This window comes from Peromyscus leucopus, chromosome 2 (assembly GCF_004664715.2).
Source record: "Peromyscus leucopus breed LL Stock chromosome 2, UCI_PerLeu_2.1, whole genome shotgun sequence".
In the NCBI taxonomy this organism is placed as follows: domain Eukaryota; kingdom Metazoa; phylum Chordata; class Mammalia; order Rodentia; family Cricetidae; genus Peromyscus; species Peromyscus leucopus.
The window spans coordinates 138284714-138518508 of NC_051064.1; the positions used below are offsets into that span (position 1 = coordinate 138284714).

A 233795-nucleotide genomic window follows, 5' to 3' on the forward strand; every position below is an offset into this window, starting at 1 on the left:
AATGTCTTATTTTTTATTTTTTATTTTGAGACAGGGTGTCATTATGTAGCCCTTGCTGTCCTAGAACGGCTATATAGACCAGACTGTCCCAGAACTCAGGGATCCTCCTGGTTCTGCCTCCTAAGTGTTGATATTCGACACCGTGCCTGGGCTGTCTTTTGTTTGTGTTTTGTTTTGCTTTGTTTTGTTGTTTTTCGAGACAGGGTTTCTCTGTGTAGCCCTGGCTGTACTGGAACGTGATATGTAGCCCAGGCTGGCCGGGAACTAAGAGATCCGCTTGCCTCTGCTTTCTGAGTGCTGGGATTAAAAGTGTGCATCCCGATGCCCAGAATACCTTTTTTTAATGACTTTTAAGACGGGATCTCATGTAGCTCAAACTGGCTTTGAACACAACTGTGTAGCAGAGGCTGACCTTGAACTCCTGATTCTCCTGCCTCCACTTCCCAAGTGCTGGGATTATAGGCATGCACCTCCACACCCTACCTCTTTTTTGCTTCTCAAAAAGAGGTAGTGCCTTGCTGTGCATAGCCCTCTGAAGCCCACGGGCCTCTGAACAACCTGCCGGTCCTGGAGTGAGAGTAGAATAGTGCCCTCCCAGGGTCTTGTTTAGAGCTAGAGACTTGGCCCCCTCAAAAAGGCCCTGCACTTACTGGCTCCTCTTACCTGGCCCCTGGTTGGCTCCTGAAAGGACTCTAGCCAGCCCAAGCATGGCAAACATGGCTCTGGCAGGCCTTGCCCTTCTCCCCCATCCCCTCTGTCTCGCTAAAAACTGTTAGATTATGGTCCTAAAGCTAGCCACCAAGGTCTCTTCCCTTATTTGGCCACTTCCTCCTGAGGCTGACTACCAATGTCCAGCTATTAAAATATTGTAGTCCAGCAATCAAAAGCCCCCTCCCTCTCCTTGGCTGCCCTAATTAACCTGTCCAATTAAAATTAAACACCTGTCCTAACACAAGATTCCCCTTTTACCTTTCTAAACCGCCATTTTCCTATGGACCACTTCTGTCTCCTCTCTATCCAGAGGTGGTCCTTTGTCCCTTGGGACAAATACTCCTGCCCCTCTCCCTTGTTCCCTTCTCCTTCTCCCTGGTCCTCTGTCTCCTGTCTTTGTCTCTTATCCCCGCCCTCTGTCCCTCTGAGGTAAATAAATCTCCTTTGTGCTGAGAACTGGGTCTTGGAGTGTCTTGTGCCGAATGCTAGTCCCTTCAGCTCCGGTCTCTCAAATCCTTCTGCCTTTCTCATCTTCTTAACACCTGTTTATTAGCTGTCTTCCCAGTTAGCATGCAAGCCGACAGAGAACAGAGATCCTATCCTAGTCTCAGGTGCTTCCCAACATAGGAGGAAACCTTACCTTAGTAATGTTCATTTGCAGGCTGGAAGTGTAGCCCAGTCAGTAGAGTGCTTGCCTAGCATGCGTGAAGCCCCGGGGTTGATCCTCAGTACCATTTTAATAAACCAAGCATGGGGGTGAGCAGCTGTGATGCCAGCACTTGGGAGGTAGAAGCGGGAAAAACCAAAGGTCATCCTTGACGGCATAGAGTTCTGTCCTGAGATACATAACACCCTATCTAAAAATAAAAGAGAAAGTGAGTTCACTTAGCTGGGTTCACATTGCATCCAGGAGGGTGTGTCGCTGCATGTCAGTAATCTTAGCACTGGGGAGGGAGAGCTCTGAGAGTACAGATGTGCCGCTGCATCCAGCTTGATGTGGGCCCTGGGGATTAGAACTCAAGTCCTCACACTTGCATAGCAAGCGCTTTCCGCACTGAGCCACCTCCCAGCCTGCAATCAACATCTTTCCTTGTCAACTGAAGCCCCTTTTACCAAAGCTGCATTCTACCCTGTGGGCATTACCCTATGTGGGCAATTTCACCTGCTGGAATTTGGGCGTCTTGCCCACTGTAAATTCTTCCCTCAGTGCCAGGGTAGAAACCGAGGCTTCCTAATGCCAGTCAAGTGATCTGCCACACAGCTACACCCTTCCCTCAGACTACCACAAATGCCGATTTTTCACTGTCACAAAAAACACCGCATCAGTTTCTTCAGCCTGAGAGAAATGGCTGGTTTTCTCTGTTTCCAAGGCCGGGTGACTGTGTCCTTTTCTTTATCCTGCCTCATGCTCCCAGACAATGCCTGCTCTTTCCACCAGCTGCCGTATCTTGATGGGGTGTCACCCAACTGCTTGGCCTTGCCTGCATTGATTCTAGGACAAGGACTCACTCAGCACTTTGTCTCTAGTGTTGAGTTTTGTCAGACGGCACCCTTGACCTTTCCACCATTCCCAGGCTGGAGTGGGGTTACTCCTTGACCCCAATCCACTCTATCCCTTGCTGTCGGCGGAGACTCCAGTCTCTCGTGTCTCCTTCCCTCGGTCCCCCTGGCTCTAGCTCCATTAAATTAACAGGATGGCAGCCTGCAAGGTCTGTCTTAGGGTTCCTATTGCTGTGATGAAACACCACGAGCAAAAGCAACTTAGGGAGGAAAGGCTTTATTTGGCTTACTCTTCCACACTGAAGTCCATCTTTGAAGGAAGCCAGGAAAGGCACAGGGACCTGGAGGAAGGAGCTGATGCAGAGGCCATGGAGGGGTGCTGCTTTGGCTTGCTTAGCCCCTGTTCTTATAGAACTCGGGACCACCAGCCCAGGGGTGGCACCACCCACAATGGGCTGGGCCCTCCCTCATCAATCACTGATTAAGAAAATGCCCTCCAGGCTTACTTACAACCTGCTCTTTTTTTTTTAAGATTTATTTATTTATTTATTTATTTATTTATTTATTTATTTATTTATTATGTACACAGAAGAGGGTGCCAGATCTCATTACAGATGGTTGTGAGCCACCATGTGGTTGCTGGGAATTAAACTCAGGACCTCTGGGAGAGTAGTCAGTGCTCTTAACCTCTGAGCCATCTCTCCAGCCCACAACCTGCTCTTAATTGGAGATATTCTTCTTAATTGAGGCTCCCTCCTCTCCAATGACTCTAGCCTGTGTCAAGCTGACACAAAATTGGCTATCATGGTGTTCCCCAACTCTCCTTCACCTATAGTTCTGGTTCAGCATCTACTCCTTGGTAGTGACAGCATGGCCATTCATTTCTCCTGAAATGGCCTCAACTCCAGCTTCCGTGGATCCGGAGATGAGCCTGGAGCCTGCTCCTGCCTGTAGGAATAAATGTGGAAACCCAGGCGGGACCCAGTCTCGGCACTGCAGAAAGACCTGCTGAATCAGCAGCAGGCCCAGGCCCCAGGGAGATTCCGTTCTGGACCTTGGTGAGAACTGTCCATTTGAATGAATGGAGTTGCTGGGGGCAGGGGCGGGGTGTCTAATCATGGCCCTGCTATCAGCCATCTTGCTCCTGAGAATGGGAACCACACAAAGCCATATGCAAAAGCAAGTACTAGGAGCATTGTGCCATCCCCGGGGTACAGGCTTGCTTCAGTATTCAGTTCCATTAGCCAACAAATACCTCTCCTGCCTGGACCAGGTTGAACGAGTTTCTGTCACAAACACATGACTCTTATTCCTCTGTTCTTTTTTCCCTCCCCTAGTGCTGAGCTTACTTCTCATTGAGATCTAGCTGAGACTTTTTTTGTTTTATGAATGGTGTGTGTGTGTGTGTGTGTGTGTGTGTGTGTGTGTGTGTGCCCACTGAGCCATCTTCACCAACTCTAAACACAAGGCTCTTGATGAAATTGCTCTGCCACCGCTGTGCCTTGCCTACCCCTATGTGGTACCCAGCTCTACCCCCTCTCTATATAACTTCCACATCTCCATCTCTTCCAGGTCCTGATACCACGCCCATCTCCAAATTCCCAGCTATTAGCACCCCAAAGTCCCAGTGAAGCGCCCCCCTCTCTTGACAGGGTCTTGCTGCACTGCTCTGACGGACTTCAAACTCATGTCACTTGGTTGGCCACAAAATCCTGCTCCTCCTGTCTCGCCTGTACCAGTGCTAGGACCTCAGCCATGCAGCACCACACCTGGCTGGGAACACACACACACACACACACACACACACACACACACACACACACACAAATATAAAATAAAAAATATATAATTTTTTTAATGTTTAAAGTTCAACTTCAGCCTGAGCTACATGAGACTTTGTCTCAAAAGAAAAAGACACAAGTGTGGTGAAGGTTATAGCTAGGAGGGAGATTATTCGCCTCAAATACAGGTTTGACCCTCATAATACACACACACACACACACACACACACACACACACACACACACAAAGATTGCAAAATAACACATGAACATAATGGCATTCCTTCCACAACATCAGCTCCCCTTGCCACTGCCAAAAGTGATCCTCGCCTCTTTCAAAGCCCCAGAGCACAATGGGAGTCCTTGGATAAGCCCTAGCCTCTTCTACCAGAACTACCCAGGCTACTTCCATCTGCTGTGGCACCCCAGAGGTATGCAGATGCCTTGAACATGAAACATGGGCTAGGCAGGCTGGGCAGGAGGAGCCTGGAGACTTTGAATGAATCCTACCTGTCTCCAGTGCCTGCAGAGAGGCAGGAAGATCCAGGCCTCGCAAAAAGGAGACTGCCCTGTGGTCTATGCTCCTGGGATTTGCCCAAGTGAACCCTATTTGAAAACTTTCCCCATATAAAATACAAAAATAAACAACAGTTATAAAAAACCAGCTACTGGCATCATCCAAAGGGTTTCTATCTGCAAGGGAACAGGGGATGTAAGAGGACAATTCTCAAGGCTTCAGGACCAAGACATGGATATTTGATCATGATCGTCCATTGTATTTGTATATCTTTTTTGTAGGTTTTCCTCACAGATAATATTTTATAAATGTCATTTCATGAAAATTATATTAAAATAAAGTATCTTTTGGCTGAACACAATGTTATACACCTTTAATTCTATACATGGGAGGCAAGAGGATTTCCACAAATTCTAGGGCAGCCTGGTCTGCACAACCAAACCTGTTCCTTTTCTAAAAGATGAGATAAGTATAGTCTTCATGCCGGGCGGTGGTGGCGCACGCCTTTAATCCCAGCACTGGGAGGCAGAGCCAGGTGGATCTCTGTGAGTTCAAGGCCAGCCTGGACTACCAAGTGAGTTCCAGGAAAAGGCACAAAGCTACACAGAGAAACCCTGTCTCGAAAAAAAAAAAAAAAAAAAAAAAAAAAAAAGTACAGTCTTCACACACACACACACACACACACACCCATTAAAGAAACTTGTCTTTGCTAATGGAGACCACTACAAAAAACCACAACCAGCCAGGCGGTAGTGGCGCATGCCTTTAATCCCAGCACTGGGGAGGCAGAGGCAGGAGGATCTCTGTGAGTTCGAGGCCAGCCTGGTCTACAGAGTGAGTTCCAGGAAAGGCACAAAGCTACACAGAGAAACCCTGTCTCAAAAAAACAAACAAAGAAAAAAGAAAAGAAAACCACAACCAATCAAAATGCAGAGCTGTGAAGCCCCATGGATACATCTACAAAACACTCTCACACCTAAGGCTCAGGGAACATTGCAGAAGTGGGCGTGGACAGAGTGCAAGAGCCACAGGATGGGGGACCTTGTTGTGAGATTGTGTCTTCTAGTCACATCAGAAGCTACACCTATGAAGTCACCAATATGGCCGCCCAAACATGAGCAGAGCAAGGACATCAGTGGACATACCAAACTGAACAGGGAAAAGCCCGGAAGGCCTCAACCCTACACAAAGAGCTACAGGCAGATGAGCAAAGCTGGAGAGAGAGAGGTGGACCTCCCTAGGAAAGAACATACCAGTTGGCGGTCCAGTGCCAAACGGCCAGCCCTAAAAACACACATACAAATAATATTCTATGGACTCAACAGGCTATATTTAGGAATATATATATATATATATATATATATATATATATATATATATTACACATGCAATAACAATCAATGAAAAAAATAACAATAAAATTGAAGGAGAGCAAGGAGGGGTACATGGGAGGGTTTGGAGGGGAAAGTTAAGGGAGAAATATTGTAATTAAACTACAATCTCAAAAATTAAAAAAAAAGGTAAAAAAGAGGGGACAGGAGAGATAGCTCAGGAGTTAAGAGCCCTGCTGTTCTTCCAGAGGACCAGGGTTCAATTCCCAGTATCCACATGGCAGCTCACAACTGTCTGTACCTTCAGTTCCAGGGGACCTAACACTCCTTTCTGGCCTCCTGAGGCCCTGCACATGTGTGGTACACAGGGATTCATGCAGGCAAGACACTGAAACACGTACAATAAAAATTAATAAACCTTAATTTAAAAGGGGGGGGGCTGTGACATGTGACATGACTCAGCAAGTCAAAGCGCCTGCTGCAAGCCTGGTGACCTGAGCCCATTCCCTAGGAGCTGCATGGTAAGGAAGGAGCTGACTGACAGATTGTCCTCTGACCTTCACTCTTGAGCTCTGGCATGAGCGCCCACCTCACCCCACAAACGAATAAATAAGTGTACATATTTTTAGTTGCCGGGTATGATGCTACTGCCTATCTGTACTTCTCGTACTTGGGAGGTGGAGACAGGAGGATCGGAAGTTCCAGGGCATCCTTGGCTATATATTTACATGGCAAGCTTGCGGCCAGTCTGCATATCAGGGATGTGGTGTAGTTGGTAGTGTTTACTAGCATGTACAACGCCCTGGGTTTGATCCCTAACACCACACAAAATTGGAAGTGAAGATACTACCTCTTAGCACTTGGGAGGTAGTGGAGATCGGCAGACCAGGAGTTCAAGGTTATTCGTGACCACCCAGCCCAGGCCTTGCTAGGAGCCCCACCCTACTGCTGGAGTGCAGATGCCCTCCCGGAATGGCCTGCCACCCTATGTGGGTATGGAGCTGCTGCCGTCAGAGCCTGCTCCATGACCCAGGTACCCACTCCCTATGCGGCTCCTGTTGTCCTCCGTTTGTGCCCACATCAATAGGCTCGTCCAGGGACCTGGACCTTTCTCAGGAGCCAAAGAAAGACGACTCACTGAACCTGCTCTCTGACTGACTTTCCTTTGACTGGCCCAGGCTTGCCCACTTGACCTAGATACACATCTGTGGTGGAAGCAAGCTAGGTGACTGAGACAGCCGGCATGCTGGGCAAGAGAAGGAGAAAAATACAGAAATAGCCAAGCATCTCTATTTTTACCCCTTTAGGATTCAGGGAGAACCCACACAAAGATCAAGTTCTAAGAGGAAAGCAACCTGAGGATTGCTCTTGTGGGCCAGGTGATTGTCTTTCTTTTCTGGCCCTTAGCTTCTCCTGGCCTTTGTAACAAAACCCAGACCCTATAACCTATGAGGCCCCCATGGCTGGCCTCGTAGGCCTCTACCTCATCTGGACCACACACTTGCTCACTGGGCTCCAACATGGCTGCTCACTTTGCCGTTCCTCACACAGGAAGTGTTTATCAAGTCTGCCACAGAGTGCAGACTTGTGCTTTGTGCTCGTCCTGTCAGTCAGTTCAGGCCCCTATAGGTCTTGGCAGGAAGTTACTTCTTCAAGGAGACCCTCCCCAGACTGGGTTTAAGTGGCACCCAGCCCTGTTTCGCTCACTCAGCTTCACTTCCTTCTTGGGGCTTATCACTATCTTGTGATCTCATTTCTTTAGTTTTCTTATGCTCTGTCTCCTCCTGTTAAGAAGACTGTCCAAGGACTTCCTGCCAGGGTACAACCTCGATGCCAAAACACATCACACACACAGCCATGTTTATTGATGCTCTTTCCATGTGGCAATATCATGGAATCAGCCTAGATGGCCACTGGCCAATGGATGGATATGAAAATGTGGCATGTCTATCCAATAGAAAGTTATTCAGTCATAAAGGGAAAAATGTAAAACGTTATGCTGAGATAACTCGGGCTCAAAGGATCCATATCACCTTCTCCCTCTTGAATGCAGGACCTTGCCTCTAGTTATTATATGTGTATATCCATGTGTGAATAAATGTGGTTGAAGGGCAGGAAACCAGCAATGAGCCTTTGAGAATTGAGGGAGAGGGTAAGAAAGACAACAGAACAAAATAGAAGGGGAGATACAACAGGGAGAGAGGGGTGGAGGGCCACTGAGACGGCACAGTGGTAGAGGTGCTTGCCACCAAACCTGACAACCTGAGTTCAATCCCCAGGACCCACATGGTGGATGGAGAGAACAAACTCCACCTGTTGGCATTGGACCTCCACATGTGAACTGTGGAACACTAAGTACTAATGCACTGACCCATTCAGTAAAGATTTGAGCACTTTTTTTTTTTTTTTGAGACAAGGTCATAAGTAGCCCAGGATGGACTCAACATCACTATGTAGGCAAAGGCGACCTTGAGCTCCCGATATTCCTGTCTCTGCCTCCTGAGTGCTAGGATTACAGATCCAGTTGGAAATCTTAATAAAGAGATTTGCTGACCATGGGAAATAGAAAGCCAAGAGAGAAGGGGAAAAGGTAAGATTAGAATTCAGTTTGTGAAACATAAAAATGAGAGGTTTAAACAACAACCAACAAAGAAAACCTCACCCAGCACTTGAGGCAGAGGTAGGCAGATCTCTGTAAGCTCAAGCCCAGCCTGGTCTACAAAGTGAGTTCCAGGGCAGTCAGAGCTATGTAGAGAGACCCTGTCTCAAAATAAATAATAATAATATTACTAATAATAATACTAATAATACTAATAATAATAATAATGAGGGAGAGATGGAGAGATGGCTTAGTAGTTAAGAGCACTTGTTGCTTTTAAATAGGACCCAGGTTCAATTCCCAGGACCCACATGATAGCTCACAACCATCCTTAATTCCAGTTTCAGGGGATTAAAAGCCTTCTTCTGTCTTCTACAGATACCAGGCATGCATATGGTGTACATACATACATGCAGGTAAAACATTCATACACAGCTAAGCATTAGTGGTATACACTTAATCCCAGCACTGGGGAGGCAGAGGCAGGAGGATCTCTGTGAGTTCGAGGCCAGACTGGACTACAGAGTGAGTTCCAGGACAGCCAAGGCTACACAGAGAAACCTTGTCTCAAAACAACAAACAAAAACGAAACATTCATATACACAAAATAATTAAATAAAAATAATAATAATAAAATAAGCTAGTCATGGTGGCACACATATTTAACCCTAACACTCAGGAGGCAGAGGTAGGCGGGTTTCTTCAAGTTCATAGTCAGCACAGTCTACATAGAAAGTTCCAGGCCATCCATACTGTAATAGAATAATGATAATAATAATGAGACAGACAGACAGACAGGTGCGCGCGCGCACACACACACACACAGAGACAGAAAGAGACAGAGAGAGACTTCAAGACTGCAGATTGCCCCCAATTTAAGAGGGGCTCAGAAGAACAAGATGCAAAGAGCAGCTGAGAAAGAACTACTTAGTCCTTCAAGAGCTGCAGGCTCAGACACTACCACAATCCCTGCTGACTGAGGTTGTCTGCACCTCAGGGGTTATGCTAGGCCGCTCCTACCTGAGAATAAGACAAATATAGGAACTGAAGCTCAAAGGTGAGGTGTGATGTGGGTGAGCTCACATACCCTATTAAGTGGTAGAAGTGATCATGGGGCCCCAAGATGTTAAGCAGCTGGGGGTGGTGACTCATGCCTGTAATCACAACACCTCAGAGCCTGAGGCAGGAGGCTTGCCATCAGTTGGAGGCCAGCTGGGATGTCATAGTGAGTTCCAGAGCATCCTGGACTACTGTGTAAAACCTTGTCTGAAAGAAAACAACAACATAAAAACCCACTAAGGATCAGCGGACAAGGGGCGGAGTTTGTGGCGGGAGGAAGTGGCTGCTTGGGCTGAGTTAGTGGCTTCCTGCCCAGGAGACACACCCAGTGTCTGTGCTGGGCAGTTACAGTCGTTGCTAAGTACCCAAGAGGCCTCCAGCTTTCAAACGGCAGCCAAGGGCTGAGGAGAAGGAAGTGACCACTGATGACGCCCTCCCCCAACCGTCTTTTTCTACTTCTTCTTGTTTTATTTCTACCCCTGTCCCCATCACAGGAAGCGGCAGTCTCTTTCACTCCTTGTCTTACCCCAGCACAACATTTGATGGTCACCTCTAAACTGAAGTTATTTTTGGTCACCTAAAATCAGGGAGCGACAGAAGCATCCCACCTTGAGCAGGCACTGGGCTAGTCATGAGAACCAAGTGGAGCCCGGAACATAAACCAGGAGGATGCGCTGTGGAGCCCAACTTAGAACAGGATGTGTTATAGAACACTGGGCACACAACACATGTTTGCTGAAGGGACAGGGACTGAGACTTAAGTCTGAGATGTCACAGGAGCCCACAGGAGGTCTTCAGATGCTGTTTCAGGGCAGAAGTCACAAGAGAGGTCACTAGTACCAGAGTTATAAAGAATAAAGAATGAGGGGCTGAGGCGGGGCTAGTGAGATGGTTCAGCAGATGGCTGCTCTTAAAAGGTGTGTGGGGGGCGGGTGTTAGATTCCCAGCACCCACATGGCAGCTCACAATTGTCTGTAACCTGTCACTCCAATTCTAGGGCATCAAACTCCTGCTTCTGGCACGCAAGGGTATCATACACACTGTGGTACACATATGTACTTGTAGGCAAGACACACATACACTTCAAATAAATTTAAGTAACAATAAATAAAAAGAGCCAGGTGTAGCGCGGTGGCACAGTGCTAGCCTAGCATGCAAGAAACCCAGGATTCAATCACCAGGAAGGGAGAGAGGGAACCAGGCATGGCAGTACTTGTAATCCCAGCACTTGGAGGCTGAAACAGGGTAAGTTCTAAGTCAGCCTGCATTATAGAGTGAGAACCAGTCAAAAGCAAAAAAGAGGCAGTGGTGGAGCATGCCTTTAATCCCAGCACTCAGGAGGCAGAGGCAGGCAGATTAAAGTCAGCCCGGGCTATAGATCGAGTTCCAGGACAGCCAGAGCTACACAGAGAAAACCTGTCTTGAGAAAAAAAAAAAGAAAAGAAAGGAAAAAGAAGAGAAAGAGAAGAGAAATAAAGAAAGCTGGACATCTGTAATCATAGGACAAGGCAGGAGAATAAGGAGTTCAAGATCACCCTTGGCTACATGGCAAGTTCAAGACCACCCTAGGCTATATGAGACCCTGTCTCAAAAACAACAACAAAAAGATGGGGCCAGCAAAGCGTCTCAGTGGGCAAAGGTGCTTGCCACACAAACCTGTGTCCCAAGTTCAATCCCTGTGAAAGGAAAAAACCAACTCCATGAAGTTGTCCTCCGATCTTGGCACACGTGCCCCGATACATATCACGCATGTGCCTGTGCACATACACATTTTAATCATAAATAAAAATTGAAATTAAAAAAGTAGGCTGGGAAGATGGCTCAGTGGGTAAAGTCCTTTCGAGTAAGCATGAAGACCTGAGTTTGGATCCCTGGCACCCAGGTAAAGACAGAGGGACACAGTCATGGGTATTTGTGATCCCATCATCTTATGGCAAGATGGGAGCAGGAAGCAGGGAATTCTCTGGAAGTTCTTGTGCCAGCCACCCTGTCATATGCAGCAGAAACCAACAAGAGATTCTGCCTCAAATAAGACGGAAGGCAAGGATTTACACAAAAGTTGTCTGCTCTAACCTACAGAAGCCATAGCCCACGCGCGCGTGCGCGCACACGCGCACACACACACACACACACACACACACACACACACACACGATAAAGAAATCTTAGCATGGTAGTACAAGCTGTAGTCGCAGCTACACAGGAGGGGCAGGAAGATCTCTTGAGTTTAGGAACTGGAGGCTAATACGAGCATCATAGTGAAATTCCAGCTATTAAAAAAGAAGAAGAAAGAATAAATAGATGAATTGGAGTAGGCTGGCAAAGCCTGGGGGAGGCAAAGGGAGGAGGAATGTCTGCTACACGCATGGCAGTGGGTGGGAAGAGAATGTGAACTGAAATACGCAGGCCATTGTCAACGGCTTGTACTGAGCTGCCCGTGGAAACAGACTAATGTGACACTTCTGGGAAGGCCACCTGCACTCACATTCCCTGGCCCCAGCACAGTGGACTTCAAGGCCCCTGCAAGCCCCTGAGCTGGACTCCTCCCCAGCAGCCAGAGTCTGGCATCCACTTGTGCCCCAGCAGACTGCTTTCCAAGGCACCAGCCAGTTGTGAGGATTCTGAGGACATGTGACCCTGAAGTTATTAAGTAGGAGCAGTTTTCAACAAGAGGAAACAAAATGTACAAGCATTTCTGCGGGGCTGTTCTCCTTCCCCATCACTTGCAAGGCTACATGTTTTTAGGGTTCTTTATAGAATTGGGGTCCGTATTGACTCAAGAAACGGCCTGAGGGTAAGAGTGGATGGAGTTCTATTGGTAGAGTGCTCACCTAACACCCACAAGGTCCAGTGTCCCATCCCCAGCACCACATAAACTGGTCATGGTAACACATGTCCACAGTCCTAGCACTTAGTGGGTGGAAGACAGGGGATTGAAGTTCAATGCCATCATCAGGTTAACAGTGAGTTTAACTCTAGCCTGAGCTACATGAGGCCCTGTCTCAAAAATGATATAGCTGGGTAGTGATGGCTCACACCTTTAATTCCAGCACTTGGGAGGCAGAGGCAGACGGATCTTTATGAGTTCGAGGCCAGCCTGGTCGACATAGTGAGGACAGCCAGGGCTACACAAAGAAACCCCGTTTCAAAAAACCAAACCAAACCAAACCAAACCAAAAAGAAATGACATAAAAGATACAGGTAGGAATTGTGGGTCGCATTGACCATATACATGGAGTCAGCCCAAGGGCCATCTGATGAAGGGAGCAGAGAAGATGTAGGGAACCCCTGACTCCCTAGAGGGCTAGAGCCACACAAAATGGACAGGAATTTCAGCCCCTTCATTCCACTGGGGCGGGGGGCAGTGTTTGAAGAGTCACTTGTAAACTTGCTTCTCTACAAAGAGCTGTGAATACAAGTTCTCAGAGTCAGTGCTGGTTTCCATAAGGAGCCTGAGCCCTGGCTCTGTCCTTTCCCTCCAACCCCAGCTAAGCAGAGACTTGACTCTAACCCTGTGACCTTATTTGTTCCAGTGCTGAGGATTGAACCCATCTCTCTGTGCACCTGAAACAAACACTCCACCACTAAGCTACATCTCCATGGCCCCTTTTCTTTTATGAAACAGGACCTGCATTACTAAGTTCCCCAAGTTCTTGAACTTGCAACCCTCCTGCCTCATCCTCCTGAGTAGCTGGGGCTGCAGGCACAAGCCACCACACCTAAGTTGACGTTACACTTTTTATTGGAAAGCCATATAAGTGGTCTGGTGGTTTGAATGAGAATGGTCCCCACAGGCTCATATGTTTGAATGCTTGGTCCCCGGTTAGTGGAACTGTTTTGGAAGGATTAGGAGACATGGCCTGTTGAGTAAGTGTGGCACTGGGGGGCTTGACTTTGAGGTTTCAAAAGCCTAGCCTAGACTCTCTTCCTTCTGCCTGCTGTCTGCAGATCAAGATGTAGCTCTCAGCTTCTCTAGTACCCTGCCTGCCTGCCTGCCTGCCTGCCGCCATGTTACCTACCATGATAATCATTGACTAACTCGCTAAAACTGTAAGCAAGCTCCTAATTAACAAAGGCCTCCTTTTGTAAGAGTTGCCTTGGTCCTAGTGTCTCTTCATAGCAATAGAACAGTGATTAAGGCAAGGGGGACTATGCAAGTGTTTAAAAAAGAATAAAACAACTTTTTTAGGTTTGGCATGGTGATGAGCACCTTTAATCCCAGCACTCAGGAGGCAGAGGCAGGCTGATCTCTGTGAGTTCAAGGACAGCCTGGTCTACAATGCAAGTTCCAGGCTAGCCAGAGCTACATAGTGAGACTCTGTCTCAAAAAAACAGCTGGAAGGCCAGGCGATGATGGTGCACGCCTTTAATCCCAGCACTTGGAAGACAGAAGCAGGTGGATCTCTATGAGTTTGAGGCCAGCCTGGGCTACAGAGCGAGTTCCAGGACAGCCAGAGCTACACAGAGAAACTCTGTATCAGGGGAAAAAAACAACTAGAAAATTTCTTTAGACAAGGTCTCTCTGTATACCCAAGCAAGCCTAGAGCTGGATATGAAGCCCAGGCTAATTTTTGAACTCACAATCTTCCTGCCTGAGCCTCCCAAATCCCTTCTGGGGTTATATGTGTGTATATGCCACCATGCAGGAATCAAATTTATTTTCTCTTTTAATAAAGCTAACGCTACTTTGGTGTGGTGGCACACACTCTTAATCCCAGTACTCCATAGGCAGAGGAATTCAAAGCTAGCCTGGTCTACAAAATGAGACCCTGTCTCAAACAACAATAAAGCAAAGCTTCAGTACTGGGCATTCAAGGTTTTCCTTGGCTATGTATTGAGTTCAAAGCCAGTCTGTGCTATATGATACTATGTCTTCCAAAAACAAAAACCCCTAAAAAAAAAGAAAGAAGTCAACTTTGGGCTGGGGGTATGGCTCAGCAGCAGAACATTTACTTTCCTAGCACGCAGGAGGCCCTAGCTTCAATCCCTAGTAACAAGCACAATCAGAGGGGGAGTCACACCTAAAGAGAACACACAGCCCAGTGCACATTGCTCTCCCTATAGCTTTCTTAATGTAACCTTAATCTAGGGTCAGAAATCTGAGATCCCTCCCCCATGATCCCCTCCAGTGTCCATTTTGAACTTGCTTTCTACTAAGCCACGGGTTCTCAACCAGGGGCAATTTTTTTTCTTTTCGTGTGTGTATTATGTGGTGTGCATGCATGCATGTGCATATGCTTTTGCACGTGTGTGGGTGCATATAAAGACTCAAGAGGGTTGATGTCAGGAATCATCCTCCACTGCTCTTCCACCTTATTAATCCAGGCCAGTCTCTCACTCAGACCCAGAGCTCACTGATAAGGCTGGTCTCCATTGTCAGCTTTCTCCGGGGATCCCGTCTCCGCTTCTTTCTGAGACTGGCATTACAGGCAGGCCTCCACACCCACCTGGCATTTACATGGGTTCTGGGGATCCGAACTCCAGTCCTTATGCTTACGTGACAAGGACTGAACAGCTGAGTCACCCCACCAGCCCCGTCCAGGGGTGATTTTGCCACCCAAGAGACAGTTGACAATGCTTGGAGACATGAGAGGTTGTTATATGTGGGAAGATGTCATTAGTATGTCATGGGTAGAGGTGAAGGCTACTGAGCATGCTCACAGGCATGGGACAAGCTCCCACAACAAACAATCCTTGTCCAAAATGTCAACAGTGCTGAGGCTGGAAATCTACACTAGGTTTCCAAAGTCTGTTGTAATCATAACACTTAGGAGGCAGAGGCAGAAAGACAATGAGTTCAAGGCCAGCCTGTGCTGTAGAGTAAGCCCCTGTCCACAATGCTCTTCCCTCCCCCACATTTTTATAAATGAAAGAAAAGAAGCCTCAGTGGCCTAGCCATTAACTCCGAAGGCTGGGGCTATAGCTCAGTTGGGATGGTGCTTGCTTGGCAAGCAGGAAGTCCTGATTTCAGTTCCCAGCACTGCATAAATGGAGTGTGGTGGGACACACCTGTAATCCCAGCACTCAAGAGGTAGAGACATGGGATCAGAAATTCAAAGTCATCCTTGCCTATATACCAAGTCCCGGGTTAGCCTGGGCTATAAAGTGAGAGCCTGTCTCAAACATTCAAAAGGTTAACTTGGAGCGAGTATAAGGTACTATTCCCAGACACAAGGCCTCTGCACTCCCATGCCTTTGCCCAAGAAGTGCCTGCTCTCCACTAGCGGTCGATTGACATATCACTTCCCAACTTGGTTATGCCCTCTCTTCTGTTTTTAAGATTTCTTTAAAAACAGGAAACATGTTGGGGGCGATGTCCCACACCTAAAATCCTAGCACATGGGAGGTAGAGACAAGAGAATCAACGGTACAAGGTCATCCTTGGCTACATGGTGATTTCAAGGCCAGCCTGGGCTACATGAAACTATCTCAAAATTTAAGACAAAGAAAAGGAGGAGGAGGAAGAGGAAATTTCCACACAATATCTGTACGTTTCCTCTCCCTCCAAAAACTACTTTATTTCCTTAAAACCGTTTGCTTGCTATGGTTAGTGGTGTCCACTTGACAGAATCTGGAATTCTAGGAGGCAAGCCTCTCAGGATTGCCTTCGCACACCCACGAGGGATCATCTAGATCGAGGTTAGCTTCTGAGATGTCTGGAGGGGACTATCTTGATGAGGTTAATTAACGTGGGAAGACTCATTTAACTGCGGGCAGTCATTGCCTGTGCAGTAGAAGACGGAGAAAGCGCGCAAGGCGGCAGCGTGCTCTGCCCTGCCCTGCCCATCCTCCTCGGTCTCCTGGTGGAGCAGTGCTGTGAGCAGCTACTTCTACTTCCTGCTGCCTTGACTTCCCCACCATGATGGACTGCACTTTGAACAGTAAGCTAAAACAAACCCTTCCTCCCTTGTTGCTTTTTACATTTTTTTTATTAAGTTTATTTACTTACTCATGCATGTGCACACTTGTACCATGGTGCTCAAGCCTCTCCTTTCATCACATGAGTCCACGCCATCAGGCCCGGTGCATGTGCCCTGATGAGCCTGTTAAATTGCTTAAGTCAGAGACTTTGATCATAACCACAGGGACAGAAACCAAGACACTGGGTGTCTCCATTCTAATGCCTAGAGCGGTCCTGGAGGCCTGGGAGTCCTGAAGACAGCAGCAGGATGAGCGCCCTCCCCCGACTCCCAAGCAGAAAGCCAGCCTCAAGTGGTGCCAAGCTTGCAGCAGATCTCCAGGCCCCAAAGTCATGCAGGCCACTGGGGCAGGAGGTTTGCTCTAGAGTGGGTTGTGCCGAGAACGCAGCCACTGTCCACTTTGCCTGCCACAGCCACAGCCGTCACTATCAGCTGCTGGCCCAAGAGCGGGGTCTCCACATGCAGGAAGGCAAGGCTGACCTGCATTGTGGGCGGGGCGGGGCGGGGCGGAGCGGGGCAGCTGGCTTCAGAGCAAGATCCTCGACCGGAAGACAAGCCGAACAAAGGGGTTGGTAAGGCCACAAGAGCAAATGTGACATGGCTCTTCCTAGGCTGGCTTACCTCTGGTGACCCTGCTTTACCCCTTTCTCACTCCAGGCAACTTAACTGCTCCTAGTTTTAAAAAACAAAGGCCCGAACGGTTCCCGTTGGCCAGCTAGAGCTCAGCCGGCACCACAGCCAGGGCTCCTATTTCCCGGGCACTCACCCTCTTTCCTCAAAGGCAGATTCCGAAGAACTAAATTGATCCATTGCCACATGACATTTTTTGTTTTGTTTTGCTCGAGACAGGGTTTTGCTGTGTAGCCCTGGTTGACCTTAAAATCACATGTCCCTGCTGCCTCCTGTCTCTGCCTCTACAGAGTTGGAATTACAAGTATGAGGCACCAGTACCCAGTAGGATATTACGAAAGGCCAAACTTGACTTGGGAGGCAGAGATGAGAGGATTCCTGTGAGCTTGAGGCTAGCCTGGATTACATTATGTGTTCGAGGCCGGGTAGGATTACATGGTGAGTGTGCACACAGGAGGGACCAGGCACTCAAAAGGGGCTGCTGTGATGGGATTGTAAAAGTTTCATTCATGTCAAAAAGTGAAAATCATGAAGTCTAAGTTAAATGGAATCATCTAGAAAAAATAAAAACCAGCCTTCTGGGACAGCCCCAAGCACAAGGCTCACTGTCCTACCAGGAGAGCGAAGAGACTCCCAGCACTCAGTCCCAAGAAACAAAGTTTCCTCTGCCAAACAGAGGTACAGTCACAGCTTGGTGGATTTTATCTCAACCTTCAAAGCCAAGCTCTAAGAAGATGGGCTCAGATTTCTCACGGCTGCAGGAGGATCTTGCGTCAAAGGAAGCCTTTGGTGGACCTTTCTGGAGCAGAGAGGCAGAGCGAGCTAAGACAAGCATCTGTCAGAGACTCTGGCTCCAGCCAACACTTGGCCACCTGAGCGCTGAGCTCTGGGACAGAGCAGCCTGGAAACCACCTCTTGGCCAGCATTTCTGCCATCTGCTCCTCCCATGGCTCTCAGGTCTTAACCACTGTCCAGCAAATTACCAGAGATGGCTAAGGACAGTCCCAGGCCCAGCTGCAAAAACCACAGTGGAACTTCCTGCGGACGGGGGATGGGAGGACTTCGTTGTTATGGTCTCAAGGTCCCCAGCAGTCTTCAAGGCTGGGGAACCTGGACCCAGAAAGGCAGTCAGCATTAGGATGACTTCTCTCTTCAGCTACCCTGTCATTTGGCCACGACCTTATTTGACCATCTAGACTGCTCTTACTTCTTCAGCTCCCATCCTAGAACTGGGGTAGAGCCAGGTCGGGGGTGCGTTTCAGATTCCTAAGAACAGAGTAAAGTCGAAGTCATTAAGAGCAGACCCCAAAGACTGCTAAGCCACCCTGATCTATTGGATCTGTACCCCAAGCCTAATGAGGTTTATTCAAAAAGCTGCTACAAAGTCTATTTTCGTCTTTCTGCTTGCTGGATCAATAGAGGCAGTTGAGAAAAACGTGTTAATAATGGCTTAGCCAAATGAGAGCCAGAGAGTCTTCAAATGGAAAGAATGAAGGAGGCTGACCTTTTTTGTTTGTTTGTAGCCGGGATCTCAGAGCTCAGGCTGGTCTTGAACTCCTGAACCTCCTGCTCTAGCTCCCAATGCCAGGATTCCAAGCTGGGCTTTTGTTGTTTGTTCGTTTCTCTGTGTAGCCCCAGCTGTCTTGGAACTCTCGCTCTGTAGACCATGCTAGTATGAAAGGTGTCCTTATCACCACCACCCAGGATTTCAAGCTTTGCCACCATGCCTTCCTTAAGAACCCTGGCCTTGGCCGGGCGGTGGTGGCGCACGCCTTTAATCCCAGCACTCGGGAGGCAGAGGCAGGCGGATCTCTGTGAGTTCTGGAGCTACCAAGTGAGCTCCAGGAAAGGCGCAAAACTACGCAGAGAAACCCTGTCTCGAAAAACCAAAAAAAAAAAAAAAAAAAAACCCTGGCCTTGCTAGCAAACTTGGATCCATTCTCCCTCCCACTATGTTAACAGTAAGTTGGGGGGGGCACATGGATAGAAATATTAAAATCAAAACCAAAAGTGAGGGTACTCACCTTTAATCCCAGCTCTCAGGAGGCAGAGGCAGGTGAATCTCTGAGTGCAAGGCCAGCCTGGTCTACAGAGCGAAATCCAGGACTAGGACAGGCACCAAAACTACACAGAGAAACCCTGTCTCAAAAAAAGTATAGCCTTGGAACTGGAGTTACAGATGGCTGTTAGCAAGCATGTGGGTTCTAGGAATTGAACCTGGAAAAGCCATCAGTGCTCGTAACCACTGAGTCATCCCTCTGGCTCCACATGATGAAATATTCTGATAGGGGATGGAGAGTGCTTAAGAGTACTTGTTACTCTTACAGAAGACCAGGGTTCAATTCTCAGCACCCACATAGTGACTCAACCACTGTGCAACTCCAGTTCCAGGGAACCCAATGCTCCCTTCTGTGTGTACTAGACATGCACATGGTGCACATATATGCATGCAGGCAAAACACTCATTCATACACATGCAATTAAAAAATATTCTGACAAAATCAAGTTAAAGGAGAACCATGTTCTGGCTCATGGTTCAAAGGCACATCCATCACTGTGTATAAGTCAAGACTGGAGGAGCTTGAAGCAGCTGGTCACATCCTACTCATAATCGAAACAGTGCAATGAATGTATGCTGCCCAGAATCCCAGAATGGTGCTGCCCACAGCAGGTAGTAGGTTTTCCCACTTCATTTAAAGTAATGAAAATAATCCCCACAGGCATGCTTATAGACCCATCTCCAGGGTGACCCTAGATTCAGTCAAGCTCACCATTAACATTAACCATCACAATCACCAATACTCATTGCCTGTCCTGCATTAACTATTGGGGTGGGGGCAGATTCGAAACAGGATTTCTCTATGTAACAGCCCTGGCTGTCCTGGAACTCACCTCAAACTCACAGAGATCCACCTGCCTCTGCCTCCCAAGTGCTGAGATTAAAGGTTGTGAACCACCACAGCCAGGCTTTTGTTTTGTTTTATTTAAACATTTCCTTTTTTAATTTTGTGTATGTGTGTGTGTGTGCCCAAGCATACATCAGCACACACTGGCTGGTCCTCAGAGCCCGGAGGCACCAGATCCCCTGGAGCTGGAGTTACACCCGGTTGCCTGACATGAATACTGGGAATTGAACTCAGGTCCTCTCCAAGAGCAGTACAGGTTCTTAATGGCTGAATGGGCCAGTTCCTAGCACCTAGTTACTACGCTGCTCAGGTTTCGCTGACCCATCTTCTAGAGCTTGAAGTGATTCTAGTCCCTGTAGCTCAGATATCCTTGGAACCCAGGCCAGTTTTTTTTTTTTTTTTCTCGTTTGTTTTCGAGACAGGGTTTCTGTGTAGTTCTGGTGCCTGTCCTAGAACTTGCTCTATAGACCAGAACTTGTAGGCCTTGAACTCACAGAGATCTGCTTGGCTCTGACTCCTGAGTGCTGGGATTAAAGGCGTGTGCCACCACCGCCTGGCCCCAGGCCAGTTCTTATTACTGGGCTTTTGCTCACGCAGCAGAGTGGGCTCATCCCTCTCCAAGTTGTGAGATATCCAGAATGAGAGGGAAAGGCAGAATGCCCTGGAACTTGGTGGTGCTGGGAGTTCTTTTAGATTATTTGTTAGAGGAGGGCACTTGTGGAGGTCAGAGGACAACAAAAGTTCTACCATGTAAGTTCCAGGGACTGAATTCACTTCATCAGGCCTGGCAGCAAGTGCCCTCACCCACTGAACCATCTCACCAGCCTGTGGGCACTGCTAGTTTAGAAGTGGTCTATGAGGCTAAAGAGATGTTCCTCTAGCTCCAGGGATATCCGATGTCTCTGTCCTGCAAGGGCATTTGTGCTGGTATGTGTGAACATACACACATAAATAAAAATAATAAAAAAAAAATCTTTTTTTAAAAGGTGGTTTGTACACTGAGGGGTCATGTGTTGGAAACTTGGTTCAAAGTGATGTTAAAAGGTGATGGGACCTTTAAGAGGTAGAACCTAGCCAGATGGAGTGCAACATCCTGTAATCCCAGCACTCAGGAGGTAGAGGGCAGGAGGATCAAAAGTTCCAGGTGAGTCTCCATTTCATAACAAGTTGCAGACAGCCTGGGCTTCTTCATTATAAAGCTGTCATTAAAAAAAAAAAAAAAAAGGCCAGATAGTGGTGGGCATGCCTTTAATCCCAGCACTCGGGAGGCAGAACCATCAACGCCAGCCTGGTCTACAAAGCGAGATCCAGGACAGGCACCAAAACTACACAGAGAAACCCTGTCTCAAAACAAAACAAAAACACAAACAACAACAACAACAACAACAAAAAAAAAAGCATAATGGATAGGGCCTGGCAGAAAATTAGAGACAATTAGGTCACCGTGGGGAGCTGCCCTTGGAAGGGTTAATACCGCTTTCCTGAAAATAGTTAACTGTTTTAACTGTTTTGACACAGGGTCTCTAGCTCAAGGTAGTTTCAGACTCTCTTTGTAGAAGATGACCTAGAATTTTCTGCCCTTCCCCCAAGCACCACAATTACAACCGTGGGCCGCCACATCCACTTTATGAAGTGCTGGGGTTCCAAACCTCCTCCTGAGTACTGGATAACCACCCTCCCGACTGAGCCATCCCCCGCCTGAGCTAGTTCTTTATAACGAGGTCATAACATTGCAAACTGATGCCTCTGGTCCCCGTTTTCCTGTCCCCTCATGCCATCTCCCCACAGCACACAAGCCCTCATCACCCAGAGCTCAGCCGACAGCAGCGCCATGCCCTTAAACCTCCAAATCTGTGCAGCAAACGAACCTCTTTCTTTATAAAGTGTCTAAGATCTGATATTTTGATATAGTCACAAGATAAAATGGAACCACAGGGACTTTAGATAAAAAAGGAACTATGTAGTCAAGGATTGATTGAATGAAATTGGTAGGAAAAATATTCTTGGGTTCCATCTTAAGTGATCATCACCTGTAAATGATTAAGGTGTTGCCAACTACTCAGTGGAATACTATGCAGCCTTGCAATGAATGGAGTAAAGCCCATGAGTGCTAAGTCACCTGTAACATATCAAGACCTGAACAAGGTATAGATCAACAGTTGTATGAAACTGTCAGGTCCACGGAAAATTCCAAGTCCCCAAACCCCAAAGACAGTCCAAACAACCAGAAATTCGCTCAGTCTGGACTACGGGAAGATTGCTGGTGGTTAGATAATAGCCAGCATTCCTCAGGAATTTGTGAAACTGGTTCCCACTTACCAAAGAGAGTAATTTCTGCAGTTGTTTTTTACTCTTTGCTCTTTGGAGGGCCTACCATCCAGCTCCCAAATAAATATACATGGAGACTTATTCTTTCTTATAAATGCCCAACATTAGCTTGGCTTATTTCTAGCCAGCTTCTTTTAACTTAAATTACCCCATCTACCTTTTTTTTTTTTTTTTTAAAGATTTATTTATTATGTATACAGTGTTGGGGCTGCATGTATCCCTGCAGGCCAGAAGAGGGTGCCAGTTCTCATTATAGATGGTTGTGAGCCACCATGTGGGTGCTGGGAATTGAACTCAGGACCTCTGGAAGAACAGCCAGTGCTCTTAACCTCTGAGCCATCTCTCCAGCCCCCCCATCTACCTTTTGCCTCTGGGCTTTTACCTTTCTCTGTTTCTGTATATCTTTTCTTTCCTTCTTATTCCTCGTCTGGCTGTGTGGCTGGCCCCTGGCATCCTCCTCTCCTCCTTTATTTCTCGTTCCTCCCTCTTCTCTTTTTTCTCCTATTTATTCTCTCTTCCTGGTAGCCCCTGCCTATCCCTCCCCTGCCTTGCTATTGGCCATTCAGCTCTTTATTAGACCAATCAGGTTTTTTAGACAGGCAAAGGAGCACAGCTTCACAGAGTTAAACAAGTGCACTATAGGAGAATGTAACACATCTTTGCATCATTAAACAAATGTTCCACAGCATAAACAAATGTAACACATCTTTAATATTCCACAACACATTTCCCTTGCCTCTGGCAGAAGGGACCTATGGCTACCTGTGGTGCCATATTAGCATATCAAAGCTCATGCTGGTCTCCAGGCTCCCTCAGCATCACAAGTAACCTGTTACACATTTCAAAGTCCATCCTGGCCCTTCTCACCTGCTCCCCCATCCTGAACTCCTCCCTCCAGCTCATGGGCTTCCCACCCCCAGCTACTCTTTATCCTTATAACCCTTCTGTTATTCCCTCTCCCCCTCCCCCTCCCTCCCCCTCTCCCTCCTCTCCCTCCAGCCCCTCTGCTCTTGCTTCTCTGTTTTGTCTATTTTCTGTCCCCTGCTATTCTCCCCCCTCTCTCAGATAGCCTTGCTCATGTCCAGTCTGCAGGCTGTGTTCAGTCTACTTTTTTCTCTCTCTGCTCTGGACTCTACCAGTGGCCTCTACCTGTTCTAATATTTACAACAAAACCTTTCCCGTTAACCATGCCATGGAGTGGTCATGTCATCAGTTTATACAGAAAGCATCTGAGGAAATTAAAAACACACACTAGCATATGTATAACACACCCACAAACTGTACCTAAAGTTATTAAATTAGCTGTACTTCTGAACACAGGATCAAGGAAGGAACTATTTTCACTGTGCATCTTTGTGGTTTATTATTATTTAAAATGTGTCAGTTTCACAAGAAGTCAAAAGGGAGCTAACTTCTCAGGTTTTCCCCTCCTGCCAAAACTTTTCTGAGTGAAAATCCCATAGGAAAGCACCCTTTCATTCATTCTAAACACCCAAGATCTTCAGAAATAATCTCTAAACTATCAGTAGGCCAGTTTTCAAGGTTATTTCTGAGAGATGGACCGGTTCCGCAAGTGACTCGCCTTACAAACGCGACCCATTTCAGGAAACCACCTGCCTAAAGCAAAACTCTCCTTGCAGGTCAAAACACCACAGCACGCTTTTTCCCCCTGTTCCACTGCCTTGGGCGCGTTTCGTTCACTCTCCTTGCTACCAGCCTCAGGCTCAGGCTCAGCTCTTAAAACAACTGCAAGCTCCGCTGTCCGCAATAACAGCAGTTAGATTTTAGGAGCCAACCAGCCAATCCTGTCACTAACCCAGAGTTATAATTATTTTGGTTTTTTGTTTTGTTTTTAGACAGGCTCCTGCTAAATAGCTTTGGTTGGCTTGGAACTCGCTATTGTAGCCCAGGCTTGCCTTTAACTTGCAGCAATCCTGTCTCTAGTGCGCCACCTTGCCCACCTCTCGGTGGTTCTCTGGCCGCCCTCAGACACTGTCATCCACACTCATGGACACACAATAGGCTGGCAGAGAGGGACCTGTTCAAGGGTTCAATTCGGCAAAACACTCCCGGCATGAAGCCGGGAACCGCCCAGGCGGAGCGGAAGTGTACTTCCGGACCCGGGGAGGTCAAGAAGGCGCCAGGCGCGGAGTCGTAGATCCAATACATGGCCTCCCGACTCGCCCAGGCCAGGAGGGCGGAGGATGGAGACGGAAGGAAGGAGCGGAGCATCGACCTCCGCGGTGGCCACATCGCCGTCCAAGTAAACCTCGGCCAAGAGCACAACCACAGTCCTAAACTGAGTCCGTAAAAAGGACGCCTGCGGGCTATCGCGGAACTTCCGATTTGTCACCGGAAGCGGAAGTCGGCTGCGGAACTAAATTAGCTGCAGCGTCGCTCTAGGCTTTGGTAGTGCCGCGCGACTCTATGGTTTTAACTCCTCTCCTTTTTTTTTTTTTTTTTTTTTTTGTCCGACTCCCTGCACCGAACTATTTCCTAGCCCGAGTGGCCTCTCTTGCCCGGTAGAAGGGCTGCGTCTTCCTCCGCCCCCAGTTGACCCAGTGACAGAATGGGAAGAGATGAGCAAGAATTCAGATACTCCCCGAGGCCACATCCTGGGGCATCTGTGCCACTCAATAAAGACAGAAAGGGACAATGTCCTGTTCCACCCTGGGTGGGGTCAGTCCAGATGAGGCTTGGCGCGGTCTACTGAACAAGCCCTGTGTGCTACTTTGCTCTCCGTTGCTGTGATAAACACTGTGATCCGAAGCAACTCGGAGAGAAAAGGGGTTATTTCGGCTTACACGTTGCAGTCCACCATCCAAGGAAGCCAGGACAGGAGCGCGGAGTTGAAACCAAAGATGAACACAGCTTGATGATGAGAGATTTTTGTTTGTTTGTTTTCTTTGTGTTTTTAAATCAAAGATGGCTAGCCGACCAAATCACTCACACCTTGTAGAACTTTCATGCAAAGGAATTCATATCTTTCTCCCCAACCTAGTAAAAACTTTTGTTTGTGCACAACTTCGGATGCATTCCCAGACTTCGATGACCCAGAGCAGCCAACCTTCTGCCCGTTCCTTCACGTTGATTAATGAATTAGCCAATCAGATGAGAGTGTGAGTACAACTCGCACCAATGGGCTGAAACACAGTCACCACCTGCCTGCAGAATAAAAGCTAAGTTAACTTTTTGTCCCAGTGTGTTTACTTTCCTGGTTTGAGTTCTGGCGGAGATTTTTTACATAAATAATTTGTTTTGCCCAGTTAACTTCCGCTTTGTTTGGGTGTTTTCTTTGTGCAGCTCCATGAATACTCTTTCCCAACACTGGTTTGCTCTCTTGCTTGTTCGGTTTTTGTTTTGTTTTTCTAAAATTTTATGTGTATGGTTGTTTTGCTTACTTGTATGTCTGTGCACCACATGCATGCCTGATACCCGGGGAGGCCAGAAAACAAGTAGTGGAACCCATGGAATTGAACTTATAGACGGTTGTGAGACACCATGTGGGTGCTGACGATCTATATTAGATCCTCTGGAAGAGCAATTTAGTGCTAACCACTGAGTCATCTCTCCAGCCCCTCAGTTAGCTTTCTGTACAGCCCATATCCACCTTCCTAGCACTGCTATGGTGGGCTAGAACTTGCTTTATTAATTAGCAATTAAGAAAATACCTCAAATCCTGCGGTGGTGGCACGTGCCTTTAATCCCAGCACTTGTGAGGCAGAGGCAGGAGGATCTCTGTGAGTTCGAGGCCAGCCTAGTCTACAGAGTGAGTTCCAGGAGAGGCTCAAAAGCTACACAGAGAAACCCTGTCTCGAAAAAACAAACAAACAAACAACAACAAGAAGAAAATACCTGAAGGGCTGGAGAGATGGCTCAGATGTTAGTTAAGAGCACTTGCTGCTCTTCCAGAAGTCCTGAGTTCAATTCCCAGCACCCACACGGTGGCTCACAACCATCTGTAACAAGATCTGGTGCCCTCTCCTTTCATGCAGGCAGAACACTGTATACATAATAAATAAATAAATCTAAAAAAAAAAAAAATCCTGAAGGATATGCCCACAGGCCAGTCTGTTCCAGGCCATCTCCCAACTGAGACTGTCAGGTATCTCTGGGCTGTGTTAAGTTGACAGTTAAAGCTAACTAGGAGACCCTTTCCTACGTGTACCCACACAGCAATGAAGTATGTACATTGGGGGTTGGCACAGTCTGCTTAGAAAATGACTCTGTGTGGGAGGCCAAATCCTAGCCCTGGGCATCTCTTTCTTAACACTTCCAATTGCCACCATACTAAGCTCTATCTCCTGATGGATAAGGGCTGAAGTTTTAAAGCCATACTGATTTGGTCTGAGACTGGCCATGCAAGTCAGAGCTCAGAAAAAGCCAGTAACAGGAAGTGCAGAGATGTCAACCAAAGTAGCCTGCCTGCTTTGCTCTTTTTTTTTGTTTTGTTTTGGTTTTGGTTTTTAGAGACAGGATTTCTCTGTGTATTTTTGCGCCTTTTCTGAAACTCGCTTTGGAGACCAGGCTGGCCTCGAACTCACAGAGATCCGCCTGGATCTGCCTCTCGAGTGCTGGGATTAAAGGCATGTGCCACCACTGCCCGGCCTGCTTTGCTCTTATCCTACAGAAGGGAAAGGGATCTGGCTATTACAAGATAGCTTTTGATTGGATCATTTCAGTCTTCCAACTGGCCCATCCAAATGAGGTGAACTAGAGGATTCAAAGAGACATTAGAAAACTAGTTTGCTGAGTTAATGCCCCAGAGCCAATGTTACTATTACTGATCTGTAAACCCTTGATGGTTGAGTACTCTACCTAGTGGTTCAAGAACCAGGACTCCAATCAGGGGTCTGTGGTGGGTGCCAGCACTCAGGAGGCTGAGACAGAATCATGAATTCGAGGCTAGCTTGGGCTACATAATGAGACTTTATCTTAAAAGAAAACAAGAGCCAGGGGGTGGTGGTACATGCTTTTTTTTTTTTTTTTTTTTTTTTTTTTAAATTTTTTTTGGAGCTGAGGATCAAACCCAGGGCCTTGTGCTTACGCTAAATCCCCAACCCAGGTACATGCTTTTAATCCCAGCACTTGGGAGGCAGAGGCGGGCAGATCTCTGAGTTTGAAACTGGCCTGATCTATGGAGTTCCAAGACAGTCAAGGCTACACAGAGAAACCCTGCCTTGAAAAACCAAACAAAGAGGAAAAAAAGAAAAGAAAACAGACTGGGTGATGTTGTACACCTTTAATCCTAGCACTTGAGGCAGAGGCAGGCAAATCTCTGTGTTTGAAGCCAGCCTGGTCTACAGAGCAAGTTCCAGGGCAGCCAGGACTATACAAAGAAACTGTGTCTGAAAAACAAACAAAAATTTATTAAAGTACACAATATTTTGGGGAACACAATACCACCACATTTTTTTTCATTTCTTTGATGTTTATTGTATTTTCTATCACAAACAGCCACACAAAAACAAAAAAAAGAAAGAAAAGAAAAAAGAAAAAGGAAGGGAGGAAGAAAAGAAAATGGAAGAAAGACTCAGACTCCTCACTCTGGCCCTGTTCCACCTAGGAGAAAACAGTGGGTCCTTTCCCACACACCTCTACAACCATCCACCTCCCACTCCACTCCACTCAGCCTAGTTTCCCTGTCTGCAAACTGAGAGGGTGTGCTAGGTCCTAGGCTTCCAGCAGTCTCGGACTGCTTCAGCAAACTGTGGGTGTGGAGAGAGACACACTTGGTGCTAAAGAGCAATCCTGATTTTGTAGGTTCAGACATTCATGTGAAAGTCCTATGCTGGGGCTCTGCGTAAAATGGCTGTAACTCAAGGTAAGATTCGCTCTGTGACCTTCTTGTGATTTTACAAACCTAAATTAGCTGGTCCCTGAGTGTGCTTCTATTTCTTGAGACCGGTTCCCCCGGGTTCCAGCTCAAATGTAGCATCCCTATGCAGCCCTTACCATCCTGAGGAATGCACCATTTCTTTACATCCTAACGATAGCCACCAGCTGCCTGGTGAGGTCTGGTTAATAATGGACCACCTATGCCACAGTGGGTCCATGAAATAGTACCAACTAGCCGGGCGGTGGTGGCACACGCCTTTAATCCCAGCACTCAGGAGGCAGAGGCAGGTGGATCTCTGTGAGTTCGAGGCCAGCCTGGGCTACCAAGTGAGTCCCAGGAAAGGCGCAAAGCTACACAGAGAAACCCTGTCTCAAAAAACAAAAAACAAAACAAAAAAAAAAAGAAAAAGAAATAGTGCCACCTAATGACATAGTAGCCCTCGTAGCCTACATATAGACAAACTGTGTATAGATGTTTGAAAGAGGAAGAGTGAGGTAGGAGCACAGTGGTTAGGAGCTGGCAGGAAGTCCACTAGAAACAGGAAGTCCACTTCTACATAGAAGCAGATTCTGGAATGTTGGAGCAAAGACAGAATCAGCTAATGACACATATCCTTGTAATGAAGAAGGAAGATCTGGAGAGGTGGCCCGGGGTAAAAAGTATTTGCTGCTCTTGGAGAGGACATGGGTTTGGTTCCCAGCACCTGTATGGTGGCTCACAACCATCCATAATTCCAATTCCAGGGGATCCGACGCCCTCTTCTCCCCACCTCAGTTACTGTATGCATGTGGTATATACATACATCCATGAAGACAATATGTACACCTAAGATAAAAAAATCAATCTCAGCCAGGTGGTAGTGGTGTCGCTCACCTTTAATCCCAGCACTCAGGAGACAGAGCTAGGTGGATCTCTGAGTTTGAGGCCAGCCTGGTCTACAGAGCGAGTTCCAGGATAGCCAGGGTGGTTACAGGGAGAAGCCATATCTCCAAAAACCAAAATAAATAATCAATACATAAATACTTTAGGGGTTGGGGATTTAGCTCAGTGGTAGAGCGCTTGCCTAGCAAGCACAAGGCCCTGGGTTTGATCCTCAGCTCAAAAAAAAAAAAGACAAAATAATAAATACTTTAACCATTTTTTAATTAAAAATCTTTGAAGAGAGTGAGAGAAGAATGAATGCTTCTTCATTTTTTTAAATCTCATTCACTCCATGAAACGGGGTCCCTGTCAATCTTGTCACTGTCATGTTTCCATCACACGTGTGTTACCGATGTTACTGGGACTGAACTTAGAGCTTCATGCACGCAAGTGTCCTCCTCCTGTGCTGTTCCCTGTCCTCTCTCTCTCGTTCTCTTTTCCTTGCCTTCTTTACTTTTAAAAGTTATATTTATGTATTTATCTATCTATGCATGTGTGCATACACACATTCCTGTGCCTTCGTGCTCGGAAGTAGGTTCCCTCCTTCTACCGTGTATGTCCTGTAAATCACACTCCTGTCTTCCAGCTTGTTGGCAAGCACCTTTACCCACTGAGACGAGGTTTCGCTAAGTTCCCCAGGCTGGTCTTGAACACGCGACCCTCCTGCCTCAGTTGGACTGTGCACTCTACTGAGTCTGAGTCATCCTTCTCTGCCCCAGTGCCTGACATCACACAGGTGCTCAGCTGGGACCACGGGCCTGTGATGTCAGGCCCTGCTCTGTCCCCAACACTTAAAACTCGAGCGCGAGCTGTGTACACATTTGCCAAGTCACCGAGTCAAGGGAGAGAGAGAGGGCTTGAATTTTGTGAGGAAGCCCATGTGATGGAGCCCACCAGGAACACAGCTGTACTTTAACAAATTCAAGTCTGTCACTCGGTGCATCAGAGGAAACAGCACAGAACAAACTGTTAAGTCGTGCCAAAGGAAAAGGTGGGGTTCTCGTAGGGTTTGGGGATGAGTGGAATTGAGAAGTTGAAAGGAAACAATGCTGGTTGGGCCTCAGCACACCCAGCTCTTTGAAAGGGGTTAACATCTGGTGTGAGCTAAAAATTGGACTCATGATTCTGTTTCCTTGGACACACAGTTAAGATAAATATAGACTGTTATGTTCAAAAAACCCTCTTCTGAAACTTTGCACCTGGGTCGGGAATCTAGGCTGCTTCTCTGTGGGATCCGGCTCCAACATGCTGACAAGAGGCTGCTCTGACCTCAAGACTGTGATTTCAAACAGCAAAGTTTTTAGCACGTTTGGAAAAAAGGGTTCTCAGCACCGCCTGTGTCTTTGACATGAAAAGAACTTTCTCTTTTCTTTCTTTGGTAGTAAAGGGAATTGAACCCAGAGCCGTGCTGACTCCTCAAGCCCTCTTCCACCAAGCTCTGCCCCAGCCCCATCTAAAGAAGGCTTGACAGATTCACAGTTGGTGGGAATCCCATGATGCCTCAAGCATCTGCGTGTAGAAGCCTCTGAGGCAAAGTCTGATGACCTCGCCCCCTTGTGGCTGCAGCTCCGAGCCCCTCATCACAGTGAATGTCTGTTGTGTAACCATCCTGGCAGGAGTGAAGAGACATCTGTGTCCCTCCCTTTGGCTATCAGAGTAGCGAAGCAACGGTCCCCAAGGAACTGCAATTTTTCTGGGAGCCTCTTGCTTGAAGAAGGAGTGAGCCTGAGGAAGACCATGTCTCCCAGAAGGAGATTCCACACAATTCTGACGGCTTGTCTGACCACCGTGAGGAGAGACTGAAGCTGAGACAAGGATGGGCAGGGCCACCTTGACAGGAACTGCTGAGTTATTCGTATCTCTAAACCTCCTGTCAAAACCCAAAAGATGGACTTGGAGGGGGATGGTCACTGAACCGCCTGTTCCTTTGTTCGTCTTCCTAATATGGCCACATTAAATAAACCTTTCTCTGCTTTTTCCTCTCACATACATGTCTCTTTAACTGATATACCAGGGACAGGTGGTGAGCCTGGTTGTAGGATCTAGGCTTGTAGCCTGAAAACTTCGTTGACATTGGGGACTTTGAGCCAAGTTATAAGCCCTACTGGTGGGATCCATCATCCATGACCCACCATGGGTTCCACTGAGTGTGGGTTGTCTTCCTTTGCCCCTGTGTGTAACCCACAATATCAATAGATGTTCCTACCCATTGAATCAAATTATTGAGTTCTAAATACAGAGAAGTGGATGGGCCAGAGAACAGTGGACAGGGACAGCAGCTGTGGAAGAGAAGACGCCAAGGGGAATATTGCTGTGGAGAGACACCATGACCACAGCAGGCAGCTCTTATATAGGAAAACATTTCACTGGTGCTGGTTTATAGTTTCAGAGGTTTAGTCCGTTATCGCCATGGCAGCATGCAGGCAGGCATGGTGCTGGAGAAGGAGCTGAGGGGTCCACATCTTGATCTGCAGGCAGTAGGGCATGAACTGTCACTCTGGGCATGGCTTGAGCATTTATGAGACCCCAGAACCTCCTTCTATAGTGACATCCTCCAACAAGGCCACACCTACCCCAACGAGGCCACACCTTCTAATAGTGCCACTCCCTATGGGCCAAGCATTCAAACACATGAGTCTATGGGGACCGTACCTATTCAAACCACCACAAGGGGAGAGTAAAAAAGGAAACTCCCTCTGTTAAAGCAAAGGATTCTAAAATGTGGCCAATGCTACTGTTCTGGGGTGGTGGTGGTGGGGTGGTAATAGAATTGTTGGATCCTGTCTTATTTACTCTTTGGTTACCATGAAGAGACACCATGACCAAGGCAACTTATAAAAGGAAGCATTTAACTGGGGGGCTTGCTTTCAGTTTTAAAGGATTAGTCCATGATCATGGTGGGAAGCAGTCAGGCATGATGTTGGACTATAGCTGAGAGCTTTATACCTTGATCCACAGGCAGCAAGCAAAGAGAGAGAGAATGGGGGGCAGGCTGGGCCTGGTGTGGGCTTTTGAAACCTCAAAGCCCACCCCCAGTGGCACACTTCCTCCAACAAGGCCACACCTCCCAATTCTTCCCAAGCAGTTCCACCAAGCTTTCCAATATATGAGTCTATGGGGGGCATTCTCATTTAGATCTCCATAGCTTCTTCATGAGTCAAAGGATGGACTGTTGACTTCAATGATTTTAAAATGAATGTGTAAAGTTCGTGTCCTGGGCTGTAGATCAGCAAGCATTACTACACTGACCCACCCATCTTTAAAAGGGAAAGAAGTGTTGATGCTGCTATTTTTCAAACAGCAAATTGTCAGCTTTTTAATGATTTGGGAAATAGAAGCAAAAATAAATGGTTAACATTCTAATTTTGATTCATAAAAAACAGGTTATTGATGCTACAGACTCTAAAAGATTTGAATTGTTGAAACTGGGAGACTGAAGACCAAGAAGACGTGATTGTTGACCAAATCTTTGTGGGGTAACAGGGGACACTGGAGAGGTAGCTCAGAGGTTAACAGCACTGGCTGTTCTTCCAGAGGTCCTGAGTTCAATTCCCAGCAACTACATGGTGGCTCACAACCATCTGTAATGAGATCTGGCGCCCTCTTCTGGCATGTAGGCATACATGCAAGCAGAATACTGTATACATAATCAATCAATCAATCAATCAATCTTTTTTTAAAAAAATCTTTGCTGGGTTTAGGCAGCTTCCTGACTCCCTGCTGCTGGTGTGTGGTGAGAAGTGGGTCATAGCAGTTCCCAGGCTCCTTAGGCTAGGTGGAGGTCCCTGGGGCCACTGCTCAGCCACTTGAGGCACCAAATGTCTCCCTGGCCTTTATTTTGAAGTTGCTTGGGGGTGTTATCCAAGGGCTTTCCCTGACCCACAGGGCGGAAGAAGGTCAGCTTTGGCAACATCTGTGGATTCATGCTGCCAGGCATTGTGGTCTGACTCAGTAAGACTGATTAATGGCACCCTAGCCCAGTTCAGAACGTCCTCAGGCCTCCCTGCCCCAACGGGCCCTCAGCTTCACCCTGCCCTGACCCTGCCTCCTTCAGACTTAGGCTTTTGCCAAAACATTTTTTGGATTTTTTTTTCTTTAAAGAGCTGGAAGAGAGTTTTATGGGGGAGGCATGAGATCCCAGGAATGGTTCTAGAAGAAAAATGTGGGGCCATTTGTAATGTGTGGGGGCAGTGGATGGGAAGAGGAAAAAAGAGGGTTGAGAAATATTGTTGACACAGCCATCTTGGAGAAGAATTAGGTCACTGGCAGAGCTCACCAATGCTCTCCCACCGGGGAGTTCCAGTTCTAGGAATATAGCCCGGGGAGTTCACACACATGTGTGCCTGGAGATGCGTCCAAGGATGTCCACCAAAGCACTGTTTGTGACCACAGGAAGTTGGCCCTGCTCTAAATGTCCATCATTTGGTGGTGGAGGGGGCGGGGCGGGGATAACTAGTGCTGCTGTATAAGGTGTTCACCACAGACACGCAGCATCTAGGGGCCACAATGTAGTGAGTGACAACACGTGACAGTAAGTAAACAAGTTGAATGGGCTCCTTAAAAAACTCATTTATGCCAGGTGTGGTGGCACACGCCTTTAATCCCAGCACTCGGGAGGCAGGGGCAAGTGGATCTCTGTGAGTTCAAGACCAGCCTACAAAGTGAGTTTCAGGACAGCCAGGGCTGTTTCACAGAAAAACCCTGTGTCTGAAAACCACACACACACACACACACACACACACACACACACACACACACAAAGCCAACCAACAGTATGTTGTTGTTACTGTTTGTATCTATGGTTGTTTGGTTTTGAGACAATCTTACTGTGTAGCCCAGCCTGGCTTTAAACTCATGATCCTCTTGTCTTTGCCTCCCAAGGAGTTTGATTATAGGCCTGGGCCACTATACCCAATCTATGCTTTTTTTTTAAATCAAAATTGGTGCTGGGGGAGATGTTCAGTTGAAGTGTTTGGTATCCACATATGAGGTCCTGAGTTCAATCCCAACACCCACATAAAAAGCTGAGTATGGTAGTATATACTTGTTTTTTGTTGTTGTTTTGGGTTTTTTTTGTTTTATTTATTTTTTTATTTATTATGTGTATAGTATTCTGCCTGTATGTAGATGTAACCAATCGTCTTATTAAAATAAGAAACACAGAGCCAATGTAAAAGAGAAAGCCGAGAGGTCAGAGCTCAGAGATAAATTCTTACCTCCTGCAGTGCTCCTAACTTCCCCGAGAGAGCTACTTCCTGTTTGTCTGTGTTTAAATAGTCTTTCTGTTCTGCCTTCTCATTGGTTGTAAACCCAACCACATGACTGCCTCATCACTGCCTTTAAGTACTGCCCTCCAGGTCTTAAAGGCGTATGTCTCCAATACTGGCTGTATCCCTGAACACACAGAAATCTACCTAGCTCTTCTAACCACCACGCTCTTGCTATGGCTCTAATAGCTCTGACCCCAGGGCAACTTTATTTATTAACATAAAATTAAAATCACATTTCAGTACAAATAAAATATCACCATATTTCCCCTTTTCTATTTTAATAAAAAGAAAAAAGGCAAAAGGTTATAACTAACAAAAGAAAAACTATATACAAAAGTACAATAACTATATACAATATATACAAGTAACAAATACCTAAACGATGTCTAGTCCATTTGTATTTGATAAATCAGAGAAAATAATTCCCTTATCTATCCTATTTTAGTAAGTCCAAAATGTATCTAATTCACTTTCTATCCTAATTAATCTTCAACTATAACTAACTAATCTTCAACTCCCTCAGAGACCCAAGAAGGAAATAATATTAGCTAACAAAAATAAAAACAGGAAGTGCACAAAAGCAACTTCCAAAAGTTTTGTGAGTTGACAGAAACAGCCAGCTGCCTGGACAGTCACCTGAGGTTTCTCCACAGTGTTGGGGCATCATCTTCAGCCTATAGGCTTAGCGTATCTGACAGACTCATTTGTGAAGTAGGTTGTACACAAGGTCAACAGTTCAACCTCACATTGGGTGAGAGCAGTCCATGTACCAGAAACACCTGAATTCCTCTAGTGTCATAAAAAGCTGAGTATGATAGTATATACTTGTTTTTTGTTGTTGTTTTGGGTTTTTTTTTGTTTTATTTATTTTTTTATTTATTATGTGTATAGTATTCTGCCTGTATGCGTCCCTGCATGACAAAAGAGGGCACCAGATCTCATTACAGATGGTTGTGAGCCACCATGTGGTCACTGGGAATTGAACTCAGGACCTCTGGAAGAGCAGCCTCTGCTCTTAACCTCTGAGCCATCTCTCCAGCCCCAGAAATTAAGGAAACTTTTTCCTTTTTTCATAATTTATTTTTATTTTTATGTGCATTGGTGTTTTTGCCTGCATGTATGCCTGTGTGAGGATGTCAGATCTTGTAATTACAGACAGTTGTGAGCTGTCATGTGAATGCTTGGAATGAACCCAGGTCCTCTGGAAAAGCTGTCAGTGCTCTTAACCATTGAGCCACCTCTCCAACCCAGTAGTATATACTTGTAATCCCCAAACTGGGAAGACAGAGATAAGCAGATCTCTGAGGCTCGCTGGCTAGCCAGCTTAGCCTGATTGATGAGCTCTGGGTCCCAATGAGAGACTGTGTCTCAAAGAACAAGGTGCAGCCAGAGAGACGGCTCAGCAGCTAAAGGCAGTGGCTGCCAGATCTGATGACCTGTTTTCAGCCTCTAGGACCCACAGACCGGAAGTCAAACAGCCATTTTCAAAGATTGTTCTCAGACCTCCACATGTGTGCTGTGGCACCGGCACTCACAGACAGACAGACAGACCTATATATACACGTAAATAATTAAATTAACAACAACAACAACCAAAAAAGGAGGTGGATGGTACCTGAGTAAGACTGACCTCTGCCCCCCCCCCCCCCCCCCCCCGCCACAGAGACACACATAGACATGGACACAGGCGCGTGCCCACACAGACACAAAAGGAAGAAAAGGAAGGGAGGGAGGGAGGGAGGGAGGGAGGGAGGAAAGAAAGCAAGGAAGGAAAAGAAAAGAAAAAAATGGACACTATATAATACACTGTTTGTGGACATTTGTATATGTGATAAAAAATCTAGCACCTTGGAGAAGGAAGATGAACTCCAAGCCCCTCTGGCGGTCAGGGTAGGTTAAGTCCATGCATCTATGACAAACAGTGCCGGGCACTGTGGTGGTATTATGTTTCCCAACATATTGTGCACCCTAATAAACTTATCTGGGCTCAGAGACAGAACAGCCACAATATTAAACATGAGGATAGGCAGTGGTGGCACACGCCTTTAATCCTAGCATTCCAGAGGCAGAAATCCATCTGTTCAAGGATACAGCCAAGCTTGGTGACTCAGCCTTTAATCCTAGAAATCGAGACTTTAATCCCAGGGAGTGGTGGTAGAAGGCAGAAAGATATATAAGGCGTGAGGACCAGAAACTAGAAGCATTTGGCTGGTTAAGCTCTCAGGCTTTTGAGCAGCACAGTTCAGCTGAGACCCATTCTGGATGAGGACTCAGAGGCTTCCAGTCTGAGGAAACAAGACCAAATGAGGATCTGGCAAGGTGATGTAGCTGTGGCTTGTTCTGCTTCTCTGACCTTCCAGCATTCACCCCAATAACTGGCCTCAGGTTTTATTTATTTATTTATTTATTTATTTATTTGGTTTTTCGAGACAGGCTTTCTCTGCATAGCTTTGCGCCTTTCCTGGAGCTCACTTGGTAGCCCAGCCTGGCCTCGAACTCACAGAGATCCGCCTGCCTCTGCCTCCCGAGTGCTGGGATTAAAGGTGTGTGCCACCACCGCCCGACCCGTTTTATTTTATTAATAAGACTGTTTAAGATTCGTGCTACAGGGCACCATCGTGGTTGGGATAACTATTTCTTGATCGTGTCCATATATATCCATGAGGGGTTGGCAGAGCTCTGTTCAATGCCTCCTCCCTCTGGGACTAGGTTGACTGGCAGCCACTAGCTGCCACAGCAGAGGGAAGGAGAGCTTAGCAGATTGCCCCATCTCTCTCAGCTTCACGTAAGCCAAGGAAAAATATGTGGCCAAACCCTTTTAGGGATCAGGCAAGAGTTATTCTGTTATGCACCCCAAATGAGAAGCAGCGATGGGGGTGATTATGGACAATTCCACCCAAATAATGATGGCCTCTGGGAAGAATCAAGAGGAATACTGGGGGTTCTTCACCTTAATTACCTTAATGTACTGCACATATGCTCTCTCTCTCTCTCTCTCTTTCTCTCTCTCTCTCTCAGTGGGGTGTGTGTGTGTGTGTGTGTGTGTGTGTGTGTGTGTGTGTGTTCTGTATGAGGGCAGTCATGATTATGCCATGGAACACATAGAGAGAGGTCAGAGGACAACTTCAGCTGTCTGTCCTCATTTTCTACCTTTGTTTGTTGGAAACAAGAGTCTTACTGTGTTGCCCTGGCTGCACTGGAACTTGCTATGTAGACCAGGTTAGCCTTCAGCTCACAGAGATCTGCCTGCCTCTGTGTTGTGGCTTGAAAGATAAATGTTCCTCCATAGTCTCATGCGTTTGAACACTTGCTCTCCAGTTGGTGGCGCTGTTTGGGGAGACCAGAGATGTGTGGCTTTTGCTGGAGGAAGTATGTCACTGAGGGCAGGCTTTCAAAGCTTAAGGCCTCACACTACTCTGCTTGTGCTCTGCCTCCTGCCTACAGTTCAAGATGTGAGTTCTCAGCTTGCTGTTCTAGCCACTATGGCTGCTGCCATGCCTCCCTGACAGGATAGTGATGAACTCCAATCCCTCTGAAACCAGAACCCCAGATAAACTTTTCCTGTTCTAAGTTGCCTCAATCATGGTGTTTATCATAGTAGTAAAAAAAGAAACTAATAGACTCTGCTTCCCAAGTACTGGGATTCCAGGGGTGTGCCAGCATGCCAGGCTTCCACTTTGCTTTGAGGCAAGATCTCTCTTGTTGACAGCTACATCTGCCAGGCTAGCTGTCCCGAGAGCTTTTTGTGATTCTCTTGTCTTGGCCTCTCATCATCAGGTAGGTATGCTGGGATTGCGAACATGGGGACTATCATGTCCTGATGTTACATGGGTTCTGGGAATCTGAATTCAGACTTGCACAAGTGCTTTACCTACAGGGTCAACTCCCCAGACCTGTAATTACCACTTTTTTTTTTTTTTTTTTTTTTCCGAGACAGGGTTTCTCTGTGTAGCTTTGTGCCTTTCCTGGAACTCACTTGGTAGCCCAGGCTGGCCTGGAACTCACAGAGATCCTCCTGCCTCTGCCTCCCAAGTGCTGGGATCAAAGGCGTGTGCCACCACCACCTGGCCAACCACTTTTCTTTTATTATTTTTATCTTGTCTGTGTATGGGTGTTTTGCCTGCACATATGTCTGTGTACCACATGCATGCCTGATGCCCACAGAGACCAGAAGAGGGCATCATACACCCATTAACTAGAGTACTGGGGGGTTGTGAGCTGCCTTGTGGGGCCTGGGAATTGAACCTGGGTCTTCTGGAAGAGCAGTCAATGCTCTTAACCACTTTTATTTTTATTTAAAGTGTAAAGCAGGACGAGGGATGTAGCTCAGTGGTAGAGTGCTTGCCTAGCATGCTCAAGAGCCTGGGTTCCATCCCAGCACTGCAGAAACAAAATGAAGCAATTGCTAGATTTCAACCCTGGCACAAATGGTTGAGATGTCTAGTTAACATATCGAAGTGGGCCTGTCCCCCAGGTTCTCCCTGCATCCCTCAGTCCCTACCTGTTACAGGCCCTCCTGGCTGACATACCCCACCCCCTACCCTGGACTCCCCAGTCCAGGGGGCTGGGCTAATATTCCCTATATAATCCAACCATTTTAGTTACCCTCTCTTTGTATTTTGGGCCTCCTGGCTGCTACACCTGGCTCCCCTCTCAGTCCTCTCCCTTCCCTTCTCCCTCTCCCCACATGGCCCAGCTCAGTCTGGACATGTCCACTCTGGATTCTCCCAGAGGTCCCTTCCTCTGGCTATGCTCTCCCATATACCTACAATAAACCTTCTCCACCACACCTAGGAGCAGTCATGTCCTTTCCTTTCTTTCTTTTCTTTTTTCATTTAGCAATAATATTCCCTACTTACTAATTTGTAATTTTTCAGATTGTGTCTTTCAGCCTTTTTTTGTTTGTTTGTTTGTTTTTGGAGACAAGGTTTCTCTGTGTAGCCTTGGCTGTCCTGGAACTCACTCTGTAGACCAGGCTGGCCTCAAACTCACAGAGATCTGCTGCTACCTCTGCCACTTAAGTGCTGGGATTAAAGGCGTGTGCTACCACCGCCGGCTAAAAATGAGTAATCCAAGCTGACCTCAAACTTCTGATCCTCCTGTCTCTTCTTCCTTCAGCAAATCCTACTGGTATGCACCACTACAACCATAGTCTCTTAGTCTTTTTAAAATAGAAAATGTAACTCTAGAATAGTACTTCTCAAGTTTCCTAATGCTGTGACCCTTTAACAGTTCCTCATGTTGTGGTAAACTCCCAACCATCAAATTTCATTGCTACTTCATAACTGTAATTTTGCTGCTGGTATGAATTGTAGTGTGAATATCTGATGTGCAGGATATCTGATATGTGACCCCCTGTGAAAGGGTCATTCAACTTCCAAAGGGGTCTGGACCCACAGGTTGAGAACTGTTGTTCTGGAGGCGACTACATAGACTAGGAATTGCAAGCCTGTGTTCCTTCGTGGCCACACTTTTCTGGTGGTGGTCAGGAGAAGCACAAACCACTCCATTGTTTTCGTGTTGCTCTTATCTGCAAGGTAGCCATCTTCCAGACCTCCAGAGTCTGCTGAGTGGCAGTCTTAGGGAGAGCCTGCAGCCAGCATTCTCCTGAAGGGGGGGGGGGGGCTGTCTCACCTGTGTGTGCCCCGTTATGAACCTGACACAAGGTTCCTTTTTCCTTGTGTTTTGTTTTGTTTTGTTTTTTGAGACACTGTTTCTCTGTGTAATAGTCCTGGCTGTCCTGGAACTCATGCTGTAGACCAGCCCGGCCTCGAACTCACTGAGATCCGCCGGCAAGTGCTGGGATTAAAGGCATGTGCTACCACCTCCCAGCAAAGATGATTTTTTAATATATATTGGGATTTGGCCTGCATGTCTGTGTGAGGGTGTCAGATCCACTGGAACTGGAGTTACAGACTGTGGTGCTGGGAATTAAACCCGGATCTTTTGGAAGAGCGTCCAGTGCTCTTAACCACTGAGCCATCTCTCCAGCCCCATCTCTGAGGCTTTCTCTGGAGCAAGGAATAAATGTTTGTTGAATGAATGAATGACTACAGCCTTCCTCCTCTAGTCCTTCAACAGACAGAAAACATTTGGTCTTTTTATTTTCTCCCATGATTGGCGCAGGACCAGATTTTCTGCACTGAAGAGCCTCCAGTTTCTTTGGACTATCTGCTACCACTGGCTACATTCTCGGCCCTATGCATGACCACTAAGGTGACAAATTATCCGAGTTTCCGAAAGTTCCTCAATGCCTGCACCTGAAGTCCCATGTCCTAGCATGGCTGTCACCCCAGAGTGGCTCCTTCCTCTCTGAGACTCATTCTTTGTTCGTCCCCGTCTGAGGGGCTGGCTCTGTCCTCATCTCTGCATTTCAGACCTAAGATTTCACAGACCGGCCAGAGGGCAAGTGTTACATCAGTGAAGGCAGCGAGAGTCAACTTGGAACTTTTAGAAAGGGTCTTTATTCTTTAGAGGACGGGGGTCGGTACTGCCAGCCAAGTCTCGGTTCTAGTTGTTTGCTATGGTCTGTAAAAAAAAGGGGAAAAAAGAAAAGCAGGAGGTTGGACAAGGACAGAATACTTTAGTTAAGAGTGTAAACTTTGGCTCTCTCTGTACTTTCCCACCACGAAGTCCCTCTGTCTGTCTGTGTTTCTTTGGTTCTCTCTCTCTCTCTCTCTCTCTCTCTCTCTCTCTCTCTCTCTCTCTCTTCCTAATAAAGCTCTAAAGGGGAAAAAAAAGAGTGTAAACTTTGGGCCTGGAGGGAACTGGGCTCAAGTAGGAATGGCCCAGCCTTGTCATTTGTTTGCTGTGTGTCCCTGGGAGAGTGACTTGACCACTCTGAGCCATGGTTTCCTCATCTCCATAGGAGAGGTAAAAGTAGAAGTTGCCTCTTGGGTATTCTTCTTTTGTTTCTTTTGTTTTGTTTTTTTTTTTGAGACAGGGTTTCTCTGTGTAACAGCCCTGGCTGTCCTGAACTGGCTTTGTAGACCAGGCTGTCCTCAAACTCAACAGAGATCCACCTGCCTCTGCCTCCTGAGTGCTGGCATTAAAGGTGTGAGCCACCACCGCCTGGCCTCATGGGTATTCTTAACTGAGCTTTTAACTAAGGGTTTTAAGCACAGTGAATGTATAAATCACAGCCAATACTGCTATCAGGAAGAGCAGCCATTGTCTTGGACCACCTGTGTCCAGATGGTCTGCTCTGCACCCTGACTGAACCCAAGTACCCCAATCATGGTTCTCACCAACTTTTCCTTCTATTGTCCATTTTCCCATCTGCCCACCACCAAGTGGCCCATTGTTTGACATAACTCTCTGTCCTCCATGACTAGGAAGGACCTGGGCCAGGGGGTCACTTCTCAATACCTGTTAGATTCTGGAAGTACAACCAAATAAAACATCCCCAAGCTCTCTGGAATGTCCCCGAAGGTCCCTCCCTGGCCCCCATGAGCTTCAGGCCCTCTTCGGGGCCTGCAGATTCTCCTCCAGGTCCCTGGCAGGCTTCGGGCTGCCTTGTCGCCTCACCTCCTCGATCCAGTCATTGAAGGCTGAGACACGGGTGAACACCGTGGGCTTCTTTAGAGTGTTACAGCCCAAGCTAGAAACGAAGCTGGTCACACCATGGACCTGCCAGGTGCCGTTCTCAGTGGGGCAGTTGAGGGGTCCTCCAGAGTCACCCTGCAATGGTGAGAAAAGATGTCTGAAGGATAAGGAGTGGGCTCTGAGCTTCATGACATCAAGAAACGTCCACACTACTTCATTTCTCTGGACACCAGTTTGCAGAAGAACACCACTGGCTTACAAGACCACAAAGCAGCAGTTCTCAACCTGTGGGTCGCACCCTCTTTGTTTCACAGGTGCCACATATCAGATATCCTGCATTCCAGATATTTACATTACAATCCATAACAGTAGTAACATCATAGTTATGAAGAAGCAACAAAAATAACTTTATGGTTGGGGGTCACCACAACATGGAGCATTGTATTAAAGGGTTGCGGCATTAGGAAGGCTGAGAACCACCGACGACATAAGGGTTAATGAGACAAGGCAAGGCGTCAGCACAGCGCCCAGCAGAGGCAGTTCTCCAAAAACGGTGCCCCTTGTAATCTCACCACATTCAGTGTTTTGGGGGTTTTGTTTGGGTTTGATTGTTGGAGACACCGTGTAGCCCAGGCTGATCTTGAACTTGCAATCTGCCTCAGCCTCCCGTGTGCTTGCATATCAGGCTGGGATGATAAGGATATGCATACCAGCAGCTCTACACAACGAGAGCATCCTGAATGTTTCCTTATCAACTAAGCTACATTGCCAGCCTGTATCAGTTGTGGCTTTCAAATGATAAGGTGGACACAGGAGTATCAGAAATTCAAGGTCATTCTTGGCTACATAGTAAGTTTGAGGCACAGGCTGTGATACTCCAGAGTCTCAAAACAGTGATTGGGCCGGGCGGTGGTGGCACGCGCCTTTAATCCCAGCACTCGGGAAGCAGAGGCAGATGGATCTCTGTGAGTTTGAGGCCAGCCTGATTTTTAGAGTGAGTTCCAGGACAACCAGGGCAACACAGAGAAACGCTGTCTCAACAAACAAACAAACAAAAAAAAAAAAACCAACAAAAGCAATGACTGGCAGAGGCAGGCAGAGGCATATAATTGCTATGAGTTCAAGGCCAGCCTAGTCTACATAGTGAGCTCAGGTCCGTCAAGGCTGCATTGTGAGACCCTGTCTCAAAAAAATCAGTGACAAAAAGGAGCAGAAAGGGACTGGGACTCCTGTCAAGCCAGGCGGGAGCTGGCTTGAATCCAGGCTCCTGATGCCCACCTCTGAACTAAGTTGAGTCCCTTTTCATCCCACCTGGCCTGGAGATTACACGAGGCAAACCAACCAGGTCTGTCCACCTCAGGGCAGATGGTGGAGGGACTTCGGGGCCCTGTACACATGCCACCCGGGCAGGTGTGAGTTGACTCACGTTGCAGCCAGATTGTTTATCCCCGCCAGCGCACACCATGGTCGTCTTCACGGAGAAACCCCACCAGTCCCACTTGGAGCAGTGTTCGTAGTCCACCACAGGTAACAGGGCCTGCTGCAGTTTGTCGGGGAGAGGCCCGTTGGCTGAGGAGACAAAGGACACTGCCTGGGACACCTGCGAGTTACAGAGTGGGGAGCCTTCAAAGGCTCCATTAGCCTGCTAGGAACTGTGGGGTCTTGCTTGCTCTGTGTTCTGTGGCATCCTCAGTACTGGGCACATAGTGGACACCCCAAAAATGTTCCACTGAACATGTTTGTGTTTGGAGGGAATCAGGGAGAAGGTGGAAGCTGGAGAGGAAGGCCGGGCACTACAAAGATGGTTCCTGCTGTGACCCTTCTGTCCCACTTGTCCCCGACACTTGTCTCTGTGGTCAGGTAGAAGGGTCGGCACGTACTGTAAAGACGGCCCCAGCCACTAATGTAGCAGGGATCTCCGTTGGGAAGGATGTCACCAGCAGGAGGGAGGCAGGCAAGCTGGACCTTGTCTCCCAGCTGAGCGCTTCTTGAGAGCTTGACCAGGGCGATGTCATTGCTGGGGGGAAGTGGGAGTCACATGAAACCTGGTCCTCCTGATGGACCCATAGCAATCACCTCCTTTGCTCCTTGCATTCCCAATCTATTTTTTATTATTATTTTTATTATGTACACAGTGTTCTGTCTACATATGTGCTTGCAGGTCAGAAGAAGGCACCAGATCTCATTATGGATGGCTGTGAGCCACCATGTGGTTGCTGGGAATTGAACTCAGGACCTCTGGAAAAGGAGCTAGTGCTCTTAACCGCTGAGCCATCTCTCCAACCCCCTCCCAATCTATTTATTGATTGGTTTCTGTGGTGCTGGGGTTTGAACTCAAGGTCTTATATATACTAGTCAAGTGATGCACCACCCCAGGCCTTCCTAAGTCCATTTGTTTTGTTTTGCTTTGCTTTTGAGACGGGGTCTCACTATGTAGCCCTGGCTAGCCTATGTAGACTGGGATGGTCCATAACTCACAGAGATCCACCTATTTCAGTGGATGAGATTAAAAGTGCATGGTACCACACCTGGTTTCCAAATCCAAATCCATTCTTAAGGCGGAGCAGCTCTTGGAAGCCCACGCCCACTTTAGCCCTGCTACCCTTGTCATCCATGGTTCCCAGGATCCAGCTGTGTCACCTGGAAGGTTCAGGGACACAGTGGCCCTCCTACCCCAGTGCATCCCAGTGCAGTGGTCTAGGTTGATGTCTGAGAGCTCACATTTCTGACAGGTTCTAGGGGATGCTGCTGCCGCCACCCTGGGTACCACACTGTAAGTACCACCATGCTCCATCTTGACTCTCTAGCTGCCCCTCAAGTCATTTCACTGGAGTCTGATATAGCTCTCTGCTCATTCTGGGATTCTAGCTAAGGTGGGCTATGGTCTTAACCCACCACTGCTGTTACTGTCTTTGCAGCTACCCACAGTGGGAGCCACCCAGGCCCAGGCAACTGTCTCTGGGAGTGAGCTCTCAGTTTGCTTGGTGTCTTGTGAACTAGAGACCCTGTTATTATTCCTAGTCGTTTCTGGAGTCACATGACTACGAATTCGCTGTCAGCAGTCAGGCAAAATGCTTAGTCACCCCAGGGCCTTATTTCCTACGTAACCAATGTACAGCATGGTCTTGTAATCTCTACGCAGCATGATCACATAATCTATGCGTAGGCCTGTGTACACATTCTCAAGGTGACCTATAAAAGCAGGTTCTACCCGCTCCCGCTCTCTATCTCCTCTCTCTCTCTCACTAGAGGTAGCGCACACCCCTCCCCCCACCTTTCTTTTTGGTAGGCCTACCCACCTCCACCCTTTCCCTTCCCTAATAAAAACTCTTATAGTGGGTTCCGTTGTACCTCGTGTTTTCTCGCTCCCACTAAGTAATGTCACCAAATAAACAACAGCCCCCAACTCCAGGCCTGAGACTTCACTCACCCACAGCTCACACAATTGGCGTTCCACTTGGGGTGCACAAAGAGACCATCGGGGTTGACGGGGATCACCTGCTCTGGGCCCTCTTCCACGCCTCGATCATACTCGCCCAGTACCACCTGGTAAGTGAGGGAACTCCTGCAGAGGGGTGGAGGTCAGTTAGAGCCTATAGCCAACCTCCCCTCTATCCCATTGTCCCAGCTGCCCGGGGACTCATGCAGGGACAATGGCTGGGGCAGGGACATGGGGTAGAACTTACGAGATGCAGTGGCCTGCGGTCATAACCCAGTCAGGAGCAATGAGGGTGCCACCACAGGTGTGGTGGAAGCTCCCTCCCTTCTCATACTGAAGGGAGACCTGGTGGCCAGGAAGGAAAGAGCTTGCTTGAGCGGCCTGGACCCAATACCATGGGACCCAAACCAGAGGTTCTGGACGTTGTGCACCGTACAGCTCTAGAAGTTGCTCTTCACACAGGGGAACAAATGGTGCCGTCTGAAATACTCTGTCACTTTTCCGTTAGAGTCCCATTTCAATTAGCCAAAGCCTCCCCACCACAGGCTTTATGATATCTCTGGGGTCCACAACACTCTTTGCCCTCTGCAGCATCCACAAACCTTGTGTTTCCTGAGGGTTCCCCAAGACCCTCTGTCCCATCAGACCTCCCCATCTCCTGAACCTTAGATCTTTCAAGGCCTCTTGAGTCTGCAGGAATATGCCTCACCTTGAGTCCTCTGCCTCCTCTTTTCTCTACGCTCTGACTCTCAAAAGCTCCCTCTACAGCTGTGCATGGTGGTCTGTCTATACCTGTGATTCCCGCATCTCGAAGTAGTGGCAGAAAGATCAGTGGTTGGAGATGAGCTAAGGTTACGTGAGACTGTCTCAAAAAATAGGCATAAAAGAGGTTGGGGCTGGAGAAGTGGATCCGTGTACTTGTTTAGCATCCATGAAGCCCTGAGTTCCATCCCCAGACCTGTAGAAGTGGGGTGTGATGGCACATGCCTATAACCCCACCACTCAGGAGGTGGAAACAGAGAACGGGGAGGTCAAGAACATCCCTGGTTGTATATTGAGTTTGAGGACGGCCTGGGCTACATGAACCCTCTATCAAAAATGAACAACAAAACCTTCTTAACCAAAAATGAACTGACTATGATCTGCTTAGGTCTGGTCTATACATAAGATGCCTATCTCCTCCTCATACTTGTCACTTGTGTGCTATCTGTGATGTTTTTACACTCTGACAGCCACAGTAAGTCTCCGCTGTCACAAGCGTATGGCCAGCAAAGCTACAGGATTCATGCCCTGGTCCTTCACAGAATAAGCTGTGACCCTCTCTGTTCTCACTATCTTTGATGATGCAAATGTTCTTTTTGTTTGTTGTTTTGTTTGTTTTTCAAGACAGGGTTTCTCTGTGTAACCCTGGCTGTTCTGGAATTCACTTTGTAGACCAGGCTGACCTCGAACTCAGAGATCCACCTGCTCTACCTCCAAAGTGCTGGGATTAAAGTGTGTGCCACCCCTGCCCAGCCAATGCAAATGTTCTCTGTCTTCTGCAGCATGCTGGCCTCAGACTCCTGTGGCTGTTGAGCACTGGAAATGAGGGGGCACTGAGGGACTAAATTTTTTTAGTTGTCTAATTTGTATTAATTGTGTAGGTTTTTAAAAATGTTTACTTATGTGCATGTGTATATCTCTGTATGGTATATACCTTGTGTGTTCTGGTACCTTCAGACGCTAGAAGGTGTTGGGTCCCCTAGAGATGGTGATACAGACAGTTATAAGCTGCCTGACTAGGATTTGAACTCAAGTCCTCTGGAACATCAGCAAGTTCTCTTCGCCACCAAGCTCTCTCTCCAGGCCCTGGTTTGGTTTTTAAGACAGGGTCTCCTATAGCCCAGGCTGGCCTCAAACTTGCTATGTAGCTGAAGCTGGCCTTGAAAGCCTGATCATTCTGCCTCTAGTGAGTGCTAGAATTACAGGCAAGTAGCCACTCTGTCTGCCTTAATTTATATTAAACTTAAATAGCCACATGTGGCTTGCGACTATTGTTAGACAGGGAGTCTAGCCCTCTGAGCTCTTCCCATGGACCTCTACGAAGTTCCTAACTCCTTTACAGCTCTCAGACCTTTGGCCCCTTTGTAGAACTCAAGGAATTTGAAGATAAAATCTTCCCTCTAAACACAGCCCTGGCAATTCCACTGTTATTGAGCCAACAACCCCTTAAACATCACCCTTTCCCTAGATTCCACTTTCAAATTGCAGCTGTCCCAGCTGAGATTACAGATGGAGCAACCTCCAAGAGATGCCTTTGTTCAAGGGTTTCGGGCCATTTGAAGTCAAAGCAGGGCATAGAGAGGAAACGGGGGTCACGGCTGCCTGCCACGTCATCAGAACCCGCAGTGGATGGGCGGGCAGCGCTCTTACCTGCCAGGGCCAGCTGTAAGGAACAGCGTCCTCACCATTGACAACTCGGCTGGAGGGGCTGAAGGCAGGCTGGCCACAGCCTGAGGCTAGAGGGGACAACAGAGAAGCCAGTCAGCCAGAAGTGTCCTCAAAAGGAAAGAAGGGGCACCCAGGGGCTGGCACATGCCTTTAATTCCAGCACTGGGGAGGCAGAGGCAGGCGGAATTCTGTTAGTTTGAGGCCAGCCTGGTCCACGTAGTGAATTCCAGGTCTACCAGAGCTACATAGAAAGTCCCTGTCTGAAAAAGAAAAAGGAGGAGGAGAAGAAAAGGAGGAGGAACGGGCTTTGTGAGCCCCTTCCCCTCTCTAGACTTCAGTAGCCATTTATGAGCTAGCATTTATCACTCCCCAATAAATAATTTATTAAAAAAAAAAAAAGAAGAAGGAGCCGGGCGGTGGTGGCGCACGCCTTTAATCCCAGGACTCGGGAGGCAGAGCCAGGCGGATCTCTGTGAGTTCGAGGCCAGCCTGGGCTACCAAGTGAGCTCCAGGAAAGGCGCAAAGCTACACAGAGAAACCCTGTCTCGGAAAACCAAAAAAAAAAAAAAAAAAAAAGAAGAAGAAGAAGAAGAAGGCCCAGCTAAAAGTGGCATGCTGACTCACACCTGTAAACTTGAGAGACCGAGACAGGAGGATTGTCAGGAATTCAAGGAAAGGCAGGTTGAAGTATAGTGTGAGACTTTCTCAAAGAAAAGAAAAGGTGATCGCTGTTGTTGCGTGGAGGTGACATGCGAGGCTGCCTGGGTACAAAGTGCGACTTGGCCACTTGCTCAGGATGAGTTACTTTATTCCTCCAACGCTCGGTCTCCACACTGGCTCCACACTGTGATGAGTTCCAGGAGGGCATATAAGAAGGAAAGCCTTCTGCAGCCCGCCTGACATAAAGCAAGCACCCAGTAAATGCTGTCAGTCAGCATTATGACCTGCCAGGGGAAGCTTTGTGGGCTCTTTAACAGAAGAACAGAAAATTCCAGTTCCGGCCATCAAACCACAGAGCCCAGACCTTAAACCAGGAGGCTGTCCATCGTCCCCTCAAGGAGCCTTCCCTTTGGGCTCCCAGTCCTCTTTCTGACAAGCTGGTTCATCCACAGCTTGTCCCCCACCCCGATTCCTGTCCCAGGACCAAGCTGAAGCCCTTATAATCATGTCACAGTTAAGGGGAGACCCTTTCTTGTAGAAGCAGGTATGGGGTGACACCCAGGGGGAACAGAGTGAGGGCCGTACTTCAAGGACTTCCAGGCTGATGCAGCATGGGGACATGGGCACAAGCTGGGGACTTACCAAGGGCCACGAGCGTGAGAGCACTCAGCAGCCGGAGCATGGTGAACTTCGGGGTGATGAGAAAGAAGGTAGAACTGGGCCTCTAATATAGTGCGGAGGCAGGTGGAGGGGACCGGGCCAGGCCCCACTCCCACAACAGGTGGCCCAAGGTCACATGCCAACCACAGCAGATCAAGGACCAGGAGCTGAGGGAAGGACTCCAGGCTTCCTCCAACCTGTGACTGCACAGGTGGCATCGACCAGGCAGCTGATAAGATGGGGACAGGCAAATGGATTCTATCAGAGAGGCCAGCCTCTCCCGGGGAAGGCCAGAGCATGGCAAGTGGGCAGACCTGGGTTCCGATCCTGACTTTGTAACCCTGAATGCTTGGTTTAACTACTGTGAGTCCCAGATTTCTGGTCTCTAACATGAGATTAATATTTGTACCTACCTCGCTGGGTGGTGGTGGCGGCAGCGGCACACGCCTTTAGTCCCAGCATTCGGGAGGCAGACATTTTTTGTCTGTTTGTTTTTGTTTTTCAAGACCAGGTTTCTCTGTGTAGCCCTGGCTGTCCTAAAACTCGCTCTGTAGACCAGGCTGGCCTTGAATTCACAGAGATCCGCCTGCCTCTGCCTCCCAAGTGCCAGCCCATATTTTTGTTGTTGTGGTGGTCTGTTTGTTTTGGTTTTTTGAGACAGGATTTCTCTGTGTAGCCCTGGCTACACTGGAACTCACTCCATAGATCAGGCTGGCCTCAAACTCAAGAGATCTGCCTGCCTCTGCCTCTCAAGTGCAGGGATTAAAAGCATGTGCCACCACCCCTGGCTAAGGGCCAGCACTCTATAAGGGTTCTATAACACGTCTGAATAAGGCAAGTCCTCCCGATCACTCATCAACCCTCCTGAGCATGTGTTCAGGCTCAGCGTGTCTGAAGTCTTCCTCTGGCTCCTACAAACAGAGGCCAAGGGAGGGGCAACACTTAGCTGCTCTAAGTGGACCCCTGATGGGAGAAGGTCTCCTGTGTGGCCAGGAGGGTTTTCTTTAAGTTTCTGGTGCCTCCTGTCTATCATGCCCACGTGATGCCTGCCACTCCAGGAGCCTGGGCTGTTGATCAACTGTGTACACAAAGACACAGCTGTGAAAATCCTTCAAACTAGGATAAAAATAGCTGTGCCCGCCCTCCCCCCCCCCAGCTTCCTGTGGGCTTGGACATATTTGCTCAGCTTAGATGCTCAGAGCCATTCCCCAGACCCTGCACTGGAGAAGAGAGGGGGAGAGGAGATGGGGGTGGGGAGGTTTCCTATGGCAGAGGGCTGGAAACAAACCTGAGCGGGAGAGCCCAGAAGAGACTCAGGGAGGGAGGTCCTATGGCAGAGGGCTGGAAACAGACCTCTGTGTCCAACTCAGCTATCTGACAGATGGGACAGCAGCCCAGGGAAAAGCTAGGGCTCAGTCAAGGTCCCCACGTGTTCCTAGCCACATAGAAGCTAGCTCAAGGACACAGGAGGAGTTGGAACCCTCCCCCAAGTTCACACAGAAGGCTCCCTGGCCCTTACCCACAAGGCCTTGAGTAATGCTGCTCAAGGCATTTGGCTCCAGGGCCAGTGGGTCTCCAGAGATGGCCCCTCTGAGGTCAACTGTGCATTCCTACCTGGGCCAAGTGGATATTCTTCTCAAAGCCTTGGTAAAGATACAGTTAGCTGTGCTACTGATAAACCTCAGATACCCTGGTGTAACAGTATCAGGAGTCCACTCAAAGCCCCGAAGAGAGCCCCGAAGAGGGAGCTGCCCAGGGAGAATGGAGGGTACAATCCATGCCAGGCCTCAGACTGAAGTAAAGTGAGCCATTGCTTGAGTGGGATTGACAGACTAGCTGTAGGAGGGGTGACTTAAGAACCAGGATTTGGGGCTGGGCTTGACCTTGTTTGTGACTCCAGCACTGCGGGTGGTGAGACAGGAGGATTGCCACGAGTTTGAGGATGGCTTAGAACTACAACATAGTGAATTCCAGGTCAGCCTAAGATATCATGAGACCAGTGTTTGAGGGGGGTCCGTGGGAAGAGGAGCGAGCTGAAGATATAATTTAATTAGAACATTTGCTGAGTGTTTTTCTTAGCATGCATGAAGACCTGGGTTCAATTCCTGGCATCATATGCTAGTTCATGTCTGTAATGCCAGTCAGTACCCAGGAGGTGGAAACAGGAAGATCAGGAGTTCAAGGTCATCTGCAACTACATAGAAAGTTACAACCTGATTTACAAAAAAAAAGAAAGGAAGAAAAGAAAAAATGGCAGGTCTGGGGAAGGAAAGAGAATCAGTGAGTCTGGGGGGTGGGGGCACCTTGTTTCTAGTTTTCACTGAGTAGAAAGATCCACCAGGGCTGGAACTTTCAGGTATTCTTCAAATCCTCAGTGCCTAGCACAGAACCCAGCATACACACACATAGTGTTCAACAGTATTTTCCGAAGGAGGGAAAATGAATCAACAAAGCTAAGCGACCCTTCCATCTCTCCTTGTTGTCCTCTGAAAGTGCCCTTGACCTTGTTGTTCGTAAGGAATGTGTGGAGGTCCTGTGTGTTCCAGCAAAGCCCGTGCCAGTGTGTGGATGGCGTCCTGAAGCACGGGTGCCAGAGATAAGGGGCTTGTTTAAAGTTTCAGAAGCTGAGTCCATTATCATCATGTCAGGGAGCTCGGCAGCAGGCCGGCAGACATGATGCTGGAGAAGTAGCTGAGATCTTGATCCCCAGGTAGAGAGGAGACTGCATCTGTCATGGGCTTTTGAAACCCCAAAGCCCATTCCCAGAAATACACTTCCAACAAGGCTGCACCTCCTAATCCTTCTAATCCTATCAAACCAAAGCATTTAGATAGATGAGCCTATGGAGGACATTCTCATTCAAACCACCCCAGGGGCTGTCAGGATGGCTCAGTGATAAAGGCACTGACTGCCTGCCACACCTGATGACCTGAGTTCGATCCCTAGCACCCACAGGTGGAAGGAGACAGACAACTCCCAAAAGTTGTCCTCTGATTTTCTCATGGGGGCAATGCACATGTGTCTACACACACTCTAAAAATAAATAAATAAAATTAAGAAACTAATGTGTTTTCCAAAGTGCTAGTGGCCTGACCATGATAGACTACACCTTTAGTACCAGCACTCAGAAGGCAGAGGCAGGTGGATCTGTGAGTTCAAAGCCAGCCGGTCTACATGAGTTCCAACCTAACCAAGGCTACTTAGTGAAACTCTGTCTGAAAAAGGGGCGGCGGGGTGGGGGTGGGGGTGGGAGTGGAGAGCTCCAATGGGATTGAGAAATAGGACAAAATTCAAATGACTTTCCTGCAGGATTTCTCAGAGAGTTTACTGTGCCGTGCTCAGGGAGAGTCAGGTATTTGGGAGGTTTATGCCTGGAACCTTCTGGTGTTTTGTCGTTTTTAAATTCTCCAGCTACCAGTCCCACCCCTCCCAGATGGGCAGCCAGCCTTGTGGGAGTGGGAGAGGGTTAAGGACACCGGAGATTGGGCACATGCCCATCTGTGGCTTTTACAGCTGGGACTTGCACAGGTGGCCCTCGTCCCAAGGAAGGCCTTGCCTCAGTGGGAACCGGAAGGGGTTGTTGGGCAATGGGCACAGCCTTTTTCCACAGCTGGTGCCATGCCTTCTGAGGCCTGGCAGGGGTAGGGTGGAGGTGGAGAGTCAGGCATGCTCTTTCAGCAAGTGTACACTCCACAGATGTCTGCCAGGCCCGTGATGGGAGCCAGGGTGCTCCTGGTCATGCGGGTGGTGCTGTGAAGAAGGAAGATGGGGTGGGGTGCTCCTCAACCCCCCATGCCTCCCAGCTTTTCTCCAAAGGCCTTGGCTCCACCTACAACAGTGGTTCTTAACGTGTGGGTCTCGACCCCTTTAGGGTCGCATATCAGATATTTACATTACCATCCTTTTTTTTTTCTTTTTAGATTTATTTATTTATTATGTATACAGAAGAGGGTGCCAGATCTCATTACAGATGGTTGTGAGCCACCATGTGGTTGCTGGGAATTGAACTCAGGACCTCTGGGAGAGCAGTCGGTGCTTTTAACCTCTGAGCCATCTCTCCAGTCCCCTACATTACCATTCTTAACAGCAGCAAAATTACAGTTACAAAGTGGCAACAAAATAATGTCATGTCTGGAGGTCACCACAACATGAGGAAGCGTATCAAAGAGTCACAGCATTTGGAAGGTTGAGAACAGCTGGCTTACGACCTTCTTCTTTCGAGGTCATCATCTCTTAGCTCCACAAACTTCCACATCCCTTTGCCCCTTCAGGCCTCGGATGACAGGCTCCCCACTGCCATGAGCCTCAGGAGGCTTCACTGCTCCTTGTCCATTTTCCCAACTTGTGCTGCCTTTATTAAGCCTTCCTAGAAACCCCTCAGTATTAGCATTTGGTCCCTGCAAGGCCTTGGCTTGATGCAGGTTTGGACAAATTTGAAGCAGAGAACCCGGAATAATAGAAAATGAGACAGAGGGCGGGCCAGTGAGACGGCTTAGCAGGTAAAGGTACTTGTCCCAAGCACGGCGACCTGAGTTGCTCCCCAGAACCTACATGCTTAGGTGTCTCTTGCTGTGAGAAAACACTGTGACCACAGAGCAACTAGGGAAGGGTGTGTGCCAGCTTCCAGCTTCTAGTCCATCATCCAAGGAAGTCGCGGCAGGAAGTCGCGGCAGGAGTCTGGAGGCAGGAGCTGATGCAGAAGCCATGGAGGAGGAGGAGTGCTCTTTATGGCTTGCTCAGCCTGCTTTCTTATACCTTCCAGCACCACCAGATCAGAGGTGGTACTGCCCTCCAAGAGCTGGGTCCTCCCACATCAATCACTAAGCAAGACAATATCCCTCCCACAGATGTACCTACCTACAGGCCAGTCTTATAGAGGCATTTTCTCAGTTGTGAATTCCTCTTCCCAGATAACTCTAGCTTGTGTCAAGTTGATTTAAAAAAACAAAACAAAACAAAACAAAACAAAAAAACAAAAACTAGTCACCACACCACCTAAAGGTGGCTGGAAAGAATCAACTCCACAAAGTTGCCCTCTGATCTCCACACATATGTCATAGCAATCTTTCTCTCTCTCTCTCTCTCTCTCTCTCTCTCTCTCTCTCTCACACACACACACACACACACACACACACACAAATAAATAAACATTTTGTTCTGGTTTTGTTTTTGATTTTTCGAGACCTGGTTTCCCTGGGGGTAGTAACATAGCCCATTCCTGAGGTAATCAACTTAGAAACAAGGCGGAGGCTACGGCTCATTTGGCTGAGTGCTTGCTCAGTGCTCAGCATGCGTGGGGCACTGGATCGGATCCCAGCACCGGATATAACTGTGTGTGACAGCTCACCCCTGTAACCCCACACTTGGAAAACAGAGGAAGGAAGATCGTTCTCAGCTACATGGTGAATTTGAGGCCCGCCTGGGCCACATAAGACCCTGTCTCAAAAAATAATAAGGGAAGAGGAGGAGGAGGAAAAGGAGGAAGAGGAGGAGGAGCAGGAGGAGGAGGAGGAAGAGGAAAGATATGTCATGGATCAAAGGTTTAGAGCCATCAGTTCATGATCTGCTGATCACTATCTGGAGGGTGTGACAAGAGACATCATGGATCATGGCTGGACTGTGTCATAGATCATGGCTGGACTGTGCCATAGATCATGGCTGGACTGTGCCATGAAGTGGAAGTGCCAACTCATAGCCAAGAAGCAAAAGAAGGAGGAGATGGGGGTCCCACAGTCTTCTTTAACACACCCTCAGTGATCTGAAGACTCCCATGGCTGACCTCACAGCTTAAAAGCTCTACCTTCTGGGCTGGGAAAATGGATTAGCAAGTCAAGGTGCTTACTGCCAACCCTCATAACCCAAGTTCACCCTGAAGTCCATATGGTAGAAAGAGAGAACTGACTCTTGGGTGTTGGCCTCTGACCTCCAAATATGTGCAGTGAATACCACCCTCCCCATCTTTCTTACGCTGAACATCCAAACCTGAGTACCCCAGAGCCTCTAGATGTACCCTTATTTGGAAATGGGATTGGAGTATCGTCCTTTTTTAAATTGTTGCTGCCTTTTAAGCCACAGCTGTCCGAATCAGCAACTGCAGCTCCACCACCACCACCAGCAGCAGTTCAAAGCTACAAAGGGAACTCATCTAAATCTCTATCCCTCCAAAGAACTCAAGATTCAAAGGCCAAGATAGAATTCTGCTCCTGGACGGGAGATATGTGTCCCACAGGACTAAGCTCCCTGGAGGTCCCTGGCAGAGTACCTGTGTTATGCCTCCTTCTTGAAGGAGATGTGCTTCACAGATCATGAGCTCTCTGGGCTATGGGTTCTGTATAACTGCTTTTCTGATAATGTTCTAATTAATCTATAAAACACAGTCAAAATTAATGAATGCTTGGGTTGTGAACTATGGGGGAAAGGGGAAGCTGGACATGGACCTTATTTAAATATAGCAGAATGAGCTATTCCTTAAAGACCTCAATAATAGATAATAGATAGATAATAGAAAGTATAGATAATAGAAAGTATAATACTTCAGGCACTTCTAGGGAATGAACACTCACCCACTAGGAATCCTTTAAGAATCCCAACTAAAGTGATTTATGACAAAAGACGTTATCTCATAGGAGGCAGATGATGGGCCCCTCTGTTGAGGAAGTTCAGCATGGAAAACTTAAGGACTACAACAGAACCTTCCCCTTACAGGCATAAAAGTACAAGAGTCCATATTCCAGCAGGTAAAAAGGTTTTATATTAAAACAGATATGTGATAAAAGAACTGAAGAAAGACTTAGAGAGGATCTGCAACAACCAAATTGGCTAAGTGGGTCATGAGAACCAGAAAAGTAAAAGTGCATAATAAACTAGCGAGCGACTGAGATAAAGATGAAGGACACAGCTGCAAGAAGCCTACACAAGTCTAGGAACTGTACTAAGTTTAAAAAACACAGACTGCTCTTTGGGTCATAAAGTTCTTGTGAGTGAAGGGATATTTCTAGTGGCAATTAATAATTGTGTGCTCGATGTTTTTTAAAGATGATGTAATTGAATTATTGCCAAGCTCTTGTTGTTCCCTATATGACTTGATAGTTTTCTTTTTTGTATATAAACTACTGATTTGCAGAAGTAAAATTGTAGCAGATTCAAACCACTTCTGAGTGTGTTGTCTGTCTGTCATTCGCCGAATCCTTGCCTTCCTGACTACCCAAGCCCTGGTTCTCCTACGGTCGTGGTACTCCCGGTGGGCCAGTCTGTGGCAAAGGAAAACTACAACTATAATTATCTAGTCTTCAACTCCATCAAAGACCCCAGAAGGACAATATTATTTGAGTAAACAAAAAGTGCATTGCAAACAACTTCTAAAACTCTAGAAATGACAGAGACATCTGACTGCCTGGACAGTCACCCAAAGTTCCTTCTGCAACATTGGGGCATCCATTTTCAGCCTAAAGGCCTAGAGTATCAGGCAGACTTCTCAGTGAAGCAGAAAATTTGAAGAACTGTCCTGCCTTGTATTGGCAAAGTTCATCAGATGCTTTTCTCTGTGTCCTGCAGAATATCTGACAGAATCTTCTGTGAAGCAGAAATTTTAAAAGACTGTCCTGCCTAGCTTAGGCAAAGTTCAACAGTATTTTTTCTCCCTTTGTGTCCTGAATGTCCAGTCTGCACAGCACATTGTCAGTAGTCAAGCAAGAACAGCTTCTTTGCCCAGTGGCTAGCCTTGCCATATAAAAGCAAACTCCATAGAAGTTTCTTCAATGCCCATCATCTTGTCTGAAGTAAATTGGTGCTGCCAGGAGCAGATGTGTCTCATTGTCATAAAAAACAACAACAAAAAAAAAATTTTATTTATTTATTTATTTATTTATTTATTTATTTATTTATTTATTTTGGTTTTTCCAGACAGGGTTTCTCTGTGTAGCTTTGCACCTTTTCTGGAACTCACTTTGTAGATCAGGCTGCCCTTGAACTCACAGAGATCCACTTGCCTCTGCCTCCCGAGTGCTTGGATTAAAGGTGTGCACCACCGCCACCGCCACCGCCGCCGCCGCCACCGCCACCACCACCACCACCTGGCAACAAAACATTTTAAATGGCATATTCTATAGGTCTTTGAACTATTTAAAGATCATTTATCTAAAATATGTCTATTTAACCTAGAAAACATACCTAACATATCTACAAATTTGATTATTAGAAATGACTAACTACTGACCTATATTTCTTGATTGTCCTATACAATTTATAATAATAGCTTTCAAAAATTAGAACTTTACCTTACATTTTTAAATAAACTGCATAGGTACAATACCTTAAACAAGAGTAGAAATACATATACAATATGTGGTAACAAAAACAACCTTAAATTTTATCAATATACAAAAACCCTTTAGATAAGAGTAGAAACATATATATATAAATGTAACAAAAATAACTTTAAGAAGTCCTGGACATAGCCTGGGCGCTCTTGAGTACATCTCCCTCAGATCCACTGCCGACTTGTATCTACTCTGGCTTCTGCTTTGTTCCAGAATAAAACCCTTTGCTGCTCAAAAAAAAAAAAAAAAAAAAAAAAAAAAAACTTTAAATTATATCAATATACAAAAATCCTTTAAACAAAAGTAGAAATATATATATATATATATATATATATATATATATATATGGTGTGTTGTTTAAAAAATTACCTTAAATTTGTATAAATCCTTACAAATACAAAATATTTGAGATCAATAGTTGTCCCTTAGTTTATAATAGATTCAACAATCTACACTTCCATCCTAGCATTCCTATATACCCTCTCTTTATTTTCTTTTTTTCTAAAGAGATCCCTGAATGTAATATTTGCATAATTTCTTCCCTTACCAATACCAGTAACACTTAATAAACAACCCCCATAAATGATGACAAACACCCATAACCCACCAAATGACCAAATACTATTCTCCCCACCTCTTAGGAATGTGGGCATCATCCCCAAAATTACTTCCTGTTGTCTGGGGGCAATGATACCCTGAAAAAATTGAAATGTTGGCCTATGGCATTATTGTGATCCAGGTAGAATCATTGTTATGGGGTCCCATCATCCTTTTGGAAACTTCAGAGATGCTGTTAAGAAAATTTATTGTTCATGCGTGCAGTAGTGGTGGTGCATACCTTTAATCCCAGCACTTGGGAGGTAGAGGCAGGAGGATCTCTGTGAGTTCAAGGCCAGCCTGGTCTACAGAGTGAAATCTAGGACAGGCACCAAAACTATACAGAGAAACCCTGTCTCAAAAAACCAAAAAAAAAAAAAAAAAAGAAAAAAAAGAAAAAGAAAAAAGAAAGAAAATTTATTGTTCACTGTGAAAAACTTAAACATTAATATCAAAATAGAAAATTTAAATTTTAAGATAATAATATACCTAGAGAAAAGTTTTTAAAAGTCAAAATAAATTTTAGAGGAAAGAAATTTATGACAACAAAATCCCTAGATTTTGATTTTCTTCTGTCCCATACCAGATGGCTCTTCTGATATGAGACAGAGACTCTGAATTTTCTTTTAACAACATGCTTGGTTTTAGAGGAGAGAGCCACACTCCAACTCCAAAACCAGCTTTGGTTTATAATTGAGTTGGGACAACAAATATTTCAAGGGATAAAGAGATTAAGAGATTTTACCCCCTGGAGAAAGTAATTATACCATCATACCAGACTGTTTCTTTCATTCTTTCTTTTTTTTTTTTTGGTTTTTTCTCTGTAGAACTCACAGAGATTCACCTGCCTCTGCCTCCGGAGTGCTGAGATTAAAGGCATGAGCCATTCCCACCTGGCACAGACTATTTCTTTTCTTGATAATTTTTTCTGGACAGTTTTCCCTTCTTTAGATGTCTAAGGTCCTTGAAGTCTTCAAGATGGATATTTTTATTTTCCTGTAAAGACAAAAATAAAACCCTGGCCGGGCAATGGTGGCACACACCTTTAATCCCAGCACTAGGGAGGCAGAACCAGGCGGATCTCTGTGAGTTTGAGACTGGACTATAGAGTGAGTTCCAGGAAAGGTACAAAGCTACACAGAGAAACTCTGTCTCAAACAAAAAAAACAAAAAAACCTGTTGTCATAAATTGGTGAGTTTTTCTTTTTGACATGTTAAACCGCCACCTTGGTTGACAAATTATCACTTCTCCTGATCAGGAGGTCTCTCCTGTTTGAATTGAATCTTTATTAATTTTGATGGTATCAATAGCTTTACTTCTCCTATGGAAACAAAAGCAAAGTCCCTTCCCCAATGTAGCACATATCCTTCTATATTAATATTTTCAAAAGCCAAAGATTCAATTAACATTTGTCTGGTGTCTGGATCCAGATATCATTCTATTTACAACTGATGTTAATCTGTACAAAAAATCAGTGAAAACTTCTTTTGGGTCTTGTATAATTTTAGTAAATGATTCAATCATCTTTCCTGATTCTTCAAACCTGTCCCAAGCATTCAAAGCTGCTATATGACATAGAATCAGGGTGTTTTATCATCCAACATACACTGTCTTTGCAAATCAGCATACTGACCCTTATCAAGAATTTGGTCTTGGAAAGTCTCATGACCTCTAGCCCTACCTCGTTGTCCCAGGTCCCTGGCTTCCCCTCTCCACCAAGTTCTCCATTGTAACTGAGGACCAGCTTCTAATACTGCTGAAACTAAATCCTTGCAGTCATATGAAATAATTCTATTCTTAGTTGTCCACAAATTTAACATCTGTCTTACAAAGGGTGAATGCATACCATATGAAACAAACTACTGCTTCCTTAAATCTCTTTACGTCTAATATATATACAGGATTCCAATTAACTTCTGCGTAGCTTTGAGGATGCAGATTATCTGCTAGTTGTTGTTGAACAGTAACTGGATATATTAAAGTTGGTGTTCTAATAACCTTAGGTCATTCCTCTCCAATTTCACAATGTATTGGTTTGGCAAATTTTGCTCTAAATTCCTCTGTCTGTATCTGAGCATTTTTGTTTTTTTTTCATTAGTATATCTTTCCAAGGCCTGCATCCTATTAGTCCACTTGTCATATTTAGCACAAAAAAAAATCACCAAGGCTATTATTGATAAGATATTAATTACCATACTGATAGCATGTATTATCAGTATTATATCAATGTCAGTTGAATCATTAATCTTCCCATATTCTGCTTCTAACTTCAAGCCTTCTAAAGTAACAGTAGAGAGGCCTAGCACCCTGCATTGTTATGTTTCCCGTTCTTAACATTAAAAAAATTCTTTTCAATATTATTTGATTCTCTCCTACTCTCCTAAGGGATTCCCCAAATCTCTCACCTATTCTGTTGACTTCTCTGGGCAACCTGCAGCCGACTGCTAGCATGGAGAAGTTTGGACAGCAGATGTGGCAGATGCAGCAGAGCTGGCAGTGGAGAGCTCCAGACAGCAGATGCAGCAGAGCCGGCTGGCGTGACCCCCTCTCTCTGTGTGGTTCTACCACCCATTGGTGTGCCAATTGTTGTCTTTTTTTAATGGTTGATGCTTTTTAAGCCACGGCTGTCAGAATCAGCTACGGCAACTCAGTCCCTATCAGCAGTGGTTAGGCTGCAAAGGCAGCAGCAAGCAGGAATTCTGTTCCCTCCGGCACTGACTCTTCCAAAGCTATGGAGGGAACTTAACTAAACCTCTCTCCCTAGAAAGAACTGAAGAACCCACCTTATCAACCCTTTCTCACCTGGCTCCTCTTTACCACTTCCGGTCAGCTAGTTGCTGATGCAGCCTCCTGACCGCTGGTGAATTTTATTTAATCAAACACATCTCTGCATAATTAAACAAATGTTCCAGAGAATAAACAAAAGTAACACACCTTAAAATAATATTCTACAAGAGGTGAGTTCCTTAGAGTGGGGGCTCATCATAGAGTAAAGAGGTAGCTGTCTCCGTGTCCAGGAGAAAGACCAGAAACAGATTTGTCCCTCAGAGTGCTCAGAAAAGGTCAGTATTAGGTACTGTCCTAGTCAGCTGTGACTCAACCTAGTGTCACCTGAGATGGGAATTTCCTAAATGAGATTTGCCTGTGGGCATCTCGGAGGGGGATTGTTGTTATTGTTAATGTATATATGAGGGCCCAGCCCACTGTGGATGATATTATTCCCTGGGCAGCTGGTCCTGGGCTTTATAGGAAAGCTAGCTAGCCAGGCAGTGGTGGCACACGCCTTTAATCCCAGCACTCAGGATGCAGAGGCAGGTGGATCTCTGTGAGTTCAAGGCCAACCTGGTCTACAGAGTAAGTTCCAGGACAGCCAGAGAAACCCTGTCTTGAAAAACAAAACCCTGGCCGGGCAGTGGTGGCACATGCCTTTAATTCCAGCACACAGGAGGCAGAGGCAGGTGGATCTCTGTGAGTTCAAGGCCAACCTGGTCTACAGAGTAAGTTCCAGGACAGCCAGAGAAACCCTGTCTTGAAAAACAAAACCCTGGCCGGGCAGTGGTGGCACATGCCTTTAATTCCAGCACACAGGAGGCAGAGGCAGGCGGATCTCTGTGAGTTCAAGGCCAGCCTGGGCTACAGAGTGAGTTCCAGGAAAAGCACCAAAGCTACACAGAGAAACCCTGTCTCAAAAAAAAAAAAAAACCCAAAAAACCCTCCAAAAAAAACAAAAAAATGAAAATGAAAAACAAACAAACAAACAAAAAAGCAACAACAAAAGAAAGCTAGCTAGCTAAAGGGCTAGAAATCAGCTAGAGAGATGGCTCAGCTATTAAAAGGTTTTGTTGCTCTTACAGAGGAACCAAGTGTGGGTCCCAGCACCCACATAGCCACTTGTAACCATCTATAACTCCACCCAGGTCCAGAGACTCTGACACCTCCTTCTGGCCTCTGAGGACACTGTGTACACATGGTACACTTACATACATTAGGCAAAACACTCATAAACATAAAATAAAAGTAAAATATTTAAAAATAGAAAGCTAGAGAAACATAACTGAGCAAGAAGCGTTTTCTCCATGGCTTCTGCTTCTAGTTCTTGCCTTGGCTTGCATCAGGGAATGACTATAACCTGTGAGCTGAAATAAGCTCTTTTCTTCCCCAAGTTGCTTTTGGCCGGAGTGTTTTTTGTTTGTCTGTTTGTTTGTTTGCGGTGTTGTTGTTGTTGATGTTTTGTCTTTGGAGACTGGGGTCTCACTACATAGCCCTGGCTGGGCTGTAACTCACAGAGATCATGTATCTGCAAGCGTCTGCGGGCTGAGCACTGAGATTAAAGGTGTCCAATGTCCAGCTTGGTCAGAGTGTTTTGTTACAGCAATGGTATGAAAGAGCATGCTGCCCTTGCTTTCATGTTTCTGGTCTCTGGGCCAGCAAGAGAAAAATCTCCACAGTTGGTGTGATACACATGTGACCAGCAGGGGGTGCTCAAGAGCCACAGTCGTTTCCAGGAATTTTCAGCTGGGTTTCTTTTTTCTTTTTAAAATCTTGTTTATTTATATTTCCTAATATATGAGTGCTCTGTACGTATACCTGCATGCCAGAAGAGGTCCTATTATAGATGGTTGTGAGCCACCATGTAGTTGCTGGGAATTGAACTTGGGACCTCTGGAAGAGCAGCCAGTGTGCTCTTAAGCCCTGAGCCATCTCTCCAGGCCCCTCAACTGGGCTTCTGCACAGTGTTTCTCTCTGGATGTTTTTGAGGGAGATGAAAAGTCTCCCCATTTTCTCATGGAGGTTAAATTGAGTTAGGTACAGTGGTGCACACCTGTAATATCAACACTTGGGAGGTGGAGGCAGGAAGATCACAAGGTCATCCTTGGCTACCTAGGGAATTGGCGGACAGCCTGAGCTACATGAGACCCTGTCTCAAAAAGCAAATAATGACAACAAGAGCAAAGCATAATTGGAAGCAGCGTGAGCGTCCGTCGACAGAAGGCTGTGTTACGTACGGCACCCTTGGAGAATGCAGCACACAACAGTTCAAATCACTCGGCTAGAGGCACCTGTACGGTCCCGGCCCCTTTGCAGAAGCATCCCATGGAATAGCAAAGCAAATTACAGAACGATGCATCCAGTAAGTGTCAAAACGCAGAGAGAACATTTGAATGCATGCAAATCAGTGCTGTGCGCTGTGTAGCAAGGGCAGGAGTAGGGTAAATATGCACAAGAAGACAACCAAAGACCAGATGATGCCAGCCAGGAGGGAGGGGAGAGGTGGGGGGGGGGGGAGGGGGGCTGGCCAGGGCCTCAGCCAACTACTATACCTAGAAGCTGAACTTGTTTTGAGTCCTTGAATATAGAACCGGGAGAGAATTAAAATGAGACCTTTACTGTTCGAAGCCCCACATCAACCTTGAGAACAGAACAGGGTGAGACTCGGGGAGGCAAGGAGCTGAGGAGGAGCCCCTACCTGCCAGGAAGTTCCCACACACCTAGCGCTGGGGAAGCAGAAATGGGAACAAATCCAGGTATCCTGACCCAGCAACCTTCCGTGGCCATGCAGGCTGATTTGGTGTTTGTGGAATGGCTGAGTGGAGCCTGCTAGGGTAAAGAGGGTGATGGATTCTGTTGAACTGGGCCAGGTTAGGGGACTTTGTCACTAAGGCCCAGGCCAAGCCTGAGGCAGGTTTCCTGTGTTTCGCTCTGTTCTCTGCACTCTCCTGGTGGGTGGAGTCAGAGGTGAGATAATGGTGTCAGGCTTGATCAAGGCCTCTGATTCAAGAAGTGGGGCTTCGAAACCAGCGAGTTAAGATCCCAGACTTCCTGATGGGGAAGCTCAACACAGACTCCAAGTCCACTAACAGCGGCAGTGTTCTAGGACATGGCGTGGCAGTCATTCATTCTGTCTTTCCTGAGTGCTAATGTCTGTTCTGGACACCAGGGATACAGGAGTGGAGAGCCAGGCCCTTGCCTCCCAGGGCCTCAGTGACTCACAGCAGAATGATGAGATCTGGCTATAAGTACCTAACACCCTCACTGTGTGTGTGGCCTGAGGAAAGCTGAAGGTGCCCACTCCCGAAAATCATGTGTAGGACACTTAATCCCCCAATTCACATGTTGGCACTTGGAGGTCAGGCCATTGGGAGGTCATTAGGATTGGTGACGTCATCAGGCTCTACAGGTGCTTGTCCTTGAACCTGTGATCATAGGGGCCTCCCACCATGTTATGACATAGCTAGAAGCTTCACCTGCACTGACGTTTCAACTTCGGTCTCTCTACATAAGAGATAAACCTCTGTGGGTTGTAATTTGTCCAGTCTGTGGTATTCTGCTACAGAACAGAAACCGGCAGAGACACCAGCCAATGAAGCATTAGCACTCTAAGACCTCTAGAGATGCCTGTGTGGTTCACAGAACGTGCCTTGCTGAAGGTCACAGGGTGGCTCAAAAGCATAACAGAAGCTAGAAGCTGGAATACCAAACTCAGTCTAGGACTCTTGGCTCCTTTGCCTTCCTCCCTTCCTCCCTCCCTCCCTCCCTCCCTCCCTCCCTCCCTCCCTCTCTCCTTCCTTCCCTCCTTCCTTCCTCTCTCCCTCCCTCCCTCCCTCCCTTCCTCTCTCCTTCCTTCCCTCCTTCCTTCCTCCCTTCTTTTCTTCCTTCCTTCCACCCTCTCCTCCTCTTCTTCTCCCTCAACCCCTCTTTCCCTCTCTCTCTAAGTTGATCATGAAAACCCCGAGTGTACAGAAATGATTATAGAATTCCAACAAGCCCCTTGGGAATTCACTACCCAGCTCCTCTGGTGGTCACTGGAGCCTCCCTGCCCCACACAGGCCAGATGCCATCTTTGTCTCTCTGGACTTGCAGACAGGGTCTCTACATAGTCCCGGCACTAACTATGTAGACCAGGCTGACCTCGATCTCATAGAGATCTGCCTGCCTCTGCTTTCTGGGGTGCTGGGATCAAAGGTGTGTGCCACTATGCCCAGCCTAGGATCTGCCTTTAAATGAAGATGTGAGCTGGGAGGTGTGATCAATGGATCAAGTGATTGCCTAACATGCATGAAGTCTCAGGTTCGATCTCCAGCTTTTCAAACTGGGCATGGTGGTGCACACCTCTAATCCCAGCGCTTTGGAGGTGGGTGACTTCAAGGCTGGCTTGGGACATAGAAGACCCTCTCTCAAAATAAATGAGTAAATAAATAAGGCCAGGGAGATGGTTCAAAAAGTATAGGCACTTTCCCTGCAAGCCTGATGACCTGAGTTCAATCCCTGGAACCTACATGGTAGAAAGAGAAACTGACTTAAGTGGTCCTATGACCTCCACATTTGCACTGTGGAATGCACATTCACACACATGCACATGTACAGATACATATACATGCACACACACATACATATCCCCACATACATACACACACATACATATGCACACATATACACAAAATAATAAATAAGTGTAATTTGAAATTTTTAATATTGTGACACCCTGTCTCAAAGAATCAAAATAAAAACGTAAATCTTCTTTTGAATGTTTATTTTCTTTATGTGGGTATTTTGCTTGCTTGCATTTTTGTGCACCATGTGCATGCAGTGCCCACAGAGGCCAGAAGAGGGCAGCAGATCTGCTGGAACTGAAGTTACTGATGACTCCCATCAATAGCTCCTAGGATTATGTTGTAGAGAGCAGAGGTCAGAGCAGAGCTGAACCAGATAGATTCCTTTAGACCAGTTACTGCACACTGGCCTTTCTGTTTTTCCAAAAGTCCTCAATGTTCACATTCAAGTGTGTAGCCTTTTGACACTTTGACACTGCATGGCCATCTACAAAGTTTGAGAACAATCAAGGTGAGAGAGAGAGAGAGAGAGAGAGAGAGAGAGAGAGAGAGAGAGAGAGAGAGAGAGAGATATCAAATCTGGTAAATGTTTAAGTAAGTTTCTGATGTTGTGTTGGGTCGCACTCACAGCCATCCTGGAGTGCATGAAGCCCGTGGGCTGCAGATTGGACACACTCCATTCTCGGTTATAAGATTGGAATGAGAAACATTCCAAATGAGCTGATGCATGAGACTTAGCGTAGGACTTAGGACATGTTAGCATTGTGTGTGTGTGCACACACACGCGCACATGGGTCTGCTATAACATTCCTATTGTGGTTTTCCTAGCTGAAGAAACACAAGTTCAAAAGGGTGATCATTTGGCCAGGATCCCGCTGCTCCAGTTCTGTGCTGGCAACAAAGTCTCAAAGGAAAGTCTTAATTTGTCACACATGCAAGTTCCTGGGGTGAAGGTTCCCATTGTGCCTGGCTTTACACTACCCACGCTTAACAGCAGCCTACCACGTCCCACCTGGTGGTGCATATCTGTTATCCTAGTATTTCAGCAGGCAGGGACTACTTTACTGAGAGAGAGAGAGAGAGAGAAAGAGAGAGAGAGAGAGAGAGAGAGAAAGAGAGAGAGAGAGAATAGCCCACCAAATTCCAGAATGCTGAACAACTGGCTCCAGCCAGCTCCAGGCTGTCTCGGCAGCAGCTGATGCGTTGGTGGAGGCTTCTGTAAACTTTTACTATTACAGCAATTTGTGCCACACCCACTAGGCACCCTCCGGCCCATTTTACAGAACAGGAGACTGAGGGCTGCAGACACTCACCTACCAGCCCCAAAGCTCAGCACTAGCTAGCTCCTTACAGCTCTGCTTCCTCTGGGCACCGGCCACTCTCAGCCGCAAGGCACACAAACCTATTTGTGACCATCTTCCCCCTAGAGGGAATTTCCCAGACACCTCCCAGATTGGTGGCTCTGCCTCCAAAGACCTGAGACAGCTTGGCTGGAGGGAGCTGTTGCTGCCTGGGGTCCCTGCCAAGCCCCACCCACCCCAGACCTCCTGAACTGGAACCTGTCCTGGCCTGTACCCGCCATACGTGGGCCTGGGGAAGTGCTGGTCTTGGCAGTAGGTACACACAAGGGGCCTTTTTCCTGAGGGTATTGGGAGATGTAGGGGTGTGACTCATGCACCCTGGTGGGTAGAAGGCCTCCGGCAGTGCAGGGGGTGGGGAGAGCAGAATTCCTGGCCCAGGAGAGATTTATAACGCTGCAGGCAGGCTGGCTTAATGCCAGGTAGGGGTTCAGGCGTGGCACACAGCCAGCAGTCATCCCAGGCTGGGCACATATGCCCTTCAGGCGTGATGGGGACTCTGAAGCTTTCGTGCCTCTAGCTATCCCTGTCGTCGGCTGTCACACACATGTGACTGCCGAGCCGAACTCGTTTGCACGTGATGTTTCCAAGAGTCGTGAAGTAAAGGGACACAAGGGACATGCCTCCCCTTGTCTCAGGTCCTGGGGGGAGCAGGAGAAACTACGTGACTGATAAGGGGCTAATGTGTGGACAACGTGCTGATGGGGCAGGAGTGGCTGGTGAGCGGCTAATGTGTGGACTCGGTGCTGTTGGGGCAGGAGTGGCTGGTGAGCGGCTAATGTGTGGACTCGGTGCTGTTGGGGCAGGGTCTGCAGTCTCAGGGGGGGGGCTGCTCCTAGAATCCTGAGGGAGATCAGAGGAGTGGGATATCCCTGCAATACTCGTGCCTAGGGGCAGGCTGTGGAGAAGGGGGACCTCTTGGTTTTAGGAGAGAACGAGAAAGGTGGGGATATTGGTAGGGCAGGGAGGGAAGTCAGATGAGTAGGGGGAGAGTGGGAGGGACCGGGGTGATGGAAAGGCCAGTTTGTAGCTGATTTGGTCATGGAGCTAAGAGGCCAAGTCTGGAGGTGGTCCAGGTAAGGGCTCAGTGTGGAACACAGTTACAGTGACTGGCCACTCTGTCTCTCCTCCCAAAGCTGATTTGTTCACAGGGTCACTTTCCTGAGCACACCCCCCCACACACACACACACACAAATGAGAGAGTGACCCACACATCTTCCTACTTACGTCTTTAATCTCTTCTCTGAACCCGGAAGGTAAGGTCCTAATTCTGGCCTGCTGGGCGTGCTGTGTCAAGTCTCTTTCCCTCTCTGAGCTGCCTATGACGTCACATGGAAAACAAAACACCTACCTCATAGGGTCCTGTGAAGATTAAACATGAGGATGGACATGAAGGGCCCGGCGAAAATGACCTCAGGTTCTATTGTATACAGTAGGGGTTCCATAAGTGTCAGCTTTTCGGAGAATGGGCCAGGGATAGGGCAAACAGCCCTTCTATGCTGCCTACCCTGCGTTTCCAGGCACGGAGTCAGTTGAACCCTAATGGGCCCAACCTGGGCTAGGATCTCAAAGTCACCCGCTTCCATCAGCAAACGTTTTTAGTCCTTCAGCCCCACCTCTGACTGAAATTCTCTGTGGGTCACCAGCTGTCCTGAAGGTCCCATAGAGTGGGGGCACCATAGAGGGACTCTGCTGATCTTCCTAGGACACAGCCTGGCTTTCTGGGAAGCTGGAGAAACAGCACATTCCTCCCGAAATAATCCTACAGCTATTTCCAGAGCTCCTGTGCCCAGGCCAGAAATGGCCAGTGATCTCCACGCCTGGATACCGTCAGGACAAACAGCCCAGAGGCCCAGCCCTCAGCTGGCTGCCTGGCTGCCCTCCCGGCCCCCAGCCCAGCGCTGCACCCAGCCCTGGCTCAGGCCTCAAAAGAGGGTAGTGGACCCCACTTGCCTTGTTCACTGGGTTCTCCACACTGTTCATCTGGGGGGCCTCTGGGTCTCCTGTCTCTGCACCTCGCTTAGCTGACTCCCACCCAGAGGCAGGAGGGTCTTCCTTCTCAGCAACTGCACACTGAGGAGGTCCCACCACGCTGGGCCTCAGTGATTTGCTATACACTATCTGGCCATTAGGAAACATGGGCTGGACTCAAATTGGAGAACTAGTCTGCTCCACTCCCAACCCTCAATGCCATCAAAAATGAAGGAAAGTATGTGTGTGTGTGTGGGGGGGGTGTCTGAAGAGATGTCTCTGTCAGGAAAGAGCCTGCAAGAAAGAGGACCTGAGGTCTGAATCCCTAGCATTCATGTAAAATGCTGGGTGTGGCAGTGTGTGCCTGTATCCCATACTGGGTGTGTGTGTGTGTGTGTGTGTGTGTGTGTGTGTGTGTGTGTGTGTGTGTGTGTGTGTGCGTGTGCCTGGGGTTTGCTGGCTATCAGCCTTACCAAACTGATGAGCTCCAGGTTCACTGGGGGTGATCTGCCTTCAGACCGTAAGGTGGGGAGTGACAGAAGAAGATAACAGACATCTACCCAGCAGCCTCTGAACTCCACACATGCGCACATGCACACACGTATACAGGAACATATACACACTCGTGCACATGCACACAGAAACATACACACACACACACATGCACACAGGAACATATACACACACATGCACACAAAAACACACACACGTGCACACACAGGCACACAGAGAAGAGGGAGAGATTTCCAGACTGAAGGAGACAAGAGAGACACGAGAACTAACTGCATGCTGGTCAAGATAAATATTCAAGGGACAACTAGTGAAATTTGACTTGGGATTAACCTGTTAACTTCTGCTGGGGAGGCTTGAACGTTACCGTAGACAGGGAACCAATGACCAACAGAAAGAAACAACTCCATCCAAAGTTAGACGGGTAAACAGTAAGTTTATTGGGCTTTGTTTGTTTGTTTGTTTGTTTGTTTGTTTGAGGCACGGTTCTCTGTGTAACTGCTCTGGCTGTCCTAGAACTCACTCTGTAGACCAGGCTGGCCTCAAGCTCACAGAGATCTGCCTGCCTCTGCCTCCTGATGCTGGGACTGAAGGCATGCACCATCACTGCCTGGCTTATTGGGCTTCTACAGAAGTGTGGGAGAGGGGTGACTTACAGGAGTGGGGGTGACCCCCCAAAAGCCACATCAGTGAAAAAGCTCACCCCAGCATTGGTGGTAACCTCCCACAGCTATGTGTATGGTGCCCCCCTCCTTAGTAAACCTACTTCCTGTGTGCTCTAGCCCCTCACAAGTCCACATGCCCCTGAAGCAGAATCCCATGCAGCTGGGTGGAGCACAGGAGAGGGCGGCTGGAATCTTGGACGAGGGTTCAAGGATCCTCTCTAGCCCCTGCCTTCTCTGAAGGAACCTCAACAGGCCTGATGGTGAGGGTCTCTTGGATTAAGATGTTAATGGCTGCTTTACTCTAAGGACAGCGGTCCGCAAATCTATTGATGGAAGGTTCTATGTCAGTGTTAAATATCCTGGATCAGGAGCCTGTGAGAAGTTAGAAAGCACCCTTGTCCCCTCAGTGTGCAGAGAGACACACTGAAGTCATCGAGGATCTGCTGTCTGCCACTTAGTCAGCACAGTGATGTACATGTGCGTGACTGAAGTGCTAAGTGTGGAAGAAATGCTTAGTTAGAGGATCTGAATGGAGAACATGTGGGGGCCAGAAAGATAGTTCAATGAGTAAAGGTGCTTGCTTGCCAAGCCACAGGACCCAAGTTTAATCCCTGGAACTCACACTGCAAATGAGAGATCTGAGCGGGGGATGGTGGCGCACACCCTTAATCCCAGCACTCGGGAGGCAGAGGCAGGTGGATCTCTGAGTTCAAGGACAGCCTGGTCTACAGAGTGAGTTCCAGGACAGCCAGGGCTGTTGCACAGAGAAACCCTGTCTCAAAAAAACATGGGGAAAAAAAAAAAAGGAAAGTAGTGACTCCTATAAGCTACTCTCTGATCACATACCCACATGCAAGCGTACACAGAAAATAAAATGAAAACAAAAAAGACTATATGCTAGCTCATTATCTTCTAAGTTTCAGTAAACTTGAGAGTCTGGAAAAAAACATATATATGCACATAGAGAGTATATATATTATATATCACACACTCTATATACACACAGAGTATAGTGTGTATATATATACTATATACACACATAACACATATAATCAGATATTGTATACACATGTAGAGCATAGATTGTGTATTACACACTATATAGAGTATATATTATATATACACTATATACACACACAAAGTATATAATATACACATTATATATACACACAGCGTATATATAATACACACATACACATATACACACAGTATACATGATGTATATTATATACACACACAGAGTATATATATTATATACACTGCAAACATACACACACACACACACACACACATATTATTATGTGAGAAAGAAATTGATTTTCCAGTACTGGCAACTGAACTCAAGTCTTGCATATGCTCAGCAAGCTCTCTACCACTGAGCTTCCATCTTCCTGTCTTCATCACCTTTTTGTTTTCTGTGGCAGATCTCTGAGTTCAAGGCCAGCCTGGTCTACAGAGTGATTTCCAGGGGCTGAAATCCCAAGTCTTTGTTTGGTTGGTTGGTTGGTTTTTTGGTTTTTTTTTTTTTGTTGTTGTTTTGTTTTGTTTTTTTTGTTTTTTGAGACAGGGTTTCTCTGTGTAGCCACAGCTGTCCTGGATCTCGCTCTGTAGACCAGGCTGGTCTCAAACTCACAGAGATCCGCCTGCCTCTGCCTCCCAAGTGCTGGGATTAAAGGTGTGTGTCACCACTGCCCAGCAAAATGCCAAGTCTCAAACAAGCAAGGAACATGTTCTATCAGGTCTTGGACACTCTGATGGTCCTGCCTTCCCCATCATCTGTCACCCTCCTTTTGTGCTTTCTGGAGAAGTCCTGAGCCTGGAAGGAGAGGGGAGAGGAAAGCCCAGGAAGCCATAAAGAGAAAGGTCGGAGGGAGGTGGCAGGGAGCTGGAGCTGACCCGACTCTCTCTTTGGCAGGCTCAGATAGTGGACAAACACGGTCACACCTCAGTCAGAAACTTAATTGACCATTCAGAACCAAACTGTAGATCAACAGGAGGTGAAAATGGGATGGAGAGAAGCCCTTCCTGGGATGTACCATGAGGCTTAGGGGAGGGTGCGGGCCATTCACTCAGCACTCAATTCCTACAGGGGTCCTGGGGACCCAGGCAGGGGCATGGAGTTCAGAAAGGAGCACTGAGAAATGTCCTTAAGAGACTTCACACTCCATCTGAAGCCTGACACACGGCAGGGACTCTACAAAGAAGAGCCAACTGCTCAGTCCCCTAAGGTCCCCAAAGGGATAGCCCTCGGAGGAGGCTGCTTCCACACACGCCTGCCCAACAAGGGGAGAAATTGATACTGAGTCCATGCAGCCAGCCTGTTGTGCCAGAGCTAGTACAATCTTTCAGTTCAACACAAGAAAAACAAATACTGGAAAACAGACACCTTAGTCTGGGTTCAAAAACAAGGCCCATCTGTCCTGGCAGGTTCATAGTAGTTCCTACTCTGAGGCTGGGGCCTGGCCGGAATGACCCCAGGAGGCCCTTCACTGCCTTAGGATTCCATGATTCTATGACATGGCCAGCAGTCTGAAGTGGCAGATTGTGGGTGTCCCCAGTGGAGAGCCAGGGAGGTCTATGTCATCTACCTCCTAAGAGCCAGGGTAAGAGAGGAACCGGCCCTATGGCAGACAGATGGGGTCCCAGAGATCAAGAAGTGGAAGGAGCTTGAGATGAGGCATCCCTCAGTCCCCTCCTGTTTTTCTAGAGTAGGGGATGAGGTGGGGTGGGCCAGGCAGGAGAAGAGGCCAGGGCTTGGACGTTCCACCCATTTTAGACCCAAAAGACAAGGGCAGCTGAGGGGCCAGGGCCAGGGCGAGAGATCTGCAGCTGTTTTGTGGGTGGGGCAGACTCAAATACTGCGCTGTTGGCACTGAACAAATATCAGAAGTCAGGCAGAGCTGGCGGGGGGGGGGGGGGGGGGGGGAGACTCCTGGCAGGGGTGGAGAGCTGGCCAGTACTGGAGACCCACGGAGCAAACAGACACCACAGGAACTTCCTTACCCAGGGATGGGACAGAGCTTAATGGAGTCGGCCCGTCTTTGGCCTGGACAGGTGTTAGTCTCTATAGAGAATGTCTACTTCAGGACCAGAAAGAGTGGGAACTTCACTGCTCTCCGTTCAAGTGGGACAAGTGAAGAAATCCCAATACTGTCGGAAAAATTTAGAACCAAGCAACTTGGCAGGATTTTTTGTGATTCATGTAGCCCAGGATGGCTTTGAACTCACTACGTGGCTAAGGCTGCCCTTGAACTCTGTATCCTCTGTGCTGGGAGTAGGGGCATCTCTCAATTGAGAATAGAATGATACTTCCCTCCTTGTGCTGCAGCATGTCAGACGGAGGGGTAGCAAAGGACAGAGTACAGAGACGGAGTCTACAGCACAGCGGGGGTGGGGTGGGGGCAATGAAGTATGCTGGTTAGTGCTGTGGGCTAGCTTTTGGGTGTCATCTAAGGCCTGTCTCTATTTCATTCAGCATTAGAGACTCTATCTTTGGCTTTTGCAGTATATGGGGGTCCTGGCTCTGGAATTTGAGAAATGTGGGCTCAAAGAAGAGGCTGCCCCACGTTCCCTAGCAGGGCAGCCTCTCCATACCTCCTCCTGCTGCCATCATCCAGTCCTGGACACTCTGATGGTCCCACCTTCCCCCTCATCTGTCACCCTTCTTTTGTGCTTTCTGGAGAAGTCCTGAGCGTAGAAGGAGAGGGGAGAGGGAAGCCGAGGAAGCCATAAAGAGAAAGGTCAGAGGGAGGCGGCAGGGAGCTGGAGCTGACCCGACTCTCTCTTTGGCAGGTCCAGGTAACCAACTGTCACACTCCGAAACTCGACCCAGCCAAGATGTCTGGACGCCAGGTGAGTCGATCCAACACGTACAGCCGCGTGAGCCATCCCAACAACACTTCCATTCCTCCCAGAACTCCAGGCTGGACCCAGTGCTCCAATATGAACAACGGCCAGGACCTGAGGACCCGTTTCCCAAGCGGCTCTGAGGTCAGCAACGCCAGCAGCTACTCCTCTGAGCAGTCCTTCACCCCCGTCCCTGCAAATCTTCCCGTGGGGAAAATCTGCATGGGCCGGCCCTACGACTCGAAGTGTGTAGAGACAAGCCACCTGGTGAAAGACCCCAAGGTGGTCAAAAAGCCCACTTATCAACGTAGCAACCCCCAATGCCTGCTCTGCACAGACCGTCCATCACGCCCCCCGAGCCCTACCTTCCTGGACCAGCTCATCAAAGGCATCAACTACCTGGACAGATCCACCAACGTTTTCGGCAACAACTACCCCAAAGCTCTGAGCTTGCCTCAACTGGCTGCCACCTACCTGGAACGAGCTGCCAACTCCCTCTACCTGGACCCGATGGACCATGTCCCATCCCGCAGCTATTCGAGTCCGAACACTAACATGGCTACCACCTCCAACCAGACTCCAGCCAACAACACCTGCTTGGTCCCTTCCATCCGGGACACCAACACTCTGCAGCGCACTAGTGGTTCCACTAGCTTGAGCTGCCAGCACCAGCCTTATAACCAGAGCTTCTCTGCCGAGGCGCCCCCGAGGCCAGGCATAAAGCTGCCCGAGATCCCTCTGTTTGGCAATGGGCTCTTTTCCTTAGGTCGTCTGCCCAAGTTCTGGGAAGCAATCCGCTCCGGATTGAATGCCCCTGAATCTACCTCTAAGCCCTCCGGCTGGTGGTGACATAGATGCCAGTTCTGTCAGTGGGCACATGGCCATGGTGTAGAAAATAAAAATTGTCATATGACAAACCAGGGGGTCTGCTTTTCGCCCCCCAAAGTGGAGTCTCAACTCTGTGGCTCAGGCTGGACCTTCCTGACACAGGCAGTCCTCCCCCCTCCCTCTTTAAAATCTGAGATAAGATTGTGCTAGTCAGGGTTCCTATCACTGGGATGAAACACCATGATCAAAGGCAACTTGGGGAGGAAAGGGTTTATCTGACTTACACTTCCACATCACTGTTCCTCACTGAAGGAAGTCAGGACAGGAGCTCAAACAGGGCAGGAACCTGGAGGCCGAAGCGGATGCAGAGGCCATGGTGCATAGGGATGCTGTTTACTGGCTTGCTCCTTATGGCTTGCTCAGCCTGCTTTCTTAGAGAACCCAGGACCACCAGCCCGAGGTGTTCCCACCCAATCAATTACTAAGAAAATGACCTTATAGACTTACAGCCCAATCCTATGGAGGAATTTTCTCAGTTGAGGTTCCCTCCTCTCAGATAACTATTGGTTGTGTTAAGTTGACCTAAAACTAGCCAGCACAAGGCTCTTATATAGCTCAGGCTGTCCTCAAATTCTATGTAGCCAAGGATGACCTACAACTCCTGATCCCCCTGCCTCTACCTCCAGTGTGCTGAGATTACAGATATGAACTGCCATACTCAGTTTATGTAATGCTTGGGATCAAACTCAAGGCCTAATGCATGCTACCAATGGAGCTAGATTTCTAGTCCCCAAAGGCCATTTTTCTAGCTCAGATTCTCTGTTGGCTAGGAGGCAAGAACAAGCATGTGTTTGAAATCTGATTTTGTTGTTTTGTTTTGTTGTTTAGTTTTTGGAGACCAGGTTTGTTTGCGAAACAGTCCTGGCCTGATTTTTTTTTTAATTACATTTAGTGTGTGTGTGTGTGTGTGTGTGTGTGTGTGTGTGTGTGTGTGTCTGTGTGTGTGTCTGTGTCTGTGTCTGTGTGTGCATTTGCAGTGGATCCACTATAATTGGAAACCAGAGGACAACTTGCAGAAGTCAGTTCTCTCTTAGCATGTGGGTCTAGTTAGGATTGAACTCAGGTCCTCAGGCTTAGCAGCAAGTGCCTTTATCTGCTGAGCCATCTCACCAGATCCCAATTTTTTTACATGTTAGGAACAAATGTAAAAATGTCACCGTGCCCTCTGACTGAACAAAAATATTTGCAGGGTGAGTGTGAAGTCCACAAATCTCAGAAACCACCAGTTTCTCTCTCTAGTTGAACTGTTACTATTCGGCAGGGGCTGTTCTCAGCTCTTCTTTTCTTCTGAGACGGGGTCTCATGTAGCCTAGGCTGGCTGAGAACTCTGTGATAACAGAGTTCTGTGATAACAGGTGTGCACCACTGAGCCAGGCTCAACATTATGTGTCCTTCTTCACATGGACACAACAGACCTTTGCGATGGCCAGTGTTACCGATATCCAACAGGCAACCAGGCTTTCCCACAGGAGGGAGGGTGGCCCTGCTGGGTCCTCTCTGAAGTCACTGAGTCCATCTGGACTGGGTGAGGCTTGATGGGGTTAGGATGAGGTGGTCTTCCCTTCAACTAATTTGAATGTCTGGGAAAATATTGCCTGGGCCACTGAGGACTCAGATCCCAGCTGATTTAGATTCAGGGATATCAGCCCCATAGGGAACCTAGCTGTTCTGAGGCCTTGGATCCTTTGATCCTCCAGGTCTGTTTTCTCTATCCGAAGTTTGGATGTATAGTTTCACTGATCTATGGGCCCCTTGACTCAAGTTTCTGAATGTGTCTTCTTGTCCCAAGCCAGGCCTGGAGCCTCTTAGACTGAGAATCGAGAGCGTACACAAGTATTCTAGTTCCTGCAATCCCCAGCCATCTTGCTGGGCTTCCCATCAGTCATTGCCCACCTTAGGGCCCAATTCTGTGTGGCTCTAAATTTAAGACCTGGTTCTCATTATTGACATTTTTGCCTCCCTAGCAACATGAACACCAACAGCACCTCTGAGTATAGAATGGGGTCGCTTGAGAAAATGCAGAACTCCGAAGCTCCCAAAGTTCCTTGGCGCTTAGAGGCAATAGTGACCTGCTAAAGCCCGTGTTGGGCAAGTTCCTATGGTCAAGCAGAGAGGGTAACAGGCCCAGATATCCCCCTCATGGGACCACAAGAACAGGAGGAAAGAAAAAAAGGGACATCAAACTCCTGGTCCATTGAGTTCATGAATTCACTCCTATTTTTTGATTCCTCCTTTGGTTCAGGGCTCAGCATGCAGTGATCTCAAGTCTCTGTCCCTTATTCCTCTCCTCCCCAGAATAAGATGCCCACTTAGGCCACACCTACCAGTTCCCGTTCCCCAGATGGACATTCATTATCAGGAACAGTTTGTCTGAATCCATTCTGCCCTAGCGCGGAAAAAATGGAGCTGGTTTTGGAGCTCGCTCTGTAGCTGTTCTGAGCCACCACCATCTTGATCTGGGTCTGTGCTCATCTGGCTCTGAGGCAGAAGAGCAGACTACAGCCCTGGCTTTTCTAGAAATGCTCCCTTCCAAAATGGTCCAGTTTCCTTGAACTGGCGTGCAGGGCCCTTGACTAAGGCACTGCTGGACATTGCCAGTGCCGGGCCCAGTCTGGCTCACAGGAAATCCTTTTTATAATGCTAGTGGACACTGGACCTTGTGGCCAACAGGTGCTCCACAATGGTGATGACACTGCTACCCTCAGAAGTGTGACAGAGCATCACGTATGGGTGCTCATACTGTTAATAATGCCAGCCCACAGTTATTACCTCTTAATTATATGCCAGGCACTATCTAAAGTGCTTTGGATGTACTCAATTATTCCAAAAGGAAGATAATTCCTCATGATATTACTAAAACAAAGAAAAATAATAACTCCAGTCACATTGCAGTTTCTTTTCCTGTTGCTCTGGTGAAATGGCAATGTAGAGAGAAAGGATTTCTCTTAGCTCACAGTTCAAGGTACAGCCCATCCTGGCAGGGAAGTCAAAACCGTAGGGGCTTGAGGCAGCTGGTCACACTGAGCCCACAGTCAGGAAGCAGAGAAGGATGAGTGAAGTACCAGGCTTGCTTTCTTCTTTTTGCACAGTCCAGGATCCTCTGCCAGGAGAGTGGTCCTGCTTACAGTTACCGCTAACTACGACAAATAATTTGAATGACTGCAAAAGAGGCCAAGGGCTGGCCCATCCATTCTGAAATACAGAGGTAGTGATAAATCCACAAGATGAATTCTTTCCTCCCAAGGACATGCCACCATGCTGTGAAATTAGGTTAAAAATAGTTCCTTTTAATTTTTTTTTTTCTCATTTTAGTTCAAGGATTGGACCCAGGGCCTTTTGCTAAAAGAGCACTTTGCCTCTGAGCTACAGGACAAGTTACAGGTGGACTTTGAACTCATGATCTTCCTGCCTCAGCTTCCCAAGCATCTGGGGTTACTGGCCTACAAAGTCTCCGACTAGCCTGGAACTATGTAGACCAGGTTGCTCCGGAACTCACAGAGATCTACCTGTCTCTTCCTCCCAAGTGCTGAGATTAAAGGGGTACACCATCATGCCGAGACCTGCCTATTAATTGTTCATCTAGTAACTAGTCACTTAGAAGTTGTGTTTTCCTTTAAAACAACAGAAGAAGTTGGAGGTAGTGGCGTGTACCCGTAATCACAGAGGCGAGCCTGGGCTATGAGACCCTTTCTTTTAAAACAACAGTGAAAAGAGATGTGCACGTTTCTGAGACCAAAATATGTGGAGTCCCTAAAATGCAGACATCTCAGGACTGACTCAGTTTCACCTAATTTAGGCCTACGTCAGAAGTAGAGGTGAGGCCAGGAGACCAGAGCTCCCACTTCCATCCACATGCTCTTCCCAGGCGCTGGGACCAGAAGTGGCCAGGGCTTGGGCTGATCTCTGAAGCACTAAGCCACTGCACCTGGTTGCACCTAGCTGCTTAATCACCACTGTGACTCTTTTGTTTTGTTTTGTTTGTTTTTGTTTTTCGAGACAGGGTTTCTCTGTGTAGCTCTGACTGTCTTGGATCTTGCTCTGTAGACCAGGCTGGCCTCCAACTCACAGAGATCCGATTGCCTCTGCCTCCCAAGTGCTGGGGTTAAAGGTGTGCACCACCACCGCCCAGCCACCACATCGACTCTTTAAGGAAAGCACTGTTGCCATTTTATGGAACAGGACGCTGTGGCACAGAGGGATCGGGTGTAAATAATTTCAGTAAAGTGCCTGGAACTCAGTGGCCTTCAAAGCCTGCTTGGCATCATCAGAGGGCACTGCCTCTGGAATGGGTATGTCATCATGTTTATCACATGATTGCATTGTGAAAGGAGCAGGTGCTCTGCAAATGCACACAGTGGGTACATAATGGGTGCCACACATCGTCATAGGACCCAGTGCATAGTAGGTGCTCTGATGAATGCCCATTGCCTGGGGATTAGATTATATCATGTAGGGACAGAATCTCTGCCCTTGATCCAAAAGGCTCCCTGGGATGGATGCCCACTAGTCCCAGGTCCCTTCCACAGGCCCCAAGCCTAGAGAAATAAACATATTTGAGAAGGTCCCCTGTTCCTTCCAGCCATGCTGAGGCCACAGGAGGTCCCCCAAGAGCACAGTTCAAGCCACACACCTGCAGGGTCCATGTAAACAGGAAGCGGCATGCTGGCAGCAGAACAGTGCTGTGGTGGCCTGATGTGCCATCTCCCTTGTGTAGCGTGGACTGGTGTCACCACGGCTGGGGTGGGGGGGCGGCAGGCGTGTGTCAAGAAAGTCCTTCCTACCTGCTGAAATGTGCCACTGTCGTGGGGAGCTCACTGCTTGCCAGGCTTGCCTCAGGGCCTCAGTTCTCTGCGTCCTGGCAGCAGGCTTTCTTTTTCGTGTGTGTGTGTGTGTGTGTGTGTGTGTGTGTGTGTGTGTGTGTGACACACAAGTCCCGTGGCACATGCGTGTAAGTGAGAGGACAGCTTGTGGGAGTTCTCTCCTTCTGTAAAGTGGCTTCTGGGGATTGAACTCTGGTTGTCAGGCTTGGTGGTAAATGCCTCTACCTGCTGAGCGCTCTTGCTGGTCCTACTGAATAGATTCTGAGAAGCAGGGAGGGGAACATGGCCTCCAAAATACAAGGAATTGGACAAATCAAGGGCTGTGTTTAACTGGAAGAGGGGTTGGGCTGCTCCCCTCAAACAATGTCTCCCCTGCCCCCCCCCCACTTCTTTTCTTTTTGAGACAAGGTCTCACTATGAATCCCTGGCTGGACTAGAACTCATTATGTACAACAGGCTGGCACAGAATTTGCCTCTGCCTTCCTTGTGCTGGGATTAGAAGTGTGTAACACCTGGGGCTGGGGCTCAGCAGTTAAGTGCACTGGCTGCTCTTCCAGAGGACCTGGGTTCAAGTTCCAGCACCCATATGGCCGCTCACAACTGCCTGTAACTCCAGTTCCAGAGGATCCAACACACCTCACAGATGCAGGCAAAACACCAATGCACAGAAAATAAAAATAAATCATAAAAAATTGTTTAAAACTTTTTTAAAATTAAATAAAAAGAAGTGTGTAACCCCACACCATGCATCAATGTCAAGGTTCCAAACAGGGGAGAGTAAACCTGAAACAAGTACTTTCCAGAAAGTAGTCAATAAAAGGGCAATTTCCTCAAAAGTCACTGTCGATCTTAGACGTGATCCCCAAGGTCCTCATTATTCAATATAACTTGGTATAGGAGAATAATCCTGACAGTTTTTATACCTTAAAAGGAATTGACTATGGGGCCTGGAGATGTTACTCAGTCAGTAGAAGACTTGCCTAGCATGCACGAAGTCCTGGGTTTAATCTCTAGCACTACAAAGAACTCAGCACGGTGGTATGTGCCTGCAATGTCAGCACTTGGGACACAGAGACAGGAGGATTGGAGCTCAGTGTCATCCTCAGTGACATAAGGAGTTTGACAACAGCGTGGGCTATCCAAGACCCTGTCTCAAAAAAAAAAAACAAAAAACAAAAAAAAAACCTCAATATTGTCTAAACAGAGAGCTTGATACACCATTCCAAGAGTCTGAAAAAGAAATCCAGTTTTTAATTGCCTATGTGTACCAGAGGCACATCCTATTCCTGACCCTTCTAGGCCTCAGCCCACCCATCCCGCACTGTGCTCCCCAGCCCCATTTCATTCTCCCCTGCCTTTTCTGTCTACACATGTGACTAGTACCCCACTCCATCCCCAACTGCACCCATCTCCCTTTTGACTTGAGATCTGCCTCGGGGAACAACAAAAGCCCCTGCTCTTGCAGGCCTGAGTTGCTGCTCTGGCCATTTTTGGCCAACTTTTTCACTAGCCTCATGCACGGCCTCCCCCCCACCCCCACCCCCAACCAGGCAGGAATTTCTGGGGAACAATTGAACAAAGCCGGGAACTTGGAGGGAGAAGGCACAGGACATTCCAAAAGGATTTCTCTCAGGCTGCAAAAGACAACACGCAAGAACAGTTCAGAGAGCTCTCGGCCTCGGAAAAGAAAATCTCAAAGCAGACGGAAAGTCTGCCCAGGAGGAAGGGCAGTGCGGATCAGAGGAAGGAACGGGGGAGCCAGGGGTTAAGAGGCCCACATTGGGAGGGTGGGGCTACTTCCCCCTGCCACCCTATCCCTGCAGAAGTCTCTCCATCTCTCTGGCCTCAGATCTGTGGTCCTTGAAAAATGGAGGGAGTTCGAAGAGAAAGCATTGGGATGCACAAAGAGCCATTGCCAGGATGTTTGCTTAGTAACCAAGACCTGCAGACAGGGCAAAGACCCAGCAACAGGAGAGGGTTAGTGATGCCTGGGGGGTGTCCCTGAGGAGTAACGTCCAGTAATTAATGGTTAGAGACATTCTGCACATGGGCCAGGGATGTAGCCCAATTGGTAGAGTGCTTGCCTAGCCAGTACAGAGCTCCAGGCTTGACCACCCCCACCCCATCCCACCCCACCCCATCCCAGCGCCGCATAAACAGGCATGGTGGCATATACCTGTAACTCTAGTACTTGGGAGATGGTGGCAGAAGGATCAGAAATTCAAGGTCATGCTTGGCTAGGTAGTGAATTTGGAGCCAGCCTTTGATATAAGAGACCCCGTCGAAAAAGTAGGGGAGAGAAAGAAGAAAAGAGAGGTCACATGGAAAAGCAGAGAGAGTGCTATCCAAAGTCACCAGTTCACAAACTGCCAGTGATTCCCATCTGACACAAGAAGTTTTACCCCAAGGGTAAACTGACAAGGCCCAGGGTTCCATCCATAGCACTGGGAGAGAAAGACGGAGAGATGGCTATGGCTCATGCCAAAATATAAATCTTTGTGCTGTTTCCGATGTGGAGAAGGATTGCAAAGAAGAAAACATCAGCCGGGCTAAACAGGCTGCTCAGTGCCACTGTTGACTGATGGTCCAGAGCAACAGCTTCTTATCTCAGACTGCTAATAAACAGTTTGGGGGCTGGCACCGGTCCATCGCTCCATTTTTGAGTAGCCTTGGTCTTTACCGACACATAGAACTGTGTTTATGTAAAGAGAGTTGAGTGAGAAAAGCAAGACATGGAACCGTCTGTCCTCACTGGCACACACTCAGGGAAGGCACAATGCCTGCTCCGCCCGGAGGAGAAAGGTCAAGCACATTGGTGGTGGTCCAACCCCTGGCCTGCACACAGAAGCCTTCTAGGCCAATGCTGGGCCTTGTGGGTGGGAATGTGAGGGGGTGGATAGGGCCCCCAAGAATTCCAGCTTGACTAAAGAGGTTTGGGGGATGGGGACCACAGTGACGGATTGAAATGACAAAGACCATTTGATGGTCAGCTTGGCAGCCAGATTCTAGAGTAGCATTCATAAACCATGTCCCAAATAACACATGCCCTGTGAAATGTTAAAAGTTTTTCCCACGCTGGGCGGTGGTGGCACATGCTGTTAATCTCAGCACTTGGCATTTGGGAGGCAGAGGCAGGTGGATCTCCGAGTTTGAGGCCTGCTTGGTCTACAGAGTGAGTTCCAGGTCAGCCAGGGCTACACAGAGAAACCCTGTCTTGAAAAAACAAAAAAAAGTTGTTTCCACAAAAACAGGTAGGGTCTGTCTACAAATACATCGAGGAAGGACAGATTAAACAGTTCAACTCATTCAGGACTTGTGTAGACAGTTTCCCAGGAGATGGTCACAATGTGGGAAAGGATGCAGGATTTCCAGGGAGGTGAGATGGCTCAGAAGGGAAGATGCCTGCTGTTACCAAGTCTAACAACCTGAGGTCCATCTCTGGGACCTCCATGGTGGAAGGAGAGATCTGCCCCATGAAAGTTATCCTTTGACTTCCACACAGGGACCCACAGCATGTGTGCCCCACCCCCACAATAAAAATGTAATAGCAATTCAAAAAAGGACAGATATCTCCAAGTGTTTTGACCCCCTTTCCTCGGGGCATCTGGGTGGGAGGGCAGGAGATCCACAGGCTGCAGTGTGGGATCCCTGCCTGGAGCCCAGGACTCCACCTGGAGTAAAATAAGAAAGTGGCAGGTAGTGTGAAGACCCTGGGGGGTGGCTGGGGACACAGCCAGCAAGTCTAAAGCCATGACCAGAGGAATCATGTTGTGTCTGAGCCGGGAAGCGCCCCTCAGCCTGGGCAGAGAAGAGATCTTCACTGGCTAAGAAGACGGTCTGGAATCACACAAGAGCCAAGTCATGACTCTCCCTTTCACTGACTGAACACCCTCTCAGCCAGCCACCTCAGCCTCTGGGCCTCAGTGTCCTCATCTGGAAAAGGGGAATAGTAGAATATACATAATTGGAGCTGAGGATTTGGCTCAGTTGGTGGTACGCTTGCCCAGCATGCACAAAGCCCTGGGTTCAGTCCCCACACACATGGGTGTGGTGGTCACACTGGTAATCCCAGCACTTGGGAGGCAGAAGGCAGAGCCTCAGGAGTTCAAGGTCAGCCTTAGCTACAGACTGAGCCTGAGATCTGTCAGTGCTACCTGCAACTCTGTCGCAAGAACAAAAACAGTGAGCAGGGTGCAGCCTAGCATGTAGGTGGCAGAGGCAGGCAGGTCTCTGGGAGTGTGAGGCCATCCTGGTCTACATAGGGGGGTCTAGGCCAGCCAAGGCTACATAGTGAGACTCTGTCTCAAAAAACAAAAACAAACAAACAAAAAAGCACAGTTGTCTACTTCTCAGGACCTGGTCCGATCAAATAAGACTCTGGGCCGACTGAACAGGGAAAGAGATTTATTTTAGTTGAGGCATAAACCAGAACCTGGCCTGGAAATGTAAATCTGCAGTACTTGCTACTCTGGAATCTGAGGCAGGAGAATTGCAATCTCAAGCCTTGCCTGGGCTGCTCAAAGATTGCTTGGGCAATTTAGTGAGACCCCCGTGTCAAAAAGTAAAAAGAAGGCTAAAGACTTAGCTCAGTAGTAGAGAACTTGCTTAGCATGTGTGAGGGCCAGGGTTCAAGTCCCAGGAAAAAGAAAAGAAGAGGACCATTTGGCTAGGCATGGTGGCACACGCCTTTAATCCCAGCACTTGGGAGACACGGGTAGGAAGATCTCTGAGTTCGAGGTCAACCTTATTTACAGAATTCTAAGATAGCCAGGGCCACACAGAGAAACCTTGTCTGGAAACACCAAAACCAAAACAAACAAGCAAAAAAAAAAAAAGAGCAACATTCATGTCACAAGCCAGGCTCAAAGCAATTTGTTCTTTCACCCAAGTGAAAATGAAAATGCACCCCCCCCCCCCCCGTGCCAGCTCCACACCAGGCACTGTGTGAGTTCTTCACGGAGAATGTCAGTGGAAAGAAGGCCGAGCAAGAACAGCGTGCCGGTTGCTGCTTGCAAGGCCTGGTGGCAGCCAATCATTCCGAGGCTGTCTCAGCGGTCAAGATGTTTAGGCAAAGAAGCATGGAACTATGGGAAGCTAGGGACCATGCCCTCTAGGGGAAGCCGAGGAAGGCTTCTGTCAAGGTGGGTGCATGTCAGGTGACGGAAGATTGGAAAGATGAGCAAGACTAGATCCTGCCAACCACCCAACCCTGTCCCTCCCCTGCTTGTGGGAAATTTTACTGCCTCCTAAGATGGTGTCTTTTCCTCTTCCTCCTGCTCTTCAGTCCCCCACCAATCCCCGCTCTTTCACGTCAGTTTCTGGTTCCAGGCTAAGCCAAGGACATATCCTGTCTCTGCCTGTTTTCCCACACAGGCAGTGGAAACCCTTGGCTATAGTAGCCGCTTTCATTATTCGAAGAATGTAGCACACAGCTAGCCCATGCAGTGCCTTCACTCACAGTATCAAAAAGCACCCCCTCGGGGCAGATGGAGCCCACGAGACCCATTACCAAACCTATTCGCTCACTTGGAAGCATACCTTTGTGATGAGAACAACCTGCCCAATTGTCCAGTGCAGTCCTGAATAATAATTAACAACGAAAGAAAGAGAGAGAGAGAGAGAGACTCTGAGGCAGGGAAAAGATTTGGAATCAATTGGAAACCAGAAGAAGCTGTTCCTACCACTTTTGGAGGGGCAAGCAACAACTGTAGCCACTGTTCCAAAGGTTCCCAGCTCCCGTTCCACAAGTCAGAGTGTTAGCTTGTATCTGCCTTCCCAACCTTTCATGGTCCCTTCTTCCCTACAGAACCTTGTAGAGACACTTGAGCTCTTTCTGTCTTAAAGATGCTGATAAGCACTCTAAGCTATGAACACATACAGTGTAGTTACAGACACCTCTGAGGCTCCAAAAAGCCCGGCTCCTCTTCTAAGCCATACAAGGAGACGACAGCCTGGCCCCAGACAGAACAACTTGAGAACATTTACTAAAGATACTGAGGACTGCATGCTATAAATCAAACCAGCCAAACCCCTTCATGGAAAGGAGAGGACAAGGAATAAATAGGTAGATGACTGATCCCCAGACGGGTGGGGCTCCTTCGGGGAATGTTCTGGACAAGCTCTATTTTCCTGGTGTCAGCTGGTCCCCTCCAGGCCCCAGTCAGCTTTCCCATCTCTTTCCTCAAACCCTTTCAGGAAGCAAGGCCTATAGGCCTGGGTTCATCTTGACCAAAGATCTACAAAGATGTGCTTGTTCCTCTGTCTCGGCAGCCATGAGCAAATCAAGCAAGAAGCTAAATCTGTGCGACTGAGAAGGGCCCGAGGTAAGGAAAGGACACTGAGGCAGCTCATGCCATGAGATTCGTCACAGATGCTGACCTCTCCACACACAGGCAAGGCCTTGGAAAAACCCTGCCACCAGGCTGGTCTGCGGCCAACTCTGAAGTCAGCCTTCTTCATCAGACCGGGAGTTCCCTCCCACACAGCACCAGGATGTCCTCCCACATCTGACTGGCGATCCTCGGGTAGTGGCTGCACCTCACAGTCCGGTGGAGAGCCACAATGGGTATGGGGCTGCTCCACCACCAGATCGAAGCTTTCAGATGGCAGTCTTGCTTTTTCCTCATTAGGTTGGGAGCACACCTAGAAACAGTAACAGAACTGAGCATGATTACACATGTCTGTAATCTCAGCACTCAGGAGGCGGGAAGGTTGTGAGTTCAAGGCTAGTCTGAGCTATGTATCAAAAAAAAAGAAAGTATCAAAAAAGTGATCACTTCCTATTCAGTGTTAGCTATATGTTTCCTCCTCCTCTTCCTCTCCCTCCCCCTCTCCTGTTTCTTTTCTTCTTTTGAGACCAGGTCTTACGTAGTTCAAGCTGGCCTTGAATTTATGGCAGTCTTTCTGTCTCAGCTCTCAAGTTCTGGGATTATAGAAAATACCACTAATTTGTATGGTCAAACCCAGAACCTCGTGTATGCTAGGCTAGCACTCTGCCAACCGAACTACACCCTCGGCGTCTGAAATATCTTTAAAATACTTATTTTCTTCTTGAATTATGTGTATGTGTGCAGGTGGGGATGTACACATGAGTGCAGTGCCCTCCGAGGCTTCACATCTCCGGAATCACGGTTACAGGTAGCCGTGAGCTGCCTAGTGTAGGTGCTGGGAACAAAGCTCCAGTTCCCTGCAAAAGTGGTACACGCTTTAACTGATGAGCCATCTTCCCAGCCCAAGCTGAGTTGTTTGTTTATGTGTCTGTGTGTGTGGTGGTGGGGGTTACTCACGCCGAAGCACACACAGCATACTTGTGGAGCTCAGAGGACAACTTTGTAGAGTTGATTCTCTTCGTCTACCGTGGAGGTCCAGGGATGAGGGCTGACCTCAGGTTGTCAGGCTGGATGACAAGTACCCTTCCTCACTGAGCCATTTCTCTGGCCTGACACTTCTTTCTTTTCTCCTTTTCTTTTTTATCAGTTAGCTTTAGGAAAGTCAGCATGGCCCTCACTTTCCACACGAGACTGACAGAGGAGGCTGGCTGACTCGCTCAGGTCCACACTGCTAGATGGTGGAGGGAGGCTTTTCTGTCGGACTGAGAACAACATGAGGCAGGATTGTGTCTTCCTTTGTCCGCTTCATCAGAACAGGGGCCACAAGGGGCCACGACTGGGCATGCCTTTTCTGTCTGTCCCAACCCCCCCTCCTGCCAGGAGCAGACCAGACCTTATTAGGTGCTGTGCCTGGAGCCTGGGCCGGGGCCAGGGCGTTGGCAGGCCCACTTGGACATGTTTTCTGTTCTTCATGCTCTGAGTTGGTCCCCCATAGTTATGCCCACGGGGCAGAGAAGAGCTCAGTCTTTTGGAGATGGGATTTCTGTGGAATAAGTGTCAGGATGTCAGTGTTTTCTCAGGTCTCTAAGTGTTCAGCCCCTATCACAGGGAACACGCTTTCCGGACAGGGCTGGCGCCGTCCAGTGAACTGGGCATTTCCTTCTGTCCACAGCCCACCTCACTCCTGGCTGCAAAGCCCGCCAGGAGTCTCTGGAGCCTAGCAACTCTCAGGAAACAATGGAAACTTGGGTTTGTAGTCTCCTCCCTCTATCATTACTCAAAGGGTTTTCCTCAAAGCTACACACACACACACACTCCAGTTATTTTTCTCTCCACCCATTAGCCTGGGGCTGCCTGGAAATTTTCAGTCAGAAAAGGGGCCCTGGGTAGGTGGTAGAGACACTCCCAGGCTCCAGGCTGGTGTGGCTGTCCATGGGCTGTGGCAGAAGTACAATACCACGATTTACCAACAACACCTGAGATACAGTCTGTGGCACAGCCTGTCTGTATATTAACCTGGGTCTGAGAGCTGGTGTGTCTCTGGCAATGATCTCTGTGAATCAGGGTGAGTCTATGAACGATTCAAATTGTCCTGTGGTATAGGGGTAGAAGGGCCATCTTGTTTAGTATCAAGCACCCACTCAAGGACTGGGATGAATGTATGAGAAAAATGTAGAATATACAGGCTGGTGAGTGTGTGAAAAAAAAAAAAAAAAGCCCTAGTGTAAAATGTGTGAAGAACCAGTGTGTGAAAACATAGGTATGGTCCAGAGAGATGACTCAGTGGGTACCGATACTTGCCACCAAGCTTGATTAGCTATCTGAGTTGGATCCCCTGAACCTACACGGTAGGAGAACAATCAGTTCCCAAAACTCTTCTGACCTCCACACGGGCACTGTGGCATGTATGTAGGAACACACACATACACAAACAAACATGTATACAAACAAACGTTTAATAATAAAAAAAAAGATGCTTCATAGATTGCTTGTTGGAATACTTGAGTCTGTAGAAACATAAATAAAAATGTAAACAAAAAAGGTGAAGTCCGTGTGAGCAGCTGAGTGTGTGTGAATGTTGAGAAGTCTTGCAAGTGCTCTTGAGCTCCAAGGATTGTTAGTAAAAGTGCATGCGATGTGCAAGTGACAGGGGATGGGGGACGGCTCAGGGCTACAGAGCACTTGCCCTGCGGTCCAAAACTTCATTGTTCCGAAGCAACAGGATTGACTTGTAACGAAGTTAAACTAAGTTGAAGCAGAAGCTCCGCGAAGTACACTTATAACATTGTGAGTGTGAAACTCTGAAAGTTGCGTGCATGTGGGACCCCCTCGAAAGCTGTTTGCTGTGGACTCTGTGTAGAGCACGTGGTGCGACAAGCGGTGTGTGCAGAGGTCTCGATGCCCTACCGGGTTGCGTCCAAGTCTCATCCCACACTCCAGGCCACGTCTGGCGTGGAGCCGGTTGGGCCTAAGCCCACACCGAAGAGGATTGGGGCCCAGACAAAGGCACAGTGCGCCGCGCCGCTGCTCCAGGGAGCCTAGCTAACGGCCTGGAGGCGGAGGCCTACTCTGAGGGGGCGGGGCCTGGTCTTGTGGGGGCGTGGCGGGAGACACGGGGGCGGGACCTAGAGGGCCAGGACAGAAGGCCTCGGGGGCGGAGCCTAGCCTTGAGAGGCGTGGCTAGAGGCTTGGAGGTGGGGTTTAGGGCTCCTGAACTTGGCGCCTCGGGGGCGGAGCCGGAGACCCGGGGGCGGGGAGTGTGCGGGAGGGCGGGGACGGGGGGTGGGGGGGGGGAGGCGAGCAGCCCGAAGGACTCCGCAGGACAGCGAGCGGTTGGCTGCGGGCGGCGCCGAGCGAGCCATCGAACGAGGCCGGGCCATGGGGCAGCGGGCAGTGGGCGCGCTGCTGCTGGGGTTGCTGCTGCACGCGCGGCTGCTCGCGGTGAGTGTGCGTGGCCAAGGGCCGTGGGCGGGGGGCGCGCGCCAACTTGGCGGGGACACCGGCGGCTGCTCGGCTGGGACTCTGGCCCGGGACGGCCGCGCCCGCGCAGGACCCTGGGCTGGCACTGGCCAGCGCCACCCAGCAGCGTGGGGCTTTCCCTAGGGGACGCCCCAGGGACCCAGCGTGGAGGTCAGGGGCCGTCCCTGCAAGCTTGGAAACCCGAGGGTCTCCGGCCACGTTGTTCAGGCTCAGAGTCGCCTCTGGGCATGACTCGGCCTGCCGTTCTCGGGGGCCCTGACGGAGAAACTTCTAGCAGGGTGGGAACTTGGCAGGACAAGGGTACCCCTTTCTGCTGCCAACTTGGCAGAAGAGGCACTCCGCGGTGATGGGGACCCTGTCAGTTTTCGCTGGAACTTTACCATGCTGTCCTCTGGGGAGACTATAATCAGGCAGTCATAAGTAAAAACGAGGAACAAAACTGACGCTTGTGTGGAGCACCCCTGCACCTTGGAGTCCTCCAAGCCCTGAGCTAAATCAATCACTGCCTTGCACTGACTCTGTAACACCTGGAGAGAGCTGGTTAACCTCCCGGAGGTAGTCCCACGTGAGTAAAGGGAACTCAGAATGGGAAGCCTCAGGGCAGTTGGGCCTGGATGGAATGAGTACCGGGTGCAGCGCCTGTTATGAGTGGGCCCAGGAGCAGCTGGATTTCCCTACTCTCCTTCCCGGGTCTCCGAAGTGGGATGCTGTGTGGCCCTACAGTTCAGCCCTGAGCTCACCTGGGGCCACAAGGAGGAGAAGGGAACTCTTGAATCAGGAATCCTAAGACCTAGAAGGCACTTGGCAGGAGAGGTCCAGAGGACCTGAGTGACCTCAAGGAGGGCTGGGAGGAGTTGGGACCGGCAGAGGGTGGAAATGCGGGTGGGGTACATCTGGACCTGCTGTGGTGAGCCACAGGGCCCAAGGTGCTCCTAGACAGTCTCCATCCCTGTCCCCTGTTGTCAGAGCCAAGAGGGTGACTTTTCCAACTGGGCCAGTATTTACCCAGTGACTGATTCTCTGTCCTTGCCGGGCTGGCTTTCTCTCACCTCTGTCCTTCTGAGTCACTCCTTAACCTCCCACCAGGCCTGACCCCTTACTGTTTCTGCTCCACCCAAACAGCGCCTCTCTTCCCCACCCTCTATCGGAACAGCCTTCTTCCTTAATCTTCTGGCTGGCCTCTCACCCCAACCCCACCGAGCAGGCCACTAGAGTTGGCTCCCCATTCAGCCTGAACTTGGAGCTCCTAAAACTGACTTGTCCCTTTGCAAGGCAATGACCTAGACCTGGAGTGCTATCTTTCCCTGGCCTCCCCTCAGCTCTGCCCCCTGTGGAGGGCTCCCCAGAGCGAGGGCCCCCGCACAATGGCAGGAGTGGTGGGTGGGACTGTTTGCTGAGGGCCCTGAGGAATTCCTACTGAAATTCCCTGACTGCCACCATTGCCCCATTCACTTGTTCATTCACCAAATCTTAATTGAGCGGCATTCTATGACAGTCACTGGGAGTCCCCCAGGCTCATTCACTGGGAAGATACTTTCTGCACGGCTATTGTGTGCTGGCCCATGGTGGCTGGAGGTGGTTTGGGTGGGCCGGGGCGCGCCTTTCATGCCTTCTAGGACTCATTCAAAGGAGACAGCAGTAAAAGTCGTCACTGATTCCCCTGCCAAGCTCAGAGTTGGGTCCCTCTCCCCCAAAGAGCTTAGCCTCAAGGGTCTTATGGACCCAGTTTTAGTCCAAGCTTGCCAAGTCTGAGTGTCCACATGTGTGAAATGGGTGCAGCTTCAGTAAGATCAGTTTTTAGCCCTGGGTCCCAGCAAGCCTGGCTCGCTGCTGCTCTTGATTCCTTCCTCCCTTCAATTGGGTTCTCAGCAGAATCATCGGGTGGGGGAGGGCAGCCTGCTCTGGAGTCTTCACTGGAGGCAGGGACAGTGGTCTGTGATTATGCGGGGGAGTAATTTCTGTTCTGGGGAGAGGATGGGACCAGGCCTGGCTGACTCAGGACCTGCCCTGGCCTGTTGACCCTTTCCTTCCGACTTCAGTCTTAGCCCTTCCTTTCTTGGGCCCACCCCCACTGTTGGTAGGAGTCCTGAGAGTGATAGGAGCAAAGACCGTGTTTTCCAGGCTGAGGAGGGAAGTGGCTGAAATACCTGCTTCCTGCCTCCCTTGGATTTCCTTGCAGGGAAGGCTGCTCAAGGGAGCTGGGGAATTTCTCCTTCCTGGAGTGACTTCAGCCCTTCCCTCTGCACAGCTGGCTGCCCTGTCCCCCAGCTGTTCCCATTACCCTCTTTGTTCCAGACCTGTGCCAGGGAAAGGGGCAGAACTGAGAGAGTGCATGCATCAGACTGCAGGACCATCCTCAGAGTCTGGGCAGAGGCGGGACTTGAGGGATCTTTAGAGGTGTGGTTCCCCACCCCCCCATCTCCTAGGTTGAACTCCGGGTGTCTGAGGAGTCGTCTGGGCCTTGCTTGGCTTGGCCCAGGCCTGTTCTCAGGATGAGCAGAGGCAAGTTAAGATCTGTGGGCTTGAGTCTCTGTCTGGGAGAAGGTTAACAAAAAGGTGCTTGAATGCAAGTAGGTGCTTCAGGATTTGGAAGACAGTAAGCGCCGGGTAGGGAGATCTTGGGGTGCAGGCCAGGCAGTGGCAAAGTGCTGTAGATGGGTCACATGTATTCGGAGGGACACTAAATTTGTCAGCAGATCCCCACATTGCTTCTGCTGTTCCCTGCTCACCACGCCCCCTCCTCCCCTCCTTAGAGAATTAGAACCTCGCCCCACAGGGCCCTGCTCCCTCTGGGACTCTGCTGTCCACTCTCCTCTCTTGTGCTTTGTTTACTAAGTTTCTGTTTTGTTTTGGGTTTTCACTTGCTAGTTTTTTCTTTCTTTCTTTTTCTTTTCTTTTTTTTTTTTTTTTTGGTTTTTCGAGACAGGGTTTCTCTGTGTAGTTTTGAGCCTTTCCTGGATCTCGCTCTGTAGACCAGGCTGGCCTCGAACTCACAGAGATCCGCCTGCCTCTGCCTCCCGAGTGCTGGGATTAAAGGTGTGCACCACCACCGCCCGGCAGTTTTTTTCTTTTTGAAAACATCTTAAAATTCTTTTGCTCTTCATATGTGTATATAATTGTGTTTTGGTCATTTTGTCTCCCTGTTATTTTCTCTCACCCTCCTCCCCCACTTTTTGAGGGTATGTTTTAGACAGTTTCATGCATCCCAGGCTTGCTTGCCTCACACTGACTATGTCAAGGATGACCCTGAACTCCTGAGCCTCCCGACTTCTCCTCTAAGCGCTGGGATTACAGGCTTGAGCCACCAGGCCTGGCTAAGTTTCTTGAACATGCCCAACACACTCCTACCCCAGGGCCTTTGCATCTGCTTTTCCCTTAGCTTGGGACGTTCGTCCCTGAATCCACAGGACCCTCTGCCTCCTTTCAGGTCCTGATAATTCTGCCCTGTCCTTCCTAACCCAAACTCACCCATCCCCCACCTTGCTTCCCTGGCAGTACTGAGAATCGAACCCAGGACTTCTCACATATAATCATATGTTCCATGTTGAGTTCCACCCTCAGCCTCATTGCTTTTTTTTTTTCTTGTCACCATCTAACATGGATCTATTCACTTGTTTATCCATCTCCTCTGCTCTGTTTCAGTTCCATGGTAACAAGACCTCATCTGTTTGTTTTTCCAAAACTGTATTTATTTATTTTCTGTGTATGTGTGTGGTAGGGCGGTACATGTGTGGAGGTCAGAGGACGACTTGCCGTAATTGGTTCTCTCCTTCAATCTCGTGGGTACCAGGGATTGAATTTAGGTCATCAGGCTTGACCACAAGCACCCTTACCTGCTGAGCCAGCCCACTGGTCCTCTTAACTAACTTCCTATTTGTTTATTTATTGGTTTTACTTGTTCTCTGTTTTTATTCATTTCTTATCATGCTTGAATATTTTTAATTAATATTACTAATTAAACGGTTCTTTGACAGTTTCACACACATATATGATACAAACTAGCCATCCTCGCCCCGCTCTCTTATCTTCCCTGGCTACCACCCCCCACTCTGTCTGACCTTCCTGTCCGTTTTGTTTTGTGACCCACTGAGGTTAACCAAGGCTTTGTGTGTGAACATAGGTTTTGAACTATCCATTGGAACCTGGTGGACTTAGCAGTAGACACATAGTTGAAGACATTGACTCCCCATCTCCCAGAGTCTATCAGCAGCCAAAGGTTCGGCAGTGAGGGGGTATGCCTCCCTCCTCTCCCCTCTTCCATCCATGCCTGACAGGCCAGTCCTGTGCAGGGCTCAGTGCAGGTGACTCCCCTATCTGGTTTTGTTAACTGGAGTAAGTTAACAAGTAAGTGCCCCAGAAATGTACTTGTTGGAATGCATTGAGCCATGGAGACTAGCGTGGTCCCTAGAATCTAAGCAGAGGAAATGGAGGCGCAGAGAGGTTAGGGGGGCTGGCCCACTTGCTTACTCAGAAGAGTCAAGTCTGAAGTTAGGACAAGCTCCCCTGACACTGCCCACTGTCCCGCCCGCCTTCAGCCACCATCAGATTCTTTTTTTTTTTTTTTTGCCTGCATGAGGGTGCAGGGTCCCCTAGAACTGTAGGTACAGACAGTTATGAGCTGTCATGTGGGTGCTGGGAATTGAACCCAGGTCCTCAAGAAGAGCAGCGAGTGCTCCCAGTCACTGAGCCATCTCTCCAGCCCCAGATTCTTAAAGTGTATTATATTTATTAAGTATGTGGTGGGCATACGTGTAATGACCGGAGGACAACTTGTAGGAGCCGGTTCTCTCCTACCCATGAGTCCTGGGGATCAGATTCGGCTCTTTTGTGTCCAGGCCCTTTCACCCACCAGGCCACCTCCCAGGCCCCACCATGGCGTTTTGATGAAACTTGTCACTGATGTCATTATCAGTAAGAACTCTGGCCCCATGTGGCGTGGAGGACTACTTCAAGCAACGCACAGTGGTGATGCGGGTCAGGATGGCTCCTGGCGATGCCGGGAGCTGGACTCTGGAGCAGTCATTTGTAGGCTTGTGAATTGCCCCTGAGGCCCTACAGACAGTTGAAAGCAGCTAGGGGACAGACTCTGAGGACCAGGTCTGTAGGATCTGAAAGGACTCTGCCCGGCGTGCTGTTCATGATGAGGGAGACGTAGGTCCTGGGCCCCCATTGACTCCTGCAGGGAGTCTTTCCTTGTTTCTCAGCTGCTCCCTGGGGTCTGGAGGTTAGGACGGGTCTAAAGAGGCCTGAGGACTGCCTGGCCTTGGGGTGAAAGCTGGGGGTGGGATTTGGAAAGATACGGTGATGAGTCAGAGGCAACTTGGAGGCCAGGCCTCTAAGTCCTGGACCTTCTGATTTTGGGATGGAAGGGGTGGACTCCCAGCCCTGGCCTTTCTCTCTTTGCCTGGTCCAGCTCCAGCTGTGGGGGCCAGGCTGGAGGAGGATGGAGACTCAGCTCCCCAGTGGCTTCCTCATGGTCTGCCAGTGCCTCCTCCCCTCCCCCCTGCTCCTGTCAAGGACAAGGGGAGCTGGGTTGAGGGTCCCTACCCTGTTGTAAGGCTACCCCAGCCCAAGCCTTAGGCTCTTTGGCCCTGCCACCGCCTCCCGATCTTAGAGCCTGGAGCTGGCTGACTGAAACCCAGAAATATGTGTGGAACTCGCTTCGTGGGGAGCCGCCAGCCTCACTACCCAGCCTGGTGGCGTCAGGCGGTGTCAATAACGGCCTTGAGAGGGGTGTGGCTCATGGCTGCCCAGGGATGGCTGGGCTGGGGGCACCATCATGAAAGCCCCGAGAACAAGGTGGCTCTTTGAAGCCTGGGGATGTGAGTCTGAGCCGACACCAGAATCATGCTCGCCTCTTTCATATGATGCTCGCTTGTGCCGGGGCTGTGGGGACATCCTGGCATCCCAGGGGCATTTGGGGCACCCTGAGACATCCCCAGGACCAGCCACTGGCACTCTTCTTCCTTGGGGCATAGAGGAGGGCTTCCTACTGCTCTGGATTTTTGGGGATGCTGGCTGTACAGAGGCTGACAGTGTGGGTTAGGCTGGTGAGTGAGCCAGTGGTGTGGGTTGGTAAACAGTCTTTCAACCGCAGCTGCCGGCGGGTGTGTATCACACTTAAAATTCATTTAACAAATATTTATGGAGCATCGTCTCTGTGCTTGACCTTGTTCTGGATGCTAAGTTTGCAGCAGAAAACCAAAAAAGTCAAATTCTCACCCCCTCTGTATCCTGTGTTTTAGCCAGTACAGAAGCCAGCTATACTACGAGGGGGAAGTAAAGCAGAGCAGGGTGTAGAGGAGAGTGATGATGCCGGGTAAGAAGAGCCTGATAACACATTCCGGAGAGTGGAAGGAAGTGAGGATGGGCAGATGTCTGGGGAAGGGTGTCCAGGCAAGGGGAATGGGCAGTGAGGAGCTGGAGGTGGGAGTGTGCCTGCCATGTCGGTGGGACAGCACCATTGAGGTGGTAGGTAGTGAGATGCTGAAGGGAGGCTGGCAGCGGATGGCACAGACTTGGCTATGGCAAAGTCTCAGGGTTTGGAAGGGCCCTGGTGAATTAAAAAAAAATTATTTACGTGTGTGTGTGTGTGTGTGTGTGTGTGTGTGTGTGTGTGTGTGTGTATGTATGTGTATGTGTGTCAGAGAGAGGGAGAGGAGAGAGAGAGAGAGAGAGAGAGAGAGAGAGAGAGAGAGAGAGAGAGAGAGATGGAGCCTCTGGGGCTGGAGTTACAGATGGTTGTAAGCTGCCTGGTGTGGGTACAGGGAACCAATCTTGGGTCCCCAGCAAGAGCAACAAGTACCTTTAACTGCTGAGCCATCTCTCTAGTTCTCCAGCTGTGGTGTTTTAACAGGATGGCTGTAGTTGCTGTGAGGGTCAAGGGTCAAGGAGTCTCTCACCCAGACCAGACATGACTGGAGCCAGTACCAGGTCCACAGATGGAGAGAAGTGGTTGACTCTCCAATCTTGAAGGTTGGGCTCACAGGACCGGCTGATCAGGAGTGGGAAGGAGAGAAAAGAGTGGCGCTTGGGAGACTCCGGAGTCTCAGGCCTGAGCATCCAGAAGGCTAGAGCTGCCGTGGAACCACAGGACGACTCCAGGGAGCTGCGTGGAGCAAGATGGAGTGTGATGGGTAGTGGAAGGGCAGTGTGGGCTGCGAGTGACTGACTAATGCCAAGGCCAGTGGCCTCTGGGCTTCTCCAGCCCCTGAACCCCTTTCTGGCCAGTCTGGGGCCTCTGTGGTAACCTGGGGGCAGAGTGGAGGGCACTTGTGTCCACTTGTAGAACTCACCAATAGGGATTCCTCAGAACCCACAGCCAAGCCCCTGGTCTGGGTTGTGCATGGGGAATGCATTTAGGAAGCACCGTGAGGTCAGGGACTTGGCTTTCTTGTTGCGGTTTGCCAGGGACTAGGCAGATAGCTGGCAGACACTGGTCCAGTGAATGAGGTCATGGCTTTAGGGAGGGTTGGGAAGGGTCTTCCTCTGGCCCTGGGTTCCGATAAGCTAGCTTCCCAGCCACTGCTCTGTGTTGTGACCTCGAGGGTGTGAGATGAGCTATGATACCCATTCTCCGGTCTTTTCCCTTGTCTCTGTCCTCACTGGAACCTCTTTCTCTGGGTGTGTGGCACAGGGCAAGCAGGGAGCTCAGACAAGCCTACTTTCAACCCTGTAGATAATCCCTGACTGGCTGTGTGACCTTGCCCAGGTTGCTGGACCTCTCTGACCCTTGGATCAATTTTGAAATGGACAATGCCTGTGTTGTGGTGGTTATTGGTTGATCAGATGGATATACTTGGAATTTGGTAGGTTTGGGGTAGCTAGTGGCTGCCTTTAGATTTGTTCCTACACAGTGCGGGGGCCAGCATACTATTTGATGTAGAATTCCTAGTGCCTGGCATGTTCTATTTGTCTGGACCAGCGGGGTGGAAGAAGCCCAGGCTTGTTGAAGGCATAGCTCCCTCTGCCTTTCATCTGCAGGCTTGGAGCCCCAGATGCGACAGAGCCCGATCGTCACTGCCCTCCTTCCCTCACTGAGGCCACAGCTGCAGGACAGAGTCCACCCTTCTATCCTGATTGCTCCTTCCTGGAGGGGGGAAAGGAAGGGGGGGGTCACACCCCAGGGTGTGGCTTGGGAAAGGCTGGGGCTTCTGGATAAATCCATTCCCTTCCCAGCTGTGTGCTGTCGATAGGCTCTGAGCAACAGAAGGTGTGGCCAAATGGCTCCCGTGGGTGCAGAGAGGATGTTGGAGCATCTTGAGAGGAACAGGAGAGGGGGCGTCCTGGGACCCCATCCCAGCACAATCCTTCTTTCAGGCTTAGCCTGGAGAATGCGTGAGGCCTGGGCAAGGCTGTAGCCCACCCTCTTTGGCTAGGGCAGGAGCACCGCACGGCTTTGAATCTGGCACTTGTAGGCTCTCAGAGTCGGCAGGACTAGAGAGAAAGGGACACACAGGGATGTGTGATCTTGCCCACTGGGCAAAGTGTGGCGCAGGCAGCCCTCACTGCCTCCCAGGGTGGGTCACGCCCAGGTGTTTCATTTTTAACTCTTGACATCTTTCCCAGCTTCCTCAACTTCTGGTGCCTGAGGAGGGGAGGCAGCCAGGGGCTTGGCAAGGGGAGGGCTTCAGAGGTGGCCTGAGGTGACCTCCACAGATGCTTCTCCTGGGGCTAGGCTGGGAATTCCCAGCTGCCTCTGGCCCCTTCTCAGCCCACCTCTCCCATGAAGAAGCCAGCCCAGCCCCCACCTCCTGTCAGCCCCTCCTAGCCGCTGACTCATCTCTGTCCATGTTCGGCGGTTCCAGTTTTCAAATAGTTGGGAACTGGGATCATGCCTCTTGTTGGAGCCCTGGCTGGCTGGGGTGCGTTGAGACCATGGCCTCATAAATCCCAACCCTAGTGACCCACCTTTGCCATCTGCCATCCTGTGTGACCCAGAAGAACAGAGACCCAAATTCCCGGGTTCTCTGGCCCGGGTCACCTAGGTCACTAGCCTGTGTTTAGTAGTGTTCACACCTTCTTGATTAAAGCTGTCACCCTGGAGAGGCAGCCTGGCACAGGGCCTCTGCTTTCTAGCCATCATCTCCTTCAGCCCCCCCCCCCCCCCCCCGCTGTCTGTGGCCTCTGCACTATCTCCTCTCAGAGGGGCAGACTGAGATACAGAGTCCCAGTATCCACTCAGCCTATAGCACCCCTGAGAGTGGAGCCTAGGTCCTCTGACTCCCCAGTTTTCATTCTTTCCTCAGTGGGTCAGGCTTAGTGGTTCTAAAGGGGCAATCTAGGAGTGCTGCCTGGAGGAGGGGACCAGGTCCCTCTTAGCAAAGCATTTGAGCAAGGTGCATATCTGCCACATGGTTCCAGCTAGCTCCTGCTTCTCAGATTTGGTTATCTTTCCCCCAGACTTCCATCTCAACTCTGGTAAGTTCCCCAGGTTGAGGCATGGGGCTCCTGCCAGGAGGACTGAGCACCCTGCATGCTTCTCAGCCAGGTCCAAGCTCCCCATTGGGCTTCTTGAGTCTAGTGAGTGGAGTCCGCCTGTGCACCTCCAGTATTGAGAGATTGATATACCGTGTGCAGGCACACATAGAATACACAGGCGAGTCCCAAACTGTCATTCAGACCACTGGAACATCTGTCTCTCCTTCCATTTAGCCATCTAACATCCTGAACATTGTTAGGAGTATACTCTATTTCCCAGACGAGGAGTAGCTCTAAAAACAGCGGTCTGCCCGAGATCCCAGAGCCAGAGATAAGGCCTGGAAGGAGGTGGAGGCTGGGTTCTGCTCTGCAGAAGCCTTCGGCCTGGGAGAGGCAGGACAAGAGCTTCAGTGCAGCCCAGCTTAGAAGCCATTCCTTCGTAGGAAGTTGTCAGGCGAGGAGGAGACCAGGTTGGCACCTGTGGTCAGGACAGGCTTCCTGGAGGAAGTAGCTCTGAAAGTAGGGTGGGCTTGGATATGCTTAGGGAAGAGGAAGCATCAGGCAGAGTTTCCGCCCCCTGGCCCCCCTCAGCCTGGATCTTATTGTCCCCATTGTATTGGATGTGCAGGAACTGGAAGGAAGAAGCCCTTGCCTACTGCTAGAGTTGTTAAAGCTGAGGAAAGAATGAGAGGAAGTCCCCAAGATAGCTGACGGGGACATCCACCTCAGCATCCCCACCCACCTAGCCAGACAAGTAGGCAAGAGGTCCAGGCCTGGCTCCCACTCTGGCCACAGCCACACTTCCTTTTCACTGAGCCTCCATTTTCCTGCTCTCACAGTGGGCTGTCGCTCTTCGGTTCTCCGCCAGCCTATGGCGGAGTAAAGGGCTGGAACTTCTCCCAGGAGTTAGTGGTAAACTGTTCTCAAGCCCAAGGCGGTCCCTTGGAATACCCTCTCCCAGCCGTTACCTCTGCCATATCCTCCTTCTTTGATGCTACCAGCCCTTAAGTGCTGAGCCTTGAAACAAAGGATGGTCTGGGACTCTTCTGTGTACCCTTAGACATCCTGGAACTGGTCCTGTCCTTCTGTATGGCAGCCCTGTAGTGATCTGACCCCTGGGCTCACTTTTGTGTCCTGTGGGTCTCTGATGCCGGGCAAACAGCCACAGCCACTATTGGTGTGTGGCAGTTGAGCACTAAGCTAAGAGCCTCAAGAGTCCCAGTGGCATGTGGGACTGGGGCAGACCTTAGCTTCTTGGAGCCTAATCTCCAGATGCAAAATGGGACCATTCATTCATTCATTCTACAAAACTCCATGAAGTACCCTCTCTATGCCAGGTCCTGCACATGCCTGAAGGGAGTGCCAGTGCCCTGGGGAGAGGGCCAGAGAGAGGAGGCTGCCAGGGGGAGGCCTGAAAGAGTCTGGAGCTCTCAAGAGTGCCTCAGCTCCCCTCTGCTATTCTCTCACCATATCCCTCTTTCCCTGACAGCGAGCTGGTGGGAGGAGGGGGCCTGGGATTGCTAGGGCAGAGGAGAAGATCCCTAGGAAGGGTAGGAGCATGCTGATTCACTATGAGTCTCGGGACATGAAGGATAAAGAGGCTGTTCATACAGAGTCTAGGCATTGCCATTTAGGGTGATAGGAAGTGGTTCTCAGACCTCTCAGGGTGGAATTAGACCCAATAATATGAAGGAGGCTAGTTGTGGTGATGCATGCCTGTAGTTCCAATACTCTGGAGGCTGAGGCTAGAGGATCTCAGGTTCTGGGGCAGTCTGGACTATCTAGACAGACCCTGTCTTCAAAACCAAGACAACAGCGGGGAACAGTAGCACATGCCTGTAATCCTAGTACTTTGGAGGTGGACACAGGAAGATTAAGGAATTCAGGACAGCCTGGGCTACATGAGACCCTGTCTTTAGCAATCTTCTCCCCGCCCCCCCAAGACAGGGTTTCTCTGTGTAGCCCTGGCTGTCCTGGAACTCGCTCTGTAGACCAGGGTGGTCTTGAAATCACAGAGATCCGCCTGCCTCTGCCTCCCGAGTGCTGGGATTAAAGTCGTGCACCACGACTGTCTGGCAAGACCCTGTCTTTAAAAGAAAGGAAAAGAAGAGAGAGGAGGTTAGAGTTCCCACAGCCCCTCTACCTCTCTCTCTCTCTCTCTCTCTCTCTCTCTCATGCTTTTTTTAGATGGGGGAGGCAGGGGTGAGTTAAAGCCTGGACCTGAGGTGTGGAAATGCCAGGAAAGCGTTAAGTGGGCCTGGGAAGGGGAGGGAACCAGGACACTGGCATAGGAATGTTCATGATAAGATCAAAGCGGCTGCCTGCCTGGGCCTCACCTCTGTTTCACCTGAGCAGTTGAAGGGAATTCTCCAGGCCAGAGGACCTGGCCTCCCAGGGATGAGGGTCGGGGGTGGGGGTGGGGTCCCCCTTCCTGCCTGCCACACTCCAGGAGGCCCGACTCTCACAGCTTCCCATGTCCCTCTGCTCCCTCCCACCTCTGCAGTCTCCCCCATCCTCCCTGAGGCCCGCTTGTCCTGGCAGACGGTAGAAGCCCCAGGAGACACCTGTACTTGGCACCTAGGGTGTGGGAACCCTGTCTCTAGCAGGGCACGCACTCCTGTTCTCCTGTCTCAGCTCTCTGAGCCTGGGCAGGGGTCTGAGCCTAGATCACTTAAACCAGAAATAGGATACTAGTCAGGAAGAAGTATGCCATTCAGTCCTGGAAAGAGCCCCAGCACCCTTTACATTAGGGTGTTAGCTTCCCCACCCCCAGGTTCTGCATGTTGTACTTTGAGGCTGTGTTAAGGAAAAGCAGGCAGGGCATTGAGTCCCATCCTAACTCTAATATGGTGCTGTTGCCCTTGGGCTGGTAGATTAACTTCTCTGAGCCTAGCCAGGTTTTGACCGTATCAGTTACCTTCACAGGAGCTGTTACTTTATGCTTTTCCTGTTTCCCTTTAAGATTGTGCAGTCCTAGGTGCTGTGATTTACATTCCTTTACTTGGGGGAAGCTTCTAGCCCCAGGTCAATTCTTGCTGAGAGATTTGTTTTGATACTCCAGGCACCTGCTGGCCCGCCTACTCCAGTGGCTGGACTGCAGGTAAAAAACGTGAGTCTTAAATTGGCTAGTGACCTGGTGCCCCAGGCCTCACTGACCTAGATGTGTGGCTGCAGGATATCCCAGACCCAGACAGGGAGGAACTGGCCCCATGTGCTTGCTGAGAGGTCCGCCTCACTTTTCTACCCTGTTCTGCCTGGTTAATGATCACTCTAGGCTGCAGTGGAGTGCCCGCCCTCCCAGATCCCTAACCACTCTGTCAGCGGCCTGGGTGTTCCCTGCTTTAATGTGGCAGTCCTGATCTGGGACCCTGGGGTGGAGAAGGGGACTCTGAGTCACAGCCTATGTTCCTGGGAGCTTAGGGCCATAATATCAGGGTGAACTGTGGTTAGTGTCTATGTGAGCATTACCAAGAATATCATCCCCAGGCAAACTGGCTCCTTCTCATACTCCTCCATGCTCTTCTCAAGGCCCATTTCCTACAGGCAGTTCCCGGAGGGAAGTTTGGGACAAAGAGGTTTGGCTCGCTGCTCCCTCCTGCCTGTTCTGGGCTGTGTGACCATGGGTAAGTCCCCTCCTCGTTTGGAGCACATTCTTCTTTATCTCCAAGAAGGGAGGACTCACCTCTACTCTGCAAGTGCTTGCACTTAGGAGAGAGCGCAAGTTGAACCCTAGTGGGTAATCAGGGCAGCAGCCACCCATGCAGGCGAGCCTGAGAGGGCTCAGGAGTAGGAGGGAGAATGGGGATATCCAAGGAGCTTGCATGAATGAAAAGGGACGGCTAGGGGCTGGGAATGTGGCTTGGTTGGTAGAATGCTTGCCAAGTATGCGCAAAGCCCTGGGTTCAATTCCCAGCAGCACTTCATAAGCCAGGCATGGTGGTGTATGCCTGCAATCCTGGCACTCTGACAACTTCCAATGCCCCCCCTCTCTCCCTAGTGCCCACCTCTCTCTTCTTACCCTGGCAGGTGCTGAAGGGAGGTAGAGGCAAGAGGATTATGAATTGAATATCATCCTCAGCTATATAAAAAGTTTGAGGCTAGCCTGGGCAAGATGAGATTTAGTTTCCAAAAAAAAAAAAAAAAAAAGAAAGAAAGAAAGAAAGCAAGAAAGAAAGAAAGGAAAGAAAAGAAAGAGGAAGAAAGAAAGAGGAGGGTGGAGGGATGGGGGCCAGGTAGGGGTGGGTCTGGAGCCCACCTCAGTCCTCCAGCCTGCTTGCTGGACTAGGTCCCTGGGGCTGGAAGAGGGAAGGCTATTTATTCTAGGGCTATTAGGGCATTTCCCCATCCTGGCAACTGCTATTTTGAGAGCCCCGGGGAGCAGGGGCACTGGTTAAATTAGGCAGTGTTGCTCCAGGAGGAATGTGTGAGGAGCCTGGTCACTGGGGCTGCAGGGATTGCGTGAGGCGGGTCACTCTGCAGAAAATGACTCTGCAGTTTGGACCTCTTTATAAGGCGATGGAGGGGAACCTGATGGAAACCGCAGCTGAGGGGTGGGGGTAACGCCGTGGGCCTCTTTTGGCTGGCCTGGTGAGGAGCAGGGTTGAGGGCCGGGCTCCACAGCTCCATGCTTGTGGCTGCTGCCTGACGTGGGTGGGGTTTTGGGTGGTGTGATGCGTGGGAAGGATGGATGGGCAGTCTTGGCCTTGAATCCTGCTTCTGCCTCGCTCTAGCCTTAGGCTCCCAGGCAGGCCACCGGCCCTTGTGGCCCAGTGAAAGAAGTTCTTTGTGGCGAGCACAGTGTAGTCTGAGCCCTTTGTGGTCTTAGGATTGTAGCTGCAGGGTGGACCTCACCTGGGAGATCTGTAGGAATGTGGACTCAGCCCCAGCCCAGACCTACTAAATCTGAGGTGAACAGCCCCCAAATTCCCAAGGTGTCCTGGGAAGCCCTGCTTTGCTGGCCATCCTGTTTCATCTTGGAAAACATCCTGTGGTGTAGGAATGACCAGATGCTGTGGAAACGGGCATGGGAGGGACGACCAATCAATCACTCTGCTGGGGTCTGGGGTGCAGAGGGATGGGGAGTCCCAGCCCTGGCAGGAACAGCTATCGAGGCCACAGGACACTCTCTTTCACCCCCAGGTGCTGGTGTCCCCCTGAGTCACTTCCAGCGTGTACTCCTGTTCCAGAAGCGTCATGCTGGTGTGGCCTGTGGCGGGGACGAAGGAAAAGAAGGGGGTACAGTAGGAGGAAGGGGGGGGGGCTTGGTTAGCCTTGGTCCTGTGTCCCCTCCCATCACTGCGGTGTCCCTGACTGAGTGTACCTAACAAAAAGTATTTGAGCCACAGTGGGGGTGCGATCCTGTTTCTCCCAAATCTGTCTGTCACCTCTTTGTACAGAAAATGGAGCCAAGCTGACCATTATTCATGTAGCTAATCGGCACTCTCTTTTTCTGATTTAGTTTTTGTGTCTTGGGGGCTAGGGATGTAGCTCAGATGGTAGAGGACCCACCTAGCATGCGTGAGGCCCTGGTTCCAATCCCCAGCATTGCATAAAGTCGGACATAGTGGTGCATACCTATAGTGCTAGGACCACCATGAGTTTGAGGCCATCCTGCGGTACATAATAAGACAGTCTTATTTAGGAGGTGATAAAGGAGGAAAAAGAACAAAAGGAAAAACCTAAGCTACCTATGTATCTATTTTAAATATATATGTTGGCAAGGTGGCTGGGTGGTAAGGATGCTTGCTGCCCAGCCTGATGAGTTGACCTGAGTTTGATCCCCTTAACCCACACAGTGGAAAGACAGAACCAACTTCTGAAAGTTGTCCTCTGACTTCCACAAGCCTGCCATAGTATGCACTCACACAGAGATGAACACATACATGCACACAGTAAATAAATGCAATAAGAATACATTATATAAAGCCGGGTGGTGGTGGCACATGCCTTTAACCACAGCACTTGGGAGGCAGAGGTAGGTAAATCTCTGTGAGTTCGAAGCCAGCCTGCTCTACAAAGAGAATTTCAAGACAGCCAGAATTTCAAGAATTATACACAGAAACCCTGTCTCAAAAATAAACAAACAAACAAACAAATAAGTTATATATAAAAAATTATTTTTATATATTGACATATATATAAAGTTATTTATGTAAGTAAATATATATGTATATATAGTCATCATACACACACACACACACACACACACACATACACATCATACACACATATATGTAACAACAACAAAACTGATATCTATCCCCAGGGACTTTGGCTCCAAACAGCAACTCAAATGACTGTAATTAGAGCCCAGTCTCAAGCACTGTAAGGTAGAAATTAAGCCTGCAGATGTGTGAGAGAACTAGGCGGCTTTGTCAGAGACCTCAAAGTAGAGACTGCAGCGGAGCTGGCCTTGGGCCTTGATGGCCATATTAGAGTGGGGGTCACAGCACCCATAAGGAAGGAACCACATCTGTAAAGGCCCAGGGGCCCTGTGTTCCTCAGAGTGGGTACCATCCAGTTCTGCGGCCCACATGGGACCTAGGGTGATGCAGAAGGGACACACAGCTCCCTGTTCTTGCAAGAACAAAGTCCCCATGTCCATGGGGACTTGGACCCTCAGCCACTGGGACAGTTTGTCATCTTTCTGCCTTTCTTCATGTCAGAAAATCAAAGCCCTTTTGTAAATGGCCGCCAGAACTTCTGGTCTCTGTGTGATAACTCTTGAGGCTGGCCGATTCGGGGCAGAAAGCAAAGGGACTTGATGTCTTGATTAACGAGGTGGCCTTATCTCCCGCACCATGTATGATTTCCGTTAGCCTTGCCCAGTGCCGCCAACGATAACCCTGGGTGGGGAGCGCTGGGTTGCGGCCAGGCACGCACTCCCATCTCCTCTGGGGCTTGCCAGCTGCACAGCGTTGACCTCGGGCAAGCCTCGATGTTCTCCTCTGTGGACGGGGGCTGTCATGGCACCCTTAGACACCAGTCTGCCGTGGTAGCCCGGAGCCCTGCATGGCTGTTTAAAAATGAAAGTTAGGAAAGAATGTTGAAGATTTTAAAGTACACAGTGTCTCTGTTCACTTGCTTAGTGGCAAGTCCTCAGGAGTCAAATGTGGCCCCTGAAGTGGGTGGTGCAGGAGCAGGACCCTGTCCTCTTAGCAAAAAGCTATCAAGTGTGTTCTGGGAAGTGCTGTGTGCCTTCAGCAGGAGCTGCCGGGGTCACCATCACTGCCTCTCTGACTCATTTGGCGTCACTCAGGCCTCAGTGGAGCCACACTGGACTGGACTTCTTGCTGTGCTGGGCCAAATGCAATGTCTTCACCGCGGCTGGGGTTAAGGCCTTTCTTCCTCCCTTGAGTGTTTCATCATCATGATAAAAAATCTGTGACCATCTGTCACCATCCCTTGACACCCCACTCCACTTCCTTGGCCTCTGCTGCTCTTCTTGTCCAGCTGTTGGCATCTGGACCCTCCATCACAGCCTCTGGTTCCCAGAGGGGGACGGGGAGAGGCTGTGTCCTGAACTCGCAGCCGGGGTGCCGGCTGCCTGGGCCCCTCAACAGGGTGGATGGTTTTGTTGTGACGGGGGCAGTGGGCATCCTGCCTGCTCCAGTGCTGCTGGACCTGGGCGCCAAGCATGCTGTTTGCACTTGGCCAGGCCTGGTGCTGGCCTGGTGCCCACAGGGGCCGGGCTGCTCTGGCACCCTGGTAACGAAGGCTGCCCCGGAGTATGGAGAGCGAGGCCTGGGCTCAGTCCCGGAGTTGAGGGGCTTGTGCGCCACTTGTGGTGAGGTCTTGGGTGCTGAGTGGGGACAAGGCCCAGGCAGGCATAGGCTGGGTTGTGGATCTTTAGGCTAGAGACCACCACCCTGGGGAGTTCGGGTGGGCACAGTCTCTACTCCCCACTTACCTGTTAGGGAAGGGAAAGTTGAAGTCCAGCTCCTCATCTCTTTTTCCTCTCTCTGGCTGCCCCTTAATCCCATAGGAGATAAAAGGACCAGACATGCTGGTCCATGAAAAGAGAGGGCGTGGAACTTGACAAGAAGAGACAACTTATCAGAGCCCCAGGCTGGCCTGGGCGGAAATCAGAGATCTGATTCCATTGCCTTCTGCACTTTTCACCCATTCTGTCCCTCCCCGCCAGAGGCACTGGAGCACATCTCGGGGAGGAGGTGGAATCCTGGCCCCTCCATGTTCTCAGGGGAATGAGGGGGTGGTGAGAACCCCCCCTTGCAGGGCAGTTGTACATTTAGAAGACCCGCCCCCCCTAAGAGTTTCCAGAGCAGTCTTGGGACCCTTCTGCCTTAGGGCTGCTGTGGCTGCTGCTCGCCCATGCGCTTCCTCACAGCAGGCATCCATTCCTTCATTCCTTCATTGCCCTCCCTCACAGGTGTGATGAACAGCCTATATCCAGCCACCCTGCCCGCTCTCCCTGTCGGCTCTCTTCTCTTGCTGCTTCACTGACATATTTTAGGTATTCGTTTATGGTTTCTCGCCACAGCTGGTATCAGCTCCCTGAGGGCTGGGCCACGCGCTGTTCTTAGCTGCTCCTCTGCCGAAGTTACCCTTTCTGTCTGCTCTGCATGCTGGCCCACAGACCCGAGTACCCAGCCCTTTGTGCCTCGAGCTCATCTCTAAGATTAAACAGAGACCCCACCAGGGCCTTTTGGAACCCCTGTATCCGATGTCGAGTGAAAAGGGCTGCGGTGACTTCCTTGCTGTCGTCCACCTGCTAAGTGACAGAGCCAGGCGGCTTGGTTCAACTCCAGAACTCATACTGTGCTGTCCTGTGTGCTGGGCTAACAAATCAAGGACTTCACCCCAACTGGGGCCTCAGAAGGAAGCTGCTTATAACTGGATCTAACAGACTAGGTTTAGGGGTGATGTCTGGCTCCTGGGGTCCCCCTTTCTGCCCCCTGGATACAGCAGGGCTTCCTGACTCAGAACAATAGTTGCCCTGCGGCTCCAAGGCTAGGATAGGGAGCAAAGAATTGGGCCCAGGTCCCCTGTGTCCCTGGCGCATTTAGGGGCAGGTGGACAGAGCGCTCTTCCCCCTCCCCTGGCAGCAGACATTCCTAGTCGGAGGTGACAGGCAGCAGGGAGATTTACCATTTCCGGTAACCGGAGTCCCCAGCAATGTAGTGTTCCCTGCCAAGGACGGGCACCCCTTGCTCGCTAGCCATTCCTCCCGTTACTTCTGGGCTGGCCTGTCTGGGGCTGGATGGCGTGCCGGAGGGATCATCTGTAGTCCCAGAAACGGAGACCTGGTGGGTCTCAGGTCCCATCTCACCCCCACCCCCGCCCCAGCCCCAGCCCTAGCTGCTGCCATACTCCTGAAACCCTCATCCTGGCCTTGGGGAGTCCCCGTCCCCAAGGAGGGAAGAAGTGGCTAGGGAAGGTGAAAGGTCCTGTGTTAGCAGTCAGGAAGCCTGGACCCTGGGTCTTCCTCCCTCATCACGTCCCTGGCAGGTTCTTCCTCTCCAGAGCTGGGTCTTTTCCTCGCAACCAACTTTGCCCTGGACTGTTGCCATGGGGCTTTTGAAATAAGAAAATTAGGCTCGAGTGTTGTGTTCCTAGCAGCCAGCGGTGTTGAGATGACATTCGAACAGGCCCTCCCTCCAACCTTTGCTGGTCACACTAACCATGCTTACTACCCTCTCTGTGCCTCTCTTGCCCCTTCTGAGAAGTGAAGGGCATCTGCTCCTGTGATCCTTTCCAGCCCTGGTAGCCCAGGTTCTGGGGATACTTCGGAACTTTCTGTAGTCATGTCTTTCTCTTGAGTCTTCGTGACAGGAATTGTTTTTCCTGTTAGTTGTGGGGAGCACACTCTTGGTGGTGGGGTTGAGGAAGTGGGCAGGGGTCGGGAGGAAGAGGGGAAGAAGTAACAACACATCTTGCAAGCGCCGGCTGCAAAGCCCTTCGGTTGTTCTTTTGAATGAGACGGTCATTTTTATTCCCATTTTCAAGTTGAGAAACAGAGGCTTGGAGAGGTCAAGTGAGTTGCCCAGGACCATACAGCTAGATTGCTGCAGGGCTAGTGTCCCGTGCCCAGCAGTGGGAAGTGGCACGTGGCACGTGGCTGTTACACACTTCCTAGGATGGCTTCTGATTTGTTAATAGAGCACATGTAATATCTTAGTCTTCCCCTAGAAGTATTAACATGCTGCAGGAATTTGAACACCTCTGTGTCCAAACTACATTTCCCAAGCTGCCTCCGGCACCCGGAAGCAGCCCAGAAAGCCTTTGTTCTACAATTTCTTGAGTTTTTGCCTTGGAAAATATGGTCAGTGTTAATTATGGGTGTGTAAGAGTTCAGAGGAGAGAGAGAGAGAGAGGCGTGTGGGCTAGAGCTGGCCGGGAGTGGAGAGCTGAGTGAGGCCTGAGGTAGGCCAAGTTCACAGTTGCTAAGAAGGATCCCCCAAAAGGGGCAAAGGGGACTGTGGGCAGAAAAGTCAATAGGGCTCCCAGCCCATGTCCACCCACAGACCTTTGCTCCAGCCCTCCACCCTCAGCCAGACTCCCCCAGAACTAGGTGAAGGGCTGGGGATGGATGGGGCAGCCAGCCTGGCATCCTGGCTAGTGGGCCCAGTTAGGCCCCTGGGACTTAGGCAGTGGCTGCCTGAGGACTGAGATAACCCCAGCCAGCTACCACTGCCCCCTCCCTCTCTGCCTGCTCTGGGGCCCTCGGCCCCAAAGCCTCAGCAGCTGTCAGCTGGGAAGGGTGACAGAGGAGGGCCAGAGGTGACTTCCCAGGCTGCTCTTCTCCTTCAGCTGGGGCCGAGCCCAGCTCTAGCATCAGCAGCTGCTTCCCACCATCCTTCTTAGCCCCGCCTCTGGAAGAGGATGGGGCACATGGGAAGGGGGCATGGTCACATCCTTCAGTCCCTTTGATCCTGCTAAAGATCTTAAGACACTGAGATAAACGTCCTGTTTTTAATACAAGAGGAAACAGATTCAGAGAGGCCAAGTGATTTTCAGCAAGTCACAGAGCTACATCGTAGTCAACTTCTGGCTTCTGGCCCCCAGTCCAGGGTCCCCTGCTCCTGTCTTTAAGGCACATTCATGCAAGGAGAGAGAAATTTCACGGCCCCATTACCAGCTTGGCCACTCAGGCAAGCTGATCTACCATTTGGGATGGGACTTCCATGTTCTTGCTGATACGGTCAGGTAAAAGTAGTATCAGCCTCTTGGAATTGAGCCAATTAGATGAGATAATGAGTATACAGCAGTACTTAGCCCAGGCTCACCCACAGAGCTCACAGAAGCAGGCAGCGTTGTCATCGTAGAATGCTACCATTTGTACACTCTACAGGGGTTCCAGACACATCCTGCAAACATTTGTACCACTGAGTAAATATTTGGCACCAACTGTGGACCAGGTGCTGAAAAAAGAGCGGTGAAAAACTGACCAAACTTCCCCAACCCACTGCCCACATCTACCCCACTCCTCTTGTAGTGGCTGGAGAGACCAGCCTTCATTTTAACTGCAGAAGCCTCTGGCTAGCTCTGCAAATGTGGATATTGTGATCCAAATACATCGGGGCTGCAGATGAGAGCTCTGGGACCCAGAGAGCATGGGTAGATGGCTTCTCAGGGCCTAGAACCCTGCTTTTCGGAGGGTCTGTGACTTGTTCCTGCTGCTGAGCATGAGAGACCGCTGAATGCTCAATTCCCCAGGGCCCCAGCCTGAAGAGATTATTGGAAGTGTTAGGGGATGCAGCCATTGAGGTCTGGGCAGCGACAAGTTCAGGAAGGTCTTGTGGAGGGCAAGACTTCTTATTCCCCGGGGGAGGAGGCCCAGCCAGGTCTTTAAATACTCCCATGTTGCCCAGAATAGCCCCCATTGTCTTGGCCCAAGGTTGAGAGAGAGAGAGAGAGAGAGAGAGCTCACAGAGCCTAGCAGGTCCTGAGGGAGGCTGGGCCAGGAGGTGGGGACAGGAGATCCAGGATGCTTCCCTATATGGTGTTTCTGTTACTACTTTTCCATTTGCCTCCTGCAGGAAGGCCTGGGAAGGGCAGGGCAGAAGCATGAGCAACTTACTGCCAAAGAGGGAGCCAGTGGGTGGGGAACTCCCAGGGAGGCTTGCGTGCCTGGGGTAACGTGCCCCTTTGTGTGTGAGGGATATGTGCCTTGGCTTACAGGGCCCTCCTTGAGGCAGGCCTAGCCCAGTCCCCGCCCAGGGCCCCCTGGCTCCTTTACCAGCTCTGGCTATTTTGAGCACTGGTTGCATTTAGCTTTGGGGAGTGATGGGTGATTTTGCCCGGACCAATGATGCTGGGATGAGGGGTGGGGGGAGGGTGCTCCCTCAACTCCGTCCTTGCCACCCTGATCCCCGGAGCCTCTGTCTCTGTCCTCAGCCTCATAGGGTCTCCGTCAGAGGACTGTGAGGGAATGTCAGCTCCACAAATAAGGCAGAGGTCGCCAGAGCAGCCTCATCCCTTGGGGGTGACCCTTACTCACTGGATCAGGAATATTTGTGTTTCTTTTAAGAAACAGGACATGGAATCCCGGACAGGTTGGATTTCTTGCTTCCCACGGACCCCTGGAAAGTTTGAGACAATGGCAGTGACTCTGACCAGCGTGTCTCTGCAGGCTTCTCTGTCTGGCCACCCCAGGTTCTGATGTATATTTCATTTATTTTCTCTTGCTGTTCTGCATTCATCTTGCAAGCTCCCTGAAGCAGGAAGGGTAGGGGGACCCCCAGCCCAGCTCCTATGACTTGGCTTGTTCCGACTTTGTTATCACCCCCCCCCCCAGGAGCTGGCCCTCCTTCTGCTGAGGGGAGTCACAGCTGGGATTTTGAGCCCTAAGGTTTTGGGGTTTCAGTGTGCTAAAGCTGCAAAGCCAGAGGGAAACTCAGAGTTCACGGAAGCTGGGATCCTCTGGAACTGGAGTTACAGGCAGCTGTGAGTGGCCCAGTATGGGTGCTGGGAACCAAGCCCAGGACCTCCTCTGCAAGGGCAATAGGAGTTTTGCAGGGAGAAAAGGTTCCAAGTTACACACATTTGGCAATTAGGTGATTTCTTCCCTCATGAGGTGGAGAGACAGGCTGGGGGCAGGGAGGCGGGGGTGGCGGGGGTGGCTTTCCCAGGTACACCTGTCTGCATAGTCCTTATACCTACTCCTGTCCCAGGGCTACTGTGCCCTGGAATGGACATTTGTTGTGAGGAAACGGGGTGGGGGTGGGGTCCTGCTCATTCCCATTGCAGCAGCCATGGGCCTGGCCCCGGGCTGCTTCCTCCCTGTCCCGGAAGCAGATGAGGAAATCCTAGGGCAGGGATGCTGGCCTCCTTGACCCAGGATCCAGCTGCCATTCAGCCTGTTTTTTCCTGTGGTAGATGTCCACAGCAACCATACTGAAAACCTCACCGAAGCCTGGTTGGTTGCCTGGCAGCCTGGCTGTCTTGAAGGCCCTAGAGCGAGTGGGCCTCTGGCTCTACCCCTCTCTGAGGCCTCTGCCTGTCTTCGGAGACTGTGATAATCAGCCCCTCAGAGGTGGGCGTCTAGCAGGAAAGCCCAGGCATTAGGGAGCAAAGAGATGCCAGGAGGTGGAACTAGATGTAGCATTCCTTCTAGGCTTGTGTCCAGGGGTCCTGGGTTTAAGTCTCAGGTCTTACAACTCTGTAACTATGGACAAGCTGGCTGTCTGAACCTCAGATCCTTCACTGGTAAATCCCAGTGGAGGTTTGTTTGTTTAGTTTTAAGATTTATTACTAGTGCTGGAGGGATGACTCAGTGGTTAAGAGCACTTCCTGCTCTTCCAGAGGACCCCAGTTCAGTTTCCAGCACCCACGTCAGGCAGCTCACAACCGCCTCTAACTCCAGCTCCTTCTGCTGGATTCCCTGGGCTCCTGTATACACATGGCATACATCTACATAAAAAATACGAGGCCAGCCTGGTCTACAAAGCAAGTTCCAGGACAGCCAGGGCTGTTAGAGAAACCCTGTCTCCGGGGGGGGGGGGGGGGGGGGGGAGGGGGGGGGAGAAATTTCTATTAATATGTACACTAGGGTGTGGCTTGTGCCGAGGGCTCTAATCCCATCCCCTAAACTGGAGTTATAGTCCAGTGTGGGGGCTAGGACTTAAACCCGGGTCCTCTGTAAGAACAAAATGCATTCTTAACCGCTGAGCCGTCTCTGTAGTGTACCCCAACCCCCATCTGTTCTTTGTTTGTTTTCAGGACAGGGTCTCTCTGTGCAGCTTTGGCTGGCCTGGAACTCACTCTGTAGACCAGGCTGGCCTCAAACTCACAGAGATCCGCCTGTCTCTGCCTCCCGAGGGCTGGGATTAAAGGTGTGCGCCACCACTGCCCGGCTTCCATCTGTTCTTGAATTTAGCGAATAAGATGAGCACCTGCCATGGGCAGAGTGCTGGAGGAACCGCTGTGGGGCACATGGGCTGGAGGAACCGCTGCAGGGCGCATGGGCAGAGGTCCTGATTTGGTGGAATCTTCTATTCGGAGGGGAAAGGTTGACAGGTAAATGTGCCAACAGAATGAAGTGGCCAGCGAGAGCCAGGAGGAGGCTGAGGGGATGAGAAGGAACCAGCATGGGTTCTAGGCCTGGAGTGTCGCCTGGATAGGTCTCTAAAAGGTGACATTTGAGCAGAAACTGGGGGAAGACAGGGATGACTGACGGAATGTGTGGGAACCGAGACCAAAGCAGAGAACACAAGTGCCAAGACCGGGGGTGGGGGTGGGGGGGTAGGAAGGGGCGGGCCTTGGATACTATTGAGAAGGCAATGTGGCTGGAAGAGAGAGACTGGAACAGAGGAGGTTGGCAGGTGTGTGTGTGTGTGTGTGTGTGTGTGTCTGTCTGTCTGTCTGTCTGTCTGTACACCAGTTGCCATAGACTTTTCTTCTCACCCTCTGGTGGTTTGAAGGCAGCAGAAAGGCCTGAAATAGGAGGTTCAGGGTGTGGGCTTTGTCATTATTGGTGTCTTCCTTCAATGGAAGTTCGGGGGGCAGCCCCCAGCCTCATTAGAGAGATCTGCAGGTGTGGCCAGGCTCAGCCAGATGGGGCTGGCCTAAAAATCCTCCAGACAGACCAATGCTCCACAGCAGCAGGGCTGCCAGGAGCCGGAGAACCTGAGCCGGAAGGCAGGCCAGGAGGGAACAGGAGGCGGCACGTGAACGCAGTAAGCGGTTAGCGCCGGCTGTGCTTGGAAGACAGTGTTCAGCCCCTAGGGACCTTTGCTGGGCAGCCCTCCTGCGAGCTGCACCCACCACCAGCCTTGGCCATACCTGGCCTAAGGGTTAGTTAGGTAGGAACACTTCCCAGAGGGATTCCTGTGTGCTCCCTGGAGCTGGACGCCAGCTTCCTCAGCCTCCAGAAGGGAGCCATTCTTAGGATGCGTTTGGGAGCCTGAAGGGAGTGTAGGGTCTGTGGGGGGTGGGAGCCTTCAGGGCTCACAGCGCAGCTGAGGGCCAAGCACTTGGAAGTGGGAAAGCGCAGGCATTATTTCCCTGATGCTCTCTACCACACATGCCCTTCTGCACCACTCCGTCCCGCCCTCCACATGCCCTCCTACACGGAGCATCACCTGTCCCCTGCTCCACTTCCACTCAGGCACAACTTATCAAGACCAGTTCCCTCTCGGTGCTCCTCCAGCCTCTGTCCTCCCCCAGCCTCTGTGCTCCCCCAGCCTCTGTCCTCCTCCAGCCTCTGTCCTCCTCCAGCCTCTGTCCTCCCCCAGCCTCTGTCCTCCCCCAGCCTCTGTGCTCCCCCAGCCTCTGTCCTCCCCCAGCCTCTGTGCTCCCCCAGCCTCTGTGCTCCCCCAGCCTCTGTCCTCCCCCAGCCTCTGTGCTCCCCCAGCCTCTGTGCTCCTCCAGCCTCGGTGCTCCCCCAGCCTCGGTGCTCCCCCAGCCTCGGTGCTCCTCCAGCCTCGGTGCTCCCCCAGCCTCTGTGCTCCTCCAGCCTCGGTGCTCCCCCAGCCTCGGTGCTCCTCCATCCTCGGTGCTCCCCCAGCCTCGGTGCTCCTCCATCCTCGGTGCTCCCCCAGCCTCGGTGCTCCTCCAGCCTCGGTGCTCCTCCAGCCTCTGTCCTCCTCCATCCTCGGTGCTCCCCCAGCCTCGGTGCTCCCCCTCACAGCCCTTCTCATACTATATGCTCCTCACTGGGTTGCTGGTCTGGACTCGCACAGAGTTCAGAGAGCTCATGTAGTCCAGGCTAGCCTCAAACTCACTACATAACCGAGGATAGCCTTGAACTCCTGATCCTTCTGCTTCTGCCTCCTAGGTGTTGGGATTGCAGTCATACACCATCACACCCAGTTTATGTGGTCCTGGCAGTTAAGTGTAGGGCTTTGAGCATGCTGGGCAAACACTCTGTCACGGTTTTGAGACAGGGTCTTTCTGTGCATCCCACTGACCTGAAATTCACTGTGTAGATCAGGCTGGCCTCTGACTCACAGCCCTCCTGACCTGTCTCCCCAGTGCTAAGATTATAGGTCTAAACCGTTACCACTGGTTCGCTTTACCCCTCTACATGAGCCCAGCAGACTAGAACTCAGGAAGCGGAGGTCAAAGGGCAGGTCTGGCAGGTGGCACTCGTCACTTCGAGCGTGCAAAGATGGAGAAACCAGGGCCACCCATCTAGAATGTGGCCTGGTGGCCTGAAATCAAGATGTCTGACTGAGTGCCGGCCAGGTCTGGCTCTCCCCATTTCACTTGCGAGTCTCCCAATATGCAGAGCTATCATGCTTTCTTTCATCCTGTCTGATCAGAAGAAACTGGGCATTGATGCCAGCCCAGCTATGTAAGAGGGATACTGAGGCAGCGAGTCCCTCGGGGCCTTGGATAAGGCTAGCCAGCGGCAGAGTTCACTGTCCATGCTTCTTCATGAGCCCTTGATTCCACTTGCTAGCCAGGCATGGTGGTGTACACCTGTGAGCCCAGTCCTCTGCAGGCTGAGGCAGGAGAATCTCCACAGGTTTTATTCCAGCCTGGGCTCTATAATTTCAGGCTAGCCAGGGGTCTATAGTGAGACTGTCTCAAAAAAAAAAAAAAAAAAAAATTACCAAACAAAATGATTTTAAAGAACAAAGCAAAATAGCAGTAAAAGTTACCACCTTCCTGGTATAGATAGCAACTGAAGTGGGCTGGTGTGGACCCTGTGTGGATGATGGGGACCCCGAAGCTGCTAAAAGGGAAAGGAGCAGGAGGTGGGTGCTGTTCAAAGCTTCCAGCCCCAACTTCCTGCTCCCTGGGCTTGTGCCCAAAGCCCTGATCCTCCTCAGTGTTCCCTAGTGCCCCTGGCTGGAATGCAGCCTTTCCAGATCCCAGGCCTGGGAGAGCTGGTGTCAGAGGTCAAGCAAGGGTCTCCTGGCCCTGTGACTGATCTAGTAGGGCCAGGCAGGTACGCCTAGAGCCCTAGATTTCCAGTTCTCATTAGCTGTGTGACCTTGGCAGGTGACTTTACCTCTCTCTGCCGGGTTTCCACTACTTGTTATGGACCTGAGTGCTATACACCCCATAAAGACCGAGGTCGGCACCCAGTGCACAACGGCATTCCGAGTGTCCACCCTTGTCCTCCTTTCAGGGAGCGAATTCTTCCCAGCTGAGTGGTTGGCAAAGGTCCTGCTTGCCGCCTTGAGGGCCCAAGTGTGAGAAGCTGGCAGGCCTCCCGAGCGGCACGGGCACATGGGCCTGCCAGAGGAGGCATGGCCACCTCTTTTCCGGCCCGGCGCCCCTCTCAGACTGCCAGGGGATTAAAGGCCTTTGGGCCTTTGTGTTACGCTCACCCGCCCCTGGCAGTTCGCACAGCAAACTGCTGCCCTGACAGATTCCTTCCCCTCTGCCGTCTGTTGCCCTCAACAGGACACTGGGCAATGGGGGGAGGGGGCATCTTGGCCCTGTCCCTAAGGCCTGGACTGGAGTGGAGGAGGTTGTGCTTGTTGGGGGTCTTCCTAGGCACCTGCATCATGGCAGAGGGGCTGAGGTTTGGGGCTGTGGCCTGTGGACCATGGGAGAAGGAGGCAAGTGGTCAGACCCACCCCCAATGTCTCAGGATTCTGATGAGGTGAGCTCACTCCAGCCCCAGATGCCTGGAGCCTTGCCCTGGGCAGCCATAGCCACCCTGGGGACTGCTTGGAGGGGGAGGGGCGCAGAACTTCCTGACCAGCTGTGGGGGCGGAGGGGCTCAGTTCCAGACCTGGGCCATGAAGACAGAGGCTGGGAGCTGGCCACCTAAGGCATGTGAAGAATGTCTCCAGAGAACCCCTGTCGGCCGCCAGAGCTGACAGGTATCTGGAGCAGAAACCCAGCTCTGTGGCTCACCCCAGCCTAGGCCCTGCTACTTAGCCAGCCTCTCTCGGTCCAAACCAGGAGGTGACCCCAGGCCTGAGCTCACACCCCACCTTCTGTAAGCATCACCCCTCAGGCACACCCACCCTCACCTCCACTCTGACCTCCCTTTATGGTACTGTTTTCAATACTTCCTGAATAGCTGTTGTCCACGCCTCACCTGCCTGATCACAGGTATACAGCTGGCACTCTCTGAGCCTCAGCTTCCTCATGAATGAAACAGAAAGAAGTTCCTAGAGGCAGTGGAAACTCTTGGAGTTAGAGGTAGTTTGGAATCCAGAAATGTCTGAGTTTAAGAAAGGAGACACAAAGCATTTGCCCACTGTGAAGTGACGTCTTCCGTGGGACCCGGGACCACACCCCACAATCAAACAAGTGACCATTGCTACCAAAATCATGTAGCTCAGTTGGTTTGAGTGTCTCAAGCCTTAAAACCCAGCACTCAGGAGGCAGAGACAGGAAAACCTCCGTAAATCTGAGGCCAGCCTGGTCTACACAGGGCATTCTAGACTAGCCAGGGCTACACAGTGAGACTGAGTCTCAAAGATCAAAACAAAAACATACTGGGCACAGTGTCTTATTCCCATAATTCCAACATTGTGGATCTGGAGGCAGCAAGATCATGAATTCAAAGTCATTCTTGTTTCCATAGTGAGTTTGAGGCCAGCCTGGGAGACCTTGTCTCAAAAACAAAACAACAAAAGAAACCCAAAATAAAAACCAAAAAGCATTAGGTGTGGTTGAACATGCCGATGATCCCCGCCCCTGGGAGGCTGGGGCAGAAGGGTTTAGGCCAGCCTGGGCTACATAGTGAAACCCTGTTTCCAGAAGCAGCAGAAGGAACTCGTGGGTTCTCCCTTTTTGTGGGTGCAGAATGGTGTCCCTGTAACATCAGGCCTGTGGAGTTGCTGTGAGGATAAATGGTGGCCTGAGAAAACCTCTATGAAGTCTGCCTTTTCGTGTGTGTGTGTGTGTGTGTGTGTGTGTGTGTGTGTGTGTGTGTGTGTCTGTGTGTCTGTGTGTCTGTGTGTGTCTGTGTCTGTATGTCTGTGTGTGTGTAACTCAGGTCCTCACGTTTGATCAACAAGCATCCTTCCCACTGGGTCACCTCCCCAGCTCCTCTGGCTTTGATCATCCTCTCTCATTGCTTCTGTCTGTCACCAGTTTTGATCTGAGCAGTCTTAGAAGCAGTCTTGTGGTACAAGCTTTGAAAGGAGCACCCTCAACACTGTGGGACCCTGGGAGCCCACACGCTCTGTCCTGTATGTACCTGTGTCCCATGCTCTGGGCTTTGTCTAGTTTCTTTTCTTCTTCTTCTTCTTCTACTTCTTCTTCTTCTTCTTCTTCTTCTTCTTCTTCTTCTTCTTCTTCTTCTTCTTCTTCTTCTTCTTCTTCTTCTTCTTCTTCTTCTTCTTCTTCTTCTTTATTTTTGAGACAGAGTTTCTCTGTATAGCTGTCCTGGAATGCACTCTGTAGACCAGGCTGGCCTTGAACTCACAGAGATCCGCCTGCCTCTGCCCCCTGAGTGCTGGGATTAAAGGTGTGCATCACCACTGCCTGGCTTCCTTGTCTGGCTTCCATGCCTTACGTGTCTCTCCACTCTGAGAGCATCCTAGCCAGCCTTGACTCCCTCTGTATGGAGGCTGAAAAGGATGACCTAGTTTCTGTGCCTTCTTTCCATGTCCCTCTGTAGGCCTTGGACCTAGAGGGATCTCCATGTGTCCCCGTCCTCACCAGGACAACCTAGACACATGCCCAGTGTTCGAGAGTGGTGCCTCCTAGAAGTTCCTGTCTGGTACCCTGCCTGTGTGCCACCTGCCTGGGTTCAGAGAACAGTTGTCACTGGGGACCACCCTGCCTATATCCTCGCCTCAAGTAGTTGTTCCCAGCATGTTAGAACAGACTTTGGCCTTGGTCTGCATGAGTCAGCCACCCCCCCCCACCTCCCCACCCCCAGCAACCTACAGGTCTGGAAAATCCCCCTCTCAGCTTGGCTCCTTCCTCACTGGCTCAGATCTCCCTCTAGCCTGCTGGAGTGCTCCTGTTCCTCTGGGAGGAAGCAGGGCTCCCTCATGGCCGGAGACTGGCTACAGGGCAGGAAGCCTGGGTTCTATTTCTGCCTCTGACCTTGGAGCTACCCATGGCCCTCCTTAGGACTTAAGGAACACACTGCACAAGCCAGGCTGCTGCCGGCCCAGCACCCCCCTGGGCCACTCAGGGAGCTGGGCCATTCGGGTTGGGGATAAAGTCTGGGCGGCCCTGGGCATTCTGGTACTGCTGTCTGCTTTGTCCTTGTGCGGGCCTCCATGAGGTCAAGCCCAGTGCTCCAGCCTTGCCTGGTTAGCACAGAGCTTGGAGCAGAGGTCAGCCCCACTGACCTAGGCAAGGCCTTCCTTCCCCACTGGCCTTGACTGTCTCTGTGTGAGGGCTGCACACCATTGCCCCACTACCCCAGGAGTGTTCTGAGCTGTAGTTCTCTGGGTGAAGTGCGTGTGCTTAGAGGAGCTCTGAGGGAGAGTCCTGGGGTCCCCAGCACCCAGTGGTCAAAGTCCAGGTCTGGGAGCCAGACCACCAGACCCTTCAGCTCCTGCAGCTAAACCCATCTTTCTCTGTCCCATTGGGGCGTTCCTGGTGTGCAGGGAACACTCTGAGCGAGGGAGCGCTGTCTCTGTCTCTGACTATCCCAAGCAAAGACTAGGCTGGCCAGCTCCCAGTTTCTTCTATCATCGGGCGTCCAGCCCCACACTGCTTTTTTTCCAGAGCCTCTTTTCCCTCTGGCTCCATCTCCCCTCCCAGATGTGAAACACATCTGCCTTGGGATGGACAGCCTTTTGCAAATGAAGTCTCTGCCCCTGCCTGCCTGGCCTGTCGCTGCGGGCCCTGGCTGCCCCTGCTGGCCCTGGCTGCCCCTGCGGGCCCTGGCTGCCCCTGGATACTCAGATCCCGGGGAGGGAACTACAAGCAACAGCAGCTGGCATGTACAGCCTGGGTTTCTGGGGCTGGGGGGCTTCTGACTCAGTGCCCCGCACTCTTGGCCTTCCTGCAGATGTGTGTTCCTGGCGTGTTTTTCCCTGTTGAATTTCACTTTGCTATTTCCTGTCCAGTTCCAGGCTCTACTTCCCCACCCCCTTCCTCCCTACAAAGCTCTGGACCTTGCTTCCAGACAGCAGCGTCTGAGTGGTGCCAGGAATCTGCGCCTCGAGCTTCACCTCGGTAGCCTTGCTCACATGGGCACTGGGAGGGTATGAGCATAGCATAGTGACTCTTCTCACCTGGAGAGGACCCGAGTACATCCTCTCTCAAACCTCCTGCCCCAAATCAGTGCCCCCACATGAACCCTAGCCTCTTAGTCCCCTTACATCAATCAAGGCCTGTTCAAGACTAACCCTCCAGCCACCCCTACCCCCAGGCAGGGAAGGAGGCAGAGCCTCTCTGGTCCTGTTAATGACTGTGAGAGTCCCCTGGATGTGCACAAGTCTGTCAGACCTGGGATGAGAAGCTACCTTGGGCTCTGAGAAGGGGGCCAGGAATCTTTTTTTTTTTTTTTTCTCACAAGCCCCTGAGGGTGTTTTTGCTTTGTTTTGTGTTTTGGTGATGGTGGTACTTGGGATCAAATCCAGGGCCTTGCACATATGAGCTCTATTGATGAACTACTGAGACATACCCTAGCCTTTGGTTTTTGGTTTTGGATTTTTGTCTGTTGTCGTTGTTGTTTTGAGACACGCTCTCAATAAGGCTCAGGCTGTCCTTGAACTCATGACCTTCTTGCTTTGGCCCCTTGAGTGTTGGTATTATAAGCATATGCCACCATGTTCAGCTACTGGTTCTGAAGATTCTGAAGCCACATACCTGTGTGCATAGGACATAGACCGCAAGTCCTTTGGCTGCCATTCCGGGCAGGGCCAGGCCTTTGTGGTGGGGAGAGAAGGATCAGCTGGCGGCACCGCTCTTCGGCTGCGAGGACAGAGCAGTAGGCCTTACCAGGGTGTCCAGTGAAGGCAGTGAACCTCAGCCTGGCAGACACAAAGTGACCCAATGGTGCTCAGTCCCTGAACCCGGGAATTCTCAGCCCGGGGGTGGGGGTGGGGGTGAAGGTGGGGGGTTGGAGGAGGAGATCTACACATAGGTTGGTGGGTTGGATCACAGCTGCTGCCTCTTACTCATGTGTTCAAGGATTGCTTGTGTGTGCTGAGAAAGCAGAGCTGAGCCAGTCACTGCCCCATCTTGAGGTTGCTTCTGTCTAGTGGTCCGGTGTGAGCCCGCCAGGGTCCAGGACCTGGCCAGGGCAGAGGTGGCTGTAAAAGGCAGGGAGTCTGGAGATCTCTTTAGAACTTTCTTTCTTGTCTTCCTTGTGGTGCACAAGTGACTCAGAGTAAAATGGACTTGCTTCAAGCATACAGGTCAATCATGTATGTGAGCCTGACGCATACGCTGGAACATTCTCCCCAAAATGTCATGAGTCCCTTCTGACCCACCTGTCTAGTTCACAGCCCAGGCAAATTGCTGATCTGGCCTCCTGTCAGTGTGCAGGGTACCCTCTCCCACCCAAGTCCCCGTAAGTGGACACATGATCCCCGGGTCTTTCTTATTATCTGCTGCCTGTGGCTGTGCGCAGGAACTGAGGGTCATTCTAATGGATTACAGCTATGAGCCGCCACTCCTGGCCCACCGTGCCTTTTTGTTACTGGGCACTTAGAGGGACAATGCCTAGGAGACAGATGTAGAAGGTAATAAGGGTTGGTCCAAAAACCAGGGCAGGAAGGACATTACGGCAGAGGGCCCCGGAGCATCAGGCATGGGGGGTGTGGGCTGTAGAACTGCAGTTTTTCCCTCGGCTTGGACCTCGCTACCTGGTGTAGCTGTTTGATTTTCACAGGGAACTGAGTCCCTTCTGTCCAGTCCAGGCTGCTCCGACACCGCTGAGCCCCGGTAGTGCCTGAGGCCTTTTCCCCAGGGATTCTGGACTGTTCTGGGGCTGTTGAATACTGCGTTCCTGTGCCTGGGGCCTCTTGGCCTTTGGGCTCCCTGGGTGGTTTTCCCTTTGGTTACCTGGACAACGCCTTTAAAAACATCTTGACATTGTCCAAATGGATGCTAGCATTCACTGTCCACTGCCCTGTCTTGGAAAAGCCTGGGTCCTGGGGCTCTTGCTTGGCCTGTGTGCTGCACACAGCCTCGCTCCCCTCCTCCCCCTGTACCCCCAGCTTCTCCAGGACAGATGCCTCAAATCCAGCTGAGCTTAGCATTAGCCTGAGGTCATGGGGAGTTGATGTCTGTCTAGCCTCCATGTAGACTAGCGGCGGGACTCTTAAGTGTTCTGAGCAGTGGAATGTGCTGTCTGCAGCCAGGCTTGGACTCCAGACCTGGTGAAGGGGGCCAAGGGCCTGAGGAGGAGCTGTTATAGATGAATCCCCCCACTTCTGCCTATGTCCTCTCCACACGTCAACTGGCCACACTCCTCCACCCGCTTATGTCTCTTATCTCTGCTGACCCAGGTCACCTCATACCTACCTATGTCTGTCCCCTTGCCCACTCTCATGTCCTAGGTGACCCTTACTTCTCCAAAGAAAAGGAAGCCACTGTTTTTACAAAGTGATCTTCCTTTTACTGTGCACTTTACCTGCTGAGTTCTTGAGAATCTGCACATTGGGCTCTGAGGCCTCCAGAAGTTGGTGGGATTTGGGGAAGCTGAGTCCCAAAGAATGGTTCAGGCTCCTCCTGGCCATAGTGAGTTAGCCATAGTGAGTCTAACGACCCTGTGGGGCTTTGGCATGGATTGTTGGGTCCCCTCTGAATTGAGGAGAAGGGTCTTGGGGTTTGGCAGTTAACTGGGGAAGGTGACTCATAGCCTGTCATCTCCTATAGGTGACGCACAGTCTGAGGGCCTATGATGACCTTTCCCTGCCTGAGGACACAGAGACTGTCACAGCTGGCTGGACTGGCTGGCCCCGTTCCTACCTCTCTGACGATGAGGACCTGCTGGCTGATGACGCATCAGGAGGTAAGCCAGGGGTCTCCCTGGAGGGAGGGCTTCCAGGAACAGTTCTGACTCCTATCAGAGCTTATGAAGGTCCTGTGAAAGTTACCCGAGGTGGGACCTTAAAAGATGGGCCATAAATTGAGTATGGTGGTACTCATCTAATGAATTCTTGAACTTGGGAGATAGAGGCAGGATGATCAAGAGTTCAAGGCTAGCTTCTGTAATGTATGAGTTCAAGGCCAGCCTAACATAACAAAACAAACCAAAAACCAAAAACAACTACTACCAACACACACACACACACACACACACACACACACACACACACACACACTAAACAAACAACTAAGCAAATAAGTATACTTTTTTTTTTTAAAGCAACCAACAAAAAAGATGTGGATATGTATGTCCAGTACCCTGGTCTCATGGTCCCAGTATGCCCTACTTGTAATCTCTGTGACTCTGGGCTGGCCACCGCTCCTCTCCGCTGCCTGCGGCCTTTGAGGCCAATGGGAAGATGGCTGACAGCTGACAGTTCACAGTAGGGGCCCCTGCCCACCCCTCCAGCTCCCCTTCTCCTTGTCCCTGCTTGGAGGTCAGGCTGACCTGGCTCCTCTGACCCATCAGACGGATGGCCCTTGGAATTTGGGGCCTCCCTCCTATGATGGAGGCCTTCAAGCTAAGTAGGCACGGGGTGGGAGCGGGATAGCTATTCTGTATTGGAATGACCCTTCACCCCTGGGTCAGGAGCCTACAGCAGTGCCTTTGTACTGTGCTCAGTGGGTATTGGTTGCTGAACTACGTCTCCCTTTTCTGTGCAGATGGCCTGGGCAGCGGAGACCTGGGCAGCGGGGACTTCCAGATGGGTAAGTTGCTGACGGAAGGCCTAGAGCAGAGAGGCCCCATCTCTTGGCTGAGGGCCTAAGGGTCCTGAGAGATGGTCCTGTGGGGACGGTCCTTTTCCTGCTGATGGGCAAGTACCTGCGAGGTTGGGAATGGGCAGGTTTGGCCATTTTCCTGTGTCACCAGCCCAAAACTCCCCACAGTCACCACAAGAAGCTCAGTTCTGATTGGAACAGAAAGCTAGCCTGCCTGCCTCTCAGTGTTCAAAGTAGTTAGGTATCTTCCAGGACTGAGGTCATTTTCCCTCAGCTGGTGTAGCAGGAGCATCCACTACGCCCATGTGTCTGAGGGTGGCATCCCACCTAGGCCCCTGTGTGCAAGACTGGCCCTGGGCAGCCTGGCTACCTGTGATCTCATGGCACCCGGACGTGCCTGCTGCCTGAAGTTTTCCTACACATAGGTCTTTGCAGGGCCACAGGATGGCTGACACCTGGCTGGGGACAGACATGGTGGTGTTGGGTGGTTGTCTAGACACGAGCCACACCCCAGAGTAGCCTGGGCTGATGTCCCCTGGAAATGGCCTCCTGTCGAGGCTTTGGCCTAGCTAGTTCAGTGGTTCTCAACCTGTGGGTCACAAGCCCTTTGGGGTTGCATCTCGGCTACCCTGCATATCAGACATTTCACATTACGATTCATAGCAGTGGCAAAATTGCAGTTATGGAGAAGCAACAAAATAATTTCATCGTTGGGCGGTCATCATAACATGAGGAACCGTATTAAAGGGTCACAGCATTAGGAAGATTGAGAACCACTGATCTAGTTCCTTCCAGAGCACCCATGGCCTGCCTGGGGGATGCCTTCTGCACTGTATCTCCTTTCAATGCTCCTTGGCATCTCCCGAGATGCTGGAGTGAGGGCCGGCAAGGCCAGAAGTGGGGGAAAGAGGGAAGCAGGACAGCTACTGGTAGGCTCCAATCCCAGGGATTGATCTCTCCTTTGTAGGGGAGGGCAGGGCCTGAACTCTGTAGTCCCAGCTGTGCCCAGCTGCCTGCCCTTGAGGTGTGGCCATCCAACTGGGCTCAGTCCCAGCCGGGGAGCGACAGGTGTGCAGCACATGGGCTTGCTCAGGACCTGCACCCCTCCAGTGCAGGCAAGGACTCTGGTAGGGCCATGTTGAGTTGTCCTCCTTGACTTAACACTAGTGCCCAGCCTGAGATGGCCCTTGCAGACAGGCAGGACTGTCTCTCCAGCTCCTCCCAGCTTCATCCGGACCACACTCTTCATGGGCCACCCCTGGATCCGCCTCAGTCCTCTCCTTTCCCTTCCAGCCGCTAACCTGCCTGTCAGCCTTTCCCCGCATCTTGGGTCCTGCTCTGTTTCTCCATCTCTGTGGAAACTTCTGTCCACTTCCTCCTTGCCCCCGCAACTCCGCCTCTATCACTGTGTCTTCCTTCTCCCTCTCCCTCTCTCCTCCCCATCTTTGCCAATGCCCAGATGCTTCTCTGCCACCTCCCCACTCTGCTCTCCGTGTGTCCCTTCCCCAAGGTCTCTGGTTCTCTGTCTCCTTTGCCGTGCCTACTCTTTCTGTCCGTCTGTCTGTCTGTCTGTCTGTCATTGTTCTGCAGACCTCCCTCCCAGCTCACCCTTGACATTCAGTCTTCTGTTTTTTGGTTTTGGTTTTGGTTTTTTCTTCCCTGTGTTCCTCTGCCTAGCCCACCTTGGGGAAGGGACACACAGGAAGCCAGAGGCACCTCTCTGAAGAGTCAAGGCCAGGCGATCCCTGTGCCTCCCCAGCAGGGCTCCAGATTGGAACAGGGCGCTAGGACCCTGCTATTGTCCTTCTAGGAGTGCTGGCCAGGATGCAGCCAGGCTCTAGAGTTGGGAGCAGCTTGTCTCAACCTCAGCGCAGACTGGTTTGCGCCCACCCAAGGGACCGCAAACTGGAGACACAGCCCAGTCATGATGAGGAGTCTGCTGAGCAGGAATGGGTGTTTGGAGCTGGGGTGGCCCAATAGGGGCTAGGAGTGTGTGCCTCCCGCTCACACCAGGACTCAATGCAGCTTAATCCTCCTCTGCTCCAGCCTCCTATCTCAGTGAAGGCTTTAGCCGGGGTCAGAGGCCAGGTGGAGGAGGTCTGGTCAGGGCAGATGCCCAGAGCACCCCATCCCCCAGGCAGCCTCACAATTCCAGCAATCTCAGTCCCTCGGCTCTGGGTGAGGTCTCAGCTCAGGCTAATGACCCACCCAGGGTACTCACCCCGGCTCGCCTCTGCTTTGGGACAAGGAAAGGGGTCAGGCTGGAGGACTCCAGCCCTTCCCAGGCCCTGGGAGAAAGGGGCTTTGTGGCACTCTAACACTCCTCGGGAGTGGGCACATTCCTGGGCAGAGGCCCGGCCTCCTCACCCGAACTTGGCCGTGGGCTGAGGCCAGGGGCCGGGGTGGGGGCTCTCAATGGGCCTCTGTGCCTGTACACAAGAGGCCTCTGTGGTGGAGCTCACAGCCCCACACTCCGCCCACAAGCTCCACCTACTCAGCACCCAGGAGCCCAGCCCCACCAATGGCTGTGGTTCAGAGCAGACACTGTATCCCCTCACAGTGTAGGATCCCCGCCAGCACCTGGCCCGGGACCCCAAGGACCCTCTCTTAGCTTGAGCTGTAGAGGAAGAACACCCTGGCTTGGGGTCTGCACACCTATAGGCCTGCAGGCTAGAGAGTACAGTGAAAGGCACCCCCACTGTGTCACATACATCCTGACCAGATGTCACATGGACTAACCCCAGGGCCTTTGCACTTATCAGTTCCTCTGTGCACAGTGCTCTTCTCACGGACACTGCAAATGGCTCTCCCCTTTCCTTCAAAGAGACTCCTTCCCTGAACCCCCATGGAGAACGGTACCCTCCCCATCCTGCCCTCTCCTCAGGTCCCATTCCTTATAGCCCACCCATGCTTACCCATTTGATTTATTTCTTTTTTCCGCCTACTAGAAGATGATCTTCCTGGGGATGGGAATTTACATCTGTAGAGTCTATCACTGTACCCCTGCCCCAGAATACCACCTGGCACACAGTAGACCCTGGACAGTGCTCCTCCAGTCTAGGGCTGGGCCTAGGGCTTGTCCTAAAGACCCGAATTAATAGTCACTGTCAACCTTGCTGCCTTGCTGTGTTCCAGGTACCATGTGGATCCTCACAGCAGCCCTTAGGGAGGCACTGTTGGCCTCAGGGTATAGATGCAACATTCGAGCTCAGAAATGTCACAGGCCATTAGTGGCCATTCTGCTCCAGCAATGAGGCTGTTAACTAGGGAGTTGCCCTACCTCCACACGGTGACATTTGGTATCTTGTTGTGCCCACTCTGTGCTGGGGAGTGTTCTGAGCACTGTGCACACACTTCAGACTACTTGGTGACTCTTATTAACCTGATATTTATAACCTGTGCTTAAACTCATGAGTACACAAAAATATCCTGTATGTACATAGCAGGGACTTAAGGAATTATTGGGTCGCCGGTCGTGATGGCACGTGCCTTTGATCCCAGCATTCTGGAAGTAGAGGCAGGAGCATCAGAAGTTTGAGGTCATCCTTGGTTACATATTATATTTGATCTTAGTGTGGGCTACATAAGATACCCTACCTCAAAAAAAAAAAAAATGTTCATGGTCAACATGATACATACCTGGATACATACCAAGGCTAACCCAGAATCCGAGAACCTGTCTCAAACAACAACAACAATAAAAAACCAGGAGCTGGAGAAAGGGCTCTATTGAATAAGAGCACTTGCTGGTCTGGGCATGATGATGATGATGATAAAGATGATGATGAAGATGATAAAGATGATGATGAAGATGATGATGATGATGATGATGATGATGCACACCTTTAATCCTACCATCCAGGCAGCAGAGGCAGATGGATCTCTGTGAGTTCAAGGCTAGCTTGGTCTGCAGAGTGAGTTCCAGGATATCCAGGGCCATGTAGAGAGACTCTGTCTCAGAAAAACAAAACAAGTCAAAAAGACCACTTACTGCCTAAGCATGAGACCCTGAGTTCAAATCCTCAGCATCCATGTTAAAAGCCCATCTTGGCCCCGAGGCCCTGTTTGGAGCAGAAACAGAATGGCTGGGGTTTGCTGTCTGCCAACCCAGCTTCAGGTTCAGTGCGAGACCCCATCTCCAAGGAAGAAAGTAGACTGATAGAACAAGACACTCCATGTCTTCCTCTGGCCTCCATGGGCTCATGGGCATGTGTGCCTGCGTACATGTATGCACATATCACACAAACACACAAAGAAAACTGAGAATATGGGAGTGTGTGTGTTTCTGTGAATGGTTCACACACCATTCTCTGTGTAATGTAGGTAGATGGCATAGCTTGGTTTGGTCATTATTTGTGTCAGGCTCTGTGTATGCATGTGTGTGTGCACAGGGATGTGCTTGTATGTATATATACAAATGTCTGGCTCATCTGCCAATAGAGAGTTTAATCCACATTTCTAACTCAAGAACATTTGCTGCCCAGCTGTCTTTCACTGTGACCTAATACCAGAGGTAGTTGACTTTTTAAAAATTTATTTATTTTTATTTTATGTGCATTAGTGTTTTGCTTGCATGTATGTCTGTGTGAGGGTGCCAGATGCCCTGGAACTAGAGTTACAGACAGTTGTGAGCTGCCATGTGGGTGCTGGGAATTGAACCCAGGTCCTCTGGTAGAGCAGTCTTTTTTTTTTTTTTTTTTTTTTGGTTTTTCAAGACAGGGTTTCTCTGTGTAGCTTTGCGCCTTTCCTGGAACTCACTTGGTAGCCCAGGCTGGCCTCGAACTCACAGAGATCCACCTGCCTCTGCCTCCCGAGTGCTGGGATTAAAGGCGTGCGCCACCACCGCCCAGCATGGTAGAGCAGTCTTAACCACTAAGCAATCTCTCCAGCCCTGGTAATCGACTTTTAAGGAAGAAAAATTTATTTAGGTCCACAGTTTCAGACTTTGGCCATTTGGCTCTGCTGCTCTGGGCCTGTGCCGGCGCAGTATACCATGGTGGCAGTGTAGCAGAGGAGTCTGGTTCACCTAGTAGTGTCTGGGAGGCAGAGAGAGACAGACATAGAGGGGCTGAGGCTCAATATCCCTTTCAAGGCCAGGCCCTCGGTGACCTAACTTCCATTCATTAGGTTCCGCCCCTACAGCAGCAACAACAAACAGAGGCCAGGAGATGGCTAAACTTTCTAATAGTGCTCTAAGCTGGGGACCAAGTTTTCAACACGTGGGCCTTTGGGAGACTTGAGATCCAAACTCCAGCCGGCATGATGATCAGTGGCTATAAACTGTGTTGTATACATCGTGCTGAAGGAAACATTAGCTGTATGTTATAGTCACACCAGAATGACATGAGTTTATTTGGCCATGGCTCACAGATAGGCACTTGGGCCACAAATGGGTGGGTTCCTCCTTTCCCCATGGTGGGGCAGGGTGAGAGGTGACCATGCTTCTCATCCCCAAGTGCCGGCTCTGCACACAGGAGCACTGTGGGAAGCCAAGCATCCTTTACTCTGGGCAGCAGCCCTGGGGTATCAATGTGGCTGACTCCCTCATCCCCACATTTTAGGAAGAAGGAATAAGACTTCCACTGAGGCAGATCAGTTTCTGAAGTAGCCGACTCAGGACCTGATAGTTCCTGTGGTGCTGTGTGGCCCAGGTGTACCCAGCAGAATTGGTGTGACGAGGGAAGGAAGGTTCCCATTTTGGAAAGCAGAGGTGCTGTGAGAGCCCCGAGTGGGGGCCCCACACCAGCCAGGGCAGCCCAGGTGGTCTTCTTAGAGAGTATGGTGGCTGAGCTGAGACCAGAAGGACGAATAGGAACTGGCTGGGATAAAGGGGCAATCTCGTGCAACCCAGTGCCCTGAAAACTGCCCCTTGCTGCCCAGCCTCCTCTGAGCCCTGGGGAGGCCTTTCAGGCTTCTGCAGGCTGTGCTGTGACAGAGAGTGCTGGGCCTTTCTGCAGGTACACAGGTGTGGCAGTCCAACACCTTATTTTCAGCCTGCCGATTGGGCTCCCACCCGCCAAACTGGGCCCTTCACCATGACATTCTGCCTTTTTTCCAGTCTATTTCCGGGCTCTGGTAAATTTTACTCGGTCCATTGAGTACACCCCCCAGCTGGAGGATGCGAACACCAAGGAGTTCCGAGAGGTGTCGGATGCTGTGGTGGAAAAGGTACGTGGGAGAGAGTTACCCGGGGTTGGAGGCTCCCCAGGGGTGGCAGGCAGTCCTGGAGTATGTGGGAAGCATTTGATGGTGGTGTGTCCCCACAGCTGGAGTCAGAGTACTTGAAGATCCCTGGAGACCAGATTGTCAGCGTGGTGTTCATCAAGTGAGATGGGATCCTGGGGATGGGAGGGGCAGGAGCAACCAGGAGGGGCCGAGGATGGGGAGGGGCTTGGCTACCAGAGCAGGGCAGGGAGGGTCTGAAGGGATGGGTCATGTTTGGTTTGGGGCTTTGTTTTTGCAAGACAGGGTTACTCTGTGTAGCCCTGGCCGCCCTGGAACTCGCTCTGTAGACCAGGCTGGCCTCAAACTCACAGAGATCCTCTTGACTCATCCTCCTGACTCTGCCTCCCGAGTGCTGGGATTAAAGGCATGTGTCACCATTACCCAGCAGGGATGGGTCATTCTTGACAGGATTTCAGAGAACATAGATGGGGTATCCTGCACCAGAGATGTCCCTACCCTAGGCACAGGCTGCAAAGATACAGGGCTGGACATCATGACAGGAACTTGATAGAGGTATGGCGCTCATAGGCCTCTTTCTCCTTAGGGAGCTGGATGGCTGGGTCTTTGTTGAACTGGATGTGGGCTCCGAAGGGAATTCGGACGGGGCTCAGATTCAGAATGTGCTGTACACAGTGGTCTCCAGAGGCTCCATTGGCCCCTACATCACCTCCCCTTGGGGGTTCAAGTTCCGACGCCTGGGCACAGGTGAGCCTGTCCTCCAAACGGGGGTCACCCCTCCAGTTCTTCAGACTCTGGCTCCTTTTGGTGTCTCCACCTGTATCTTCTTGACTAGGACTAGCTCACCACTGAAGACAGGCTCTAGCTCAGGAGGAACTCACTCCATCCTGAGCCCGAGCCTGCCTGACAGGCTTTGTAAATCTCCATTTGGTTAGAGCCAAGCTGCTCCCTCTGTGGACCCAGGAGGCTATATCCTCCCAGATCTTTGTGTATTAACAGTAGATAAAACTCCTCCTTCATACAGCATTTCCAAGTCAAAAGACACGGGCATTCAGCAAAACCACCATTTGTAGGGCTGGGGAGGTGATTCGGCAGGTGAAGAAGCCATTGCTGTGAGAACATGAGGACTGGGCTTCAGAGCCTTAGCACCCATGTACATACCAGGAGAGCGTGGCGATCCACCTGGAATTCCAGCTGTCTGGAGGCAGAGGCGAGCTCCTCAGAGCAAACTAGCTAGCTAGACTGCAGAATCAGCAAGCTCTGATTCAAGAGAGAGACCCTGCCACAGTATAAAAGGTGAAGATGGATCAAGGAAGATCACCCATGTCAGTCTCAGGCCTCCACACCCACACATATCAATTACATACACGTGCATCTTTATGTTATGCATCTATACATGTGAAGATATATTGCGTGCGCGCGCGTGCACACACACACACTTTTTTTGCACTAAAACCCATCAGTCATTCCCCAAGCACCAAGTGAGTGCAGGCCCTGTGCATAAAGCCCTGATACCCAGCATCCACGCAGGCCTCCCGGGCCCCATGAAGTGTTTCTCTTGTATTCAAGATGAGGGAGCTGAGGCTCAGAAAGGAAGAACAGCCATGCACACTGATGCGGATGCAAGCCAGATCCCGTGTGTGTGCTGCTCTCTCTGGAACCCATGACAGATGGGAAACAAAAGAGAAACCAGCCCAGAGAGGACAGGAAATGGGCCCAAAGTTGTTCTGCATGTAAAACCTACCAGTGCGCCCCAAAGTCAGACTTGCTCTGCTGGGTCTTCAGTGAGTTCCCGGGGCGGGAGGCGGCAGCGGCAGGCTCAGCGCGGGCCTCAGTTCCAGGTCCCAGGTGGGATGGTTGCTGACTACAGCTTCCTTTCCAGCACAGACCCCCCCGCCACCCCCAGCTGCTGTGGGGGTCCCAGTGACACCAGGTGAGAGTGTGAGCCTGGCCGAGGTCCAGGGGGGTCCTAGAAAGCCTAACAGATGGAGGGAGAAAAGAAGGGCAAAGGCCACATGGCTGCCTCCTCCCACCGTCTCTTTGGCCTCACCGGGCCAGGCTGTAGCCTGCACGCGTACGGCATGGTGGCTGCATGTGTGAGGCATGTCACCCGTGTGAAGGTCCATGTAAGGGGTCCTGCACTGTGTTCCACGTGTGCCGTGTGTGTGCTCTTGCTGTCTGCCACAGTGGCCTGACTCAGGGCGCCCGAGCCTCTCACAGCCATGCCTTGCCTATGCTGTCTATGTCCGTCACATCACTAGCTTCCTCAGCCGGCTGCCTGACTCTCTCCTACACCCCCCCCCAACAGTGCCCCACCTCCCAAGGGTCTGCACCGAGACGGAGTTTGCTTGCCACAGCCATAACGAATGTGTGGCTCTGGAGTATCGCTGTGACCGGCGCCCTGACTGCAGGGACATGTCGGATGAGCTCAATTGCGGTGAGAAGCTGTTGGGAACCCCCAAGGGGTCCCTGGTGGCCTGCCCAGGGTGGGGCTACATCTCTGGGTCCTCTGGACTATAAGGGTTTGGTGCAGGCAGAGAGGTCTGGAGAGGGCGGGGATGGGAAAAGAGTGACGGCAGAGGCTAGTCACGGGGTCGACTCTAGGGAGCATGGGGGCCTGTGGGACGAGGGGTGAGAGCCGCCCGTTCACTGAACATCAAGGGGTCCTGTTCACAGAGGAGCCACTCCCGGAGGTCAGCTCCTTGCCACCCGCTATTGTGAAGGTGTCACCGTCACCACTGTGGCCCGAGGCGGTTACAACACCTCCCCCACTACTAGTCACACATGGACCCCAGTTTCTGTTGCCCAGCGTCGTCTGGCCCACAGCCTGTGGACTCCAGGAGGCCAGGTGCCACAGCGGGCACTGCATCCCCAAAGACTACCTTTGTGACGGGCAGGAAGACTGCAAGGATGGCAGTGACGAACTGGACTGTGGTGAGTGCTGTGCAGGACAGGAGCGCCGGAACTGGGCCTGCTCAGCAGAGGACCATTGCGACTCCCTGCCTGGTCCCCACAGGGCCCTCTCCAGCCTGCGAACCTAATGAGTTCGCCTGCGGAAACGGACACTGTGCTCTCAAGTTGTGGCGCTGTGATGGGGACTTCGACTGTGAGGACCACACAGATGAGGCTGATTGCCGTGAGTACGCCGGGCCCCACTGTGCCCCTATCCTGTAGTCTGTGTTCTTCTGTCCCGTGCTCTGGGAGGCGTGCTGGCCTTCCTGGTCAGCGAGGGACCCTGCAGACAAACGTCGAGGTTCCCGTGTTTGGAACTGCCGTTAGCAGACAGCCTGCTGGCCATGTCGCTCCTGCTCTACTGCATTTGGGTAAACTTCAGTCTTTTCTTTGTTACTGTGTTGGAATTGGGGAGAGGCCTGGATATGCGGATCTCTGTGAAGATGGTGTCCTGGACTGATGTGTGGGTCCCAGCCTAACCCACTCAGTCTATTTTATGTTGTTGTAACAGAATGCGAGAACCTGCTCACTTTATAACCCATTGTATTTGGCTCCGTTTTGGAGGCATTTTGGGTAAAGGCGAAGAAGGCGGTAGCTAAGCCACGTTGCCCTGCGGACACTGCCCTGTGCTCACTCCACCTGGTTTTGTCCTCAGCCGTCAAGGAGCATGGGGAAGAATGTGGGCCCACAGAGTTCCGATGCGTCTCCACCAACCGGTGCATCCCAGCCAGCTTCCACTGTGACGAGGAAACCGACTGTCCTGACCGAAGTGATGAGTTTGGCTGCAGTGAGTGAGGAGCTGAGGGGGTGGATAGGGATGGCGCTGGGTGGGTTCCACTTTCCATCTGCTTTCTGTTCCCAGTCTCTCTTCCGGCACTTCCTGCCCCAACTGCCCATTAAACATTCCACTCCTGCTCTGCTGTCTCCAGTGCCCCCCCAGGTGGTGACCCCTCCCCAGCAGTCCATCCAGGCTTCCCGGGGCCAGACAGTGACTTTCACCTGCGTAGCCATTGGTGTCCCCACACCCATCATCAACTGGAGACTCAACTGGGGCCACATCCCTGTTCATCCCAGGTGCAACTCGGGTGGGGGTGATTTGCCTGTGGAAGAGGCTGAGTCTGCGCCTCAAGCCTAACCCACCCCCCGTCTCGGTGTATACCAGGGTGACGATGACCAGCAAGGGAGGGCGCGGCACACTGATCATCCGAGACGTGAAGGAGGCGGACCAGGGCGCCTACACCTGTGAGGCCATGAACGCACGTGGCATGGTGTTCGGCATTCCAGATGGCGTGCTGGAGCTTGTCCCGCAGCGAGGTGCTGTAGACGGGTGGGTGTAGGGTGGATGACGGGCACCAGTGCCACAGGACCTCCTGCTGGTGACCAACCACAGCCCCTCCTCTGCCTCCTGGCAGGCCCCTGCCCCGACGGACACTTCTACCTGGAGAACAGCGCCTCCTGCCTGCCCTGCTTCTGCTTTGGTGTGACCAACGTGTGCCAGAGCAGCCGGCGCTTCTGGGACCATATCCGGCTGAGCTTTGACCAGCCCAATAACTTCAAGGGTATGTGGATGGATGGGTGGGCTCCAGGCTTCTGGGAACCTGGGACAGATGGAGAAGGACCAGGGCCAAAGGGTAGGGAGTAACCCAGAAACACTGAGTTATGTCAGAAAAACCTTTAGGACAAGCCAGATCCATGTTTGTAGCTTCCCTGCCTTGGGTTGTAGGGAGGACAGACTCTGTAGTCTAGGCCCCATGTCTACACACACACACACACACACACCACAAAAAGCAAAGTTATTGGATTGCCACCAATGATAAGTGAGTATCAAATGAGCGAGTGTAGATACCAAGTGTTCCCACTGTCCTGTGAAGTGGCGCTGCCCTGGGGGCTGGCAGGGCGCTGCAGGGAAACCCTGCGTGGGAGTGAGTCAGTGCACGTGGGGAGGGGGTTGGACCAGTGACCTTTCCTAACAATAAGAGTGAGCCCTTTTTTGCGCGCTTCCTTCATGTTACCCTCATTTTTAAGCTTTTTACGTCAGCTCGTGCACGTTGTCTTCATAACTCGGTGAGCTGGGCCACCAGGAACATCATCCTTTTATAGATGAGGAAACAGGCCTGTGTCCAGGCTCAGGCCCCAGGAACATGGTGGAGCCAGGCCTCGGGTTTCTGCTCTGAAGCCCTTCATAGTTCTCTGCTAACCTCAGTGCTCTGTTGCCAGCCCGGTGGCCCAGAGGCTCCGGGAAGCCCTGCCTCACTGAGCCTCTTGCCCTTCCCTTGACCTGGCTTCTCCCATGGCTCCCAGCTGTCACTGCAGCGATGGCCTTCCCTCGAGCATGCACCAAAACTTCAGCAGGCAAAATGACTTCAAAGAGCAAAGAACTAATGATTCTTTTGGCGGTGGGGGTAGGGGATTAAGCCAGGGTCTTAGGTACCCCAGGCTGGCCTCCAGCTTGAACTCATGCTCCTCCAGGAGTGCTGGGATTACAGGTGTGCGCCATGCCCAGCTCTGCTTGGCTGCTTCCCGACTTCCAGAGAGAGGCCTCTGTGTTCTCTCAATGACCCGTTCCTGGGTCCCAGCTCTCCGGGTGGCTGTTCTCCGCTAATCAGAGGCCGCAGTCTTTACCCTGCTTCTTCCGTTCTTGCAGGTGTGAATGTGACCATGCCCTCGCAGCCCGGTGTGCCACCCCTCTCCTCTACCCAGCTGCAGATTGACCCAGCCCTACGAGAATTCCAGCTGGTCGACCTGTCTCGCCGTTTCCTTGTCCATGACGCTTTCTGGGCCCTACCCAAGCAGTTTCTGGGTAACAAGGTGAGGGCAGGGCCTGCTCAGTCTCTGCTCACTCTGAAGCAGGCAAGATCTCCGCGGGCTGCTCTCCCAAGCCCCTTTGGGTCCTCCCCTGACCACCTTCTCTGGGCTGGCTAGAGTGCCCCAAACTGGCTTCCATGGGTACAGCGTTACATACTGTCTGCCATGGACTGGGCTCCCCATGCCTAGTTCTCTATGAGCCTTCCATGCCAGGCACTGTAGGAGCCTTAGATGAGCAGAGTAAGGAACTTGAGGACAGGATGCAGATGCTTGAGAATGGCTGCCCAGCCCTGACCCAACCTGTCTTGGCCAGGTGGACTCCTATGGTGGCTCCCTGCGCTACAGGGTACGCTATGAGCTGGCACGAGGCATGTTGGAGCCAGTGCAGAAACCAGATGTGATCCTCGTGGGTTCAGGGTACCGCCTCCACTCCCGAGGCCACACACCCACGCATCCCGGAACTCTGAACCAGCGCCAGATCCAGCTCTCTGAGGTTGGTGGCACCTGAGTCCCAGGGGTTAGTCTGGTGTATGTGTGGGGGGGATTGGCCAGAGCGGAGTGATGCATGCCATGCAGGCACTGATAGACGAAACAACCTCGTCCCCTGCAGGAGCACTGGATCCATGAGTCTGGCCGGCCTGTGCAGCGGGCTGAGATGCTGCAGGCACTGGCAGGCCTGGAGGCCATACTGCTCCAGACGGTGTACAACACCAAGATGGCCAGTGTGGGGCTGAGTGACGTCATCATGGACACCACTGTCACCCACAGCACCAGCCACGGCCGTGCTCACAGTGTGGAGGAGTGCAGGTGCCTGCCCCCCGGGGGGCTGGGGACTGGGGGGGGGGCTGGGGACCCTGGGGATGCTCTCTAGGGTAGAAGGGAAGCAGCCGAGCCTGGAGTTCCTGCAACCGTCCTCTTGATCCTGTCCCCCACAGATGCCCCATTGGCTATTCCGGTTTGTCTTGCGAGAGCTGCGATGCCCACTTCACCCGGGTGCCTGGCGGGCCCTACCTGGGCACCTGCTCTGGCTGTAACTGCAATGGCCACGCCAGCTCCTGTGACCCTGTCTATGGCCACTGCCTGGTGAGTAGCGGCCACTCGGACATTGGATAGGGGTGGGACTCCCCTGCCTCCACGAGCAGTGCATGACCTCTAGAACAGCTCCAGGTGAATGACCATGACCTGGGGATATGTTAACAAGAGAATCAGTGTCTGGACAAGAGCTGAAAGTCTCTCCCCCTCGGCGAGGGCTGGAAGGAGCGTGGCCTAGACATTACACATTCTCTTTGGGAATAGTAATGAGGACTAGGATTGTGGAGCTGATCAAAGAGAATGCACAGACAGGGTACTGTCTTCAGATCCCGGAGCAGCTGTAGGGGTGACCGAATGGATTCTAAGGCAGAACTGGCCCTGGGTGGAGCCTGGAAGAGGGTGACAGGTTTTGAATCCATATCAAGAGGTGCTTGGAACCATACATGGGATTGGCTTCCATGCTGGACTCCCACTGCCAGGGGAAGCACCTGAATGCTGCTATCTACAACGCTGTGGAACATTCTGGAGCCTGTCTGGCCCAGCTCTGCTCAGGAGGACCTAAGCCACCCCTACCCGTTCCTCTCCTAGAATTGCCAACACAACACAGAAGGACCTCAGTGTGACAAGTGCAAGCCTGGCTTCTTTGGGGATGCCACAAAAGCCACAGCCACTGCCTGCCGGCCCTGCCCCTGCCCGTACATCGACGCCTCCCGCAGGTCAGACCCCGCTCAGGATATGGTAGTGTGGCAAGTAGGGGTATGCTTCATCAGGGGAACCGGGTACCCACATGGGTTCCAGTCCTGACCTGCTCACTGAGTTGTCCCATGCTCTTTGCTCTCTCATGGACCTCATTTTCCCTTTCTGTATAATGGGCCGGTCTCCCGTCCTACAGTTGCTGTGAGGCCACAGAGCGAGAACAGGGGCCGGGAGATGGCATCACACCTCTCTGTGTGTCTGTGAGGATAGAAGCCATCTCCTGGGGCGAGCATGTCAGGCCTGGCACCCAGTCCTACCCTTCTACCCTGCCCACTTGATCCCCGCAGATTCTCTCTTACTTGCTTCCTGGACACGGACGGCCAAGCCACCTGCGATGCGTGTGCCCCAGGCTACACTGGCCGTCGTTGTGAAAGGTAAGGAGAGGCTGGCAGGGTTGCGGGTGGAGACAGGATGTTCAGGCTGGGCTTGACGGCGTCGTTTCCCCCAGCTGTGCCCCTGGATATGAAGGCAACCCCATCCAGCCAGGAGGGAAGTGCAGGCCCGTCAGTGAGTATTGTGACCGGCTACTCTCGTACCCTGCTGGGCTGGGCACCTCTCCCCCTTCCCAGCCCGTACGCAGAGTCCCTGGAGAGTCACCCATTCTTACCCAGTCTGCCACTGCTTTCCTTCCGCCTCCAGCCCAGGAACTTGTGCGCTGTGATGAGCGAGGCACCCTGAGTTCTACCACCGGAGAAGCCTGCCGCTGTAAGGTACACGGACTGTTTACTCTCTCTCCAAGGCCTTGGGCCCAGCCTCACTGTGGCCAAGGGAGGAAAGAGATCCTACCCTCTTCCGGCACCTTGGCGAGTGGACACTGGCCTTGCCTGAGGCCTAGAGACCTGGCTAGCTGGTCTTCTGTACCGTGTGAGAAGTCCTGGCCTCGGGCAGGAGCGCTGATTGAGAAGTCAGCCACCCTGAGTTCAGTCTCCTGCCACACCCTCAGCAGCTGTGGCACGCATTCTGGCTGTCGCCTGCATCGCTCTGTCAGGTCTCAAGCTGCTGTCACGTTGATGGGGGGAGAACCCGGGGTCGGCGGAGAAAGGAGCTGGGTGAGCTTTGCAGTCAGGCGCCCCCAGTCTTGTAACGAAGAGCGGAGAAATGCCCTGAGTGGCCCTGGGTGCTGGTTCATGTCTGAAGCCTCTGAGGCTCTAACGGAAGCTGAGTGAGTGGCTGCAGAGACACCCGCAGGGTGCTTGAAATTCGCCATCTGAAGTTGTAGTGGCAGTTAACTCAACCAGCCTGCTTTGTTCCAAGGCTCACCTATTTGTGAGCCTCTTTGCAGTCAATGAAAAAAAAAGGGAGAGCAGTTTCCATGCGCTGGTGGTAGTTGTGCTGACGGTGGTGAGGCCTCCCATATGTGTATGTGTTGTCCATGGTGCTCTGGGACCCCCGTCTAGACTGTGGGTGGATTCGGCTTCTAGCTCCAGGCAGCCCCTCCCGTGGGCCAGCCTGCAGCTCCCGACTCCGTGTCCACAGAGCAACGTGGTAGGGCGCTTGTGCAATGAATGCTCGGACGGCTCTTTCCACCTGAGCAAGAAGAACCCGGATGGCTGCCTCAAGTGCTTCTGCATGGGAGTCAGTCACCAATGCAGCAGTTCCACCTGGAGCCGTGCCCAGGTACCCACGAGAGGGCGGGAGCCGGGTGGGGCTGGAGGGGCGAAGGGTGGGTCCTACCACCCCGACCACAACGACCCCATCCCAACGTTCTCCATCTCCAGGTGCTCGGGGCCTCTGAAGAGCCCTCTCAGTTCAGCCTGACGACCGCCGCAGGTACCCACACCACCAATGAGGGTATCTCGTCCCCTGCACCCGGGGAGCTGTTATTCTCCTCCTTCCAGAACCTCCTGTCTAAACCCTACTTCTGGAGCCTTCCTGCCAGCTTCCGAGGAGACAAGGTGGGTGGCACAGAGGAACAAGACAGGCAGGGCGCTGGGCGGTGGTGGTGCACGCCTTTAATCCCAGCACTCGGTAGGCAGAGGCAGGCGGATCTCTGAATTCGAGGCCAGCCTGGGCTGCAGAGTGAGTTCCAGGAAAGGCACAAAGCTACACAGAGAAACCCTGTCTCGAAAAAAAAAAAAAAAAAAAAACAAGACAGGCAGGGCATTGAGAAAACAGCAATACCGTGCCTAACTGAGGTCTCCCACTGAAAGCCTGTCTACCCCTATCCTAGGTGACCTCCTATGGAGGAGAGCTGCACTTCACCGTAACCCAGTGGCCCCGGCCCAGTTCTGCACCCCTGCACAGACAGCCGCTGGTAGTGCTGCAGGGCAATGGGATCGTGTTAGAGCACCATGCCTCGTTTGAGCCCAGCCCTGGCCAGCCCGGCAAATTCAGAGTGCCTTTCCGAGAGGTGAGCCCCGTCCCATCCCTTCTTGTTCCTTTCTCTTGGGGCCTCAGTGCCCTAGCCGGACTGGACCATATGTCATTTCCTTGACAGCAAGCATGGCAGCGGCCTGACGGGCATCCAGCCACACGGGAGCACCTGCTGATGGCCCTGGCGGGCATCGATGCCCTCCTCATCCAAGCATCCTACACCCAGCAACCGGCTGAGAGCAGGTAGCTGGGGCCAGGGCAGGGCAGAGGGGTCTCCAGACGAAGCAGAAACATGGTGTAGCCCCTCACAATCTGCCTGTGGAACGGAAAGCATGCTGCTGCCTCCCTCACAGAATCCTAAGAAGCTGGGGACCACTGTCTCCTGCGTCAGCTTTCCAGAAGTCCCCAGAGGAGCTGGGTGGTGTAGCATGTCCAGGCGAGGAGGGGGAAGAAGGAGGTAACCCTTTGGAGGAAGCAACAGATGTGACCTGTTTGCCACAGCCCATAAGATTGCTGGAGAATGTGGCTGGAGAGGTGGCTCAGAGGTTAAGAGCACTGACTGCTCTTCAGAGGTCCTGAGTTCAATTCCCAGCACCCACATGGAGGCTCACAACTACCTGTAATGAGATCTGGTGCCCTCTTCTGGCCTGTAGTCATCCATGCTGTATACATAATAAATAAATCTTTAAAAAAAAAAAAAAGATTGCTGGCGAATGAAGGCCACATGGTGATGGAACATGGGACTCTAGGTATTTCTAGTGCACAGTGCGCATCCCTTCACCATGAATCTTGTCACATCCAGGATCTCTGGCATCAGCATGGACGTGGCTGTGCCGGAGAACACCGGCCAGAACTCAGCATTGGAAGTAGAGCAGTGTGCCTGTCCCCTTGGGTACCGCGGCCCTTCCTGCCAGGTGAGCCAAGCCTGGGTCCCCCCACCTGTCCGCCCAGCTTCCTCCACAGTGCTTGCTGGCCTTTCCTCCTTTGTCTCTCCCCATGCGCCCAACCCCCGCCATCTTCTGTTGCCAGGAATGTAGCGCAGGCTACACACGCATGCCCAGCGGCCTCTACCTGGGCACCTGTGAACGTTGCAACTGCCATGGCCACTCCGAGGTCTGTGAGCCCGAGACCGGTGTTTGCCAGGTGAGTCCTGCCCCTTCACTCTCCGTCCTCAGAGAGACTTGGCCCCCAGGAGCCCAGCCTCAACCTGCCCTCTGTCCCTCCAGAGGTGCCAGCACCACACGGTGGGTGTTCGCTGTGAGCAGTGCCAGCCAGGGTACTATGGGGATGCCCATCGGGGCACGCCACAGGACTGCCAGCCCTGCCCATGCCATGGAGCCCCTGCTGCTGGCCAGTGAGTCTGGACCCTACTCTTGCCTGAAATGCCCACCTTTCCTACCCCCTCTGTGGCCCAGCACTGGGGAGAGGCTACAGTTTTAAATCCTGGTTGTCACTTCTCAGTGTGTCACTGGGGACGGGTAGCCTCACTTTCAAAGCCCCAGTTTCCTAAATGGGGACAGCGGACTCACCTTAGCTTCTGAGCAGAACTGAGTGAGGCGGGGGGAAAAGGAACTCTTGGCATAGACTTTGCGCACCTCCCTGGTGTACGAGAGTGCCCAGTAAGAGTGGTCCATGTCTTCCTTTCCCACTCTCTCAGGGCTGCCCACACTTGCTTCTTGGACACCGATGGCCACCCCACCTGTGACTCATGCTCACCGGGCCACAGCGGGCGTCACTGTGAAAGGTGAGATGGGTGGTGGGGAGCGCCAGGGGCCCAGGAGGGTGTACCTGAAAGTCCCCAGCGAGTCCCAGCCCTCCTATTCAAAAGAAGCTGTGACTTCTCCTCTCTGGTGCACAGGCTCTCAAAGGCCATCGGCTTCCCTCTTAGGGAGCCTCACCCTGCAGCCTGGCGTTGGCCTGCTGCCCACCTTCCGGCCCATCCCTGCTCTTACCCAGGCTAGCGTCCTCCGAGTAGACACTCGGTTTTGTTATTTTGAGACAGAGTTTCATGTAGCCCAGGCTAGCCACAGACTCATTAGGTAGCCGTGTATATAGTTCCACCTCCATCTCCTGGAGGTGCTCGTGTGTAGGCTCATACCGCCAGGCCAAACATTAGGCCTCCTGATCTTGACCTTTTGAATCAAGGCCCGATAAAAGCAACTAACTCACTGGCTGTGGTCCTGGCCCCACCCTTGCTTTTGTCCCCCCCACGCTTCATCTATCAAAAGGCTGATGAGGTTTTTTTCCCCTTACAGTGGGGGTCATTGAGTCCAAGCCCAGATCCCCCTTGGGCCTAGGCTCTTCACCAGTTTCCCAGGACTCCGTTTTCTCTCTCTCTTTCTGCAGGTGTGCCCCGGGTTACCATGGTAACCCCATTCAGGGCCAGCCATGCCACAGTGAGTACGGTTGCAGACTTGGGAGGTCATGGGGGTTGCTTTTCTTTGCAGGGAGAGCTAGGACAGCTCCTTTGTTTCCCTGGGACCTGGGAGCGGGGGGGGGGGGGGGGGGGGGGGCCTTTACCTTTCTGATGCTTGGCTTCTCCATCTGCCGCATGGGGTCGGGAAAAGGCGCTGCCCACAGCCTCGGTAGCAGGCAGCGGTCCTCTCGGTGCTGAGTGACAGGCTTAGGGAGCGGCAGAGTTGGGGGTGTTGGGTGAAGGGTTTGCAGGTGTCACCTGTGCCTTCTTTCTACTTCAGGAAATGATCAAGTGCCAGAGGGGCCAGGCTGCAGCTGTGACCCCCATGGCAGTGTCAGCGGTCACTGTGACGCCTCCGGTCAGTGCCATTGCAAGGTCAGAATGAAGTCCTGCCTTCCGTGAGGTCTAGCTCAGTCCGCCACTGGGGCTGAATAGAAGTCAGATGGTACCTGAGGGGATCCTCAGGCCTGGTCATGGGGTGGGTAGGCAGGGCTGCTCACAACTGCTGCAAGTGTCTGGGAAGCCTGGCCTCAGAGGCTTCTGGAGCCCAGCAGACACCCCCGAGTCCCTTCACACATCTTTGTGTCTATCTCCCCCAGGCCCAGGTAGAAGGCCTTACCTGCAGCCAATGCCGACCCCACCACTTCCACCTGAGTGCCAGCAACCCACAAGGCTGCCTGCCCTGTTTCTGCATGGGTGTCACCCAGCAGTGTGCCAGCTCCTCTTACTCACGCCACCAGGTAAGAGCTAGTCTGCCCCTGATGGTCGGGAGCACTGTCTTTGCTGGGTGCTAGCCTCCTTGGAGGATGCCCCCATCTCTAGGCCTCCGTTATTGCTCCTCTATCACTGAGCCCAGTGACTTGACTCCTGTCCCAAGACCACCTGGGCCTCTTATTGCTCATCTCGGCACTGAGCATACCCTTCATCTAGCCCCAATATCCACCCGCTCCATTGTGTCTCGCTCAGCCCTGGTCTCAGCAAGCCCCATGTCCTTCCCGGCCCCCTTCTGTGCCCTGTCCACCCTGATGCGTCTGACCCGTCGCCGCTCTGACACTTGTTTTTCCACCTGCTGCCAGATCTCCACCCACTTTGCCCCTGGGGACTTCCAAGGCTTTGCTCTGGTGAACCCGCAGCGCAATAGTCAGCTCACGGGAGGCTTCACCGTGGAATCGGTACACGGTGGGCACCAGCTCTCCTTCGGCAACTTTGCCCACCTTGGCCAAGAGTCCTTCTACTGGCAGCTTCCAGAACCATACCAGGGAGACAAGGTAAGATATAAGTTAAGTGGTGCCCGCAGCACCTCCTCAGGAGCCGGCTCTGAGCCAGGTCCTTGCTGAACATGGGGTCAACGGGGACGCAGACACAAGTTCAAGGTCTGCCATGTGGCTGCCATGTCATGCCGTGTGTGGCCTTTGGGGTCCAGAAGACCTCAGATTATATCTCAGCTGTGCTGTCCACTAGCTGGACACCTGACCTCCCCAGCCCAGGGTGGCTGGAAGGATTGTGCCCGACGCATACTGGGCAGTCAGCTGGTTACGACTGTGCTTTCAGGCCAGGCTGCAACTTGTGCGTGGTGCGACAGTTTCAGTGTGGATTCCCCCATGCGCTCGTCTGTGCTGGGTGTTGCAGGCTGAGTGCTGGGTGCTGGCATGGTGATTCTCGGGTCGTGTCTATTGAGCTCTGACTGCACACGCGTGCAGTCAGAATGATTGCATGAACCAGCCAGCCTCACTGCCATTTCCCTGCACAGGAAAGTAAAGCTAGAGAGGTCAAGAACTTTACCTGCGTCCCACATCTAGTGGGCAATAGTGCTAGGGTTTGCATCCAGGTCAGACCTGCCCTGAGAAGGCTGAGTTAGGCAAGGGAGAGCCATGATTTTGATTCAGAAGTGAGATCTGCTAGGAAGACAACACCATCCAGGATGGTCTTGTGACAGGCAGCGTCCGAGAGGTGAACTCCAGGGGACTGGAGAGATGGCTCAGCGGTTAAGAGCACTGGCTACTCTCCCAGAGGACCTGGGTTCAATCTCAACACCCACATGGCAGCTCACAACTGTCTGAAACTCCAGTTCCAGGGGATCCGACATAGACAAACATGTAGGCAAAACACTAATGCACAAGAATAAAAATAGTAAATAAAAGAGAACTCCAGAGCAGCCACATGTGGTCCTCAGTCATGGCCACGGTACCAGGACCAGTGGGAACTGACTTAGTACGTGAGTCCCCCACCAGCTGAGGCCAGTACCTAATCAGCTACACCCTGGTCCACTCAGCACTGGAGCTTTGAGGCCTTCTGGTCCCTGCTCCTTGGAGAGAAAGAGGCACCACCTCTGTCCAACCCGGCCGCCTTCTCCTGCATTCTTCCCCTTGGTTCCTTCTTCCCTGGCCTCCCTCAGACCTTTCTCTGTCTCCTCCCCTGGTGCCTCTTGGTGCCCCACAGAGGGAGGCTCACTTGGCACGGCTGCGCCGGGCTCACCAGGTATGCCCCTGTGGCGTGCTGTGGAATGGGGATGCTGCACATGGTGTGTCCGTGGCTGCCCTCAGCCCTGCATGGGAGACGCCCTGTACCCATGGACGCCCTGCCTGAACCTGGACTGTTGCTAGGAGAGTCTGGAGGGGCGTGTTCTGTGCTGTGCCCCACCCGCTGTGTGGCGTGTTTCCGGTGCCAATGGTTGGAGGTCTGCGGACAGGAAAACTAACTTGATGTTAATCCGTGTGACCGTGCCTGGTTCCCCTGTTTCTCCACCTATTTCCCCAACCACCATTAACCTCTGTGCATGTGCCCTTCTAGTAGCCTGGAGTAACCCTATGTGCCAGCCCTGAGATAGGGCATGCCTCCCTAACCAGTCACTGTGGCCTGCCTTGCTGGTACCATGTATGGGGAAAGGGCTGTCCATGGCTCTGAGTCTGAGCCCTGAGGGGGCTGAGCTGGCCTGTGACTTCTACCCCGTTAGAACCGCACATCCCTCTCAGAGGAACAGTGGCGGGCAGCAGTGACAACTGGGAGGATCCTTGGGGACCCAGAGGGCAGGGGCCGGGCACAGCAGGCATCACAGGTAACCTAGGGCATGGGCAGGCTGTGTCTGGGTAGGGATCAGACCTTGAACCAATACCCAGACTTGCCTGGGCCACCTCTGCGCACTCCGCCTGTCCAGGCCAGCATAATCCAGAGTTCTACACGCTCCTCAGGATGGCTTCTCTAGTGCTGTGGGCACCTGTCCCCTCCTCCCCACACACATGGCTGTCAGCCTCGACTGCACAGAACGTTCTGTCCTTCCCTTGCGGGGCACCCTGGGCAGGGTTCCTCCCCAGCAGACCCATCCCACGCTCAGCATTCATCCAGGGATGCTCTGCCTTAGGAGTGAGAAGGCGAAGGACACACGGAGAGGGTGGCAGACATCAGCACAGGCGCATAGGTGGCCCACGTCGGGAACTGGATGGGGCTGGTGCAGCCTGGGGCAGAGCAGAACTCCACGGGCGTCTTTTTGCCCATCTCTTCTTGTTGTCTATCCTTCCTTCCCCCAGGTGGATGAGGCTCAGAGGCGGGTGGATGCCGAGATCTGGCAGCTCCTTGCCAGTTTTGCTGCCCATCCCCAAACCCCTCCTCGTGGCCTGCACCCCCACCCCCAGCTAACGGCCGCTCTACGAGCGGGTCCCCCCTCATCTTCCTCCTCCTCCTCCTCTTCCTCTCCCTCCTCCTCCTCTTCCTCTCCCTCCTCCTCCTCCTCCTCCTCCTCCTCCTCCACTTCTCTGTCTTCCTCAGCAGACTCTCAGGTATGTAGAGGTCCTCACTGAGGGACGGCCTGCCATGCTTCCTAGACTCAGGTCCTTTCCAAACCAGTCTGATATTTCTTGAGACTCCCAGGACCATCATCGACTCTGATGTCACTGTAACTCGCCCACATATCAAGTCAAGGATAGTTATCCTTATGTTTAAGATGGGGTCTCACAATGGCCCTGGCCTGACCGCAGAATCCTTGTCTTAGCCTCTCAAGTGCTGGGATAATAACCTGTCTGCCTGTTACTTTTTTTTTTTTATTTGAGATAAGGTCTCCCCTATATAGACCATGTTGGTCTTGAACTTGTATCCATCCTCCTGTCTCTGTCTCCCAAATGTTGAGATTAAAGGCATATACTACCATATCCAACTACTTTTTATTTTTATTATTTTGAGACAATCCCCTGTAGCCCAGGCTCGCCACTTTATAGCCAAGGATGACCTTGAACTCCTGATCTTCCTGCCTGTACCTCCTGAATCCTGGGATAATGAATAGGTGCTGCTACGCCATTTATCCTATATTTAAGATGGAACCCAGGGCTTCATGCAAGTTAGGTAAACAACTACCAACTGAGCTACATTGTGTTTGGTTTTTGTTTTTTTGTTTTGTTTTGTTTTGTTTTCTGGCTGCATTTCCCTTTCTTTCTTTTTCTTTTTTTTTCTTTTTTCTTTTCTTTTTTTTAGATAGACTTTCACATGCCAGGCAGTGGTGACACACACCTTTTATCCCAGCACTTGGAAGGCAAAGGCAGGCGGATCTCTGTGAGTTCCAGGCCAGCCTGGTCTACAGAGTAAATTCCAGAATAGCCAGAGCTACACAGAGAAACCCTATCTCAAGGGGGGGAGGATCTCACTGTATAGCTGTGGCTATCCTGAAACTCACTGTCTAGACCAGGCTGTCCTCAAACTCACAGAGACTTACCTACTTCTGCCTCGAATGCTAGGACTAAAGGTATGTACCGCCACATTCAGCTCTGTCTACATTTTTTAATATATATATATAAAAAAAAGAGCCACTCAATTTTTAAGTGTTTACAGTGTGCCCCATTGATCTTGGGGTCCACCAGAAGGACACAGCACATGTGAGGCAGAACAGATCAAGAACATGCTTAGACAAGAACATGCTTAGGAAGAACAGCTAGAGGACCTGGCCCCAGAGCCGGAAGCCGGTTGCCCAGGAAGCATGGTGGGCCTGTGCTGTGGGGTTGGGGGGTCCTGGGTCCCCGCTGGGGCTCCTGTGCCCGTTCTTACCCTTCTGCTCTTCTGCTGTAGTTCTCACTCTCCTACGAGGGCTTCTCTCTGCTGCCCGGAAGCCTCTATTACTGGCAGCTGCCTCGAGCCTTCCTAGGGAACAAGGTAACCAGGAAGTAGAAGGGTCCTAGGTGGTCAGGGGGTCCTTAGCTACCAGAGGATGGGAGACAGAATAGCCCTCTCTCCCTGTACCCAGTGTGCACACAATTAGGCACTTGTTGTATGCTGTATTGCCACTGCAGAAGCAAGCTGGCCTCCCAGAACTCTCCACTATTCTCATTTACCTCTCCTGCATTCTGGATGTCGCTCTCTCTCTCTGTCTCTGTCTCTCTATCTTTCAGTGTGTGTGTGTGTGTGTGTGTGTGTGTGTGTGTGTGTGTGTGTGTGTGTATACACGCTTACATGTACACGTGAGCCTTTGGAGGCCAGAAGACAGCTTCAGGTGTCATTTCTCAAAAAAGTACCCTCCACCTTGTTTTTTGAGACAAGGTCTCTCATTGACCTGGAGCTCACCCAGCAGGCCGGCTGGCCACGGAGTGTTAGGGATCAGCCTTTCTCTGTCTCACGGTGTTGTAAGGACCCCATCCTTGCACAATAAACAATTTACCGGCTGAGCCATCTCTCCAGCCCTGAGTGCTGTTACTATTACCCTGGCATGAGCATTCGTGTTGACCCTGCTTCCACCTTGCCTCCTTGTCCCCATGTGACAGAGAGAGCCTCTTCAGAGTGGATGTACCAAGGGATGGGGACTTTGACTCAGGGGTAGAGTTCTTAAGGCCCAGGTCTGGTCTCCAGCAGTGAGGGGAGGGGGCATAGTGTGAATAACACATGTAAAACACATGCATTCAGAGGCCAGGCTAGGCCAGGCAGGTCCAGGGGATGTGAGGAGAGGAGAGTCTACCAGGGTTTGGGTTGGGACCAGAAGTAGTGGCGAGCTGTTGGCCTTCAAGTGTGTTCTGTGCACTGAGATGAGTGTGTCCCTCAGATGAGGTCTAAGATGAGGACTGAGACCTTGTGGCTTGTCCACAGTTGTAAGAGAGCAGAGCCAGAGTCTGCGTCCAGGCTTTCACACTGCCGCCCTTGTCTTACATCCCTGTGTGGCACACGCCTTCCACTTCCTAGAAAGCTGGTCCCAGATGAGACTCTGAACTCCCTGGCCTCCAGAACAAACAGGAAACCGGTTGTTTCCCTTGTAATCTGGTCCGCTGAGTTCCTTACCACACCCTGAGTTGATAAAGAATATAGCCCTGGGGCCTGTGTCACCCAGGGCCTGGCATGTCATCAGCTGAGGTTTGATAAATGGTCACCCACTGAATGAACACACTTGAAGCAGAGGGACCCCCCCCCCCCGACACCCCGTGCTAGGTGGTTTTCAGCCAACTGTCTGCCTTGGCGATGGAGGAGAGGGAGGAAAGTCCAATGGGCAGAGCTGGGACCTCAGCTGCCAGGATGAAGGTCCTTTGCAACAGACCTAATCCTTCTAGTCAGACCTACAAAGACACTAGTCCAGTTGGCTTGCCCACAATAAAAAACAAAAACAAACAATAAACAGAATGGCTCATGCAACCACAGAGTCTAAGAGTGATGGCCGAATCCAGGTGCTTATTAGGGCTGTTTCTCAGTTGGTGTTATTTTGTAGCTTCTGGTCACACGCACGGGAGATGGGAATTTCTCTGTTCCAAAAGAAAGAGGAGTGCCCCATGCACAGGTCATTCCCCAGCTGGTGCACATGGCCACATGGCATTTAGTCACACTACAAATGACCCTACCCCATCTATCTTCCTGATCCAGAACTGTGTTGATTGGGCAGGCCTGGCTTGCTCCACTTTGCAGGTGGGAGGGACCTGAGTGTACAGGGAGATCGTTTTTTTAAAGAAAAAAAAGGAGGGGGCTGGAGAGATGGCTCAACTGTTAAGAGCACTGACTGCTCTTCCAGAGGACCCAGGTTCAATTCCCAGCACCCACATGGTGGTTTACAACCATCTGTAACTCCAGTGCCAGGGATCCAGTGCCTCTTCTGACCTCCACAGGCTCCCATATACTCAGGGATCGTTGTATTCGCGTGCATACATTCAGGCACGTACATGCACATAAAGTAAAGTAAATACTTTAAAAGACACACAGGGGCTGGAGACATGGCTCAGAGGTTAAGAGCACTGACTGCTCTTCCAGAGATCCTGAGTTCAATTTCCAGCAGCCACATGGTGGCTCACAACCATCTGTAATGAGATCTGGCGCCCCCTTCTGGCCTGCAGACATGCAGGCAGAACACTGTATACATAATAAATAAATAAATCTTTAAAAAAATAAAATAAAATAAAATAAAAGACACAGAGAGAGAAGGACCAAAGATGTAGTTTACAGAGGAAAGGAAGTGAATTCTAGGCAGGCTCAAAGCCAGTGGCCAGAAGACGAAGCCGCAGAGCCCTCGCAGCTCATGCCCTGGGCTGAAGCTTCTGATCTTGGCAGCCTCCTCACAGGAGTCTCTGTTGTCGCTCCTGTCATCTTCTGGGAAATGCCTCCACGTGAAAAGGGACTTGGAGCTTGTTGACTGTGACTTCCAGGCAGTGGAGAAGGGGACAGAAGTCCTCCCGTGAGTGAGGCTAGGGAGGAACTGATAGAGAGGGCCTGTTGCCCAGTTCTCTGTTGCAAGTTCTGGCCTCCTGAGGTTTAGGGTGCAAACAGACAGGAGCCAAGAGGCTCCGCCTCTCACCCGTTGTGATCTTGTCTCTCCTCAGGTGTCAGCCTATGGCGGGAAGCTACGGTACACCCTCTCCTACGTATCGGGGCCACATGGCAGCCCGCTCTCAGACCCCGACATCCAGATCACGGTGAGCTCATTAGAATCCACAGTGGTCAGACAGAAGATAGAAGCCATGTTCCCAACACCCAGCTAGCCACATGTGGGCCATTTGCCCCTACTTGGCTGGCTTCCCCTCAGATCTTAGGCTGGTTGCTGGGTGTGGGAGCAGCAGGCAGGCACATGAACTTGGGGATATGGATAGATGGGAGGCAAGTAATCGGAGAGCCTGGGGTTTGTGGATACCCCTGCCTCCAATAGCCCTGAGTGCCCTTCCTAACCTTTCTGATACTTCTGCAGGGTAATAACATCATGCTGGTGGCCTCCCAGCCAGCACCACATGGCCCAGAGAGAAGGAGTTACGAGATCATCTTCCGAGAGGTAGGTGGTACTGGGCTTTGATCGCCCACCCTCCCCCTGGCAAAGTGTATGCAGGGCTACAAGTGCAGCAGACCAAGGCCAGAGCTCCCACTGACACTTGCTCTCCCCACTACCACAGGAGTTCTGGCAGCGAGCAGATGGACTGCCTGCTACCCGTGAGCACTTGCTCATGGCCCTGGCGGATCTTGATGAACTTCTGATTCGGGCCACCTTCTCCTCAGTGCCACGGGCAGCCAGCATCAGCGCTGTGAGCCTAGAAGTGGCCCATCCAGGGCCCTCTGGGGGACCCCGAGCCCTCGAGGTGGAAGAATGCCTCTGCCCCCCAGGCTATATTGGGTTGTCCTGTCAGGTAAGTGTGTGGCTGGCCTAGCTGCGTTTGCTCCAAATGGTGCGGTAAGTGCAAGGTAATTGTTAGTAACCATTGCTGTAGGCTGTGACTGCTCTCTGAGCTAGGTGACTGCTGCTCCCTCCATAGCCAAGCCATTCCTTTAACTGACAAAAGCCAACTGTCCAAGGGATAGATAGGTGCCTTACCCAAGGGCGTACAGCCAACATGTAGAGAACTAAGCTGAACCTGGATCTGATGTCCTAACCACCAGACAGCACTACCTAAGGAATGGCACACTCTCAGATGGGGAGACCTGTCCAAACACAGAAGACTCTCAGAGCTGAACAAGGACACGCCTCAGGAGCACAGCACGGAGTGGGTGACACTGTAGACTTAAGGGATGACCAGCTTGGAAGGAGGCACACACGGGGACCAGGCCTGCAGCGGGGTCACTGTGGCCAGCCTAGAAGGGGGCCCCAAGGGGTCCACAGACTGGCCATGGAATGTGGAGAGGAGGCCCTTGGCAGCTTTCACAGAAGGGCCAGGGGAGAGGACTGCCCTTTACACCTGTGATCCTTCATCTCCACTTTGCACCAACATCTGTGATGCTGTGTGCTACTTCTCTTGACACGCTTGCTTGGTTTTGGTTTTGGTTTGGTTTGGTTTGAATTTTCAAGGCAGGAGCTCACGCAACTCAGGCTGGCTTTGAGATTTTATACACACACGCACGCGCGCACACACACACACACACACACATATGTGTGTGTGTGTGTGTATATATGTTGAACATCAGTTCCTAGCCTTGAACATCAGCATCCTCTTGCCACTACTCCCAAAGTGCTGGGATTATAGATGTGAACCACTAGGCCTAGCAGGATTACTGACGGGTGCATGCGACCCCAGTAATAAAGACTGGCAGGATGACTTAGGTGGTTAAGGCACTTACAACAGTGACCTCAGTTCATTCCCCAGGATCCACAGGTGGAAGGAGAACTGACTCCTGCAGCTTGTCCTCTGACCTCCGTATATGTGCTGTGGCACACACACACACACACACACACACACACACACACACACACACACACAAATACATAAATAAATGTAAAAATATCTTCAAGGGCCCCTTCTCCCATGGGTCTCCCCAGCTTACCTCTCCATTTAGCTGTGATGTTTTTCCATAGAGGTCTTTCCCACACCAGGATTTTCAGACACTACAGTCTTGAAATGAGACAGGTTCCTCATTCTAGATATGCTGGTTTCACTAGGCTAACACTGCCTGGGCGTCCCAAGCTCCATCTCCTCCTGGAGCCATGAAAGTAAAGCTGAGCAACAGGCTGAAGGCTCTTAAGAGAGCTTGTGGATGGTGGCTGGCCTGGGACGCCCTGTCCTAGAGCCAATGAGGCCTGGATGCTGGAAGGTGCAGGGGGGACTGAAGGCCAGATCTGGCTCTCGGTGGAACCCTGTGGGTAATGGAGACCAACTTTCCTCTGTCCCCTAGGACTGCGCCCCAGGCTACACACGCACTGGGAGCGGACTGTACCTTGGTCACTGTGAACTGTGTGAATGTAACGGCCACTCCGACCTGTGTCACCCAGAGACTGGAGCCTGCTCGGTGAGACGCAAGCAGGGCTAGGTCAGGGGTGGGCAGTGGGATGGGAGGGGTCTCGGTTCATAGGAGCCAGCACCTGGATGAACGGAGCCAGTGAACACGGTGGGAAGCTACAACTGTGGAGTGCCATTCTTTGTAAAGAAAGCTATGGTTCCTTATTGCTTGCCCCGCAGTGGCCGATGTACATGTCCTCACAAGTACATGGCCAGGGCACAGACAGTTGACAGAGTCCCAGACTCAATGTGAAGTAAGGAACACACAATGTTAACTCTACAGATATGTCTGTCTTTGGATGAGATTGTATGTGTTTGGGTTTTTATGTTTATGGGTGTTTTGCCTATGTCTGTGTACCATGTGCATGCCTGGTACCCATGGGGTCCAAAAAAGGACACCCGATACCTTTGCACTAGAGTTACAGATGGTTGTGAGACAACTTGTGGGTTCTAGGAATCGAGTCCTCTAGAAGAGAAGCCAGTGTTCTTAACCACTGAGCCATCTCTCCAGTCCCCCTGCATATGTTTTTGTTTTGTTTTTTGTTTTTTTTTTTGAGACAGGGTTTCTCTGTATAGTTTTGGTGCCTGTCCTGATCACGCTCTGTAGGCCAGGCTGGCCTTGAACTCACAGAGATCCGCCTGGCTCTGCCTCCCAAGAGTGCTGGGATTAAAGGCGTGCGCCACCGCCACCGCCCGGCATATGTGTTTTTTTTTACAGTGAAACATGTATCTTCAAGGCTGTGTCCAAAAGTATTCCTTTGTTTTCCTTTAAGGTCACAGCTCTCTCTCTCTCTCTCTCTCTCTCTCTCTCTCTCTCTCTCTCTCTCTCTCTCTCTGCCCTTATCCCTCTGTCCTTCTCTCTCTGTCTCTCTCTGTCTTTCTTTCTCTCTCTCTCTCACACACACACACATACACTAATTTTTTTCTGAGACAGAGCTGACTCACTATGTAGCCAAGGATGACCTTGAACTCCTGATCGCCTCCTCCCCCCAAAGCTGATGTTACTGGTGCATCATCCCCAAGCCCAGTGGGGATGGACTTTTTGGTTTATCCAAGTCCCCATGGATACTTTTTTTCAGCACTGATGAGCTGATGGGCATCACTATAATTAAACTGTGTGTCCTTCCATGACTTTTTTTTTTTTAAATGTACATTGGTGTTTTGCCTTGGGTGTCAGGTCCCCTGAAACTGGAGTGACAGACAGGTGCGAGCTGCCATATGGGTCCTCTGGAAGAGCAAACAGTCAGTGTTCTTAACCGCTGAACCATCTCTCCAGCCCCCTCCATGACCTTTCTTTAAGACGAGTGTTTGGGGGTTTTAGCTTCCTGTCTGGTGTCTGACGCCGCCCTTGTGCCCCACAGCAATGTCAGCACAACACTGCCGGTGAGTTCTGTGAGCTGTGTGCACCTGGTTACTACGGCGATGCCACAGCCGGGACGCCGGAGGACTGCCAGCCATGTGCCTGCCCCTTGACTCACCCAGAGAACATGTGCGTGCCTGCCCAGACCCAGGGATGGGCTCCTGCTGGAGGGTGGAGGCGCGGGATGGGGACTGGGCTCCTGTGGCCTGACATCTGCCTGCCTGCTCCAGGTTCTCCCGCACCTGTGAGAGCCTTGGAGATGGAGGGTACCGCTGCACCGCCTGTGAGCCTGGCTACACGGGCCAGTACTGTGAGCAGTAAGTTTTCAGACGGAAGTGGGAAGAGAAGGGATAAATGAGGGACTCCCAGGTGAGAGTCCTGAGGGGTGTGGCTCAGAGAAGCCTCTCTTGTCCCTCCCGCCCCAAACACTTCCCTCACTCATGCTGGCCTTGGGATGACAAGGTAGAGCTTATGATTTAACCGTGCTTCAGACCTGCCTCTCCCGCTCTCCACCTCACACCAGACGGTATAAACTTCTTGAATTGTTTGGGGTTTTGCTTTGTTTAATTGTTAAGGCACAGGCCTCACTATGTAGCCTGGGCTGTGTGGCTCCCAGTGTTGAGATTGCAGATATGTACCACCATACCTGGAAACTTCTTGAATTCTTAGTACTTAGATCTTTATGTGCAGAACATTTTTACCCCCCAAACTTACCCCTTCCTGGCTAACTTTTCTTGGCCTTCAAGATTCAGCCTCTTGTATTTATCTAACACTTTTTGGAGGGGGTGGGCAGGTTAAGACAGGGTCTCAGTATAAGCCTAAGATGGCCTCCACCTCTGTGTAACCCAGGCTGACCTGAAACCTCAACCTCCCAAATTACAGGTGTGGGTGGCCATGCAGGGCTCAACGCATTTTTACTGAGCACCTACTGTGTGTATTCCATGTGCTGAAGTGCTGAGGATAAACTGGCAAACAGAGCAGATCCTGTGTCCGAATAGAGGCTGCTGGACCCTGACAAGCAGAATAGGAAATGAACTGGGGGAGGGACCACCTACAAGATAGGCATTTCCCAGTTCGATCAGTCCTCTGGCAGCCGTGTGCAGCCTGCTCCAGGGGACCCATAGCAGCGTAGAGCCAGGCTTCATAGTCTCTCGGCCGCAGGGCTGGATTAACCCTCCTCCCCAGGTCCACGTGGCCTCTGTGACCTTCCCTCAGTCTCCTTTTCCATCAAGTTTCTGTCCACGGACCGGGACCTTGCCGTATCTCCTGTTGCGCCTTCCCACCGGGCATGGGGTCTGGTGTTCACCAGTTCCCTAGAGAATGTCTGTTGAATGAATGCTTCCCTGGAGAATGAATGGCTGGCTTACCTCTTCCATTACCCGGCCCACTAGCAACTTTTGTCTCAGCTCACTGAGGCCCTGTGTTGGAACCTCTCTGGTCCTCAGAGTCTTTCCAGAACCCCGAGCTTCCTCCACATCCCACGGGCAGCTGGCTGAACTGGGCTCAAGTTAGGTTAGACACTAGATCCCTTGGGGATTCCAGAGCTGGTCCCCATTCCTCCTGACAGGTGTGCCCCAGGCTACGCGGGTAACCCCAATCTGCGAGGAGGCCGGTGCCAGCCACTGAGTAAGTAGGACCATGACCCAGGGTGATGGGAGAGGGAGTGTGAGGAATAGAATTTCTGAGGTTGGGGACCTGGGGCTTTGGGAGACCAGTGTCAGGGACACTGCTTTATGCTGGGACTTTCTTGGCTGAATGGCCTCCTTCCCCCCACTCCATTAGCAAAAGATTCCTTGGTGGTGCACATCCATCCCTCTCGGAGCGTGGTTCACCAAGGAGGCTCACACTCCCTGAGGTGCCAGGTCGAAGGAAGTCCACCTCACTACTTCTACTGGTCCCGTGAAGATGGGCGGCCCCTGCCCAGAGGTGCTCAGCAGCGGCATCAAGGTAGCCACAGACCCACAGCCTCTTCTGTCCCACGAGTCAGCCCTGTTCCTGCCCTACAGGGGCATGTGGAGCTGGACCCTGACAAGCATCTCCCCACACCAGGCTCAGAGCTCTACTTCCCTAGCGTGCAGCCCTCTGATGCCGGTGTCTACATCTGCACCTGCCGAAACCTGCATCATACCAGCAACAGCAAGGCTGAGCTCCTGGTCACTGGTGAGCCCCTGCTTCCCCGTCCCTGCTAACATCTGCCTAGAGAGGACAGTGGCCGCCTGACAAGGACAGTAGCTGTGATGATGGGGGGAAGTGGTGCATTCACATCTGTTTCAGAGGCAGAGTCTGCAGGACTCACTATGATTCATAAAGGTGAAGGGAAAAGATACTACCTGAGGCCTGGGTGCCATTTACTTTCATGAGGAAGGCTTGGCCTGGAAAGTGTCTTGATTTGGGGTCCCCAAAGCAGAGGTAGTGTAGGATTCTAACAAGGGAGGGGAGCAGAGAATTGACTGAGGGAGGACATGGTCGAGTGAATGGCTACCATAAGCAGCTTTTGCTGAGTTGTTTAATGTGGCCGAGGAAATTGGGAACCCCAGAGTTACCGTGCCCTACCCGGTCCGTGTGTGCCAGCTTGTCTTGGCCATTGGCTAAGTCCTGATAGCACCCACCAAACTCTGAGGCCCACCTGTCAAGCTGGAGAGGAAGGACAGAAAAAGCCAGAAGAGAAACCCATGAGATTGGAGGAAGTAGGGGAGAGGTGTCCAGGATGTGATCTGGGGCAAAGGCTTCTAGGAGAGCTGCTCACCCAGCACCACTGTAGGAATTATGATACAGGCAGAGAAATACTATGAAGGTTGGACTCTGGCAGGACAGATTGACAGAGGTGGAAATTCAGTCGGAGTAGACTCAAGGAACAGGTGGAAACTCGCACAAGAGTCTTGGGTCTGAGCAGGGTATGATGGTATCTACCTTGAGGTAGGAGGCTGAGGCGGGTGGATCTTGGAGGCCAACCTGGACTATGTAGCAAGAGCCTGTCCAGAAAAAAAGAAAAAGTCACCAGGTGGTGGTGGCACAGGCCTTTAATCCCAGCACTCAGGAGACAGAGGTAGGCAGATCTCTGAGTTCAAGGCCAGCCTGGTCTACAGAGTGAGTTTAAGGACAGCCAGGACTACACAGTGAAACCCTGTCTCGAAAGACCAAAAAAAAAGAAAAAAGGAAAGAAAGTCCAACTCTGAAGAGAGGTCAAGTAAGCAATGTGTCAGTATCTGGAAGTACGAGGAACAAAAGGGGACATTTTCAGATGTGGAAGTTTCTAGAACACATTGGTCTGTGAAGCAGTGACAGGAGGCAGGGATTGGTGGGGTGCAAGAGGAAGGAAGGATCCAGTACTCTGCAATGCAGGGTGGGATGGGGGCACACAGAAGCATGGTCCCATCATTCAGGGACGAAGGAGGACAGGAAAGATAGAAATCCACCTGACTGGGAGTTTCTGCTTCCTGATCACGTGTAAGTTGAAGCCATGGCTTTAAGGTGGAAGGATGAGTGGGGAGGTTGAGGGCGACGGGAGGAGGTGAGAAGGAGCTGTCCCCGGACAGCTGTCCGGCTTCTCGAACTAGGAGCGGATGGGGAAGCCAGTTGCAGTGAAGTGTGAAGGGTTAAGAGCGCATTCGTGGCCTGGGATGATGAAGTGGGGCCAGTGCACTCCCACTGGACCGAGTGCTGGCTACTCAGTGCCAGCAGGGAGAGATGTGGGTGATGGGGTCCAGGGAGGCACCAGGAAGTGGAATGGCATCCCAGCTATACTAAGAAGGAAGGGATGTCCAGAGGAGGTGGGCTGGAGATGTGGCTTAGCTGGTAGGGGACTTGCCAGCCACGCACAAAGCCTTGCATTTGAACCACTCAGAAACCAGGTGTTGGGACTGGAGATATGGCTCAGTGGTTAAGTGGTGAAGAGCTACGTTGCTCTTCCAGTGTAGGCAACTTATAATCACCTGCAACTCCAGCTTCAGGAGGATCTGATGCCCTCTTCTGAGCTCTGCAGGCACCTATACTCACATGTATATATACACACTATATATGTTACATAAAAACTAGGTGTGAGCCAAGCAGTGATGGCGCACGCCTTTAATCCCAGCACTCGGGAGGCAGAGGCAGGTGGATCTCCATGAGTTTGAGGCTAGCCTGGTCTAAAAAGCGAGTTCCAGGACAAGCTCCAGAGTTACACAGAGAAACCCTGTCTCAAAAAAAAAAAAAAAAAAAAAAAACTAGGTGTGATAGCACAAACCTGTAACCCCAGCACTTTAGAGTCTGAGGCAGGAAGATCAAGAGTTTAAGGTCATTCTTAGCTACATAAGGAGTTTGAAGCCAGGACATGAGACTCCATCTTAAAAGAGAGCGAGCTTACTTGAGGGACAAAGACAGGCAGATCTCTGAGTTTGAGGCCAGCCTGGTCTACAGAGTGAGTTCCAGGCCAGCCAGGGAAACAGTAAGACCTGTCTCGTAGAAGAGGTGGGAAAACAAGTGTGGGAGGAAGTGACAGGAAGAGAGCACAGAACAGGGGTGTGGAGCTCACTGGAGACTTCCCACTCCCAGAGGCTCCCAGCAAGCCCATCCACGTGACCGTGGAGGAGCAGCGGAGCCAGAGTGTGCGGCCTGGAGCTGACGTCACCTTCATCTGCACAGCCAAGAGCAAAGTGAGCAGACAGGGGGCGGTGGGGGAAGTCCGTCTCCGGGGCTCCCGGACCCCACACGTGACCCTTACCCTGATGTTGCCCCGCAGTCTCCAGCCTACACCCTGGTGTGGACCCGCCCGCACAATGAGAAGCTGCCCTCGCGTGCTATGGACTTCAACGGCATCCTGACCATTCGCAACGTGCAGCCAAGTGATGCGGGCAACTACGTGTGTACTGGCTCCAACATGTTCGCCATGGACCACGGCACCGCCACACTGCATGTGCAGGGTATGCCTTGTTATGACCTGAGTCTGGCCCCAGGGGTCCCCTCTCTGTGCACTAGGCTCTGAAGAAGCAGGGGACAGAAGGACAAACTGTCTCAGGCCTCCTGAAGTGTCAGGGGAGGTGCAGTTGAAGGGACCCTAGTGAGAAGGCAGAGACAGTGCACTTGTGCATGGTGATGAATGCCAGGGTGAGCACGGTTGGAGAGACTGGAAGGCACCAAGTGAGGGCAAGGTGTAGGCCTGTGGTTGGAGGTTGAGGCAGAAGTACTGAAAAGCTGCGGAGCCTGGGCAGCATCGTGAGTCCCCTTCTGAAAAAGGGGAAGGAGAGCTCAATGGGCAGGTCTTAGGAAAGGAAGCAACAAGGCCCAGGAAGTTTTCAAAGCCCCCTCTGGCTACTGGGTGGACAAATGGCTGTGCAGGCCTGGAGCAGAAGCAGAGGCTGGCGAGGGGCCATAGCTGTGAGCTAGAGAACAGTCCCCACCCTGATCGAATCTCACCCTCTCTCCTCCCTCGTTAATCTCAGGCACCTCAACTCTCCCTATGGCCTCCATTCACCCGCCGCAGCTCACTGTGCAGCCTGGACAACTGGCCGAATTCCGCTGTAGCACCACAGGGAACCCCACACCCACCCTGGAATGGATAGGTGAGGTCGTGGTGGGGGTGACGCTCAGACTCCGGCTCTCCTGAGAAGGAGGACAGGGCAGGAGCAGGACCAGGCTGTGCTGACCCGTGTCTCCACACCAGGGGGTCCTGGTGGCCGTCTCCCTCAGAAGGCTCAGATCCACGGTGGCATTCTGCGCCTGCCAGCCATCGAGCACTCAGATCAGGGCCAGTACCTATGCCGCGCCCTCAGCAGCGCCGGGCAGCATGTAGCCAGGGCCATGCTTCAGGTGCACGGTGAGAGGGCAGGGCCTGAGGTGGAGGTGGGGCTGGGGGAGGCTTAGAGAGGCACCCTCACAGGGGTTCTTTCTGCAGGGGGCAGTGGACCCAGGGTCCAGGTGAGCCCCGAGAGGACCCAGGTGTACGAGGGCCGCACAGTCAGGCTGTACTGCAGGGCAGCAGGAGTGCCCAGTGCCAGCATCACCTGGAGGAAGGAGGGAGGCAGCCTGCCCCCCCAGGTGAGCCAGCCAGCTGTCCCTCCATGTCCTCTCTCTCCTCGGGCTCCCTGTACCCCCTTCTTAGGTCCTGTATATCCTAGTCACCCTTGTACCCCACTCATCCCCTACTGCCTGACTCCATGGTCTCCAATTCCATATGCCTCTATTCTAATAGTTTCCAATTCCATGGTTCTTTTTTTTTTTCCTGGTTTTTTTCAAGACAGGGTTTTTCTGTGTAGCTTTGGTGCCTTTCCTGGAACTCGCTCTACAGACCAGGCTGGCCTCGAACTCACAGAGATCCGCCTGCCTCTGCCTCCTGAGTGCTGGGATTAAAGGCGTGAGCCACCACTGCCCGGCCCCAATTCCATGGTTCTGGAAGCTCCACTGGGCCTTGATCTTGGTGTAACACTTACTCCTTCCAAGTCTGCCCTGGCAGGCCCCCACCCAAGTACCTGAGCACTCTCTCTCCCCGTGGCAGGCCCGATCGGAGAACACAGACATCCCCACGCTGCTCATCCCAGCCATCACACTTAACGATGCTGGCTTCTACCTCTGTGTGGCCACCAGTCCCACAGGCACCGCTCAGGCCCGCATTCAGGTGGTCGTCCTCTCAGGTATGGGGCCTCCAGGGCTGGCAGGATGGGTAAGGTGAGCCAAGGCTCCTTGGAGGTGTGCTTCATCCCACTGTGGCCACAGCCACAGGTCCCAGGTCGGTGCCAGTCAGGATCGAGTCTTCGTCGCCATCTGTGATGGAAGGACAGACGCTTGACCTCAACTGTGCGGTGATGGGGCTGACCTATACCCAGATCACATGGTACAAGCGAGGGGGCAGCCTGCCTCCCCACGCCCAGGTAGGAGACTTTTCCAGCCTGGGGCTGGGGGACCAACCAAGGCACTGGCTGTAGATAGCCTTGTGTGTGTGTGGGGTGTGTGCGTGTGCGTGTGCGTGTGCGTGTGCGTGTGCGTGTGCGTGTGCGTGTGCGTGTGCGTGTGCGTGTGTGTGTGTGTGTGTGTGCATCAGCTGCCAAAGCTCTCCTGTGCTGTAGGGCAGGACAGTTGCCTCCCTCCCGGCTCCCAGCCTAGTGTCAATGGCTCTAAGTGGAGCCTGTGAGTTGGGTGACTAAACTACGGAGGCCCAGAGGGAGTGGTATTCACAGCTCCAGCCCCCTCCTCACTTAGCTCTGCCCCACCTTGCCCAGGTCCACGGCTCCAGGCTGCGACTCCCCCAGGTCTCACCAGCGGACTCTGGAGAATACGTGTGTCGAGTAGAGAGTGATTTGGGCCCCAAGGAGGCTTCCATTGTTGTCTCTGTCCTCCACAGCGTCCATTCAGGCCCCAGCTACACCCCAGGTGAGCTGTGAGCGGGCTTGAGAGGGGCAGAGCCATAGGCTCTCCCAGCTGCAGGGAAGGATGCCGTGATCTCTCCAGGGCCATCAGTGTGCAGAGGCATCCTGTTACCCTCTGCTGCCTGCTCTGGAAGCCCGAAGTCTTGGGGTAGAGTGGATACTGATCCAGCTTGCCTCAAGCCCCATAAGACTCTACCTGCAAACAGCAGTGGTGTGGGCTTCCACACTGAACCAGGAGTTAGGCTGACCTGGGTTCAAATCTGGACTCCGCCCCTCTTTCAACTTTGAGCTGGGTCTCCGACCTCTGGCAACTTCATTTTCCTGCTCTGAGTAGAGTGTGCCATTTGTAGGTTACCTGCTGGGTGTGGGTGTGGTTTTAATACCTGTCAGGTCAGGGTGTGCTTAGCTTGATGGGGACTGTGAAGCTGTCAGGTATGCTTGGGTGACATGGGCCCCGTGAAGCATGTCGGGAAACTATGGTAGGTGTTCTGAGAAGGGAACAGCATTATTACTATGTATCCTCTTGCCTGGCCTGAGAAAGTTCTTGGAGTCCCTACACTGGTCACTTGAAGGTCACAAGGGCAGATAAGCCTACAGCCCTGGAGCTGGAGGTGGAGAAAGAAAGGGTACTCACATCTCTGCTCGGGGTGCCCATCAGGTTCAATGCTGGGCCTCTAACCACTCTCTCTGTGCCCAGGCACCAGCAGCCCCATACCCATCCACATTGAGTCCTCGTCCTCCCATGTGGCCGAGGGGCAGACCTTGGATCTGAAGTGTGTGGTGCCTGCCCAGGCCCAGGTGACATGGCGCAAGCGTGGAGGCAGCCTTCCCGCCCGGCACCAGGTAAAGCCGCCCCAGGGCCAGCCTGCCCGAGGGGATGGATGGGGACCCCGGGGGCCCTGCCTAACCCTCAGCCCACCCCATCCCCACAGACCCACGGTCCCCTGCTGAGACTACACCAGGTGTCCCCTGATGATTCGGGCGAGTATGTGTGCCATGTGGTCCTTGGCTCCGAGCACACAGAGACCTCTGTTCTGGTCACCATTGAACCTGCTGAGTCCATCCCTGGTGAGTGGCTCCTAGTGACCTTCTAGGGAGTTATGTCCCCATGTGTGACTCCTACTGCTAGCTGGGGATAGTAGGCCACTCAGGCTCTGGCTTGAGGCAGACTGCTTTGTCTGAATGACCCAGACTTTCCGGCCTGCGGTCCCTGGCCATGTCACTTCCTTGGTTTATACCCCTGCCTCGCCTTTTCCACCTGAGCCTTACTGCCGGCCTGTCTTTTGTGTGTTTGTTTTTCAAAACAGGGTTTCTCTGTGTAACAGCCCTGCCTTTCCTGGAACTCACTCTGTAGACCAGGCTGGCCTCGAACTCACAGAGATCCAAGTGCCTCTGCCTCCCGAGTGCTGAGATTAAAGGCGTGTGCCAACCACATCTGGCCCCTGCCTGTCTTTCACTCTGTCTCTTTTCACTTCCTGTGAGGTGGTCCTCCTGGGTCCTCTAACAGAGTCACTGAGCTAAGGGCTTCAAGCCAGGGCTGTCAAATTTCTGAAATGGGCCAGGCGGTGGTGGGGCACGCCTTTAATCCCAGCACTCGGGAGGCAGAGCCAGGCAGATCTCTGTGAGTTCGAGGCCAACCTGGTCTATGGAGTGAGATCCAGGACAGGCACCAAAACTACACAGAGAAACCCTGTCTCAAAAAAAAAAAAAAAATTCTGAAATGGGGGCCTGACCTCAGATTACAAGGCTGAGCCAGCTCCAGGAGGGATTTCCAGCCCTGTCTCTTGGGAAGTATCTGCACCCTTCCCCCTGTCTCTGCAGCCCGTGAACTCGTCCTGCCCATCAGAATTGAGTCTTCATCCTCCACAGTGGCTGAGGGTCAGACACTGGATCTCAACTGCGTGGTGCCAGGACAAGCCCACGCACAGGTCACATGGTACAAGCATGGGGGCAGCCTGCCTGCCCGACACCAGGTACTCACTCCTAGAATGTGGAAGGGCACGTGGGTGGTAGGTTAGATAGGGGTCACAATCTGGTAGGCAGGTATAGGACCCCTGCTGGGCTCTGGGAAGCCCCCTTACACCGCTCTCATGGTGTCCAGGTCCGCGGCTCCCACCTGTACATCTTCCACGCCTCTCCCGGGGATGCTGGAGAATATGTTTGCCGGGCAGGCAATGGGCAGGAGGCCACCATCACAATCAAGGTCACAGGCCACCACGGGGCCAATTTTGCCTACCGTGAGTAGCTCACTTGGCTGGGCTGGGATGTGGAGGGAGGGGAGACTGGGGTGACTTTAGAGACTTTGTTTGACTATGACTTCTCCTCCAGCCCCGAGTAGCGCACCACCCATTCACATTGAGTCCTCGTCCTCTCATGTGGCTGAGGGGCAGACCCTGGATCTAAACTGTGTGGTGCGGGGACACGGACAGGCCCGGGTCACATGGTACAAGCGAGGAGGCAGCCTGCCCGCCCGGCACCAGGTAGAGGACAGGGGCAAAGGATCCAAGAGGATTCTGGGTGGGGAGAACTGGTGGCATTGGGCCCTGTTACTCAGGTGTGTCTAGACCTAAAGTCTAGGTGGCCGGGCCACCCTAAGTGTGAATTGCCATCTATCACCCTGGCTTGTGATCTTAGGCAAGTTGCTCAACCTCTCCGTGCTGTAGGTTCAGGGTCTACGAGGAGATAGTAGTCCCTGTTTTCAGAGCTGTCTCGGGGCCAAGTTCAGTTGTGTATTCGCAGGGATCTCAGCGAACGCTGATCTCAGAAGTATTGAGCCATCCTTGCAGCTAATCACCTTGCGTGCTGGGGTTTTGACCTTTTGGCCCCCACTGACCACATCATGCACTATTTTGTGTGCCCCTGAGGTGGGGGGAATGTTTCCAGTCATCAGATAACCACTGCAGGGGATCTTGAGCGGGACTGGAGCGTGTGTGCTTAGCATTGGTGCAGCGTGGGAAGATGCACAAGACCCGATCGGCCCAGAGCTGATGGCCAAACCCCAGGGCTCACAGAGGGCAGGAGATCATGGGGGTTGTGTTGGGGTCCTGGGGGAATCCCCCTCTGATGCCACCTTCTCTCGGCCAGACCCATGGCACCCTGCTGCGGCTGCACCAGGTGTCTCCTGTCGACTCAGGAGAATATGTGTGCCGGGTGGAGGGAGGGCACGTGCCTCAGGAGAGCTCTGTCCTGGTCACCATTGAGCCTGCAGACTCTGGTAAGTAGCCATGTTGGGAGGGGACGGGAAGTGGATAGGGCTGGACACCACAGGAGGAGACTCTCTGCTGCAGCCATAGCAGGACCCAGAGGTAACACTGCCCACCATGCCTCTATGAGTCCAGTGGGCCCCCTGCCCCCACCCACACCTCTCTCTCATCCTCTGGAGACCGACACTCTGCCCTCTGTTGCTAGCATTCAGGGTCACCCATCCAGTCCGAATCGAGTCATCTTCCTCCCATGTGGCCGAAGGGCAGAGCCTGGATCTGAACTGCCTTGTTGTAGGGCACACTCACCCCCAGATCTCCTGGTACAAGCGAGGAGGCAGCCTCCCTGCCCGGCATCAGGTAGGAGGTGGGGAAGCAAAGGAAGGGACCACAGAGCCCTCGCAGCTGGGGAGTAGAGAGAGCACAGGCTGGGGGTTCAAGCGTATCGCAGTTCAGAGGCCCCCCGCCACTTACCTGCTGGGTGACCTTGGGCAAGTTGTTGGACTTCAGCAAGTGCTGGCTGAGTCTCTGCAAGCCCTGTGTGTCTCAGGTGGCAGGCTCAAGGCCACTTAACCGGGCATAACCTGTACAGTCCCTAGCTAACTAGGCTGGGGGGGGAGCCAAGCAAGGGAACTAGAGTCTGGTGAGTGGGTGCCATGCTGGTCTCTGAACCTGGCGCTCTCTCCCACTCCTCTCAGATACATGGCTCAAGGTTGAGACTGCTCCAGGTGATTCCAGATGACTCCGGGGAGTATGTATGCCGAGTGGTCAGTGACTCCGGCACCCATGAAGCTTTTGTCCCTGTCACCGTCCATCAGCACCTCAGACCCTCCCACGGTGAGTGTCTTAGAGATTGCAGTGAATAGCAGGGGCTGTGAGGGGCCCAGCTGCACCCTCAACCTGCATACTGTCTCATCCCAGCCCAGAGTGTGGTGCACCCTATTCGCATTGAGTCCTCATCAACCTCACTGGCCAGTGGGCATACTCTGGACCTGAACTGCCTGGTGACCAGCCACACACCCCACACCATCACCTGGTATAAGCGTGGAGGCAGCTTACCCAGCCGGCATCAGGTACAGAGCTAATAGATAGGACAGCAGTCTGGCAGGAAGTCCAGAGTAGATCCTAACCCCTAGTCCCGCGCTCACTCAGTCACTCAACAAACACTGAGCATCTCTGCTGGCCAGGCTTGGACTGGCACTAGGGTATAGGTTGATCCTGGTGGTCCGGGTTCGAGCTCCTCTGAAGCCACTGCGTGTGCCCGGCACTGCTGAGCCCTCATGCAGCTAGTGGTCTAAAGGGAAGGTGACATGCTAAAGGACAGCAGGGTGTGACAGGTGGGGCACACTGTAGGGGCGCAGTAGGCCTTTGGAGGGGTGAAGTACAGGAACAGCACCGAGACTAGAGGGTCCTTCCCAAGACCCAGAGGGTGTCGCACCAGGAGCCTCAAGAAGGCACTGAGGGTACCAGGATACCAAGGTCGGGGAGGGGACTTCCGGGATCCAGTGTCTGCAGGGCCTGTGATACTTAGGTGTGGCCTCCATCCTAGATCGTGGGCTCCCACCTCCGGATCCCTCAAGTGACCCCAGCGGACTCCGGAGAGTATGTGTGTCACGTCAGTAATGGCGCTGGCTCCCAGGAGACCTCACTCGTCGTCACCATCGAGGGCAGTTCATCCCATGGTGAGAATGCGGTGGACGAGAGGCGGGGCAAGTGAGTGTTGGGAAGTCAGGGGTCCTCAGCATCGTCACTCTTACCTGATTGCATTCTCTCCCCTCCCCTGCTCCGTCCCCAGTGCCCAGTGTCTCCCCACCAATGAGGATTGAGACCTCATCTCCCACAGTGGTGGAAGGACAGACCTTGGATCTGAACTGTGTGGTGGTTGGGCAGCCCCAGGCCAGTGTCACGTGGTTCAAGCGTGGGGGCAACCTGCCTTCCAGATACCAGGTACCGAGGGGAACTGAGGCAGTGGGGTGGCCCTTTGATCTCTCAGGATGGCAGGGCTCCTTCTCATGCCCAGTGCACTCCAGCCATCTGGACTTGAGGTAGACGAAAGGCAGCCTCAGCAGTGCTGGGAATGTAGCTCAGCTGGCAGAGTGTGCTTGCCTTACATGAGGACTCCCTCCCTAGCCCCACATAAACCCGGAAGTGGTGCTGTGTTCTCAGGAGGTGAAGGCCCAAGGATTAGAAATTATCCTCAGCTGTATAGTATGTTCTCGGGCCATTCTGGTCTGTGTAAGGACCTGAGTTCAAGTCCCAGCACTCACGTAACAAGCCAGGTGTGGTCCTGCACCTACCTGCAATGCCAACACGGAGACTGGCAGAGACAGGGTGCCTCTGGGGCTTGCTGGCTGCCAGTCTAGCTGGCAAAACACTCCCAAGTTCACAGAGAGACCCTGTCTCAAAGGACCACAGCAGACAGTCAGAGTGGAGAATATCCATTGCCCTCCTCTGGCCTCTACACGCATGTACAGGCATGTGAACCAGCACATACCTATTCATACACACACCATGCTCACACATACACACACACACACACACTCACACAAAACATATACACAAAAGTAAATAAGATAGCCTCGGCAGGCCCAGCAAGGGAAGCTGGAGTCAGTGGGGGCCCTGTGGCTGCTGACTCCAGCTCGGTCTGTCTTCTCCCCGCCTGTCCCAGGTCCACGGCTCTCATCTACAGCTACACCATATGTCATTGGAAGACTCCGGCGAGTATGTGTGCCGAGCCAACAACAACATCGATGCCCGGGAGACCTCCATCATGATCTTGGTCTCCCCCCACACCAACAGCCCCTCTGGTGAGTCTGACTCCTGATCCAGGAGAAGAACAGGGAAACACAGTTCCCTAGGAAGAGCCTTGGGCCGAAGCCCAGGGTATAGGTGAGAGCCAGGGTTTCCAAAAAGTGCCTGTGTTCGAATCCTGCTGCGTCACTCCAGGACTGAATAAGCAACCCTTCGCTCGAAGCCTCAGTCTCCTTGACCGTGAAATGGGGACACAACACAGATCACTCCTGCCTAATAACACTTTACTGTCTCAGTGGCACCCCCCTAGCCTTGTGGGGCGATTATAGTTAATAAGCCAGGTCCGGTGGCAAAGGCCTAGAATCTCAGCTAGTTGGGAAGGTAGCACAGGAAAATCAAAAGTTCAAAGCCAGCCTATGCAACTTAGTGAGACCCTATCTCAAAACCAAAGTGAAAAGAGGGCTAGGGGCGTGGCTCCATGCTAGGGCGCTTGCCTAGCATGCAAAAGACCCTAGGCTTAGCCCAAGTATTACAGATGAAAACAAATTTGATTTGTAGGCTGGGGAGATAGCACCGTCGGTAAAGTGCGTGCCAGGCTCGCATGAGGACCTGAGTTAGCGCCCGCATAAAAAAAACTGGATGTGGCCAGGTGGTGCAGGTCTTTAATCCTAGCACTTGGGAGGCAGAGGCAGGTGGATCTCTGTGAGTTCGAGGTCAGACTGGTCTACAAAGCTAGTCCCAGGACAGTCAGAACTAAACACAGAGAAGCCCTGTCTCAGAAAAACAAACAAACAAACAAAAAGCTGGATGTGATGTTGCATGCTTGTTATCCTAAGGTTGACCTCTGGCGCGCACACACATACATTTCATCTTATGCGGACCGTGGTGGCTCACACCTGTAAATAAAAATTAAAGTTCTCATAAAAGGATATTTCCATCATCCCGGGGTACAGAATTGTGAGGGTTAAGTAAGTGAGTCAAGGAATATGGGCCCTTAGAGCAGTGCCTGGCACCCTGTTGGTGCTTGCCAAGGGATAGTTGAAACTACCGTGGGCTATGGATTTTCTGTTCTGTGGTTCCTAAACCCCACTTGAGAGTCTGACTCAGACCAACCTGCTCTCCTCTGTCCTCAGCCCCAGCCGGTGCTGCTCCCATCAGAATCGAGTCCTCCTCTTCACACGTGGCTGAAGGACAGACCCTGGATCTGAACTGTGTGGTCTTTGGACAGGCCCATGCCCAGGTCACGTGGCACAAGAGAGGGGGCAGCCTCCCTGCTCATCATCAGGTACAAAATCAGGAAGGGAAATGAGAGAGATGCTGGCCGGGCGTCCGGTTTGCTCTGCCCAGAAAGGAGGCATGAGACCCCTGTGGGGGTGCCTCACGCACCTGGATTGGAGACTGGACCCTGGCTCCCCACCTTCCAGGCCTCTTGGTTGATACCTTCCCTCTGTTCCTCTGTCTTCGCCCCTCCCCTGACCAGGTCCATGGCTCAAGGCTGCGGCTGAACCACGTGACCCCGGCTGACGAGGGCGAGTATGTGTGCACCTTTCTGAGCAGCTCTGGCCCTCTGGAAGCTTCAGTCCTGGTCTCCATTACAGCATCTACCTCTAATGTCCATGTCCCTGGTGAGGATCCCTGTATGGTTCTGGAAAAAGAGACCAGGAAGGGAGAACAGTGAGGGGGGGGGGGCAAAGACAGGCTCTCTGAGACCTGGAGACAGCAGGCATCTGATCTTAGACTTCTGCCTCCTGTCTCTTACCCTCCCTCACTGTTCTAGAACAGAGGGCCAGGCTATATGGTATGGGTCCTTTCTCTCTCATGGGCTTGAGAACACAAGCTTTCCAGTGTGGTATCAGTGGACCTGGGTCCCAGTGTCCCCGCCTGGAGACACCTGGAGCTGTCACACAAAGAACTTTGCCTCTCCACATTGAGGTCCTCAGTGGAAAAGGATGGTGGGGTTCTTACCCTCTACTGTCTCATTGTATAGGCAATCCAGTGAGGTCCCTAAAGCCAATCTGTCCTAATGAGTGGATCTACTAGCTGTGGTATATTAACAACCAGGGCACCTCAGACCTGTTGAGGTTCATGGTAGTTATTACTAGAGTGGAGCTAAGGACTTAAACGTTTGAAAAGAGATTCAATTAAAGGAAAACACAGGAACTGACAGTGGTCAGGGGCAGGGACCCAGGCATGATGGAAACTGTGATCAGATGTGATGCCTGTGTTCTAAGATCCCCAGATGCCAATCCTCATGATAACCACATATCATCCTGTTAGCTCTGAGGCAGGACGATGGTTCTCCGTTTTACAGTTGGGGAAATGGAGACACAGAGGCCGCTTCCCAAAGATCACACAAGAAGTGGCCATGCTAGCAGCTGAGTTCCTGCAGTCTGACCCCAAGGGCTGAGTTCTTAGCTACCACATGCTGGAGACTGGGAAATGTTGTGGAGGGGCCTGGCAAGGGCCTCTGGGAGCACAAGGTTGCCTGGGGGTGGGGCTAAGAGAAAGAGGAGCCCCCATCCTCAGGGATTCCTACCTTCCAAGTCTGAGTGGCCTAGAAAGGGAGAGAAGCCACACTCTCCCTCGAATCCAGTCTGCACAATAGGGCACCCAGGAAGAGGTTGAACAGCCTTGGCCACTGACCGCTAGCTGTGCCCTGGTCCCAGGTGAAGTCCCGCCCATCCGCATCGAGACCTCTTCCTCCCGAGTGACTGAGGGGCAGACCCTGGATCTAAGATGTGTGGTTGCTGGGCAGGCCCATGCCCAGGTCACATGGCACAAACATGGAGGCAGCCTGCCCATCGGGCACCAGGTACAGAGCCTGGAAAGAGCAGCATGTGCCCCTCTTCCTCAGCCCCAACGATCATTTCCTGAGGGTGGCCCTAGCAGTCAGTTCCAGTTTGGGGAACACTGTCCAGCCACTAGGGGCAAGGGTTTACCAAACAGACTGGGCACAACAGGGTCACCACCAGTACCCAGCACCTTGACATAAGAGAGGGCACCACCTCCTCCAGACCCTGCTTCCTAAACTCTACTGTCTATTGCATAAGAAGCAGAGTTTTGTGTAGCCCAGAGGAGGGCATGCGGAGGCCCCTCAGCCCCTCCCCATCCTCCCTCCTCTATGCAGGTCCATGACCACACGCTGAGGCTGAACTATGTGTCCCCAGAGGACTCTGGCGAGTACTCTTGTCAAGTGACTGGCAGCTCAGGTACCCTGGAGGCTTCCATCCCGATCACCATTGAGGCGGCCTCTAACCCCAGCCCCATCCCTGGTGAGTGGCATGGAGCTGTGGGTAAAGTTGGGGGCAGTACTTTCCTGGCCTTGTTTTCTCACATAGGGCTTTTATTTTGGTAGGTTTTATGGTTGTTGGGTTTTTTTGTTTGTTTGTTTGTTTTTTTTTTTTTTAAGACAAGGTCTCACTTTGTGGCCCATACTGAGTTTTGGAATTACAGATAATTGTCGGTGTAGTTGGCTAAGCATGGCATTGTTCTTGGGGCATTGGCTTTCCTATGGCTGAGGATCAAGCCCACCCAAGTCAAAGCTCCCGTGATCTGTGTCTGGGTCCATAGTCCTTCGATCACCCTCAGTCAGTGGGAACCCAGTCCTGGTTCTCGGCAAGACACCTCAGACTCAGGGAAGGGAGACCTCCTTGGTTGATGTGGCTCAGCCATGTCACCTCCAAGAAGATCACCACAGTTAGATCTTTGCCCTCACCCCAGGAGCCTTGACTGTTCCCCACCTCTGTGCCTGCAGCCCCAGAACTGGTCCAGCCTGTCTACATTGAGTCCTCCTCCTCCCACGTGGCTGAAGGGCAGACTTTGGATCTGAACTGTGTGGTCCCAGGGCAGGCCCATGCCCGTGTCATGTGGTACAAACAAGGAGGCAGCCTGCCTGAAGGACACCAGGTACCCGGTCAGGGTGGGAAGAAGCCCAGGGCAGGCACGGTCTCCTCCTGCAGTTTCCTCTGTACCCAGCATTCATGGGATCGTGGGAACCAGGTGTCCGTCAGGGCTTTCCCTCCCAGCATTACATTTCAGCTAGCAGTAAAGAGAATGGGCTGGACTTCAGAGATGCCGTGTGGGAAGCGCCCTTAGCCCACAGCTGCAGGCCTGGCTCCTAAGCCTCGCTTGGGAACTCACTTCATCTCCAGAACCCTTGATGGCCTCCTTCTCTTCCTCTTCTGGCAGACCCATGGCTCCCTGCTGAGGCTCCACCATATCTCCCCTGCCGACTCTGGCGAATATGTGTGCCAAGTGGTTGGTAGCTCCCACCCTGAGCATAAAGCTTCCTTCATCATCACAGTCCCACCCAGTGCGGGGTCTTCCTACCGTGAGTATGGGAAATGCCTGGAGTGGGGGAGGGGGCCTGGAGCCCAGGCCTGACCTACCTGAGTGTAGTAGCCAGCCCAGCCTACTGAGCCTCGACTCGGACCCTTGGACTCCATCCAGGCCTCAGGAGCCCTGTCATCTCCATTGAGCCACCCAGCATCACAGTGCAGCAGGGCCAAGATGCCAGTTTCAAGTGCCTTATCCACGAGGGAGCAGCGCCCATCAACCTGGAGTGGAAGACGCAGAACCAACAGCTGGAGGGTGAGTGGCTAGCTGCCTGGGCTGGAGGCCGGAGGGAGGGCCATCGGGTAGGGGAGGGTCAGGACAGAAAGCTGGGTCCATACCGTGTTCACCAGTGGCTCTGAGTGAGGCTTGAACCCATCCATGTAGTGATGGAGCAGGATCTGGGAGACTCCAAGGGCTCTCACTTACTGCCATCTGTGACCTAAGTCCTATGCCCGGGCCCAAAGGATCAACAGTGGGCTATCCCTCCCTCCCTCTCTCCCTCCCTCCCTCCCTTCCTCCCTCCCTCCCTCCCTCCCTTAGTATTGATGTGATAAAATACCCTGATAAAAGCAAATCTGGGAGGAAAAATGGCGCTTATTTCGGGCCACAGCTTGGGGGTTATGCTCCATCAAGGCAGCAAGAGCTGGAAGCAGCTGGTCATGTGACATCCGTGACCAGGAAGCAGGGAGGGATGAATGAATGCCCGCATTCTGCTCACTCTCTCTTTTCATGCGGTCCAGAATTCCCTGCCCAGGGAATAGCTTTCTCCACAGTCAACATGAGTCTTCCCACACCAGTTAACCCAATCTCGATAATCCCTCATAGGACTGTCTCCCAGGTTGGCTCTCGATCCTGTCAAGAGACAGCTAACGCTAACCATCACCCTTTCCCAATGCAACCCTGCAGACAACATCCACATCAGCCCCAATGGCTCCATCATTACCATCATGAGCACCCGGCCCAGCAACCATGGAGCCTATCGCTGCGTGGCTTCCAATGCCTATGGTGTGGCCCAGAGCGTCGTCAATCTCAATGTGCATGGTGAGAGACACCACCCCATGGCTCTGCCCCTCTTGCCAGTCCAGCTTCTCCGGGTTTAAAATCTGCCCCGCCACTGCCAGCCCCTCTAAGTCAGTTCCCACATAAGAATGGTATTCAGTCGTGAACTCTGATTTGGATATAACCCACAGCTCTGCATGACATATTCCTCCCACAGGGTCTCCTATAGTGTCTGTGCTCCCTGAGGGCCCTGTGCATGTGAAATTGGGTAAGGACATCTCCCTGGAGTGCATCAGTTCTGGGGAACCCCGCTCTTCCCCCCGTTGGACCCGACTCGGCACCCCGGTGAAGTTGGAGCCGCGGGTATATGGGCTCATGAATAGCCACGCGATGCTGAAGGTGAGGTGGGGGCTGCTTCATGTCTGGGTCTGAGGTCCTTCCTGGGAGCTGACTGAAGCAGGTGCCTAGAGGGAGCATAAGTAGATGGACAGAGAAGAAGAGGTTGGTGGGTAGAAGAGAGAAGGAAAGGAAGAAAGAATGACTCCGAAGCCTGGGGAGACGGGTAGTTGAGTGATGGGTAGGTTGGTAGCTAAGCGTACGGGTGGACTCATGGGAAGTTGTGAAGGCGGGCCTTCCAGCAGCACACAGAAGAGCTAAAATCAAAGGAAGGCATCTGGGGATGTAGCTCAGTCGGGAAAGTGTTCGTCCACCGTGCACCAGATCCTGGCTTCGGTCCCCAGAACTACGTAAACAAATCATGGTGGCGTGTGCCTGTACTTGAAGCATTCAGGGTGTGGAGGCAGGAGGATCAGAAAATCAAGATTGTCATCAAACATAGAGTTCAAGGCCAGCCTGGGCTACATGAGACCCTAGCTCAGAAAACAAAAACAATAATCAAAATACAAAGGAAGGGATCAATATCAGTGTTCTCTTCTGGCCACCCCAAAACCAGACTATTTTCTTCTAGATTCTATCAGCTAAACCATCAGATGCAGGCACCTATGTGTGCCTAGCCCAGAATGCCCTTGGCACAGCACAGAAGCAGGTGGAGGTGATCGTGGACACTGGCACTGTGGTCCCAGGCGCCCCCCAGGTCCAAGTTGAAGAAGCTGAGCTGACCTTGGAGGCTGGACACACGGCCATGCTACACTGCTCAGCCACAGGTGTGATGGGGACCCACAGAAAGGCAGAGCGGTGCTGCTCTGGGGTTTGAATTCATCTGAAGACGATGTCATGCCCCGGAAGCATCCACTTAGCCAGTCCCATGGAGGGAGAGGTCACTTAGAACCCTTTTCCTATCCACCCCCACACTTGATTGGTCCCTGGAACAACCTAGTGACCAATGGCATCTTCAACCCCATAGGCAACCCCCCGCCCACCATCCAGTGGTCCAAGCTGCGCTCCCCGCTGCCCTGGCAGCACCAGATAGAAGACAACACACTGGTCATTCCCCAGGTGGCCCAGCAAGACTCAGGCCAGTACATCTGTAATGCCACCAACTCTGCCGGGCATGCTGAAGCCACTGTTGTCCTGCACGTGGAGAGTAAGTCTCCCATACCCTCTCCTTGGACTTCTGTCAGTGGAGATCTATGTTCCCCTGAAAAAGCCCCTCTTTGGGTAGAACCCCAGGATCTCCATCCATCCAGAGGACTCCGGAGCCTGTCCTGACTGCCACCCGTGTCTCCTCTTGGTCCCTAGAAGCTTAACGGCATTGCCTGGTTCCAGCTCCCTGCTGTGATCCTGACCTCTGCCCTTTCCCACCTGCTCTCTGTGCATGTCCTCCAGGTCCTCCATATGCTACGATCATTCCAGAGCACACCTCGGTGCAGCCAGGGAATCTGGTTCAGCTGCAGTGCCTGGCTCACGGCACGCCCCCACTCACCTTCCAGTGGAGCCGGATGGCTGGCGTCCTGCCCAAAAGGGCCGTTGTCAGGAATGAGCTGCTGCACCTGGAGCCCTTGGGCCCTGCAGACTCTGGCCGCTACCGCTGCCAGGTCTCCAACAAAGTGGGCTCAGCTGAGGCCTTTGCCCTAGTGCTGGTCCAAGGTAAGCAGCTGGAGTCCCAGTGGGAAGCCAGGCACCAGGGCTCCTCTTGACCATGTACACTTGGGATACAGAGGCTGTTGCCCGTCTGTAGTGTCCTTCTCTAAGGCTGAGGTTGCTTCCTTAGCCAGGAAGACCTTCCCTCCGTTACTTTTCGCAGCTCCCTAGCTTTCAGGCCACTTGCTGCCCTGCCTTGTACTTGCACGGAAAGTTCCCTCACCTGCCAGGCAAGAAGGACGCTCAATGCAAGGCCTGGACCCTACTGTCCCAGAAGGCCTGAGCTTGTCCACCACAGGCCCAGAGGAAAGGAAATGAGCATTTGACAAACAGCAGCGAATATGTGACAGGGCCACCTCTTACAGGCCCAGGACCCTGGTGTAACTATGGAGACTCTAACATCCCTGTGCTGTGGGCTCCTACAGGAGCCACACAAGCCTTTGGACACGAAAGTCTAGAAGCAAGGAGAGCACCTAGCTTACTGGTCAAGGGCCTGGACTGTGGCCTCAGAGGTAACTTTAGCTGAGTTAGCTCATGTTAAACCTCAATATTTTTTCAAACATAAAGAGAAAGGAAACAAAAAAGTGTCTCCCTCCCGGCCATTCATGTGCATTGAATGAATGAGTGTGAGAACAAGCAGATGAATGGATCTGTATTGAAAGGACTCTGCTGTCTGGCTAGAGAGGCTCTCAGAAGAACGTCCCTTGAATGCTGAGATGAGGGTATCCTGGTACCCCGGTGTGCCAGGCAGGGGTGTGACGCATACGTATGTACAAAAGAACCACCAGTGTCCTGTGTGATGCTGTGGACCTTAGTCCAAGCTCATCAAGATACTAAGCTGAGGGAGCCCTTGAGCCTAGGAATTCAAGTACTATTCTGGACAACAGACGAGAGACCTCATCTCAAAACCCTATACATAAAACCTCAGGCACTTAGGCTGGGCTCGTGCCTGTTTAACGTGCACTGAGTCCTGGGTTCAGTCCCCAGCACCACATAAACTAGATGTGGTGACATGTGCCTGTGATCCCAGCATTCAGGCAGGAAAATCCAAAGTTCAAAGTTCAAGGTCATCCTTAGCTACATAGTGAGTCTGAAGATAGCCTATGTTACATGAGACCCTGTTGTAATATCAATCAATCAATCAATCAATCAATCACTCCATCTCACATGTCTCCACAGGCCTTTCTGGCGAGCTCCCTAACACATCCATCCCAGTCGGATACACACCCATTGTGCAAGTCACTCCTCAGGTAGAGACCAAGAACATCGGGGCCAGCGTTGAGTTCCACTGTGCTGTGCCCAGTGAACAAGGCACGCACCTCCGTTGGCTCAAGGAGGGAGGTCAGCTGCCTCCTGGATACAGTGTACAGGATGGAGTCCTCCGGTGAGTGGTGGTGGGTGTGGACTGGACTCAGGTACTCCCCAGCCGAATGCTCCGTGGGACTCAGTCACTTCACCTGCCTATGGGGCCCATGACCGAGCAATGTCCTTGAGGGAGCTGCTTGGCCTCTCTGAGCCTCACAATGGTCAATCAGTTAGGAAATTGAAGTGCTGGTGTGTCTTTAAAATGCTTAGCGCTTTCCTGGCGCCTGGAAGGCCATCTGTTAACAGTGGCCTGCGTTCCTTCTGTTCTGGTTTGGTTTGGTTTTTGGTATTATTTGGTTTTGGTATTTTGGTATTTCTGAGACCAGGTCTTACTCTATAGTTCATGCTGGCCTGAAACTCACTATGTAGATCAGATTGGCCTCTTAACCAGCTATGTTCCTCCTGCCTCAGCCTCTCAAGTACGGGGATTACAGATGTGAGCCACTGTGCCCAACTCTGCATTCCTGTTATTTAAGGCAAGAAACTGGGGCCAGAGATCTGCGGCTCGGTCACAGTGGGACCTTGAGTCAGTGTGACAGTGAGCCTTAGAGCAAGAAATCAGTGTCTGAGATGGGCGTGGGAACCAGGCCTCAGGGCACAGGCTTATGATAGGGAGGCTGAAGGAGGAGCATCATAAGTTCAAGGCTACAGAGTGAGTTAGGCCAGCCTGGACAACCTAGTTGAAAGCATGTTTCCAAATAAAGTAAAAATCAAATGAGAATGTAGCTCATTGGTAGAGCGGTGTCCTGGCATGTGTGAGGCCTAAAGTTCAATCCCCAATACCACAGACAGATAGATGATGGATGGATGGATGGATGAATAGATAATAGATGGATAGATAGATGAGATGAAATGGTTTGGTGCACCACCCTGTCTACCTGCATCCTGTTCACTGGCACTGGCCCTGGGTTCTGGTCTGTCTCCTATTTGTTTTTGTTTGTTTAGGTAATTATGTATGTGTACATGTCGGCATGTACATGCCATTGTGTGTGTGTGTGTGTGTGTGTGTGTGTGTGTGTGTGTAGATCAGAGGACAGTTTGCAGGAATCAGTTCTCTGCCTCTACCATGTAGGACCCAGGGATTAAACTCAGATCACTTGACTTAAGGGCAAGTGATTTACCCCATGTCATCTCATCAGCCCCTGTTTTAATTCACACAGCTGAAAACATTTCCCATGGCTTTCCTTCTGACGTCACCTTTCTTTCTTCTCAGAATCCAGAACATAGACCAGAGCTGCCAAGGGAAATATGTTTGTCATGCCCATGGGCCTTGGGGACAAGCCCAGGCCAGTGCCCAGCTAATTGTTCATGGTAAGAGGTGGCGTCAGGCCTCTGCTAAGAGCAGGGCCAGAGATAGAAAGGAACGGTGGTGGGGTTTGCCCCTGCTCCAAGGGAACGCTGTAAATGTGCGTGATAAAGAGAATTATTCTATTTTCCTTGCTTGCACCTTGCATGGAGTAATGGCCATGAAAGGTATGGCAAGGAAGAAGGGAGCTGGGCGTAGGAGTGGGTGCCCAGCTACTTGAGTGCATGCACAAACAGAAGCTTAACAATTGGATGCGTGAGTGGCCACATGAAAAGCAAGCCAGAAGATGTTTGAGTGCCTAGGGCTCTCAGCCATCCTCCCAGACTTGACCTCCCCGTGGCCTGGCTCATCACACCGTTCCTCCCCCAACCTTGACCTCCCTGAGCCTCGCTCAGCACTCTGCCTCTCCCCCAGCCTTACCCACGGTGCTCATCAACGTCCGCACCTCTGTGCACTCCGTGGTTGTTGGCCACTCTGTGGAGTTGGAGTGCTTGGCACTGGGTAACCCGAAGCCTCAGATAACTTGGAGCAAAGTTGGAGGACACCTAAGGCCTGGCATTGTGCAAAGTGGAAATGTCGTCAGGATCGCCCATGTGGAGCTGGCTGACGCAGGACAGTACCGCTGTATGGCCACCAATGCTGCTGGTACCACCCATTCCCATGTGCTGCTGCTCGTGCAAGGTAGAGACCACTGGGGACTAGGGGAGGGGCGGGGGAGGGACGGGGAGGGACAGGACCTTGAGGTGCTGCCAGCTCCGCCTTGCTACATCACTCCTCCTGTGCTATCCTGGGGATCTCCTAGTGTCTATATTTCAGAGACAGCTTTCCCAGCAAATGAATAAATGTGAGTGTTTGTCTGAGCAGGCTGCATGCCAAAGGCTATCAAGAAGAAAAAGTAGACCTAGTGTGGTGGTACATGCCTTTAATCCCAGGACTCTGGGGAGGCAGGGACAGGTGGATTCTTGGGCTTGCTGGCTCAAGAGGCAGAGGCAAGCCAGTCTCTGTAAGTTTGAGACCAGCCTGGTCTACATATCGAGTTCCAGTCCAGTTAGAGGTACATAGTGTGAGACCCTATCTCCAAAAAAAGAAGGAGGAGAAAGAGGAGAAATAACCCTTACTCTAATGGAGGAGCCCCATTCCCTAGTCTGATGGAGGAGACCCATACCCTAGTCTGATGGAGGAGACCCATACCCTAGTCCGATGGTAGACTTTACAGAAACAGACCATGTAAAACCGAGAGTGGTGACACACACTTGCCATCCCAGCACTCAGGAGACTGAGGAAGAAAGAGCTTGGGTTTGAGGCCAGCCTGGGCTACATAGTAAGACACCATCTCAAAATAAATAAACATACACCTATAATCCAGCATCTCCAAGGTGAAGGCAAGAGGAATTATAGGTTTAAGGCCACCCTATGCTACACAGCGGTAGAGATCAGCCTGGGCTATGAGAGACCCAACCTCTTTTTTTAAAAAGGGGCGGAGATGGGGTAAAGGCACCTGCTGCCAGGCTTCAGGACCCTCATGGTGGAAAGAGAGAACCAATTCCTGCAAGCTGTCCTCTGACCTCCACACACATGCATGGCATGTGCCCACATACACAGACATAAACACACAAACAAATAAATAAATAAATAAATAAATAAATAAATAAATGTAATTTTAAAATAAATAAATAAAAAGACACCATGGAAGTAAAGCACTCACTGTAGGTAGGCAGTAGACACAAACCTGTTTTCTTCAAAGACAATTCCTTTTACCCCAGACTCTGAGACTTACTCCCTACCAGTTCACCTACACCACCCTAGTGTCCCGTTCTCAGGTCCCCGCTGTACAGATGTCTGCTCAGGCGGGAAGTGATATCAGCCAGCCTAGGCCTGAGCTGCACCTCTCCCTGGTCCCCTCAGTCCAACCAGGAATGATCAGCCATAGTCCCTCCCGCCCCCATTTGTACAGTGGACACAGTGCCTCTCTCCCAGAGTAAAATGAAGACTAGAGAAGCATGAGGTAGCACAAAGTTGGTGGATGCATCACATGGATGGCCTCTGTCTGCCCCCCAGCCTTGCCGCAGATCTCAACTCTCCCAGAGGTCCGAGTGCCTGTTGGCTCCGCAGCAGTCTTCCCGTGCATGGTCTCAGGCTACCCGACTCCTGCCATCACCTGGAGCAAGGTAAATGTTCGGCAAGTGCCAGCCGTTCCTCCAGGCCAGGACCAGCTCTGAGCCAACTCGGTACCACAGGACCTGGTCAAGAGGGAATGCCCAATTTGAAGATGGGTCTGGGGCAGAGTAGGGGCATGAGACAAGGCCAAGCCTTCAGTGCCAATGTTTATAGGTGGATGGTGACCTGCCACCTGACAGCCGCCTGGAGAACAACATGCTGATGCTGCCATCAGTTCGCCCCCAGGACGCCGGGACCTATGTGTGCACGGCCACCAACCGGCAGGGCAAGGTCAAAGCCTTCGCCTATCTGCAGGTGCCAGGTAGGACAGCTCCAGCCCTAACTGGCAAGACATGCCAACTGGGCCCACAGAAGGTGTCTCTCTGACAGTCTTCTCTCTGCAGAGCGAGTGGTACCCTACTTCACTCAGACACCCCACTCCTTCCTGCCGCTTCCCACCATCAAAGACGCCTACAGGAAGTTTAAGATCAAGATCACCTTCCGGCCAGACTCTGCAGATGGTAAGCAGGCACCTGGGAGGTATGGAGGCTGGCCTGGGGTAGGTAGGGTAGGGACCCTGGCAGAAGCCCTGTTGTATCCAGGGTCCACTGGGTTTCTCTTGCCTCCTTGCTTCTCACTCCCTCCTCTGTGACATTCTGGCCTCTACCTGGTCCTGCCGCATGGCTGCCTTGGTGCCCAGCCCTCCTGGCCCATCTTCCTGTCCTGCTCAGTGTTCTTTTTTATCTGATGGCTCTTTCTCTCTCTCTCTCCTCATCCTGTCATCTTGCTGATCTCTCACTTTCACTGTCCAGGCCTCATTCTCTACTCAGGTGAGTTTCTGCCTCCCTCTCCTCCTTCAGACACACTCTAAGGATGTATGCCCAAAAAGTCAGATCCTCTGTAGGAACTCTTGGCAAACCTCTTCTCCTCAGGGTCCTGACTGTGAGGTTTCTGGCCACCTTCCAGAGTGAGGGATCACAGAGTGGAAAGGCTCAGGCCAGCGGTTCTCAGCCTGTGGGTCATGACCCCTTTGGGGACCAAACAGCCTTTTCACAGGGGTCGCCTAAGACCGTCTGCACAGTAGATATTTACGTTAGGATTCACAACAGTAGCAAAATTACAGTGATGAAGTAGCAACACAATAATTTTATGATTTGGGGGGGTCACCATAACCTGAAGAACTGTACTGAGGGGTCATGGCATTAGGAAGGTTGGGGACCACTGGCTCAAGAACTTGGGTGACCAGAGGGGAGGCTGCTGACACTGCTGTGCCCTCCAGGGATGCTACTGTACAACGGGCAGAAGCGGATCCCAAGGAGTCAAACCAACCTGGCCAACAGGCAGCCTGATTTCATCTCCTTTGGCCTGGTGGGCGGAAGGCCCGAGTTCCGGTGAGATCTCTACCTCCCTGCCTTCTGGGAGGGATGGGCTGGGGACTGGACACGAGTTTTAGTTGGGCATATTCTGCTTTAGCTGAGTTATACTAGGGTGAATCTATAGAAAAAGTAGCTATGGCTGTTGTTACCCTTAATGGCCACTCAGTCTACTGGAGGAGGCACCATATCCTGGGCAGGCAGAGGAGGGATCTTTCAAAAAGCTTAGGACTACTGCAGGCAGGATTCATTCATTCATCCATCTACTTGTTCATTCATTCATTCATTCATTCATGTATTCATCCCTTTCATCCATCAACCACCCCATTCATCCATCCATCCATTTATCCACCTGTCCATCCATTTACCTATCTATCCATCCATCTATCCATCTACCCATTTATCTATCAATCTGTTCATCCACCCACCCACCCATCCATCTTCATCCATTCATTCACATCACCTGTTCATCTACTCATCCATCCATCCATCCATTCATGAATCCATCAATTCATCCATCCATCCATCTGTTCATTCATCCTCTCACCAATCATTCATCCATTCAATAATTACTTGCTTGACTCTTGCCATGTGCCAGGCACAGTTACAGGTATGAACAGAACAAGTTAGGTTGAACCCTATAGGAGTGTCCACTCTAGTTGGGGAAGCCAATCCCTAACAAAGAAAAGCAAGGTCGTCTCAAAGGCAAAAGCCGGGCACTAGGCTGCAGGGCCTCAGAGCAGAGAATTCTGCCAGTTCTAAAAGCCTGCTCTGGAGATGCTCCCACAGAAAGGCAGTGAGGGAGAGAACTTTTGGAAGAGGTGGGCATAGCCTGGGTTGGGTGATGAAGGGAAAACAAATCAGACAGAAACTTCAGAGCCAGGACCACAGGGAATGATGATATCCTTCCTCTGGATCCCATTGCCCAGCCTGGGCCTGCCTGAAGCTGCGCTTACAAACACTCTCTCTTGCCCCTGCCCCACCCTGCGGAGCAGATTTGATGCTGGCTCTGGCATGGCCACGATCCGCCACCCCACACCGCTGACCCTAGGCCAGTTCTACAACGTGACCCTGCTACGGAGCCTCACTCATGGATCTCTGATTGTGGGCAATTTAGCTCCTGTTAATGGAACCTCCCAGGTGAGACCCAACCTGTCCTGTTTCCAGTTCCCAGCCTGTACCTACCCCAATAGCTAGACGTGACTCACCCACCTCCACAGGGCAAATTCCAAGGCTTGGACCTGAATGAGGAGCTGTATCTGGGTGGCTATCCTGACTACGGCGCCATCCCCAAGGCTGGACTCAACAGCGGCTTTATAGGTGAGCCTTCCTTCTCCCCATTCCCCAGGTAAACGTCCCCGGCTGGTCATAGAGCCCCATAAGCTAAGGGGGGCACAATAGATGTGGGCTGCAGCTGGCCAACTTCCCATCCCCTCCATATGTTCATCCTGCCTCCCCCAATCCTGCCCCACCCTTCAGGCTGTATACGTGAGCTGCACATCCAAGGCGAAGAGATCATCTTCCACGACTTCAACCTTACAACACATGGCATCTCCCACTGCCCTACTTGCCAGGACCGACCCTGCCAGGTGGCTCTTCACATACCACCCCCCAGCTGCCCTGAGCCATGGCTTGCCCCTGGGGGGGGAGGGGGAGACTGTGGCCTCCTTGCCTGACGCCTGCGGCTGCTTTGCAGAATGGAGGCCAGTGCCATGATTCTGAAAGCACCAGCTACACCTGTGTCTGCCCTCCTGGCTTCATCGGCAGCCGCTGTGAGCATTCACAGTCACTGCACTGCCACCCAGGTGAGTGCCCCACCCCACTTCTCCGTTCCTCCTCCTCGAGAACTTAAGACCCCTCCCATGGTGGTAACTAACCTCTCTCTGTAGCCCAGACACTGCCATCTAGGTCTCTACTGCCTCTCCATTCATTACACGAGTCAGGCACACATACCCTACACTCTTACCTAGGTGCAGTCTTGTATGTGTATGTATGTGCTATGATTGAACTCAAGGCCTTGCACATGCTAGATGGCCACTTACCCGTAATACCACCAGTACTCAGGAGGCACAGGCAGGAGGATCATGTACCAGTTCAAAGCCAGACTGAACTACATAGTGAGTTCCAGGCTAGCCACAGCTACAAAGCAAGACTCCTAAAAGCAAAAACCAACACAGGTACACAGGTGCCACAGCTGTCCCTAGGGATCCTCTCTAACACTATCCTTCTTTTGACTCTGCCCCCACTTTGGACCTGGACAGTCCTTCCAGGCTGGCTTAGCCCTAAGAGCCTAAGTCCCCAAAAATGTGAGAGGCAGAATTTAGACATGAGAATCTCCTCTGCTGAGTTATCCCCCTGCCTCTTGTCTATGCCTCCAGAGGCCTGTGGGCCCGACGCCACCTGTGTGAACCGGCCAGATGGTCGAGGCTTCACCTGTCGCTGCCACCTGGGCCGGTCAGGGATGAGGTGTGAGGAAGGTGAGTGAGTGATGGCTGGGGACATCATACAAGGCACGCTGGGGCTATAACAAGTCTTGTGAGTAATAAAGTTAGTCTAAAGCAAGAAGATGTTAAAATCAACCGGCCACACTCCTGTCTAGCCTGAGTCCCTTACCTGGTATTCCCCAAGTGGGCTTCTGTCTTCCCGGGAATCTTCAGCCTGATGGGCAGGGCTGGTCCTGAGCCTCTGGTAGGGTCTGGGAGGGGGGAGGCTCCTGCCCAGGACGCTGCTATCCTCACTGCTCCTAGCTAAGCTATGGCTGCTACAGGTGTGACGGTGACCACCCCATCTCTGTCTGGCATTGGCTCCTACCTGATACTACCGGCTCTCACCAATACTCACCATGAGCTACGCCTGGATGTGGAGTTCAAGCCACTGGAACCTAATGGGATCTTGCTGTTCAGTGGGGGCAAGAGTGGGCCCGTGGAAGACTTTGTGTCCCTAGCGATGGTTGATGGCCACCTGGAGTTCCGCTATGAGCTGGGGTCAGGTAAGCACTGGATGCCATGTGTGGGTGAGTCTGGGTGCCAAGCTCTGCACTATTTTGGGGTCACCATATGGCTAGGAGGGAAGAGGGGATACGATCAGGAGCCAGACCTTCTGAGGTTTGTTCCTGCATGCTTCTCTGTGACTTTAAGGCCGCCCCTCACCACAAACTCCTCATCAGAGATTCCTCAAATCTATGAGAAGTATCCCGTTAATCACACCCTAGAGCGAGAGAGTTTCGGAGTCCCGCCAATACCCAGTGCTGCCTTTGGTCTCATCAGGTCTGGCTGTTCTCCGGAGCTCTGACCCACTGGCCCTGGGACGCTGGCACCGAGTATCTGCAGAGCGCCTCAACAAAGATGGCAGCCTGCAGGTCGATGGAGGGCACCCTGTGCTGCGCTCCTCACCAGGAAAGAGCCAGGGTCTCAACCTGCACACGCTGCTCTACCTGGGTGGTGTGGAGCCCTCCATGCAGCTCTCCCCAGCCGTCAATATGAGTGCTCACTTCCGTGGCTGTGTGGGCGAGGTGAGGAGCAGCCCTCAGAGGGTCAGTGGGAGGGAAGGGGTCAGTGTGGGACCACCTGCCACACCTGGGGCCCTGGGACCACACGTTTTCTGCTGAGTCAGTTTCTTCAAAATAGGGATAATAGTAGCCACTGTTGGGGACTGGCCACACAGGAGATACGCAGTTTCAAGGCCTCCCTTCCACACTTGGGGTCCTATGCCACTTTTCATGCCCCTGCCCTGACGTCCCAGATGCTCTCTCTAGCGCGTGCTTACTCTGCTGGCACACCCATGTCTCTCCGCCTTCCACACCCCATGAGTCCCTTGGTGCTCCTATGCCAGGTGTCTGTGAATGGCAAGCGGTTGGACCTCACCTACAACTTCTTGGGCAGCCACGGTGTAGGGCAGTGCTATGACAGCTCCCCGTGTGAGCGCCAGCCCTGCCAGAACGGTGCCACATGCATGCCCGCGGGCGAATATGAGTTCCAGTGCCTGTGTCAAGATGGCTTTAAAGGTACCAGAGCCAGCCCAGGACACAGCAGGGCACGGGACCAGCAGTCCAAGGGTCAGAGGGTAGTTAGCTCCTGCCCACCCACCTTTGCTTTGGCCCCCCAGGAGACCTGTGTGAGCATGAGGAGAACCCTTGCCAGCTCCAAGAGCCTTGTCTGAATGGTGGCACCTGCCGGGGTACCTATTGCTTCTGTCTCCCTGGCTTCTCTGGCCCACACTGCCAACTAGGTACGTATTATTAATTGTTCTCCACCCTCCTCTGGGGACAGACGCAGTTACTGGGTATCTGTGTCTGTCAGCTAGATCCCACCCTTCCCCACAGGCCCTGGCTACGGCATAGTGGAATCTGACTGGCACCTTGAAGGCAGTGGAGGCAATGGTACGTACTCCCTGTGGCCAGCTGGGCAAATCGGTGGCCTCGTCTTCTTGGTCTGGGTCTCTCAGCCTCTTTTCCTCCAGTTACTTATAGCTCAGTTTGGGTCCTCAAGTAAAACAAGCCCATGGGAGGAGCTCACTGGGCACAGATAGGAAGGAACAAAGAGGGACAGTGATACACAACTTATTGGCAAAGTGACCTTGGGCAGGCCTTTGAAGCACTCTGACATCAGTTCCTTCAGTCAGCAAGCATCTATTGTGTGCCCCCTTGGAACAGTGCGGGACTTGTTCTTTGGAATTCGGTATACTTAAGAGCACAAATGTGTGGGGCCAGCGACATGGCTCAAGAGTGCTTGAGGCTCCTACCAAGACCTGAGTTCGGTTCTCACCACCCACATCAGGCAGCACACAACTGCCTGTGACTCCCGATCTGGGGGATCTGACCATCTCTTCTAACCTCCACAAGCACTGATATGAACACACACACACACACACACACACACACACACACACACACAATACAGTACAGTACTTGGGAGGCAGAAGTAGCTGGATCTCTATGAATCTGGTCTACAGAGTGGATTCTAGAACAGCCAGGGCTACACAGAGAAACTCTATCTCAAAAACCTAAAATAATAATAAATTTAAAAAATATAAATCTTGGGCTGGAGAGATGGCTCAGAGGTTAAGAGCACCGACTGCTCTTCCAGAGGTCCTGAGTTCAATTCCCAGCACCCACATGGTGGCTCACAACCATCTGTAATGAGATCTGGCACCCTCTTCTATATACATAATAAATAAATAAATCTTTTTAAAAAAATATATAAATCTTTTTTTAATTCTTATTTTATGTGTATGGGCATTTTGCCTACATGCGTGTATTTGTACCATGTGTGTCAGGTGCCTCAGATCCCCTGAAACTGGACTTATAGACAATTGTAAAGCCTTGGGGGTGTTGGGAATTGAACCCAGAATCTCTGGAAGAAGAGCAAGTTCTTTTCCACTGAGCCATCTTTCCAAGCCACAAAATAAAACATAAAATAAAAGATGGCAGAATGGTCAAGCTGCTGCTCTTTCAGAGGACCCAGGTTCAGTTCCCAGCACTCACATGGTAACTAACCTGTAATTCCAGTTCCAGGGTCTCTCATGCCCTCTTCTGACTTCTGTGGGCACCAGGCACACATGTGGTGTAAACATAGATGCCAACAAAACCCTCCTTCACAGAAAATTAAATACATGTGGGGGCATGGGAGGAAGAGAGGGAGAGGTGAAGTAGGCCCTTCTTTTAAGAAGTAAAAATGTGGGCTGGGCGATGGTGGCGCACACCTTCAATCCCAGCAGAGGCAGGTGGATCTCTGAGTTCGAGGCCAGCCTGGTCTACAGACAGCTAGACAGAGAAACCCTGTGTGGGGGGGGGGGGGGGAGTAGTGAAAATGTAGGTACCCGATGACCTGAGTTTGGTCCCTGGAACTCACGATGGAAGGGGAGAACTGACCCCTAAAAGTCGTCTGATCTCCACACACACACTGTGGCACAATCATGTCCACACTCACACACATCATATACACAAACACAATAATAACTAGTGATAAGTAAAGGTACGATGGGCACGGTGATGCACACTCACTATCCCCCACTCTCGCACAGATGCTCCTGGGCAGTATGGAGCCTACTTTTATGACAATGGCTTCCTAGGCCTCCCTGGCAACATCTTCTCCAGGAGGTAAGACAGACAGGTGCTGTTGACTTATGGGTCCAGCAGGGTTAACTCCAGTCTGAGACTGAGGCTTCTCCTGACACACTGCTTCCTGCCCTGTATTCCCCGCACCCCCTCACTCCCCACCCCCGCAGCTTTCCTGAAGCGCCTGAGACCATCGAATTCGAGGTTCGGACCACCACAGCCAATGGCCTCCTGCTCTGGCAGGGTGTGGTGAGTATACATCCGACTAGGAGTCTTGAGATTCCTGGAGCCGGAAACTGGCCTCCTGGTTGGGGAAGTGTAGTAAGAGGAAGGCTGAGACTATAGCCCTCAGGGTCTCAGCTTTCCAGTGTGGGACCCTAGAGACCCTGTGCTTCCCTGGCAGGTGAGAGAGGCCACTCACAGCAAGGACTTCATCAGCCTCGGACTACAAGATGGCCTTCTTGTCTTCAGGTAAGTCCTAGCACCCCCACACCCTCTTCCATCCCTGGCTTTTCCCATGGGAAGCTGCGCAGCTCCAGGTGCCCCAGCCACACACACACACACACCCAGGACCATCCGCACCTGACACCTTTTGTCCACCCCAAAACTCACACCGTCGTGGATCTCTGATGCCACAGCTACCAACTGGGCAGCGGGGAGGCCAGCCTCGTCTCAGAAGACCCCATCAATGATGGCGAGTGGCATCGAGTGATAGCGCTGCGGTAAGCGGTCCGGTCCGGCACTGGGGGACGGGACCAGGGGTGGGCGTGGGACCAGGAACGCCCCTCTCCCGGGGGCGGGGTAGGGCCAGGAGGAGGGGCCTTGGCGAGCTGAGAGACTGACTCGGGAAGGACACCTTGCCGGAAGCCGAGCTCCTGGCCGTACAGAGCCCCATTAGGGTTCGGGGTGGTGATACACACCTGTGATCCCAGCACTTGGGAGGTGGAGGCAAGAAGAATCCCGAGCTTGAGCCCAGCCTTGGCTTTTCAAAGCGAGGCAACCTGAGGATGGGCCTCAGAAGGTGGCTGTGTGTGGCCAGTAGGAAAGGAGAGATCTGAGAGCAGGCAGGGGCCAGATTTGTCTACAGGGAGTCTCCATGACGAGGGGAGAGCATTTGTGGAGGATGGGAACTCAGGGTAAGGGGCCTGACCCTGTCACACTGCAGAAAGGGCCAGAGAGGCTCCATCCAGATAGACGGTGAGGAGCTGGTCAGCGGTCGGTCCCCAGGTCCTAACGTGGCAGTCAACACCAAGGATATTGTCTACATTGGTGAGTGCCCCGCAGGGCGCTGAGGCAGGCAGGGGAGGAGTCTGGTTTCCTTGCCTCTCTGGTTCCACCACTCACCCGCTGTCACGCGCCTCTTCCGTAGGCGGTGCCCCAGATGTGGCCACGCTGACCAGGGGCAAGTTCTCCTCTGGGATCACAGGCTGTATCAAGAATCTGGTGCTTCACTCAGCCCGGCCCGGAGGCCCGCCCCCACAACCCGTGGACCTGCAGCATAATGCCCAGGCGGGGGCCCATACACGTCCCTGCCCCTCATAGGCACCCGCCTGCCTCCCACGGACTCCTGGGCAGCACCCAGCCTGACAATGTCGAGTATATTATTATTAATATTATTATGACTTTTTGTAAGAGACGGAGGCAATGCCACGCTTGCTGCTACCACCCTGGGCTGGACTGGAGGGTGGGTGCGCCAGCTCCCACACGTGTGGGCAGAGCCCCAAGGCTGGTGGTGGGCAGGGTAGGTGGACTGAAAGAGGTTTTCCTCAGAAGGCCACTGGGACTTGAAGTCAGGCACCATGACTGGCAGGGCTCAGAACCATTCCAACCCCTTCCCCACTTCAGAGTAAAGCTAGGCTGCCCATTTCAGCAGTCTATGGACAGTCCTCATTGCTTTGAGTGCCAACCTCAGTTTACCACCTGGTACCTCACTCTCAAACTGAATGAGGGGGTGTTGCAGTGGTCTGAGCTACTATCTGGGAGCAGAAGGCAGCTCATTCCCCACCGGCCATATCCCAGCTTCCTCCACCTCCACCTCGCCAGAAACCCCATGGCCCTGGCCGCCTTCCCTGCCACCCAGCCCACTCCGCCTGCGTTCCCTCGACCACCACCCCCCCACACACAGCTCAGGGCCCTGCCCTCAGGAGCTGCAAGGGAGCAATGAAGTCCCACCACACCAGGCCGCACCCCCCACTCTTCTGGAGGTGAAGGCCCAGGGTGTGGGGGAGCAGGAAATCAGGAAGACCGGTGCCTTGGTGGGGGCAGCCGAGACCTCAGATTGGGAAGTGGAGGAGGGGTGATCAGAGCCCTGCCTACTTGGAAGCCTGAGGGCCCAACTGAGGGGTAGGCAGGTCCAGACTGTGGCTGTTGGGATACCTGGCCTAGAGAGAACCCCTGTGGTCTTTATCTGATTTTTTTCTTAATAAATGGTGCTATCCCTGCCAAGAGGTCTCCTGTCTCTTTTACAAAGGGGTCACCCAGTGCTATAACGGGGTAGAGGGCAGGGCAGGGTTTCTGAGATCAGGAGGAGAAGTAAAACCAAACACATTTCCTGATCAGAGAATGCCCCAGGCCCTGCCCTAGGCACCCTTCCACCACACGGCACAGTGCCCACCCCTATGTGGGAGCCCCGTTTTTCAGGTTCCTAGCGGCTTTACCCAGCAAGTCTGCATAGAGAGGATGACTGGACCACAGGCCTGAGTGCAGGCGTCTGAGATGGTCCGCACTTGGCTGTGCTGGAGGGGAGGTCTTTTGCTCTACCCCTTGGCGTCTCTATAAATACCCTAGGGCAGAGACAGTCAGGGCTGTTGGAATAGGTTCCAGGACCTCTCGAGGCTATCCTGTATTTTCTATCTGTTTATCTCCACAGTCTAAATCCTTTATCTAGTATTTCCTGCTGCTCTCACTCAAGAAAACTCTGGGGAACTGTGGGGTTGGTGGGTAGTCACCTCACACCCCTACCCACAGGATGTGTTCTCTCTGTCATGAGCACTCAGCTTCAGAGGCAGATGGGCAGATTATGTCTTTCTACAAATCAGGTTTTATTGACTTAACAATCAATTCATAAGCTATGTCCATATCACTGGCTACAACTTCACGCACAGACGTGGCCCTTGACAATATCAGATTGTTTCCTTCCGATCCTAATGACCAATATTATTTCTCAGATATCTCAGGACACTTCGCACAGCATTGTTTGTATGTCTATGTGTGTATACATGTGTGGTGTGTTGCAGAACAGCTACAAAAGGTTGGAAGAGGCCTCAGTGAAGGCAATGGCAGGGATGCCAAGAGGCCCTGCTGTACTTGGGGTCTACCAGCCCAGTTAACATTCCCAGGCACCCAGGAGCTGGGCCCCAACAGTTAGCAGCTCAAACAAGCCAAGCAGGAGACCCTGCTCCCTGCTGCACTGACCCCCCCACATCAGGACACTGTCCCAAGTGCTTCACAGTTCCATCTAGGACACCACCAGCTGCTGGTGGCCACTGTACCCCTGCACTGGGTGTCTGTTTAGTGTCTGCGCTTCAAATGCAGCCAGCTGCTGTTTTCTAAAATGAATTCACTGGGAGCAAGGCCCAGCGTGGACACTGCTGTGCTGGACAATAAGGAATAACTCAGAGCAAAGCAAGTCTGATTATTCTGCTTTCTGCAACCTTTCCCCCATTTGGGAAACAGGACTTGGCCCATTTCCCAGAGAGGCAAACTGAGGCTCAAAGAACTGAGTGACCTGTTCCAAGTGAGCCAGCCAACAGAGCTTAAAGCTCAGGCTTGTCAGACCCCAGAGCCTGCTCATCTGATAACTAAGCCCCCTAAGGATGGCCTCTCTGGTTCTGGAAAGCTGGCCAGTTCAGCCACAGATCCCCAGGAGCCACCCGACCAGGACATAGGTGGCAAGTATTGTAGGCTGTGCAGCATCTGTGGCCGAGCCTGTGGGCACCTGGGTGCCAGACCAGCCAACCTGGGCAGCAGCAGTACCACCAGAGGAGGCCAGTGGAGGCCAATAGCATCGAGGAGGCCAGAGCCACCCACCAGATCCAGGCGCCTGTGAGAGGAATGAGAGTCCAGTTAGCTTCCACCCGGGCCTGGTGTCCTGTGGTCACCTAGACAGGACGTGTGTGTGTGTGTGTGTGTGTGTGTGTGTGTGTGTATGTGTGACCATCAGGACGTGTGTGTGTGTGTGTGTGTGTGTGTGTGTGTGTGTGTGTGTGACCATCAGGACATGTGTGAGTGAGTGTGTGTGTGTGTGTGTGCGTGTGTTACCAATAGGGTATGTGTGTGTGTCTGTGGGTCTGTGTGTGTGTATATGTGACCATCAGGATGTGTGTGTGTGTGTGTGTGTGTGTATGTGTGTCTCTGTGTGTGTGACCATCAGGACATTTGTGTGTGTGTGTGAGAGAGAGAGAGAGAGAGAGAGAGACCATCAGGACATGTGTGTGTGTGTTTGTATGTGTGTCTCTGTGTGTTACCACCAGGACATGTGTGTGTCTGTGTGTTACCACCGGTTTATATTATGGTGGAGTGAGGACATGTGTGCCACAGCAAGTGTGTGGAGGTTGTCAGGGACAACTTGATGGAGTCTGTCCTCTTCTTAACACGGTTTCTAGAGATCGAACTCAGCCCTCCATCTGATTTTTCGCTCTTTTTGCTATCTGATCTGTGTCTGTGTGGTATGTGCTTATGTGTGCATACAAGTTCTCATGTGTTTAGATGTACATGTGTGTTGACTGTGGAGGCTCAAGGCTGACATTAAGAAGTCTCTTTGTTTGTGCATTTGTTTTTGTTATTGTTTTTTCGAGATAGGGTCTCACTATGTAGCTCTGACTATCCTGGAACTCACTCTGTAAACCAGGCTGGCCTCGAACTCACAGAGATCTGCCAGCCTCCGCCTCCTAAATGCTGGGATTCAAGGTGTGGGCTACCATGTCCCACACCTTTTTTTTTTTTAATTTATTTTAATTATGTGTATGCATGTGGACATTTGCATGTGAATGCCGGTGTCCTTGGAAGACAGAGGCTTCAGTTCCTCCTGGAGCTGGAGTTACAGGCAGTTGTGAGCTGCCCAACTGTGTAACGACTGTGTAAGGAGCTGGCAACCAAGCTCATGTTCTCTGCAAAAGCAGTCTGCACTCTTAACCCCTGAACCATTTCTCTGCCCCAGGAGGTCTCCTTGCCTCACTCTCCTTTGCCACCTAATTTTCTGAGACAAGGCCTCTCCCACTGCACTCAGGGCTTCCCTGTTGGCAGACTGGCTTTCCCAGGGCTGGCATTACAGGTACACCCCCACTGAGCCTGGCTTTTTACTCAGGTGCTGGGATGCAAATTGAAGGTCTCATGCTTGTGCAGCAAGCATTTTCCTGACCGAGCCAAGTGGGCTTTGGGTAGCAGAACGTAAAGAGGCTTGTCACCCAAGGCCATCTACCTTCCGTCACCTCCTGTGTGGTGGGTGCCAGGCTTGCTGGAGAGGTCCTCTCTGCTGCAGAGCCGAGGGCCACGAGGAGAGTCCGAGGCTTGGAACTGTCATCTTCCATTCTCAGGGTCTGCTTGGGTACCAGAGAGGGATCTGTGAGCGGAAACAGCACATTGAGAGCGCCCCTTCGCAGGGCACTGCAGTGTCCTTTACTCCTCTTGAGACCTCTTGGCGATCCCCACTGCTGTGGAATAAGCCTTCTGTACGCTGTGAAGATGTGTTGCTCTCATCTTTAATAAAAAGCTGATTGGCCTATAGCTAGGCAGGATTTTTGGGGCAGAGAGAATGCTGCCCCAGAGAGAAGAAGAAAGGGTGGAGCCAGGGAGTCAGGAGAGTCGCTAGCCAGATGTGGAAGAAGCCACATGGTTAAGTTCATAGATGAGGTAAATGAGCCTCGGGGCAACACTGAGATTAATAGATATAGGTTAATTTAAGTTGTAAGAGCTGGCTAGAGTCAAGCCTAAGCTATCAGCTGAGCATTTATAGTTAATAATAAGCCTTTGGCCGGGCGGTGGTGGCACACGCCTTTAATCCCAGCACTTGGGAGGCAGAGGCAGGTGGATCTCTGTGAGTGCGAGGCCAGCCTGGTCTCCAAAGCGAGTTCCAGGAAAGGCACAAAGCTACACAGAGAAACCCTGTCTCAAAAAAACCAAAAAAATAAAATAAAATAAGCCTTTGAATGGTTATTTGGGAGCGCTGCTGAGACGCAGAGAAACTCCACCTACACCCCACTACTAGAATAACAAAAATGAGGGACAAGGAGTGGATAAAACATCTGGCCAAGGTCACAGAGCTGGAAGTGAGGTCTGGTCTCCTACTCAGCAGGCTTAAAAGTGGAACTGCCTCTCAGGACAAGGGACAGGCCAGTCTGGGCAAGCAGCCTCTGTGCAGCAAGTGTCACACTCTGTGTGGCACACTTAACTGTGGCACACTTGCCGTTGAGGGGTCTGCAGTGTAGGTATGATGACCCCCACCCCCTACCGATGGGAAAACCAAGGTGTCGCCAAGTTTGCTGTTCTAATCAGTTAACTGTTGATTCTCAAGCATCTGCTATAACCAAGACATCATTGTAATGATTGGCAATAATTAACTGAAATAAAAAACTGAGACAGGACCTCAGGGCCTGTGAAGAGCAGCCTCTCTCCCGAGGTCTCAGGCCACAAGGTGGGACTAGACCCTTCCCTGTTGCACTGGCCCTCACACCCTTGGTCCCTGAACTGACTGCCACCATGGCCACACTCCCTCCTGCTGCATGCCACCTCCCCACCCAGGTCCTGCCAACCAGACCCTGCCACCCAGAAGAAGGGTGTTAGGGCCAACCAGCCTCTCCACTCTGCTGTTCAGTGGGGTCCAGGCAACCCTCATCACTGACCTCTGCAGCTGGCTGGGGGTTGAGAGTCCTGGTCACTGCCGTCACCACAGTTGTCCATGTCCCAGTCGTCACACAGCAGGCTCCGGGGCACACACCTGCTATTCCGACAGCGGAAGTAGGTGCCACAAGACCCTGGGTGGAAAAGGGAAGCTGGAGCCCAGTGGCGGTGGGGTGGGGCGGGGCACGCGCACGCCTCTTCATCCCAGCACTCAGAGGCAGACGCAGGCGGATCTCAGGGAATGCGAGGCCAGCCTGGTCTACAGAGTGAGTTCCAGGACAGCCAGGATTGTTTTGCAGAGAAACACTGTCTTGAAAAAAAGGGGGTGGGGCAAGGGCGGGGGAAGCTGGGAATAAGGATCCTAGATCAGCTACTACAACAGCAGCGTGGCCCAGGGTGACAGAACTGCTGGGGTGGGGCAGGACAAGGCTGCTGTCAGTACATACATGGAAGGTGCTTCCTGGGGCGATTGCAGTACAGTCTTGATGGCAATGAACACAGTGACAGGCGGAGGTGCTGGTAGTTGGTGGTGATGGTGGTGGTGGTAATAATGCTGGTGGGAGTGATGGTGCTGGTAGTTGGTGGTGGCGATGGTGATTGTGATGGAGTGGTGGTGGTGGAGGTGGTGGTGGTGGTGGTGGTGGTGGTGGTGGTGGTGATGGTGATGGTGATGGTGATTGTGATGGGGTGGTGGTGGTGGTGGTGGTGGTGATGGTGGTGATGGTGGTGGTGGTGGTGGTGGTGGTGGTGGTGATGGTGGTGATGGTGGTGGTGATGGTGGTAGTGGTAGTGATGGTGATGGTGATTGTGATGGAGTGGTGGTGGTGGTGGTGGTGGTGGTGGTGGTGGTGGTGGTGATGGTGGTGGTGATGGTGGTGGTGATGGTGGTGATGGTGGTGGTGATGGTGGTGGTGATGGTGGTGATGGTGGTGGTGATGGTGGTGATGGTGGTGGTGGTGGTGGTGGTGGTGGTAGTGATGGTGATGGTGATTGTGATGGAGTGGTGGTGGTGATGGTGGTGGTGGTGATGGTGGTGGTGGTGGTGGTGGTGGTGGTGTGCTGACTAACACCTGCGGAATTCATAAAATAGGTAGCCCAGGCTGTTCTTGAACTTGCTATGCAGCTGAGGATGACCTTTGACTCCTTTGGCCTCTACCTCCCAACTGCTGGGATTACAGGTGTGCATCACCATGTATGGACTGATTTATGAAATGCTGGGAACCAAACTCGGGGCTTCTTTGAGCTAGGCAAGCCACACCTCAGCCTCTTTAATATTTTTTAAGGATTTATTTATTTATTTTATGTATATGAACGCTCTATTGACTTTATACCAGAAGAGGGCATCAGATCCCACTATAGATGGTTGTGAGCCACCATGTGCTTCCTGGGAATTGAACTCAGGACCTCTGGAAGAACAGCCAGTGCTCTTAACTGCTGAGCCATCTCTCCAGCCCCATTATTTAATATATTTAAATCATTTATTTTTAGATAGGTCTCCTAATGTGACCCAGTCTAGACTCAAACACTCTATCCTGCTTTAGCTTCCAAGGGCTGGGATTACAGGTGTGCACCACCATGCCCACTTCAGCTCTGTGGAGCAGTACTAAGACTGAAGCAAGCCGGGCAGTGGTGGCACACACCTTAGTCCCAGCACTCGGGAGGCAGAGCCAGGCAGATCTCTGTGAGTTCCAGGCCAGCCTGGTCTACAGAGTGAGTTCCAGGACAGCCAGGGCTACACAGGGAAACCCTTTCTTGAAAAACAAAACAGGACTGAAGCAAGGGGAATTTGGATCAGCTGACCACCATGGCCACAAGGCTTGTACCTAAGTTGGAGGCAGAACGGATTCGAAGTTCATGTCAGTATCATGCAGTGGTGTGTATAAGGGAAGATGGGACCCTCAGAGTCGGGACAGGACATACCCAGACACCAAACTCTCAGCACAAAGGAGATTTCTTCCTGGGGGGTGGGGGGCCGTGGGAGTGTTGCCAAAGCAGACAGCAAGTGTTAATATTCCGACAGCTCCTTGGGGTCGCCCTGCGTCCTGACATACAAGCCCAATTTAAGGAAAAACCCCTCCTTTCTCTTCCCGGCTCTCTCTCTCTCCATTCCCAAGAGGTGTGCACCCTTGACACCCCCCCCCCTTCTTTCTGTCTTTCCCTCCTTTTTCTATTTTTCTCTTCAACTCATTTCCTCTCGGATGCAGCACCTGGGTTGTGACTGACATGTCACCACCCGCCACTACATCTGCCCAGCGTGTTTTCTCTGACGAGTGGGATACCCTGGCCAGCCGGGGTCCCATGCGTGCAGTATCACAACAGCAAGCAAGCAAGCAAGCAAGCGTTTATTGCCAGAGTGGGTTTTTAAGGAGAAAAAGGGAGAGTCTGTGTTACTGTTGAAAGGACCAAGCAGATGCCATAACAGGCTGCTCAGTCTTCTCTCGGAGATCAGGCCTCAATTTCAGTTTCCTGAGACTTGAGCAAGCAGTTTCTGGGAGGGCCATGAACAAGACATAGTCCTTGCAGTAGCTCCCTTTCTGCATGTACTTTGACTGCTCAAGGTTCAGCTAATTGTTTACTGTCTGGGACCCCTCACCAACTTAGAGCTACGGGCATGGGTCAGTGTGAAAGCCTGGCCCACTGAGCCAGCCCCCACAGTCAGTACATGCTAGACCAGCCAGCCTCCATGGCAGTTCAAGGACAGAGCCTGGCCAGGCGGTGGTGGCACACGCCTTTAACCCCAGCACTCGGGAGGCAGAGCCAGGCAGATCTCTGTGAGTTCGAGGCCAGCCTGGTCTCCAGGGCAAGTTCCAGGACAGGCACCAAAACTACACAGAGAAACCCTGTCTCAAAAAACCAAAAAAGTAAAAGAAAAGAAAAAAAGGACAGAGCCTGGACCACTAAGCAGCCCCCACAGTCAGTGCATGCTAGACCAGTCAGCCTCCATGGCAGCTCAAGGACAAAGCCTGGCACTTGTCCAGGCCTGCCCAAAAATGGTAACTGTAACCCCCAACTAACCCTAGGCAATTAAAAGTTACTAACATGATTGCCACTCACATAAACCAATCCTGAGTCTGTTCCTATGTAGTCTGTAGACCCCAGCCCCCCTTGCTTTGAAAACCCTGCCCCATTGCTAACTCGGAGTCTGTCCTACTGTGTCAGACTGACGGAGAGCCCCGAGTTAACAATACAAAGACTCTTTGCTTTTGCACAGGATTTGGTCTCTTGGTGGTCTTTGGGGGACTCTGGGTACAACACTGTGAGTTGGTAAGTCCTGATTGGACATGCTAGCCAAATAATGAATTTTGATAGTTGGACCTTGGTGTTTTGTCTCAGGAATGAGTCAGTGGCCAAATAAGGGAATGGACCTTGGGGGCTAGCTTTAGGAGTGTAATCCAACTTTTTTTTTTTTTTTTTTTTTTTTTTTGGTTTTTCGAGACAGGGTTTCTCTGTGTAGCTTTGCGCCTTTCCTGGGACTCACTTGGTAGCCCAGGCTGGCCTCGAACTCACAGAGATCCACCTGGCTCTGCCTCCCAAGTGCTGGGATTAAAGGCGTGCGCCACCACCGCCCGGCTCAACTTTTTTTTTTTTTAAAGCAAAGGGGAGAAGAGTAAAAGCCAAACCTGCTGGTACCATGTTTGCCATGATCGGGCCTGTCTTATGCCACGATCGGGCCTGCTAGAGCCCTTCAGTGTGAGTATGGGTCTGTGCTCCTGCATGCACGTATGGCCTCCAGAATCACAATGTCCTCAGCCCCTCGCACACCCTGGCTCCTAGCCTTGCCCTTACTATTGATGGTGCTAGAATTCCCTTCCTTAAGTGGGAAATGGTGGCCTGCACGGCTCATTCCATCAGATCTCCACTCAGAAGGGACTCTGACCAGCTTAAATGTGGCAGGCATGGCTCTAGCTGGCCCTTCACTCTCAGTCCCTCTGCCTTGATAAAAACCATTAGATGACATTCCTAAAGCTAGCTCCCAAGGTAGCTTTGGCCCCTTCCTCCTTCTGTGACTGACTGCCGAGGTTCAGTTATCAAAGTATTGAAGTTCAGCAATCAAAAACCCCCTTTGGCTCACTTAATTAACCTGTCTAATTAAAATTAAACACCTAACAGGGGGCTTCTCATTTGACCTTTCTAAACTGCCATTTGCCTATGTGCCATGTCTGTCTCCTCTCTGTCCAGAGACAGTCTTTTGTCCCCCTCTGGGACAAACATCCCTGCCCCCTCTCCCTTGTTCCCTCCCCCTTCTTCCTCTATCTCCTCTTTGTCTCTTATCCCCTGCCCTCTGTCCCTCTGGGGCAAATACATCTCCTTTGTGCCAAGAACTTGGTCTTGGGGGTCCTGAGCCAATACTTTTCCTTACATACTCAAATGCTACTTTATCCCTCAGCCTACCTACACCTGCAAGCCCCTCCTCCCCCAGGGACCCTCATCCCAACTGAAGGTCCTCTACAGCACTTATTCCATCTACTGAACACAGATTCACTTGTTCATTTGCTTACAGCCTACCTCCCCCACCAGCAAGCCAGCCCCCAGAACACAAGGCCTTCTCTTCTACTTGCTGCAATATCCTTAGTGCCTATGGGAGCACCTGGCATACAGCAGGTGCTCAATTCATGTTTATGAAGGACCACCCATGAGGGAAAGAATGAAAGCAGTATATATACAGAGTCTGGCAGACAGCTTGGCTAATCCAGTATCCCATGCTTTAGAGCCTGGTATGACAGCTCACCTGTACTCCCCACATTTAGGGGGCAGAGGCAGGAGGACCAGAAATTCAAGGTCATTCCACATTGTAAGTTCAAGGCTTGCCCGAGCTACATGAGACCCTGTCTCAGAAGATCAAGGAGCTGGGGAGACAGTTCAATGGGTAAAGAGCTTCCTAAGTTCGGATGCCCAGAACCCATGTAAAATCTGGGCACAGTGGTGTGCTCCTGTCATGCTGGGGGTGGCATGTGAGACTGGCCGATACTGGAGGCTTGCTGGCAAGCTACTTTTGCTGAAACAGGGGTCTCTAGGTGACAGACTGTCTCAAAAAATAAGGTAGAGTCCAGTAAGATGGTTCAGCAGGCAAAGGCGATTGCCACCCAGCATGACGATGGCCAGAGTTCAATTCCTGAGACCCATATGGTAGAGGAGGAAAGGACCTCTGATCTCTATACACACACCACTTAGGGCACACATTTCATATAGAACCAGAGACTCAAAAGGGATGGGACAACACCTCCCATCCTCCACCACACACACACACACACACACACACACACACACACACACACACACACACACACACACGATTCAAGGGCAGACAAAAGGTGAGTGGTAGCTGAGCAGGCACATGAACCTGCCTAAGGGTAGGACCACGCAGCTCATAGCCAAGAGCAGTCCCGCCATCTTATCCTCCAGGACCTATGGCTGTCCCAAAGGCCTCCACATCCTGGCCTTGGCATGCTCATATGCCCCATGCTTAACACTCCAGTCTGGAGATTTAGCCAGAAATGGCTGGAAAGCTCCAAGTGAGTCTGGGCTCTTCTGGGCTTTGGGGAACCAGCCTGCTCTACATCACAGTAGTGAAATCAGCAGGTGAGTCTAGATGTAGGGCAACCTGCAGGGCTACAGCCATGAAATACAGGACAGCTTCCAGCATTAAACACCTTGGCTTGAGCCAGGCACGCCTTTAATCCTAGCACTTGGGAGGCAGAGGCAGGCGGATCTCTGTGATTTCGAGGCCAGCCTGGTCTACAGAGCGAGATCTAGGAAAGGCGCCAAGCTACACAGAGAAACCCTGTCTCAAAAAAAACAAAAACAAAAACAAAAACAAAAACAAACAAACAACAACAAAAAACCCACCTTGGCTTGAACCAGACATAATGTTGTTGAAGGCCTATGATCCCAGACCTCAGGAGCAGAGGCAGAAAGATCTCTAGGTCAAAACCAAGTTGGGCTACAGAGTGAGACCTTGTCTCAAAAAACAAACAAGCTGGGCGGTGGTGACACACACTTTTAATGCCAACACTCAAGAGGCAGGTAGATCTTTGTGAGTTTGAGGCCAGCCTGGTCTGCAGAGCAGTTCCAGGACAGCCAAAGCTACACAGAGAAACACTGTCTTGAAAGGGGAAAAAAAAAAAAAAGGTGAGTGTGTGAGGTGTGTGTGTGTGTGTGTGTGTGTGTGTGTGTGTGTGTGTGAGAGAGAGAGAGAGAGAGAGAGAGAGAGAGAGAGAGAGAGAGAGAGAGAGAGAGAGAGAGAGAGAGAGAGAGAATGGGTTCAATTTTAAGTGTGATATGGGTATGGTTTCGGTGTCAACTGGTGTCCTGTGTGAACGCGCTCTGAAGTGTGCCTAGAGAGTGAGTGTCAAGGCTAGAAGGAGGCGGGACTTGTAAATATTGGTTCATCCCTCACTGGTTCCCCAAACCTTTCCATGTCACCCAATCTTTCCCAGCTGGGACCCCATTCCTCCCTTCCTGTCATCTGAGCATCTCCTCTCCTGCTCTGTTCTCCTCGCCTTACCCTGGCCATCAGTCCCAACCCACCCAAGCGGAAAGAGGTCACCTCGCCCAAGAAGTCCACACGGGGCTGGCGGCCCCTGGTGACCAAGCGCAGGCCAAGCCAAGGTCCAGAGGACGTGAGAGGGGCTGGGATGGTCAGGCCGCAGGTCGGGGGTCCCAGAGCTCGGGGCGCCCCCTGCGGGCCGTCGTAGAACTGCAAGTAGGAGCCGGGTGCGCACGGGTCAGGCGAGGACGCATTGGGGGCCAGGGTGGCTGCGGTGGCCAGGGTGGTTGCTGTGATCCGGGTGGCCGAGGACAGGCTGTAGACCAGGAAGAAGCGAAACTGGAAGCGCATCCTATCTTCAGGGGCCGCGGCACGCAGCCACAGCACGCAATCAGTGTCCGGAGTCACGAAGTAGAACTTTCGCGAAGCGGAGTGAGAGCGCAGCTGCAGCGCGTCCCCTTGCCACGTCTGTCCGCACAGGTCCGTCAGGTCCCCTGAGGGGAGAGCGCAGGGATCATGCGGGGTCACCTGGCCGTTCCGGGACATGCTCGCTGCTTGATCCCAGCAAGTCGCACATCCTCTATGAGCCTCATCGGCAAAACAGAGATGAATTTTGCTTGAGCACTTTATGACTTAATTCAAAGTCACACCTCCTTATTCGAGAGCTCTGGACTTCAGCCCCTAAGGTGATGGCATCTGCCCGTAAAACCAATATTCTGGAGGACAGGAAGGGGCATGGTGGGTTAAGGCTAGCCTGTGTTACAAATTCAGACCCTGTCTCATAAAAGAAAACTGTGATAGCCAGGCTTCACCCTGCATGCCTTAGTACGCAGGAGGCAGAGGCAGGTGGATCAAGGTCAGCCTTCATCTCCGTAGTGAGTTCCAGGACAGCCAGGGCTATGTCGTGAGACTGTCTCAAAACAAAAACTAGCCAGGCGGTGGTGGTGCACGCCCTTTAATCCCAGCACTCGGGAGGCAGAGGCAGGCGGATCTCTGTGAGTTCGAGGCCAGCCTGGACTACCAAGTGAGTTGCAGGAAAGGTGCAAAGCTACACAGAGAAACCCTGTCTCGGGGGAAAAAAAAAAACTAAAACAAAAATGAGAGAAGGGGGGAAGAGAGAGGGAGAGATGGGGACAGAGACAAAGAGAGACAGAGACGGGAAGATAAAATGTAAATAAGGTTTTTGGGTGCTGCACACCTCTGATACCCACATTTAGAAAGCGGAGGCAGGAGGACTAGGAGTTCAAGGCCACCCTTAACTACACAGACAGTTCAAGGCCAGCCGAGATACAGGAGACCTGCCTTTAAAAAAGGGGAGAAATGTATATACAACATATTTCCATGGCTGCTGGGGCGTCTGCAGACCTCTCTACATTCAGATACTATCCCAAGAGCTATTGTGTTAACTGTGGGAAGAATGGACAGAAACAGTCGACAGCCAGATGTAGCCAGGGGTGGAACAAACGGCTCCGGTCAAATTAGGTTTGTGGTCAAGATTAAAAAAAAAAAAAAAAAATGGCGGGGGGAATGACTGTGGCTTAGAATAAGTTTTGGTTTTACTCAAAAAATAAAATAAACAACAAACAAAAAAGAAGAAAATAATAAATAAATAACAAATGTTACTTTTCCAAGTATTTTGTAGGTTGGAACAACAACCTACAACAACAACAACAAAAAACCTCCTGGGCATCTAGGAATAAGGTCGTGTCCTCCACCCCCACCCCCGTCCCCACTGCTCAGAATTCATTGAGTTACTAAAGTGTCAGCAACCTCTGTTATCTTTTGTGAGGATGAGGTGGATACATTTGGACATTTGAGTGCCTGCCCACCCACCTCCCATTCTTTGTTTCTCCTTGCTAAAGGAGGGCCTAATTCTATCCCTTTTGGGATTGTTATGTGACCTAGTTCTGACCTATGAGAGTTAAGGAGAGATCTGGTGGGAGTTTCTGGGGAATAGTTTTCCTCCATGATTAAAAAAGAAACAGGCATAGTGGTGCACACTCAAGAGGCAGAGGCAGGAGGATTGCCCAAAGTTTGAGACCATCTAGACTGCATATCAAACAAGACCTTACTCAATATATAAACAACAGCAAGTAATAATAACAAGGGCAGAATAAAAAAAGAAAGGAAAGGACATGACTGCTCCTAGGTGTGGTGGAGAAGGTTTATTGTAGGTATGTGGGAGAGCATAGCCAGAGGAAGGGACCTCTGGGAGAATCCAGAGTGGACATGTCCAGACTGAGCTGGGCCATGTGGGGAGATGGGGAGGGGGAAGGGGAGGGGAGAGAGGGAAGCCAGGTGTAGCAGCCAGGAGGCCCAAAATACAAAGAGTGGGTAACCAAAATGATTAGATTATATAGGGAAGAGTAGTCCAGCCCCCAGAGCTGGAGAGTTCAGGGTAGGGGGTGGGGTATGTCAGCCAGGAGGGCCCGTAACAGGGGCTGAGGTCTACTTTGATCTGTTTCTAGGCACCTCAGCCATTTGTCCCTGGTGGTGATGAGAACCAAGCAGGAGTAGCTGGGTGCTGCCATCCTGCAATCCCAGCCAGGAGGATTAATTTAAACACAAGGCCTGCTGGAGCTATAGAGTGTGTTCAGGGGTAGCCTGGATAATTTAGTGAAAGTCTGCCTTAACCGCAGGCTGGGGATAGAGCTCAAAGTAGAGTATGTACCTAACCCCTGTGAGGCTCTAGGTTCAACATCTAGTATTGTAAAAGTAAAAGATGAGCCAGCTTTAATCCCAGCCTTTAATCCCAGCACTCAGGAGGCAGGGCCAGGCAGATCTCTGTGAGTTCGAGGCCAGCCTGGTCTGCAGAGCGAGTTCCAGGACAGGCTCCAAAGCTGCACAGAGAAACCCTGTCTTGAAAAACCAATAATAATAATAATAATAATAATAATAATAATAATAATAGACAAAGTGAAATGAGATGAGAAGAAAGTAGGGCCAGGAGTCACAGCAACCCTCAGCGAAGATGAGGTTCTGACATGAGTTAGCTGCGGAAGGAACCACCTCTGGATCACTCATGGCTATTCTTATTTATTTAGGTTTTTCAAGACAGGGTTCCTCTGTGTAGTAATCCTGGCTGTCCTGGAACCCACTTTGTAGACCAGGCTGGCCTCAAACTCAGAGATCCACCTGCCTCCTGAGTGTTGGGATTAAAGGTGTGCATCACCACTGCCCAGCTCTAATTTTTTTTTTTTATGTGGTTTGGGAATGGAACCCAGGGCCTTATACATCTTCAGCGCATGCTCTATTACTGAGATGCACCCCTGGCCCCTTGACCACAGGAGAGAGAGGAGAGAGGAAGCAGTGATATCAGGGGTAGGATGCAGGAATGCCCAATGCAAACGGTCTCATCCACAGCCCCAGAGCCAAGGGCTACCCTGCCCATCCCACAGATCCCTGCCTCTGAGATCTTCTAGAAGGGGTTGGAGTAGACATTAGGATACTAAGCAAGGCCCAGCCTCCCTTATCAAGAGACGCCCACCAGAGTTAGTGATGACTGGAGGAAGCCTGGGAATAAGGTGTGCCCCTTCCAGGCCCTTCCTACTCACCTGTCCCCAGGGCAGACACAGTCAGAGCAGCTGTCCCCAGCAAGAGCAGCCTCTGGGGCAGCTGCCAAAGAAAAGCCATCCTTGGTCTGTGCCCAGCAGGGGGCAGACCCTGGAATCTCCTTGGGGGTCTTTGGGGAGACTGGGGTGCAGGGCCTGGCTGTTCCTGTAAGTGCCTAGGGCACAAGGAGCAGGGAGACCAGCTCCTCAGGTCTCCTCACTGCATTGTGGGTTCCCACTCCCAGATCTTCCTCCTTTGGATTAGAACTGCGTCTGAGCGTTGCCATGGAGATTTGGGGCCCCAAGCTGGAGAAGACAAGGCAGACAGGAACCAGGAGTCTCAGATCCGGCTTAGCTGCAGATCTTCTAGAAGGGGGGGCCTCGGGCCTCCATGAACTGCTGCCTTCCTGGATAGGTGGGAAACTGAGCTTGAGGAAATCCCAGGACACCAGAGGTACCTCTCTGAGGGCCTAGAGAAGCCATGAAGGACGGCACATGGGACCAGAGTTGCTTCAATTCCTGGCCTAGGGTTCCTGCCCCAGGACCTTTGCACTCCTATCCACAGTGTTCCTCCCCCATAGCTGTGGTCCATGACTGACTGTGTTAGGGCTTAGGTCATGGCTCACATTTTGCCTCCTCAGACTGCCCTTCCTTAACCACCCCTGAGCCTGAATGAGCCCCCCATCTATCGCTCAGTCACATCTCTCTGAATTTATCTTCTCAGCACTCTAGAAATACTGATTTTCACTTTCATTTTTTTTTTTTTATGTCTGGTGTTTTTTGACAGAGTCCGATGTAATCCACACTAGCCTCAAACTCGATATAATATAGCCAAGAATGACCTTGAATTCCTGATCCTTCCGCCTCTACCTCCCAAGCGCAAGAATAACAACTGTGCGTGAGGTCAGTCACTCACCTGGGAACAGGTGGGTGGTGCAAAAAGGTGCGGACGGATAACTAAAGGGGAGTGACGGCAGTATTAGCAGTCATAGCAAACGTCCTTCCCTTGCTAGTGTTGGGGACCCACAAGCCAAGCATCTGCTATACCCCAGCCCTCTTGAGTGATGATACTAGGCCAGGTATTGGTGATGCGCTTGTTACCCGCGCTGTCGTATACACTTATCACCATGAGCCCCACCATGAGCAGGTGCTCACACGTGCCTGATTTGAAGGATGAGAATTGTGACATTGGAAAAAATGGCTCAGTGGTGAGTGGAGCTTGGTGCTCTTGCAGAGGACTCTGAATTCACATCCCAGTACTCACTTAGCGTGGCTTACAACAGCTGGAAATTCTGGCTCCAGGAGATCTGATGCCCTCTTCTGGCCTTGGAGGATACTCACACTCATGTGCACACACCCATACACACATATAATTAAAAATAAAATAAATCTAAATAAATAAAGGGTGAGAAATTTTGGTACAGATAATGATAAGTAAGGTCAGTAAATTGTTGGGCAGAGTATTACTTGGGCCAAATTTCCTAACTGCAAGGCCCTTGCACAATGGTCTTAACCTTTCTGTCTCTCATTTATCGCATGTACAAAATTAGAACAGCACTAAACTATCTTATTAGGCTATTGGGTAATTTGATGTTAAATTAACAATGTAAATTAAGTTTTCAAGGCTTATAAACCTCCCTCTTAGGCATTAGAGAAAATTCAAAGAATTAAATAGCTAATTTATTTTGTGATAAGTAGTAAGGTAAAAAACACTATGCAATGATGTCAACAGACATGACTATGGTGGGGGCGGGCAAAATAGCTTGACCACACAGCTGCCATGTCAGGCTTAGAGGCCCAGACACAGCTTCTGGCAGGCAACACCTGGACCCAGGAAAAGCCATGAGCTGACCCCACCCAGTGGGGCCTGCATCTAAAAGGAAATACCTGACATTCCAAACATTCCCTATACCCCTAGACAAATATCAGCCAATCAGGGTCCTGAACTCTGGAAATCCCCTCACCCCACCCTGCCTGGGCTCTGGGCTCTCTGCTCTCACCGCTGTATTGGGCAGAGAGTCCAAGCTCTGAGCTTGAAAATAAAGGCTCTTTGCTTTTACATATGAAATTTGGTCTCCGTGATGGTGGTCTTTTGGGGGTCCCTGCAATCTGGGTATAACAGTGACATTTCAGAAAGGCACAGACATTTTGTCAGAACAGCCAGAGAAGACCTCCCTAAGAGGTGCTTTTGAGAAAAGACTTGAAAAAAACGTGAGGGGAGTCTTTGCAGTAAGGTGGCTTGATGGGTACAGGTGCATGCAAAGCAAGCCTGTTGACCTGGTTTGAGCCCCAGTATCCCAGTAAGAAAGTGGGGGGTGGTGTCACACATCTGGAATTCCAGCATTCCTATGGTGAGGTGAGAGATGGAGACAGAAGACTCACTCAGAAGTTTAACGACCAGTAATTCAAGTCTATTGTTAATGGCCTGATGGGCAAAGAGAGAGGTCACAAATATCCATGTAAAAGGCATTCACTCCTGCCAGCTGTACCCTAGCACTGGGGAGGCAGAAATGGGAAGATCTCTGTTAGGCTTGAGGAGAACCTGGTCTACAAGCCAGTTCTAAGCCAGTCAGGCAGAGATACTTCAGTGGCTTGAAAGAACATGGCCCCCCAAAGGGAGTGGCACTCTTAGGAGGTGTGGTCTTGTTGGAGGAAGTGTGTCACTGTGGGGGTGGACTTGGAGGTCTCTTTGGCTCAAGCTTCCCTGGGTGTGACCGCCAGTCCACTTCCTGTTGCGTGCAAGATGCAACACTCTCAGCTGTAGCACCACATCTGCCTGCATGCTGCCATGCTCCTCACCTCTGATGCTGTAAGGGAGCCGCTCCAATGCAATGTTTTCTTCATAAGAGTTCCCATGGTCATGGTGTCTCTTCACATCAATAGAAAACCCTAAGACAGCTACACAGTGAGAAACATATCCTCCATATATACATATACGTATATGTACACATGTAGCACCCACGCTACCACCCGTTCACCATGTCCGAGAGAGGGGCCGAGGATCAAAAACAGAGACAAGACAGCGGGTCGTTCCTCACAGCAGAATGCCGAATGCCGTTTATTGAAGGAGGGAGGAGGTCTTAAATACAGGCTTACAGCACACTGGGAGAACCCCGGAGGGCAGAAGTTCGCTACAGATTTTTTTTTTGATAAGCTATCTCTTTGAGATACTGACTTTAAACATTTATTTTTATTTATGGACATGTGTCTGTTAGTGTATGTCACTTGTGTGCGGGTATCTAGAGCCTTCCAAACTCGAGTCCTCTGAAGAGCAGCAAGTGCTCTTAACTGCGGAGCCACATTCCCCAGCCCCTGTTTTTTTTTTTTTTTTGTTCCTCATCTTCTTCTTATTATTAATTATTATTATTATTCCTCCTCCTTCTTTCTTAGTAGTTTTGTTTTGTTTTTGTTTTTTTTAAAGACAGGGATTCTCTGTGTAACAGTCCTGGCTGTCGTGGCATCCTCTTTGTCGCTACAAATGTTTTATATACTTGCATCCTAGCTATTTACACCAATATGCAGGATACACAAACAAGGAACCTCTGATAAGGCATGTTCAGGAGGAAGGAAACCAGCAGGGAATCAGCATAGGGAGGACACCTGATCAAGGTCAGCAAGCAAGGCAACAGCTACTCAAGGAACGGGGGTCAGGGCCCAACATACACATAGGCATAATATTCATATGTGCATTATATGTATGTATATGTATATGTATGTTCCTCCCAGTCAGGCTGGTTATACTCTCAGCACTCAGGATAGGCAGGAGGGTTGGCCTGAGTCTGCAGCAAGCCTGGACTATATACTATGTACCAGGACAGCCAGCAAAAGCAAGACACCTATATTTATTTGTTTGTTTGTTTGTTTGTTTTGAGACAGGGTTTCTCTGTGTAGTTCTGGCTGTTTTGGAACTTGCTTTGTAAACCAGGCTGGCCTCGAACTCACAGACATCTACCTGCCTCTGCCTTCCAAGTCCTGGGATTAAAGGCATGCACCACTACCACCAGGTAAGACCTATCTTTAAAAAAAAAAGAAAAGAAGCCGGGTGGTGGTGGCACATGCCTTTAATCCCAGCACTTGGGAGGCAGAGCCAAGTGGATCTCTGTGAGTTTGAGGCCAGCCTGGGCTACCAAGTGAGTTCCAGGAAAGGCGCAAAGCTACACAGAGAAACCCTGTCTCGAAAAACCAAAAAAAAAAAAAAAAAAAAAAAAAAAAGTCCTCTGCTGCTATGTGTGTCTCTGTCCCTGACTCTTAAATTCCTAACTCTGATGTGTAAACCTAATTAATATTACCAATACAAATCAGGAGTCAGACATCAGGGTAAAAACCTGAAAGATCAGAGAAGTGGGGGAAGAAACCACAGTCACTTCCTCCCTCTCTGCTTCCTCTGACCAAATGAGCCCTTATCCTGTTTCTGTCCCGCCTTATCACTTCCTGTTTCCTCTCTGTACAGACCTCCTGACCTCTATGGTTAACTAGTGGCTCGCTTTGCCTTCTGACTCCAAGCAAGCTTTGTCAGAACACAACAAAGTATCACACAACATAACTGCAATCTGATTTTCCTCTTAAAATGCAAGTCTTGTGTATCCTGTGTCTAGAAATGGGTCTGGTCTAGGGTCTCAGGAAAATAAGCACAATCTAAAGCACTTCAGCAAAGCAAAGTTTTAATTCTACAGAAAGTTGTAGGGCTGCAGGTCAAGCAAAAGCACCACTAGAGGGAGCTACTCTAGGTTTTTCCGTCCTGCTACAAAGAGGTCCTTTACCTTGCTCTATGTGGGCAGAGCTCCCTCACTTCATTACATGATCTAGTGACTTAAAAGTACAATGTGAGCCGGGCGGTGGTGGCGCACACCTTGAATCCCAGCACTCAGGAGGCAGAGGCAGGCGGGTCTCTGTGAGTTCGAGGCCAGCCTGGTCTACAGAGCTAGAGCCACGACAGTCACCAAAACTACACAGAGAAACACTGTCTCGAAAAAACAAAGAAAACAAAACAAATGACAACAAAAAAGTACAGTGTGGTTGCTAAGCAAGGTGTTCGTAGAAAAGGTGCGACCTTGAACACATACTTTGATCTTCGACAATGATCTTAGACAAATGCTAACTGGGAAAGGGACTTTTTTATTTTCCCCAGATGGCATCTTTACCAGTTTTTAAAACTTACTGCATTTAATTATGTGTATGAGTATAAAGCGATGAATCCACAGTAGTCTGCTTAAGGAGTATTAGGGAAATTTATTAAGGTAAATTGAGGAAATACACTCATGAATACAGGAGCAAATCCACCTGGCAGTTCCATCACACCAGGAAGCAGGAAGAAGGGAGAAGGAGCTTGTGACCCCTCTCCCTTTCCTCTTAAGAGGTCAAGTACAAGAGCAAGAAGCACCGCCTCCTTAGGGCCCAAACTCATGGGTGGAGCAAATACCACTACCCGGGTATGTGTGTCTGAATGTGGTTATGTGCAAATACCTGCTGGGTTGTGAGCCACCAACCTAGATATTGGGAATTAAATTTGGGTTCTCTGTAAGAGTAGCCAGTGCTCTCAGCCACCAAGTCATCTCCCTCCCCGCCCCTTTTAATGCCAGCCTCCAACAGCAGAGGGCTCAAAAGGCATCCATGGAGTTGGCATGCTATGACCTTCATATCTGAGAGGGTAAGAGCAAAGACACACTCTCTCTTGATGGTTTCCTTCTTTATTCTCTATTCGTTTCTCATATTTTCTATTCCTTATTTTTCAGGTGATTTCCTTCTCTCATTCTTGATGTTTTCCTTCTACCTCATTTTAACTCTATCTTTTTTCTTTCCCTTACAGCTTATATACGTCAGCAAAATCTTTCAGGCAATATAATAATTACATGTGGCTACATTCTGATTTTAAAGTGAATGATTACAATGAATACAAGTAAAAAACAGCATGTTTTCCACATCCCTTACATGATTAAACATTTTATGTATTACAGGTGAAAAACAAATTATCCCCAAGAACCTGTACATTCACACCCAAATAACTTGTTACAGATTAACAGAGTATAAGTAGCTGGGCGGTGGTGGCACATGCCTTTAAAGGTGAAAAAAATGTTAGTAAAACTTTGTGTGTAGCTGGGCGCACTCCTTTAGTCCCAGCACTGGAGGGAGAGACGGAGGCAGGTGGATCTCTGTGAGTCTGAGGACAGCCTGGTCTACAGATTGGGTTCCAGGGCAGCCAGAGCAGTTACACAGAGAAACCCAGTCTCAAAAACCAAAAACCAAACAAACAAAAAAACCTTCCTGTGTAAAGGAAATTCCCCACCCTAAAATGGGTTCAAGGAGGCATAAAGAAACCTACCTCCCAAGGAATTCCAGAACACAGCCAAACCCATCACACACCCTGGAGCCTGGAGGTCAGAAAAACAGGGCGCTGCAGCCTAGAGGTGACAGGGTGTCTCCATGTAGTTTTGGTCCCTGTCCTGGACCTTGCTCTGTAGACCAGGCTGGCCTCCAACTCACAGAGATCCACCTGCCTCTGTCTCCTGAGTGCTGGGATTAAAGGCATGCACCACTGCCACCCAGCAGTAACCTAAGTTTGTTTGTTTGTTTGTTTTATACGTGCACTGGTGTTTTGCCTGCATATATATATTTGTATGAAGGCGTCAGATCTTGGAGTTACAGTCAGTTGTGAGCTGCCATGTGCACAAGGGTCACAAGGGTTCTTTTTTATTTTTTTAAAGATTTGTTTATTATGTATATAGTATTTATAAAAAAAGGACAAATACTATAGTATTACATGAAATATATAGAATATACAAATTCACAGAGACAGGAAGGTTAGACGACGTTATCTCAAGATGGAGAAGAAAGGAATATAGAGCAATGATTTCCTAAGTACAGAATTTTTGTTTTGTGTGATGGAAAAGCCCCACAAATGGACAGTAGTATCAGGACCTAATATCATGAATGTAATAAATCAATACAACTAATGTAATTAATGAATATCATAAATGTAGTTATTGAATGAATACTGTGAATATAATCAATGAATACCACAAATGTAATTAATGTCATGAGTGTAATTAATGAATATCATGAGTGTAATAAAAAAATATTAGTTAAATCAGATTACTCACTATAGAAATATGCTGAATTTTTTAATAAACATTCAGTACAAAAAAAGATTTGTTTATTATGCATGGAGTATTCTGCATACATGTATCCCTGCAGGCCAGAAGAGGGCACCAGATCTCATTACAGATGGTTATGAGCCACCATGTGGTTGGTGGGAATTGAACTCAGGACCTCTGTAAGCCTCTGAGCCATCTCTCCAGCCCCCACCCCCACTACCATTTTAAAAACACAATTTATCCAAAAAAGTAGTTTCTGGGCCTGGTGAAGCCATGACCTACCTCCCTGTACTCTCCACTACATGATTCTCAGCCCCTACATGGCATGTTCTCTCTATCCCGGATTTTTCAGCCACAGGGTTTGAAGACACCAATCTCTCAGACCAATAAAAGTCTGAGTCTGTTTTTCTGAGCAATTTTCTTTAGCTAATGCTGACTTATTTCTTACAGTGTGGATGGGAATTTTGTTTTTAAATCTCCAATTCAGTTTTTGTCTTTGAGAAGAAACTTATCAAACATGTTAGCTGTGGAGGGGCACCAAAACAGCTTGACCACACAACAACCATGACAGACTTAGGGGCCTAGACACAGCTTCTGTGACAGGCTTACTGGCAGGCAACACCCAGATCCAGGAAAAGCCTTAAGCTGATACCTACCACCCAGGGATATGCCCAGGGATGAGGAAGTACCTAACATCCCAAACAGTCAGATAAGGTAACCAGAGGTCCTTGAGTCTAGCACACACCTATTTTTGTTATTCAGATACCCTTAGACAGCTGTCAGCCAATCAGGATCCTGAACCCTGGAAATCCCTCACCCCAACCTCTGCTATGATAAGAACTCTGCCCCACCTGAGCTGGGGGCTCTTTGCTCTCACCACTGTGTCAGACAGACAGAGGGACCAAGCCCCGGAGCTTGAAATAAAGGCTCTTTGCTTTTGCATGCGGGATTTGGTGCCGGTGGTGGTCTTTTGGGTGTTCCCGAGATTTGGGCATACATAGCATTAGCTAGCATTGTGACTAACAGTATAGCCCTGGGCTCCAGGATCACCTGACTGTTCTTCCAGAATTGTATCTCTGTGTAATTGTGAAGTCTGATATGCAGGTTTCTGTCCTTCCTTCCTGTTTTCCCAAAAACTGAACCCAGACAACTGTACAAGTTAAAAAAACAGTCTATTACCACTGAGACACATTTGTTTTATTTTGTTTTACGTGCTCTCACTATGTAGCTCTGGCTGGTCTGGAACCCACTCTGCTCCTGAGTGCTAGGATTAGTATACCACCACAGCGGGCACATTTGCTTTCTTTTTTTGCTTGTTTCTTTGAGTTTTTTTGTTTTTCTTTGTTTTTTTGGTTTTTCAAGACAGGGTTTCTCTGTGTAGCTTTGCGCCTTTCCTGGAACTCACTTGGTAGCCCAGGCTGGCCTCGAACTCACAGAGATCCGCCTGCCTCTGCCTCCCAATTGCTGGGATTAAAGGCGTGCGCCACCACCGCCTGGCTGTTTCTTTGAGGTTTTGTTTGAGTTTTTGTATAGCCCAATCTAGTCTTGAAATCCACACGGAGCTGAGGTCATTCATACATAGCTGAGGACGGCCCTGAACTTCTGATCCTGCTGCCATGAGTGCTGGGATCACAGGTGTGTACTGTTAGTTATTTAGCTGCATTGTGTTCTTACCCTGCAAGGAAGTGTCACGAAACACGACAGAATCCGCTTATAGAGTTTATTAGAGATAAAGGGACAGAGAGTGCTCAGGCCTGTGGGAGAGACACGTGTGTGGAGAAGAGGGAGAGAGAGAAGAGAGAACCGGGAATATGGCGCTCTGCTTTAAAACCGGCTGGGGGCATGGCCAGGTCACGTCACTACTCCACGCGCGTATGCGTAGATCACATGGTCACGTTGCGCGCTTACGTGGCCATGTAACGTCACGGATCCTGGTTACGTGAGACGCCTTGGCCCAGAAATGGCTATCTTGACCTGGAATTGGCTAGGCGGAAGTGTCCGCCCAGTATATGCAACCGTGGGGTTGTGTTGTGAACCCTTTGTGTACCACCATGTCCTTTTATAGGCCCTAACCTGGGGCCTCTTGCATACTAGGCAAGCATTCTACTAACTGAGCTATGTCTCTGGTTGTGGTCGAATGAAAAAAAAAAAAAAAAGAAAGAAATAAGGGCTGGAGAGATAGCTCAGAGGTTAAGAGCACTGACTGCTCTTCTAGAAGTCCCGAGTTCAATTCCCAGCAACCACATGGTGGCTCACAATCATCTGTAATGAGATCTGGCACCCTCTTCTGTATAGATAATAAATAAATAAATCTTTAAAAAAAAAGAAATAAAAAGGAGAAAAGGAGGATATAGCTGGGCAGTGGTGGCGCACGCCTTTAATTCTGCTGCAGGCCTCAGGAATATTATAAGAACTCAGCTGGTTATGGCAAAGTCACTACCTGGAGGAATCAGGGAATTCCTCCAGAGGAAGCCAAATCCCAAGGAGTTTTTGGTGTTACTTGGCTTGTTATATATCAGCTGTCTTCTGTTATGAAAATCATGTGTGCCTTCATAGTTTTCCCAATTGACTTTTCCCTAAGAAGGGCTAACCGTGTGGACTGATCACTCTCTGGACATACACATTCCAGGTATTTGGAGAACAGCCTCGGGAAAGGCTTTCTCTGGAATCAGATATCTCCCTTAGCCACTTTCAAGGACTCCAGGAAACACCACCCAGGTGGGTGCCCAACTTCTGAGGACTAACAATGATAACAGCCCACCTGCAAGTCTCCTGACTTAAGGTAAATTCTACAAGGAGACACCGCCTAGGAGAGGTGGACGTTAACCTTAAGTAATAGCTTTACACAATTGAGCTCGGACCCTCCCTTTATATACCGAGACTTCCAGGACACAGGACGGAGAAGAGAAAAGAGAATGGAAGAACTAGATGGGTAAGAACTTGAGAGGAATAAACTGAGATGGGGAAGAACTAGATTGAAGGGCTAGAAGAGAGGACTAGAGGAACGAGATGGAAGATGAGGAAGAGCCACATGGGGAAGAACAAAATGAGAGAAAAGGAGACGGGAGAGGAGCTGATAAGGGAAAGAACTAGATAGATGAGAACCTAGAAGGGACAGAACTAGATGAAGGAATTAAGATAGAACCTAGAGGGGACAGTAGATAAATATAGAGAGAAATCAGGCAAGAAAGGAGCTAGGCATGAGAGAAGAATAGAAGCTGTGTAGAGAGAGAACTATCACAGAATAATAAAGTGTATGAACTAAGGAGTTTCATGTACATAGATTCATTTATTTTCATCAAAGATTAATTAATAGCTGGTTGTAGATTCTTCCCGGACCCCGGGAGGGGACTATTGAGGGACTGGACCCCCATAGTCCCCGATATAATTCCACCTCTCAGGAGGCAGAGGCAGTTTGGGTATGAGTTCGAGGCCAGCCTGGTCTACAGAGCGAGTTTCAGGATAGCCAGGGCCACACAGAAAAACCCTGTCTCAGAAAACAAAACAAACAAGCAAGCAAAAGTGGCCTGATTGAAAACAGGATTCTCTCTCAGTGCTCTGAGGTCAGTGACTTCCTTTGGTTTGGTTGAAATTTAAAGTGAAGGCTTCCATTTTGGGTTTTAGTCTGCCCTACGGGGACACGGCACAGGAGTTAGTCAATACCTCTTGTAATCGTTCAAACACGCTCATAGACCGTAGCTGATGTCTCCACATAGTTAAATGCACTGGTGACTCCACTGTTTTCCAGACCCACCAACAGAGTTTGACCCCTGCTCTCTCTTCCAGCCGAAACTGCATGTCTTTTTTCAACTGTGCAATGTTTTTTTCTTGATAATACTTTCAGCTTTTTTTTTAAGCACTGTCTCACACTATGGTTGAACATAATGGTCCAGGCCCGTAATCTCAGTATTTTAAGAAGTCAAAGTAAGATTAGGCATTCAAGGCTAATTTCGGCTGCATGAGATCCTATCTCAAACAAACAAACAAAAACATAGAAAATCTGTTAGGTATGTATGTGTTGTTAATCCCACTGATCAAGAATAAGACCACTACCACAGTTTAAACCAAATTTGAAGCAAACTTTAATTAAATACTGGCCAGGTGGATGGGCTCTGGCCAGGTCTATACCAGGTTCCTGGGAAATGGCCCAGAATCAGTTTGTGGTGGCTTACGAAGGAAAACTCATAATTCATTGCATTTCCCATTAGGTCCATCAGGGGCAAGAATACATCCTGACGTACCTCCAGCCCGTGAACCTCCTGCCCACATGTGATCAAGCACATTGGAGCAGATGGGTCAAATAAACTTGTTTAGGGGAATAAAAAAATGTGACTTGTTATCTCCCATTAACAATAGCTCCAACGTTTCATGAACTATCTGTCCTTGGGCAAAGCATTTTTGTTTCATTGATCTCTTAGGTATAGTAATTGCAATTTAAAATGTAACTTTGGCTCTCACAGTATCTTCGTATGTATTTGTGTACTGTATATTTGTGTACCATGTGCATGTATTGCGTACAGTGCCTTTGGCCGTGTGGGTGCTGAGAACTGAATCCCAGTCCTCTATAAGAGGAGCAAGTGCAGTTAATTGCTGAGATATCTTTCCCGTGTGTGTGTGTGTGTGTGTGTGTGTGTGTGTGTGTGTGTGTGTGTTGTTATGTTGTTGTTGTTTTAGCCAAGGCCTTCACCTCGCACCAGTGGGTTGAATTTGCCTTACAGCTAAGGATGATCTTAAATCAAGATCCTCCTGCCTCTGCCTCTGGAATTTGGGATTACAAACATTCCCCAGCCCCTACCACATCTAGTTTTAGAAAATTGCTATGTTGGACAGCTTGGCCTTGTACTTGGGAGCAATCCTCCTGCTTCTGATGGGAGACCAGGGGGGTGATGTGAAAGGGCCCCAGAACAGCTTGACCACACAGCAGCCATGGCAGGCTTAGGGGCCTAGACACAGCTTCCGTGACAGGCTTACTGGCAGGCAACACCCAGATCCAGGAAAAGCCTTAAGCTGATACCACCCAGGGATCCATCCAGGGATGAGAAAGTACCTGACATCCCAAACATTCCAACCATTAGATAAGGTGGCCAAATGCCCTCGAGTCTAGCACACACCTATTTTTGTTTTACAGATACCCAACCTCTGCTATGATAAAAACTCTGCCCCACCTGAGCTGGGGGCTCTTTGCTCTCACCGCTGCATGGGACAGGCGGAGGGACCAAGCCCTGGAGCTTGAAATAAAGGCTCTTTGCTTTTACATGCGGGATTTGGTCTCAGTGATGGGCTTTTGGGGTCCCCATGATCTGGGCATAGCATTTGCCACCATGACTGGCTTTGTCTTTTAACACGGTTTCTCTGTGTAGCTTTGCGCCTTTCCTGGGACTCACTTGGTAGTCCAGGCTGGCCTCGAACTCACAGAGATCCGCCTGGCTCTGCCTCCCCAGTGCTGGGATTAAAGGTGTGTACCACCACTGCCCGGCAACGATTTTTTAAAAAAATTTTGTATATCTATATGAGAGTGTCCGGTGCGGAGTTACAGTTAAGCTGCCATGTGGGTGCTGGAACCTGGGTCCTTTGGAAGAACAGCCAGTGTTCTTAACCACTGAGCCATCTCTTGAGACCCTCGACAATGGTTTATTTTATTTTTTTTTTAATTTTGTTTTTGTTTTTCAAGACAGGGTTTCTCTGAGTAGCTTTGTGACTTTCCTGGATCGGGTTCCGTAGACCAGGCTTCGAACTCACAAAGATCTGCTTGCCTCTGCCTCCCAAGTGCTGAGATTAAAGGTGTGCACCACCACCACCACCACCACCACCACCACCACCACCACCACCCGGCTTTGACAATTTTTTTTTATGGTTGTGACAGCAAAGAAACCTGTTTGGAACTGGTTTAAGGAAGAATTGGAAGTGAAGTTGAAAACATGGGGAATTCTTTCCAGTAGTTTTACTATGCATAGGTAAGTGGGTTGTCTATGAGAGGGTATAAGGGTCAAGAGATGGCTTGTTAAATGAGGGAAATCCCAGGGGCTGGAGAGATGGCTCAGAGGTTAAGAGCACTGGCTGCTCTTCCAGAGGTCCTGAGTTCAATTCCCAGCAACCACATGGTGGCTCACAACCATCTTTAGTGAAATGTGGTGCCCTCTTCTGGCCTGCAGTCACATATGCTGTATACATAAATAAATAAATCTTTAAAAAAAAAAAAAGAAAGAAAGAAAAAAGGGAAATCCCAGCACATTAGGATGCTGATGAGGAAGATCCAATAGAGATTGAAAATTCATGATGCAGAAGCAATATGTGCTTCCAGACTCAGATTCCTTCTCGACATCCTGACATGCACATCCCTGACCCCTCTGAGAGGCAATCTATTCTAATTGTAAAATTCCTCTTTTTTAAACCATAAATTTATTATATTTGAATAGAAATTTTTATTCATTCTTTGAGAATTTGATGCATGATTACAGTTCATTTTGATCTTATCTGTTGGATCAGCATTGATGGAGGTGTCTCAGAAATAAAAGAAATGGCCGGGCAGTGGTGGTGCATGCCTTTAATCCCAGCACTCGGGAGGCAGAGGCAGGCAGATCTTTGAGTTCAGGGCCAGCCTGGTCTACAGAGCGAGATCCAGGAAAGGCACAAAGCTACACAGAGAAACCCTGTCTCGAAAAACAAACAAACAAACAAACAAAAAAAAAAAAAGAAAGAAAGAAAGAAAGAAAGAAAGAAAGAAAGAAAGAAAGAAAGAAAGAAAGAAAGAAAAGAAATGAACAGACATCTCCAGAAACAGGTTTGTTCCTCTAATCAGAACTGAAGGGCCAGGCCACAAGAGTCTTGGGGTTTTATAGACTAGAAAAGGGGGAACTTTGGGGATGGAAGATTCCACTTGCAGACTGGTTCCCCTGCAGGCTCGCAGTGGATTTGGTATGTGGCTTTCCTGATCAGAAGCTTCCATGGGTCATCAAGTCACCTTTCCTGTCTAGGCTTCTTGGTCCGCCTGAGGCTTTCAGGTCATTGTCAGATCCTGAAGAAAGCTGGTACAAGTCTCAGTACCTGTGGCTTCTCCTAACACTTCTCACTGAACACTTCTATCCTAAACCTCTCCAGCCTGGGGCTGCTGCGCTTCCCTTCCCTTCCCCTCCCTTCCCCCAGCTCCTCCTTCCTGTAGAAACCACCCATTTGGCCATGCACTCTCTTGGCCTTTTCCCCACTCTGGGCTACTTGGTCCTTGGCTCCTCTCTTGGTCAGCTTGGTTCGTTTGCCCTCTCTCCTTGTTGGGTCCGGGATCTCAATAATGGGGGACAGACCACCAAAGTCTATTAAATCAGAAGCAAACATTATTCCAGAATAATTAAAAATTAAAGAAATAAAACTCTGTGGGGCACAAAAGCTTATCAGCTGGCTGAGATCACAGCCAGTGTTGGAATTCTGAGGCTGTGGCAGCTGAAGTGGACTATGAGCCTCTTTTTTTTTTTTTTTTTTTTTTTTTTTTTTGGTTTTTCGAGACAGGGTTTCTCCGTGTAGCTTTGCGCCTTTCCTGGAACTCACTTGGTAACCCAGGCTGGCCTCGAACTCACAGAGATCCGCCTGTCTCTGCCTCCCGAGTGCTGGGATTAAAGGCGTGCACCACCACCGCCCGGCATGAGCCTCTTTTTATAGTAAGGGGTAAGCATGAGACACAGACAAAGGAATTTTTACAATTTTGAGGTCAAATTTTTAGAGACAAATTGTTTTAGGTTTTAACAATTTTCCGTCAACAAGGTTTTAGGGGGTTTTGGTTAAACAATATTTGCATATCCCTGAAGCCCTTCCTGACTCAGTTAATTGATGTTTACCCAAGCCTGCAACTTCTCCTGACAGAGCTGGGCTTCCATAAGAAGGGGGGGCGTGTGTGTGTGTGTGTGTGTGTGTGTGTGTGTGTGTGTGTGTGAAATACAAACAATGCAAGGCAGGTGATTGTCACGAGGAACTCATTAAAAGTTAACTTTGGTTTCCATAGTGAGTGGTAGGGGGTTATGGAAGAACAGCTGACCCCAGGGCTGCAAAGGGCAATCTTTAGTAAAAGAAAATTAACATTTGGGTTGTTGTTTACAGAGCTTCCCATGTAAATCACAGAAGGGCCCAGTTAAAAGTCAATCCTTCTTTTTTTTTTTTTTTTTTTTTTTTTTTTTTTTTTTTTTTTTTGTTAGCCAAGCTGATGGTTCTCAGTTTTCATTTCTCTCTCTTTCTTTTATTTATTTATTTATTTATTTATTTATTTTTATTTTTTGAGACGGGGTTTGTCTGTGTACATTTGCGCCTTTATTGGAACTCACTCTGTAGCCCAAGCTGGTCTCAAATTCACAGAGATCTGTCTGCCTCCCAAGTGCTGCGATTAAAGGCATAAACCACCACATCTGGCCAGAAATATATAAATTTTATCTGTTAAGGTTCCTAAAGTTTCAGCCTATGCAAAACTTGGGAGGACTCAGCAAACTGAGATGTCCTGTGGCTAGGAATTGCTTTGGCATTTGTCTCTTTGGGGAGCTTCCAATAAGAGATTTTGGTATTCGGGCCGGGCGGTGGTGGCACACGCCTTTAATCCCAGCACTCGGGAGGCAAAGGCAGGTGGATCTCTGAGTTCGAGGCCAGCCTGGTCTCCAAAGCGAGTTCCAGGAAAGGTGCAAAGCTACACAGAGAAACCCTGTCTGGGGGCGGGGAGGGGGGGGGAAGTTTTAGCATTCGGAGATTGACTTGCTAAAGATGTTGTGAGACCAAAATGAGCCATCTTAGAAATAAGACCAAAATGCTTTCACCCTAAAACTAAGGCCTAAGATTTCTCCTTTTAGGAATAGGCCATTAGTTACTGAAACCAGTCAGTTCAGATTCCAGAAACCAGGAAGTGTAGAAGTTCAGAGTCACAAGATAGTCACGAGGTAATGCCTGCCAGACTATGGAATGTCCTCTCCCTGGTTTCCAGGGTAACTGACCACAGAAATGCCCCCACCTGAGGGCAGCCAATGAGAAATGGTGGCGGGCAACCACTCCCTTAGAAGTAATTTCTAGAAGTCCCTAGAAGCGAGCCAATCAGAATTGTATCCATACTAGCACCCCTAAATGATGTAACCTTGTGACTTTTCCCTTTAAAAACTGAGCTTGCAGACAGGTGGGCGCTTCCTCCAGCCTCCACTGCGTTGGATGCATTGGACGAAGTCCCTGCCTAGGCTTGTATTGCTTTTGGATATCCAGAATTAAACCTTGCTTTTGCATTCCGGCATGCTCGTCTTTGGTGGTCTCTCTGGGGGTCACGATCTGGGCACAACATTTGGAGGCTCTCCGGGATCCCCAGAGAACCCCCGCCGGGACACCTAAGAGCTCCGGAGGTTCATCTGCACCGATCGGTAAGAGCGCTCAATTTTCTTGTCTTTGCTTTCCTTTTACTTTCATTTTCTTATCCGAAGCCGGCGGTTGAATCTGACAGGCTCACCTTGGTGGACGCGCCTGTAAGGTGACCCTGGAGGAGTTGGAAGACGTTCCAACCCCTCATCAGGACGCGGGGGTCCTCATAGGTCCCCCCGTCATAGGACGCCTGAGAGGGGTCCGTCTGTTAGGATGCCCGTGAGGGGTCCGTCTGTTTGGATCCGTCTGGGGATCGGGAGATTGTCCCTGTCCCATCTGTAGGTCTTTGGCATTATCGAGGCTCCCTCTCCGGACTCTCGTCTGCCTGGACCATCTGTAGGGCCCTTGTTCTTCCTTTTTGTCTGCCTATCTTGTTTGTCAGTGTTATTTGTTATACCTTCATAAATGTATAAATGTGTGAGAACTGTGGCCACATGTGTGAGTGTTTTATGCCTGAGCTTGTGTATGCATTGGGACTTGTGGGCCGGATTGCCAGCCGAAGGGATGGAGATCCCTTTGGTGGTTGAACTGGCACAGACTAACCTAACATTGCTTCCTTGCTCTCTCTGACCAGAGCACAGGCAGCAGGCAGCAGAAAGCTTGCGGCTGCACAGCTGCTACTTCGGGGACCCAGGGCGCCGCTGAGAGGGCTAGGCGGCCCGTGAGCATCACGGGGCCTAGATGCAGCGGGTTCGGGCTCCAGCTTGCTCAAAAAGCTGTGGAGTAGAGGCTTGGCTGCATGGGAACTAGGCATGGCTTTGTGCTAGAGCGGGCTGTGAGCACGGTGGGGCCTAGATGTGGCCGGCAGGTTCTGGCTGGGCTCCTGTGTGGACACGGGGCAGAGCTGGCGGGAGCCAGCAGGAGCCTCAAGGAGCTTAGTGTGGGGGCTGGTGGAGAACTAACTGCCCCTCCAGGGTCACAGCTGAGGAGTGGCCTACAGGTCTGTGGGCCCAGCCAGGGCGTGGAGTCACTTTCAGTCTGCCGTTCTCGTGTACTTGAGGGTCTGAGGTTAACAGCAATCTTTTGTCTCCATAGTGCACACTTTCCCCGTTCTCTTCCATGCTGTTGGGTGGGGCTCCCAAGACCTGCCCTGAGGCTAAAACCTGATCAAGGTCTGGCTCCAAGAATGGAATGTCACCAACAGTTTCTTGTCTGTGGTACAGTGCGGATGCAAATTGAGAGTTATTCTTGTTATGGTATATGCATGTATTTCTGTTGTTGTTTAAAATATTGTAACTTTACAATATATTCTAGAGTACTGAGGGAAATCACAAGAAAGACTTTGGTAAGAGTTTCTGTTTTAAAGGAAAAGAAAAAGCAGAATTTGTCTGGAGTAAATGTCTGAGGGATCAAAGGAACGGACTGAGGGTACATGGAAGGTTGTAGAAGGCCAGAGGGGATGTGATGTAAACTGTTATGGTTTCTTATACCTGCAAATACTGAATTTAAAAGTTAATTCTTATTGGTTTTCATCTTAAGAATGACTAATGCTTCTGCAAACTGCTTATGTGTGTATGTATACAGGCATGTGACTTGAAAATGTAAGCAAGCTTTAACTATGTATGTATGTGAGTAACTTGGATCCAACTGTGTGTATGTGTGCAAGTAATTATTGTTTAGAAAACCGAGCTTTAAACAGCAACCACGTGGCTCCCTCCATCTTGGCTGGTGATCTCATGGGCAGCCATGTGGCTGGCACCATTTTTTACTAAGGTTATAAAGATCTACTCGGGTTAACACCTAATACTTATGTCTTTACCAAGTGTTCAACAGCAAGTTTCTAGAGAATTAAAATAGATGCCAACATATGTTCAATAAATAAGGTATTTGATTAATATTAAAGCTGCACATCAATGCTTTTATTCACAGGAATATACCTTGCTCTGGCAGCCCAACTTTGCAACATAAAGGAATCATAGGAAACAGCTGAGGTTTGCAAATGTATGGCAGGACTAGAGTTCCAAAAAGAGTCTAGTTGCAGTGGTGGAAGACATTTGAGAGATCTCAGTCTTTTAAGAACAGTTTTTATAGTTAAAAACCAATGGCTTAAAAAATGTTTCTTCTTACCCAAGGTATGTTCAGACTTAAGAATGTTGTATAATGATATTTGTTTTGGTTTCTTTACTGAACCTGTATTTGATGCTAGAAGAGCTTCAACTTAAAAGCATTGTTTTTAGGCTACTTATTGTAAACTGTTAGAGAACATAAATAATCAGTCATAAGTAATCAAGTTTTTTAATTGTAGTCAGGGTAAGTAAGTACTGATGTAAGTTTACTCATTTACTCAGTCTCTTGCATATGTTTTTAGGGTTGAGCTTGAAACAAGTAATTAGAAACAAAGTTTGTCTATTCAGATATGCCTGGACAGCCCTCATACTTCAGAGATCTGCAGAATATGGCATTTAAATGTTGATCTAAAAGCTTACTATATCAGACAGGCTTCCAGATCCTAGCAGTGACCCAAGGTCTCCAAAGAAGATTATGTACGAGGCACCACAACGTCTCTGCCTGAAATATGACAACGCTGACCACAGGGCAAGATGCCCCGATGCAACGCCTACCACCAGGACCCAGCCCAGACTGTGGACAAGCAGTAGGACACTGGAATTGATTGCACCCTTTTGCGTGATCAAGGTCAGTCTTCCATGTCCCTATTCCACAGGAAAAATACTCTGCCTTATGGACCTGATGGCGGAAGAAGATTTGTGCTGTTCTGACTGATGCCTCCAACGCTGTGGAGACCTGGGTAGGGATTGGTCCCTGTAATTTACAGGATTGGAAGCTTCTTGGTCTGCACTCAGATATAGTTTATCCTTCTCAGATCTCTGACAGTACTGATGGCCAGGCTAGCTCTAACTTTGTCAGCATGGCAGCATCAACCAGATCCTTCTGCAAGGCTATAGCTTTCTTGTTAGCTCACTTTTAGGAAAATGTTCTAAGATATAAAAGTTTAAGTAAGTCATAAAGGTTCAGATATGAGTCCAAAATGAGATAAGTTTCAGATTACTCTCCTGTTCTATGGTTCAGAGCTTGACATTTAGGAGCCCTGATGAGCTGGTAGAGCAGTGACTACTTACTATTCAGTCACAAACTCAACATTTTGGATTTGCTTTAGATGTCATCTAAATATGTCTAAATGTAAACCTAAAAGTGCTTCTCATCAGGTCAAAAATCTCTGTCCAATTTATACCTGACTTTCTGGACAGAAGGAAAATGCACAAGCTTTTAACCCAAATCTGTAGTTCTTGTTGGGACTCAAAGGCATGAGTCCACTTCTGCTGTTTTACAGATACCCATTACCTGCTTTGTTTACAATATGGATTTCAGTACAGATTGGTAATACTAATGTATCTAAAATTTTTATGTCATTTTGTAAGTAGGCCTCAAAGGATCAAAAGAGCCATAAAAACCTAGACCCACTTCGCAGAGGTCAAAAGGACCCCAGATAAGTATTCCTAAAGATGGTATTTTTCCTCTCTCCTGGTCTTGGGACTACTTTTCCCATTACTAAGGGTATGGACCTAAGGGTTCCAAATAAGTTCATAAATTTTAACTTCTGTCCCTAGTTTAAATTTGTCTCAACAGATTTCCATTTGGCTGGCAGTCACCTCCAGGTTTCAGTTGCTGACTCCACTGCTCCAGATGACTGTGAGCTCCAAACTTGCTAAAAGCTGACATGGACCAGCCCAGCTAACATGGTTCTTCCCTGTCTGTCCCTATGGGGTCAGGCAGCTACATGCTTCTGACAAATGCCCCTTGCCCAGTCTTTGACTAGCTTTTCAGCCTTTTGGGGCCCCCTGACATCGGCGCCCCAATGCCAGCTCGAAGCAGTTCCAGAAGAGAATACATCACCCATATTCCCTGTTCAGAAAAGGCTGAAATGCTGGGTCAAAAGAAAACTCCCTGGCATAGAGACAAGATGGCTAACTATACATGGCCATTATTAGAGAGGGATACTTAGGAACTAACTGTCCAAAACCCATGATTGGGTTCCATTAGGCACATGAGAAGGGGGAAATGTGAGACCAAAATGAGCCATCTTAGAAATAAGACCAAAATGCTTTCACCCTAAAACTAAGGCCTAAGATTTCTCCTTTTAGGAATAGGCCATTAGTTACTGAAACCAGTCAGTTCAGATTCCAGAAACCAGGAAGTGTAGAAGTTCAGAGTCACAAGATAGTCACGAGGTAATGCCTGCCAGACTATGGAATGTCCTCTCCCTGGTTTCCAGGGTAACTGACCACAGAAATGCCCCCACCTGAGGGCAGCCAATGAGAAATGGTGGCGGGCAACCACTCCCTTAGAAGTAATTTCTAGAAGTCCCTAGAAGCGAGCCAATCAGAATTGTATCCATACTAGCACCCCTAAATGATGTAACCTTGTGACTTTTCCCTTTAAAAACTGAGCTTGCAGACAGGTGGGCGCTTCCTCCAGCCTCCACTGCGTTGGATGCATTGGACGAAGTCCCTGCCTAGGCTTGTATTGCTTTTGGATATCCAGAATTAAACCTTGCTTTTGCATTCCGGCATGCTCGTCTTTGGTGGTCTCTCTGGGGGTCACGATCTGGGCACAACAATGTGAACTGTATACATAAAAAAGCCCTTTGCAAAACCACAGTCAGTCAGTTCACCAGAGGCTGAAATTCATCCTAGAGTGACCTCATTTCTTCCATAACCTGTGTGACCCCAACACCTGAAGCAATACTCTTGCTCCTCTCACCCCTCTGCTTTCATGGCCTGGTTCAGTCTGAACCCTTCCAGATGCTTCAGGCTGTCCTCCCCCTCATAACAAACGTCAATAAAAACCTTGTCTTTAACCGTACTAGGAAGCACTCATGGCCTCATTTTTTTTCTCTTTTTTTCAGGGTTTCTCTGTGTAGTTTTGGTGCCTGTCCTGGATCTCGCTCTGTAGACCAGGCTGGCCTCGAACTCACAGAGATCCTCCTGCCTCTGCCTCCTGAGGGCTGGGATTAAAGGTGTGTGCCACGACTGCCCCAAGTGTTTTATTTTTATCTACATACTTTTATTGTCTGTGCATTGATATTTTGCCTGCATATGTGTCTGCGTAAAGGTGTAGGATCTTGGATCTCTTGGAAGAGGAGGTACAGACAGTTGTGTGCTGCAGTGTGGGTGTGGTGATATTTGTAATCTAAGAAATAAAGCTTGCCTGAAGATCAGAGGACAGAGCCAGCCACAGAGTTAAACACAGAGGTCAATCCGTGGTGGCACACACCTTTAATCCTAGCACTCGGGAGGCAGAGGTCCATTTACATCTCTGTGAGTTCAAGGCCACACTGGGCTACATGAGATTGATCCAGTCTAGAGGAGAAAGAGAGCCAGGCAGTAGTGGCACACACCTTTAACCCCAGTATTTGGGAGTCACACGCCTTTAATCCCAGCTCTAGGAAGGTTGAGATAGGACGTGAATTGGCTGGGCGGAGAAAGACATATAAGACAGTGGAGACAGGAACTAAGCCATTTCGACTGAGGACTCAGAGGCATTCGGTCTGAGGATTCGTGGAGACAGGATCGGCTGAGGGGGATGACGAGGTGAGAAGTGGCTGTGGCTTGTTTCCTCTGATCTTTCAGCATTCACCCCAATATCTGGCTTCGGGTTTTTATCAAGGCCATTTAGGATTCATGCAACAAGAGTTCTGGGAATTGAACCCGGGTCCTCTGGAAGAGCAGCCAGTGCTCTTCCCCGCTGAGCGTCTCCCCAGCCTGTCTGTTTACTATATGGGTGTTTTTTCTGCACACTTGTAAGAACACTGGGAACATGCCTGGTGCTCGCCAAGGCCAGGAGAGGGTACTGAATCAACTGGGTCTGCAGTTAGTTACAGACATCTGTAAACAGGTTTTCTGCAAGAAAAACCAAGTGCTTAAAACAACAACAACAACAAAACCTGGGTTGGAGAGATGGCTGTCCAGGGGCCCTCACAGCTCACAACACAGTGCACATAAAATAAAAATAAATAATTATGGAAAAAACCTGAGACAGTGTTGTCCTAGCTCTGAATGTACTGGAACTCACTATTGAAGTGACCGTTTTGTCATGACTTTATTTTGTGTTTGCTTAGGCAGTTCTTAGCCTCCCCACCAATAATCATGTCTGCCTTGGCAACACACTGGAGATTTCCATGGCTTTGATCATAGTTCAGATGAATTAGCCAAAATAAAGGAAGAGAGTATTAGTTAAAAATAATTCTCCCTAGGTAGTGGTGGCACATGCCTTTAATCCCAGCACTTGGGAGGCAGAGGCAGGAGAATCTCTGTGATATTGAGGTCAGCCTGGTTTACAAGTGAATTGCAGGATAGCCAGGTCTACACAGAAAAACCCTGTCTCAAAAAAAAAAAAAGTTGTCATGTTATATCTGAAGTAATTTCTATTCTCTGCCAGGAATGAGTGTTTCAAGTTTACTCATCTAATTTTTTTTTAAGTTTTATTTATTATGTAGTACAGTGTTCTGCCTGCACATATCCCTGCAGGCCAGAAGAGGGCACCAGGTCTCATTACAGAAGGTTTTGAGCCACTTTGTGGTTGCTGGGAATTGAACCTAGGACCTTTGGAAGAGCAAGCAGTGCTCTTAACCTGAGCCATCTCTCCAGCCCTTACTCATCTAATTTTGATGTGAATTATGGTATTTGTGATTTTTTTGCCTTTAAAATGGCTGTATCTACAAGTTTAGGCATCAAGAGTCTCTGAGGCAGAAGTGTGCTCTTTGGTTGCTAGCTAATAAAGGACATTTTTTTTTTTTGGTTTTTCGAGACAGGGTTTCTCTGCGTAGCTTTGCGCCTTTCCTGGAGCTCACTTGGTAGCCCAGGCTGGCCTCGAACTCACAGGGATCTGCCTGCCTCTGCCTCCCGAGTGCTGGGATTAAAGGCGTGCGCCACCACCGCCCAGACCAAGGACATTCTTTTTAATTGGCTTTATCAGTGGGGTTGTCTTTATCATTTTGGAGTAGATTATTATACTATGGAGACTAGGCTGGCCTTGAACTCACAAAGATCTGCCTGCTTCAGTTTCCCAAGTGCTGGAATTAAAGGTATGCACTGATATTCCCAACAGCAAGTACTCTTAATTCTGAATCATCTCTCCAGCCCCTCCTCTTCCTTTTTTTTTTTTTTTTTTTTAATGACAGAGTTTCTCTGTGTAACAGTCGGTGCCTGGAATAAAGGCATATGCCACCATGCCCATTTTTTTGTTTTTGTTTTTGTTTTCTTTTTATAATTATTTTTATTTTATTTGCATTGGTGTGTCAGATCTTGGAGTTACAGTTAGCTGTCATGTGGGTGCTGGGAATTGAACCCAGGTCCTCTGGAAGAGCACTTAGTGCTCTTAACCAATGAGCCATTCTCTGGCCTTTGGGGTTTTCTGGTTTTAAATATTTTTATTTTTATTACTTTAATTATGTGTCTGTGAGGTATGTGCATATGAACGCAAGTGCCCACAGAGGTCAGAGGTGTGAGGTAACCCCTGGAGCTGGTTACAGGTAGTTGTAAGTCACTTGATGTGGGTACCAGGAATTGAACTCAGGTCCTCTGGCAGACAGTGTGTGCTTTTAACCACTGAGTCATCTCTCCAGCCCCTTCCTCCTCTTTTTAAAAAGAAAATATTTTTTATTTTATTCTGTTTGTGGGTGTGTGTACGTGTGACTGTAGAGGCTGGAGGTGTTGGATTCCTTGGAGCTGAAATTTCAGGTGTTTCTGAGCTGCCTTTTGTGGGTGCTGGGAATTGAACTGGGGTCCCCTGGAAGAGCAGTATGCTCTCTTAACCACTGAGCCACCTCTCCTGCCCCATTGATTGATTTATTTTTTATTTGTATATGTGTACCTGCTTGTCTGTAGGTGTACACGTGTGCATTGTCTGCAGAGGCCAGAGGAGGGCATCTGACCCCCTGGAATTGGGGGAGCAGTCGTGAACGAGCTGATGTAGGCGATGAGAGTCAGACTCTGGTCCTCTGCAAGGGGCTCTTGAGCCCATCTCTCTAAGCCTTGCAGTTAGCTTTCAAACCTGGAACCAAAGGCTCCCTAAAGTGCCTATTTAACATAGCTCAAAGCTGACTCTGGTTGCCAGTCCGACTCAGTCCTTACCTGTTATAGAGTCCTCCTGGTTGGCATGCCTTGCTTGCCCCTTACCCTCAACTCTCAATGCAGCTGCTCGTCTGCTCCTCCCCCAGCTTCTCTGATTCTGATATAACCCAGCCATTTTGGCTACCACACAGGTCTCTTGGTTCTTGTTCTCCTGGCCTCTTGGCTTCTTGCTAGTCTCCTCTCCCCTCTCCTTTCTTCCCGCATGGCCTAGTTTAGTCTGGTGGCCATGCCCACTACAGACTTCCAGATGCCTCTGCTCTCCCTCATCTACATTAAACCTTCTCCTTCACCATAGCTTGGTATGTCACGTGCTCAGTGCATTTTTCATTCATTTTCTCCTTGAATGAAATCTCACATTGCCTCAGATTTCCTGTTTAACGAGGCATGACCTCGATCTCCTGATCCTCTTGCCTCTCTCTGACTCCTATGTGCTAGAATAATAGGACTATGCCCACCTGCAGCAAGTCTTTGCAGCAAGTCCCATGAGAATTCCGTATCTAATTTAACCTTGACTCAGACTGATGATGATGCAAATCTTCACTCTATCAATCACTAGCTATAACTTTCACAATCTCTAAGGCCGAGATTGACCTCTACACTCACTTCTCCCTGAGAATTTTCTTTCAGGTGTGTTACCAGTCTGGAAAGATGCCTTTTTCTAACTTAAAAAGTTGAACAACTCCATTCTACTTTTTTTTTTGTTTTGTTTTGTTTTGTGTGTTTTTTTTTGTTTTGTTTTGTTTGAGACAGGGTTTGTCTGTGTAGCTTTGCGCCTTTTCCTGGAACTCACTCTGTAGACCAGGCTGGCCTCGAACTCAGATCCGCCTTGGCTCTGCCTCCCAAGTGCTGGGATTAAAGGCGTGAGCCACCACCGCCCGGCCTACTTTGTTTTTTAATTAAAAATATTTGTTTGTTTTATGTGCATTGGTGTTTTGACTGTGTGTGTCAAACCCCTGGCACTAGAGTTACAGACAGTTATAAACTATCATGTAGACCCTGGGGTCCTCTCAGGAGCAACTAGTGTGCTCTTAACCACTGAACATCTATCTCTTCAGCCCTTGAGTTTGAGAGCGTCTCACTATGTAACTCTGGCTGTCCTCAAACTCACTATACTCTGAAAGATATACCTGCAACTGCCTCTCAGAGTGCTGGGATTAAAGGCAGGCAGCACTCCCATTCCCCACAACTGTGTTCAACCTTTTGTTTGCTTGCTTTTGTTTATTCGAGACAGGGTTTCTTTGAGCCCTGGTTGTCCTGGAACTCCCTCCCCTCTGTAAACTACGCTGGCCTCAAATTCCAGGAGATCCCCCATCTTTGTCTCCTAAATGCTGGGATTAGAGGCCTGCGCCACCACCGCATGGCTCGTGTTCAACTTTTTTGTTTGTTTTTTAAGACAGAGTTTCTCTGTGTAGTTTTGGTGCCTATCCTGGATCTTGCTCTGTAGACCAGGCTGGCCTCGAATTTACAGAGATCCGCCTGGCTCTGCCTCCCGAGTGCTGGGATTAAAGGCAGGCACCACTGCCGCTCGGCTTGTGTTACTTTTTTTTTTTTTCCCCCGAGACAGGGCTTCGTGACTTTTAATTAATGCATGTAGGAGTTATTCAGGAAAATCTTCCTTCAAATCTCCCTATCTCTAAGGCCAAGAAAGTAGGGGTGTGTGTGTGTGTGTGTGTGTGTGTGTGTGTGTGTGTGTGTGTGTGTGTGTATAGACAAAGTCATTCGCTTTATATATACGCTTACCTAGAAGCTCCATTCACAAGTGTTATTGCAGATCTGACTCACCACACCTTGAAAAGGAGATCTTTTTTTCTTTTTTTTTGGGGTGGGGTGGGGTGGGGTGTTTCGAGACAGGGTTTCTGTGTAGCTTTGGAGCCTGTCCTGGATCTCACTCTGTAGGCTAGGCTGGCCTGGAACTCACTGAGATCTGCCTGCCTCTGCTTCCCAAGTGCTGGGATTAAAGGCGTGCGCCACCACCGCCCGGCATGAGATCTTTGTTTTTTATTTTCAATCCCAAATTCAACTTCAACCACAGGGACCAAATCTTGCCTTTCTTAAGTAAATTAGCTAGTTAAAGGTTACTGGGGTCGGGGTGGTGACAGAGCAGATTAGGGAGGAATTTAATGCTTGGATGCCCACAGGGCTTTTGCACTGTCCTGGAATGTCCTCTCTAAGTGCTCTGTTCAGTTACAAAACACTGTAAGGTTTTAGCCTTACAAAAGGAAGGAGTTGCAAAAAGGAAATTGTTTCACACCCGGGAGCTAGGGTGTACCCTCTGTAAACAATTAAGAGGTCAAAGTATAGACATAGAAGTCAGGAGACAGCTTTCAGGAAAGAACCCGCCCGGAACCTGCGCGTGTGCCTCAACACACTCTGCAACTCAAAAACTGAGCGTCCCACTTCTAAGACTACAAATCCCAGCATGCCCCGCACTGCGTGTGAGTGGCATTACGCGGTGCAAGCTGGGATATGTAGTTCCGTTCCAGCACCGGCAAAAGCACATAACGCCCCGTGACGTCAGAGGGCTCGGGGAAAGGAGTCGGAATCCGCCCAGGCTCAAGTTAAATCATCCTCCAGGGAGCCGACTCTGGAGTCTCTGGCTGACCCGGTTTCTACTGTTAACAGGTCCCACCCCGCAATCCCGGCGGCTCCATGGTGTGCGTTGAGTACTCTTCCGCGTGACTTTTATCACAGTGACAGGGGAAGTACGGAGAGCAAGGACAGGCGCCCGTTGGTCAGAGTAGCAGACGGGCTGGAGCGTGGTTGCCTACGCCACGGCGGAAAAGACGTGGCAAGCTCCCTTTGGGCAGCTACTTTGCTTTCTTCCGCCCGTCATATTTATAGGTGCTTTCGGCGCAGGGACTGCTGGGAGCACGCATGCGCAGGCTGTGGCGGGGCTACACCTCCAACGTCCGCAGGCGCGGGAGCTGTCGGGTAGTGGCGGCGGCGCTTTGCGGCTGGTCGCGCAGGCTGGGTGCGGGCGGGCGCGGTGGCTGTGGCGCGCGCAGGTGATTGACTGGTCCTCTGGCTAAGGGGAGCGCTTGTTTCTTTCGGCTGGCAGGTGCCGGAACCCGTTCGGGCGGAGGCGGAGGCGGCGCCGGCAGTCGCCCGGCTCGTCCAGCGCCTTTTCGGTCACGGCCATGGCTCCTCGGCTGCAGCTGGAGAAGGCGGCCTGGCGCTGGGCGGAGACGGTGAGGCCCGAGGAGGTGTCGCAGGAGCACATCGAGACCGCCTACCGTATCTGGCTGGAGCCCTGTATCCGAGGCGTGTGCAGGTGAGGCTCTCACGTGGCCGGTGCGGCGTGAGTGACGGACCACGGAGGTGCGCGGTGCAGGTGCCTCGCCCGGGTGTGCACCACCCGAGCTACGCAGCCCCCGGAGTGATGCGGCTGCTGGGCTCTCATCCAGAAGATGGCGGTGGAGATGGTTGGAGATAGGGCTTAGTGAACGCTGGAGGGTTGGTCGGTCTTGGCCACAGCAGTTGCCTTTTTCATTTGTCAAAGAGGAACTTAGCGGCAGCGAACTTCGTTACGTTATATCTTCCGTTAATGCACGCTGAGAAGGCCTGATCACCTAAGTATCATTTTCAGAGAGCAGCTTTAGAAAAACCTTTGGTCAACCAATGTCATCGGCCCCCCACTCTCATTGGCCGGCTCTCTCTTTGATCTGGTACCTGTTTCTTTTGGTCACCCGAACTTCACACCACTTTACAGAGTAACACTTGACCTGTGCAAGTTCTGTTTCTTTTTGCTTGGCTCTTGAACGTTACCTTTTCTCGACCCCCTTCGTTTACGTTCAATCCTTAGGTGTAAAGTGGTTCTCTCTTTCCCACCTTGTAATCCGGTCCGGTGTGTTGAATCGAATTGATTAAGGCTTGAGTTAGGCTTGCTTTGTAGCTCCATTGCTTAGGGAGATGTGGAAGATGCAGAAGCCTTGGTTCATGGTCCCGGAGTTGCCTCAATTGAGATAATGCAGGTTAGGAAGTGTTCGTAAGTAGGTGCATCGTTCTGATCTCAGGTATCTACTAATAAGGACAGCTTGGATCCTCTCAGTTCTGGAATGATATCAACCTGTGTATTACGGAATTTAAACAGCTTTACTCATTTGGAGTGTAAGGTTTAGCTTGGAGGTAGAGTGGTTGTTTTGTGTACTTACTTGGTTCAATTCCCCGGCATTGGGGATAAAATAAGAAGCCTGTGTGGAAGTGGAGGGATGGCTTATTGGGGTTCAGGCTCCTTCAAAGGACCATAGCATTATTTGTTCCCAACACCCACATCAGGTGGTTTACAACCAACCACCTGTAACTCCAGCTTCAGGGTATGCAAAGCTTTCTCAATGGACATCTGCTTATCAGTACACATACACACACTTAAACTTGAACACATAAATAATCCAATAATCCATTTTGAAAGTTGTAGGAAATTAGTAGAGTGTATTGTATCTAGGGTATTTCTTTTCTATTTCTTTTTGTAGGGCTGGAGACGTAATTGTTTTGCATGCTTGAGGTTTGTACATACCACCAGTCTGCATGGAGGGCAGATGGGGATGTCAGATCCCCTGGGATAGACTTAAAAAGGTTTTGAGATTATTATTATTATTTTATTTATTTATTTATTTATTGGGAGAAAGGGTTTCTCTGTGTAGCCCTGGTTGTCCTGGAACTCACTGTAGACCAGGCTAATCTCAAACTCACAAATCTGCCTGCCTCTGACTCCTGAGTTTCGGGATAAAAGGGGTGTGCCATCACACCTGGCTCAAAAGGGTTTTCAACTGCTCTATGGGTGCTGAGAACCCGACCCTTAGCTCCTGAGCCATCTCTCTAGTAGTTGTTCCTCTTTATTTTTTAAGACAGTCTCACTAGGTTGTCCATACTGGTCTCTGTGTGTGTTAGGGGTGTGTCACTCTGTACATGCTTGCCTGGGACATACAGTTTTGCTAGTAAGTACTGTGACTATGAAATCAAGGGAATGATGGGACTGTAGGCATGTGCCATTCTGTTGGTGCTGCAGCTCTTACCCAGAACCTTGTGCAAACACTGAGTTACATGAGCTACACTCCCAGCTGGTAATTGTGGGTGTGGAGTGATGGTGTGTATAGTGTCTGTTTATTGCTTCCTGCTCTGAACCCTCCAGATGATAGGCAAACACTGCACTGAAAAGGCATCCCCCCAACTCCCTTTCCAGGTTTGGTTTGCATTTACCTAGTTAAGGGTCCTTTCAGGTTCACATTGGCCATTTTATTTCCTTTTTTTGGTTTTTCGAGACAGGGTTTCTCTGTGTAGCTTTGGGCCTTTCCTGGAACTCACTCTGTAGACCAGGCTGGCCTCAAACTCACAATGATCCACCAGGCTCTGTCTCCTGATCTTGGGATTAAAGGTGTGCACCACCACTGCCCGGCTTCCTTTTTCTTTCTTTCCTTTTTTTGGGGTGGGTGGTTTTTGACTTGGCGGTAGGATTGGAGGCAGGGTTTCTCTGTGTAACAGTTCTGTCCTGGAACTTGTTTTGTAGACCAGGCTGACCTTGGAACTCATAGAAACCCTCTTGCCTCTGCCTCCTGAGTGCTAGGATTAAAGGCCTGCGTGCACTACCACACCCAGCTTCTTTCTGTTTTTGTTTGTTTTTGGAGACAAGGTCTGATTATGTAGTCTCTGCCTCTGCCTTTTGAGTGCTGGGATCAAAGACATTTGCCCCCATGGCCCACACCATTTTTTCAGTAGATGGATGTGTAGATTGTTTCTTTTTGTAATAAATTGTGT

The 233795-nt window shown here is 50.7% G+C and overlaps 4 protein-coding genes across 5 annotated transcripts; 2 read left to right on the forward strand and 2 right to left on the reverse strand.

Moving 5' to 3' along the window:
* Positions 1-40756: 40756 nt before the first annotated feature.
* On the reverse strand, positions 40757-49236 carry Cela3b (chymotrypsin like elastase 3B). Its single transcript, XM_028875244.2, has 8 exons — positions 49029-49236; positions 47709-47794; positions 45544-45641; positions 45288-45422; positions 43738-43874; positions 43284-43426; positions 41840-41992; positions 40757-40840 (listed from the first exon to the last, which is right to left on the reverse strand). Exons 1-8 carry the CDS (start codon positions 49066-49068, stop codon positions 40823-40825), a joined length of 810 nt encoding a protein of 269 aa, XP_028731077.1. The 5' UTR covers positions 49069-49236; the 3' UTR covers positions 40757-40822.
* A 23082-nt stretch (positions 49237-72318) lies between these two features.
* On the forward strand, positions 72319-74562 carry LOC114697143. The gene is made up of 2 exons (XM_037202317.1): positions 72319-72401; positions 73591-74562. The coding sequence occupies exon 2, from the start codon at positions 73636-73638 to the stop codon at positions 74491-74493; it is 858 nt and encodes a 285-aa protein (XP_037058212.1). The 5' UTR covers positions 72319-72401; positions 73591-73635; the 3' UTR covers positions 74494-74562.
* Positions 74563-88997: 14435 nt separating this feature from the next.
* Positions 88998-189064, forward strand: Hspg2 (heparan sulfate proteoglycan 2). Of its 2 annotated transcripts, XM_028875378.2 has the most exons (98): positions 88998-89122; positions 122750-122885; positions 123686-123730; positions 129801-129910; positions 130009-130067; positions 130512-130672; positions 132234-132362; positions 132602-132859; positions 132942-133061; positions 133533-133664; positions 133807-133951; positions 134040-134191; positions 134290-134436; positions 135522-135685; positions 135996-136175; positions 136293-136489; positions 136618-136765; positions 137303-137430; positions 137758-137844; positions 137919-137977; positions 138110-138180; positions 138947-139087; positions 139189-139365; positions 139641-139820; positions 139908-140026; positions 140586-140697; positions 140813-140926; positions 141010-141137; positions 141441-141527; positions 142130-142179; positions 142480-142574; positions 142799-142939; positions 143276-143467; positions 149966-150058; positions 150328-150408; positions 150527-150757; positions 152235-152348; positions 153700-153827; positions 153929-154015; positions 155266-155324; positions 155481-155645; positions 155748-155858; positions 158232-158332; positions 158419-158599; positions 159119-159238; positions 159340-159492; positions 159571-159713; positions 160171-160306; positions 160389-160543; positions 160892-161042; positions 161736-161881; positions 161971-162106; positions 162860-163011; positions 163140-163275; positions 163367-163518; positions 164123-164252; positions 164447-164598; positions 164937-165075; positions 165160-165311; positions 165788-165920; positions 166034-166185; positions 166907-167045; positions 168123-168274; positions 168470-168614; positions 169656-169801; positions 170117-170261; positions 170744-170895; positions 171178-171319; positions 171439-171579; positions 172231-172365; positions 172541-172722; positions 173291-173486; positions 173687-173866; positions 174109-174369; positions 175543-175747; positions 176942-177039; positions 177449-177715; positions 179093-179202; positions 179366-179513; positions 179596-179712; positions 180004-180021; positions 180471-180582; positions 181560-181704; positions 181785-181884; positions 182044-182153; positions 182261-182369; positions 182943-183041; positions 183332-183553; positions 183831-184075; positions 184396-184567; positions 184669-184791; positions 184886-184942; positions 186586-186661; positions 186790-186868; positions 187023-187090; positions 187258-187341; positions 187785-187888; positions 187989-189064. In XM_028875378.2, exons 1-98 carry the CDS (start codon positions 89060-89062, stop codon positions 188159-188161), a joined length of 13173 nt encoding a protein of 4390 aa, XP_028731211.1. In that variant the 5' UTR covers positions 88998-89059; the 3' UTR covers positions 188162-189064. The 2 variants fall into 2 exon arrangements, with proteins under 2 accessions (XP_028731211.1, XP_028731212.1); XM_028875379.2 differs by lacking the exon at positions 180004-180021.
* A 1327-nt stretch (positions 189065-190391) lies between these two features.
* Positions 190392-203839, reverse strand: Ldlrad2 (low density lipoprotein receptor class A domain containing 2). Its single transcript, XM_028875257.2, has 5 exons — positions 203498-203839; positions 199985-200437; positions 193459-193590; positions 192039-192179; positions 190392-190661 (listed from the first exon to the last, which is right to left on the reverse strand). Exons 1-5 carry the CDS (start codon positions 203574-203576, stop codon positions 190429-190431), a joined length of 1038 nt encoding a protein of 345 aa, XP_028731090.1. The 5' UTR covers positions 203577-203839; the 3' UTR covers positions 190392-190428.
* Positions 203840-233795: the final 29956 nt, after the last annotated feature.

What these genes read in the sequence shown, in the direction of transcription:
- Cela3b (XM_028875244.2), bottom strand. Translation starts at nt 49,068, where the DNA reads ATGCTCCGGCTGCTGAGTGCTCTCACGCTCGTGGCCCTTG. An exon ending in CTTACAGCTGGCCCTGGCAG is followed by an intron (nt 45,642 to 47,708) that starts GTAAGAGCGCTG and finishes CCTGGCCACCAG; the next exon opens with GTCTCCCTTCAGTATGAGAA. An exon ending in ACCGCAGGCCACTGCATCTC is followed by an intron (nt 45,423 to 45,543) that starts GTAAGTTCTACC and finishes ACCCCTCTGCAG; the next exon opens with GAGTTCCCTCACTTACCAGG.
- LOC114697143 (XM_037202317.1), top strand. Translation starts at nt 73,636, where the DNA reads ATGTCTGGACGCCAGGTGAGTCGATCCAACACGTACAGCCGCGTGAGC.
- Hspg2 (XM_028875378.2), top strand. Translation starts at nt 89,060, where the DNA reads ATGGGGCAGCGGGCAGTGGGCGCGCTGCTGCTGGGGTTGCTGCTGCAC. An exon ending in GTCGGATGAGCTCAATTGCG is followed by an intron (nt 132,363 to 132,601) that starts GTGAGAAGCTGT and finishes TCCTGTTCACAG; the next exon opens with AGGAGCCACTCCCGGAGGTC. An exon ending in CGTCAATCTCAATGTGCATG is followed by an intron (nt 172,366 to 172,540) that starts GTGAGAGACACC and finishes TTCCTCCCACAG; the next exon opens with GGTCTCCTATAGTGTCTGTG.
- Ldlrad2 (XM_028875257.2), bottom strand. Translation starts at nt 203,576, where the DNA reads ATGGCTTTTCTTTGGCAGCTGCCCCAGAGGCTGCTCTTGCTGGGGACA. An exon ending in TGTGTCTGCCCTGGGGACAG is followed by an intron (nt 200,438 to 203,497) that starts GTGAGTAGGAAG and finishes CTCTCCCCTCAG; the next exon opens with GGGACCTGACGGACCTGTGC. An exon ending in CACACAGGAGGTGACGGAAG is followed by an intron (nt 190,662 to 192,038) that starts GTAGATGGCCTT and finishes TTCCTCTCACAG; the next exon opens with GCGCCTGGATCTGGTGGGTG.